This window comes from Ptychodera flava, chromosome 8, assembly GCF_041260155.1.
Source record: "Ptychodera flava strain L36383 chromosome 8, AS_Pfla_20210202, whole genome shotgun sequence".
Lineage (NCBI taxonomy): Eukaryota > Metazoa > Hemichordata > Enteropneusta > Ptychoderidae > Ptychodera > Ptychodera flava.
The window spans coordinates 3,015,904-3,300,502 of NC_091935.1; the positions used below are offsets into that span (position 1 = coordinate 3,015,904).

A 284,599-nucleotide genomic window follows, 5' to 3' on the forward strand; every position below is an offset into this window, starting at 1 on the left:
CTTTTTAACAAACTCTCCTAAAATATAATGGTTGATCAGTATCATATCTGCCGCAGTCACCGTTGCCATAACAGACGTACGGATATTGTTGTTGAGTTCAGGAGACAGATGTCAGGTCAGTAATTGACAGCTGTGTAGCATCTGCTTGTTTAGTTGTGTGTAAGCACTTAACTTTGCAAGAAAGTCACATGGCACGTAGGCAGTTAAAGCGATGAAAATGAGAACAGACAGACACGACGCTGAAGGTAGGCATGTGAACAAGAATGGCAAAGATGGAGTTGTCGAGTCTTAATTCCAACGAATAAAACAGTTAACAGAAAGTCCAAAACAACACGCAACTGTTTGATATCTTCTAAACTGTTGGCGATCGAGCCAGCCGGAATAGTCTTTAGCTGGCAGACGCCGAGTTCGCCAAACGTGTTTTTTTAAAATACGGATGTAATCCCGGGATGTAGCCAGATATGAACTGAAAATGCTCACGTGTTTCATTATATATTGTGGTTATGTGTAAATTTTAACCATGGCCACATATTTGCAACTTCATTGAAAGTATTATGATCAACGTAATGAACAATAATCACCACCGATTAATTCTAAAAGGTCATGAAGTATAAAAATATGTAATTAGCGGAAATAAAAATATTAAAGTTCTTTTACTGCTGTCATTGATCACCACTTTATATAGCAAGTGTAATTACCGTTGGCCAAGTCCTTCAAGCCATATATGCCGAGCTGTGAAAGCTCATTAGACATGCAAATTATAAATTAGCTGACATGAAAATGTGAAATGACTTTTGATATTGTTTTAACCTGGTGTAATCATCAATGTACATAGCATGTTTTGCCAACTTTGATCAAGTAAATCCCAGTATATATCCCTAATAAGCAAAGTTCATTAAATATGTAAATTAGGAATTGGCTTAAGTAAAAATGCTTAATGATTTTCAACAATGTTGTATCATGGTATCTGCAATATATGTACAAAATTTTGTCAACTTTGGTCAAGTTGATTCAGATATATATCTCTAATTAGGAAAGTTCATTTAATATGCAAATTAGGAATTGGCTGACGAGAAAATGCTTAATGAATTTCAATAATATTGTATTATAGTGTCTTTAATGTACATAGCAAGTTTCATCAATTTTGATCAGGTCAATTAAGATAAATATCCCTAATTATGAAAATTCATTTAATATGCAAATTAGGAATTGGCTGATGTAAAAATGTTTTTTGATTTTCAATAATATTTTATTACAGTATCTTTGATGTATATAGCAAGTTTCAACAACTACAATCAAGTTAATTCAGATATATATCCCTAATTTGGAAAGGTTATTAAATATGCAAATTGGGAATTGGCTGAAGTAAAAATGTTTAATGACTTTCAAAAAATGTTGTATCATAGTAGCTTCAATACATGTAGCAAGTTTCATCAACTTTGGTCCAGTCAATTTAAATATATATCTCTAGTTAGCAAAGTTCATTAAATATGTAAATTAGGAATTGGCTGCAGTTAAAACGCTTAATGACTTTCAATTATGTGTAATCATAGTATCTTTAATATACATACCAAGTTTCGTCGATTTTGATCTAGTCAAATCAGACATATATCCCTAATTAGGAAAGTTCATTAAATATGGAAATTAGCAACTCTCTTTCATGTCACCCCTTAATGGTTCTAATGATATGATATATCTTGGTGTGATCAACATTTGTAACAAATCTCATCAAATTGTGTATAGTCGTTTTTAATGAATATCCGTTTTTTCTAAAATCATTAATTATGCAAATGAGCAAAAAGTATGCAAGCCACACCCACCAAAAACTAATCAGTTCTTGCCATTTGCTAACTAAATCTATGTACCAGATTTGATTCTGATCTGATCAGCCGTTTTTGAGATATCGGACCAACAGACAGACAGACAGACAGACAGACAGACACACAGACGGACAGACAGACAGACATCGCTGCGACATATGCTCACGTGTGTAAACACGTGAGCAAAAAATGGCGGATTTATCATTTTTTCACAGGCTGGAGAGATTGAACTTTTCAACTCGAGTCGATAGCGCACTAACTAAACAGGGTTAAACTAAGCAACCTAATTTCGCTAGATTTTAACTGGAGATACGTTTAAGTTAAAATATTTTTACAAGATATGCAATGAATACGTATTATAAGTGAAAACATCTTGTAAGTGCCTTCCTTTATGACTCCAAAATCTTCACTTCCACTGGTATAGTGTGCCTTCGCTGGGGAAACTTAGCGCTTGCTCTCACTCTATCATTACAGAAGAGTTCTACTCGCATCTCCCAATACGTATTGTTTGATAATAGTTGAGCAAGTTGTTTTTCTACGAAGGTCTTTCATTACAACATTACCTAGCTCTCTATTTAGACTGTCACTGACCGGTGACTCTGGAGTGTCGGGTCAGCCATAAACGAACCCGGAAACGATATCGTGAGAAATTTGCACTCTATTGCTACTACCCAGAACGATAAGTACATATTTCTCGGTCGGTCTAATTTGAGTCAGTACAACTACAGACATTACACCTGTTCCAAGGTCGTCATGAAAAGATGCAGCGTTCTTTTTCTCGTTCTGTTTGCCTTGGATGTAATGGTTTTATCGACGGGTAAGTCTTGGAAACTTTAAACTGTTAAACTTGAAGTATGGCAAACGTTTATAGGCGATTTATTGTTCTTTCTAAAAGTAACTTACCTCTGAGTTCATAAGTGAGGTTTAAATCTGCTGAACAAATAGTGTAGGTTACCGGCCGCCTAATTCATCAGGGCAGCTAACAGAAACTGAGGAACAGTCTATTAACAACTGTTAAGAATGAGGTCGCCATGGCATTAACCTATTGCAGTAGTGGTACTTAAGCGGAAATAAATTGTGAAACAATTCCCAGGGAAAGGTAAAACTGTCGTTCCAGTTTTTATAGAGGCAATTGCACTTACCGTTTATATTTTTAATCGGCCTGACGAGAGTCTTAAGCACCTTTTTACGGATGCTTTATGCTCGTAAAAATTTATGGTGTTATGTTCTACTCACTTCATGCCCTCTTCCGTGTGATAAATTTGTCGGACTGTATATGTCTTTGTGTGTAAGAAACATGTATATGTTGGGGGGACCATGGGGAAAAACAGGAAATATGTGGGGCCATAGATTTTCTCCACAATTTAGTGGGAGGCCAAGGAAAAAATCCTCAGGAAAATAGAAAATCCTCCGGCCTAACCCTGGAAGTAAATTCTGCAGAGTCCCTATCTTCGATACTAGATGCTTTCAGTGTGTTTTGTGTATTTTAAAAGCGAACAATTAAGATATGAACAATGTGCGGTTGACGAGTTATTTTGACGCTTCCTTATTATGCCATCAGTAGTGTCTTGAACTGTTGTTTCACTTCCTTGATCTAACGGTTTGATCGGTACCTCGCCGTTTTCTGATAATGTTCTCAATGTATTCTATTCTGTATCAGGAAAGTATACAATAACATTACATTTGTCTTATTAAAGTTTATTATTTACTTAGGGCATTGATAAACAAATGATCACATGTACAAGTTCAAGTTTATCACATTTATGGTTGAGTTTTATTGCATTTATGGTTAATTTCTTTATGGTTCCGGGTTGTTACATTAATGGTACCTTAAGTTTGTGGTTGATTTAATACAATAGTGGTTAATATTACATTCATAGGGATTATTACATCTATGGAGGTTACGAATGACAGTCACTTGAAGATCATGTACTGAACAGGCGACGCGTAAGCTTATGTGTTCAGCAACAAAATTCTTGTATCATCACCAGCGTTGACAGTGTACAGTATTTGTGCATATGTGTTTGCGTACAAACTTGTGCGTCCTGAGTTGATATGTATCTTAAAATGAAATCAGCAAGAATTTTCAGAGCTGTCTAGATCTACACGCAATCCTTTATCAATGTCGTCTGTATGTCCTGTACTGCATGTCAATGTACTCGTGTAATCTCACAGATACCAGCGTATATGTGCGCATGTATGTATGTGTTGCGCTCGTAGTTAGGGGAATTACGAGTTGAGAGGTACCAGCCTGGATCGTAATGCTTTCAGTAACTGAAGCCGACACACCAAGATGTAGATTTAACACAACCTTGTACTTTATTGCAAGATGGCGACCGTGTCGTTCACTGTCAACGGTCTGATCTCAAGTCTCCGTCTAAGCTCTCTACGAAGTTAAATACATATTCAAACTTACATAATTACAAAAGTTATCACGTGGTAATTTTCCCGCCAGTCTTTGATTGTTTCTTAAGATTAAATAAGATCACACCATGGAATATCCCATTCTCGATTGTTCTCAATGAAATCTTAAGCAATAATTAATTAAACTATCACACTATCTCTTATCTGCTTCTCGTACGATCTGAGTCAATGACCTTCACACGTCTTGGCCACGTGAAGGACGCTTCGAGATAAAATCTCTACAGGGAGGGGCGTTACATATGTATGTATGTATGTATGTATGTATGTATGTATGTATGTATGTATGTATGTATGTATGTATGTATGTATGTATGTATGTATGTATGTATGTATGTATGTATGTATGTATGTATGTATGTATGTATGTATGTATGTATGTATGTATGTATGTATGTATGTATGTATGTATGTATGTATGTATGTATGTATGTATGTATGTATGTATGTATGTATGTATGTATGTATGTATGTATGTATGTATGTATGTATGTATGTATGTATGTATCTATGTATCTACGTATGTATCTATGTATGTATGTCTATTTGTGCATGTATGTATGTGTATATATGTATGTAATTTGAAATTATTTATTAGCTGACATGAAAATGCAAAGAATCTTTCACTTATACATCATAATTGTCTCATCAATATACATAGCAAATTTCATAAACTTTTTTAGGGTCCTTCCAGTTTTATATCCCTAATTGGGAAAGTTAGTTAAGTATGCAAATTGCAAATTTCGTCAACTTTTGTCATGTCAATCTATATATGTATCCCTCATAAGGAAAAATCGTGAAACACGATCAGTAATAATTTTATCTAAAACTGCTAAAACAACTTTCATGGTTGTTGTATCACTGTATCTCAAATATACATAGCAAGTTTCGTCAACTTTGATCATGCCGATCCAGATATATGTCCCTAATTTGGAAAGTTGGTTCAATATGCAAATTGGTGATCAGCTGAAGTGAAAATGCTTAATGACTTTCAATATCCTTTTAACCTAGTATCATCAATGTACATAGCATGTTTCGCCAACTTTGATCAAGTTAATCGAGGTGTATATCCCTAAATAGGAAAGTTCATAAAATGTACAAATTTGGAATTAGCTTCAGTAAAAATTGGTTAATGACTTTCAGTAATGTTGTATCATTATATGTCAATTAAGATATTATTGGCATGGATTGAGACACAGAGGGAGGGTCACTGTTTTCATGCATAAAAACTGGGAAAGGTCATGCTGGTTTTCTTGAAACACTTTTGCAGGGTCACTATTTTTCGCGCATCGTCATTTTGAAGAGCACCGCCCCCTGTAATTTCTGTCTAGTCCCTTATTACTTGGAAAACGGGAAAAAGGCAAAACCTTTCTTTCGTTTATTGGTTTGTCGGTTGGCCCTTTTAGCCAATCATTTTATCATCATCATCATCATCATCATCATCATCATCATCATCGTCAGTGACAATGAGAATATTTATATCTCCATGCATTTTTTACATCAACACACAAGATGGAGTTTGGACTCGTTGGTTTAATCTTCCAAAGGAATTTCAAGGTGACTATGAAACACTAGACAGAATACTCACCGCATTTCCTCGTCTGGTCTGTGATAACCCGTCTGGAATTGAGGTGCAAACATCAGAGGGTATGCCAGCAGCCGAGACAGGTGAAGTGTTCCACCAGTACGGTGACCATGGCTTCATTTGTTTGGATAACCAACAAGATGACGGCATTTGTAATGATTACAGAATAAGGTTTTGCTGTCCTGGTGAGTTAGAAAATGACTTTAAAAAATCTTAATTTAGCCTGACCTATGGGAGTATGCTTTTTGTCGGGGTGTCTGTGTTGGTTTTTGGTTGATGTTTGCAGTTACCCTTAGGCCTTCACAATTCTCATCTACCACCGGAGAATAATAAAGTTTTCGTTAAATTTTCCGAAATAGTCGAAAAGAGCGCTCGTTCTGTGTTGTCCTCTCGAAAGCTCTTCAGGGCGGTCTTTTTTGGCCGTTTGCAATGAAATCGTGGACTGTTACCAGGCTCTATATTCGTATGTGCAGTTGCACAGACGGTCAGAAGCGGGTCCTAGATCGCACTCCTGCACACTGATATTGGAACTAAGAAGAAAAATTGTAGTTCATCGCATGCAAATGGTCACTACTTGGCCATTTTTTACCCTTGTCACAAAATGTAAATTTTAAATATAAGGCTATTACGAAAACAAGGCAAAGTATGTACGATGACATTAGCGCTGCAAATGGCTTCCCTTTCCGATCGGCGGAAGGCAGCAATATGATTCTCGTGAATACTGTTCGGGATTTTCATATGATGTCATCATTTAAGCATCCTGCTAAATGTTGATTTACTTTCACATTTTTATTTTGTTACTTCTTCGCCCCTTCTTGCAAGAAAATGTTCACAGGTTTATTTGTACCAGAATATTGGCGACGAAAAAAAGCGATTCGATAGGTTCACTAAGAAGTGACCATAACAGTCTCATAATCTCGATATGCAGCTTCCTGGAATTCTAGTTTCCTGTTATAATATGATTACAAGTAACCAAACCTAGTATATTGGGTATTCCACTCGACGAGTTTAAACAGTTCATATATGCACTCGCGTCAAGTTTATGTCAACAAACAACAAGCTGCAATGATATGGTTTTACACGAATAATTTCACGTACATACACGAGCGTGAGAAATGTACATTAGTCTCAACCATTGCTGCTGAACGATTCCACTTTGCTGTGACAACTGACCGCGACAAGGGTCTCACAAAATACCAGGGGGATGTTGACTGAACTTTGCTTGCAAACAAATATACTACAACAACATTTGAAAAATTACTTGCCTTTTTGACCCGGTCGATATATCCGTCTGTGTGTCTGTCTGTCTGTCTGTTTGTTGTCATTTCTCTGTCATTCTCCCGTTGTCCTTCTCCTTTTCTGTAAGTCTCTATTGGTCTCTTCTGCACTGTATCTGTCTCTCTCTCCGTCTTCGCCTCCTCTCTCTGTCTCTCTCTGTCTCTCTCTCTCTGTCTCTCTTTCTCATGAAACTGCATGGCTATGCACTTTTGCAGGGAAGTTTGGAGCAGAGCAGTGTTTCCGCTAGCATTTTTTTCACTGCGTATTTGTGTACGCAAGCCTTGTTAAAATTGCGTACGTTGTCGCAAAATCTGCGTACATTGTTTTCAATGGTTTACAAACGCAATATTGTGTGAATAAAGTAATAAAATACTAATTGAGTGTTTTTTCAACAAAGAAGGTTAATTTTTACTGATCGTTTTATCTCAACACAAACTGCCGGCAAGGCAGGCTTAAAAAGTCACACAAGAGGACACAAAATGTGTCAATAAACCATGCAAATAAACGAATTTGTATATCTCCGCAAGTCAAAATGTTCATGGTGACACGTTCACTCGGGTGATGCAAAAGGTAGACTTCGCAATGTCATGAAAGTGTTTATTTCCGTCTTTGTTTCTGACGTCGAAATTCATCCATTGCGCGTGGAAAATCGAAATCGCCAGCAGCTGGCCCCTCGATGGTTATCATCATCAGATCGTCGATAACGTCTTCATCTAGCCGACTACGTTTTGACGTCTTGATTCGGTTTTGGCAGCTAAATCCGCGTTCGCACGGTACCGACGACACCGGAATGATTGCAGCTATGGCAGCAAGTTCAGATATTGCTGGAAATATTTCGCGATACTCGTTAAACAACATAATGCAGACATCGATGAATGGCATGTGTCGGAGCCCGTTTAGCATGAGTTTGAACTGCGGATATTCCGCACGCAGTTGCTGTTCCTGTATCACTGCGCCAGCGCGTTCACCACTGTCCACTTCTCTGACCTGTCCGTAGTGATCAATTATCACATCAAGTGATGCCTCGCCGAAGTCAGCAAGTTCATTTCCATCTCGCGGTAACTTATTTGGATTCAATACATTGTCTAATGCTCTCAAGATGCTGACTTCGTTTTCTGGGAAACGTTGCTGCAAATTCCGATCAGTGTCTGAATGAATTCACGTCTTGTGCGATTGTGTGCTTGGATGTTCACTTCCTCTGCATAACGCAAAGTTACCCCGTCGTATACTTTAGTTTCGCGATTATAGCTGGCAATAAACTCTCTTTCGAAGACGCCAGTAAACGGTCTTTCGCACATTTCTTGTAGCGTCGCGATGGTTGACATAACCATTGGTGAACAGCCGAAAGATCGACATTTTCGCGTTGAAAGAGAAGGTTTAGGCGATCCATGATTGCAAGGACATCTTTCAACATTTTGGTCGTTGCTACGAAACTGTATAATGATATAGATTTCAATATGCCTGAGGCAGTCGCATTGCCTCGTTCGGCCTCCTCACTCAATTCAAAATTCAGGATTGACCAGATATTGTTCACGGCAGTTACGGCTCTTGAGAGTGAAAGCCATCTTACTGAACAGGGTTCTTTCAGTGACCGAAAGTCGCTCGTATCCATTGCCTCGCTGAGTTGCCGAAGTCTATTGTAGCGAACAGCGGAATACTTATAGAAGTTATACAAATTGTTTATTGTGGTTCGATAATCACTGATTTTGTCAACACCTTTACCCCGTTTTGAGGCATCAGTTGCAGCCAAAGCAACTCGGTGAGCCGCACAATGCACAGACACGAGAAATGGGTTTTTACGTTTGAAGCGGGCGGCGACGCCATTGTGTTTTCCAGTCATCACGCTGGCGCCATCCGATCCCAGTCCCATAACTTTTCGTGGCGCGATATCGTTGGCTCTGAGAGTCTCCAAGATAGCATCCATCACTGTCTCAGCTGTGCCGTTATGCACGGTGACATTTCTCAAGAAGACAGTTTTCGGGCCTGCATGAGAAATTATGCGAATATAAACAATCAACTTTTTATGGACTGTTATATTGACGCTTTCATCGACAAGGATGCCTATGTAGGGACTGCGCCTGATCAGATTACCAAGTTCACCACGTACGGTATCGGCGATCGCTCTTTGCATGTCATGAATAGAGTCGGCATGGATGTATGGATCACATTTTTCGAAAGCCTCGCAACCATTGAGCTTTTGGAGCTCTATCATTTTCGTCAATTTCGAATCGGGGAGATCTTCCTTTGCCAGAAAGTAAACAGTACGCATAACACCGAGTTGCCCATCACTCTGCTGGTCCGAAAATTTTTCCACTGCCCTTGTCATGGTTGTCCGAAGTCCTCGCAAACCAATAGCATCACGATGAGATTGGCTATCTAAATGTCGCGTTAAGGCGGAGCGTTGGATGTCGCGGCTGCCTTTCGTGAATGAATTCACAGTTTTGGCTAGATCACAAATCTGACAGAACATTTTCCTTTTTTCCGAATCATATCGTACCCATGGAAATTCTTCAGTCCATTTTTTGTTAAACCTGTCATGGACACGTCTCAGTGGTTCCGTCGGAGGCAGGTTTCCAGTCACTGTCTGGTTTTGTATTGGTGTTTCACCACCTCGAACTTGGCTTGGATCGAAAGAGTCACCATCAGATCGCTGTTCTACAGTCGTAGTACCGTGACCGGCTGAACTTGAAGCCTCTCCGTTTGCTTCATTGTGTTTTTCAGACTCCAAATCATGATTATCACCACTGGCTGATGTGGTTGATTTCCACATAAAATCGAGTGTTTTTTGACGTTTGGCCATCTTACAGCACTGACGAAAATGTGGTTCTAGTACGGAACGAATCGGTACACTTGAGTGAGCGAGTCAAGAACATGTGCTCCAGACGACGCAATGAGAAATTGATTGACAGAAATGATCAAACTTTGTTGCAATTATTAGGTGCAAAGTATAGTGGAAACTTTTGTGTATCAATTGTTTCAATAGACAGCATGACACATGTGAAAGTGGAGCCGCCGTTCCGCAGTTCAGTTCAGTCAAAACAATCAGAAGGGGGGAGACACGTTAATCGACTGCGTACAGCATGTACGCAAGCACTTATTATTTTGCGTACGGTCGCCCAAGAAATGCGTAAAATACGCAGAATTCTACGCTAACGGAAACACTGGCAGAGACCTGTCATACGGAAAAAGAGATTGCTAACTACACCATGGCGAAGAATTCCAGTGTATCCATTCGAGAGGTATGGTAGAGATAAAAGTACATTTTAATATAACTGTAAATGGGGCTTTCTCAGCCTTAATGCACTTTGCGAATTGTACTGATGTACAGTATGCATGTATGTATGTATGTATGTATGTATGTATGTATGTATGTATGTATGTATGTATGTATGTATGTATGTATGTATGTATGTATGTATGTATCTATGTATCTATGTATCTATGTATCTATGTATCTATGTATGCATGCATGCATGTATGTATGTATGTATGTATGTATGTATGTATGTATGTATGTATGTATGTATGTATGTATGTATGTATGTATGTATGTATGTATGTATGTATGTATGTATGTATGTATGTATGTATGTATGTATGCATATGTATGTATGTATGTATCTATGTATCTATGTATCTATGTATCTATGTATCTCTATATGTATGTATGTATGTATGTATAATTTCATATACGTATCCTAAAATAGGTACTTTTATATATGATCTATTGCGGGATAAGTGATGGTATTTTTAAACGTCTGTACATCAATGTTTATGTTTGTTTATTGTTATTGCGAGTGCACACTACACAGTATCTTCCAGTACCTCAATTAATTTTTCAGAATACCGCTGTTGGCAGTCACGTTTTTAATGTTGAAGAGTGGAGGCTACCTTCACAGAATTACAGTTTACACATTGTCGACGGAAATACAGTAAGGGCGCTATGTTTATAAGGCGGAATATTCACTTACATTATATTATAAACTGTTTTTTAATTTACACGATGGAAAACTGTGGCAAGATTGTAATGGCGGTATATGACATATTGATAACTTTGTGTTCGTTAATATTACGTGTTAATTTGATCGCTATCATTAGAAGCTTCGTACAGCGTCGTATTTTGTGCTATATACTTGTGCAAAATTTTCAAGAGAATAGCTCAAGTCGGTTTTCGGTATTTCTCTCTCTGGATAGTGTTACCAATTAACGCTTCGACGTAGTTTGCAAACTGAAACAGCGATCCGTGCATTTATATCAAATAAAGCTATGATTGAAACTCATAGTATCCCTAAGGTATCGCTTGTTGTTCTGTTATGCCATTGAACCAAAGAAACAAATTAACACGCTGCCATTGTTTATACATTTAAGCTGCATCCAATTTTTTATATTAATGAAATCTCTTTACATCAGTTCAATAGGTTTGGTATCAGTGAAGATAATACTGCCATTGTTGTTGCAAACCCCCTCGAAGCATCAATAACTGAGGAGTTTGCTCTTGCAATCCACGTACATATGATGGTAAGACTATTAAGGAACATTTCCTTTATTTCAGCAATACACTGGTGTATTTGTGAACCCTGGGGCCCTGTGAAGAGTATTTAAGTGTGCGTGTGTTATCATCAGATTATGTATGAATGTTTATGCATAGGAAATTTTCGAGAAGAAGGACACACAGTATGCTACAAAGGACAGATGTTACAAAGTTTAATATACAGATTGATATTGTGGGCTGACATGTTTTACGGAGTCTTGAATTGGGAATTAGTACCATCTGAAAAAAAATCTTTATGGTGGTTATATGAAGCATGATACTTCGCATCGAAACTCAAAAAACGACTCCTTCATTGATGTTGATCCATAGCTATGAGTTTGCCGGGTGTTTATTCAAGAAATAAACCGACGGGTTGATACAATTGTAGCACTGCAGAAAGATACATATCAATATAGCCGTACATGAATGAAATAGCATTACAAGATGGTCTAGAAAAACCTGAACTAAAGATTTTCAATAAAGGGCTTTAGTTTTTTTATGCCCTTAATCTAAAGAGGTCACACATGTTCGTGCTATGTCACTAAAACAGGAGATTAATGACAGATTCATTCACCTATTTCAGCAGCGAGAAAACTTGGCTATAAAAACCACCAACCCTTTCACGTACAACACCAGTGTCTTTTTTACATTGAGGTGACACTGGTGCCGCTGAATAAGCTATTCGGTTTCCTCACACAGTACGTTGCCTATCACATGCAAGCTTATAAGGGGGCCGTATGTAGATAATTTAAACATGCGCACGGTAAACGCAACTAATTGTGTACGCCCTCACCCCTCCCCTCCAAACGAAAGTTTGAAAGTGCGAAAATCCAACCAAACCTCATTCTGTATCAGCATACCTACAATCGGTAATTATGTCGCTATGAAATCACGCACACGCTGCCCCCCCCCCGCATACCTCCTCTAAAATCAATCTTTGTTCAGCGCCAACTCAAAAATGACACAACAAATAGAATGAAATGACTTGAACCAGTGTATCCAAAATGATTGTTACATTATTTTAAATGTGCACCGAACCACATGTATGTCAAACTGAAAAAATGCTGGTGTAGTGCCGGCGCGGTGCCGCACTGGCCTGGTACACGCCAAACTATAAAGCGATATCTTGCGATACATAAAAACATATAGTAAGATTTTGCGATATAAAAACATGTAGTGCGATTTTTACACATGGTAATCGAAATACAGCCAACCCGCCCAAAACCACAGAAGTTGCGTTTACTGTGCGCGTGTTTAAATTATCCAGGGTCCCTAACGTGAACCGCGTTTATGTATTGAAAAGGTTACGGTTGGTAACCCTTGCCTGAACTTTCTGCCTTTCTTTATATTTACAGAGTGAGCACACTAGAACGTTCGGATTGACAGTTCACGTAACAGCTGTAAATGATTGGCCACCCTATTACAACAAATCATGTGAAACACCAATCAAAGACGAGGTTTGTAAACAAACGAATCATTTTGTCCAAAAGGACAAAAATGCTCGGGCAGACGTGCTTAAAATTTCAATTATTGCGAGTTCATGAGTAAAATTTTCACCGTCAATTTGTTTCTTTCATTATAAAGATGCTACAGGGACTTCATTTTTTAAAATTTGTTTATTTTAATACGTTGTTACGCTGTCTTGAATGTTTTTATACATATCTGAGATGCGAAATGGGGAAATGCATTTCTGTAAGTCAATACACATTGAGCAATTGTCAAATAAAAATGCAGTTCGTAACTAAAACCGTTTTTTTTTTCTCGTTGCACGTATCAGCGTTCATGGCCACATATCGCTGATATCTCACTGGATGGTAAGAAGGCCTCATATGATGATCCAAATGTCGATTTGTCCAAGCAGCTAAGATATGTTGCCAACAACTCCCACTGTAAGTCACGCATTCACAACGTAATCAATCGAAGAAAACTTATAAGTTTCTTCGATTCATTACGTTGTCTTGTCAACAAAATATCTGCACAAACTTGTATTGCCAGACAGCAAGTTCTTTAATGAAATGGCCAATCAGATTTGTACTGCAGAAGGTTAATGGTTACTTGTAAACTATCACCGGAAGTGAACGTTTTTATCCTAACTTTGGGAAATTTTGGGTGGTATGGAAAACATAATTTTATTTCTAATTAAATTATCTTTGTCATTTGTTATGAACTATAAGGTGCCCTAGATATATATTTCGGACTGATTGACACAAGCGCTCTCTTCCCAAGGCGAGGCACTTCGAACGATGAGATCAGCTGGTATGACACCGAAGTGAAAGTGACACTTTTGGATGAGTCATATGACGTAGAAATTGTCGAGTTAAACAGAGGAAACACAACACATTTTGGATTTGAAATCTTTGAGGTAAAAGAGTGTGTTTTCACATGTGCATTTTAAGAGAAGAACAAGAGTTTAGAGTCATAAATAATGTAAAATGAGGGTCTTTATGTTCCCAGAAACATTGATTCCACGCCGCACATCAAGAAATCGCAAACGCGCCATATCTTTCTTCATGAATCGACATTTCAATGATATGTTGTTTTATTGGTTTCAAAATGCTATGAGTATAGGAAGATTTCACAGTCACTAATATGTGAACTGTTCATCACATTAGTTATGGTTTTCGTTCACGGATAGATAAAACAAACTTGGACTTCTGAGATATGATGGAAAAGTCAGGTATTTCGATAAGAGTAATTATATCCTTCTTAAGGTAGAATGCGCTTCGGGGACAAATCGCCAACCTCTAAAATTTCTACAATTCTTTTCGGATCTACCACTTGTTGGGGTTCATTTCAAAGCGTTTGGAGAAAGAAAAACTTTCAGTGACATAGTTTTTCGAAAATCCAAAATTTAATTTTTCGCCAGAGAGTTAACACAGAAATGGCGGCAATTTTGAATTTCAAATAACGGTAAACTTCCGGTAATTTGTTTCTCTAGTACTAAAACTTGCACGGTGACCCCCGAATTTTATTTTTGAGTTTGAAAGAGCATGGTTCAAATATTCTTTGTGGAAAGTTTGAGCAAAAGTGTAAGTCTTTCACTTTGGAGGCGCATACTAGCTTAAGGTTATTGTAAGATAATTAAATCAGTGATAGTATGATATTATAACAATGACAAAAATTGAATGCATGTGCTGTTATAATAATAAATATGCGTGAATATTAATTAAGCACTCATCAAACTCCTGAAATAATAGCTATAGCCAATTATTTAGGTATGCAGCCAAAAGAAGGCATAAAATTCATGTGTTATGAGAGTGAAGAAGAAGTCACCAATATCCGAAATCCGGTTTTTAACCTCTAGAATGTGGAATATGATCATTCATTAGGCAAAAGAAGGGAAGCCGATCCAGAACCGTATGGTAAAAGAAGTAAGCGAGTATATGGGTCTAAAACAGGTTGGAAAAATTACTTTGAAAATGATTGATACACATGTTCGTCAGAGATTTGAGGTTGATGTACGCTTAGCAATAAAGGGGAGCATGAAGAGACCCTTTGGTTTTGGAGCTGTTGAATTGATTTATGTTGGTAGGTAGCTGTCGAGAAGAGAACATTTTGTTACAGCAAATGAATAACAAACATATTCATAGATTCACATGCCTATCAAGTTGAAAGTCAACGAACTATGCCAAAGGATAAATGAAATTTCATTTTTATCCTTATAATAGATAAATGACACATTAGGCTCGCCTATTGTATCGATAGAGTATGGCTAAACACATTTTAGAATCATATTTGTTGTACAAATCCAATTAAGGCTGCATTCACAAACACCTCTGGAGGGGTGATTCCAAAATAGTTCTCAGATTTTTTCAAATACCCCCTATCAAACTCACAATGTGTTCAAGTCCCCTCTTCTGACTTGCTATGATTTTGAAGTCAATCTCTAAGGAAGGCAAAATGTGGCCGATATAATACTTCGTCCAAATATATCAAATCATAATACACGGAAGTCTATTGGGCAAACTATTGACATTTTTTTCCATAAAAAAACACTATATTTCTACATTTATATGTGTATGATAATTCATGTAAATGTACTTTGCTTGAAGTGGCAGGCAAAAAGTGCATTTGTGTACAAAAATTTTTGATTTGTGGATTTTATCTTTAATGTTGATCGATACATACATGGAAGTCTATTAGAAAACTATGAACGTGTATTTTCCAATATAAAACTAGCAATATCTGTTCATCTACGGACGTTTAATAACTGATATAAATATAGTTGATTAGCTTGGGGTGTTTACTAGTGCACATGTGTACAAGAAATTAAATTTTGGAATTTCACCGAAAATGTTGATCCACTGCACATTGGGGTCTATGACAAACGTTTAAATAATTTTTTCCCAATATAAAATTTGCAATATTTGTGCATATTGACCCTGAATAATTGACATAATTGTACTCGGAAGAAGGTGGTTACACGTGCATATATGTACAAGAAATTTGATTTTGGAATTTTGTCGAAAATGTTGAGCCACCATACACTGTACTATATGAGGAAACTGTGAATATTTTTTTTTTCAAAATACAAACTTGCTAAATCTTTGTATTTATAGACTCTTGATTATGGATATGAATGTACTTGATTAGAAGCAGGTGGTTACAGGTGCATGTGTGTGCAAGAAATTTGACTTTTGAATTTCACCTACTGAAATTTTGATTCACTATATATATATGAGGAAACTATGAATAGTTTATTTTGTTTGCAATACAAAACTTGCTAAATCTGTGTATTTATAGACACTTGATTATTGATATTAATGTACTTGATTGGACTAGGATGGTTACAGGTGTATGTGTGTGCAAGAAATATAATTTTGGAATTTTACCGAAATGTTGATTCATAATATATTGAAGACTATGAGGAACTACGAATATCTCAGGAGTTATCATCTCCCAAATTGCTATTCAAAGGTTGTTTGACCTGAAGCTTCTAGCTGTCATCGATGATACTATGCACTATTCTAAGTAGTTTGTATTATATCAAAGACCTCAAAAAATGTACAAACAGCAACATGAACATTTGACACCGACCTAGACTCCATGTATTGTCAATGGGAAAATGTTATCAAATAAGTTATCTCCCAAATTGTTATTGAAAGGTTAAGTTGAAACTTTTAGTCATTATAGAGGACAGTTTTGCACAACAGAGGGGTTGGATAAGTAGAAATCATGACAACCTGAATCTCTCGTCCTTGGGTGGCTGCTTTGATCATCAATAAATTATTTAATATACCGTAAAACCTGCGCCCAAAGGGCAAGCCGAAAATGGAAATGGCAGGAAATGAAAGTGCAAGAAAGTATTCAGAAAGAAATTTTATATTCAATAAGTCCCCCAGCCCTTTGCAATGCCATTTTTTTCAGACCTTCCCCGGCATGTTGTAATTTTTTTCAAGTCCTCCCCCCTGAAATCTCCCTCTCCCCTCCAGAGGTGTTTGTAAATGCAGCCAAAGTAACTCAAACACTTATTATGATCACTTTTGTGTTTTAATAACCAATCATACATGCTAAGAAAATCGACATGAAAGTCATGAAAGTGAGCGAAGTACTCGGTCAATGTCACATTGCCAGTTTACTGGAAACTGTCAACAAAGGTTTTACATCGCTCCGACACCAGATATCGATACGTACAAGATCTTACAGTGGTTGACTTCTTTCAAGAAACAATCTCATTGAATATTGCACTTAATGCACAAGAAAAGTAATCTGCGTCATATTATGTAAATCTCCTACCTTTATTACGTCAACGCTGATAAAAGTACTTCTTCTTCAAAGGATGTCCGCTGAACAAATATGGTGGTTCCTGTGAGTATGACTGTATGTGTCAGAATGGAGCAACCTGCCATGCATGGAATGGTGCTTGCCAGTGTGCTGAAGGCTGGCATGGTTCAGTCTGTGATATACGTAGGTTGTTTGCCTTACATTCTTATATTTCCTGATGGATAGTTATTGCATAGTTTTAAAGGCTCTCTAAGTTCACATATCTGTAAAGAGGTCACTTACAAGTTGCTAAGACTGCGAAGTATAGATAAATAATCACCCGACAGTTACAAATTAACTACAAGTTCATTTGATGTACGACAAAGATCGTATCTTTTGAATGATATTCAGAACGACATCTTAAAATTATTGACTCATTTATTAGTTCGGAATGTGATTTTATTGGTCAACAATGATATTTTAATTGATAACATTCGTAAAAGACAATTTAAGTAAAATTTATCACTAAAACTATTTGTTAACCAGTGGTCACTTCTCGTGTTTTAGCAATGGATCCATCAGTAACATTGATGATTTCGAGTCAGGAAGTATTTTACTATTCGCCTGTGCGACTTATGTGTAATTTCATCAATGTTTCACCCGCGGAATTATTTTTTGAACTGAATGAAAGGATATTGACAGAAGAAGAAAAGGCGGTGGTGATTTCTAATTCCATACCAGGGTAAGTTACTATCAACGTATCAGGTTGCGTACTCGTCGCAAGTGACAACAAATCGGAGGGGGAGTGGGCATTGAACTTCATGAACAATTCATACAGTGTATTCGATTTAGTTTAAATTTTGCTAGGTAGAATTAAACTTGGTTGAAGTTGCACAAAACTAATAATAATGCCATTGAAGTCTCTAGAATAAATAGAATGATATAAGTATTATATTTAAAGATTGTATTAGGCCTTTCTTAGGCCAAAAATTGTTTCTGGTCCTTAAGATATAGCAAAAATGATGCGACGACGCAGTTTTCTTTTTTTTCCTTTTTCTTAATTTTTTTTTAATTCATAACGATGCTGGTTTGGCACTATTGATGCAACAGTTATTGTCTTTTATCACTGGCTGCATAATATTTCCGTTTTCTTTTTATAATTTTAGGACATGCAAACAGGGATATCAAGGATAACTGTACTGTTGATTATGTAACCGCCGCCCCCTCCCCCAAAAAGACATGACCCGCAGGTTAAGAAATGACGCGCGCGGTGACCAGAAACGATCTTTTTTATTTGGTCTTAGTAAATAAAGATTTGGACAATACCATTATATTACCTGCGCCTTCAGTAATCAACTGTCGAATATCGAACAGGTTCGAAAACGCTCAGCCCGAATCTGTTTTAATACTGCATTCAAATGATTGAAACGACATTAAAATTGCGAACCAATTTCTCATGGCGCCTTGTTCAAACGAGCGAAGTGAACTTTGATCCTGAACTACTCATTTAATAGATCGGAATTTATGTCTTTCCTAATATAGCCTAACTCAGCTCAAGATCAAGAACATGTCCAGCGAATTTGAGGGTTCTTACAGATGTAACGTTTCTTCCAAAGACCCAAGTATATATGCTATCTCTAATTCTTTGGAGGTGAACATTGAAGGTAAATATAAGGAACTTATGGACGAGTGACATTTGTTTATATTATGTTTACTGCTTTCCATCACTCCTTATTGTGAAAATCATGAAGTACTCTCTTGGAATTGACTGTGATGTTATCACCTCTAATACTCTGCCTGTGATTATTCAGGATGTCAAGTTGGTATGTGGGGAAACGTCTGTCAACACCGTTGTGACTGTGTCAATTATATCAACTGCAGCAGATACCACGGGTGTATGTGTGACACTGGATGGTCTGGAGAAAAATGTGATCGAGGTATACATTGGTTTATTACAGTCAATTTAAAATAGATATTAGAATAACTGCGTGTGCCCTGAAATATTTAGGCTTGCATATGTGCCATTGACTACAGGAGTGTGCAGAACAACCGAATCAGTCAGAAGAGCAGCAGGAATCATGTGTTACACATACCCATACACCTGACGATAGAGTTTTCCAAGCCCTGTACGTTTCCATAACTCAAGCGCTTAATGTGTTATATTGATTGACAGACACACAGGCTCCAATTATCCAGTGTCCCTTAAACATTACGAAGTTTGTGAGAGATCCCTCGACCAAAGTGAACATCAGTTGGCCGAATGTTAGAAGCACAGATAACGCAGGTCCGCCGGCGGTCAGCGCCAATTTTCGGTCCGGTGATCTATTCGAAATTGGGACGACAATTGTTATTTATAAAGCTGTAGACAATAGTAATAACTCTGCATCCTGCATATTTGCTGTTACGATAAATGGTAAGTTTTTTTCCTACAAACTACCGTCTTTATTACTCTTTTAAAATGTACATTGGACATTATTACCAAGGTGAAGACCAATGCAGAATTAAGTCGTGACTTTGAAAATGTCAAGAATGCACATGTTCACCAGCCTATCCACATTTATTCATACATGTAATATACTATTGCACATGTTACCAAGTACTTTTTAACAAAATACTCATAAAATAAGGTTAATAATTAATTTGAAGGAATATCCTTTTCACAGGAATACAATAACCTGCTTTAAATATTTTATAAAGGCATTTAAAACCTGTTGAATGACAGAACTCGAATGTAAAGTTCGCCTCAAAATTGTAAGGATATGCAATGAAATTAAATTGGCATGAATTGTGGGAAGGAACCGTAACCCACGTCATAACAGGAACGCCCTCATTAATTCAACTAATCCATTAGCTTAATTGAAAGAGTATCTAAAATGTATCCAGCGGATGTAGGTATGAGAGTATACGTCGATTTTCATTCATCGATTTCATTTTACAGCATGTATGTATTTCATGTTTACTGCATGTATGTATTTTATGTTTACAGCATGTATGTATGTATGTATGTATGTATGTATGTATGTATGTATGTATGTATGTATGTATGTATGTATGTATGTATGTATGTATGTATGTATGTATGTATGTATGTATGTATGTATGTGTAACCTGCGAAATACTAGTGCACACCATTTCAAATGCAATTAACATAGGAGTTTATAGCATAGCCCCTGCTACCAATATTCTTTTATTTTTCTACTCAGACTTAAAAAGGCATATTAATGAAGAGTTATAAATATCTGACGATACCTAGCAGTGTGCATGACAATTGATAAATTTAATATTCTGAATTATGTGTGAAATGTAGGCATTACGCCTTATTTATTTTTGTGTTGACATAATTATGCATATTTACCATCAATTTTTTTTTACTCAGGGAAGAATCTGCTACTACATGAGTGTAACCATCTTATCAAAGTGCAATGACAAATGTGACTGACAAAAATCTTGCCATTCTCCATACATATATTCTTGATTTGGCTTTAGGTCCAGCATATCTGAACGACAAAGTGACAATATCTTTGATTGGTTTGCTAACAATTATCGTTATTGCAATTGTCACATTGGTTCTTGTCATTTTATTCAAGAAGAGGAAGAGACATAACTACATGCCTTTGCGTGAACCGAGGCTGTCTCTCTGTATACCGGTAAGTCGTGTCTCAGTTTTGCAAAAGATTGGATATTGTTCCTGTTCTTTCTCTTTCTTTCTTTACCTACTCAAAAAAGTGTGTTTAAACACCTGCTACAGTTGATTGTACTTTATCTACAATTTAGCTGTTTTTACAATTTCTGTGAAAGCTAAAAAAGAAACTGTTGTTTTTATTTAGTTTCAGCTCGAGAAATCCTCTTCACTCTTCGACTCTCAGCTGAAATTGTAAAAACAGTTACATTGTATATCAAATGTAATCAACTGTTCATTTGTAAGTCCAGACAAAGCTGCTCCATGCTGGTTTACTGTAATTATTCAATCAGTTGCGGTTACTTTGAAATGTGTCGTGATACCCAAGCTGATGGTGTGTTTTGTACATTCCATGTATCCGTCTCATATATTGAGTTGTGGTACCGATGATTAAATGCACTGTACATTGTATTTAGCCTGCTAACACAGCCTCTTTACGCTTTACTCTTTATTTATTTAGTTTAAGAATATTCAAAACACGATAATTTCGAGAAAGTTCTAAGAATTCACAACAAAATTATCACGTCACTAAAATTTCATTTTTTTTATTCTATTTTATTTTATTTAGCTAGGTAGACCAACGGGCACAAGGCCCATTTACAGGTATCTTGGAAATATATTAAACTTAACATATAAAAAAGAAAACTATACGCAAAAAAACAATAAAATAAAAAGTGACATCACAATCATAACTAACAGGTAGTTAAAAACAACAATCAAGGAAACTAGTAAAAACATGCACCCTGCAGCGCATGCCGAAAGGTGAAAGTAGAACTAAATAAATCAATATTTGGATGATCTTTTAAAATTCAATTGATAGTATTTAAACATCTTAAAATTTAAGAATATTTCCGGAGATTAATTCTAGAAGCACTGATGCGGAAATTGTAGCTATTACGTAGCTGTCTGGACGGTACGTTAAAAGGTATTTTGTACGAAATGAACGAGCAATTATAGTGTGACTTGACCAGTTTGAACACAAAAGTGCCATCTAAACATTTACGTCACTTTACCAGTGGGGGAAGCTTAAATCTGGTACTGAGAGAATAATACTCTGCTGAAGTATATTGCAGATTTGATAAAAAGCATAAAAATTTGATAATCTTTTACTGCACTCGTTCGATTTTATCAATTTGTGTTACTTGCCACGGAGACCATATAACAATGCAGTATTCTAGGTGGCTTCTCACGTGGCTCACATACAAAGACCTCAGAGCAGAAATATTTGAAAAGTTAGCGCATGTACGCTCAATAAAACCCATCATTCTAAAAGCTTTTCTGACAATACTATCAACGTGAGTATTAAAACACATGTTCGAGGTAAGAAGAATACCAAGATCTTTAACACTATGAACGCGGGCTAGTGGTCCACCAGCAATACTGTAATTGTAGGTGATCCGTTTCTTTTTGTTTGTAAATGTAATGATGCTGCACTTCCCGACGTTATTGTATAGTGTATTGCACCATTTATAAACGTTATCAATATCTGCCTGAAGGGAAATACAATCATGTTGTGTGCTAATTGTGCGATAAATTTTAGCGTCGTCAGTATACATTGAGCACAGTGATGATCAATGGCAATGAACAATGTCTGGCAAGTCGTTGACATACAGAATGAACAAAAGTGGCCCAATTACTGAACCTTGGGGTACACCTGACGAGACATCACATGGTGATGACGTGTGACCATTGATAAATACACGTTGTGTTCTGTGTCGGAGGTACGATGTAAGCCAGGACAAAACACTGCCGGTGAAACCATATCTGCTCAGTTTATGTGACAATAAGGAATGTGATACAGTGTCGAACACCTTACTGAAATCAGTATAAATGCTGTCTACCTGTAATTTCTGATCGATAGCATACGGAAATATACGGAAACAGCTTGACTTGAGTACACAGTATAGATGTCATCCGTCCAGTATTACTTGACTTTTCTGTTTTATTTTCTTGCCTTTTGTGCTTTATTTTCCAGGATGAAGTGCCCGTTTTTGATAGGAAAGAAATCGTTGTTGGGAAAATCATTGGGCAAGGGGAATTTTCCATGGTACATTCTGGCACATTAACGGTTGGAAATGAAAAAAGGAGAGTTGCAGTGAAAATCCTAAAGGGTAAATTTATCCATGCTTCTTTATACGTATTTAACTTTTCTTGTCTGTGCATATTTTCATTTGCGTAATCACTGTATTATTGCACGATCATCGGACGTTCGGTTGCATTTCTTACAAGTAATGGTTACCTAAACTTGCGTAAAGAGTATTTAAACCGGGAGGAAAAGAATTTACAAAAGTGTAATGTCATGGTTCTTTTAGATAAGTTTTAATTTGCTTTGTATTTGATTGAAATGATCTTGTTTTCATTTGCACCAGATGACATTGAATATCAGACTGCCTATCAAAATGAAGTGACTACACTTGCCTTGTTAAGTCAAAGTCCACATATAATCCAATTGATTGGCGTTATTACCAATTGGAAAACAGGTAAGAAATGGAGATAGATTCGTGTGAAGTCGAATGTTTGACGCCTTTAATAATGGTGCCTTACTTCGGATCATATTGAAGCGAATGGATTCGAATTTTAAAATGGCGAATTTCGTCGTTACAAACATGCCAGGATGGAGAATTTCACAGTATTTGGAAATATTCTTAACACTTTGTGGCATCCTCAAAAGCTTAGCATACCTTGCTGGAATAAAGCATGTGTTGACCCAGTTTGAAACATATTAAAAGAAACTAACTTTTCATGATATTGGTTGTCAATATCGAAACGTTTATTTTGGCTCAAGTACTCTTGCTAATCTAATGCCATATCCATGTTTTCCGTCTGTATAGAAACATTTTTACTGGCTGATGTGTTTTCAAATTGGGAATTGCTAGAATAAGTTTGATTTTTGTGTCTTTAGATTGCATGATTGAAAATCTATGCGTCACTATTTTCAATAATGAAAGCCAGTGCTAACACCGTTGCTATGTGATCAATCGTAAATGAAGGTAAAAGTACATGTTATCAACATACCAGTTCTGCATTCTTTTCTAATTAAATCCGAAAGATGGCTTGCCATTTGCCAGCTTTACTACCCATGCTGACCACCTGAATTAATATTCCGCAAAGCCTGCACAAAGACAATATGATGTAGCAGGCACATGCAGCTCAATTCCCTTTGTGGTGAGATCCGATATGTTAAAGTTTTGTAATTATTTCAATTTTCAAAACATTCCGAAGGTATAGGGACATTTAGCTACAGCATATGCATGCATAATGATCTGTTGAGCAATGCTATATTAATTCAACACAACGATGGCGTATGCTTTGTTGTTTGATGTCCGTAGCTGTACGTATCACTCAAACAGCCTCAATCATTTTTTTAAAGTCCATACGTTTAGAATATGTAACATTGTATGCAATAGCACGGAAATTTTTTTATGAAATGTATTCCTACAAAGACTCAGTTTTGCAAAACTTGAACCTACCCAATATGTCTTCATACTTTTGTGATAAGAAAATAATGTCATGGGGTAGATGATAATTTTCTTCTCTAAGTACCAGGCCGTCGCCAGTTGACATCTTGACTTGCTCCCTGGATAATGACGTCAAATGCATTTGAATATTTCAATCATTGCTTTCACTGAACGATGCTTGTTTATCGTCGACTTGCAGTTCTGACATAATAGAGAAGGGCTTAGCGTCTTGAGCATAATTTGAGAAAAAATTTGAAGGAAAATAGTTTTCGAAGAGCAGAGCATACTACGTTAAGATAAATTCAAAGGTTCAAATTGCAAGCTGACTTTGATACACGTTTTTTCTACAGACAAGAAGGTGATTATAACAGAGCTTATGTGTACCGATATGCACTCAGAGCTCAAGAAATTACAGCAACAAAATGATTTCTCTTTGGAGTCAGGAAGACGTCTGATGAAGTTCTGTTGTCACGTTGCCCTGGCATTGCAGCACATGGAAAAAACGAAGGTGAATGACATATGTGTACAGTCTTTCAGCCTATGGCATTTGCGATATGACAGGTACAGTTGAGGGCGGCGTGCATGAGGTATCAAGAGACATGGCTCCGTTGGTCCTATAAAGATTATCGTATCTACTCCTGAGAAATTTTCAAAATTTTCTAACAGCAGTGAACTTATGTTAGAAACACGCTGAAGAACCAACCGTGAATGTGCATATTTGCATACGTATGGGACGATGCGCGCTATATAAATGAGGAAGGTTTTTGCCGATATTAAGGTTACGGCATAACTAATTATTATTTAATCATTAACTTGATGTTATCATATGCTTTGTGACGAATCTTACTTGTCAATCAGTGATGCAGTTTATCAACTTCAATCAGTCATCTAAACTAAATTGACGAATTTATAGTTCCCTCCACAGAATTATTATCAGATTTTGTATCGATGACTTTGTATGATATATGCAGTCCTCCATGTAGAATGATATCCTTTCCTAAGAACGAACACGGAGGAACGTAAAGAAAGACTGCGGCACAATAAATAATGTGAAACATGTTTGACATTCATCTCACTTCTATCAGGTAGTACATCGCGATATTGCAGCTCGCAATGTTTTGATTTCAAACACTAACATTGCCAAGATCGGGGACTTTGGACTTGCAAGAGACATTTACCAGACTGCAATATATCAAAGACCTCCCTCAAAGGTAAGTATGGTCATTTGTGTTTTGACGTATATTTAGACGGATAAATAGCTATCATAAATTATGCTTTCATTTATTGGTCTACCATGCATACGAAATGATATGTAAGCTTCTTTGAGGTAAAAACGTATATGGACTTTCATGCTTGTGAGATTCCTTGTCCTATGTTCGAATGATTGATGAACAGTACCATATGGACCCTAGTTTGATCTCGTCCTAAACATAAACTACGATAATGAGATTACATCAATTACCTATGGTACCTGTCGGAAAGATGGTACCTGTCGGAAAGATGGTACCTGTCGGAAAGATCTCCAATTTAAAATTTCCTCTGGTTTTGGTACAGAGAAATTGCAGGGTTCCAGTGCGTTGGATGGCTCCTGAATCATTAACAAACAGCGTGTACACATCGTCTAGTGACATGTAAGTTTTTTACTCCTATAATTACTGAGTGAAATATTCCAAAGACATTGGTGACAGGTAGAATCATAACTTTTGGTGCAAAGCCAAAAACGGTGTTTAAATGTTTTGAGATAGGGAATCATTGGACATGAGACATCATTGTATATGAGATATAAAATGTAAGCTTTGTTCAGAGGACTTTTCATATGGCACGAACTTATAACTGGCCTAGTTTATAATCGTAACATTTATTTTGTTACTATGTGATTTCTTCAAATTGTCACTTTGCTCCTGTTTCAGATGGGCGTTTGGAGTATTCTTGTGGGAGACAGCAACACTAGGTAAAATTGTTTTCCTCATTAACATCTCAACATTGAACTAGTAAAATATGCTTTCGTTGGTTTTTAGTATTCGCTTTGTTTTGTTTTTTAATTTTCAAACTACATCACTTAACCGTCAAATCGGAACGGAGAGACACGGAGTTTGTCTTGTGTTTTGGTACATATCATGAGAAACAGAAGGCGGAAATGTTCAAGTTGCTCATTAACGGTTATCAATGAACATGAGCTGTCCATGATTTCTCATACCTACACAGGAGGTATGCCATATGATAACATTGATATTGATGAGTTAGTGAGTCGACTGCAGAATGGTTACCGTCTTCGAAATCCACAACATTGTGATGAAGAATTCTACACTCTGATGAGACGATGTTGGAAATGGAATCCAAGGGATCGGATCACTGCAACTATGGCCGTTGAAGTTCTATTTAAATTATCAAAGCATGAAAAGGTGAGTTTGAAATTATTTACTAAAACATAATTTCACTTTGAACACTTTCCAATTAAGGCTTTGAAATTTTACGAATTCTGTTCTGATCTACCACTTATGGGGTTCATTTTAAAGCTCTTGATGAAAGAAAAGTTTTCACTGTATTGCTTTTTTAAAATAAAAAAAAAATACATTTTCACATGGAGTTAACAAAAGGATGGCGGCCATTTGAATTTCAAATATCGGTATATCTTAGGTAATTTGTCTCTCTAGTACTATACTTTGGACGGTGACCCCCGATTTGTATTCTTGATTTTGAGAGTGAATGGTTGAAAGATTACTGAGGAGGATTTGAGCAAAAGTTTAAGTCTTTTACTTTTGAGGCGCACACTATACCTTAAACGGAAATTGCGTTTGCTGACACTTTTATGTAGTGATAGGAAACCATAAACACTAGGTAATACATTCATGCGTACTCAAGATTTGACGGCACCCAGGTCGAAGATTGTGTAAACTACAGTAATTTCACTGAGTTTTACTGCATTAATGGTGTGTTTTATATTAAACGTTTTGACTGAGATTCCGCAATACTATCCAACGCCGTCTTTACGATTGTGGGAGGTCAACTCTCTGGGTAGTGGATTTGCGCATCGAAGCTCGCGATAACTCCACTGCATCACTAAATTGGTTACTTTTCACGGACTTGGACCATGTCTAGGGTTGAATCAATAAAGCGACATGGGCTCTCAATTGTTCTTCTGTGCTTGTATGTGTTGCCCCGTACACAACTTGCCGTTTATGAGGATGTCATTAAAATGTAATTGTTGACTGCAACTTGTTCTGCATTTATTCACAGGGTGTATTTCATACGGAGGAGGGACATGTGCATCAGAGTGTTTACCTTTAACGCGGGAATGAACTCTTGTTATGACAGTATTAGGAAATGGTATCCATGGCACCATTGTCAGTGAGGGCAGGACTTGTTCAGGAAATTATTACATTTTATGTACTATTATACACCTGCGTCTGTAACCTATAGAGTTTTGCCATATAGTAAGTTTCGGTATCAGAGGACGTGGAGTCCAATAACTTTGACGCCGAGTACTTAAGTGTTATTGGTCGCTATTTGACCTTTGACGTCAAAACCCCTTAACATCAACACGAGGAAAAAGAAGAGAACACTTTTACACTTTTACAAAAATATATATTTCTTAACATTCAGTAAGCTTACTCCACAAATAATGATCAGTCCAAAACCTGTGAATTTGAGTGAAATTATGCAGCTGACCTAGAATTTTGACAACGTGCACCGGGCAGCGGCGGGTTGAACGAGTTCCCAGTCTCCTCGCGATCGCTCAGTGCAGTGCGCGACGGGCATCCAAAACGCCTTAATTTCGACTTTTTGTTTGACTAAAAGGGTATTATAATAAGGTTATTCACAAAAGTCTAGGATTTATGTCCTCGTACATCCTACGAGGCAATGTCTGAAATGCCTAGCGTCGAGGACAATACCTCCGCTACACGATGTATTCGGACATAAATCCCGTATTTTGTGAATAACCTGACACTATTACATTCTATGTATCAAAATGATATAAGGAAAAGTCAGAACACGGTATGGTATTACACAAACATTCCCCGATGTCCGTGTTGAGTGCAAAATGGTTCAATAAGATGACATAAAACAGCATTTAGAACACTGTGAATATTACCACACTTCAAGAAGAACTTTCAGATTTACCATCAAATGATACTAGTGCCAGTTTCCTTGCGTCAAATTACGATACTCTCCTTAGATCTCATCAACAAACTTGCTCCCCAGGTTACTAAAATTCGCTATGATAAGCATCGAGCCCCATGGTATACAGTTCAACTAATGGAAGAAAGAAAACAACTTCGTCGATTGGAAAGACACTGGAAAACAACAGGACTTGATATACATTGGGAAATTTTCAAAGCGGCTCGTTGTGATTGTGTAAAGATGTTGAAAGAAGCGCACGCTGCATACCACCGTAATCGAATTGAGAGTGCTGATCAACGGTCCCTTTTTAATATCATTGACAGCATCATCGGGAGTAAGAACGCCACAACAGGAATTTTTCCGGACTCTGAACTTTCCAATTTACCAGATGCTTTTGCTAACTTTTTTCGTTCCAAAATTGAAAAACTACGTTCACATTTACCGGTTGTTACTTCATTTGATTGCCAAAGTGTAAATCATTCATTCTCACTTTTCTCTCCAGTTACAATCGAGTTGGTGTCAAAGCTCATTAACACCATGCCACCAAAGACTTCTATGATGGATCCAATTCCTGTCACATTCTTAAAGCAGTGTTGTGACCAGGTGGCACCAGCTGTTTGTCAAATTGTAAACAAGTCTTTACTCTCTGGTGAATTTCCAGGTTCCTGTAAAAATGCTATTGTTCGTCCATTACTCAACAAGGCAAATCTGGACCCAAATATTCTCAGTAATTATCGCCCTGTGTCAAATTTAACCTTTGTGTCAAAACTAATTGAGCGCGTAGTTTCCACTCAATTGAACGCATACCTACATAACAACAATTTGTTCGCTAAGTGTCAGTCTGCATATAGGGCGGGTTACAGCACAGAAACTGCCCTCATTAGAGTGCAGAATGACATACTACGCTCTTTAGATAAACGTAAAGATGTAATTTTGATTTTACTCGACCTTTCTTCTGCTTTCGATACGATTGACCATGCCATTCTGTTACACAGGCTGCGTCATCGGTTTGGCATCACAGGTGTTGTTTTTGACTGGTTCAATTCTTACATTACGGGGCGTACACAGTCTGTTTGCGTCAAGTCAATCCTGTCGGAAGAACAGTCGTTGTTTTGTGGTGTTCCTCAGGGTTCTGTCCTTGGACCAATTCTCTTTAGTCTCTATGTGGCACCCCTGGAGGACATTATTAACAAATATGATTTAGATTACATGATGTATGCTGACGACACCCAATCCCATATTACATGCGATGGTAACCAGGTTTCCATTGCCACGATCGAGTCGTGTTTAGACGAGATTCGGGGATGGATGACGGTCAATATGCTTGCACTCAATGACGTTAAGACAGAGGTTGTACATTTTTCCTCAAAATTTGGGATTGAGGGAACTGTCCCTCGTTGTAGTTTTCGGATTGGTGATGTCAGTGTATATCCATCTGAATCAGTTCGCAATCTAGGTGTTACAATGGACTCTGCCTGCACCATGTTAGAACATGTTACAAATATTTGTAGATCTGCATCATATGCGATTTGGAGGTTAGGAAAGATTCGTGATCTTCTTGACCAACGTACCACGGAGAAACTTGTTCATGCCTTCATTACATCACGTTTGGATTACTGCAACAGTCTTCTTTTTGGTCTTCCGAACTTTGAAATACGTAAACTCCTAGCTATTCAAAATTCAGCCGCTCGGCTTGTTAGCAGAAAGAAGAAAAGGGACCACATAACACCAGTACTACAAAATTTACATTGGCTTCCAGTCCAGAAACGAATTCATTTTTATAATTCTTTGTTTCACTTACAAAATTATTACAGGCCAAGCCCCCGACTATCTAGCCGAAATGCTTACAGTACGTCATACTGGTCGTACACTTAGATCCCAGTCTAGTGGTGAGATCATTTTGCATCAGCCTGTTTGCAACACGGCTTTTTATGGCAATAGAGCCTTTTCTGTATGTGCTCCCCATTTGTGGAATGCTTTACCATTTGTGATAAGGCTTGCTAATTCTTATGACAATTTTAGAAGTCAGTTAAAAACTTATCTTTTAGATCATTTTATTCCTAGACACTTTTTAAAATTTTATCTCTTTGCATTTTATTGGTGTTTTCTCGTAATTTTTATTTATAATTTACCGCTTTTTTGTGTTGTGTAAAGCGCATTGAGATTTTAAAAATGTAATGCGCTCTATAAGAAATAAATATTATTATTATTATTATTATTGTACTTGGGCCTCAGCCCAAGTACATTTGTTTTCATTCCGTGGGAAAAAACTCTGTAAGGTATAACCATTTCTGGCTGAGACCAGGGAGGGCAAAATGTCTTGGCTTCATCTTTCTTGGCATAATAAATGGCGTAATGATGTTAACTGAATGGAAGTGCTGCTCTCAGCCAGTCTTGAATAAGTGAGATGTGAATATTAATGCTTCTCTATCTGAGTTTTTGCCACAAAATCTTCTGAATATAATCAAAATGTGCATCGAAATGCAACAATTAATGCACCCTCCGTTTCCTAGGCGATGGCACGACCCTTGCTACACCCACTGGACGAGCCAAAGTGGGAGGGGTAATTTCAGTTTGGTCGAACAAGAGGGCTCGAGACCAGAATTTAACATTTAAACTTGAAACATGTTTAATCGCTGACAAGATGTGGACTAGTGTTAATCAAAGTATTAAGTGTGAAAAAGAAAGGTTTTATATCCCGGACACAATGAAAAACATTACGACTGGAAACTGTACCCCAGTTGAGAATAGTAATGCCCACAGCGATGGAGAACACTTATCCTTGAGCTGAGAAAACCACACCATCATTTCGAAATAGAGCTGCAGATTCGAGAAGCTCGTTCAAAATAGCTAGGTACACCCATAAAGGGGTGGTTTCGAGTTTTGAGGGCAAATTTCGCCTCCTTCATATAGAAATCGTACGTTTGTTTTTCCAGCAGAACACACCATTTGACACAAAATTTGCATGTAAAGGGGTCGCCAGTAAGCACGTGGTCAAATCTGGCATAAGAAACAACATGAAATGTTGGGTAAAGCCAGTCAATATAAACTGATTTGAACTTTTGTGTTTTGTAATTTATACCACTGCAGTAACATTACCTTTTTTTGACAACATCACACAATGTAATACGTTTTGAAACTGAATACTCCGACGTATTCTGTGTCTCCTTTGCTAAAAAATACGGTATGCCGATTACCATGTAAGGAGATGATGACGTCAAAACAGATTTGTAGTGCGTTTGGTCCTCGATGGTGCACGAAGTTTTGTCAAGGTAGCTTGTGTATTTATTTCCTGAATGGGAGAGATTAGGGTCGATCTAAACGAAGGCCGAAGAATGTCATGATACTCTAAGCGAGCTGAACTCTAACGCGAATGGTTGGATAATTTGGAGGATGTATAGAATGATCTCGTCTCATTAAGATTATTTGGCGGTCAGTATTGAATTTCAACTGCGTCACAAGTTTGTGAAATGAGTATTCCGTCGAAGAACGGTCAACGAACGATATTTTAGAAATCTGGAGACATGGCACATCGCATTTTTATTTTAGTATTTTATATTTTACAAAAGATTTAAGAAGCAATGATTTTGTCGAAAATTCTGAAAAAAATATAGGAAGATTTGATCGCGAACACATTTTCACTTGGGGTCAACTAGCCCTGCGTACGATGCTGTGTGTTCCGCTACAGCTAATCGCCCCGCTCACCACAGCCCTGCAAAGACCCGTACGTAGGTTCGGTGACTTCAAATCCATTTTGGGACTTGACGTAAAAAGCCAAATTACTGCCGAAATTCAGCGTTCTTGGGCCCAAGTCGCATCCCAGCCTACCTCAGCTACTTGATCGCTTCCAAAAATGACAGTCTTTTATTCACTTCTCGTAAATAACCGTCTATGTCGGCAACTCTCGCTACTTTTAGCCTAGCCCTGCGTACGATGCTGTGTGTTCCGCTACAGCTAATAGCCCCGCTCACCGGGGCTACTAGCTGTAGCGGAACACACAGCATCGTACGCAGGGCTACTTTTAGCCCTGCGTACGATGCTGTGTGTTAGCTGTAGCACATAGCATCGTACGCAGGGCTAGGGGTCAACTTGGGGTCGCAGCCATGTTGCCTCAAAACTTATTTCTGTCTGCACTCAAAACTCAAAAATGTCGGATATGAACCTGAAAAATCGATGCAATTTTGTCAAACTTCGGCGAAATTTCAGCCTATAGACAAAATTTCATCTAGGTAAGGTTTTCAAGCGACGGCGGCAGACCGTACGGGGCTCTGGATATGAACCTACCGCCGGTGTAGCTGTAATAACTGTTGCGTTGTTTTTAGTGCCCACGGACGAAGTCCTGGGGGAGTTATAGGTTTGGTCATGTCAGTCCGTCCGTTCACGCAGATATCTCAGACATGCCCTGGTCAATTTCTTTCAAACTTTGCACAAGAATAGTACCCAACCCCATACAGATGCACGTCGATTTGTTTCACAATGCGATCGAATTTGGCCATGTTAGAGGACTTTTTAGTTTACACCTCCATAGACTCCCATGTATAAGGCAGTTCTCCATAGACTCCCATGTATAAGGCCAAGAAAATAAAAATTTAGTTTCTCATCGTATTCATATTGCCTAAAGGATGCATTGACACAGTTTTTTGTCCCCACGGATAAAGTCCAGGGGGTTTATAGATTGGGTCATATCCGTCCGTGAGTCCATCAGTGAGTCCATCGGTTCACGCAGATATCTCAGACATTTTGACAAAATATCATGTGACCTTGGTGACCTTTGACCTCAAATATACATTATTGTCCATAACTCAGTAACCACAAGTGCTAAACCTTTCATATTTGGTATGATGGGACACCTTATGACGCCACATATTGTACCTCATTAATTATGCGCATATCTTATTTTGAGCGAGCCAATAGAGCTAGAGGTCTGATTTTTGGTATATAGGAATAACTTAGCAATACAATTATTATGCAAAATATCTTGTGACCTCAATGACCTTTGACCTCAAATATATATATTTGTCCACAACTCAGTAACCACAAGTGCTACATCCTTCATATTTGGTATGATAAGACACCTTATGACACCACATATTGTACCTAATTAATTATGCGCATATCTAATTTTGAGCGAGCCAATAGAGCTAGAGGTCTGATTTTTGGTAGGAATAACTTAGCAATACAATTATTTTGACAAAATGTCACATGACCTCAATGACCTTTGACCTCAAATATATATATTTGTCCACAACTCAGTAACTACAAGTGCTACACCCTTCATATTTGGTATGATGGGACACCTTATGACACCACATATTGTACCTCATTAATTATGCGCATATCTCATTCTGAGCAAGCCAATAGAGCTGGATGTCCGATTTTTGGTGTATATGGATAACTATAGGGTAGAAATCTAAATATGCCCATCTAAATATTAGACATCTACCATCGAGAACAAAAGAAATTTGCTGTAATTTGAATATTTAAGGAGTTTAAGCAATTTCCACTATAAATAAAGAACCCCTGCCTCAAACTCCACAAAAGTTGCTAGACATATTTTGCCGTTGTCATGCCATTGCTTCGTTTAATAACCAGTCAATCAAATGCCTAATTGACAGGAGGAAATTCAAGACCATATTTGAATAGTAGTATATATTGTCCTCAAAATTACTCTATCACGGCCCAAGTACTCATTGCCTTCAGCAATACTGCCTTGTTATTATTATTATTATTATTAAGATTTGTCGGAATTCATGTAGAATGTAAAGACTATTTTATCTATTTTTTGCCGACGATCTGATTCTTTTTAGTTACAATGCCATTGGTCTTCAAAGTCTCCTGAACGATTTGTCAATTCATGAGGCGAAATTAAAAATCAATATTGACAAAACCATAGTAATGGCGTTTAGAAAAGCGGCAGGTCTGAGGCGTTATAAAAATGGTATTATAATAGTAGAAGACTTTCAGTTGTATCAAATTTTAGTTATTTAGGCGTTAAGTTTTCAAGTTTTTGGCCAGTTGGACATTGCTTAAAAGTTAATAGCCGAACAAGCTTTTACATCTATTTTTTCTTTAAAAAGAGCTAAATATATTTCTATTTACGTTGTAATTTCTATGACAATTTTTACCTATACTTACTTACGGAAGTGAAATTTGGGGTTTTCACAAAGCAGGAAACGTGGAAAGACCACACCGTAAATTTTGCAGATATGTACTGGGTTTACAAACTCAGGCAATCTAACTATATAAGGTGAACTGGGAAGAATGCCTTTAATTTACTGAAGATATATATTCGTATTGTAAAATATCGCTTAAAGATTTTTAAAATGGATACAAATTATTTTGCTTAAAAATGTTTTATGTATGAACATGCACAAGCAGAACTGAGACGTAAGTGTTGGGAAGTTAAACAGCTGTTATTTTCTCATGGTTTTGGTTTTGTCTGGCTCAACCAAGGTGTCGAAGATGAATCAGTTTTTATAGATATTTTAAAACAAAGACTGTGCGATGCTTACATTCAGTTGTGGAGGTCAGACATGGTCAGTTATTGCAAACTAGACAAGTATTGTGAATTCAAGATTAATTTTGATTGTGAATCATATTTATCAATTTTAGAGGATAATAAGTTAAGAATTGCACTTTGTAGACTTAGAACTTCTTCACATCATTTGAGAATTGAGACTGATCATAAATATGGTGTTGCAAGAAATGAGCGATTATGTTTACATTGTAAATTAAATGCCATTGAAGACGAATATCACTTTTATTTAATCTGCCCTTTTTATAACGATCTGCGCCAGAAATACCTTCCTATTTATTTTTATACAAACCATACCTACCTACAACTTATGAAACTGGAAAATAGACCGGCTATTCATTTTGCAAAGTTTGTTTACTTCGCAAACAAACGAAAAGTAAGATTCATACTTAATGAGTAGATTAACAAGTGTTGTACTGTACGTGTATCAAGATTTCGTATAGTAGGTATAAGTTATCGCACGAGTAACGGTGCGTTTACGGTTGTTATCACAACACTTTTGGTCATCAGTTTGTAAAAGTCACGAGGCCGCAGGCCGAGTGACTTTTACAAATTGATGACCAAAAGTGTTGCGATAACAACCGTAAACCCACCGTTACGAGTTGTGATAACCGACTTATACCACGACAAACACGCAAATTTGGCCAGAATTGCGATGGTTGCCTTTGCCATCATTTCGAATGTCACTTGAATGACGACCGTTCATTTACATGTGAATTAGAACCAAGTACTAAAGAGAGCATCTGTGAGGAAGGAAACTGTTTTCTGATTGGCTCTTTTATACAGGCTCCCTTCTTTTTTTCTTATCCCCCCTTGCAAGCGCAGGTGGTGCTGAATGGGCTATTATTTTCTGATTGGCTTATTTTAGTTTCATACGCTTAGAGATTAATGTGATTGGCTGAAATCAATTAATTGTTCATGACGTTCTCACCACGTGCACTGCCCTCGCTAAAGTTCTCAGTTTCTGTTTGGCTCCTGGAGAGCAGACATGGACGCTGCTCAATATTCTGATATTTTCGACTATGACAGCGATATTGAACGTTTTGTGTCACAATATGATAAAGCAGATACCAACGAGGAAATAGCGGAGGAGGAAGCATTCACCCTGACCAAAACACAAGAGCAATTACGTTTTGCAGTTTTAGTCGGCGCAGAAAATGTTGCTAAAATTCAACGTTTGCGTGTGCCACAGAACACGAGTTTTGGGTGTTACTTACAGTCTGCGATACCTGCGGATGAGGAATGAACGTATCAGTAAATCGGGCTGTGGAAGTAGTGAAGTGTTTACATTTGTGCCTGCATTATCGTATAATATCGAAGCGAGGGAACTCAATTCTGGCTTTGTCGTTTCGTGGTTGAAGTTCGTCGGGCGGATGGGACAGAATATCCATCGCAAAGTTTGAGAGATTTGTGTCGTAGCATTCTGCGGTATTTGTAGAGTGTCGTCGGCGAGACCTGAATTTTATGAACACCAATACGCACATTTTTCAGGATTTCCACCATACAATTGACCTAATGCTGAAAAACATTGATAGACGTGGTATCGGGGTCAACAAAAACAAGCACTGCCTTACACATGAGATGGAGAATGTAAGTTGTGGGAGAAAGTTTTCTCAGTCAATTCTGCCAAGTTGCGCTGTGTATTTCTATGTGTTTAAAGGAATCTGCAGGTTGTATTCTGATTCGCATTGAACATGGTCCAAAAAAAAGATGAATATCCATTTTTAGACCGTGTATGTCAATTATATGCCTTTCAAAAATTATGTGGCTTTTTGTGTTCATTGCATATGCGTATGAATGGTTGGAATTCTGAATTTTCAGGTGGTTTCTACTTGTATGCAGATTTTGTTATCAGCCACCCTTTCTTTCATATGTTGATAAGTTATCACCACTCTTTTTTGATATGTTAATTGTGTCTATTCATAAAAGTGTGGTGATATCTTATCAACAAATGAAAAAGTGTGGCTGATAATATAATCTGCATAAATACAATAGAAAACGTGTGAGTTTATGAGAATAAATGCACTGCAAGAACAATCGGTCACATGACCTAGAGTGGTATAAACTTATTTATCCTCTGTGTTCTTGTGACGATGCATACGTATTCTTTATATATTAGCGTTACGTTGGCTGGAGGCCAAAGTACGAAATAAACATTATTATTAATATTACTTGTCAAAAAAAATTGGTAAACATTAGACTTTGATGAATAAAAATTGCCGTCCCTCTTCTCTACATACTCTGGTTGAATAGATCCATTTGTAGAATAGACAAATGATCGACTCTGGAAATTGAAGTGTAGTGTTCTAAGGAATGGGGTGGAGAAGAAATAATGAGGTCGTAAATAACACAAATTATTGCAGTGTATAATTGTACTCATCCTTATATATTTCTATCACACACGGCATGCCATCTTTCGAAATCCAGTTTTTTTTTATATGAGTCGAAAACAACTTTACGAGACATGTAACAGCGGGTTCAATCTAAAGAATTATAGATTTTAATAAACCTGTAAGGTCAGTGAGTATACATTTACAAGAAAACAGTATGACATGAGTTTTTACAGATACATGTTCAAAACTTACAGAAGTGCAAAAGGGTTATACCCAGCGAAACAATACATGGCAAGAACAAAATAGATCTTGTACTTCAGTACCTGCTTGGCATTGATTGTGTGAGTTTTCTTTTGCCTTGTACCCCAAAAATGCGGAGTTGTCTTGCAGAAAAAACACGGCACACAAAAGTTTGCAATTGAACCAGACTTTTGGAAAGGAGGACTGGTGTAGCTTTCCCAAAGCATCCATGAATGAAATCTATATAGCGGTCAATCAATCTGCTTTTCGTCAAGAATTAAAGTGTACGCAGACATCTCCTTTCTTACAGTTACAATGTTAGAAAGAGGCTTTATGAGTAGTTGATGGAAAGAAGTTGACAGGCCTAAAAGCGCCCGCACACGGCCGGGTCCTTGACAATACTCCCTGGGGAAAGGACTACATTTTCGGACACTCACTCGTCACCTCATTCTTTACTTCCTTGGGAAGTTGAAATTCAAAACTCTTTTACTTCGAACATTTCCCATCTTAATCTCAGGTAAACAAACAGGACTGCAGACCGGACAACTCAAACTCAGACACTACTTTCTTTACGAACTCTCTTCCTGGGTAACACAAGTACTCTTCATGACAGTGAACAAACTTCCAAAAGGGTTCCACAGACACCAGAAAAAGCTTAGGAAAGCAATAAGAAAAAAAGCTAAAAATGTTTTCTCCTCCTTTGATTCACATTGGGGTCAATCAGGTTCATCAACCTTACAATTTCACTCGTCGTCACATTCTACACTTCCATTGGAGCATAAATCTGTTTTCCCTCGACAATTAAACGAGAAGGGCTGCAGATCGGAAAACTATAACTCACGCATTACTTTCCTTACGGACTGTCTTCTTTGATGACACAAGAACTCTGCACGAAATTGAATAAACCCAAGAACGGTTCTTTATACATTGGGAAAAGTTTATAAAGGTAAAACCCAAACAAAAGAAATTAAAAAAAATTGTCTTCATTTTTTGTTGACATGAGTCAATCACGGCCCTTAACCTCACAAAATCACTGGAGTGGTACAGTTTCACGCATGCCACTGTTTGCTTTTTTGTCCCGATTAATTTAGAGAAAAATGTTGATCTGATGCAACTTTATTTCATTGCTAAAAGTCCACTTAAAAGTTACCACTGTTTGTTTTTTGATTAAGGTCTACCTACGTGTGCAGGTTTTTCATTCAATCATTGATCCGCTAGGTAGAGGTGGGTCAAAATAAAGTCAATAATTTGATTGAATATAGGGTAAGTCTGCAAAGTAAGTATATTTATTTGAATTTCAAGAGAAAAAGGGATAAGATACAGCCTATTCGGGAAATCCTTACGCTCCGGCGGCAGTTTTAATTATTGGGCCCAAAAGCGCCCACACGGCCGGGTCTATAAATTGACCAGTAAAAGTCATGAAATGCGACAAAATGCTTCTAGATTTTGATTAAGATAAACATTCGACCCATTGGATGTATGTCATGAAAACGCTATTCATTTTGCATCAAATTACCTACCAAACAATGAAATCTGAAAAATGTTTTTCAGGTCCTCCCGTATACATCAAGTCCTCCTTTACTACCCTAAAAATTTCCAAATCACCCGCAATTCCACCAGCCCCTCTCCAGTATTTGTGAATGAGGCCTAAATTTGGTAATTGAACCAGGCTTTCGGAATGAAGATGTAACCTTTCAAACGCATCCACGATTGCAATCTAGATGTAGCAGTCAGTCAATCTGCTTTTCGTCTAGCATAAATGTTCGTAGACGTCTCTGTTAGAAAGAGGCTGTGAGTAGTATTTGGACAAAATTGAAGACACGTGAAGTGAGTACACTGCTTGTACTTCAACAAAAACCCCGTGAACGTCATAATTGGACTCTCTTGTAGTCAAACACTGGTTCTTAAGACGAAACCAATAATAGGTTTCAGAAAACTGATAACCCTTATTCTCCAGAATTTAAAATCACATTGTCTATTTTTCTAAAATTGTCAGTAGATTTGATCGACTATTATATGCATGAACGTGGTAATAAAAGTATCAAAAGAAAGTGGAAATTTATGATATGTCACTAATATATCATATCATTCTTTTTATTGCATTTTTTAAATATTTGACTTACAAGTTCAGTATCACAAAAACTAAAATAGGAAAAAAAATATTGAACAAGAAAAATAGCTATATGCCAATCGAGTCTGGCCTTATGCTATCTTTGAAAAAAATAGTTTCTTGATCTAAAGCAATATTGATAATCAAGAATCAAGGATTTGGAATACACCGACTGTCTCAAAAAAGGCTTTTGGTAAAATTTCAAATATCAGCATTGATGTTTAATCGCAATTGCCACATTTTGACCGCTCGTTATTGACCTTTGTCGTGAAAAGGTCATCCTGTAAATTAATTCATTCACAATTTATTTAGGAACTTCTTATCTTAAAGTTAAGAGTAGAGGTATATGTTCTTTTTCCTCCCCATTATTGTCAATGTTGTGTCTTTCGTTTCTATTTCTATTCGGTCGTTTTCTAGGCATAGCATACTTCAAGTTGTTCCAGAATTTCTCCGTGATACCGCCCTCTCTCGACCAAGGGATGTAAGAGATCTCCCTGAGCAGACTTTTCAGATTGGCATCCATGTCTTCCACTGGTGAGATATCTTCAAACATGATGGGGATTATTCTAGTTTTCTTCTTCAACATTTCTTCCTGGGCTTTCAGGAATTCATAGCGACACCACTCACTCTCCACAAATCGAGGCGATAGAATGAGTATCGTACGACGGCTTGAATTGATAGCTTGCACGATATTCTCGTATATATCTGCGAGAAGAATGTGGAATGTAAAAATATCACTTTACATAAAAGGCAATTAATGGCAAGTATTGCCACAAAGGCGTTACGCGGATTATCGCTTACGCTAGCTGGTGCTACTATTTCAATTGCCATAAATTTGCAGGCGTTGGTGTTTACAAAGTGCTCGTCAGTACCCATGCGATTTATCGGAGATTTTCAGATGCCGCTTTTCTGGCAATTTTCATCAATACGGATAGACGCCTTTGTGACAAATACGAGGAACATCAAAAGGGCTTTCACAATGATGCATTCGAATTCGGCTAGTACGGACATGATTTTGATAAAAGTGTCAATTTTTCTCAGTTTTTATTTGAGTAATGAACGAAATACAATGTCTCTTCCGCGGAAGTGGGAACACGCTAAAATACCCGGCTTTTTCAACTTTAGGGGACCTACAAGCATTTTGCTTTGCGAGTCTTTAAAATCAATAAACGTCGCATAAGTTCATTACCTATGCCTGGGACGAAGTTTCTGTGATGTTCACAAAGGATATATTTTCCGTCTCTCTCCAACTCCGGTATGAGAACACGCCGTACAAATTTCTCGTCCTCCGATTCACCATCCAAACTTCCGCAATAAGATACAAAGGCATCAAATGTCTTCCCATCTTTCAAGAAAAGAGATGGTTTATGGTATTTCACACATATTCAAGTTGACACCGGCAATTCAAATAAGATACGTTAAGCCTTCAAAACTAAAGTGCAAATTTCATCATTTGCAGTAAATTAGTAACTGTATCAAATTTGGTGTCTTTTCGGACTAGTATCAGTGCCTGAAGTAATTGTCTAAATTGTCCCAGTTATGCGGACCTATAGCACTGATGTAACATAAACATAGTTACAAAGACTCAAGAAATACTGCCTCGTTTGACGTTACTACAGAATGTCTATATATAAATTTTGCTAAATGAATACAAATATGCAACAGTTTAAAGGCATATGAGATAGATATCATTAGTTATATTGCTTCTGTACTAATATTGCCACTTCAGGATGCGGATTTGAATATGATATTAGGATACTTGTGAACAGAGACATACTTGTATAAATTACACAAAATAACTTCATAACACACCATTTTCCTCATAGCCACCAAAATGCCATAGCAATCGACGTTGAATTCTGTATCGATGTCGATATGTCAGCACCGGTGCTACTGTCACCAGTATCAAACCAACGAATCCCACGAGAATTCCTGTCAACTGTGTCACCTTTTCGTCTAGAAAAAAATAGACAAAGAGGTTGACATTCGTGACCATTTTGATGCTCTGTTTTTGCTGAATCATATGAGTGAAGGCCGGCTAGACAGAAAGATCCGTCGCTCGAGGAGCTTTCTACACTCCTCCCGGGTTTACTGTGAAATTTACTACTGTAACATCTTCTATCTAAACAAGGGCATGAATTTGGAATTTCAGATTATACGAGCTTCAATGGGAAGAATTCTGCGCATGTCGATATCAAGGAATGAAAAATCAAGCCCTGTTTATTTGCTAATTTTGAATATCTCCATGTTTTTCCTTTTGGTATACACGCAGTTGTTTGTGTACTGTACATTGACAAAAATAAAAAGTCTATTAGGAGCGATTTTCGTAACACACTTTACATGTCTATCAGAGTATTAATCCATATGTATATTATCTGGGTGTAAATCTATGAATTTATCTCCGTAAAAGGAGATATGCATGTCCGTCTGTCGGTATGTACAGACTCAGGTAAGTATAGATGACTTAGTACGTAGATATACATCTGCATTGGTACATATTTATACGTCCAAGCTATTCATCGACCCGTCAACAAATTTTCTTCCTTCCCTCCCTTTCTCCCTCCATCTCAGTCCTCCCTCTCCCCTCCCTTAACCCTTCCTTCCTTCCATCCATCCACCCATCCATTATTGACGGACGGACGGAAGGACAGAAGAACGGATGGATGTTCCCCAATTCCTCCATCAATCCATCCATCCAGGAGAATTTCGTGTTATTTACACATACCTTTGTCAACCTTAACAGAGACGGCTCCATAACTACTACCAATGTCATTCGTTGCCCAACAGACAACGAGTATTGCCGAGTCTTGTCCTTTTACTCCATGGAGTTTTAACGAGGTGTCGTGCTGCCGTACTACAGGTACATGATCTACTTCCCAGCGATACGTTATGTTGTTCGGGTTTGCGTCGACGTTGCAGTAGAAGGTGACGTCATTGCCATCTTTCGGCGCCTTGGGAAGATATGTTACGTCAACGAGTGGCTTATCTGTAACAGTTTAGCAGTTTAAATCGTAATTACTCACCCTTGCAGAAACCCAGTTGAAATGTTGACCTCAAGCGAAAGCCGAAAACGTTTCTTCGTGCTTTGTTTAAGATTAAACGGTATGAAAATTCGTCGAAAATTTTTAGTTTTAATGATTGGTCCATTTCCGGTGCAAAGTTATATAAATTTGGAAGGCTAACTGCAGCTATTCTCAAGGTTAATCAAATATACACTTAAGAGAGAAACTTGTAAAGAGACATTATGACTCAATTATACAGTAAAAAATCCCATTTCGCGGTGGAGAGAGTTTTGCATAGAAAGAGTCACATTAATTGAAATACACTCATAAAGCGCCAGTAGTAATATTCCTAGCGCTACGCTAGGAAGGTAAAGAAATGTTAACTTTATACAAACTATAAAATGTTACGTGTGATCACTATACATAAATTAAATGTTGGCTTCTCTCTTATACTTTATAATTGATGAAAATAGCTGACTTGCGTGAATTTGGAGATTATTTTATCACTAATAAGCAAATTATCTTGAGAAATCTTGAAAAGCAGTCTTAAGTCTTCCTAGATATATGTTGAGTAAATCTCATACTTACATTTAATATCTTCAAGTACTACCGATGTTCGATCATGGTACCCTAGAACATCGTTCCATGACTCGCATGTTATGTTTTTACCAACGTCTTCTTTAGTCAAAAACACTGTTAAGACACTGACGGTATTCATGCGATTCATAGTACCAACTTCCAGCTCGGTTGAGACATTTCTAGTCACCAATTCGCCGTTCTTATACCAGCGAATGCTAGCCGGCGGCTTACCATCATTTGCCCGACATGTTACTCTTACCGACTCGGACGAGCGGACTAGAAAACTCAAGCTTCCAAATTCAAAGGTATCCTCTATGTATGGCATGACAGCTCTTTCTACAAGTCGAAAATAATTTTAGGTCAATTATAATCACTTTGGGTAGCTTTTGATAGTCAAGTTGGAGGGCATTGTCATCTTTCCACTAACAATTCTAATGTAACTGATTTCATTCTTTGCCTTTGAATTTCTCGGTGATGTGACGTACATCCCATATCAGCTTTGACGTCATCGGCAGATGTAAAGATTTGGGGATATATATATTTTGAATATATGAAATGAGCAAGCCATTAAACAACACTTTTCTCACCTATTACTGTCAGCTGTGCAAAGTTTGAAACAATGCCCTTCTGAATATATGCCGGCCCAACTTCACAATGATATTCACGATCATCTTCAGTATTGACGTTTCCGATGTTCAGATTGTAAGTTCCCTTCTCTGCAACGCTGTCTACACTAAAGTGTTCCTTCGCCCAATTTGCGACAATCTCATTTTCGACTGCCAAAAGAATATCTCTTTTTGCGAACCAACGACGTTGGCCGACTCTGTTAGCTACCGCACATTGCAACGTAACGTTGCCGCCTGCTGTAACAGTCACATCGGTAGGTTCCTCTATGAAATGCTGTTCACCTGGAAATTTACAAAAATATCAGTAAATGATTCATTTTACTAGTGCCCTAAGTATACGAACACCCTTGTTGGCATACTAAAAGTGTACTTAGTGACATTTTCGTCTGCAAGATTTGTAACACTCGGTAACAGGTTAAAGGGAGCCTGGTGTAGAAGATTACACAAACACGAAACACGTTGATATCACAGATCATTACTTTAAAAGCATAACAAGTTTAGTTATTTAGTTTATGAGCACTTTGTATTTGAGGCGGTTTTCGTAACACCTTTCATTCAGAGCACACTCAAATATTGAACGCTACAATTGACATACTTAAGCCAGGAAGTCTTCATATTTGGAAAGTGTTTTACAGTTCCTACATACAAATGAACACTTTCAGATTTTTGCTTTTTTCTCACTTGAAGAAATCCTAAACCCCAATAACGTATATTTTTTTCTGAAAGCACTCATATAGGGAAATCCGACCAAGCACAGTACACACATTATTTGCACAATGGTCACGTGATAAGCGTTTTGCTAAACCTTCCAAAAATCAATTTTTCCTCCCTATAGCAAACACGTTGCAAGCTTTAGATTTCCGTTTGAAATTTATGCATTGACAAGGCTTGGTAATATCCTTTAAATCTGTGTCTGTGATTTTTTTTCCGAGTCTCCATTCAAGTTATATGGCGCGACAATTTCCATTCCTTGATAGCACCTCAGTCTAACACCTTCAATAGTGCATAACAAATATTAAAGGCATATAAGGGAAATTACAGACACGGATTTGAAAGATTTTACCAAGACTAGTCAACGCATAAATTTCAACCGGAAATCTTTCACCATGTTCGCTAAAGGGAGGAAAAGTAGATTTTTGAAAGGTTCAGCAAAACGCTAGTCATGTGACTATTATGCGGATTCCTCTATATCAGGGCTTCCTGAACATGTACACTTTATTGGGGTTTAGGAGTTCTTCAATTGAGAAAAAAATAAATCTGAAAGTGTCTACTTTGTACGTAGAATCAATAAGGAGCAAAAGCAACATGTAAATGCAACATTTAACGTTTATATTGCAGCTACACGTTCTTGTTTTCCTCTTGGGTGGGGACTTTTTTCTCACCGATTGTCGTCAGGTTCAGTGTTGCTGTTAAATTTCTTCCATCAGGGTATACAGCATTGCACAAGTACAGACCTTCGTCATTGTGTTGGACTCTCACGATTTCTAGTATCAAAGCATCCCTAAAGTTGCAAATCAAAGGTAATCAATGAATTAATCAATCAATCAATCAATCAATCAATCAATCAATCAATCAATCAATCAATCAATCAATCAATCAATCAATCAACCAATTAGACGTCTACATTGTTTAGTATTGGCCTACGGACAAGTCATACACATTGACGAAATCATACACAATGGACACTCTACAATTGAACGTATGCAGTGAATTTCAACAGGAGGTGACGGTGATGTAAATGTCAAATATTAAGGTCTGCTGGAAGAGGTGGCTTTACTCTTGAACTATTATCAAAGGACAACAGTTTGATTCCGCAACAAAGCCAGCGATCTTGCACATAACAATAGGTTTCATACAAACAATTACTTAAGGAATCCAACATAAAAGACGAAAAGTTTAGTTACCCAGATCGCCCCAAAGTGTATCTTTCTCTTGACATGATGATTTCTCCATTTCTGATCAAGTTCATCATCTCCGTGTTCATTCCGTATGCTTTGCAGGTCAAAGTGACGTTTCCGGTGTAAACTACTTTCTCTGAGGATTGGGTGAGCTCTAACAAAGGGTCATCTGCAGGGTGGAGATCAGTGACACAGTTTTATCTCTTGATCGGCCACTGCCGACGATTTAGTTACTTTTGTCAGCTAGCTATTCTTAGTCAACAGAGAGCGTTATTTTAAAGTGGAAATGCGAGCATAAAGTAGAATTAAATATATGGGAAATAGTTTTATCTAACCGAACAATATGCTTGCGTGAGCAGGCTAGCAGTTCGTTTCTAACATTCACTAAATTTCACTGTAGTCCCGATCTCTGCAAAGTCAGACCGTATATTCAACTTCAGTCAATGCGTGGGCTTCTCAATAAATCCCATGTTTCTTAAAAGGCGGTCATTCAACATTAAACTTATAGTGTTGCAGGGGAAAAGAACTACTTGCAGTCCCTAAGTTGACCTCCGAACATGATAATTACTGCAGTAGGTAAGAGAATTTTCAGTTATTGTGGCCCGGTTGGGGCGGCTAAGTCATATTGCATTTCCGTAAAAATTGATGAACTCTCCACCAACGGAAATGTGTTACTCTCGAAGCAGAAAATGACAAAATTTCATGCCCAAAAATGTCATTGTCCACACATGTAGTAAGTATTGGTGATTTGTCGGAAATTGTATGCCTGTGCACTTTTCCATTCAGATGTTGCTTAGAGTGTTAGGGCACGCCATCATTTTTGTCCATTAAGTTTCTTAATTTCGGAGCCAGGGTCTATCTCTATGGGAAACAAAGCTTGGAGGCCTGAATTTACTGCGAATTCATCGCGACAGCCAGGAGAGGGCTTTCAGCCATGGCATCTAGAGCCTACCCACCTGAGGGGGCATTCTTTCTCACGATACAATGTGCGCACTTGGCCCTGCATGGTCAATCTATTCAGAAGCACATATCGAAGTTATGGTCATAATTTGCTCGCTATTAGTCGAGACGATGAGGGAACAGTGGTTAGTGCAATATAATACCATCTGGAATATACTTGACAAAATTCGTATATTCAATATTCATTGAACGTGTATTGCAATGAAAAACAATGTAATCATTTATTTCTAATTCATATAAAAGTAACACCAGCTGATAATGAAATGAGCCAACACACGGATCATCAATATTCCTTTGTGTTTAGTTAGTAAGATTGTTCATTTGTGTTTTGAACAAGGGTTGGACACCAACGACAATTAAGAAATTTATTCTCAATGACCAGAGTCTTTGGTGTTGTGGTATTTCTGCCAAAGTCTGCTATGTAGCGATCGTTTCCATTCAGTTGACAGTCTGCCTGCTGGACAAGCCTTCATCGACTTGCTAAGGCAAATTGTCAATAAAACAGATAATATTTGTATTCTATAGGCTTTAGTGAAATGACAACAGAATATGGAAACTGGGGACATCCCCTCTGTTCTGTTGAATGTTTTTATACACTGAGTAAAGTTTTTTTTTAAATGACGGTATATTTTCCATATCAAGAGCAATTCACTCTATGTTGTTTGAAAAAAAAGCCCCTGCTGCTCTCAGATTAGTATGACTCCTTGATTTTGCCTGGCCGTAATCACTCAACGCTGCCTTAGTATTTCGTTTAAAATGAACGCCAAACTAATGGGGGGCATGTTAGGAATTAGCCGGACTCATGGTAAAAAGAGATCGTGTAAAAGGGCCAATATCTCGCCGTCGCATCGGCTTTAAAGCTCAGCTATGTTATTTTACGAGAAAGAACAACAATTTTGACCTTGAAATAGGTTGCTGTAGTAACATATTGAACATTCACAAAATAGAGCTTGGCGAATATAAAATCAAAGTTAACCTTGATTATTTAAAAAAAGGTATTTTTTAATTGTTACTCACGTGTTCTACAATCACTCCCTGTCCAACCTTTCTGACAGTAGCAAGCTCCGTTGAAATCATGGCACAAACCACCATTTGCACAGTTGCAGTCGTGACTACATTGGCCGCCATATTTATTGTGCGGACATCCTTGTAACAGAAATAATTTGAAAGGAATGTGTACGTAGATTGATCGATACAAAATCCACCCTTAATATGGTAAGCGAACATTGCAGCATAATGTGAACTTTGAAGTATGAATCGGGACACTTGTGCTGGTATTCGATATTTTTAATCTTTCTTTTATGGACTTCTATATTACCAATTCTATTTATAGTACGTTTGTCACATTATCTGTTATTACAAATTGGCATTGAAATATATGTCACATTTCACGTCGTAAAAATATACAAAAGGAGATCTTTTACAGAGAAATTTTATCTTTGAACGGTTTTCTTGCGACATACATGTAACATCTTTTCACTTCCTCAAAATCATACCAAATTGTTTACTGTTAAAGCAAAACTGTTAACAAAGCTTCAAGTTTATTTAATCATTTTGTATTTTTAATATTTCTTCGAATAAATTCAACACTGAACTTACCGCTGCCTACTGAATGCCAATCATTTTACTGGAATTCAAAATCGGTAGTATAACTTTGAATACGTTTACGAGTTCATAATCGACACACCAATATTCTGATGGATACCCTAATAGCCATTTATATAGGTTCTAAGTGAAACATGAGTTCTTGTTCAGTCGCTGTGAGATAATATTTGAGACACTCTGATATTTCGGTGATTTCATTACTTTTTATTTTCCTGTGATCTTTTCAACTTGAACTTGATGAAAGGGAAAATCTGAAACAATGGCATTCGACTGTTAAGTCTCACCTTAAATGGTTACAACTAGATGTGTGCTGGTAACTATCAAGAATTACCTGAAAACCTTCCGCCTGTCCAAACACACGAAATAGTTCCCCTCCCTTAGTATGTAAATCCATATTATTTCTCTTCACATTTTGCTGCGTATTTCATTACTGTCATGCTAATTCAGAGTGTGTTTCCACGAACGACGGAAATTTGAACTCTTTTCAAGCAAAAGGTGAAGGAACTTTAACAAAATTAGTACTTTTCATCCAAAACTTACTCAAATGTACATTTCAATGAGGCTTACCTTTGAGATCCATGACAATTTTGAAGTCCGCTTTTTCTAATAAAATGTCAAAGTACTTGATATGGCAGCCATATATAAGGACATCGATGAAATTGAATGTCTCAAAGTGGACTTGGGCAAGAATGCCATTACTTAACCATTTGGTTGGAATAGGGTGATCTGCTGTAACTGCATTGCCAAAGGAAAAAAATCATACCAACAAACATAAAGACAATCTGGCACATAAACAAACAAACGTTATTAAGCAAGGCAAACAATGGAGCTTCAAGCCGTGTCCTTTTCTGTGTTCGTTATTTTCTTCTTTTCATCTTGCCGTCACCTTGTCGACAATTTCATCTCCATGTGTCTACATAGCTTTGCTGCCGTCCTGCATGAGGTAGGTAGGTAGATAGGTAGGTAGGTAGGTATATGCATGTATGTATGTATGTATGTATGTATGTATGTATGTATGTATGTATGTATGTATGTATGTATGTATGTATGTATGTATGTATGTATGTATGTATGTATGTATGTATGTATGTATGTGTGTGTGTGTGTGTGTGTGTGTGTGTGTATGTATGTGTGTATGTATGTATGTATGTATGTATGTATGTATGTATGTATGTATGTATGTATGTATGTATGTATGTATGTGCGCGGACGGTCGGACGGGTGCACGCATGTATGTAATTTTGTTCTTTTCTCTTTCCTGTTCAATAGATATCCACCATGATTGTCTCTCTTATATTCTCTTTGTCTGTTATGTCTACGCTTCGTAATCCTTTCTGTTTGCAATACTATCGTAAGGTCTGTTACAACCGATAACGTAGTAACTAACCGATAACGTAGCAAACCCGATAACGTAGTAAAAATTTACCGATAACGTAGTAAATCAACCGATAACGTAGTAACGAACCGATAACGTAGTAATTTTTCTAACCGATAACGTAGTAAAAATTTACCGATAACGTAGTAATTTTACCTAACCGATAACGTATCAACAAATTTACCGATAACGTATCAATGAACCAATATCGGATTAAATCAACTGATAACGTAGAAAAGTCAACCAATACCGCATCAAAACAACCAATAATATATCAATTAACTGATAATATCTGATTAAGCGATTCATTAGGAGCGATAGATCGATCGATTTATAGATAAATAAGTAATAGATAGATAGATAGATAGATAGATAGATAGATAGATAGATAGATAGATAGATAGATAGATAGACGATAGATAGATAGATAGATAGATAGATAGATAGATAGATAGATAGATAGATAGATAGATAGATAGAGGAATAGGTCGAGCAATATATCGAAAAATAAATCGATCACTCAATCGATAGATCGATGGATCTATCTATCGATGTTTGATAGATGGTCGATCAATCGATCAATCGATCGATAGATAAATTAATGGGCAGATCGATCGATAGAACAAAGGATTCATCAATTCGATAGCAAGATAGATGAATTAATCGAGAGATCGATCGATCGGTTCGATAAATTGGTCAATAGATAGATAGATCGATTTGTTATCACATTGTCTCGTACGAATTTTTTCTTTACTTCTATTTATTTTTTCCGTTTAGCATTAATTGTCACAAATTTCTGCAGCAAATTGTGTTTCGACTGTTTTCATGGTAGTACGGACGACTAAGTTGATCTAAATGTTGTTAAACTACTGGAATAGGTTGGGAAGTTTTTCTAGTCTTGCTATAGTAGCTTTACAGTTTAGTTCTAGTTGGGTAAAATTCAAAAAGATAGTATAAGTACCGCAATCACCGACAGCCAACATCGCAAATTTCGCACACATATTGTATACGTCATCGATACAAGTAACTGCATATTAGTGATTGACTAAAGAACATTAATGAGTCATTCGTACAATCGACGATTCTTCGTGTTATTGAAAAGCTCCATCGGGTGTATTTGAGAAAGGTAACCATATCAGTGATTAATATGCAGGAATCTGCAATATAAATGTATAAGTTAACTCTGGTAAGGCCAAGAAAAATAAAAAGCTCGTTTCTCATCATCTTACTCATATTGCAAAAATGATGCGGTGACGCGGGTTTCTTTTCTCCTCAATTTTTTTATTCTTCAACCAACAAGAACGCGCAAAAAACATGAAAACGACACAGGAATGCACGCAGAAATATATGCACAGCTGTGTTGCTTTAGTATTTTTGTATAGCAATAGTTCTGTTGACTTTAGTGCAGCAGTGCACAGTTTTGTCAATTTAATATAAAAGTGACGTATGCGTACAGTTCTGAATGGAATGTTATAGTGTCAGTTATTTTGTTTACAGATCTGTTTTATACAGCACTGTGTTATGCATCGCGTATTTTTGCGGGTTTTTAAAATCTTATTTTCTCATGAGCAGAAAAAAGGTTGACGTGTGGGTCTGAATTGACGCGCGCGAGGATGAGAAACAAACTTTTTATTTTAATTGGCCTATGCGTTTTTTCTATCAGCTCTATAATATAATACTCAATAATATTGCGATGTCCTCGTAATCCTAATTCAAATAAGATATGACTTGACGCGAATCACGACAGAAAGGATAAATAGGAATGAAAAAGCAATATGTTGTCTACAAAATATGTTGACTTGGCTTGCTTACATGAGTAACTTGCATGATTCTGAAGAATTCCATTGAACAATGAGTCAAGATTTACCTGTAATTCAGTCCCAGAATGAGAGTGACATTGTAAGCTTATTGTCATTTTGATATACTGACGTTGCAAATAATGAAATTTCATAATCGGTCACGTTGAAAACTTTTTTCCAAGTCCTACCACCTTAGAAAGTGTGTCGATAAAGACACTCACATGTGTGTTGTATCTTGAATTCATCCTGCAGGAATATTTATTAATTATTTCGCATTTCCCCAATTGATGAAATTCGATTCGTGATGTCTGAGAAATATAACGATTGTAACTCTGAAGAAGTAACTAATTGAGCTATATATAAAAACGAAAGATACAAACTCATTAATATTCAATTAATTTCCATTTATTAATACATTATCGTTCGATTGATAATTTATTTGTTGACTTTGTACATTTTCAGTTTATTGGAATCTTTACTCTTTGACTTGGCTAGGTTATTGGTTGGCTTGATACATAATCGGTTGATTTAATACGTCATCGGTTACTTTGATATGTTATTGTTCTCTTGGGCACATTATTGGTTGATTTGATACACTATCAATCGATCGATCTATCTATCCATCGATATATATATATATATATATATATATATATATATATATATATATATATACACACACACACACCAATCGTTCTATTAGTCAAGCAATCGATCAATTCATTCAATCATTCAGTCGATAGAAAGATCGATCGATTGATATATCAGTACATCGATAGATCAATCGGTCGATCTATCGATTGATCAATGGATTGATCGATCGATTTAGGATACATCTTTCCCTAAGAATATATTCCCATGATTCATTTGATCCAATACATTGTCAGTTGATTTGATACGTTATCGGTAAATTTGTTGATACGTTATCGGTTAGGAAAAATTACTACGTTATCGGTAAATTTTTACTACGTTATCGGTTAGAAAAAATTACTACGTTATCGGTTCGTTACTACGTTATCGGTTGATTTACTACGTTATCGGTAAATTTTTACTACGTTATCGGGTTTGCTACGTTATCGGTTAGTTACTACGTTATCGGTTGTAACAAGGTCTCCCTCTAGCATTCTATCGTTACCAAGCGATTGGAGGCACGAATGCCATTCATGATAAATACGAGCACATTTTGCATATGGTAAGAGGGCGCTTAGATTAAGAAAAATAAGCTATTTGCAACTTCCTTTCAATTTAGGCCTCTTTAAAGAGGAGAATGTAACAATGTTGAACACACACTCACCGATGGTCTTGTCATTTTGATCTCCGACTCGGAGAAGATCCACTCGTCCATTGTCAACTTGACATAGCAATTGTATTTTGTCATGATTGATAAAGCCTACAGATATGGCCCAACCAGCATGGACATAAACGTCAACGGCACCTATCGAATAATTATAATATGCAAATTATCATCCCCTGATTCACAACTTGCAATAAATTCAGAGGCAGCACTCTAACCTTCTTTCGAAAAACGAACAAAACTCAAAAGTTGAGGCTGGTATTTACACAATGATGATTCTACTTGTATAAACCACTGAAAGCCGATTCTAGATGATATGTTTTGTCTCTCTGTATATCATGAAGTAGACTTGGCTTTCGAACGTGCACCCTTCGCAATTCAACGTGTACACGAAGTAATGATGGCGCTGGAGAGGAGGTTTACACTGCTGCAGTAGGTGACTAAGCATGATGAAGGAACATAAATATTCATTTCCACCTCGTGTCACCATAGGATTCTTCGATATTTGAAAACCTTTTACAGCAATTTTATACTAAGTCATCATTATATATACCAGATCAAAAACACATTCCTAATTTGCATTCTCTCTCACATTTTCGTTTGTACTTTGCGCGTAGAAAGTAAGCTTATATGCTGTACTCTCAGTTATAACAAATAAGATTAAATGTTATCATGCAAGTTTAGATTGGATGTTTTTGATCAACTTAATGTAAATGATTGTAAAAATTAAAAAAATAAATAAATACAAACTATAGATAGTGCCAGAAGAACAAAGTCAGAACGATTGAATCACATGTGCCCAAGGAGCAAGAATGCACCAGCCTCACCTTTTACTATTAAAGTGAAATCAAAACTTTAGAAAGTAACTCAAAATATACTCACAATGGTTACCAGTGAAGACCATGCTTTCAAGATCGATGAAAATGCCGCTTTTCGGCAGCAGTGCTGGTTCGGTGACGTCCACGGATATGACATGTTCACCCTTAGAGAGAGAGAGAGAGAGAGAGAGAGAGAGAGAGAGAGAGAGAGAGAGAGAGAGAGAGAGAGAGAGATATGATTTCCATCTTGTCATAATCTCGCTTTTGTCTCAAGGTAGTTGTGATCAAATAGTGGTCCACGGTTCGCATGCTGTTTGAATTGCTGTTGACCTGAGAAAGTGCTTGTGGCTCAGAAATGAACGGCAGCATACATTAGTTTGAACCAACCAAAATTGATATCGTGAATATCCCTGTATATTGTATTAAGATGCAGCCTCGTCCAACGATGACATCGAAAGATCGAAACTTAATCAAATTCAGACATATTGTGTAATGGTGCGCCGTTTTGCAACGCTTGTGATATCTGAAATAAAACAGCGTGCACCAGTAGGCCTATGTTTGTTCTGTTTCGTACATCAGACCATGGTAGCACAGCAAAACATAAATTACGTCGGTGAATATACTCTGAAATGACTTGCAAATAACGCAAGGCTAGCATGATTGGCTGTGTTGAATGAGTTTAAGTCAGTTCATTCAAAGTATTCTGTCTGTTTACTGACCTTTGACCCGACGGAATCAAAACTCGCACGATCAGTTCTGTTTTTGTAACATGACCAATCGAACTCAGCTGGACAAGCATGCCCGATGAAAACACAACTCCAAATACTTATTGCTGTAAAGATGCGTACTGCTGCGTTGATGCTAAACATCGTCGGCGTCTTCCAACAAGGCGGTGCCTAAGCACTGATATCTACATCACAACAAAAAAACACTGTCCAATAAATCCGATCTCCAAGAACGATTATCAATAATCCCTAAGACTTTGAAAAAACTGTTTTTAACTCACAGCGTAAATTTGATTAGATATTTTGGGATTGAAATGTTGACAGACTTATAAGTTTTTTACATAGATGCATCAATCTTATCCTCATAGAAACTGACTTAAGCATTTTGCATATAAGATATTGTTGAACGCCATCGATTTTCGTGATACATTTGGCGTACATTTGAAAATAGACACCAGTAAAGTATGTTATTTTAGAGTGTATGGATAGACTTATAGGAGTCTTTCTTTAAGCTTTCTCGTAATCTCCATGGTAAACATTTTCAGACAATGATCTATCGTCTGGACTCTTTCTCGGTCGGATCGCAAAACTTGTCGCACCTGAAGTCTTTGCCGTGTATAGAACATACAGTCATGGGATCAAATATTTCAGCGATACGACATACCTACTGAATTTCGGGGCTGTTTACAGCTGTCTATAGATATCCTCTTTTTAGTAAAAAACTTGTTTTTTTTAAAATAATTGAAAGAGTGTCAATTTTTAAATATCTTACGGTAAAATTTCAAATTCGAAATGTTTTACAGACAACACTTTTCTAAAAAGCACTGCAGCGCTTATGTCAGTAAGATTATTTTGTCGCCATGGAAGTTTTGACTATGATGTAGATTAAGGCTTGATACTATTGTTCTGATTCATAATGGAAACATTGAATGATTATTTTTACTGTATCAGTGACTATCCAACTTCGTGGCCATGTACTATTTGTCCTTAATTTCTCTCAGTTCAAACGCTACAAATGTACATGTATAAACCACGCACTTTAATACTTTAACGCAATTCAATTAATCAATAACATGCAGAAATACTGTCAATGTCATTTGACGACAATAGCAAATCTAGAGCTCTGGCTTGTCAAATCTACCGAATCGGGCCGGATGGTACAGCAACCGTAAGGGTGCAGCCTCTACCACGAGTTGGCAGAGGTGAGTTTCAATGCCGTTACCTCAACTTCTGCCCTGGACGAGATATCCAGCGGGAAAAATTAGTAATATGTTCCGAGTGGCCTAGTTCACAAGTTATTTGGGAAGTTCGACCGTCTCTTGTGAGTCTGTCACCAAGACATACAACATTATCCTAAACCGTGACAAAAACGGTCGTCTGCCATCGTACTCTGACCTGTCTTCTTTGTAGTTTCGGTCAGTTTTCGACTAATGACGCCATTGGATAATATTTTGCACATAGAGAGCGAAAGGCCGTTCCATATCCGATCAGAGCTCGTGTAATTAATATATAAATTGCGTTAATGTACGCGCATTTATACACAGTGTGCGACGATTTCTGAGAGTGTTGGATTGATTTTTTTCCCAAAACGTCGAACCCCCCTTTCCACACACTCAGTGGCCAGGAATGTGAGAAAAATTCGACACAATAAGCCTTTCCTCCTTGACGTGGTTTTCAGACACGCGGAAATAGTGCCTCTTGGTCTGCAGGAAGGACTAAATCTTTAGACGATGGAATTGTCAAGAGGCTGAAGAGGCTCAAATAAGCCCAACCTACATCCTTGCGTATCGGCCCGGATTTTGCCTGGCTGTTTCTCTATGAATTATGCATTGCGCTGCGTTGTGTTGACCTTTTTTATAACCTATTTCTGGGTTTTTTTCCTTAGCCTAGTATCATAAGAGGGAGACAGTGGCAGGTCGAAGCGCTGTTTAAAAATTTCAACCAAATCTATTGATCCGATTGTGCAGGTTCTATATCATTTTCTTTTCCGTGTCTTATTACTTTCTCATATGACGTGGTTTATATATGGCATCGTACACAGTTATACATTTAATCTAGCGACATGAACGACCCTATTATGTGTTGACATTAAATTTTTAGCTGACCACTCATGTCTACGTGTCCGAACACGATCCCCAGTGATATAATAAGACATGTTTTATACAAAAATAAAAATTGATATTAAATTAACAAATCGTAATGTAAGTTTCTCGTTAGGTCAGTCATATTATTTTACAGCTTACCGCCAAATCTCTTAATGGACTACAATCTCCAGAAGCTATAATGTTTTCTTCAATTTCCATATCTTTACTGTGGGTTTGTGTATGGCACTGTTTACATATCAACATAGAAAAAATCTGCATCACTTTCAACTTCTTCATCCACAAAAGCGAGGACCCAATCGATATATGACCCTGTCATTGGCTGCCTATGGAAGTTTTATTTTCTAGCAATTCAAACCACTTACACCTGACTGCCTAAAACCGGTCCTTGCAGATATCTACTGTACTCATCTAGTACAGTATAGTGCGTAATAAACGCCATTCGGAACAGCAATTCCGTTTCCAGGCGTCCCCAATCAAACGTCCAGTGCATTCTTAGACTGCCCTGCTTTTCACTGAACGGTTTCAGCAATTGGACCATTGCCAGATTGTATTGCGCTATCTGTACGTGTTGTCGACCGTACACAGCAAGAAAACTAAAGGTAGATTTCAGTACTAGCCTGTAACAGGGGTCTGATCTGTACCTGCAACAGTCCCTCAAAAATGATCTCTGTTACAGGAGTTGTAAAATTGGTCAGATATCAGGGGCGAATGAACAGGTCTGTATCAGGCCTGGTATTAAGGAATGTACACAGTGATGTAATTTCTGAGTGTATCAAGTGCTATGACCACATGACTATACTGGTGTAGAAACAATGGTTTGTCAGTGTTGAATTTACAAAGCCTGTTAAAGGGTCTGAAAATCTGTCAGATTTCAGGGGTGTATATTTACAGAAAAATGGTGCAATTTTGATGACAGAAATGAATACAGGCATAATTGTGTGCTCATTAAAAAATTATTGACCCTGTTACAGGCGTGTGTTCACACTGCTTTGTGCAATCCTGTATAGCGATGCAACAGGCAGAAATTTCAGGCCTTGTCACATCACTGTGTCTACATCACTGTATATAGCCATATTATCACAGCATTGGCCACAGACCAGTACATCAGGACGTCTTTGCTGACACAGACCTACACCACAGGGTTGTGTTCAGGGTCTGTACAGGGCCTGTTACAGGGGCAAATGTTTTTTTGATGTGTAGTCCACAGACTATATCCAGAAGCGCGTCCAACATGACTTTCAATACTTGCGCTATAATCGGAAGAAAAATTCTTCACATTTCATGAATACAGTCAATACTCGGCCAATTTGACGCTGCTGTAACGAATTTAATATGTATAATTATAGGGGTATTCAGGAAATACCGCAAAGAAACGTACTCGATCATAGACGCCGCGCCGCTTCTTATAGGACGATTTGCTGAGCCAATGTCCCAGTGCATCCTTAGAGGTATTTTCGTAATAAGCTGATATGAGTAAGTGACATTTGTCTAGCGTCGATGGGGTATAAATTAACCAGGCAAGATATAAAGGAAGTATTCGTTTGTTAGCTAAGCAGTAAATAACAGCTCCACCTGGCGTGTTTATTACAACGAGATTGAAACGACACCATGATATGAAAATCATGATTTTTATATCAGACTGTATTCAGACCACCGTCAGATAAATTTAATTTCAATACATCATTCTTCCGGTTGTTGTTACTAGTTTTACTCGGTCAGTTTGGCAATTGTTTGCACTATAGCATAGGTATTACATTTATTAGAATCTGTAAATATAACGACACTTGTGGCTATATCTGTTCAGGGTAGAAGTATCGTGAATAATTCTCATTGTAGGAATCTAACCATCATGATAAGGTATCAATTACATTACATTACATTACATTACATTACATTACATTACATTACAATTGTATTAAATCTCATCACATTTGTATCAAATCTCATGAATGTATAGTTTAGTGACTTTAGAATGTGATTTTATGATCTTCTGGACTTGTTTAGTTTTGAAATAATACCTTTGCGTTTTAAAATAAAAATCGTTAGTATGGCTTTGAAACCGGATAGACTATTCTTTCCCACGATAATCGTGCGTGCATGAATGTATCTGTTGCTACAACCGCACGGCGTTGAATTGCGACAGAGTATTGAAGCTGAGAAGGGGAGGGGGGCGATCAGTCGTGAACATAACATATGTTGCTCAAAACAGTCACGAAGATGTAGATCATGCGCCGAATAGTAAGTGAGAAAAGCGTCATGGAGAGTAAATTACAGATTAATCATAACCATACCTTTAGGTAGAACGCGCCTCGGGGACAGATATTAGGAATTCTCTATATATTCTTTTGTCTACCATTCGTGGGTTGTAGCAAAAATTTTCACTGTCTTATATTTTTCGAAAATCGAAAAATTTAATTTTTCTTCAAAGAGGTAACACAGGGATGGCGGCAATTCTGAATTCAAATATCTGTAAATCTTGGGTAATTGGTTTCTCTAGTACGAAAATTTGCACGTTGACTTTTCATTCTCGATTATGAAAGAATATGGTTGAAACATTCCTTGAGGAAAGTTTGAGTAAAAGTTTAGGTCTTTCACTTTTGAGGCGCATACTGCCTTGAGGCAGCGGCAGTTGACTTCCACTTGGCCACTTGTAGAAATCTGCAGCAAACGCGTAGTTCATTATTAAGTGCTTGCTACGTTGCTTAAAACAGTCACCACGGAGCGACCGATGGATCATGAACCGAATATAAGTGAGAAAAGAACCATCGAGGGTAAATTACAGAGTATTCTATCACGTACCTTTAGTCAGCGGCAGTTGACTTCTACTCGGCCAGTTGAAGAAATCAACAGGAAACGAAATAAGGACGCGGATTGGGTGGAAACCTCGTCTAGATATTAATATTAGTAATGTGAGATGACCGTTGTACTTCCTCATACGGTTCCCCCCAAGTTGTGTCGGACTCTTGTGGTTGCGAACGAAGAGTACGGCAGGCACGTTCTGGAAGTTGGTCTTTATTTTACCCACCGGGTCGTTCTCAAGCTCCAATCACAGTACACAGATCGGTGAAAGATTGTATGACGCTGAAAGGTGAGTATTCTGTTAAACGTTAGTGAGATTTAATGTGTTAGCGAAGGCTTCGTGTGGTAAGAAGGCCGAAAAAATAATATCGTGTATTAGAAATCTTGGGAGAGAAAGGTAATGGCGAATAATAACGGCCTTTGAGATGACGCAATTGCAAACAATTATTGGAAAAAGTGCATCAAACTAACGCACTGTGCAGCTATACGAGTAAACTTATGATGAATAGCACTTTGGACCTCCTGCCAAATTTATTGAGCTGTTTTAGACCTGTGAGACAATCAATCCTTCACCCGTCCGTCCGTTGCCTGTCAACAAGTGGCTGCTTTTCAGAACATGACAGCTTTTCCCCAACACAGATCTAGACGTGGCCAGATTTGACTATCAAAACCGAGAGTCACAACTAGCCACGTCTAGACGGCACACAACCATGATTCAGGTGTAACATGACGTGGTCAACTTGTCTTTACCTCATTACGCGGGTACCACACGATTACAGGAGTGTTGCACAGAGCTGCATGCGTCATTGCATGCGGACACATCGGAATTTCTAATTTTTTATCTGTGTATCAACATCATTTTCTTATAGTTAAAATATTTTAAATCATAATCATTTTTAAATTATTTAAGCTAACACAGTCTAAGCTGAGTAGTAACAGCTGCATGTGAATGAACACCATCAATGAACCAATTTTTAAATGCAAATTCCAACACTAAAAGGCTCAGGCGCTGAGTGGTCACAGCTACATGTTAGACCATGAGACTTGCACTACCTACAGACGTATCAACTGAATCATAGTTTAGTCCTAAATGGCTGGCAGGCACAGACAGATTTCAAAAGTGCAATCAATACTTGGTCTGCACTTCCATGTTGCATTATCCATTTGGATTATCAAACATTCATGTTCTGAGACCAAAGATAAACTATTAATAACTAAGTAAATTACCTTCTTCTGTAAACCAGTTTTCGTAAACTCTGTTCGCGAATAGTTTTTTGGCATTCGGAGCCAGCAAACTGGAAACCCCCAAAAATCAGGAACAGCAAAGAGTGTTATTCGTAAAAGAAATCGAAAACGATTTCTTGACGGGTGGGATAGCACTGTTTCCGTATCAGCATGAGGGGAACGAGCGGGGGATTGATATTTCCACACTAGTTCAGAGGGCGTTTAATGTTCATTCTCTTGTATAGCAGGAAATTACAAAGTGGACCAATCGGCAGAAAGAAGGTATCACTCGATATCTTTCATGAATTTGCCGATTGGAGGTGAATAGGAAGGAAGCATGTACTGGGCCTAGAGACGATGATGCGGACTTTGTAATTAATACCGCAATGTGGGAAAGGGGAAAGATGATAATTCCTTGTAGGAAGAGGAGAGAACTGGTGAGAACCGTGAGGAGGAAAGTAATTTGGACCAAAACCGCAGCAGGAAGACAATTAAGAGACGGCATGATTTTCCCCTCAAATCTTTGATTTAAAATAATTTAGGATTGAATATTTAGAAATAATCAGCTCTGGTTACAATTTCTCAAAATTGGCTAATTTGTTGCAAGACAACAGAAATATATTTTGGGTAATAATTCTGCTACACTAAATCTTCAAAAGCATTGGTGAATATGTATAATTTTGAAATTACGAAGTACCAAAATAGTGGTAATAATTAATCCAACTATGGTAAATAAGGCTAATGAGTGCTTACTTCTACAGACGCACATCTAGTATAATCTTTAACATCTGTTTCACAAACCGATGGCGTGTTTATGTATTTGGTTCCTTCATAGCCAAGGTTAGAGGTTGGAGCCACGTGACACCCAAAAACACATATAAGAAGACCAAGACAAACAAGCCATCTCTTCCAAACCCAATTAGCCAGTCGCGTATACTGTAATGAGAAGACCATTAAATGGTGTGTAAATGTTAATGAAAACATAATGTATGTGATAGATTGTTTACTCACATGACTTCAATTAATATCAACATATAAGACCAGCCAGCCTTTCACTAACACTAGTCAATCTTCCTAATATTTTTTCACTCGAACACATTTAATTAATTTAGTTATATGGGTCAAACAAATAATAATTGTGAAAGTCAAGTCTTGTTCACCATCATCTAACCATTACATCCATTATCATCTTCTTTTCTTAGATAATATATAGTCAATTACAACTTTTTGTTATTAGTCTCCAATGAATTGAAATGTAACTCTATATAACACATGGTACAAATTTAAGTTTCATATGTATGTTTAGATAGTAATGATAAGACACCGATATGTTTAACTAAAGAGCCTCATATCCCTTTACCCTGTTGTGTACGTGTTATTGTTGCAGACAATAGCTTACTTCTGAATAAGCAACGATTTTAAACAAATTACCCCTATAATATTTGACATTGTTGTCTTATGAAGTATCGAGGGAAAACAAAAACAGTATCAAATTTCCAGGGTTCGGGCCAGTCTTAATTTGTAGTACGATCTATAGCTTGTCTGAGACTTGCAACTGTACCTACCGTGTCCGGGAAGCTGTCAAACATATGAGATAGGTTTCGATGTTTGTATGAACTTTTGTCCTCGACTTCATCTACGACCCAGGGCGACCTTCTGTAATGAAGCCCAACGGGTCCTGTAGCAAGACTGGTGTAAGGTTTTAAGTGTGTGCAATCTGAATGTAATATTATTCTTTATCTTGATTTTCTTCAGACAATGCGCAGACTTGGATTCAAGATTACTTCCTTAATTATGGTTGTGCAGCTTTTTCGAATGGCATCATCGACTTTCGATGCATCTTGTCACAAACAATACGATGGCGAAAACGAATCATTGACAGATGCCGAGGTAGGTAAGAATGACAAGAGCAGGGGAAATGGTTTTAGAAAGGTAGTTAGTATATAGCTTAGTTTCTATAAAGAATCCATACTGTAAATAAGAAGTTAGGGTGCGCAAGAGAAAAAGGCGTTCACTTATGCTGTCACTAACATAGATTATAGCCAGAACAAAGGATTATGATCCCCGGGGCAAGTATCCCACTGCCTCGAGGGCACATAGTCCCTTGTTTGGGTTATTTAATGTTTTTATTACATATTACAATAGTTTTCACACCCAAAGTTGGGCTTATTTCCAAATGACAATCATATGCTTTATTTCCATTGTCGACAAAAGTCTGTTGAAAAATAGAACATTTTCTTCTTTGATCGACGCGTTGATATGCGACTGAATTAAATCACTGTTATGCGATTTATCGATTTTTATGTATAGTTTTCACAATACATATTTTCTTTAAAAAATATGTAATTTGATGGTTTTTAAATCCCGAAGTTGTAAAGTTAAAATAATTCCGGGTCACATTCTGTTAAATAATGACTGTGCGGCCCTCAACGTCATGAATAAGTTATTATTGAATCTTGGACGCGCCACATCTGAGAAATGAGACATGTAAGAATATAGCCTAAGCATGGGACTATGTTCCCATGGTAGGTGATCATTTGCCAGATGTAAGGAGTGCAAAAGGTGTCCTGTTTCGAGGGTACATACTCCCTTATTATATGCCTCATACATCGAACATCGCGCGCTCGATAAGAATCAATGGTAACGTCTTAATGACGTCGCGGGCGACATAGTCATCACTTGACTGATAGTGAACCGGAACTATTTTCAACTTGATAACTTCGGTATTACAAAATATAGAACTGCACGTTTTACATAGGAAATACAATTTTGCAAAATAATGTGAAAAAAATTCAATAAACAGCATAAGAGTGATTAAAATTTGTCAATGTGCCGTTCTATGACTTTTTCAACAAATTTTCGACTGACATTGAAATAAGCATATGATTGTCGTTTGTACGTAAACCCAAAAATTGGAATGAAAATTATGTTAGAGAGGCATGCAATAACACATTATAACCCAAACAATGGACTGAGCACCCTCGAGGCAGGAGACCATTTGCCCTCCTTAAATCGGGTAAATGGTCACCTACTCTCGGGGACATAGTCCAATGTTTTGGTTATATATTTTTTAGACTACAATGATTTTATTACATGCCTCTCTTATATAGTTTTCACGCCAAATTTTTGGGTTTACATACAAAGAGATGACAATCATCTGCGTTATTTCCATGTTAGACGAAAATCTGTAGAAAAAATGAAACTATTTTTATCATCGAACAGTGCATTAATATATTTAAATCACTGTTGTGTGGTTTATCGAATTTTAAATGCACAATTTAGTGAAAAAAACAGTATTCTTAAGCAAAATATGTAAATCCTAAAGTTTTCAAAATGAAAATAATTCAGGTTCACTTTCAGTCAAATGATGACTATACTATCGACGGGTTAGTATTGAATCCTACGGAGCGCTTGACGTTCGATACTAAGAGGCTAAAAGGCTCTTAATATTCACAATATTCCAAGTACAACTGAGTTATTGTCTGTGATGCGTAGCGCCGAGGGCAATACCAAAGCGTTCTGTATGATGTACTTTAGGTAGTTTGTGATCATCCTTATTATTATACACCTTTTTTTACCTGAAAAGGAGAAAAATTGTGTGTTCAAAGTGTCCTGCACGCACTGTCGCGTGCAGACTAGTTGTGCGTCCAACGCGTCATCTCGGCGTACAGAACGAAAATTCAACTTCCGCAGTAAATGAATCTCAGTGCAGGATTTTTTCACATCAAATTTAAAAGGTTTTTGACTGGTCTTCTAACACTGTGTGTCTTGCGAACGAGAGATGTATACTTTTATGGATAAATATGAGATCATCTTACATTTACCAGTGTTTGTCATTAATTGGCTGGTGAAATAGCGTCCATTGACACCCAAAAAGTAAGTGTAAAGTAAGTGTTAAACTACAGTTTTCACCTTTAATATATGGGTGAAGTATTTTTTAACAAACAAGAATAGATTACTCTTACAAAAGTTCTGGTCCTGAAAACTAAAATGGAATATTGAATAATGTTATTGTTGTTGTTATTATTATTGTTGTTGTTGTTGTTGTTGTTGTTGTTGTTGTTGTGGATATACAAAAGACAGTAAAAATTGCGCTCTTTTCATTGAAATTTGCTGATGTTTTCATTCCATATACCACACAGAACATAAGCTTAAGCCTTATTGACGTAAGCACCGTTGTGAAGATCCCTGTAGAGCAACTGCAAAACCCTGAAACAAGCAACCTAACGGACTACGTACTCTTCCCCTTGAGTAACTGTAAGTACTCTTTATACGTTGTATTATCTAACAGGATTGGAACTAACTTGGGAGAATTGGATTTTTCAAATTTTAACAAAAGTGTTAGCTACCTATAGCTAAAGCAACATTACTTCTGTATCCGATTATAAATTAGTTCCGATCTTGTTAACTGTTAACGTGTTTGATGGATACACCTAGTTTGTGACGCGGCACAAATTACACTCAAATGCTGAAACGATACAGTCAATATAGGGTAATCACTAAATAATGCCCAGCATTTTACAAATTACTGGAAAGATCATGGTTTAACCTACTTGTACCAATGAGCTCCAAAATATCGAAATATTTATGTAAAAAAGGCTTCATTCATAAACTATACTACGTTTTGATTGACGAAACTCAAACGGCGACAATATTCCTCCATATCTCACTGAACACAATCGGAAAAGATAACAGACCCGACAAAAGTGGCATGGAAAGAACTAGCTAGGCTACATTTAAAAATACCTCGGGGTGGGGGCGGGCGGGAGAATTAAAAGAATATCCCTGAATTTTTCAAATGCGTTCCTCACAAACTCAAAACGCGTTCAAATGACCCCTTCTAACTTGTTATAATTTTGGAAACCCTCCATCAAGATAACCTGGCCTGATTTTGGAATGGACATGAGATTTCTTCGGGGTATGTGTGGTGTGTGTTTGTATGTGCGTTTGTTCCTCTTCCATAGAAGTAGGTTGCCGTTTTGACATATTTTCTCTCACAGGAAAACTTAATCTTGTAGAACAGAATAACAGCGATCACATAAAAACTGTTTGTAAACAGGATGCCTTCCCTCACCTGTCTGGAAAACTGAAAATAATGGAAATATTTGTACAAAAGGGACATGATTTGTACCTCTTAGCCAGTTTTTCAGTACGTTATGTTGTGTGTTTCTTGTTCTCCTCCCAACAGCGTGCCAGAAAAACCAAATAATCTGTCTAGCAAAATGTGTCAAGACCGTAATCATTGTTATTGATGACAAATGAATTCTGGTGGGCACTTGAATTAAATTTATTTTCTGACTGTATACGCACGGCTGTGTTGAGAAGCTAAAACTAGACTTTTCATCGCGCTTCGTGGAAGTAGAACAAGAAACTGCATTATATTACCATGTCCTGTCCGTCGCATTTTAATTGGTCGAGCTGAACCATGTGACCGACCACAAATACGCAATAATTGTTTGTTTACGTGCTTGTGATTATGAATAATATCGTAAACATCGTAATTTTTCAGCTAAAACACAAATTGTAATTTGTACAAAGATCATAATCAATCACAAAATAAAATGGAACACTTGTGGGCAAAGTTTAAACACTTTTATTGAAAAAATCTCCGGATTTGCAAAATTTTTTACAGCTCGCGCACTACTCACTAACAAGTTCTAGGGCCCGCTGTCGTTCGCGTTGGAAATTTTCGTAAAATTTGACGGATTTTAGGGTTCGTTGATAATATAATGGAAGTAACAGACTCTGCGCTGACAACTCTAGAGTAGGGGCATTCCAAAAAATTTCTCAGATTTTTTCAAATGCCCCCTAACAAACTCACAATGCAGTCAAATCCCCACTTCTGACTTGCTATAATTTGAAGGCCCCCTCAAAGGAAGGCACAATGTTGCCAATATAGTGCTGCGTCTAAAAATATCAAATCATAATACATAGGAGTCTATTAACATTAATCATATAAAAGGATATTTTTATACGCGTTTGACGATTCGTATAAATACACTTTGCTTGAAGTGGAAGGTAAAAAGCGCATGGAATGTGTGTAAAAATGATTTTAAGATTTCATAGATAATATTCACTATATATAGCAGCCAATGAGGACACTATGAACATTAGTTTTCAAATATAAAACTAGCAATATCGTGCATTTATATAAGTTTGATAATTAATATAAATATATTTGATTAGTATAGTGTGGTTACGAGTGCACATGTGTACAAGAAATTTTTGTTTTGGAATTTCACTGAAAATTTTAAGTCACTTTACAAGGTAGTCCATGACAAAACTGTGAATAACTTCCAATACAAATCTTACTATACTTTTGCATGTAATTGACGTAATTGTACTTGATTAGAATAGGGTGGTTACAAGTGCATACGAGTACATTAAATTTGATTTTGGAATTTCGCCGAAAAAGTTGATCCACTATATATGGGGGTCTATGACAAAACTGTGAATTATTTTTTCCAATATAAAACTTGCAATATTTGTGCATATATAGACGCTGGATAATTGATAATTGTACTGTATTAGAATAGGGTGGTTTCAAGTGCATATATATGCACAGGAAATTTTGCAATTTCACCAAAAATGTTGATTCACTGTAAATTGGAGTCTATGAGAAAACTAATATAAATAATTTTTTACACTAATAAATTAACAAAAGATGCTCTTTTATAAATGTTTCACAAATGTACTTGATTCAAATAGGGTGTTTGAAAGTTCAGATGCAGACAACAAATAATGGAATTTCACCCAAAATTACTATTTCACTTCTCATAGTATACACGGTAGTCTACATGTAAACGATTAAATATTTTCCCTGACAAAACTTGATATATCTTTAACATGTGTAAAGACTGTAATCATTGTTACTGATGACAAATAAATCCTTGTCCAGACTTAAATATTTTAAATAATATCAATGCTGACTGTACACATACGGCTGTGCTGGACTTTCATCAAGCTTCAGGGTGTAGAACAAGAAACTACAGCGATACAAAAACAATACCATCCAAAAACTAGCCAAACGTTAAAGCTTAAATTGACAACAACACATATTTCATATCAATCAGAAACAGTTTTGTTTCGAGTCCCCCTTTAAGTCCCCAAATTCTTTCAAGTGTCCCCAACATACCCTTGTTATTTTCAAGTCCCCGTCAATTATCCCGCCCCCTCCAGGGGTGTTTGTGAATGCAGCGTAAATGGCCTATTCTCACCCATAAATCAGAGTTGTTAGTGAAAGACCAGTCAATACTGTCCCATTTGTGTCCTTTTAAATGTGGCCCACTGTGACTTCCACTATTTAGTCCCAAAGTATGGAAAGGGGGTTTCACAAATTCCTTTAATAACGATTATCAACAGCTGCCATTTAGCCCTACAGCTTTACGCCCAAACGTTTGATTTCCAGTCTCTGCTATGTAGAGAATGCTGCAAAAGTTGTGGATGGGCTGAATCATAAATCCTACGTATTGTGCATTGGAACAGCGGCTCACAGTAATCTGCTCTATAAAAACAAAATTAATACTTCTGTTGGCACATAGAACAAAGAGGTTGGGGCAGTTCTAGGTGATCTGGGTTGATGCATATGAGTGTGAGGAAGTTTCTGTGTATTTTCGTATATTACATAATGTGTTTTTCCTACAGTTTATATTCGTGACTTTTTATTTAAGAGATGACCAACACATATTACTCATCAATCAGACCCAGTTTCGTTTCGAGTCCCGTCTTTAAGTCTCTAATTCCTTTCACATGCCCCCCAAATACCCTTGACATTTTAACCCAACCCCCCGTAAATTTTTTCGCCCCTCCAGAGTACTTGCAAATGCAGCCTTGTGATCCATTATAACACGCCACATGCTCATTCCGTGCTGCGATTCGCCAGAATGCGTCACGTGACGAAAATAGATACGTCTAGTCCCCGATGAACTGACAAAGTGACGTCAGAGGGTATTTTTGAAAGACTGCTTCCCCATGTTACGACAGAAAAGGGGATGAAGACAGCTATTTCTTTAAAATGTATTTATGAAAACTTATTAGTAAGTCCAGGGGTAAGTTAAAAAGGAGTACAACAATTATTGTATTTAGCTGGGATGGCACAAAAATCCTAACTAACAGTCTCCAGGGAGTTTAGTCCAGACAAACACTGATGAGTGAGAAGGTTTGTCCTTCTCCGGCTGCAGGCTTGATGTAGTCTGAACCACGCATAGTTCACAGAGTAAAATTCTCAGCGTGGAAGTCTTACAGTGAAAACTTACGTTCGAATCCCAAACAGTCGGATGAAAGTTTATACCGTCCATGTATTTATCCTGAACTGAAAAGTAGCTATCCAGGTAAGACCAGAAAATTATCGACTTTACATTGATATGCTAATTACAGTTCAAAAATATCTTCACTTGTAATAAACTTGATATTCAGAATGTACTAATTAAGCGCCGAGTAACGTGATCTTACGCGAAGTAGCTTCGAAAGAGTAGTAGGTGACTAGAACGTGTTAAGCGCCGAGTAGAGAAATCGCCAAGTAAACTTTTCACAAGGGAATGTTGCAGTGCATCATCTCAAAAGGAATTAAAAGTAATAACATAAAACAACAATTAGTGTGGGGAGTGTCGTAAAATACCTATAATCTGATCTTTATTCGGGCTATAGCGCCAGTCTTGCGCTACCAGAAACATATGGCTTAGCCCTTGGTTTACAGCCTCGGTTTGTGTTTCTGGTAACGCACGGTCCCTCGGGTTAATAAAAGGGCGTTATAGCCCTCATGACCGGGTAACAGGTGTTTAATAACAGCAGAATGTTGCTCGTACAAAAATATGAAAAGAACATCATTGGAACAACTATAGGATAACATTAAAATCTTCAACTAAATAATCTTTTATTTCGCTCTCTGAAACTACCTGGTTCCAAAAAACCCTTCTGAGATCATAAGATTTGCTCATTCCTATACGGTACTTTTAAATTTGGCAGTTCAACAGTTTTTCTGAATTGTTAATTGGTTAACTTTTTTGAAACTTTTTACTGGTATCTTTTTCTTTGCATGTTCAACGTCAAATGATCGTAAATTTATGAATCGCAACAGAAATTTACCAGGTGTGATACAAAACACGTTGTTATATTCCAAGGCCAAGGGAAGAGCCATGTATTTCTGGCAAAGCTCAGCTCCTCCATATAATATACGGTGGCTGGAGCCCCTATGAACAGGTAATAGGTAGTCATCACCGCATATTATGTCTGATACCTATTCTAATCGTTTTTAAAACTAAACGTGTTTGTGTGTGGGAAGCTTAACATTCATTTGTTATTGTCATCATTGCCAGGTAGTTTACACCTCTATGTTTGGGTGCACATCATCACTAATTTCTTCTTCGTGGGTTTAGAAGATCTGACAATGACGTGTGATATACAAACAGCCGATATCGACTTTGACGACGAATTGTCCTTCGAAACTTTTCTTCACGAAGGAGATGGAATGATAGTTAATGCCAACATAATTCGTCCCGGTACCGTGACGGAAGACTATCAAGGTACGTAGGCAGAAGTGTTGTGGATGACGACCAGTATGCACTAGTATGTACTTCATGGCTCAGTTACAGCACATATGCGATTCAATCCACGTAAAAAATTATTGCCTTCACCATCTTCTAAACAATGATTGCCTTTATCAAAGCTAGAGTATACACGGTCACAACATAGAAGTGCAGATACAAACTAAATTGAATTGCTTGTGTACTTTTACCAACTCTGCATTTAGGATGTCGACATAGTAGTCAAATTGAGGGTATTGATTTAAAGGTATAATGTCACCTGTTCCCATTTTGCCACAATTACCATGGAAAGAGAAAATCTAACCAATCACAGATTTTAAGCGGGTGGGCGCTTTAAAAACAGCGCCATCACATGTGCATTTTCAATACCAAGGAACGCCCCTTTGACCATATATGGGCATATTTAGATTACAGGTGACTGTATACCTTTAGGCATGCCATTGGTTACTTTTTTGCTGTTAACTGTGTTATCCACTTTACGTGTCGTTGGTATGCATTATATGTGTCTGAATTTGTGTCTGACTGTCTATTTTTACGTGGCCCTCTCTGTTTGTCTGTCTGTATTTGTATCTCTCTCAGTCGGTATATATACATATATGTTGGCGAATATGAAATTTGTACATATTGCGTGTATGTGCGCGTACTTACAATTAGTGTAATATATTATGTACATCTCTAAACATGTTTTGTATAATCATAATTTCATAAGAAATACAGAAAACAGGAGCACAAATACAAAGTTGTCAGCAGTGAACAGGGATTGCTGATAACTCAAGTCGTGCATGCATAAATATATAAGTATATAGGAAACATACATGAATGTTCTCTTCCTTCCGTGGTTGCAAAGTACAGCGGGCCGGGATTTTAAGCATTGTCCAAAGATATAACAGTGTGCCATTCTGACAGTTTTATTCTTTCACTATTAGGTTTTCAAGAAGTATCCAAAGCAACACATCCTTTGCCGAGTTCCTGGTACTCGATGGGCGGAGCAATTTACCACCTGTTTTTTCCCAATTTCAAGTCTGAATCTCAAGTTCAATTAAAATGTGCCATCTTCCGTGTCACAATTGGTCTAGACACCGACATGTACGCGCCAGTCATAACCATGTACCCGAAAGGTAATGTATGCAATGTGTTTTGCATACTCAAGAATATAAAAGTCTGTTATAATTATTCCTTTGCCTTGTTCAAAGTCAGATATATGTTTTATAACAACTGTTAATTTCTAACGCGTCTTCCTTAAGATAAAATGCGCCTCGTGTACACTGGGATATTTGGACCCTCAAACTTTATTCGATTCTGATCTACCACTTGTTGGGGTTCATTTTAAAGCTCGTGATATAAGAAAACTTTTTAACGTCTTACTTTTTCAAAAATTGAAAATTTTATTTTTCTACATATAGTTAACACTTGGATTGTGGCTATTTTGAATTTCAAATATCAGTAAATCTTGTGTAATTTCTTTTTCTAGTACCAAAATTTTCACGGTGAGCCTCCGATTTGTATTCTTTTCTTTGATAGAGACAGGTTAAAAGATTCCCTGCGGAGAATTTGTAACTGCCAAGATTGTTCTTGCTAATACTTACTTCTGTAGGTCAAGTGTTTTGATCGTGTGTAAGTAGTTACAACGGACGTCAAAGTACTCTTTATGTTCGTTCTTTGAGACATTTTGCATCTTAACGCCATCTGAACATTGCTTTAGCATCGTAGAGTTTTCTGAAATTCTGTGCAGTTGCGAAGGATGTAGTCTACGTGGCTAAATTCTCAGATATCTTGCCATCAAGGGAGGTTTTGCCGGGCGGAAAAGGTTAATAATTTAAAGTAATTACCAAATTTCGTGATTCTATAAGCAAACCGTATAAGTCAAATCTGGCTGATATTTATACTTTATTTTGAAAATATATTGTAGAGGGCGAACATTTAAGAACATGCCTTCTATGAGTTTGCCTGTCGTCTTCGAAAAGGAAATCGTAAAGCAAAAGATGTCCAATCCAATTACTAGTCAACGCAAATTTTATAATGTTCCTTGGAAAGCTTTACGTTGTTTCCCTTGAACAACAAATACAAGAGATTTAAAACGTCGACAAATATACACGTTCTTTTTCAAAACTGCTGAAAATGGGAAAAACAACGTCGCTTGCACTTCTTTGGCTGGTGAAGGTTGATCAGAAATTTCTCGTAAGATTATGAACCCACCAGAAAAAACTTTAAAAGGTGTAAAACTCGTAGACAGTCCATCTCTCTTCTTTCCGCTGCCTTCGGTGTATTTCTTAAATTGCTACATACCTTTCGTTTCTACATTTGATTCATGCAACAAAAAATTGTCGCGGTGTGTGGGTGATCTTATAATACCAATGTGTCTAACGATTTCACTTAATTTTTGGACGGATAGAAGTTTAGTTAACTTTTCTACAATTTGAAGTTCATGTTGTGACGTTCTGTTGTAGGCTGTCCCCCTGGTAAATTTGGCGGGAAATGTGAGCACGACTGCTACTGTCAAAACGGCGCCACGTGTCACAGTTTCAACGGGGATTGCCTTTGCGCAAAAGGTTGGAGTGGCGTTAACTGTACAGATGGTAAGTTTTCCGGTTGAATAATCATACCATACTGTGTATCACATTGTGTATCAAATAGCATTCACGTGTCTGACGTAGGCACAGTACCGTAGATTTCCCATTATGTTTGTATTAACGGAGATTCCTCAGTTAAGTCTACCATGTCTCCCACGTGTAGACAAATTCGTAGACTAGTTTTAAAAATTTTGAAAACGTACTTTTAAGCATGCAATTCTTCTTATTTCATTTTTAAACGATTTGAAAAATAATCTATGATTGAGAGAGGAGATAGCATTTTTCTAAACTTTTCCACTGATTGTGTCTTCAGCCATACAGTATGTGAAGGAAAGTAGGGCGACTAGTCGCACCTGTTTTATGACATAAGAGGATATTGATTTTTCAATGGAAATGACAAAGGAGAAATTTGCTTGTTAAGGTTTCTCAGAGAATAACCCCTTCAGTTTGACATAACTTGCTGTCTAAAAGTATGGCATTTGCAGTACCTAAAATGTTACTTTTAGGTTGTTTAATGGTTATTTGGAAACTTTCACTGACATATCTATACGTACTTTTATTAGATATTATTTAAACAATAATATTTGAAAATTAAAATGGCCGCCATCCCTATGTTAACTGTATGGGGAAAAAGAAAAATTTTGATTTTCGAAAAACTAAGACGGTAAAAACTTTAAAATAAAAGCTTTAAAATGAACCCCACAACTGGTAGATAAGAAGAGAATAGGTAAAATTTGAAATCCTGAATTTCTGTCCCCAAGGCGCGTTCTACCTTAAAGACCCACCAGCTGTACATTTTTGTCAATTTTTTTTTTTGAGATGGTCTGAAATCAAATGCAACGTATGCAAATATTCTTACTTAAGTGTGACCACAAACGGTTTTCTAACATTGACAACGAACGCACAGCATAGGTTTTAAAAGCTACAAAATTTTCGAATCGCAACTCACATATTTCCTCGGCGAATATACGCGTAAACGCCCGAATTTAATCAAATTCATTACCAAGGATTGAAATAGTGATATTTTAAAAGACGATATGGGTTTAGAGCGAAAATCCGAAACATCCATCTTAAGATATGATTGTATTTTTTAGTAAATAAAATGCAAAATGACACAGCTAACCGGGCTTTAATATCAATACCTTAAGTCACCTTGTTTGTGCCTGTTTATTATTTTATGACTTAACAGTAAATCCAACGATAGAAATCCAACAGCGTCCTGAAATCGTCTTTGTCAACGACACACTGAGTCTGACTTGTAACGTATACGGAGTCATCGCTGAGAGCATGTCGTGGTCTGTAGAGGGCGTTACTCTCGAACAAAAGACAAACAATCCACCAAGACGTCTTGAAAGGTAAGCAGGTTTAAGAAGTTTTTAGGCTGATAGGTATGTGAACAATTAATTAAACGTGCACCTTTACTGTGTTCGCAGAATATTGCTTAATTTCGTCAGCGATACGACGTCCAATTTAGCAACTAATAATGGCATGCATATGATGTTAAAATGGAACAATAGTCCTATAAGAAACTAGGTCCGTTTTAATGGGTGGCTTACAACAATTAAGAAGGATTGTCAATATCATGATGAAATACGTACACGTTTTCTGCAATTCTGTTGGAAAACATCTTCGGTAATCAGAGTCATAATTTTGGGACAACTACAGACACGCTATCAGTAGTTATCCTAACCCTGTTTACAATGATTGTAACAACGCACGCAGTTATCAACATAGTTACATGACTTCACGTCACTTTGTTTCTCAGGTCAACTTTGACATATGTCACACCAGGTATCTCTGATGACGGAGACCAGACCTACACGTGCGAAGTAGTTAACGATGGGGTTGACATTCTCTCGAGATCTATAACCGTTACTGCCATGGGTCAGTACTGTTTTAAGTAACCCAACACGAGTATCTCCATGACTCTATGACTGTGACGGGTAACATATTGGCTCCATTTACAGTTTTGGCTGATACTAATTTATTTATCAGGGTCCGCAGTGAGTCTAATGATGGGGCATAAAGATAAAAAATAAGAAATTTCGACCCTAGACGAAAGTCTCAGAAATGTTTCTCCCAACGTCATGACAGACCATATATTCAGAGCCTCAAAATACGGATCACACTGAATTGCACTTCCAATATTTTAATCACATGTTCAATGTCGTAACCGTATACTATATAATACCTAGGATATTATTTTACTGTGGCATGTTGACGTATACCTTCCCCGACAATGCATAAAAGGGGCCTGACAATACTTTCAAATTTACACCAAAATGCCTTCTTGTTATCGATGATAGATAAACAGCGAATCGACGTATCGCCAAAAAACAAAGTCGTCCCTTCTGGAAGTGACGTCTTGCTTCGCTGTTCTGTCTGTAATCGCGTCGGGAACTTGACCTGGTTCAAAGGAAATGACGTACTTATGGCAGTGAATGATAGCCCTCTCGAAACGCCCTATCACTTGGCAAACGGTCGCTACAGTCTCTGCGGTGACGTCAGTGACGGGGAATATGATTTATGTATATCAAAAGTCCAAATTGAAGATGAAGGGTTATATCACTGTGAGACTGGACCAACAGAATATCAGCACGGCGTAAGAAGTGGAACTGCACAGCTTATGATAATTGGTGAGAGGGTAGAATAATTTTCTCGCGTCAAGATGTTGATTATTGTTCAATAGTATCTCTCTCATATACCTTATTACTCAACCAAGATAATTGTAAAATGAGCACTGACATTATTAGTGTAGGATTTTAGTGACACCAATACCAATCATAATCACGTACCAATGACGGCATCCATCTGATAGGTATTATCTATGTACTTTGAGATGTATATTGGGGATGAGTTGGTCTCAAAATGCTGAAACGAAAAGAAATTTTACTTGTCATGTGATACGATTTTGTTGTTAATTCAAGTTTTAACCTGACCCCTAGAACAACCAAGTGACGTGCAGATCGTCTGGGCTCACACATTCCTCAACCGGTCCTTGACTGATGGCGAACCGGTCAGTTTGATGTGCATAGCACGCGACGCCAATCCACCAGTTCAGATTCTTTGGTACATGGATGACGAACTACTTCGAGAAAACGTGAGAACAGAGATCGAGTCGAGTTCCAGACGTGGATTATACAACACGAAGAGCCGAATTACAATCACACCTACATATAAAAATGTCGGGTCAATCTTGTCTTGTGAGGCTATGATTGACGCATTAGAATACAAGAACAAAAAAGTCATTCAGCTGAATAACATACAATGTAAGTGAGAAAAAAATGTTAAAGGTAAAGGTGCTCTTGCTATTTGTATAAGATGTGATATGTAAGAATTGTTTTTCAAATGCAATGAAAATCTGTTATCCGCGCTTTGCGTACATAAGGTTCAGTGACCAGGAGGGGTAATAATAATTCTAAAGCGCCTTGATCACATGTACTAGTGAAAATGTGCGCTATATAAGAACCCATTACTATTGTTATTATTATAAGGTCCCGCTGCTTAAACATTTTTGCAGAACGAGACCGCTCACCAAAAGAAAATCTAAAGGAAGCAAGTTTTATCAGACTGCATCAAGCATTTGAAGTTGCCCAAAACAATAAACCCTCGTATTTTGGAATTATTGTCTTACGTATGAAGGACTATCTCTCAGTATATTCCCGACAACATGAGGACATGCGCGGGATTCATTGTGGGAGAAGTGTCAGTAGATCACTTGGATGTATTGTGACAATTTAAGTTTTGAAGAATTGAAATGAATTGTTAACGGTCTGAATAGACGATGCTCTGTGTACATGGAGTTGATTAGTACCCTATCTTTGCTTTCAACGTGTTGCAGGAGCACTCCATGATATTCTGACGCCATGATACTCATAAATACTCGTGAATATAACTACTAGAAAATCCAGCAAGTTGTCAATTCTTAAAAATTATCGGGGCTTTTAAATTAATACTTTCTTCACTGAGATGTATACCGTTTAGAGAACTGATGTAAAAACCTATTTGAAATTGGAGCAGGATTTGGTAATTTGTTTTGTTTGTTTGTTTGTTTGTTTGTTTGTTTGTTCGGTTGCTTTTACCGTTGCAAGTACAGTATTTTATTTATCTCTTTTAGACAAGCCGGCGGTGAACATTGTGGTGAAACCTGAACACCCGCTGGAAGGGGATGATGTCAGTGTGACGTGTCATGTTGACGCAAATCCGAATTATACCGATGTGAACTTTGTCTGCAAAAAGGGCAAAGAAGTTCAGATAAAGGAGGACTGGCTGGAACTTCATTTTAAAGATATAGAACCTGAACCCAACGACATCGAATGTACTTGTACGGCATCTAATGAACGTGGATCGGGACAAATTTCCACCAACGTGCATGTCAGTCCTGGTAAGTAACAGTAAGTTAACTGATGTCTCGGTGAACATTTCTCAAACATGTGAGAAGTAAGAACAAATGGCTTGACTCTAAAGAGGCCGTCAATCATAAAAGCTTAAGCACTAGAAAAGTGATTTTTAAGGGGGTTAAGACTCCAATTTGTATTGCCATGCGTCCAGATAAAAATCAGGATCGGCTGTAGCAAGTATCTGAGCGGGAAACCTCTGTAATTATTTGCAGATTTTGCACGACGTGTGCGTTACAGACAAGTTGGTAAATATATAAATAATAAACACCAATTTCGCATTAAGGGGTTTCGTTTTGATGAGGAGGGATTGACACCAAAACTGAGGAATTATGTTTCCAGTGCTGTGCGTTAGTGATTTTCATCGATGACCCCTAAATATAAAAGAATAATCAGTAAATTTTGAAGATGACCCGCGGAGCAAAATATCTCACCTCACATACCTTGGCTATCGTGATATGCTACCATTTGTTTAGTCACATGCCATTAGGAAAGGAATCATAAAACATGGGTCATGAGATTTTACCCACTGGATATGGTAATACTGCCCGCTGGTGGCGTATTTTAGATCAGTATGTCTCTTTTTCTACGCCTAACAACATCGTGCGAAACGGCCGCATTAAGACGTCACTCAAGTACAATCGGACAACAAGAGGAGAAGATTAGATACGAATAATACGCTCTCTGTTTTTAGAACTTTTGAACAACAATTTAAGGTACTGTGATCGATAGATTCAGCCGTTCGTTCCAGCGACTTTCAACTCTACTGAGTTCTATCAAGTATATCTATGCAGGGGGTACGACCATGGAAACAAGTGTTCGTTCGGTTCTATACAATGCTCTCTGTGATATAAAGTGGCCCCAAGTCGCTTGGCTTTCCTTAGCATTAGTTACTTGGTGAACTAACTGTGGGATATCGCATTCAACCATCGCTCTACGCAACAGCCAACGACTTAACCGATAGTGTGCCTGAGTTTACTCCTTCAATTTACTCTGTTTTGAAATTTATATGCCCAAGGCCTAGAAGGCCTTATCCGTTATATGCAGTCTAAGAAAACCAGAGTAAACAGAGATAAACACAGACAGTCACACACGGACATGCACAAAACGGAAGACGTAATGTATACGATCAAAGAATTTGCGACATAAAATTATATATCCCTGTAGAGCTCATTTTCACTCACATTTTCTTTCTTGAGCCTTCCACAACCATGGTGTGGCCAAAACAAATTGTTATCACAATGGTGACTGCCTACTTGTTTATGGTAATTGGAGTCAACAGCAAAAAAAGGCATGGCTTTTTATAAAAATACCTTGCAGAAAAAGTTGCTTTTACAAGTCATGTTTGCCTTTTGCCATTAGGTGATCGTTTGCTTACACATCTCGTTTTCGTTTCAGATAACAAAAAAAGGTCTCTGAGGATCCTCTTCTATACGATTGTTCCTGTAGCAATCTTGCTGGTTATATTACCCTTAGTGACCTTCAAGTATAGACGAGAGATTCGAATATTGCAACACCGTCTTTGTTCTACATGGACCTCGATCGATGAAGGTGAGTTTGATGAAAAGATGTCGACTTATCGGATTTATAAAAGTATGGATGTTAAAGGAGAGTAACTCGTATTGATAGCTGAAATCGAGCTTCAGAACAAAAATGTATAAAATGGTCTATCAGTACAACCATTATCAAGACGTCTCACGATCATCTTGATCATAATTATAATTGTCATGGTCATCATGCTTTCAAACACAACGATTTTGCTCCATCATCACCAACACCACCTTCACAACCACAACCACCACCACCTCCTCCTCCGTCACCACCACAATCACCACTACCACCATCACCATCATCATTACATTATCGTCATCATCATCATCATCATCATCGTCATCATCATGAACACCACCACCACCACCACCACCACCATCATCATCATCATCATCATCACCGTCGTCGTCGTCGTCATCATCATCATCATCATCACCATCATCATCATCACCACCACCACCACAACCACCACCTCCTCCTCCGTCACCACCACAATCACCACTGCCACCATCACCATCATCATTACATTATCGTCATCATCATCATCATCATCATCATCATCATCATCATCATCATCACCACCACCATCATCACCATCATCATCATCACCACCACCACCACCACCACCACCATCATCATCATCATCACCGTCATCATCATCATCATCACCATCATCATCATCATCATCATCATCATCATCATCGTCATCATCACCACCACCACCACCACCACCACCACCACCACCACCATCACCACCGCCGTCATCATCATCATCATTATCATCATTACCATCATCTTAAGACCGTCATGTCCCTTGATAGTTGTCTTCTTCGTCTTTCTTCACAGAACACTGGAAATACGATGCCTTCGTCTGTTACAGAAGTGAGTCGGGCTGCTCGTCGCCAGAGGAATCGTTCGTGATCCGGGAGATGTTGCCAAGACTTGAGAACGATCACGGCTTCCGCTCTGCATTCACTGCAGGGACTTTCAACCGGGAGCAGGTATGTATCATTCCCCAGTACCATTGCAAGCCCAATGTGTTCTATATACGAGGAGATGCCCTGTAATTCTAGACTTCACAGACGCTGAGACTAGGCCATACTACACACAAACGCCTCCATTTCTATATTGAACTCTGAAGACGATCTGTCGGCGTAGCCATTCTTGGTCTTGTCCCACCTATGTGCGCATAGCGCGTACTTCCACATTATAACTGAAGTGAAAGACAAATAAGTCTTATCACTCACCCAGATATATAGGCTTGTATTGGCTTCTCTCTAAAATTGCGTACCACATGGATTATGGAAGGATTTTTGTCCAGTTGTGTTAGTTCGGGTTATACATATCACAGTCAAGTGTTGATGTAAATCATTGTGTCATTGTGCCAAGGTTTGGCCTTGTAAAATTACAGTTTCGTTGACAGAAACTCAGAACGCGATCGTTGTGAGTGTAATGTTACTCAGTATGTGATAAAGTATTCTCCTTACTTGGTAGTTTGTAGTTTCTAGCAATTTTGGACACTGATTTTGAAGAGGTTTAAAATATCACTGAAGCCAACCCTAGTCCACGGTCCATGAGCCAACTTATACTTTAACATGTCGTTTTAACATGTCGTTCACATGCTTATAAAGAGTTGGTCGCAGCATAAGACAGAGAGAATACCGTTCTGTAACAGGAATAAGTGTCTGCTTTTTGAAAGAGAGCATTCTAAATCCACCTTTTTTCGTCTCCAGCAATCATGGACAACATCTTGGATGCAATCCAGAACAGTAGCCGGACAATCCTTGTGCTGAGTCGATCGTTCGTGCAGAGTGAGTGGTGCCGCTTTGAGTACGAGAAGGCACAGTCAGAAATGCTAAGAATCGGTACAAAGATCATACCCATCATGTTCGAAGACATCACTCGACTGGACGGCATTGACGCATCGCTGAAGAGTCTGTTGAACGTGGTGACCTACCTTAAATGGCCCGGCGAAGCTTCAAGCCATAAAGAGAAGGAAACGTTTTGGGAGAGCTTGATCGAGGCTATGCCCAAGAACACCGGTCGACGAGACGCTGACGACGAGGCTGAACGGCTGTTAACAGACTAATCAGAATGAATTTTGCGTCGTACGCCTTTTTCATTGTGAGTTCAATATTGGCTATCTGTGACCCTTTAATTAGAGGATGTCGTTCATGAAGGGTTGAGACTCTAATCCTTTTTGTGTGCGCCAACATAGCAGTAACTTCTGGTAAAAACAAGAAATTTCGGAACTCAGTCTGTGAAACCATAAACAATACGAAATTTTAATTACAACACTGATATCGATACAAGTCATGACCCTGGGTAATGGCATATCCGTTTCAAAGTTATAAAACGAGTCTCTTATTTTTGACACTTTTTGATACATTTATGCCAGGGAAAATCTTGATCGACACTTTCCGAACTATCTTCAAGCGGTTCGCACCTGTTGTACCCTGCCATGAAAAAAGTCACGCCTATCGTGGGCAAATCACAATATTAGTACCAACATAGCTGTGTATGCGTTGAAGACTGGAATTATCCATCTATAATAGAAAACAGGATTTTCCGAAACCACTTCACATTCAGGAGTTTCTTTTTGAGGGGGAGGGGTTGACACAAAAACTAAGGAATTGGGTTTCTAGTGCGTCCGCTTTTATGATCGACGGCCCCTAAGTCTACGAAAAATCTCACACAGAATAACGTCAGGAATATTTTACCAGATGTTTTCAAAAGCGTTTTATTATCTGAGGGATTTTTATATTTCCTTTTGTGTGTTAACTAAAATACATTGTCTCCTTTAGTTATATCGTGTACTCTATATAATTTTAGTAGAGCAAAACATTATCCAGAATAAATTTCTTCAAGTAGCTGTCATTAGTTGAACCTATTTAAAGGGCATTTCTAAGTAAAGAACATATTTTGTAATTAAAGTCATGTTGACTCTCTTATCATCAGCGTGCCCTCTAAGGCAATATTGTAAGAGCAAAACATTTCCAAAAATACATTCCTTTAAGTAGCCTTAATTAATTTCATATTTTTATAAGTTGTACCACGTTATTGTAAATCATGTCTGATATGTGTCAGTGAATGATTGAAAGCGTATCTCTGAAAACAGATGAATCTAGGTAAATTGAAAATATGACGCTGCCACTTAATATTCCATTGTTATGATTTCTGATTATATATAGCCGACTGCGATGTCATGACTTATCATTCGCTCCCAGGTAACGTTACAGTTCAGATGTGGTGCAACTGATATCGATACATGACTCCGTAAACTCAGTCACAGATTGGAATAACCTCTTGACGAGCTGAAAAGTTGACATTGTGGAAATAATATGCAGATATCTCTTTACTTTGCCACTTTGCTTCACTTTGAATTTCAGATCAAGATAGTTTACCTTTTAGAATTTTTACTAAATAGTGATAATGGCACAGCTGAACCTATTTAAAGGGCATTTAAAGGGCATTTCTGAGTAGAAAATATCTTGGATCACGGTCACTCAGACCGTGCTTGTATACTGAAGCACTTTGACCCATTTGTTATAGTCTTGCCCTTGGGGACATTTTGTTGTATAATCTTTATGTGAAAATGTCGTGTAGTTACACTTTTCATCCCTGATTCCCTGTGAACAGGTCCAAATCGCTATTCAGAACAAGTTCTTTCTCCAAAAAAGCCGTGGTGGCGAAAGGGTTTATTAAATTGATACCACTCATTGTCATATGACACATTTTTTCTTACAGTAAGTTTATTATCGCAACACCGATTGTTCTTTTGCAAATAAGTAAACCGTTACGGTTCAGTCACATATGGAATTTGTAAACCGTACAGTTTAATAAATAGACTTCACTATCATATGAATAAAGCATAAGGTTTAATACTTTCCATATTAATTCATGCGTAATGGTTTTCTTACCTACATACGAACGAAAATTAGATTGCACACTTGGAAACTCTTAATGAAGTGGCGAAATTACATTTCAATGTCCATTAATCACTTTGTTGGTTTTGAACTGAAATACGGCCTGATGAACTTGCATGCGTGGTTGTTAAACTTGAAGTGGTATCTTACGAGCTGCACGGAGACTGGTACTCTTCCACTTTTACATCAACTTTTGTCACAGGTTATTGGGGCCGTCAAGCGTAAGAGACACGGTTCACTGCTTTAAATTTCTGATACGCTTGTAGGTGCGCCGGAATACTTCGCCAGGACGATGGCCAGTGCTTCTCTTTACTTATTTGTTCATTGAAGCCCTTATTAATACAAAGAAATTGCTGCAGCTGCAGAATTTTATGAAAATAATTATTGAAATATATTTCCGTCGAAAAGGAATGACATTTGAGTGGAAAGTAATGAAATCCCACATTTGAGAGTCCGTTCAAATGAAAACTATCAACGGGCGGGGCAGACTGACTGCATCGAATGTTTGTAAAAATTAGCTATGTCATATTGACCTTTCCAAAACACGATCGAAGAAACAATAACGATAACAGTTCCGCCGGGAAAATGTGAGAAAATAAATGAAACTAACGTTGTCAGGATGACCTGTATGATATCCCGATATTCCAGAAAGTTCACAAACGTGGTACGTACTCGAATACTTCGTTACTTTGAACTTCAGAAGTTTTAAGTTTCTCGCTTCGGGTACGTTCCCATGCATCCCGCACTTACACGCCTGACCTGGTAGACATGTATATATGTTGCAATACGCGAGATCCTTGTATTTCAGCCTCAATTGTGCACTGTTCACGGGAGCAGAAAATCATTCATGTTCCTGTTTTGTCATTACGTTAAAATATTCTCTGTCATCCAGCGGTTTTGGGTTATCAAACTGAGAGCAAAACCGTTCCACTTCGCTTGAATACTCCATGTGGGAGATATCTGAGTGTGCGTCCATACTTGTGGCGTGGCCGATACACAGTGACATGCACATGCATCATACCACCTGGCAAATCGATGTTCACCTGGATCAGTGCAGTCAGGTTGTCAGCCAATGAGAAAGCTGCATTATACCATGCTATTGTGTCTGAATTTCCATCCCGAATGACACCAGGTGTTTTAAGGTGCAATGTAAATTGATCATTCTGATAGCAACGCACAACAAGGCCACGATATTTTTCAAATTTTCTCTTTTTTCGTGGTGTAAGTAGGTAATTGTACAGGTTCTCTTCTTTAAAGTTCTAAACTTCATGGCTTTAGCTGGCATGTGCCATGTTGTAAAGCGCATTCGGCCTTCCGACTCGTGCGGTTTACAATCTGCCGGCGAAAGAAGTGAGCTTTTAAATTGTAAAGCCACTCGAACCCGTACAATTACCTATACTAATGGCATTTTGACATCTCTGTTTATTCTTCCCAGCAGGCATTTTCTTAGGGTCTATCGTGCCGCAATAACAACCTTACCAGACCTAGCTTGATATTTCAAATTTGATTGTATTTAATACATATTGATCCTACCTGTACGAGATTCGAGAACCATGGGGATTGTAATTATATGAATACCTTGGTAAAACCACGGTGGTACAACCTTTGGCAGTTTAGTCATAGATATTTTACAACTGACGTCTGATCACAAAAGTAATATAAACAGGAATGTTATAAACGGAACGATAGTTCTGACATTCAGAAAGATGACAATTATAATGTATTTTTCAGAACCGTACAGGTCGCACACGTGATCTTATAAAAACACTTAAAATCATGTGCAATGTGTAGCACAGTCATTCTGTATTCAATTTTCTTTAAGCTGACTTTCAATAAAGAGGTTTGTGTCATCTGTCTAGATCGACATGTACAATTTTCCTCTGTGCTGATTGCTGGCTTGGTTACTGTATTCATTTTTGACTCTATACTTTTATGCTTGTTGTCCACTTTTAAGTGGTTCTCATTTAAACTTTATAAACATTGGATTCGGAAAGTTTATACTTCTGATTACTTGCAGCGCCGCTAATGGAAGACTGAATTCAAATTCTTATAACTGTGCTGAGGACACTGCAACATCGGTGTAATGCCCTTCGATCTGCCATACATGTTGAAGCGATTTACTGATATCCCTATACCCCAATCGAAAATTCGCTGATAGTATTGAGGTAGCATATATGCTCAAAATGACGCTGATTGTACTATAAACAGTAGAAGAGTAAAGGAAAATTCAACAGTCTGTTATAATTCTACAGATGACTATGAAAGAAACAAAAATTAAAGCAACAGTAAAACACCGATAACTTAATATGTACGACTCCCAAAAATTACTCCGGAATGTACGCGAATTCGAGAACCTGCATTTGCGTTAAATATTCAGACCGAGACATTGAGTGATTCTCTGGTTTTATAACGAGGGGACAGTGTTTGGCTCTGATTTTCAACTTACTGTGCGCCCTCAGCAGTACACTCTTGACCGTTCGGAAAGTAACGTAAGTGTTACAACTTATGTCCAGTAATTCAAGATGACGGCAGTAGAACGGCAGCAATCTAATGCTGTCATCTGTAAGGTTATCACATACTGTCAATATTAAGCTTTTTAATTTCCCACACGATTTCTGGATGAGTTTAATTCCCCTATCCGAAACGTTAGGACAGTCAGTTAAATCAAGGTGGGTCAGACGAGGGCAGTTGGTGAGGTGAGATAAGCCCTGATCCGTTATCAGGTAATTTTCGCCGATGTCGAGGAAAATCAGTTTGCTCAGTCCTCGCCCAATGCTGTCCAGTGATTGGTTCGTTATGTAGCATCTTCTCAGATGGAGGTGTATCAACTCAGAACATCTTGCTGCTTGTGACATCGTGCCGGCGCTTATCACCAGGCAGTAAGAGATGTCCAGATACTTCAAAGGCGGGTTCTTTCGGAGGACTCGTTCGATTTCGCTGGACGTCCACGGATAAACTTCGCTCGGAGTTTTGTCCCCTCGCACGGAGAAGTGCTCGAGAACAGGCATATAATTTCCGATTAAGGCCAAGAGATGGCGCTCTTTTCGCATACCGTTACACTGTTGCATGACCAGTTTCTCCAGGAAATTTCCGTCCTTCCTCATAAAACTAAGCAATCCGTTGCCAGTTATCAGAGGGCATCTGCTGATATTGATTTCATAAACAGGGCCCGGAAGGTTAGCAATGGATCCAAGAGTTTTGTTACCAAGATTATAGCAACCGGCCATGTTAACCACATTCAAACTTTGGCTATTGATCAGAATGTGGCCCATGTATTCTTCATGGATTTGCGGATAACCCGATACATCAAGACAAGTCAAGGAGAACGACCATCTCTTGATCACCCATGCTGGTGCTTTTCTCAGTCCGGTCACAATTTTAAATGCCCGCAGTTGATACAACGAATCGTCTTGCATCAGGCGAGAGAGGTGTTTACACGTTATCATTGCGTTCAGAAATTCATGAGACAGAGGGTGTAAAAATCGGAGGATGCGCAGTAATACGTCATCTGGAAGGTTAGTTAGCCGACAGTCGTCTTCGATATCTGAAAAGAATACAAACACTGTATGCCCAATGTCTCTTTTTTTAAGTGCAATAGCAAGGCGAGTCCCCTAAGACTATTACATGATTGTCGTCGAGGCAACCATTTGTTTGATCGGTCCAAAAAAAAAAAAAACAACCGGCATTTTGATATAAAAACATCGCTCTATATTCCATGCTATCGGCACAAAAACATCCAAAAATATATCCGGCTGTAACATTCATGAGTGAACAAATGCTTGGCAAACGTGGATCGATGCTACGTACTCTGGAAGTCTTGACGTGTCTACAATTTTCTTGACGCCTTGCATCGTGGGAATGAGTGAATTGTTTGTCAATTGCTGGTCGGTGAAATCGGCTGCGTGAGCCGAAGTTTTGTTAACGACCGTTTTGGTATGCCTATGATTTCAAACGACAATGATTTCGTTTCGAAATGCTCAACTTTTTCCGTGTCTAAAAATTCTCAAAACCGGATTCAAATTTACTGATTTGTTATGTAAGTGATTGTAATGTCATCTAACCTTGATAAGCCATCGTTGAAGCTGCGAGTGCAGTAGATGCTGTAAATACCACCACGTTGTTACTGCTATAATAATTCCAAATCTTGTCAAGCACAGAATTTTGGTTTTCTTCCAAGAGTTGTGCCTACCCTAGCGTAGGGGCAGCAAGCTGTGGTTGGTTATTCCGGAATGGGCGTGCTGTGAATGTTCACTTCGAAGTTCTTTTGCGATCCGTGTTGCTGAGCAACGCTTGTATGTTACAATCGCGCAGTGAAACGCGTGATCGTGAGAACGCACGTGAGCTAACGTTCGATCCGATATGAAAGAATGTTCGACAAGCTATCTCAAGTTCTGAACTTTGAAAATTGAAGACAAAAATATGCTTGTGTTGATAAACTGTATCAACACAAGCTTCTCTTTTCCTAACTCTTCAAAAGGAAGGTTTCTGACGGTTCTCCATGAAGTGATTGTATAAGCATTACGTTTGTGACGTTGTGCCGTGACAACATCCGGGGTCTACTACTCTCAGTTACAAGAAGATTGAACATTTTAGCTGGGTACGTAACCATCTGATGAAAATCAATAGATTTACAAAATAATAATCTTAGAATAGGTCGAATTTTTTCATAGCGGATCAAATCTTCAACACAGTCGGAGTAGCTGGAACTTTTCATGTCATTGATGTTTTTGTACGGTCATTGTAAGGTTCTTGCTCTTCTCCAAGAAAACGCAAACATTTTAGCTTGTCAACACAGAGTCTATACGTAGAAAATTGATCGTCATTTTTCACATCCGAATTCTAGTTCAGACAGTTCACTTTTCAATACTACTAATAATAATACAGTCTATAAGTGCACCGGCTGAGTTGATGAGCCCAACACTGCGTGTCTTAACTTGCCGAGAGGGTAAAACAAGATGCTAAAGTTGGCATTGAAAACAAATATATCCGGAAAATCATTAAAGAGTAGCAACTACTGGCCTTCGAACAAAGCAAAAAACCTATCAAAATTTGAAAATAGTTTGTATTCATTCAATAAATCCCAGAGCTACAGTACAGGCCTTGTACACGGGATAGTTAGAAAATTTCACACAGGAAGCGCCATCATCGGCACAGATATATCAATGTCGAACCTCACGGGAATGATTCCAACATTTATTGCAACTGATTGTTGACAAATTTGCTTGGTAACAAATATACATATGAAATTGAAAAAAGAAAATAAGCAAAGTAGAAATTTAGAAATCCAATAATGTTGTTAAAAATATCCCTGGATACTGGACTTTTTTGCTATGTAAAATATAAAATGAGTGACATTGTTAGCCTGTTTGATTATCTCAATTGACCCCGTCCAGCAGAGTTAGCAAATATTAACTTATTTTACCTTTGATGAAATCGCCTTCTAGTACACGAGCAACGTTTAGCTTTCTTCATGATATGATGACAATTTTTTTATCCTGAAAAGTTAGTCCAGCGGAATTTCCAAACAAAAAGATTTCGAAGTACAGATTCAGTTTATTTGCGGTTGATCCATCTTGCAAATGCTCCTTTAGATCCCATGGCTACCTGGGTCCAGACTCTCAGTGCGATAAAAATGCACACTTCGTATATGCATGGTGGGATTTTCGTGGCGAGGCAGAAAAAATTACTAAGATTTTGACCGTGATAATATTTTCCTCAAGACAATAAAATAAATTCATCTTTAAAAATAAATTTCTGTAATTATATCTTCAATATACAATGCGTAGAAAGCTCATAACATATGTGTCTTCAATGATCTACAAGAGTGAGACTACAGTGAATATGTACTTTGACGAAAATTTTGAAATGTGTTACTGACGATTACGGCAATTAATGGATATTGCGTACATAGATGAGCAACAAAGAATAACAAGTGAATATAATGTTCAATGTGCGAAAAACTGCTTTAAAATTTCCGATGAATATCGGATATCTACGAAGCAAATATGTTGTCATTTGCTTTGACTATTGGTTCGCATTTGGTTCATAAAACGAAAAAATATACAGAAGCAATGACATTCTTCATTAACGAACAACGATCTCAACAAAACCTTTTTGACAAATTAGAAGCCTAGATCACAATTCTTCATGTGCTGGATTTATCCAGATTTAAAGGATAGGGTTACGATCATAAAGCCTTTGCATTTTATTTGATGTATCGTCTAGATATCTCGTGCGCTTCAATCTTCGAATTAGGGTAAACAGCAGAAACTTGCCGGGAGACGTGTACTGCCGTTACAAAATTATGAACTGTGATAACCCAGTTCTTTCACAAGATGTTTCGTTGTTTTGGAAAACTAATCCAATAGTTTTGTTAAGTTTTAAAGTCTTTAAAATGTCACATTGAAAAAAAATATGTACATTTAGGGTGATATTTTGTAAGTTGAATAAAACCCTCATATTCGCATGATTTCTGTATATATATTACATTCCATTCCCACTATAAAATGTCTCCGTCCGATGCCTCGACACTCCGGTATATACAGAATGCACACTTAACATATGATGTGCGTTATTCTAGTCTGACACGACCGTCTGTTCAAAGGCACCATAACAAGAATTTCCAATCGGTGGGGCTACAATAAGTATTTATGACTGTAATAGCATTCCATGATAATCTGGGTATTCCTAAAACCATCACATAGAGATATTTGAATAGATAAAAAGTAAGCCTAGGATATGTTGGAATGTACTCTTCTTTCGTCTCCCCTGAACTTTTCGTCCAAATGAAAGCGATATTGAAGCTGAACTTAAATTTGAGATGGCGTTTTCCTTGATATTCTGAGACGGAAGAAATCAACGAATAACTTACACTGGCCAGTCACCTTAAGATACACGCCTCGTTGTTGATGACTTAAAACTTTTACTCAAACTTACACAAGGAAACTTTCATCCATACTCCTGCCATATCAAAAATAAAATTCAGGGAGTCACTGTGCGAATGTAAGTATTCTGGAAAACAAATTACCAAACATTTACTGATATTTGTAATTCGATATGGTCGCTGTCCCTGTTTTGACTCTAGGGGGCGTTTGAGTTTTGATTTTCAACAAAGACGGTGAAAGCTTTACTTACTCCTAAGCTTCAAAATGAGCCCCCCCCCTAGCGGTAGACCGACAGAATAGTGTTACCGAAGTTCTGTGCCCAATGCTCATTCTACCTTTAAGCTTAAAGTTTGTAGCACTATATTTTGTTGTCCGACCAGTAATATCTTATTCACCGATCTGATCGACCACTGTTCTCACGTTTAATACATCTATTTTGTCCTTTGACGATGAAGTATAAAGTTTTAGGGTATCAAAGTTGGCAGTATTCTACCAACACTCATACGTGGGATATTTTCTGAGTCAATTCCTGTTGGAATGGATTCTTAGGCAAACTGCTAAGGCTCTGATATTGGACAGCCTGTGCACTGGTTGAGTCCTTGGACGCAGGTTCCTCCCTCGGGCTATGTTTATTGTTTTCTTCTTTGTTTGCCTGCTGCAGAGTTCGATCGGCGTATTCGACAGAGCTGGCGTTCGTTGATGGTTGTCCCTGTTTCTGTTTCGCGCGTTTCCACAGCCTCCACTGTTTTGCTATAGCCTGCTTTCTGGCTTTTGGCGTTTCTTCGTCTGGAACGCAATCATAAATCCGATCGTCGTCCTCTGGTGGAATACCCCAACCCGCTCTTTCAAGGGTTTGGCTAGTATTGTAGTGGTTCATATCGGCACTCAACTGTTGCTGTGCGACATTTTGCTTCCGACCCTTTCGTGGTTTGGAGTACATTGACCGAAGCCGTTCTTTCGAGTAACCCTTGTCGTTTGAAACTTCGGATGGTGATTGGTCCATTGGATTTACCGGTCCGTTAGAGTCGATGACAAGGTTACTGGAAATGTCACTGTATATAGGCGGTGCTACGAACTGTGGTAAGATTTTGCGGTCTCTACCATCTGACTGTATCATGGCTAACTGCCCAGTCGCAAATTCCTTTGCATCGTCGAGTTCAACAAGTTTCATTTTCCCAAGAAATTTGGGTTCAGCGTCGTCACTCTGGGCCATCATTCTGGTAGGGTGCTCACTTATGGCTAAGTCGCTTTTGTACGTGTCCCTTCCCTTCGCTGTTTGAGTGGTGGAGTATTGCTTATGTTGGTCTGCCGTCAATGACTGCGCCAGCGTTGCCAGAAATCTCTCTCTAGAGTCGGTGCCTTCATTGACAGTGTGTCGACCCGTCATAGCATAAGCCAAAGCTTTATTTCCGCCTTCTGGATGTGACGCTATGTTCTGCTCTGTCGGTTCAGGATCCTCAAAGTCATCAAACTCGTCATCGGAGAAATCATCTACATCGTCTGGAACGTCATCGTACACGGGTGCAGCAGACACGGTTACGGGTAGTGCTGTGTGTTGGCCGAGTGGCTCTGCAATTCGATCATTCCCGGGCTTCATCTTGGCTACCTGTCGCATCTCGTCGTTCAGCATTTTCATCTGACTGACAGCATCCAATTGAATGTTTTCTGTCCTCAATGGCGTCTGACCGAACTCTTGAGAATGCAGATCCAATTCAGCATAGCGATCTTGGGGAACAGCCATGTCACGTCGTAAGAAATTGACATCGAATCCAGGAATGATGCCATAGTCGTATGGTTCTGTTAAATCGTGTTGGTGACCTACAGGTAATCTTGAAGCTGACTTTGTGGAAACAGCGACGTCTTGATTATTCATTCTCTCAGTTTCAACATCACTGAAACTTTTGATGTCTTGGTATTTCGTTTGCCGCTTTGAAGATTTTATCGACTTATATGTCACATCTGATGGTATTCTATCTTGGCTTGTCTCTTTCATAGTGGTTGTTGGCTTGGACTGCACTTGATTATCCGGCGATGCCGAAACTTGCTGCTTCATGTTCTCAATCTCCTGTGGCGTCGGCGGCAAGGGCAAGTCCACTGCGCTCTGCCTTCTGCGAAGACGCCAATTTGCAGGATCTCTGGACGATCCAGTATCGTACGCGTCAACTGTGGAAGACGGCAGTTTCGATGCATAAGTCTCCTGTTGCGGTACCTGATTCCCGACATCCAAATTCCTCTGATAAAACTCAAGCCCATCATAGGTGGCAGATTGCGGTCTCACTTTTTTCAGGTGCTCCCGCTTTTTAATTCTTCTCATTACGACAGAGTCGTCAACCGACGTAGAACGAGATGGGCGCAAGTTCTGATATATCATTTCTGATGTATTCGACTTACTTTGGCGCTTGTCGTCACTTGTTTGTTGCCCGGGAACATCGAACATGACCCATTTGTTCCCACGCTGTAAGGAAGGGCTGTCGTTTTCTAAAGATTCCAGCACTTCCACGCTTTTACTCTTTTTCAGGGAACTTCGTTTGAGATTTGACTTTGACGCCATCGTGTGTCGGTCTGAATATTCATGTGTGCGGTCACGCCTTGCGATTTCTTGCATAATTTCCCTCTGGCCCAATCTCAACCGCTCGTCTATCCCGTTGGGAGTTGATGAGGGCGCTGTGTGATGACCGGGGAAACCACGTTGATTTTCGGCGCACATTTCGTATACGTCATCATCAAAGTTGAATTTAGTCGCAATTTGTCTAGTATTATTCCCTCTCGTTTGTGACTCCGTCTCATGGGATCGCAGTGGAATTGGAGGTGGCAGCAAGTCCAGTCGTTCAAACTCTGGTGGTAATGACTGTTGTACAGGCATAGACGGCGATGGCGACGGTAGTGGTTGCACTACTGGTTGAGGTGGTGGGGACGGCGGCGGGGGTGACATTGGCAATGGTGGTGGTGGTGGTGGGAGAAGGTCAAGTTCTTCAGCTCCACTCAAGATGGGTTGTGCAACTCCGTCCCTCGCCATTTCGTGCATGGTCCACCTTTTGGCCTCAGCGAGTGCAGTTGGACTGCTGACCGGCATGCCATCGTCATGGACATCGACGACACTTTTGACCGCTCGGCGTCGCCGGACAACAGAAGCCATTTCTGCCGCCACCGAGTCTTTGTAAACGTTTTTGAAATGTGTACTCGATGGCCTCTGTTTGTCCACTTTTGCCTTGATTTCCCCCTCTTGCGTGGATTTGTTTCTCAAGTGTGCTTTGCTAATGTTCAGCTCATCAAGAAAACGTGATTGTCGATGTTCGTTTTCCTGTGATGGTGGAGGAGTCCTTTGCTCTTGAATCATTGATGTCTGGTTGGAAAATGAATTGTCATTTCGCATTTGGTGGACTTGAGGTATTTCACTGGAGTACATATTATTGTTGAAAACACCCGCCAAACTTGCTGAGTCGTACCGACCATAGTCGAGTGGAGGAAACGTTTGATGAGGTAGAACCGCCTGCGTAGAAAAGTCCGTAGTGCCTGGCCCAGTGTTCGAGGCTATAATTGGTGGAGGGGGTAAAGGCCATATTTCTGACTGTGTTTCGTCGTCATCGTTGAAGATTTCAATATCATCTGTCACAGGTTCAAATGATACCACCGATAACGCGCGCCTCTCTGTTACCTTCGGTTCCATTGGTCTCTGCCCGTTATGCATTTCCCTGTCTCGGTTGTGCATTATTCCGTTTTCTGTCAGTGCACCGCAATTGTCTGCAAGGTTTTCGCCGTAGACATCATTAGGGTTGATGTCGTTGTCGAGTTGGTCCTTCAGCGTCCCCTTGTGGTAATACCGAAGGGATTCTCGCTCCTCGTGCTCCAGTTCTCGCTCAACTCCGACAAATGCCATGGATACACGCGGGTAACGAGATTTTTGGATCTGTGTCGTCTGCTGTCTTTGAAGTTGAAATAGTGGGTCTATTGATCTGTAAAGAAATAAATCTGCCTTCAGAAGAAATGCAAAATGTGCGGTTGAAGTAATTAAATGCCGGATGATAATAGTTCAAATAAAATATCTTGAGCAAAGGGAATGTATGCGCTCGGCCCACCAATGCTACTCGTTGAAAGTACACCACTTACAAACAACCACATCCAGCCTTGTCACAAGAGGGCGCATGTACCTGGCAAAGCCTTTGCGAACTTTATGCCCCGCACTTAAATCACCCACCTGTTGGTGAGACAGTAGAATATGGCGTCGAAAGTTGGTCTCCTCATCCTTTGTGGCAACCAACAACGTTTCATTATCTCATACAGCCAATCAGGGCAGCTCTTTGGTTGCAATGGGTGTCTCCTATGCAGAACTGCGCTTCGTATCTGAGATAAAATATAAAAACGAGCTTACAATATTAAAAAATGTAAAGAGGGAAACTGTGCGCGTTAAGTTCCCTAGCTATGCTCGTTAGCATTGCACATTTTTTGCCGGTCGTGATTGTTTTCAGCTAAAGCAAGAACATTTCACTTTGTATAAAGCCAGAAAATCTTACTGTGTATAGCGAACAATTCTTAGTTTGTATGAGGAAAAAAATTTGCAATATTTTTAACAGAAGATTCCAAAGTTTGTTTTCTATATTCAGCAAAAAAGTCACTTACCTTAGACTTGTCAAGATATGGATACGGTACAAGTTTGGATTCGGCTGATTTGGGGATCTCAATTTCGTCGTCTTCCACGTGGGGCATATCATGGGCGTTGTACAACTGCCAGATAACCTGGGCAAACATATATACATCTGAACCGGTTGAGTAGGTGCTCGTATCTATAACCTCCAATGGAGACCTGAAGGTAAAAGTACAGGCTATCAGATGATGGCGTAGCTAACGGTTCTTAAAATTGAAAACTTTAGTTTACATTGCCAGAATGAATACACAAAGGAGTACCTTCGTTTGTGTTGCTTTTTAACACCGCTACAGCAAGGCGTTGACTTGCTTTCGGCGGTTTACGGTGGTGCGTGTATAAATTCAATGAAAAGGTGTATTAGTCAGTAAAAATATGAATATAGCAAATTTCAAACCGATTTTAACATTGTTAAGAGTGAACCATGATTTAGCATGAGGTACCAAAACCGTTGGCAAAATGCATTGTCCACAGTCGTCTTCGTGTACGTTATACCCCTTTGGAAACCGCGATATCGAAGGAAATGCTTGTGCCCTCGGACGTTCGATACACAAACGTGCCTGATTCCAAGGTGCGGCGGACAGCAGTGATTATTTTTTAATGGTTAGATAATGCACATAAAGCAAGCAAGGACGTTAACAACTGTCGCCATCATTTAATTTTTGCAAAATTGGCCTGGATGCCCAACGACAAATCTGGAAAATTTTATGGATTTTCGGAGAGTTTGAAAAAGTCAATAACCTACCATCGAATTGCATCACCCGGCATTTCTTTGACGTAAGTACACTGGTGATAGTTTTCTTCGTAAGGGGATAGATGCAGGCATTGAGCGCGCCCCCAGCGCCCGATCTTGACCTGTAAAATGGCGAATCAGTGCTCTGTCAAGTTGTCACAAGTTAACCTTTCTAACTTTTATGTTGTATCATACACAGTAGAGTTTCTCTACTGCAGTGTCTAAATGACTCTTGCTGTCTATTAACTTTGCGATGCCATGCATAACTTTATTGTAAGCTATGAACAGACAATAAGCCTTTGTCTCAGTAAAAATCACATACTTTCATAGAGAACAGATGAGTTTCCAGAGGTCCTTAGTCTGGGTGTGTGTTTTAATTTGGATGTAGAATGACTTACCAGTATTTCTCTCTCCGATGCCATGAAGATAAAATTTGCACGTAAATCGCAGTTGATGATTCCGTTGGAGTGAGCGAAAGACATTCCGGTGGCGACTTGTTGCAATACCTTAGGTATGGCTTCAACCGCAATAACTTTGTCGAGACAAATTTCAAGGAGACTCCATTCCGATTCGAAATATTCAGACAACTGATAATAAAAAGTGATATTTGGTGATATATATATATATATATATATATATATATATATATATATATATATATATATATATATATATATATATATATAACAGTGCTCGATGCGAAAAGCAGAGCGTTAGAAATAATAACACAAATTACTTAAGTAATGTCTGTTACTTAAATTTCATGCATCCTGCAATCTTCTGTCTCAAGATTGCAAGATGCATGGAACATAAGTAAGCGATATTATTTATTACTTTGTACTTGAAGTAATTTGTTGTATTATATATATATATATATATATATATATATATATATATATATATATATATATATATATATATATATATATATATATATAAAGAAGAGACTATGAAGCTGGGAGACAATTTACCCTTCTGACGTCGGACAAATGGTGTCGTCTCCCGAGAGAACATAGGTCCATGTTGGGCTATAACACTTTTATGACATGCCTCTCCAATATAATTGTCATATCGATTTTTGATTACATATGCAAGAGCCAATAACATGCTTTAATTCTATGATAGACGAAAATCCATAAACAAAACTACTTTCGTCATTAAATGACGCATGAATATATTTAATAATAATTGCTATGCGGTTTACAATATTTCTGTGTCATTTTCAGTCAAGGATAGGTGGTATACGAGGCCAGGTACAACAACAACAAGTTGCCACGGGATCCTTTGTTCACGGGACGTTCGAGATAAAAGGCATGTAACAATCTAAATTTTTAGTATCTTGAAATATTTTGAATATGTTGAAGCTATGTATTTCATTCATCTGTGTCCGACATTGATAAAGGGGCTGATTGCCGTATAATTGACAACCCAATAAGAAGTATACTCCCGCTCCTTCGCTGTAGTTGGACTATTTCTATGAATGCTATACCCAATCAACTACAACAAGCGTCTGTCACATTGTTTTGCAAAAATATGAATCATAATAGCAGGACACAAACAGTGAGAAAGAGATCGAGAAATAACTACAAGAGATACGTAAAGATTAAGTACAATCACGCATAGTAGAGAGGAAGGACAGATTTTGAGCGGGTTAAGATAATATATGTACGTCTCCTACAATTCCTAAAGAATTCCCATCATCCTCTGTGGCTAATTCGAAGACTTAAACTACGCATTACGTCATACGTACCATGAAGATATGCTGATCAGTCCTGACAAACTCCATCAATTTTACGACATTTTCTTGTCGTAAATTCAACAAACTGTCTTCCTCTTCGGGTGTCTTTGGAACCAGAAGACATTCAGCAAATACCTTCTCCTAATGTGATAATAAGATCAACGTTATTTATTAATTTATCTCTCAATTTATCTATTATTTCCTCCGATTTTTTTTTGTCGTGAACGCTAATTCACTGGCTCAGTTATTTATATTTCCTACATGATTCGGGTACATTTAATTACCTGTATGTCCAACTTATCAAGTCGATTACACATAATTACTACGATACAATTGGTGGATTGCGTTATAGTCATTTCTCGATAAGGTCTAAAATAGGAAAGTTTGGTGGTTAAGCCATCATGAATTCTAAATTGCACTAAAGAAAGAAAAAAATCTGAAGAGAATAATCACTCTAGTTTTACTGCGACAATGCTTGCATTCCATCAAAGCTGAAAATATTACCTTTGAATCTGTTAGACGTCCTTCTCGTTTCCATTTCATTGGAAAATCAGGGCGACGAATCTCCTCGGGTTCGCACGGGTATTTGTTCTGGAAACAAACAAAAATATTAAAAGAGATTAATTGTCGTCGTGGTTGCCGCCACTCAAGGTTTTCGCTGTTACGCAGCTCGATATGTGTTCAAGGGTAAACACGCAAACACAAAGCGACGTGTAAATGCCTTGGCTTCAGCTCGACAAATCATTTTGATTTTGGAAGGGAAACACGATGAATACATGTACAGTCGCTGGCCGGACCACAGTCCTTCCAACCACTGTTATCAGACCATTTGCAAGGCGGCCATCAGTGTGAAGCGCTACCAGCGATGACAAGTCGGATAAAGTAGACAGTCATCAACAGGTGACTTTTACAAGGGGTTAAAATTAGTCACTGCAACTGTTTATACTCTTCTCTGATAATTAGAGGAAGTCGTTTACCTTGATTGTCCTGAAAGCCTTGTTTATGTCGTCATAATACGTCTTGGCCAATTCGTGTTGATCTAAAAGTTTTCTCGGAATTCCCTGCAAACAGACGAATGCGAAGTAACTGTAAAGCCATTCATGTAAAAGATGCAATAATATCAACGCCCGCAATAATACACATGATTGACACGCTGTGCACGAGTACTTGTTCTAATTTCTGCATTTAACGATGACTGCCGTCAACATTAAATTAACAATTAATTGCAGTAAATTTCGACTTATATCTGATGGTGAGAAAAAACGTTACCCCATCGCTAATGGGGTAAAATCGGGCTATGCACCTTTAATCCAAATTGAACTGAACTGTCTTCAACTATTGCTCATGAACAGCAGATCAAGTTCTTTCGTACAGAATAAGACAAATAAACTGCATTATGTGTATTTTGCGTTTGTCAGCCAAGTGCCATGGTTGTTATAAACCGTTACGCACACAGGCTGCTGTTACACAGAGAGCTACCCCGTGACGGAAGTTAAAGGTGCAAAATTATCGCATACGACCACACAGTTCGCACTTAGAAAGTCCAATCCTATATGTATCCATGAATTTTACCTGAGAGCGCGTTCGTACGATTATATTCTAACAAATTACTTATTATGAAAGTCATGCGCGGTCGTGATATCTGGTTCGGCTAGTACTCTGAATCTACCACTTTAAAGTAACAAACTTTTGGTGTTGAAGCTCTAAACATATTCTTCATGAACGCGTCATGCTGCCATGAGAGGATTGCACACGAGCTTGGAAATATGTGAGAGTTTACATGAATGCCAATTTTTCTTACTCTTTCAGGCGACGCTGGTTGTTTGGGATCTCGTTTCAACTGCCTCGAGGCAAGGTCATCCGAACCTGAGAAGGAGAAATAAATAGGTGTATAGAATTGGAATGGAGTATTAGAGTACAAGATGCATTAAATACAAACGTACACACCGTGTTACGGTGCAAGACAAGAGGGGGCAATACATAATCAGACCGACAGAACAGACAGGGCGCATAACAATTGATAATTTGGGACGAGTTGTTGATTATGTCAAGTCAGGTCAGGTCAGGTCGGGATATTAGAGGTCAGGTTAAGAGACGAAGTCAAAAGATTTGGAGAAAGTTTGAAGGGCATGAACAGAAACATTTCGATTATACATTTGAGTAAATAATTCATAAGGTTACGTCATTGCATTCAGAATGAATTCTATAATTTGAGTGCCACTTAAGGTAAAAGATTTATGATACGACCAGTCTTCATCGCACCATCCGTAGAGTGTTTAGGTCAATACATCTTAGTCCTGATTTACACCAGTCGTTAAATATCGATCACATCACTGGAATTTATACGGCCAAGATACGCTGTAAATTCCAGCTGGTGTAAACACAAGGTGTTATTTTATTGCACGGCTAGGTTTAAGATGTTTTCGATAGCTTTCTCGCAACGAAATCGTGTCACCCAAGAGGACATTAAGGTGCCTTTCTGTACTAAAACGACAAAACAATAAAAACCGCAGAGAAGTTTTTGCGAACAAAAACATTGCTCGAAATAAGTGATTGTATTGGGTGGGGTCCGTCACCTTTGTTACGACAGGGAAGATGAACACGACATCAATATCGGATATCGATGATTCTGCGTACATTGGAACACGGAGGCAAATAGGCTCGGTATTCCCTATAAATTTCCCATTCTTTTTTGCATGTAATGGGAAGTCCGATGAGTCGCTGAGATGAAAATCATTGATGGCTTCACAAGAGATCCTGGGCCAAGTAAAGAGAGATTTCTCACATAATTTATGACTGGCAGGTTAATATTACATCTCTGACTGCGTCGTTTCACCAAAGGCACTTCTGCTCATGACCGAAACTGATTTCATGACAGAATATCATCTGCATAACAGCAACGGCAGACATCACACCTGCCGACATCGTTGCAATGACAGTATAAAAATTGCTGAGTCAGAATAGTCAGTGAACCGGGGCACCTCTGCTGTTTGACTCCATCACTAAACAAACAGGAATATGGAACCATATTTCCAATCGGACCGACGGAAGAGACAGGGCGCATAAGTTTTGATAATTTGGGACTTGTGCCTAGGGCAGGTCGGGTCAAGTTAGGTCAGGTCAGGTCAGGATATTAGGGGTCTTGTTGAGAGACGAAGTCAGGAGATTCGGAGTACTTTCAGTACCGGCGAAAGTGTGAAGGGCATGAACAGAAACATTTCGATTATACATTTGTGTAAATCATTTATTACGTATACGTCACTGCATTCAGAATGGGCTTGAAGGAGATACTGTACTAGTCTTTCTTTTCATTATGCAATTCTAAAGTGAAAGATTGAAACCTTTGCTTCAATTTTCGTCAAGAGAATTTCAACAATTCTTATCTCAACGGTCACCGTGCAAATTTTGGCACCAGAACAGCAAATTACCTTAAATTTACAGATATTTAAAATTCAAAATGGCCGCCATCCCTAAGTTAAAGTCCGGGAAAATAAACAAACATTCCATCTGCGCAAAAGTAAAGAGTTGAAAATTTAATTTATTCATAAGCCATAAGATAAGCCCAAATAAGTGTTAGAGCAGAAAAGTATTGTAGAAATTTTGAGAGGCTGTTTGAGTATCTGTCTCGGGGCTCATTCTACTTTTTGTCGCACCCGTTTTCAAAGAAAATTTCAACCTTTCTGTTAGTCACGAATTTCAAGACGGAAAGAAAATTAGAAATATGACAGAACGACAACATAACCTGAACTTGAGAAGAGAGAGCTGCCTTTTCCATGACAGATTTTATTGCCAGTGCATTAGAAATATTTCAACAATTGCTCAATCAACCGGCATTCTATAATTTGAGTGCCATTTAAGGTAAAAGATCTCTGATACCACCAGTTTTCACCGTGCTATCCGTAGAGTGTTTCGGTCAATATGTCTCTGTCGTGAATTACATCAGTCGTTAAATGTCGATCACATCATCACCGGAATTTATACGGCCAAGATATGCGGTAAAGTCCAGCTGGTGTAAACACAAGGTGTTATTTTATTGCACGGCTAGGTTTAAGATGTTTTTGATAGCTTTCTTTGCAACAAAATCAGGTCACCCAAGTGGAGATTACGATGGCTTATATGTAATAAAATGACAAAAATAATAAAAAAGTGAAGAAGTGTTTTCGAAAAAAACAGTGGTCGAAATTGATTGTCTTGGGCGGGGTCCATCACCTTTGTTACGAAAAAAGCAAATTAGAAGGAATGGAGGGCAATGGGTCATAAATTGCACGATGAAAAACGATAGGGAAGGTGAACACGACATCAATATCGGATGATTCTGCGGACTTTGGAACACGGAGGCAAATAGGCTTGGTATTACCTATAAATTTTCCGATTTTGTTTGCATGGGAAGTCCGATGAGTCGCTGAGATGAAAACTTTCGATGGCTTCACAAGAAATCCTCGGCCCAGAAAGCAAAGATTTCTCACATAATTTATGACTGGCAGATTAATATTACATCTCTGACTGCGTCGTTTCACCAAAGGCACTTCTGCTCATGACCGAAACTGATTTCATGACAGAATATCATCTGCACAACAGCAACGCAGACACCACACCTGCCGACATCGTTGCAATGACAGTATAAAATCTGCTGGGTCAGAATAGTCAGTGAACCGGGGCAACTCTGCTGTTTGACTCCATCGCAAAACAATCAGGAATATGGAACCATTTTTCAAAAAGAAAATTGAATTAATAAAGTTAACCAGCTCTGAATTGGTATGCATAAATTATGTTTTCCACCTTTTAACGAGAACTAGATAGTTAATATCATAACTGCGATTGCATCAGAAAATTAACACTGTTGTAAACTGCCGTAACTTCAGAGAGGTAAGGTAAAATTTAATATTAGCTAGGTCAGTGACAGTGGGAACAGCCATCGACGACGGACTGTTTGATCTTTCGAAAAGAAGTCAAACATGTCAACATGCTCAACGATAGAAGTGTAACAAGGAATCGACTTTCCTGTGTTTGTTTGCCTGTCGGTCTATCTGTCTGTCTGTTTGTCTGTCTTTCTGTCGCCCTTCAATCGAGCGTATGCAAAGTAGCAAACAGGAACAAAAGGCTGGTTAACTGATGTAGATTTTTAGCTACAGTGATCGATAAGATTAAGCTTGCAATATCCCGGACTGACTTTGACTGAGAAATATTAAACATGCAGTACAAACATCTTGTACCCTGTCAAGGTGCGGATGCCTTCGATACAAAAAATGCCTCACCCATGGTACAGATGTAATATGGACAACAAGACGGACAACGTTCTGGCTTGAATCTGTCAAAACGACATTTTCAAAGTCCTGGTAACGCTCAATAATCTGTGGTACGAAATCTCGTCACTCTAGTAGGTATTGTTTTGGCTGATCTAAACAACAACAACAACAACAACAACAAAAACAACAACAACAACAACTACATCACCATCATCATCATTATCATCATCATCATCATCACCATCATTAACAACAACAACAACAACAACAACAACAACAACAACAACAACCACGATAGACCCTCAAGAAAAGTGTTTTTCTCGAGGGTCTATGCAACAACATCATAATGAACTGCAATACTTCTATTGTTGTCGAACAAAAGGATGTGTTTCAGAATTAACGCAATAGGGTTCACCTCGGTTACGGAACAAGGAAATTAAAAAGAGTGAGAGGTGGGAGAGACCGCTTGATGGGGTAGTAAACTGATGAGGAACTGTAGCAGGAAAGGTGAATCCTATTACAATAGTCAGCGATTCTCTATAACTTGGGAAAAACTGACTTCGAGGCAAGGGGGCTCGGTTTAACTTCAAAGGGCCCTATTATGTAATCACTGTTTCGGTATACCGAGGGGGATTCCGATGGGTTCGCCAACACGTTAGACAGGCTGAGAGGAAAGCTACCAATGGTTTATAACAAGTTTCACTTACTAAGATGATGTGGGAAATATATTTTCTCTTGGTTCTATAGTATAGAGGGAAACTGATGTGATACTTGGCATTGATAAATGGTGTGTCACACACGTCACAAGTGACGGCAAACACTACACCAAGCGACGTTACAACGGCATTTTAAAATTTGCTGAGTCAGAGTAATAATTAAACAGCAAACTCTACTGGCGGACTGGTCCAGAAATTGATAAAAAATGGAAAGTATTTTTACCCAAAAGAAAATCTAATATGAACCTAGTCTGAATTTCTTTTCGATGTTGCGTTGTTTCAAAACATTCACAAGAACCTTGTTTCAAGCCGGATTGAAATGATTGTATCACGTTCGACGAGATATTTAGTATAAGTACGATTATTGCAATGATACCGTTGACTATTGCGATCCCAACTTCAGAGCTATACGGACAATCTCTTCTAATTATGCATTATAATATATCTCTCTCCCTCTCCCTCCCTCCTCTCTCTCTCTCTCTCTCTCTCTCTCTCTCTTTCTCTCACTTCCGTGTTCCACTTCAGAAAGTGATCCCTGCCCCAAACAAACATAAATAGTGAAATACATTCGTCCCCACCCTAGTTATATTTCTATTTTCAAACTCTATTTCTCTTTTAAATGGACTTTATGAGGTAAATATCCGTTTCCATCTTACGACAGGGCGAGAGTTCAACAAGTACAGAACACTTGAAAGTCAAAATTCAAGTCATTGTCGTCATGGTGATTGAAACAACCAACTTTATAGGACAGTAAATATGCTTTCAGTCACCTAATATAAGCACAGAACCGGTGGTTTTAACCATGCTTTACCCGTTTCCATATGTCACTGTCTCGTACCCTGCCAAATAACTCGAAGTAGTGGATCAAAATGTAGCTATATCTAGTATCTCTACATCAGTAAGGGAGGGGTCTTCACAAGGAAAACATTAAATTTGTCTAGGGTAAGGTCAAATCCATAGTGTGCCAAGGGACTGTCAAGGAGTGACAACCGAGAAATTCTCATTTGTGAGATGAGGAGCATTTTGCAGGAGAGGTCAAATGTTCATGGCCGGTGACTCAGAAACAATTGAAGTACTTAGGTGCATGGGTTTGGAACTCAGCTCTCGTAAATTTCCACTACTTAATACAGCCGGGATACCAGGGCGCACTTTGACGGCATACCCGGGGCGAACTTTGACTTATCGACGATAGCAAAGGCCATGACAGCTTTGCAGAAGTTGTCGGCTAACACATTGAGATCCAATGTGAATATAACTTGGATGTTTGAATGGCAGAAATTCTTTGGGTCTCTTGGCGTTCACTTAATCATGATCCAAACTGTTTCGGTAGTACAGGTGTCTCAGTATGCAGCAAAGTTTTAAACTGCTGTTACCGCCGATATAAAATCTGTTGATGACAACGAAAACTATTTTGGGGGGGTTTCTATCAATGTTCTCTATCCCTAACGGTGTATTGACAGTACATTGGTGACTGAAAATTATTATGGAACACCGTCTGACTCGAAATCTTCGCTGTTGTGGAAAATTCTGGCATGAGCTATGTCAGGGATCTTTTGGAACACTCCTCTGCTACCTACTCTTTAATCCCTCCCTCTCTCGACCCCTCCCCTCCCCTCCCCTCTCTCTCTCTCTCTCTCTCTTCTCTCTCCCTCTCTCTCTCTCTCTCTCTCTCTCTCTCTCTCTCTCTCTCTCTCTCTCTCTCTCTCTCTCTCTCTCTCTCTCTCTCTCTCTCTCTCTCTCCAACTTGTAAAAACAGGCAAACAGGAACAAGGGGTCGATTAATTAGCGTAGGTTTTTAGCTGCACTAATAGATAAGATAAAGCTAACGATATCCTCGACTGATTTTGACGTAAAAATATTTAGGTTCCCTTGGGCAATCATCATGTGCGTGCTATGCCATGAATACAAGCCATTGTGTCACCTCATACAGACCTATTCAGATAGCAAGACGAACAAGGGTCCATGTTTGACCTGTAGCTGCTGATACCGACACTTTGAAGGTGTTTCGTAGAAATCATGAATAGAATATTTGAAATTCTCCTAGCTTTACCTTTTTGTGTATTTTCAGGTATCATTGTTCTGTTATTGACAAACAATTTTTGTACTGAAAAACTAATGCAGACCTGCCTGCTGACTATCCAACTTGTCAAGTTGAATACAGTATGTGGGCAATATCCAATGTTACTGTTAACAACTGAATAACTAGTCTTGAATAGTCAATGGGCCATCATGTAGAAGAGCCTTCCCTCTGGCTGTGATGGAGAAAACATTTTTTGAAATCCCAATGTATACAGAGTGAATCGCAGTTTGTTTACTATCTGGGCATTGGCGCACTGAAAATTTATGGGCTGATAAGATGAAGTGCATTCATCACATAAAAAAACAACATAGGTTCGTTTCCTTTGACGAATTAGGGTTTATCCATGGTTCATCCATGGTAGTTATGGTCTGGAGTCTATTGTGGCAAGGTTAAGGTAGAATGCGCCCCGGGGACAGATATTCGGACTCTCAAACTTATACAATATTCTTTTAGCCTACCACTAGTTTAAGCTCATTTTGAAGCTCGTAGAGTAAATAAAGTTTTCAGCGGCGTAGCTTTCTGGAAATCGGAAATTTCCTTTTCCCTCAATGCGAGAGCACAGGGATAGCGGCCATTTTGAATTCAAATGTCGGTAAATATTGAGTAATTTGTTTCTCTTGTACCAAAATTTGCATGGTGGCCCCGATATTTGTTCTTGACTTTGAAAATGAATGGTTAAAAGTTTGCTCGAGGAAAGTTTTAGCAAAAGTTTATGTCTTTCAATGTCAAGGCGCGTACTACCTGAAACATGCGTTAGGGAGAATAATTCGAAAAAGTATTGCTTCTATGGAACATAAATATTGATAATATATTCAAGGTCACAAAGGTCACCCACCACGTTCATCTCTGAAGTCTACGGTGTTATGTAGAAATTCCTCAAGCATCTCCTGTGCCTGGGCCACAGACTGACGCCTTTCAGGGTTCGACACTAGGCTGGCGATAATGATCTTGAACACGGGGTCTGGTATGCAGGCCGGTTGGATGATACGATGACCCCAGATGACCTGTGACGTATCAGAAACAAATGTAAACATGGCAAACACTCTTCGCAGTTCAGCGTTGACATCTACAAGGACCATGATTTATATCTGCTTAATGACGTGACCGTGCGCCCGACATAGCCTGACTATCTAAGAGACAACAACACGGAACAAACCCGGAGTTTTTATGAGAACACTCCCTGATTGATTGTTGTGGTGTTGTTGTTTGCACAATATCTCAAGTCTTACAAGTGAGAAAACTAATGCTCCTTAAAGGGCCAGTTGCTGTAACTAAGATGCATTGTTTCACTAAAGTTGTTTTCTGTGTCAACAGCAAGCTTAATAAGAGCATGTTGAAACACCGACTGCATGTAATGGGTTTGTCAATACAGCGTGTAAGCTAATACGTGTGAAGAGCACTGTTACTGTTGATATTTGAATTATGGTCTGGACTAGAATTCACCTTTCAACAATAACACTGCAGTCTGCACATTAGGTTGAGTTGACAAGCTGAATACTGAGTATCTCAACATACTTTCAGGGGTAGAACAAGATATTGTAGTTGTCACAGAAAACAAAATCAGTGATAAAATATCACCAAATTCAAAGCCTACGGGCCCTCTGCGCCTCGAACCGCTCGATAGTTTGTGGAATCTATAGTTACTGCTGCAGTTCAAAATCGAGCCTCAGCTGCCATATTTATAACACCTAGTCATATCACTTTTGGAGATCTTAGAGGGTAATCGGACCGAGGCAGAGGGGCGGTTGCATGCCCCCCCCCCCTCACCCAACCCAATTATGGTAGAGCTAGAGATACACAATATCCAAATGTCATATCTTTCACAGAATGAAGTACGGTGCGAATCTTTGAAACAGTTTGCAGTTGGCGATTTTTGAGAGAGTATTACATCCTCTTTATCCCGTTTCTATGGTAACATGTCTAAATGGGGAAGCGAAAATGTCAAGCAAGTCAATATACAACAAAATGACTTGTAAACACTGCATAAAAGTCACTTGAACTAAAATAACAAATTAGTGTTTCGAATCGTATTTATGACAGAACAAAATAGTAATGTAAATACTTTAGCAACCACACGAATGAAAAATTTGAATGTTTTTCTATCACGCACTTCGTCGTTCCATATGGCGAATGCTTACAAAAGAGAAAACTTGTATTTTATTCATCCATTTGAATTATAATGTAGAAAATTCAGATAATTCTCATTATGTATGTTTTTACCACCTATACCACCTATTTTTTTTTCATTTTCTGTCACGTTTCCTTCTCTGAAATTAGTTCAGGTGTGATTTGTCACCAATATCACGTACTTTACCTTACGTTCTGTCATATTTACAACACTTTAGATGATGGACTGATAAAAAATAAATAAATACATATTTGTGTAGCTGTGCTGAACATTTGGCAAGGTTTACCTTCCATAAGGATGAAATATCATAAATTAGGAAACATTCTATTTACAAAAATCAGTACATGAGACGTATACATACCTCTTGCATGACGTCATCCGATGGCATAGCATACAGTTCGGTGTATGGTTGACATCCATGAGTCAACACTTCGTAGATAATGCATGCAAGCATCCAGCTATCTGAGGCACGGCTGTAAACACTCTCCGTCAGCGATTCTGGTGCACTCCATCTCTTGGGTATCGTGTCAGTTGAACTACCTATAAACAGAATGAAAGGCGCCGAGAGTTAGTGACGTTCGCGCAAATGTGTCAGGTTTAGTCATGTTATGACTTTTCCAATTTCATTTAAAAAATCTACTCATTTTGAAGTAATGCTCAACAAATGTGTTTTCAAAATATTTTTGAGATCTTTGCACTCAAAGGTTTATGATTCAACTGGGTAAATTGTATTGAAATCTTCCGGTCAAAGGTTACTGTCTAACAGAACCCTTTGATTTGAGGACGTCTTTGCGATGCTCGCATCCCACGTCAGAACCAAATTTGAACTGAATATGTTACTTTGTGTCTCCCACAAAGTTGTATCTCCCTAAATGACAATAAAAATAATATAAAAAGTTACGGTAGTTAACGACTCGTAATTGTAAGACTTAAACTTTTGTTCATATTTACTTTAACCCTTTCGAAACCAAGAACAGAAACCATGGATCCTCGTACCTCAAAACTGCTACTAGAGAAACAAATAACCTAATATTAACTGACATTTTTGAATCCAAATTGATTGCCATTCCTGTATAAATCTATGGGTAAACTAATTATTTTTGTCCGAGTCACAAAAACAAGCTGGTCAACACTTTATTTATCCATGAGCTTCAAAATGAACCCCACAAGTGTTAGACCAAAAGAAGTATTGTAAAAAAAGTTTGAGAGTCCGAATATATGTCTCCGGGGCACATTCCACCTTAATGTGCAAGACATTGCCAGATATCTCTCCTATCAAGCATTTTATCAGCTTCAAATTAATATATTAATATTTTATAGCAAGATTCATCATCGATTTTGTCATAGTCGTTCTCGATTTACAGCAAAACTGAATTAAACACACCGACAATGCTAAATATCCGACGTACATTGTCACTATGATTAATATCTGTGAATCCTGATTCATCTTATCTTATGATCATGCAGCTGATGTCAGATTATCTAGTACTTCTGTATAATGAATCGTGCAAATTAGTATGAATTTGCAAGCCACACCTACAGAAAAAACAATTCTTGCCATTTCGAAACAATCTGTATACAATGATGTATTCGAACGTGACCATACAGCGGTTCATGAAATGGTGTGCCAACAGACAGCTATATGTATATGTACATACTCGATATACAGACACAAAATCTAAACATCACACGATCTACTTTTTATCCCGAGGAAGGCAAACTGTATACTGCCGAAACGTTGGCGTCAAATAAAGATAGTAGAAGATTAAAGAATCTTGTTCCATCATTTCATATCAATCGTGTCAAGATTCTTGTGTACTCCCGATCTTTCCGAATGGCTGAAAGGCTTGTATTTTGCCCGATTCTATTTCTTGCAACGTTTGTCATACAGATAGTTTCACACTAATTTGACATTATGTTAACACGTGAGCTAGCAATTTAATATTTATAATAATATGCATGAAGAAAAATTCGGTGCGCTAAATGATACACGAATTAGCAAAGACGTTTCCCAGGATCCTCTGTCTTTATAAAATTGCATTTTCAAATAAGTTGTAATACATAAGGCCTTTTTACCGATGTGGGAACTGAGGCTGCCATGTGTTTACAAACACGGCGGTACATAGTTTTAGCAAAGACATGAAACCAGCGGAGTACTTTATATAGCTGTATGGTAAATGTATAAACTAATGTTCGGTGCAATTATACCGCTTCTGCATCGATAAGGTTAAATGTCGTGAGACTAGAGTTGTCATATGTGTGATGCTCAGTGATTGCCGAACCACCCAGATATGTTACAACATTTGAAATGTTTAAATCTGTGATCAAACTGGCTTAGCGACAGTTTGGTGTGTTTGAATGTTACTGCTATTTGCCAAATTTGAGTTGTTTGTAATTGCACATTTCGTTTTTGGCCAACAAACAGATAATCTCACTGGACTTAAGTTTGTAAATCTGCCATCACTCAACACTGGCACTCTAGTCCTAGTCTCTCGTCTTATTGAACAGGTACGTTTGCAAAGTTATGAGGATAAATTACATGCATTTTATCGCAAATATGTATGATTACAAATATTACAAATATGTATTTTCAAATAAATTCTCAGTCCATTTGAATATAAAGATCAGCCTTGTGTCAAGTGAAGCCTTTTTTGACATATCAATAGAAGAATTTCACCTTTTTAAGTCTCTAAGTCTCAATTATACGCGCGGAACGGGAAGTGCTACTCTCTCTAGAGTGTTTTCGAGTGAGATAAGATAAGGTAAATCGAAAGAAAACATTTGATATGAAGGAAGGTTGACATATAGTTGCCGACTCTTGTCAGATTCGTGCAGAAACGTCAAGGCTTATCTGACCTGGCGGCAAAGTTGCCGGGCAACAAGTAGTCACTTTAAAGATGTAATAAGTGACGTCAGCATTTTATTGTACCTATACATGTTTAATAGACAGAAGAATTATTGAATATTTGTCAAATTGTACGGTAATAAATGCCGTTCTAAATATCGTTATTCGCCCCCGCGTATGTGCAAGTAATCAACGAAAATGGAATTGTATACGAGTGACAAGACCGGTAGATTGAAATTCGGGAATAAAGTCTTGCTGTAATTTTCCGACTTTTAAACTTCAAAAACACGGGTGTTAGCTTCATGGAAAACTCGCCAAACTGATTCTGGTCTTTGTGTGTACCGCAAAGTGACCTATTACTACAGTCGGGATTATGAAGTACCGGTATTTTGGAAGTGTTTGATTTTTTTATGGAATCTTTTATCACACCAGCTTGATGACTATCAATGCACAGAAAAATACGAAAAGAAACAACTTCCCTGGCGAAACAGAAAATAAAAAGGGTGACAATGCGTTCGGCTGATGAAAAGGTGCATTGTTTGTTTGTGTTTGAAAATGACAATATTGGGCAATATAACGGTCTTAACCACGCATGTGTACAACGTCCACCATCACAGAAAAAATAGAAAAAGGGACAACTCTCCTAACGAAACAGAAAATACAAGTGACAATGCCTTCCGCTGATGAAAAGGTGCATTGTTTGCTAGTGTTTGATTATACTGGGGACATGCACTGGTATTCTCCACGCACGTGCACAACGTCTACCATTGCATCATGGAATATTTTGCTTCGTTACACTACTTAAGGATTGCGTCACTTCTTTTAAATAGATGACGCAAGCCCTTATTTCATATATCTATTATCACCATGAATGCTTCTTTTAGCCCTCTATGTTTAAATCATCCCGTTTTTCTTTGACCAGGGGTCTGATGGAAAGCGTGTCTTATTGTACACTGGTTTCTTTGCAAAGTTCAGTCAGTAATAGTAACGGAAAGACGTGTAGTATTCGAAAGGGTTTACTCATACTGTCTAAATAATTCGATTTACAACAAAAAACATATTTCATAAACGAAAGTCATGTATTACGCAGCTTGTGTAGGTTGTTGGTGATATGAGTGAAGTTTGGATGAAGGTTGGAAGGCAGCCTGAGGTATGCTATCTCTAGATTTTTCCCTGGTATATGATACAGTGTCTCTTGGCATAATGTTCCACAAAGTACATTCGTTTGGTTTCGATGGCATTGTATTAAAATGGAAACCGAATTATTTCTTACATATAATACATAAAGAATCAAAGACTAGTGATTAAGGGAGAATACTCAGACTGGTTGCCGAGGGAATCCTCGGGGATCTATTTTGGGTTCGCTTTTATTTTTTGTTACGTCAACGACACGTCAGTCTTTGTTCTTTGGCAAACTACTTGAGCTGTCTCTGCTGATGATTCAAAGTGTTCCTGTAATCTTTAAATCTCAACAAGATTGTATCGCACTTCAAGATGACAAACATGATCTATACTATTGGGATGTCAAATGGGGCAAGTCTTTCAATACGACAAAATGCTGTCGGGTTCTCTAAAATAAGAAAACATTTGAATTTCGATTGTGTTTTGATTAATTCTTTACAATCGCTTGAGAAATATAGGTGGTTCAGGTGTTGATCTTACATCTGACCTAGACTGAAATATCTATATCGACTGCATTGCGTAAAGTTCAACAGGCTATATAGTATGGTTATAACGTACATGCGTTTACACGCTTGACACAGAAACCTTAACTTCAGATTGTTCTCTAATTCGTAGCCAACTTCAGTATTGGAGTGTTGTTTGGGCTGTCCATTAGGCACGGAATATTGTCAAATTAGAAACAATCCAGCGAGCAGCCACTTGTCTTGTTATATTTAAAGGAGCAGTTCTCGATCCCTGTTTCTCGAATTCGTTGCTGTTGGCATTAAGTATTCAAAAGGTGTGACCACATTATTTTCCCTTTAATTTTTATCACTTTGGACAATTTGCTTTTGGGGAAAGCTGATAAATGACCTGCCCCTTCAAGGCGTTGATAATGATCGGGCATTGGTCACTGCTAACCTTTAACCTTGTCATTACGCGGGAGGGGGGTGCTTGACCTGGTATTCTTGCATAGATGTATCTCTGGCCTACATCCCATGAATTTTAATAAGTTTTTTTTAAATTGTTAACAGCTATTATTCACATCCGTCTCAGTACTGACTTAAATACGCTGAGAATACACCAACTTAACACTATTACCACCACAATCTTTGTAATAAATATTGAGCCACCCAAGTCATGGAATAGTTTATCTATGGTATTACGGACCGCTTGCATTTATCAAGGCAATAAAATAGTACTGGGACAAATATTGTAACTCATTTAATCACATTCTGCTTTCACACGCTGGATAACCCGTAGCTTTTGCTGGGGTGCATGTATAAACTTGGGACATAGGCTTAGGTCTTACCTCTACAGCATTTTGCTGGCCCTCTTCCATCCGGATTTCTGATAATTCGACCTGGAAGTTCTTTGGCGAGATTGAAGTTAGAGTATTTCACTTGCAGTTGAGAGCCATTTTCTCCAACATGGACATTCCTGGCGTTTATATCCCGGAGTATGATATCCTTGTCGTGGCAATGGAGCACAGCCTGAACTACCGGGAATACGATAGATATGATGAGGTCACAAACCTTGATACTCTTTCCAGTTGTGTACTTCCGGGTCAAGTAATCCAGCAGGGTCTGATCAAACCTCTCCAAGATCAGGTAAGACGGTCGCGGAGTTCTCTGAAAGCCGTACATCAGGACGATGTTGTCATGGCTCTGAACCGAGCTGAGAATGTTAATCTCGCGAGAAAAGTCGGGAAAATGTTTGGATTTTTGATCCGGAGTGCAGGAGAAATCGTCCAGAGAGGCAACTTTCAAATACTTCAACCAACACTGGTGTTGACGAAAGGATCCTTTGATTTGGTTGAACTTCGTATTGTCGCTGTCTTCCTCGATCAGCACTTTGCCGCCACTTGTGTCACACTTTAGTTCAAATCTCCTGAAATTCACCTCGGCATCATGTACGACGGATTCCTGTACCTTCCGTTGGTCTAGGGTAGGTTTGTTGTTTATGCGCCCCATCACTAAGCTCACGGCGAGCTTGCGGCGGACAACTTCCGATTTGTGGTAAACGAGGGGTTTGAAACACTCATTTATGTAATGGCTTATCTCGCCAGTGTTTCTCTCAACGAAATGCATTGTGAATAAGTCGCCGAGTCCGACCAGGGTCTTCTTGGTTTGGTTTGGATGCTCAAGGATGGCCCGGCACAAGTCTAAAGTGTGCAAAGAAAAGTGATTATTTCATTATTGAAGTTTATCTTCGCTTTTCCATAGGGTGGTGTAAATTTCTGCTATTGAAACTCATCAAATCGCTTGATTACCTCGCATATCACCATATCACAGACGATAACAGACGATAACATCTACGACGAGCTAAATGTTTACGGAACATCCCAATAAAACAATTTGGTTCAGAATCCAGCTTGTCGTTTTCTGACCCTTGGCACGCCAAATTAAAACAACCGTTTCTTACCTCATTTACTTCATTTGAAACTTAGGCACACATGGTAAATTTATTGAAGGAGAAATCAAACCATTTAAGCCTCAACAATGAAGTACTAAAGCATATGCTCAAATTTTCCTCAGCAAACTTTCAACGATTATCTTTCAAAATCAAGGATAAAAATCGGGGGTCACGATCCAAAATTTAGTACTGTAACAATAGAAATTTTAATCAACATTTACCGTGTTTGAAATTCCAGATGGCTGCTACCCATATGTTATTTCTTTGGAAAAAATGAACTTCTCGATTTTCACAATTCTAAGCCGGTGAAAACTTTACCTACGATCCGTAAGCTTCAAAACGATCAACCACAAATTGTAAGCCGAAAGGATATTGTAAAGGTTTGAGAGTCTGGATGTCTGTTCCCGGGGCGCATTTACCTCAAACGCTCCAGTGGCACTTGACGTTGAAACTATTCAATGGTTGATTAGATTAATATCCTATCTCAAATGCACAATGAATACACCAAAGGATTTCTTGTGAGACATATGGCCCTCATGTGAAACTGTCGCATCACATTTAAGATTCTTCCGTATTGCAGACTTTATCAACTTATATTGACAACTATTAGCACATGTACGCAAACACGCAGTGCACTCTATTTATCATTTCTCAAGCTCAATCATGCGTTTGTGCTCCGGTTTTGTCTTATGTGTGACATTCCCTGGATAGTATCATAACTGTTCGTTGTTGAATCTTTTTGTTCATTCTACTTCTCGTTTCATGATCTCTCATATTATATCTGTAAAAGAGCCGACAAACGTTTCGTTGTGAGCGTAATTTTATATTAATACCTGTTGTCTGCGGTAACAACGCGTTTTTCCCCCTAAGACCGGCTGTCTTTGAAAGCTGTCTGTACAATTGTTACACTGAATATAAGATGCATTAGGAAGACTGGGTTAACAGTGACTGTTGGTGCCGCGTGTTCGGATACTGTAGCATTTGAGAAGATCAGCGATGACTTATTGAGGGTTATCGATAGTTTGACGCGATTACAGCCCTCCTATCAGTGCATGCTCGAGCTTTTGGTAACCAGACTGAATCTAAAGCTGAAATGCCTACCTTGGTCTACAACTTTTTCTAACAGAGTTAAATATGCGTTGGTTGTCAGAGCTGCAAATTTTATTGTAGCGCCGTTCTTTTTCTCGTACTTATGAAACAACCTCTGGAGAAACCACAGGGTATCCATGGTGATGGCGGATGCAGTTGTTGACTTAATGATCTGAAAAAAAATAATGCGGACACATAGATAGGTTAGGCAGCGAAATGGAAAAACTTTCTTTCATTTGTCCGACAAAGCTAGATGATTCAACGCCAATGGGGCAATGTAAATGTGGTAGGCGTCAAATAAACACCGACCAAACTATCCGTGGCATATTTATCGACATTGGTCAGATTTTGTAATGCTTTATACGATCATACCTACCCTGCAAACGAGGACCCTTACCACCACGTGTGTCTCCAGCCATCCCCTGTTGCAAATCTGGTCGATGCACTTTCTTATTCGTTCTTCCCTTTTGTGCCTCGCTTTCTCCGAGGATTCAACACCGTTATGGGGGTCGAACAGACCCTCAATGGCTGACAGGATGTCCCTCAATTCACGACTCTTCGAGCGGTTATGCCTTTCGTCGCTGATTCGATCCAGTGTATGCTGAATCACAGACATCGTGTACTTATACATGATAGATTTCTGCTGCGCAGAATGGTTGTCGCTATCCAGAACCCGCTTGACCTTGGACGAGTCCTTCGGCAGCTCATCCTTGGCGATACCGCCCTGGGCGTAGCAAAGATACAGAGACACCAGAATTTCGCGGTAGAGTTGTAAGCGTTGCAAAGTCCTCAAGATTGGCCTGCTGAGAATCTCGGCAACAGCTGATTGGAGATCCAGTAAAACTGACGCTTGTGAGCCGGCGGCAACATCGTAGCTGCTTGATTGGTCTAAGTCTTTCACGTTCTGACAAAGGAGGTCCAAAGCGCATTGTTGTATTACCACGTCTTTGCAGGCAGTCAGTTTCAGTATATCTCTGTACTGACCGGTGCATCTTGGGAGGAGTTTTTCGAGAATAAAGCGACGGTATACTGCAGCTCTTTGAGAACGCGGATTCTCTCGAAGTTCATCGTATTCGCTGAGTAATTCATCAAAGTTATCGTTCTTCAGAAGTCTATGAGTGAGTTTAAACTTATCATAGATTGAATCTAGAAAGCAAACAGTTAAAAGACGGTTTATTGTACGATCTACTTGACACAAATTCCATCCCACCAACCCACACGTGACTGAATCAAAATCGACATCGGTCAGACGTAAAATTTTTATTATCAACTTCAGTCAAGTTATAAATCTACGTACGCGCAAGCCAACTGACCGTCAAGTGTTACCTGCTCATACTCCCTCCATCTCGCTATAGTTAAGGTAGTATGCGCCTTGAAAGTGAAAGACTTAAAACTTATGCTCAAATTTTCCTCTGGGAATCTTTCGACAGTTTTTTTTACCAAAGCAAGAATAAAAATCGGTGGTCACCGCGCAAATTTTGGTACTAGATTAACCAATCACCTTAGATTTACCGATATTTAGAATTCAAAATGGCCGTCATCCCTATGTTAACTCTATTGAGAAAAATATAGTATTCGATTTTCAGAGAACTAAGATGGTGAATTTTTTTGTTATTCAAAGCCCCCACCCCCAAGTGGTAGATGAGAAAATAATTGGAAAAATTTGAGAGTCCAAATATATACCAGAGGCGCATTCTACCTTAACAGAAGTGATCTTACCTTGCTCTTTAATTAATTCTGTTTTGACCTTTGCACCGGGGTCATTGGCATCTCCGACAGACTCAATCCCGTTGTAGTCGACCGGTACGTATGATGGTAGGGTCACTGTCCGGTTCTGTAGTTCCGGCAAGTTCAGGCTGCGTACAGTCGATCTTCCAGGCATGCTGTTAATGTTGTTGTTGTCGTAGCCGTAGGTTCCTCTCTTCGATTCTGGCATCATTGTTGGCAAGGAAACGCCACTCTGCCTCCATTCAGACCTGGTGTTCTGGCGATAACCACTCGCCCTGACACCTCTTCTACGGATTAAGACCTCCGTGGGGCTAAGTTGGTCCCTGGTCCGAGAGGATGCCATAACCGACACGCTTTCAAGGTTATCGACATCATCGTCGGCAATGGGGCTGCTTACTTCGCAGTCATCTCCATTGTACATACCCCCGCCACCCCATGAGAAGTGGGAGGACGCCTGAGGGTAAGAAACGTCTTGATGACGGGGGCTTGGTGACCTCATGACAGATATCACGCTCTCAGGTCTTGACCTGCTAGGTTGACCTTGATCCATGAAAACTAAGGGTATAATGAGCACAACACAATTGTAAAAAAAATTAATTCTGCAAATCAGAATGAAATTTACATGTACACATACATACATACATACATACATACATACATACATACATACATACATACATACATACATACATACATACATACATACATACATACATACATACATACATACATACATACATACATACATACATACATACATACATACATACATACATACATACATACATACATACGAGTTTATGTTCTCATATGATGATACATTCATGCACAGAAAAATAACTGTAAATCGTCAGAGTATGTATAAGTTACGCGCATTGTACATCATAAGTTTCGCGCACGACCTCGTGATTGAGCAAATTTTAACGCATTTATTGTGCGCTCTACAATAGTCCATTATTCTAAATGACAATACTCGAACTTTTAAAGTCCAACAGCGCGGAAACGAACGGCGCCAGTGAGAATAAATGCCTTAAGAATCGTCAAAAGTTATGGTACTTATTTTTTTAACTTAGACTTACGTTGCAGACCCCCAACAGGGCGTTTACTTCTTCTGTTGTCGGTTGTTGAGTTGAACCTCTCAGCGAACGGGAATTCCGCCTGTAAATGGTTTTGCTGTTGGCCAGTGGGAGAAATGGCTGACTTTTGAGCGGCCTGGACGGCTCTCAGCAGTCTAGACTGGAAGTGTTTTCTCTGGGATTCGTTCGTGTAGTCCAAATGAGTCAGGCCGCGGAATTCGCCAGGCATTTCCAGATGCTCTTCAGTTTTTATGCAGATCAGCAGGTTGTCCCTCTTCCATTCGACGACCGATTTAAAGTAGGAACTGTGTTTCTGAATGAACGTCTGCGATAACGGCAGGATGGTGCACGGGTGGTACTCAATGGCGTCCCGGATGACATCGTCTGTGTTCGCACCCAGAGGGAAATCTCGTTCCTCGTGGAAACAGCCGATACCTTGGCTTTCCAGCATGTCAATCAGATGGGTTTGCGCCCATACCTTGTTTCTGCCGTCGGCGTACATGACGAAGACCGACGTATCTTCGAAGTGAAACTCCATGTTTGGATGCTTGCCCGCCGTTTTCCACTCAAAGTGTGAGGTTAACGTGTCTGGAACACTCTTCAATGTATATACTTATGGTCAAAATAGTATTAGGCAAGTTTTGCGCTAATCTCGCAAAGGAGAAACATTTTCTTCCTCACGATAAAAACAACAGGGCGTCGAGGCGGTCGCGTATGCAATACTCGCATATTACTTCAGCTGTTCCAAATAATTGACGATTTCTAGGAGAATCGAGACCCGATCACCATCGACACACACCAGCGACTGAAATGCGGAAGAGAAATACGGAAATACGATTTTACCGAGTATCTGGCGGAGTAAATGTCAGCTAAGACAAACACAGGGTCAAAGATGAATATCACTATTGTGACGTCTGTACGAAAACAGTGGGCGTCGAAATTGTTCGGTGACCCTTGGCACGAATTTTATGGCGCTCTGCGTACCATTTTACAAGTAAACGATTCATTGGCTTTTCCAACCTTTAAATAACAAATTGACAGGTGTATGGGTGACACAACGTTAGACTGTTTGCACTTTGTTGTTTTGCTTGAGGGTTTTTTAGAGCGAATGATGACTGCACGAAACATACAGCACCTTGAAATGTAAAATTATGCGCTGTAATAAGAGCCAACAGTTTAAATTACCGAAGTTTCGACCAAAGCCCATTGCCGAAATCGATCAATTAACCCTCAGACCACTTGGTTGTCTGAGATAAAACGTACATTTTAACTTCAGCAAACCTAATAGGGACTGGTTCAAGCTTAATTCGCAACTCTTGCCTGTCACCATGATCTCGTCGAAGCAAATCGACAGCTTCTTGTTGTAGATGCGAATTCTCTAATACATTGCTCTGCACCCTACACCCTTCCGTTTCCACCACACTCTTATCTCCCCTCAGCGACGTGACTTCCTAGTGACTCTTGCACACCGTACTGTAAATTTAGTACATCCGGAATACACATCAGTCGAAAAAGTAAAGAATTCTTAAGTTCAAACGACAACCTGACGTCGCTTGTTTGGCTATTAAATCTCCACCGTGGACGGAGAGGGTCTTCCAAAATTTCGTTTAAGATCGTAAAATTACTTTCCCTGCGATTGCGCCGACAGGTGTTCCCAAAATCATTTCCGCTGCCCAATATGAAAGCCGGTCTCTTCCCTCCGGCATATCAAAAATTCACATATGCCCGCCATTCCGAAACAATGCGCACTTAAAGACCGTTGTCGTCTGCTCCCGACAGTAAAACACTGCTGAAGGTTGAACCATGACTGTGAGTTATGTCACTGTACATGAATGGGGCACTCGTAAATCGAACGTCGTGGCCGCAGTAGTTGCATCAATAAATTAAATGTAGGCCAATTAAGGGTGGATCATTTCATATCATGTGGGGGCGTCTGGAAGATTCATGAGGTAGCAAATTTTTACATGACCCATTGTACATTTTCCAACTCTCCCTCCTTTTTTGTCAGCCTACTCTGGATGAATTTTTTCATTGACATTTTCTGGGAATTTTTTTTCAAAAATCTTCTAGACTCCCAGGATATCAAATGGTCCAACCTTTACAGTCGTTGGTGTCTCTGAATAACGGGCATAGCCTAAATCTGAGGTAGAGTGTGTCGCAGTTTTTGTATAATTAAAGCGAATGAATAACAATATTAATTAGAGATATGGAAGAACATAGAGGCATGAGGCCTAAAAACGATTAAAATGACTGCATCTGAAAAATTATGGAAAATCAAACCTTAAATATGGTGAACTAGCATTAATTGACCCGCCTAGAATTTAGAAAAGGTTTCATGGTCTTAAGGTATAAATAAATAAACAAGAAAATGATCGCTTTGTTCAGGCAGAGATAATTATCACATCTAGTCAAAGACAAAAACATCACTATGATGTAAGGTCTGTTTTGTCCATAGTTTGGTTAGTCAGTGTTCTGAAATTCAGAATGGCCGCGTCATCATTGTCATGGTGATCAGCTGAGTAGATTTTGATGAACTCGAAAAAGTCACGCTACAAAATATTTAACAAATACTGGATCATTGTGCTGTGAGTAACAAATGTAACTAGTCGCAATCTAACGTAAGATGATATCGATGCACGAAAGAGTAGATTTCCATTGGAAATAAGAGCCGCCTACCATGTGTATATAGTACACAATCCAAGGTACATGTTACACATTGACAGTTTATTCAATATTATGACATGAATACTGACACATTTACAATTTGCGTAGATGGATTTTGATCTGTCTTCTTCGCGTCGCGCAGTATATTTACCTGTGTGGTGTGACAGCAGTGCTGCCTAACACTTGTCACGTGACAAGTTAACTAGTTGTCTCAGCTATAACCCAGTAACATTTATGCAATGCAAAAATTTCAGCAATAGACCTCATGTGTAATGTAGTAGTACTGCGGTGTGCAAACTACACAGTATTAAGGTACGTAGAACGCGCCTCGGGGACAGATAATAGTAGTCTGACTCTCAAATTTCTGCAATTCTTTTTGGGGGCTCATTTTAAAGCTTTTTGAAAAAGAAAAACGAAAAAAACTTTCACCGGCTGGTTTTTCCGAAAATCGAAAATTTATTTTTTTCCCCATAGAGTTAACACAGCAATGGCGGCCATTTCGAATTTCAATTATCGCAAAATGTTTGGTAATTTGTTTCGGTAGTTCCAACTTTGCACGGTGACCACTGATTTTTATTGTTGATTTGGTAAAAATGTTGAAAGTTTGGTTGAGGAAAGTTTGAACAAAAGTTTAAGTCTTTCACTTGCGAGGCGCATACTACCTTACAGCTTAACGTGTTTCACGTAATATCTGTGACGCCGTTACGGTACAAGAAGCAAAGAAAGCAGAAAGATCTAGAGGACGGGAGTTGTTTGTTTCACAGTGGCAAAGGGCTTGTGGTTGTGCATGTGCCAGAGATAAAGGGCTTCGATTTATTTAAAGCTTTTTCCTTGTTAACGTAAAAACCCGAAGTGAGAGCGTCACGGTCTGTTGCGTGTGAGAAGGGAAATTATTGACTGCATTGAGTTGTTTGAAAGAAAACTGATGTGACGGTGTGGAAATTTACAAGGAAAGCGAAACTGAAGTTGTTTATCGTAAATGCCGACGGGATAACGAAACCTAGACCCTGGGGCCATATTTTTTCTCTTCGGTCACTCCTTTGCCGTCTTGGGCTTAACTTCCTGGGTCGATGCATGGGCTATGTCAAGCATAGGTGTGTTAGCATATCTTATATCCTAATTTTTTTTTGAACAAAATCAAAATTTGAAGGGCATCTGCTGTACCGTCATGAGTTGAAAAAGTTCCCCTTCTGGCCGGCGCTCACCGTTTTCCTGATCTTCCCTGGCCAACAGGAAACTAGTCTGCCCCTGTCTTCTCACTGATCACAACTTACCGGCCTCTTTGCCCAGCGAGTGTTCACATTTGCCTTAACAGTTTTTCGCTGATTTTACGGACGTGTACCTTTGCAGAACAATTTCTGCTTGTTGAAGCAATGACAGAGCCATCCATTTATTGTACACTTCGTAGACATACAGTATCTCTTGTATCCCGTTTTAACCAATTACACTTCAACGAGCACGATACTAGTAATCCATTTACACGCATCACTAACCATCTTAATCACGATTATATCTGCACAGGGATTTTTTAAAGCGGAACTGCTCCCAATAATTAAGTTGCAATCCTTCCATCTCAAGTAAACCACATATTTACTGTTGTAAATGAAGATATCATATCATTCGATGAGTTGCCAGCCAATTACCGTCGCCAAAAATAGCGAGTGTCTCCTAAATGTGCCACAAAGTTTGCTTACACCGTCGTATTGGCTTCCGGATATCCGTGTCTTAAAAATGGTTGATTATTCGACAAAGGTCTCAAATACTTTGAGTATTAAATTCGACCAAAGTCTCAAATACTTTAAGCTGTATTTTAACAACAATGAGTGAAAAACCACATGTCATTACGAAAACTGCCAGGAAGTTTCGATACGAATAAGGAAGGATTTAATGCCAAAGTTTCGGACGTAGCTGGACCTCAGGTGTTTGCCAGCTGGATTCTGTCTGAATAACCAGTTTCATGCAAACAATCGTATGGCCTAAATCTCATCCTCATGTACAGATTATTTGATCTCGGCCATGGTCATAGTGGCGACACGCAGATTTATCCAAAGTTTGATTTTTGTTTGCTTAATATTTGTTTGAAAATCGGCGAGGCTGATTATTTTTATGAATGTTGCCCTGTATCTTTTTAGTCATTTGACCCAATTCTCTAAAAATCGTAGGTAGACGCCATATAGCGATGTCGGACCATGACGATATCCGTCTCATAATATTATACGAATCCAAGACGGTTGATATTAATCTAATGTAATTAATTTTCTCTTCCAAGTTCGTCGATACTTTAGTTTCATAAACATCATTTTCTCCTACTATTAGTGTTTGAATTTTCTCTATTCATAAATCAGACTGCACACTACAACCACACTCGCTCATCATCGATCTAATTTACACTTGGTTTCGCTCTTTAGTTAGTTGTCCATATTTTGATTAATCATGAGACAAAAATTTAAAGTCAGTCTATCTGATCCACGTTAACAATATGCTAATCTGGCCTGGCATGATTAAGAAATGCATCGTTCGAATGATGATGTATTTAATGTGCATGTCATTCATACTTTTATCGTGTGCAGTTCTAACTCAGAGGAAACGAAGTGCTGTTTTTTTACAGCAAACTTGGTCGATTCTACCCAGCATGTGATAACAATTCTTTTGCCTGACGTGCCCTCAAAAACACTTTGTCACACCTGAATACTTGTCACAAAGCTTAGGCGTTGGATGCGCATATAAAGACTAGAAAACTGTCCAGCGGTAAAATCTATCACGTAAGTATTCTGACTGGTGTTTCTGAACAGAGTGGACATAGAGACAGGGTCTACACGCAGAAGTGGGATAGTACATTATGCATTGCTCTCTCTCTCTCTCTCTCTCTCTCTCTCTCTCTCTCTCTACTTTCTCTAAAACGTGCTGCGTTGACAGCGTTGACATACAGAAATTAAGCTATCTATCACCAGTACACTTGCATGGTACCAAAATTACGCACACAGAGAAAACCGGACTCCGCGCAATAATCGACGAATTAATAGCCCGGCAAGAGAGGCGGAAGTACTACGCGGTGGTGTTCCTCTAAAATGAAGCGAGAATGTTGTTATGAACAAGAAAGTTCCACACCTGCATATTTACAAAAAGGAAATCAATAACGCAAAACTGTCTCTGCAACCTACTTACCTTTTTTACGTTTAATGGACATCCGGGCTCTCGTAAGCCCCAAAGACCTGGAGAAATCATAGAAAACGTTGACCGATGCGAACGTGTTGCTTGCACAACTGAGCTGCGCTTATTCACTGCAGGAAGCAAGCTCCAAAGGAGCTTGACCTTTCAACCTAGCAACAAAGACATTGCAGCTGAGTTGCTACTCTCGTGGTCAGTATTGTAAGTCTAACCATAGACGGTTGATCTCGTTTCTATTGTAAATGCCCTGACTGAGGTGATCGTGGATGTGTAAACACGCGTCAGCCAAATACGCAGGTAGCTCAGCAACTGTCAAAATATGACTTGTGACACAACCACAGCTACTGTTAGACTTTGTCGCAGTTTGTGCGTTATTTAACGAACTAATGTCACAGGCTCATGAATCTGTTACACGTATCGTTGAAAAATTGAAATATTTCAGTTTGGTAAGCTCAATTTTCAATTTTCAATACGCCGGAGTGGGCTGCACAGAAGGCTAAACACAATGCCAGCTAGTTTCGCAGAACAATTTGAAAATTGCTGTTTTGAGTTCACCTCAACAACGCAGCTTTAATTCAAAACCGATTATAAGTCAGCGAGAAGGATCTATAATCGTATAGTAAGTTTATTAACTTGGAGTAAATTTCTGCGGTTGTGTCGTCTGCTATGTTAAGGCATCTGGACCTTGTTTTCCCGCTGTATTTGTCACTTCCTTTTCCTGTAGGAGGGAACCGTGAGGGAACCAGGTGGTACTGATTCACGGCTGGAGCCATCATTTCTGATTGGTCCCATTGACAAACCACAGCACAAAACTGACAGCCAACGCAGCTCTATCGATTCAATTGTATCCAGTGACAGACGTATCCAAAATAGAGTCAATGTCAAATAAAAGCTTCTGTCATCGCAGTGTCAATGAATCAAATGAGCGATTGATAGAAATCGTAGACCAAAGTCAGATGTCTACTCTCAACCGTAACCACACCGATGATCAAACAACGGCTGCTGTAAAACCCCACAGAGGGCAATTATGCGATTTTTGAGATTCTTACTTCCTCCTTCCCCCTTTGTCTGAAGGACATATTTATACAAGCGTCATCATGTGGACCAGGAGATGCGCAGTGTACCGAAATGCCTGGTGCGTGTTACACAATAACACCATATCTGTTATCTGGTTACAGTGTCTAATTTTTGTTGTCTACTTTTCAAAATTTAACCGCATTGTTCTAGGTGTGACACTATTGCAGATAAGCAATGGGACCAAACCTTGCCTAACAGTTACTAATTTTAGGACATAGGGTTGTTTGTAGACTTGGTTCAAGTCTGTGATTTGTGAATGTTTGAGTGGAGTGAACGCAATGATTTGTATTCTGCTTTCATGTGAGACGCGCGCGTGAGTGGACGCGATGAGTAGGGTGAACGCGATAAGTGGAGTGAACGCTGTGCAGCGGAGTTTCACACGGAATCCGGCAGAAACTAACTCACTACTGCGCAGACTCAAACTCGACGCATTCAATAGCTGGGAAAACCTGGCGTGAGCTGCCAAATTCCGGATAGGTTTGTACGAAATAGGAGAGACACAAGAGAAACTATTATAAATGATTTTATTTTGTTTTAATTCACCGACTTGAACCAAGTCTAGGTTGTTTGCAGACTGTCCACATACATGGTCAGTGGTTGTGTCCGTAGCAAACGTGTTAAAATTGTACAGTAACGATCATCTGATCATCAGCTGTAATTTATTCATACTAAATCTCCTTTTGCCATTCAGGATTATAGAAAAGAGGGGCAGGAGGGGGTGGAGGATGGTATGCCTTTTTTGTCTCGAGTTTATTTCCCTTAGACTGTATAATTGGCTATTATAACATAAGAAATCGATTATTTTGTGGTACCTCTTCAGACAACATTTCGACTTGTTTTTGTGAACAGACAAGGTGTTGCCTGGCTGACTTGATGGAAATTAAACTTCGCAAGTGATAATGTTAGAGTCAGTCTCCGCACAAAGATTGAAGAGCGGTGTGGCAGCAGTGCGGCATAGATAATTCTAACCAAGCTGAGTCGTTGACAGCGCGCTCTCACCAGGCAAATTAAATATTTCAAACTGGACTTCTTTCAGTCCTACGCGCGCCCAACTGGCTCAATAAACGTGGCGAAATAGGAGCTATCCAGCTAGAGATCGCACTTTCCGTACACTAGTAAAAATAATAAATAATCTGCTAAAACTTTGACAATCACGTCTGCAAAGCTGGCAGCCGTTGGAGCATACATTTTGAATCATGGATTCACATCCGTGTAACCTAGAGCAAGGTCTATATTTTGCAAGTGATCAGTAAATAGAGGATCGATATTGAAACTGGTGTATTTTTCATTTATCTAATTTTTTTGGTTCGAAGTATTATATATAAAAAAGACAGAAAATGTATATCATGGAAAACGCGTATTACCCAAAATGTTGGTGAAAACCGTCGCCTGTGGTAGAGATTAGTGTGGCTACCTGAGACTCCCTAGCTAGGTTATAATTATCCACGCCGAGCTATAATCTCTGTATGGCGATTGTGTTAGAGTATAATATTCATTTGTTTGCTTGTTAGAGTTTAAGAAATCGTGATCATGATATTTTAAAGGAGCCATTTGACTAGAGAAAAGCAGACTAACATATATTTTCTTGAGACTGCTAACATTTGGAAATGAAATTGACCACTCGACAATCGTGTGAAAAAAATTAATTTCCACCCCTGACTGTGATCGTCATGCACAAGGGTTGTTATTCCGATAATTATAGAGACATCATTTTTCCAAGGATTGATGCGAATATTAATATTAAAGACTTCAGAAGATCTAAGTATCCTGAAACGCGTTATATTAGTTAACCGATGATAACAAAAATGGGGAAAAATAATTATATTTAGGCATAAAGTCATAAGAAATGTGAAATCAGAAGAGAATCTATCTTTGACCTCTCACAAGACTGACCTTTTCAATTGGTGGCACAAAAGTATTTCTTCCGCGTCTCGGCTATTCATCACAGAGTTTTAAGCCATTTACGAGAAAATTAACAAAGGTCGCTCTTGGGACCCCTACGACCGATGTAAACACTGTAGCCAAGGTACGTTAGCGATTGGTGAAAGTTAAAACATGTTTGTCATAATGTACACTATAAAATTTAAATGTTGCAGCTATGTTGAAATGATGCATCTATATATAGTGCATGAAATACATTGCTTGTAAACAAGCGCAGTTCCGACGACCGCTTCCCTTTAGTAATTTTGCGACATCACTGGGAATCTAGCCAACAATTGTGCATTTTCAGGCAAACGTTAACTTGTATCATTGTAATTAAAACTTTACATCATAGGTCAGACATCTTATATCCCGGTTAACGCAAATTGAGCGGTGTACTCCTGCTATCGGGCATCGATATCATATTTGTTCTCTCGCAGTTCCTGAAATAGGAGATATCGTTCCTCCATACTCAAAATCATTAGTCGATTTGCGCCGGCCAAAGGTATCATTAAAAATTCATTAAAAGAAAATTCACTGTAACTTTTGTGATTCTATTTTCACTAACCATATGTTTCTACATGATTTGGGGAGTAAAACAAGAACTTGAAATTGACATAAAAACAAAAATAGTGAAAGAAATCATCAACAGGTACAGCTACTTGTCTTTATAAGTTCACAATATTTCATTCTGACAGTCCTTACACCGGCAGAAATAGACGCTCGTGTACCACAGCATAGTATGCTGTGAATTTCTCTTTTTAATGATGCTACTTCAGAGAGGGTTGCTACCGTTCGAATTCTGAAGCACTGCATAACAACTTCTTTACGGAAACAACATGTAGGTTATGTCTGTCCTTGGCATCTTTCGTCTACATGACGTGTTTGCCTTATGGCCTTGTTTTCGAGCAGTCAGCTCTTTTACTGTATTGATGTGACGTCATGGTTACTCATCACGGTGTTGCCGTGTGATTTATTGTCAAGTTTTGTACTATCCAGTGCCTGCGTTGCATTACATTGCATTGAAATCAATTGATTACATTCTTTGAATTGCGTTGCATTACATTTTTGCATTGCATTGCGTTCGTTGCTTTGCATATTGCATTGCTTTGCGGTGCATTGCATTCATTACGTTGCATTGCATTACATTGCATTGCATTACATTACATTGCATTGCATTGCATTACATTACATTACATTACATTACATTACATTACATTACATTACATTACATTACATTACATTACATTACATTACATTACATGGCATGACATGACATGACATGACATGACATGACATGACATGACATGACATGACATGACATGACATGACATGACATGACATGACATGACATGACATGACATGACATTACATTACATTACATTACAGTACATTACATTACATTACATTAAACGGCATGGCATTACATTACATTGCATTACAATCATACATTCATTGCATTACAATCATTGTAGTGTTCTACATTACATTCATTGCATCGCGTTCGTACAACACATCACATTGCATTGCATTACATTACATTACATTACATTACATTACATTACATTACATTACATTACATTACATTCATTGTATTGTGCTACATTACATTCATTGCATTGCGTTCGTTGCATTGTATAATTACATTTATTGCATTATGTTGCATTGCATTGTATTGAATTGCATTGCATTAAAGTGCAGTGAATCGTCTTGTTCTACTTCAATCAGACATTTTCTTTTGCGTTAGAACATTTATCTGTCCTGTATTCCCAAAATACCGCTGGGAAATCATGTTTCGTGACTGAATAAACAAATAGTTAACTAAATCAATCCAATCATTCATCACACAGAGTAAAAATCAACATCCCTGATCGAGTTCACTAACTTCGCAAAGCAATTACGGAACTTAAATATTGTTTGCCTTCTTTTCTCATAACTGTCATAAAAGTGCAAAAATAAGTTCGTTTTATATTATTGCATTAAACTTAATGCAATAATTTTTGCAATAATAACGAAGTACGCACGATGACAGATCACTCGATGTTATATGGTACCTATCATCTACTACATTCAACGACAGAAGTGGTAGGCAAACGTTAAACATAAACAGCCGTTTTGCTTCCCTTTTTCGTCCAAATCAAAATCGAAGCGTCACACTGGCTGTAATCTTGACGTTTTTTCCTGTATTTTGTCATGTGTTTAAATTTTGTGATTTCTCTTTCTACTTCTTATCATATCGAATTTTGTCAAAATAGAACCTGTTTTTAACGTTTAATGTCAAGTGATATTAATGAAAATGTGTCAAAGATACTGGACTGGTGAATAATAATAGACTAAGTACACATAAAGCATTGTGTCTGTTAAGCTAATGCTTCGCCTTCTTGACACGAATAGCAAATTGAACTACATGTAGATTAAAAACCATTAAAATATCATGATAGAAAATAACACCCCTCGTTGCGTTAATTTTTTAACTTGTTTCGTCCCAGCGTTTGCATGGCCTATATAGTGTTGTGTCCTTGTCAAGGCACTTTACTGTTTTTACTTGTGCCATCGCTGTCCCACTTTGGGTAACAGCATAGATGGTAGTTCTTAGTTGAGGTGGGAACAAGGATCCCTGTGATTACTAGTAAAAGTGGTTAGCAAGGAAAATATTTCGAGGAGCAGGTGCAACAGGAACTACTCCTACAATTCAATTTTCCTGCTTTCCGGAAAACTTTGGAGAGTTTCAGTCGTAAATTTTGATCGATTTTAATTTTGTTGTACCCAAATAGGATATGGTTACTTCTTCTTTTCCCGAACTTTGTTAAAATACAAACAATTACCGTAACGCTCATATGTCGACCTGTGAGAAATTATGTCTTGCTCGACTAAAAGTTGGCTGCCAACAATAATATATTCAACACATACGGGCCTTTTAAAATGACTTCGTATGATAGATCTATATTGTTCTAACAAAACAAGACAAAATCAGTAAAATAGATCGAAGTTACAGATAAGCTTATTACAGTTTTACTGGTACGGGGAAAAATTCGATAACATTCACGGTACTTCATAGTGAGAGGACAGCGGGCGGCACAGGTGAACGAGAACTGACCGGGCAAATGGTGTGACACGTTTAATCCTTTGCGGAAATTTGAGTACTATGGGTTTGTCATACTTTGGTGATCAGCTGTATTGACAGTTGTTTTCAAAGTGTGGTGTTATTAAATAGGGAGGTCGCTTCTGTGCGATTAAAAAAATGAATCATGAATATGCGATTTGGCGCGAACCGGAAAGGGAGGCCTCGTCAGCACCGAGTGTGGTAAACTGCCATGACCAATGTGGTATCATTTGAAGTGTAAAGTCTTCAATATATCCGTGGAATGGCAGGTACGAAAAATTCAAATGCTGCCATCTTAACTTCAAGTAAGTTCAAGAAACACACGTCGTGTATCTTTGTAGGAAATGGTTTCAATTAATCATGTCTTTTGTGGATGGTTTGTCGGTTGCGCCTGAAGGGTCTTTTTCGTCGGAACGTCAAGTATATAACTACAATGTATATCAAAAGTATATACTCACTTTCGCTCATTTCCCCTACAACGTTCATTCCAACAATAGTCACAATAGATCGAATGCACATTACACTGTTTCCCCATAAATATGAACTCTTTGCGTTATCTATGCAAATGTTGAAATCTCGTACTTATGCCACCAATTACTACATGCGGGCGCACTTTTAAGATGGACTAGAAGATAAGCTGACACACCAGTCAAGTGGTAAAACACATTTATTGGTTTAATTAGGCTAGAAAGTATCATCAATATTTTGAATTTGTGTCTCTACATTTCATAATGTTTTACAGGACGTGAATCCATATTCTCTGGCATGTAAGGCGGCGATCGTTGACACACAGGACGGATGCCCATCTATATGCGCGATACAATTATTATGAGGTTATTACGAAAATACCGCAAAGGATGCACGAGGGCATTGGCGCAGCGTATCGCCCAATGCGAAGCGGAGGGCGATGCGCGGCGCCAATGTCCGAGTGCATCCTTTGCGGTAGTTTCGTAATAACCTTATTATTATACATCTTACATTCCTGACTGGGGCATCAAATTGTCAGAGTAGTGACTGTTTTCGTGCAATGTCAACAATTTGTCTTCCGATTTTATTGCGCTCGTGGAGTGGGTCTCTTGAAACCGTTCTACAGTGAACGCGCAGATACAGCCGCAATGAATGGGGCGCCTTGAAACCGTATGTGTTACGGAACGGGCGCGCGTTCCGTACGGCTTTTTAAGCGAACGCAAAATTCTATTGTTCTCGATGGTAGATGTATAATAAAATATTTTATTTCTTTTATCAACTACAGTTTTGTGTAATGACCAAATATTCTTTGTTTAATAGACTATTAGGGTAATAAAGCTTTAATGTGCATGCATAGTCAGTATCCATTTTGTTTGCGTTTAGACTTTGGCTGGGCCATTGCAGGCTCTTTGAAGAAGTGGAATTTGTATAGTTGCAGTTGATACAAGCATGGATGTACAAAAATAGATACAAGGAACAATAATGCAAACTGTCATATTTCCTTTAAACTTAAGCATATAGCACGTTTTTGATGGATGTATGTCTTCAGGTAAAGTATTGACAACTTCGTGTGAAATTATTGAAAATAACGTTCTGAACTTTATTATAATTTAAATTTCCCTTCAGCTATCGGCTGTTCGATCTCATAACATTGTACATGTTTCTGTCCTTTTTTGACCTGTGAATTAAAATGTTAAGAATCTGTTTTCACTTTTAAAATGTGACATTTATGTAAATGCACATGTAGATTTGCAAATATGACCCTCCCCAGGACAGGTTTTTAGAATATGACCCTCCCCGTTCCTCAGACCCTGTCTGTCTGTCTGTCTATCTGTCTGTCTGTCTGTCTGTCTGTCTGTCTGTCTGTCTATCTCTCTCTGTCTCTCTCTCTGTCTCTCTCTCTCTCTCTCTCTCTCTCTCTCTCTCTCTCTCTCTCTCTCTCTCTCTCTCTCTCTCTCTCTCTCTCTCTCTCTCTCTCTCTCTCTCTCTCTCTCTCTCTCTCTCTCTCTCTCTCTCTCTCTCTCTCTCCAAAGTCCAATGATATCCTTATCGAGTCTGATGGATTTTCTATAGTAAACTATTACCATGTTATGCATTTGTCACATCTTACTCTATAGTCTCCGCCATGCCATATTTTTCTCTCTTGACAGGGAAGGACAGGAAACATTTGATGATGTAATCTAAACATGTTTTCTTCCCCTTTTAGAGATATTAAGAACATCTCACCTAGTACCAGATGAAAAAATAAGATAATGTTGTTATGTCTGACTCTACAGATAATTATGAGATAATCTTTCTGGAATGAGACCAGAGTTCACATAGTGTGCTTCTGTGAAAATGACATACTATATTTTAAATGCCCGATTTCCCATTGGATTAATAATAAACAGTCAAGGGTTAAAGTTTGAGTTAAAGAAACATAAGAAAAACTGTCGGTAGATTGTGTCAAGTAAAACGTTGGAGGTCAAATGGGTATTTGTTGACTGTTGTCTACAGATTTTCTAAGAGAGTAAGACTGTTTTATTTCAGAAGACCCAAAATGTTAACTGGTGTTAGTATATGTATTTCGACGCGAAAAGATAAGTTTATTGCGTTCTAAGGCCACCGGCCCATATGTAAGGGTCTTACAAAAGTTAGAAAATACAGAAAGATTGCTGAACCATGCGGAAATCTGTACATTTCCTAGAAAAAACAAATATAACTATACATCTAAGCAAGGCAAAAAGCGAGCTAAATGTTAAAGAAGAAATGGAAAGAAAACATTATGGGTTGATTCTGGAATTTCTTAATTAAATTGCTTTATAAATTAACTTACAAAGGTTTACTGTCACAGCTGAACCTGATGTATTCATTAATCTTTGAAATTCACACATAATTTGGTTCAATAAATGTATAACGCAGTAAATAGTTAGTCATGAGATTGTTGTAAATCGTACAAAATAAAAGGAAATGGTATTCATCTTCAACATCTCCAATATTACATAATTTACATAATCTTAGATTCGAAGCAATACCCTGATATCGTCCTTCCTGTATTGCAAGAGGAAGGGTGGAACATCGGAAACGTGCCAGCGCATAGACGAATTTGCTGTTGCAGTTAGGTTTAAACACCTCTCCCGTTCTAATAGACTTTTAAAAGTAGTGTAGAAACGTAATTTTGGTTTACTCCTTACATTCAATGACCATGTTTGCTTGCATGCATCTGTTACCATGGAGATAAATGATGACAAAAACATTCTCTTATCTCCTACTTCTTGTGATATCCAGACGTACCCGTACCCATATGAAAGTAAAATGTGTTTGATTGTTGTAGCCCAATTGTGTCTCGCTAAGTTGTCTAAGTGACATAACATGAGATAAGCACGACGAGGAAGTCAGTCAGTTGGCATCTGCCAGGAGTTTAAGCCAGTGAGTAATGCAACGTCGAAGTGTAGATACAAAAACAGGGAGACGACATTCTCCTACGGCTGCTACATTTCCAGCGTTACTGGACACTGCAAGCAGTTGACGACAACAGTTTTCTTTGTACTTTTTCAATGATGTCATAGTACTGAAAACCCCCTATCTCTGCACTGTAACATAAAATAGGCATGATCATGGAATCGAAGATTTTAAAATGGCGTATATATGAAATATTACCTACTCTTTTCCTTACACTCAATAAGACATTTGCAGCTTTGCTTGCTTGACCTGCTAGAGTTGAAACAGCTTTTGACAAACTATTCCGGCACGATACACTAATCCTAAGTATCTACAATAGGAAACTACTCCAATCTCAGAGTTACCATAGAACCATATTTCTTTGCGAGCTCGATAGGCGCCCTTTCGAAAAAATTACAATTTTTGTTTTCTGAAAATTAACCATCATTTGCCACTTTATACAAAACTGATAAAGAATGTTATAAGTTTCTGTAAGTTTCCTATTGAATCTGTGAAAATTGCAATATTATCTGCATACAAAAGTATCAAAAGGTCATACACGTCTTGTGTGAGCTGAATACCCATGTTGCTAGAGTTTGAAACCACTTCAGTTCTTCTAAGAACAGTTAAAAGTGTTAAGATACACCCTTGTCTAACATTAGTTGGACAGTTTAATATCTGGGGTGACATTTTCCACTTTGAGGTATGCCTTGACATTAGAATACATTGACTGAAGAATGCGGAACTTTTATTATCAACACCTAGTGATTAAAGCTTAAACAGAAGTAAAGTATGGTTAACTCTATCGAAGGCTTTAGAAATGTCGACAAATAAACAGTAGAATTTGTCGCTCCTGGTGCCGAGATATTTTTGAACCATGGCGTCAAGAACGAAAACATTGTCAATGCTACTATGGCCTTTGCAAAATTCGGCCTGGCACTCTGACATATCATTACATGCTTCATACCATTCTAAAGCCGACGGATGTAAAAGTGAAGTGGAAATTTGCCTAGTGAATTCAAGAGAGAAATACTTCTATAATTGTTGACATCGCTCATACAACCCTTTTTTAAAAGAGGTATAATGATAGCCTTAGACCATTGGAAAGGATAAATTCCAGAATCAAGGATGAAATTAAAACAATTCTAAAATGAAACAATTCTGCCAAGACTGATAGTATCACATCAGCCGAAAATTTATAAAATGCTTCTTTTCTCTAAATTTGTTAAAATACAAACAACTACCGTAAATTTGTAAAATTTCATCTTCTGTAATTCTAGAATTTAGCAGTGTGTTATCATCCGGCTCTGGATTGATACATAGACCCTCGAGAAATTGATAGGAGTGTCTATAATATTGCTAAGGTACTCATTTCCTCTTCCTCTGAATTTAAAAACTCATTCTCATTACTAACATTGTATGACTCATTGAGCAAGGTAAAAAAACTGATACCAGGTTTGAATGTCGATTTCGTTTGAAGTATTGCCAACATGCCTATAGACTATTTTTTCAAATTGCCCAAAATTCTTTACAACTGTTAGAGGATGCTTCATTCAGTTGATGTCTAATATTTGTACGGTATTCCTTCTTGCTGTATTTACAGCTTTGTTTAAACTTTATCTTTGTACTTAGGTAATCCCGTAACAAATCGTTTGGTCCTAATCTCCGAAAGAGCTTGAGTTACTCATACATGTATCGATGCCGCACATTCTTAGTTAGCAGTGGCTGAATGATACTTCTCTGACGGCAATTATGCATACTAGATACTACTGTGGCTGTTAGTTTACAGGTGAGAGGGAATTGATCTGATTCAGTTCTGGGTATAACATTGAAATAACTGACATACATGAACACTCCTGATGACATCAGTCTATAACGCTACACCCATTTGCTGTCATGACCTTCTTGTGTTCACCCAACCTGCCACTGACAATATGTACATCGAAGCATTTACATGTATGTAACAAAGCTTTTCCTGCTTCGTTCATCACTTCATCTTTGGAATTCGGACCATCTGAAAGTTATCCAGTTTATCAGTTGCTTCCATAGGAAGATAATCGATAGAATCATCCACAATAAAATCGTCATGTGTACCAGTTTTAGCATTGAAATCACCCCTAAGCATAAAGCAAGCATCGGGATAGAAATATCGATAACCAACACAAAAACTTTCAAGACGATCTAATATATTTAATTTTGTCATCCGGTTTAACATAGCAATAGACGAAAATGACGTCTTTGCGGAAGGGAAATAGGCTTTCATCGAAACGAAGGAAAATACTGTGATCTATGTTACAGGGCAGTTCCTGCACTTTGCTTGCACTGTTTTTGTGAATATAGACTGCTACTACTCCATTGGGACGACCTTTATGACTGCGTTTAAGAGCATGTGAACTGTACACTTTATGGATTTCAGGGAAGTCAATTGAATCGAGTTCTGCGCAAAATGTCTCGGTCAAACAATAACATCATAAGCATAACACAGCGACAAAAACTCTGAGATAGCAATCTTCATTTTAAGTATGTGAACACGTGAGCTAAAAATAAATACTTGTCCGCATTTTCCGCAAGGACGATGAAAAAACCTGCTAGTGTTACTTACAATGCATGCTAAAAGTCAAACTTCTTAATATGAATGTATGGATTAGACTGCAAACTGCAACAACGACCACGCATGCAACAACCAAATAGGCCTATATCCGAATTTCAAGCTGCGGCGATGTCGCGTGTGCAGCTATATTTAATAACAAACCTGGAATCGCGATCAGCGCTATTGAGACTAAAAAGGAGTTGATACACAGAATTCAGAATTCAGAATAAATAGTCAAAAGTTACAGCTAATGGAGCATTTAACTCAACAGGAACTGTGCTCAGGACTTGTCTTACTTGACACTTGGGACACTTAAAAAGGAGGATTTGCACTCAAGGCTGTTATGATTTGTTCAGCTACCCACTCTTCTTACTATAACACTCATTGTAATTGTATGAAAGAGATAGTAGTTTCAACTTTCACCAAGATGTTTAAAATTTGTTTCCGAGTGACAACTACATACTTTGTTATATTCAGTTACTTTTTTGCAGTTTACTATTTGAATTTTTCAGACTTTGAAAGAACACTTTTTGTTCCACCTCAACATTTTGAAATTCATAATGTATAGGTTGTCAAAACAACTTTTACTATTCGTTTGTTCTTGCATTGTTTATCTCGTTACCTCGTCTTGGCCTGCTTTTACTCGTGGGCTCGTCTTGGCTACTGAGAGGTACTGAGAATTTTCAAAGTATTGACTACATGGTATTTTCAGAGTTCGTTGGTACAACATAGACTATACTTCTCGGTAGACAAGCTTGACATGTGACATTGTTCAAGATACACTTCCCTCCTGCCTTGCCGATTGTATTTTTCTCTCTTGTCCTTTGTATTCCCTTTCTCGTATTATTTTAGAATGGGATTTTAAATGTTATATTTAAGGCTTAGCTTTTATAATACGGTAGATATGAATTGATGAAATAATACATCCAATCGTAAACATCAACAAATCTTGATCTTAAATTTACAATTAATAGTCAAATTCACTTTGACACGTTGCAAACCCATCACGGGAAATTCTCATGTTCCTTCATTAAGTGTTGACTACCTTCATCATTCTCAGTGTAATTCAAATATATTCTTGTTTTCGTCCAAACTTCGTAAACATCCTCGTAATACTTAATTAGCGTCTTTTTGCATTTGTCGCAAATATGCTTTGTATTCATAATTGAGATCTTGTTATTTTAATTAATAATTTTGCTGGTGCCTATGACCACCTAGTGCATAAACCTACGTCAGAGACAAACTATCTTCGTAACACAACCAGTTGATTACTGTCACGCTGTACATTTGGTATGATGTTTATTGCCATGGTTTATTATGGAATTTTTGTTCAGACTCACAGTTACCTAACTATAACGATATCTGTTGTAATTTAACAAGTACAACTTTTGTTTCCAAGCATTGCTTTCAACGTGCTTAATCATGAAGAGCACAAGAAACACTGCATTGTAAATGTAATAGTTGAGTTTTATACTTGTGAGCAATAAACCGATTGGAAAGTTAAAGTTTATGGGATTGATCTAGGTTGTATTTTTTCTGTGTGTGTTTTTTTTTTTTGCTGCTGACTGGTAGGTTTTTTAAAATCAAAGGACGGCAAACAAATAGCTTTCTTTAAATGACCTAGGGCTATAGGACATGCGTTGGTGACACATTTCCAAATGTCGAGTATGTCTATACACTCCACTTTCAGGTACATACTATTTTTGATCCTAAGGTATGAACGCAAAGTTCGAAAGCATGATGAGGGCGCACACCGGTGTCTGCAGAAACTGTATACGTGCTGTCAAAAGGATCAGGTTATCAACCCCAAAGCAATGAGGCAAAACCATAGGAAAATCACCCTTTTTCCATCAAACCTCCTAAAAAGTCCATATTTGATGGCCATATTTACTCTCCACTAGTCTTCATCGAACCGAAGAGGTCGTGTCCGGTCAGAGCTTGTCGGTATTTACAGAAAAGGACGTTGCCAGAGACATGTACAAATATGCGAGTTTTGTAGGTTGTGACCTGCACTTCCCCATATTCATGACATGTAATGAATAAGATGTGTTTACTCTGTTGTACTCCCTCAGGCGTTAAATATGTGCAACGTTCTGTAAATTATTACTCATTGATTATCTATCATCCTCAGGAATTCTTTCAACAAACGTTGCCATTGTTAGCATTCAACACAGCGGCCTTGCTGTTCCACGAAATGACGCAAGCAACTAATTGCAATATTTGCATGCTTGCATCACGTCTGACGACCTATTTCGACATCACACCGTCCGTTGAACTGGATTCTACCTGCAGCGCATGCACTTGTTGTCCATCTGGCGAGCACGTGAAGTTATCAAGTTTGAGTGGGAGAATTCATACCTACAACTCAGGAATTGATGGGACGGAATGGGTTGATTGCCACGTTTGTTTCATTCACATTATGCTTTCTGTTCTCCACCCCTCCAGATTTTCTTATTAATATTTTCTCATTTCTTATCTACGCTTCCTTGAATTTTATCCTTTGTCACTGTTTATCTCTGACATACGATATCGACAATTAAATGTAAAAAAATATAATGTAAGGGGAGGAATCTTCGATCTCTACGACTTCACTAAAACTGTAAGCTGTTGATGTTAATGCTACAGGAAAGTTCATTTTCATAGCGGTCACCGCCAGTGATGGTAATTAGGGACTGGTCAGTTTCTTCGGCTTGGGGAGGGGGCGTGGATTATTTTTGCCGTCGTCAAAGAGTGGCTGATCCCATTCCAACTTTCGAAAACAGGGTAACCCGCCCTATTCCAACTTTCGAAAACAAGGTGACCCTCCTGCGCGCGCGACAAAGTAAACAAAAGTAAAACAAAGGTGGTATATAAAATCAAGAATTCAGTATATATATGTATATATATATATATATATATATATATATATTATATATATATATATATATATATATATATATATATATATATATATATATATAATTTGGGGTATATTTTAAACATTCAGTCACACTGGGTTTTTTTGGTGTCATATCAGTTGTAAGATAAGAACTTAAAAGTGTCAATTCTAAAGTTTGAATACAGTATTTTGAATGAGCTGTGAATGTATTCCACACTTTTAATGCATAACCAGATGTCCAAAACTTATGAGAAAAATTTAATGTGAAATATTAATTAGTGCATGTTGCTTTCTACTACTGAATTCTCATAGAGAAAACAGAAAAGTATCAGCAACTTGTTAAAATATAAAACATCCAGATATCTCTGATATATATGTCTGATATATGAAAGTCATGCAGCTGAAGGGCAATGCTTAAAATATATAAATTTGATATTTTAAAGTAACGCGGCCGAAGGGCGCACCGAAAAAAATTTAAACATGCAGATATCTCTGATATTAGTTCGTGATCTATGCAAAAGCATACAAGTGACACCGTTGCCCAAGTTCAGTTTACGGCGATATATATATATATATGTACATTTTTTATGGCACTGTATATATCTTCGCATTGCTCGTGCAACACTTCTAATAGAAAATTTTCTTCCAAAAGTTGCCAGCCTGTACAACAGGATGTTGTCTCAAGGAGGACAACAACATAAAATCTTCAGACAGCTTCATAAAGCTATTTTCAGACATCCTAAACGTTTTGAAAAATTCAATGCAACACCGAAAGACATCATATATAACATCAGACTCAGAATAACTTAAGGTGTGGTGGTACCTGATCAGTACTGTTTGGGGAGCCAAGGCAGTTGACTGTATTGTTTTCAAATCCCCGAAACAGTCGCCTTGGTAAATAACTGATGAACACCTGGGAGATTTTGATGATGTTATTTCTTTGCTGTATATTAATTGTTATAAACTAATCCTGGTGATGTCATATCTTCATCATTCATTTGACACAATAATACAGAACCTATAATGATCTATTGCTTGCACTTGCATGACGTTACTTTACATCATTGCTGTATTTATTTCCATCTGAGTGAATTTAAACTGTTGAGCTACTTTGAATATATATATATATAATATATATATATATATATATATATATATATATATATATATTTTATATATATGTCTGACATATTAAAGTTACGCGCGCACCCAAAGGGCGCGCCGAAAAATGCAACTGGATGATGAAATTTGTGGTTGGTACGATGCATTTTATACAAGTTGAGCCCTTGTCGAAATTCGAAAACACACTAACCCATCCCCCCATTGGGCATTTCAAAAACATGGTGACCCCCCTCCAGATTACCAAACTCAAAAACAGGGTGACCCCCCATGAATCGACCCCCCCGGCCGAAGAAACTGACCAGTCCCTTAGCTGCCGGTGACACTATCTTCGTGTGCTGTATAGTATTTTTTAATTTCCTGTTGTGAAAGAGGTGACCTGGCATTGTGACATTGTGACTACTTTTCGATGAATTCACACATTAATCTGTCTTCTAAGAATAGCGCCAGGTCACGTACCCGCTACTAGTTGCACTTCCTTGAATGCCGGTATCCACAGCTTAATTCCTTCGCAATTTATACGTCATTCCTGCGAAACCTAAGTATGGTGCTGTAAAGCTTTGTTTTACATTAATTTTGTTTCCACAACAGGATTGGAACTAATTTGGGATAATTGGATAGAGTAGGAATGCTGGTTTAATCTGTAACTGTAATTGTAAGATCATCTGCTCATCTTCGTAACTTTCAGCTATAAGGCACCTTACACTTTTAATAATTTTGAACAAAAAAATATCCAATTCCTCCACATTAGTACCAATCGTGTTCCACATAAATTTTGATTTACGAGGGCAAGGTTCAAGTTGCTAGGTTGTACCGACCTCGAACACATGTTTGCGAACTAAGTGCTGCATAGAACATGCCCTAACTATTATTCCAAAGTGAACGGTCAGCTAAGTGAGCCAGATAACCATCTCTCCTCAAATCTTGCTGACATATACCTTTATCAGCGAAAGTATTGTATTAACATGCATGGCTACTGTAACAATGCATATACATACAGTATATGCATATACATGGCATGCCGCATCATCGGCGATAAGGATTCAGTGACTGCGACTTCATCGCCGAGCCGCGTCGTGCTTGCAAGTATGGCTTTCCATAATACCGTGTGTGTATGTTTGTGTGTGTGAATGTATGTGTTGGTGAGTGAGTATGAGTGTGTGTGTGTGTGCGTGTATTTATGTATATATATATATATATATATATATATATATATATATATATATATAATATATATATATATATATATATAAATATATATATATAATAACACAAATTACTTCAAGTAATTTCGCCATGGCTTATTTTAAAATTAACAACCTATTTGTTAATTTCCTGTGTCACACTAAATATATATATATATATATATATATATATATATATATATATATTATATATATATATATTTATATTTATATTTATATTTATATTTATAATCTCAGACCAAAGATTTTAAATTTAATAATAGGCCTAAAAGTTAATAATCAAGATGATAAAACCACTGAAAATTCAGATAAATTAGCTCCATTTCGATTTTCTTTTTTGAAGGTACAAATTGGTTTATTGGTTGGCCGAAATATGCCACGGATTCTGAAAGTTACCGATGGCGTCCACCTCACGCATGCACAGAATGAGGCATGCTTTCATACAAATTGGTAAAGACGGCGTACAATCGTATATCATGCGGACATTCAAGGTGCCGCTACCTGGTAAAATTCGTCAATCTTACAAAGCCATCACAAAACATGTTTCGAAGGCTGATAAACTGATTTTACTGTTTTTGACCTCGACCTTAAAATTTGGAGGGGAAAGTAGAGGTGTTCGTAACGGGCATATATGGAAATCACGCCCTCCCACTGAATTATGAGGCCCACTGACCTCCAGTGTCTATCTACCCTTTCGCGCTTCCCGCAACAGTTCAAGCTCCCCACTAGGCACCCTCTCCCCATAACTGAAATTGCCCATTGCCCACTAGATGCACGTACTAGTATCGCCCAACAATGTACATTACACTTACGCAGCTATTTATCTATCACCAAGACGTGCGTAAATAGCAACCAATAGATCAACAAAAGAGTGCAATCAAAAACTTATCATTACAACCATTGGACATTTCTTCCCTCGAAGTTAGGCGTTAGACCTTGAATTAAAGATTAGATGCACAAAGCACATAATTTTCGTAACATTCTATATGGCTAATTATAGCTGAATCTGGTCTCATCAGACCAGTTTTAACTTCCGGGTTCATCGTCCTTACAGTGGGAATGTATAGTTTTGTACATGAGTGTACAGTCGGGCGCTCGGAATGTTGAGTGCACGTATAATGGCAATTTATCACATTATACTCCGACACCTTGTGCAGGGGCATATCGTTGCGAGCTTTTGGGTTTAGAGACCTGAAGCAATGATCGCAGCAAAAGGTTTGGAAGAGGATAATGAATAAACTTATAAAGCCAAAGCTGCACAAGCGGCACTTATGAAATCATTATCATGTGACAGGATGAGGTGTGCCTTGAATGTGATAAGCTTAACTTACCATGGACTCAGCGAGGCTTTTTATAAATTCAACCTTTTTACAATCGAATAATCGACTCGAGCTCGCCCATGCAAAGTTCGGACAGTAGCACACTAGTATGTATAAACCTTGTTCTCACATTCGATGATAAGACCCGAGTAACGGACAACAGTAGCTATCGTAAGAGGTTGACCTCGAGACTCAAGCATTTAAAAAAACCACGGTAAATTAATGCTTTACTGTAGGTTTTGGGTTTTAAATCGTAGTATGGTTACCTAAAACAGTAATACATGGTTTAAAACGAGAACCATTCAACATTCTACGTACACTCAAGACTTTATTTGTAGCACACAGAAATAAATCCTTGCTCTCGTTTTATTGCATCTCGAAGCTGCCTCGCTCGTCCTCGTGTTGAGGGCGTGCAACAGAAAGACTGCGCGGTCTGCGTAACACTACTTTGAAACTTGTATAAGACTGTACCATACACAGAAGACAAGTACTGTTTATGGTCATACACCTCAACTCTTCCGATGTATGAAATAATGAACAAGTCACTTGTTGTATGCATCGATAACTTCAAGAACGGTTACCGACACGCCTATTGTTCAGTTAAATATAAAGTTGAAAATACTGAGAACACAAATTCTTTCTACCTACAAGCAGTGTGGGAAATTCCCGTCGTTCCACCGATCAAAGAATAGCTGTAGTTCATATACTGCGTTTGTTTGTTTGTGAACAATGCCAATGCATGCAGCTTGTCACGAGGGCGATTACTCTTGATTTACATTCCGGTGTGCTGTTCAAAAGGTAAAGTCAAACTTTTGGTTTCTGATGTCTCTTCTACTGTTCGGTTTATTAATTCATTTCTAAATCAGCTAACAGATACATAGTTAATTCAGAAGTAACGAGTTCTTAGTGTATGTGTGCTTCCAATTTAAATTTCACACCTACTTGAGGCACTGGTCCAAAGGTGCAACGACCATTGACTGCTCAGCAGTACAGAAGGTCTCTACACAATACAACTGTGAGCGCTAGTATCCTCGGCCTGGGTCGTTTCGTGTGCACCATAACGTTGGAGGTATTTATTTGATCGTAGAATCTAGATACTATTGATTTTCAGTTCTTAAAGGTACATTTGGGTTAAGTCTCTCCAACCACAGCGGTTGGAGGGGTTGTGCTTCGGGAAACCTGATTGTTGTACCAGTAGCCTGACTTCTTTGCCCACTCAACAGCCGGATTAGACTGACTGTCGCAACCCTTCTGAATGCGGATTCAAAAGTTTGTGACGTCACATGTCTACCGCGTACCGAAGACCCAAACAGCAAACAATGTCTGTAACCGCGATCCGTCACCTTGATATGCCCTGTTTTTCCTTTTGATATTGTAATTTTCCATGTTCGGACACTCAAACAGTCAATGTTTTCGGACCGTATGGGGAACCTTCATTAATTACAGGGAGGTAGGCCGGGGGAATTTCGTGCGCACCTGTACTGTAAAACGCGACCCTCCCCTATCCCCGTGTCTAAAATATGACCCTCCTCCTTGTCCGAAATTCTAAAACTTGAAGCCTCCCCAAATCACTGCTGTATTCTCCCCAGAATAATTGAAACAATATCAGCTAGTTTATATAACAATTGGTTTTAATGTAAGTTACGGACAGTAATTACAGGGGGGCTTGCGACGGTTTAGGAGGAAGGGTTGCAATTTATCACAAGCATTTTTCTAGGGTCACGGATTTGCGGGAGGGTCACCATATTTTGTGTAACTATAAGGCGGCAAGATGTGGCTGATGTAGTGCTTCACCCAAAAATATCAAATAATAATACATGGGAGTCCACTATCACGCATATTAATGACTATTCCCCCCAACAAGCTATATCTGTACATTTATATATGTTTGATAATATATGTAAATGACTTTGCTTGAAGTGGCAAGTAAAATATGCATGTGGGTAGCAGAAATTTGATTTTGGATTTCATTGAAAATATTGATTCACTATACACGGTAGTCTATGAGGAAACTATGAACAACGTTTTCCAATACAAAACTAGGTAAATCTGTGTATTTATGTACTCTTGATTATTGATATTAATGTACTTAATTAGACTAGGGTGTTTATTACAAGTTGATGTGTGTGCAAAAAAAATGATTTCGGAATTTCACCGAAATGTTGGTTCACTATAGATAGTAGTCTATGAGAGAACTATGATATTTTTTTTGCCAATATAAGACATAAAACTAACAATATCTGTGTATTTATAGACATTTGATAATTGACATACACTTTGCCACCTGTCCGATATGTATTTGTCTTTTGCCTTTCATCAGTTTTAACTGTTCAAGGTGTTTAATATAGAATACCACTGCATCTTCTTTGCTTGTCGATAATGTGTATGTAATTAAAAGAATCAATGTATTTCGTCGGTGATTTCCTATTCAGAAAATATCACATGGGAAATCAAAGGTTTGGCCGTTCAATCAGTTTCTGTTAAAATTGACAATCCCAACAAGATAGGTTTACAAAAAGTGACCATCCCACTCAATTCCCCGGGCCACCCCCTTTTTAGTGAAGGCTCCCTAACGGCGTTCGAACTCGAATGAAGTACAAGTACCTCACTGGACAGCGCGTTCAACGCGGAATTCGTGTTTCATTCATGTCATTGCTTTCAAGCACTGTCAGCTAAATTTACAGGTCTCAGATAGTGCCCGATTTCTTCCAGTTTTACATAGGCTTTTCGCATACAAAGACCAGGAACATTTCCATATTCTGAAGGTGAGGAAGAGCGCCGTTCTCAAGTCTATTCAGTGCGTCATTCCATCCATGCAGTGTGTCTATAGTCATGAATCTACCATTGGCAAATTCCGTCCATTATAACATTAGCTAGGGGCAGATCTACTAAAGGCCGATCAGACTTTAACAAATTCGACATTCCAGTTTTAAAGATCAACAATATTTAGGCCACTTAGAGGGACAACCTTTGTACAGCAATTTTTACATCATTGGTATATTAGCTGTACCAACACAAGAACATGAAGTGTTGTTTGCAGGAAAAGAGGACAAAGTGCATTACTGCGGAAGAGGCAATGTTATATTGTTATATTCAATCAACAGCAGGAAAAAAACAGATAATTTTAGTGGACAGAGTTAGGATCTCGAGGGGTACTCCTCTATGATTGCTATTTAGCAATTCCCAAGTCAAATCTATTCGAGAAATGAAACTCCATAGTAACAGCAGATGCGTTCATGAGCATAAAACAAAACAAGTATCCTATTTGTGGGACTAATACAAATGACCTCATGTGTTATAAATTTTTGATAACAGGAAGTATGTAACAAACGCCAGAGTTTACTGTAATGAAACTGTCAGAAAGAGTTCAGAGTGACTTGAAGCCGTTGCATTCAAATCTCAGGCTTGAAAACTCAGACTGAAAAAGAATCTGTCTTTCAAGCACATAAATAAATTACTATTCATTCCCCAATATTAACATATTAAATTGAAGCTATGTCTGCTATGTAAACACTTTCAATTGAAAAATTCTATTTGAAGGTTACTGAAATTGAAACTTTGCATAGGGCAATAAATGTGTTATCCTAAATAGATATTAATTTGATATAGATCCATCATTGAGTAAATATAAACTGTCAACTATCTTACATTTTATGTTACATTGCACAACATTCTTGATGACTTACTAGTGACAGATAATGATTAATACATGAGACGCTGTATAGTTATTCCTGGTAGTATTTATCACATTCTGACATCAACATGCCTGCTGTTACGGTGAGATCATTCGATGACCTGACATTTAGAATAACAATGCAGTCTAAACATGTACAGGCTGAGCCGACAAGCTGATTGCTGTATAACAGAATATTCTTTTTTGAACAGAAAATAATTGAAACCAGTTGACATGAATACAAAAGTGAAAAAGACCTTAAATAATGACCCTCAACAACAACAACAACAACAACAAATGACAATTATGAAAAGAAAGCTATTTGACAACGTCTTAATTCATTTATGCCAATGTAGTCAAAACATATGAGAGGGGACAATATATGGCTTTACCGTATGTGACAGCTGTAGCATGACAACAAAACATTGGTATTTACAACATGCCCCTGAAAAGGGTGATTAAATGCTTGCTGATAGAGAACTAACTGATGGAAATAGATCTCCTTATTTTTATGAGAAAATAGAATATTTGATCGCCGGAATAGTATCACCATTGCTTTGTTACAATGTCTGCTGTCATTCATGCGTTGTGACTTACTACAGAAGCGTATGTGGTTTTTTTTGCTCACACTGGTTGTAGCTGCTGATAAATGTGAATATTGGTCAAAGGTCATCCAAGGTAATATGCTCCCATTCCGGCCATGCTAAAGCCAAGGTCATCATATCATGTGTCAAACCAGCAATTAACCTCCTGGTTATGAATATAGTAAGGTTGAAAAATAGTGCTGTTCTCTTTGTTTGAAAGATAGTGCTCATCAGCATTCAGGTAATGGCTTAAAAAGCTAGATCAAAGTGTACGAAGGTGTTTGTTAGACTCCAATATGAGTTTCATTCAAAGGTCACATCAGTGTGGTAGAATGTGAAGTAATCGAGCTTTAATCCATTGATTTATAAGGCCCCTGAAGCCAATCAATGGGCCTTAAATTTTGCTAAGTCATTACATGGACTGCTATTGTTGTCTTTGCTCAACATTTATGTGGACTTGCCCGACCGTGTTAAGTTTGGTCAGCAAGAAAATAGCTTATTTTTATTGCTATGGGCTATGTCTCGGTACCGTTGCTAGGGTGAGCTTAATTTTTTTATTTAGTTATTCACATATACACACCGCCCACTGGTTAGTTTTGATACAATTAATATAGATTGCTGTTGCTAGGGGTAGGGTTCTTTTTGCTAGGAAATGATAATTCTGCTTTTGGATTAAATAGAGCTACCATAATATTCACTTTGTCGAAAAAGAATTTTTGAAGAGATCTTAAAGTTTAGGCTATTTTAAGCCTTATATTGCACCTTTGTTTGTATTGCCTTTGGCTTTAAGGGATCGATTTGAAACCAATTTCAAAAGCCAGCGTGTCTTGGGGGTATTTTCGTGTTAGTGAAAATATCCAAACTGCAAAAGCAGATAGTCTGTCAGCCATATATGATCAGTACAGATTTTGGTCCGAAGGTGAACTTTTTCCTGAATTGGTGTAACTTTTCAGATTTTCTGTAATTGAACTCTTCTCATAAGAAATCTTCTTATTAGTTTCCTATAGGAATCTAGTAACATCTTATATGCAAATTAGTAAGAGCAATTATCTTATAAGATTCTTATATGTATTTGTAGTGAAACCAATTTTGACCACTGAAATTATAAGAACCACAAGAAAATTGCTTACTCATTTTTCCTCTAATTTATTGTCTTTTCAAACGTGTGTAAGAAATTTAGTCTCTTATAGAATCTTAATAGATTTTTATAATATCTTTTACGAAGGAATCGTACGGGTCCTATTCCACATTGGGGAAAATGGCTGTCACATTATCACTTTCTATCTTCGCCCCATTGACCGATGACAGAACGACCAGCATGCATAATGTGATTCCTTAAGTTTCTCACATTATAATTATGATCACACATATGTATTTCAGAGCCATCGCAGTTGATAGAGCACAGCAGAGACATGCAATCATGAGCTGGAACGACACTCCAGAATATAGAAACAATCACTGGAATGACGGGGTAGGAAACAATGACTTCTTTATAGTCGAATATTTGAAATTAATGCATTCTATCTGTACTGTATGACTCTTTTAGGCAAATCTAATCCTGATTTTTTTTTTGGCTTTTGGCTTTAGCCATTTATTACCTGCTGTCTTTTATGCACATGTTTTTCTGCTCTTTTTATATTTTAATGAACATAATTATTGCATATTTGTGTCGCATCTGAACACTGTGTGAGAACAACTTTGGGCTCAAAAGTCTATCGAGATTAAATAGAGTGCAATAATAATAATAATAATAATAATAATAATAATAATAATAATAATTAATAATAATAATAACAACAACAATGATAATAACACTACTACTACTACTGCTTCTACTACTAGTGGACTATGACTGTACTGTGAAAAGAGTTTTTAAAATGGATGTTAACGTGTCTGATTTTTTCCTCACCGAAAAATACGTATTACAGAATTTCGTCGGCGACACGTTTTGTACCGAATCATCGACGTGTTACCCACCAAGCACCTATGACCAGGATACGGTTTACGATGACGTTGGCCTATCGTCGTCATCGCAGAATGGCACTGACGTCAGCCAAGCCTCTTCGACAGGTGGGTTCTGAGGTAACACCTACACATTTAGTGCAGGTGTTGCAAAGTGAAACTTCACATAAGTAGGCAACCAACTATTTGAACGGAAATTCCTAACTTATCAAGCGGAAGATAACAAGATTTTTTGTGCGGAGAGCTCTTTGTGCTTGAAAATATGCTATTATTTCATATTAGCGTGTCAAGTACGCCAATGCATCTTTCTCATTGGACAAGAGCTAATGCCGGCTGTCACAGCGATAAAATAGTCATATACCAATGTTAAAAACGGACCCCTTAACTAGCAAACGGGAACGATTACAAAGCGGGAAAAATTAATTATCAAATACAGTACATGGAGATGATTAACAGAGTTGTGTAAACGTTTCGAAAACTCCTTTAAGAACTTATCTAATTAGAGCATTTAGCTTGCGCTTTGCTACATCAGCGTTGTCACTTTTTGTTGTCCACGGTCACTTCCACTGCTTCAGTCGAGATAACCTTTAATGAACGATGCATGGTCCCGGGCACTGAATTTCCGTTCGCCGACAGTCGCTCAATCTTTGATTCTCCATTTTAGTGATAAAATTACGGAGAAAACTATTCAAAGCCCGAAACACAAATTTTAATATTATATAAAAGAGTAAACTCCTTTGTAGTTCGTCATACACTCCATTTGAGTAAATTTCGCTCCATGTAGCACTCGCCTGGTAATTCGCGATACATGTCGCACATTGTATTAACATTTCGGTTGTCACCAACCTACGGTGGAGCCCATTGCTTCACTCTAGATGTCTTTTGAATAATATTACAATTTTGAGGGAGAATAAAGGCTGCACGCAACTACACTCCCGTCATTGTTAAAAATTATCTTGCCGCCCAAGTGTATCCCCTCCACTACATCAGTAAATTTCCAATTTCACTTTGAAACAAAAAACCTCCTCGTTGCCCTATGTTATCCTCTCTCCGCCGACGGCTTAGTTTTTCTCAATTTTTTTCTTATTTTAGCAGAGTCCAACACGCTGCCAGTTCTCTGTGCAAGACAATACTAGTAAACATTTCTTTAACCACTGATAACAAATTCTCTCCCGCACCGACGAATTCAAAAAATGGCTTACGAATAAAATTTTGCACGAACAGCTTTGATTGCTGTCCTTAACTTTTTTAGCAGATAAAATAATAACTGTATTGGGATGCATTTTTGATGTACACACATACAATTTGGTTCACACTATTGGCTTCTAATTGAGTCCAGAAAAATATTGTTAAAATTTGAGTGTCAAAAGACTTGCCAGGTTCATACTGAGACCATTGTCTACCTCCCTGCTTGGTGCAAGATTTTGATGAGAAAAGAAAATTTTTATTCGTGTTCACACTGGAATTGAGTATCTGGTCTTTAAGTCTCTTATGACTTCACCCTAGGCCTACCGTCAGGGCGCCAACTAGGCCAAGGGCTACCTCTCTGACCTGACATAAAAAGTTCGCAAAGGCCTGACATAGCGGGCCACACCAGGGTCGCCATAGAGACGACCAGGTAAATTTTATAGTGTGATGGTAATGGTATAATCTTTCTATTCTTCTCTAAATCCAGTCGGCTCACTACATCCTGTACTCAGTCAAAGCTCTCTTTATCCTGACAGATTCATATGTGAAAAATCTAGAAGAAAAATTTGGTGCCAATATCATGTGCGCTGAAGCTGATGAAGACACCGTGGAGCATGATATTCTTCAACCCCTTGAAAACAACGGCATCCCCTGTTACTATCCACCACGTGACCGCCTACCGTCTGTGACAATCAAAGACAGTATTCGACGCGCCCTCAAACTACATCCTGTCACAATACTGCCTATTACCGTAGACTTCAACAGGGAGTGGTCGGATGAAAAGCTGTCCGATTTCATTCTCATTGGCCAAAAAGTTGACTTCAAGCGTTACATAGTAGTCAAAATGCATGACAAGGCTGAGATCCCGACCCTGTTTCGCAGCCTGGGTATCATACCCATCGACTTCACCAAGACGGGTAAAAGGCACTCCTGGGAATTGACCAAACTTCTCCGAGCGGCAAGCAAGAGAATTGAAAACTGCACAGGGGACAAACTTCAGACAGAAAATGCGAATAAGGCAGAAGGTGCTGTGTGTTACATATTGTGATTATGCAATGACCTATAAAATTTGACATTCTCTTTATAAACATTATATTATCACCTATAAATTTTAGACAAAGACAAAATTTTCCCAAATGCTGTATACATTTCAGATCAAGGTGTTCAATTACAAGATATTGTTTATTTCTAACGTCACATTCGATAAAGTGCTATTGGGGCAATACTGATATGTTTCGATGTCGTTCTTGATTTGGTAAGTCCAATGCTGTTGTCGATATAATTTATTTCATTTTTAACATTGTTTAACAACCTTGCCTTAAATATTCCTATACTAGGTCAGAATGAACGTCCAAATTATGTGAATAAAACGGAAAACCTGCAAGCAAAGGAGACTAATTCTCACGCGGACGAACCAACATTTACATCTGTTTTTGATGGAGATGGACACAACAGTTGCATGAGTGGTCCACAGATATGCAAGAAGTCTATGGAAGTTACAGGTACTATTTTCACATTGAAATTTTCATACTGTACTCCTCAACGAACCGGGAGAATTGAACTAACAAATGTGAGTGTTAGGGAAAATGTCACACATAAAATAACACAGACATATATAGTGAGGAATATTAAGATCTAGTTATGTTAAGTCTGTTGAAAGACTTCAAAAGCGGAACGGGTAAATGAGTGCATTTGAATGAATGGATAGACCGATAATAGTTATAGATAGATAAGAACTGTAATTAGAACTGAATAAATAGAATTGAAATAGGAACTGAATAACAATCTCTTCACATCTGCAGCCAGAAGTCACAAGGAACTCAACTTAAAGTGTTCTGTGCCTAATGGTATTAGTCATTTAAATGAAATATTCCAAGGACTACCAAAAGACAATCCAAGAAAAAGAACAACAGAACAATTCATCGTCGGAAAGATTATTCCAGAGTTGAGAGCAAAGAGGGATTATCGGACGTTGACTGACATGTTAGCGATGTTCAATATCAATGTCCAAACCCAAGTACTTGAAGCACTGTATAAATCCACAATCTTGCACATCCCAGATTTGGATGATCTATTGTCTATAGAGGATTTACTGTCAAAGTCACTCCAATCTCCAAGCAGCATCCCGAATTTAGCACATACAGCGAGAGTGTACACCAACGTCGTCTGTTCGATGCTGTTATTTCACGCTATGAACCAGCACTGTGGACACCAGCAGACAATAACATGCAACCTAAGCGGTCGAAGTATGCAGAAGTGGCAGACGCCAACACATCCCTCCAAACAAATAGTGATGAAATACTGTAGGGAAACGATCACAAAAGCTCGGGAAATGATTGAAAAAGTGAAACAAGGCAACGCAGGAAAATTGTTAGTATTCAAGAAACGTTCTAAGTTTGCCGAGGAAATAACTTCCTTACGAGAAATCATCGTGGATGAAGATGTTTCGGAGAAAGACGTCGAAGAGTGCATTCGTGTTATTGTGGCTGATTCGTGGTTTGATCAGTTTTTGAAGTCCACGTTCATTGCCCATATGGTATGTATATTTCTTACTTGTGAGTACTATTTTCTAATTTCAAGCCATCATTACAAAATCATATTGTGTCATCACAGTGTGTAATTGAACAAGATCTCTCTCTGTCTCTGTCTTTCTGTCTCTCTGTCTCTCTTTTTCTCTCTCTCTAGATCATTGCAAACGAAGAGGCACATGTTAAAGAAAGAGCACTGAAAATGATGCAGAGATTCGTCTACGAAAAGCGAAATGAAACAAGTACGAAGCTTCTCGTGCACATGTCAAAACTGTTGGTCTCCATACTCCAATTCAGCAGTGATGAAGGTGAAGCAACTTTCACAATGTCAACGCCTGACTCTTTTTTTCTTTGGAAATGTAGATCTCATCGTGATCATTTACTTGACACTTTGTCATTGGCACATAGGCAGAACCACAGTTGTGTTAAATAGTGGCGTTCCACGTACTGGGGAAATTGTATGGAGAGCAGGCACAATGTCTCCTTTAGTGTCTTGTCATTTTGCACAAGGTCAACTTTGTCATGATGGTAGTAGATTACAGATGTATTCGTAATATTACTTAAATAAATTCTATAATTTTCACAGAGTGAGCTAAGAATATATTCAATGAATCGTTTTCTGTTTGTAGATTTTTGCGCTGCTGTTGTAGACGGACTTGGTGATGAAATGCTTGGCCTCAGAGAAATGTGGAAATCTTTGAAAATTTTGAACGACAAAAGATCCAAAGACGTCGCTGTACAGTACATGGAGGAGGCCATTGGACCTTTGATACATCATCAATGCCGAGCGGTGAGAATGCATGTTACAAGAAGACTTCTTGTGAAGCAAGATAGCGATGGAGAATCATTAGTTCTTTCCCGTGCTCATGAAGTTTATCAACAGCACATTCTGAACACCTATCTTTGCCAGGGACTTGTCATCATCGGGGGCAAGTCCAAACCGAGCCAGTACAACCAGAATCCAAAATTTTGGTCTTGGATGGCAAATATGTTTGAGAAACCCGTGAAGGTCAATGTCCTTACTCCAGGGTCAGTTAAAAATTTCGTAGAGGGATTTTCTCGTAGCTCGACGTCTCTCAAATACTTCAGTCAGGAACTTGACAGTTTGTTAAAAGTTACACGGCATAGAAACATCGTCGACATTTTCGCCTTCCAAATCAGGCCAAGGCCGAACTTTATCATCACCGAAGCTTGGAGCGAAAACATCGCAGAATTCCTTATCAGGCGAGTCAAAGAAGATCGCCAGATGAGTGTTTATGACCTAATCAAACTTATACTGCGACCAATGTTGGCAGCCGTGATGTACTGTCACGAGAAAGGGATCATACTCCGTGACATAGTCTGCACAAATTTCTTCATTCAGAGAGATGACAAGGGGGAACTGCGAGTGAAATACCATAACTTTAGACTCGCCAAATCCCTGAAATGCGACACACAGTTGACAACTGAAGATGACAATATTTATGATGAAATTGATATTGAAGATATCAAAGGTTTGTAGAATCCCACATGACACTGTGTAACCATAAATTGTGTCCTTGAACTTCGAAATATATTCTTTGTGAAAGTTTGCAAGCCTGTCACACTTCACCAAGATTAATATATCGACATCTAATACTTGTGCTTTGGTCAATTTGCTTGTCAATATAAATATGGCACCCAAATCTAATTAAACTGACTAACTTGTAGGTCCTATGCACTGATAGAAACTTGTTTCTTACATTATCTATCGTTGAACAGGAAGCAAGTCTGACCCAGTACCAACACGGTACTCAGCCCCGGAATCACTCCTAACTTACTCGTACTCTGTGAAGTCTGACTCGTGGATGTGTTCCTGTGCAGCTTACGAGGTCCTAACCCATGGATGCCAACCATACACAGAACTCTATGGCATGAAAAGTGGCGATGTTGTGAAGAAGGTTTTGATGGGATACAGAATGAACCAACCTTCGTCGATTCCCGATGACCTCTACATGATGATTTTGGGGGCCATGATCATGAGACCAAACAGCCGTAGCAGTATTCGTGAATTCGATGAGCAGCTTGCAGACTTTCAGGAGAACTCGGGGTCTACAGGTATTTGACTTAACAGAAGTTCATTATAAGCTGAATTATACTGACAATGATATTCAATATATGTGGGAGTGGATATCTTTGCACTGTTATTTATCTCATTTATGACCGTTCATTTATTAAATATACACTCCGCATTTCAGCTGCAGCCGGTATGGCGTCATTAATGGCTTATCATCCACCAGAGAGAGACGCGAACCAACCCTTAGAACCTGACAGGGTGAGATAAACAATTCTTGTGTTCAGTATTTTTCACAGTAAAAAAAAGCATATTAAATAGACAAAGCATCAGTGAGTATCCGGGAGAAAGTGTCTTGCAGGACACAAAATAAAATCGATCGAATTGGTCAAATATAACAGGGTCACTAAAGACACTATACCTAAGGGCATTTTTAGTGTAGTATTCACTTTTGCCAACATTAGCAACGTTCTCTTCACCAGGGAATTCCAGAGGATCTACAAATGTACAACTCATCACCTATGTCGTTTCCGACTGGAAAGGTTATGGATTGTTATCCCTGCACTGCAAGTGAAGTTCGCGGAGCAGATGAACCAACTTTGACACAGGTACATAATTGTACACGTTCAAATAGTTTTGAATACTAGTATTGATATTTGCTAGACTATTTCGCCTTAATTGGTTTAACCCTTGTTAATCCTCTTTGTGTTCGAATTTTTGGGTCTATTTTCATGTTCGTACTTATGTAATCAGTGTTCAATGCAGAATTTGAATTTTGATCTTACTACCACCTACGATGGTATGATTTGAAATATTTTTTAAGTAATGTCATCTATAAATGTAGGACCGAAGGTCTTTCTTGGAGCGCATATGCAGTGACCGTTCTATTGAAGATAGCGAAAAACTGAAGAACTTGGCGAATGAACACATAGCACAGATAGTCAACATAGAACATCAAGAAGATTTCTTTCTGCAGGTTTGTAATGATCTGAAAAGCGATTTCGTAATACAGATTCACGTTTTCACTCATCAATATAATTATCGACGTTGTTGTACCAGTTCAATATTTATCACCGGCACGCCACATTGTGTTCGTTGTAGTAATTATCAAACTGATGGGGATTTCATGTTGTAGGGTGTTCTGTATTGTATGTATGTACGTTTGTTTTTATGTATGTATGTATGTATGTATGTATGTATGTATGTATGTATGTATGTATGTATGTATGTATGTATGTATGTATGTATGTATGTATGTATGTATGTATGATGTGTGTGTGTGTGTGTGTGTGTGTGTGTATGTATGTATGTATGTATGTATGTTTGTATGTATGTATGTATGTATGTATGTATGTATGTATGTATGTATGTATGTATGTATGTATGCATGTATGTATGTATGTATGTATGTATGTATGTATGTATGTATGTATGTATGTATGTATGTATGTATGTATGTATGTATGTATGTATGCATCTACGAACGTATGTATGTATATACGTACGTATGAATGTATGTATGCATTCATGCAGGCGTGCGAGCATGCATACATGTATGTATGTTTACTGCAAAACTCTCTCGACTCTTTTACTCAGATCTTTTCACAGAATTTTGAAAGGTATTAAGGGCTCAAAAACACAAGTTACATATTTTTTCTTAATTGTTTGCATTTAACAGAAGTGTCCATTTAAGAATAAAAAGCGAAACTTCTCTTTCACCTCCGCATAATTTACACTTCACATTACACAATTTGACATTCTTGATACCTGTGCTGGTGTTTAAGAATATTCAAAAAGTAAACAAAGATTTGGTGGCAGAAAAGCTATTCGCCACAGTCCTATTGAAACATTCTTTTAAAATCTGCTAAAAGCAGAAGGAAACTATCTCTTACAGTTTTTCCGTCTTGAAATGTTTTAGTGTTTTTGATATTCTTCGATACGTGATTTGTTGGTCAGAACTATCCGCCAATAGTTTACCTTTCATCTCAAAGTCGATATGCACATTAACTGCCATGCCCGGCACCTACGCTACGTTTTGGAAATTAATCAGAGTGAGACTTAAGGTGTTTGAAAGAGTGCATATCACACACGTAATAGCGGTAGCTGCCGAATCACAGACGCTGTTTTTCAATCTGCTGACAAAATCAACAATGTGATTTTTTTACCCACAGAAAACCAGATTTGACGGTGGCCTGCCCTTACTACAAGTATGCCAATTGAAGCTGTATGACGCCGATTCTGTTGTTGGGCTCCTTGAACAAGTAGCAGTTGGTTTGCAGTCAGCACACTCAAAGGGCTGGGCTCATTGCTGCTTGAAGGCGAAGTACATTTACGTAAATCAGGGAGTAGCTAAGATCTTTCGATGGGGTAGAGCAATTCGACCCGAGGTTCGTCTGTACGACAAGGGGCCATTTGAAGCTGTACATATTCAACAAATGCCAGAGGACATGAGAAGATGGTATGATTCATTCCCATTCGTCTTTGCTGTAACCACGTTTTTAAGTCATTAAAAACATATAGCATCGTGTTTTGTGAGATGCTGCCGGCAACGAAGTTGTCAATGGCTGTTGGCAATCGGTGAAAATGTATTTGTCTTTTCTTGATTAAAGGGCACCCCCGGAGACCGTGTCGTCGGGAATATTCAGCCAGCCTGGAGATGTTTTCATGTTTTCTCAGATTTGCTGGGAGGCTTTCAATGCTCTTACTGAAGACCAGACCGAGCCTGAGGAGCACCTTGTGCCATATCCACATCAACATTCACATGAGGTAATCATCAGATGCACCTATCGTTCATGCTAAAAGATGGTTTCATTTCGCATACTCGCATTGCTTTTCATATCAAGTGGTTACAGATATATCAGCAATGATGGAAAGTCAAGTCTTTGAAATTATGCTAACAGTGTATTCTTTATTCATCTAAGATTATGGACCACCTGTGTCGACAAGAGCGCCAGCTTCAGCCACCTGTCTGTCCTGAATGGCTCTATGGACTGATGAAGAAGATGTGGCTCTGTGAAAAGAGTAGGCGGCCACCGTTTTCTCTCATATTACAGTGCTTCAAGACAAAGTAAGTCGACCATTTTAGCTTGGTTATCCACTCTAATGTATCAATGTAGCTCTGTGTCTATCAATACAACTGCATTCACTTCGCTACTGTCTATATCATTATGCAGAAGTCATTGACACTGTCCATGTATCCGTAGATCCCTGGAACCATTGACGAAGAGTGAAAAGCTGCATTCAGGCGATCTTTCTTTGCCATTGAAACGATCAGTAAGAATCGCATTTATTCAACAACGACTATCACTTGATGACCAGCAGTCCAAGTACTACGAACGAGGCTCAAGGAACGAACGCAAGGTGAAAAACCAGGAGATCTCATCATATGTGAAGGAAAAGAAAGATGTAAAGTTTCGGACCCAAAATCACCTTTACGTGAACAATGGAGTTGCTGCAGTTGAGATTGGAGCGGCTACAAAATGCTTAACGCACCGTCCTGGAGAATCCATGAACACAACTGAAGTCAACATGCAACAAAACCGCCCTACTTTGCCCAAATGTTGATGCTACACACAAACGAACTGTTGTGTTTAGAGAACACCACTGTTGCCATTTACAGTCTTGCAAAATCTGTACCAACAAACAAGTAATTGATGGCATTTCTACCAAACGTAGCTACCATAATGAACAGAGGGGGAAAGAACCACAAGAAATGCAACAACCATCATTAGTCACTGATATGAAGGGTTTTGGTAGGCGCTCAACTTCATCATCGGCAGTCAAGCGTGTAGAACGTCCAAAAGTAAACATGACCAACAGCCATCATGGTTCAAATGTCCGTGCCCAAAATACCTACATTATGGACCTAAAAAAACCGCAGTCACCGTCGTTAAAATCGGTTGGTTTTGAATCCGTCCTTAATAAACCTGCCATGCTACCGGATATGGACAGTTCTGACGTTGATAGTATTCGATATGAAAATCCCGAGGAGACAACAGATGAAGAAGACCGTGGAGAGCATTTTGTTTAGACTATCAACGAAAATACCTAACGTAGAACGCATCTCGGGGACAGAAATTTAGGCTTACAAGGTTTATCCATTCCCTTCTGACTTACCGCTTGTGGGGGCTTATTTTAAAGCTCCTGAAAAAGAAAAGTTTTCAACGTCTTGGTTTTTCGAAAATCGAAAATTTTTTCCCATAGAATTTACACAGGGATGACTGCCATTTCGAATTTCAAATATCGGGAAATCTTAGGAAATTTGTCTCTCAAGTACCAAAGTTTGCACGATGACCCCTGATTTTTATTCTTGCTTTGTTAAAAGAATGGTATTTAGGAAAACTTTTGAGCAAAAATATGTCTTTTAATTTAGAGGCACATATCACCGTATAAGCTAAAATGACGTTAACCGAGACAAAGCTCATTTTTAATCATAAATATTCTATTTCCATCACGAAACAAAAATACATTTTGATTAAAGTGAGGGCAAGCCATTTTATTTAGCGGGAAAATATATCGATTAGTGGCCTTTTCTCGGCTTGATTACTTTGACTTGAAGAACACGTGGATTACGCTTGTAATCTAGTAGGAAAAGTTCTATGTCACGGTTTGAGTCAGTCTGTCATTCGGAGTTACATTGGGTGATTCGGGTAAATCTGACGGGTAAAATCATGGTCAGTCACCTTTTATTATTTTGTAATAAGTAATGATTTTCAGCTTAAAGGTAAAGCAATTAATAAATTAAGGAGAAGCAAGAAGTTGCATTAATATCAGTTAGTTCAGTGGTAGACAATATAATTGCAGACAGACTTTTTGTCAACGTGTCAAAAAGTCACGAACAAACTAACGATCTTTATGCAGTTTTGTATGCACATGAGGCACACTCACTGAATTCCCCATCCAGCAATGTTAGACATTCTCATTTCTTTATCACAAAGGTCATACAATGCTACACTTTCCTTCTGTATGAGATTTTGTTGAAAATGTAATACATAGCATCACTCTGTATCTGAATGAAAAAAACAAACAACAGGCAAAACAGATAATTTGGCTGTCTTGCTGGAAGTGAAACGATCAAGTTCATTGCAAGTTCAAGATGGCGCCGCTTTTTTACATCAGATTGTTACATCATTAAGAGTGAACGTAGATTCATACCGTGTCAAGTATTCTGCAGTCTGAGAGTTTTCTTAAAATTAAGGTGGACACATGATGATGTCATTTATAATAAAATATTTTCATTTGAAAACATGCTGGAATAAGATTAAACATTGCTATTTACTTTAATGTAGATTACCAGTCGTTTTGCTTGGCTTTGTAAATAACCGAAAAATTTTACCGGGTGTTTGTACAAATTTATTTCATTTCACCAGGGAAGGTTCGATCTAGATTATTTCCACCGACACTTTCCCGATGATGTATGGTTCAAACTACAAAATGTATTTAAAAACATAAAAGTTTGTACACTACAGAAGAAAGTTCTTCACGTCGGTCTTGGGACACCGAAGGATTCAGTATTTGAAGTTGCCAATGTTTATCTACAGGGCAGTGTATTATTTACTTTTCACGTTTAGTGCTTTACAGAATTACCTGTGCAAATAAAACACCAGAGAGTTTTACACAAATAGGTCACAAAATAAGCTTCACCTATACCATTTTGAATCCAAACCATGTAATTACGAAAGACTTTTAGTATGGAATGTAAACAAAAAACTCATCCGTGAAACAGCTATGGGCCAACCAGGATTAGTCACATGGTCAGACCAATAAACAGACAATATCGCCCAGAATTAGTCAGTATTGTCAGATGTACACTCAAAAACAAATCGTAGTAAACACTGTCGAATAATAGACTGCTGCATACCATTCCTGTATCTTGAAACCATTAACTTGATGCATCAAACCATCAAATTTACAATACGAAGAAACTAACCCGTTTCACTTTACACAAAACAAAGAAATAGGCGCCCTTATCTGAAGTCGAAGGTCAGCAGGACAGATAAAAGAACATCGGAAGTGATTAAGAAAATAGGGCGCTATACTATACAACTTTATTTAGAAATTTGGCCTCAACAAAGATGATTGTAATTTTGATTTGATGATGATGATTATGATGATGATGATGATTATGGTTGCCATTACCTGAAAGATAATGCGACAGTGAGCAGACAATAAATGATTTTTAATTTGAAAGTGCTCTCCATGATCATCATTTGAAATATCTCTTTCAATGATGACCTAGTGTCAGTTTTCGGCTCAACTGGTATCAAACAGTTTGTACACTGTAACGAACCCTCTCGGAAAGTGTCATTTGCAAGGTTTGCTGTTCGGGTATGCAATACATCGACGGTTTCTCTCAAGTTTCTCAGCGTGGCCAGAATGCCCGGGAGACCTTGATGTTCGAACTTTGACCTGTAAAAAGCTGTAACATTTGTAGTTCTGTGGCATCATAGTCCCTTCCACCCACATAGAGCTTGCGCTGACGCGATGTTTGTGGAAAACAGAGGCTTGGGGGAAAACCAAGACAATAAACGTATCTCGTGACAGACGTGACCGGCAGAACATTCTTTATGTAATGGGAGCGGCAGTTCCTTTTCATTCAACATGAATGAAACATTATTTACAAGACTAGGTGCCTGAAGTCAGTTCACACCATCTTTTTTACGTTAATGCATAGTTACACCATGGACCTTTTGTGGTCTGTTACACCACCAGTGACGAATATGTCAACCTTCCTAGCAACCATAGTATTTCTTCTGACCTGGAAATATATTATTTACTCAAACCTTTGCCATTTTTTCATGAATTACAATTGATTTGTAAAATGGTCAAGAAACAAGAAGTACAAAAACAATTTCAATGGCGTACAGCAAGGAAACAAATTCAACTCAACAGTAAATCGTCTTCATATAAGTAAGAGAGAAAATGAAACGTAAACTGTGTTTTGCTCGACGAAGGAAATCAGGTGACGCCTTGACCTTGAAATCTTACAAGATTTTTAAAATTCAGGTGCAAAATAGTCACCTATTGTGTTTTCATACTGAAGATAAAGTCCAACATGACGTTTTCGAACGAGCATAGAACTTATAAACTACATTTTATTGTGTATATCATAAAAGAGGACAGCAGTAGATACTTTTAGCAAAGCCGGGAAAACGATGCCTGTGCGCCCTCGCGCGGTGGTTTTATTATCCCTCCCGAGAGCCATGACCAGGTCTGGACCCGTCTTTGACAATAGTGTACCCTGATGTCCACTTGGGGTGTTTATATGGGTTACATTGTAACTCTTCCTCACTTAATAAGGTAGAACGCACCTCGGGGACAGATATTCGGGCCTTCAAATTTTATCAATTTTCTTCTGACCTATCACTTGTGGGGGCTCATTTTGAAGCTCTTGGCGAAAGAAAAGTTTTCACCGTCTTAGTTTTTCGAAAATCGAAAATTTTATTTTTTCCCATAGAGTTAACACAGGGATGGCGGCCATTTTGAATTTCAAATATCGAGAAATCGCAAGTTATTTGTCTCTCTAGTACCAAAGTTTGCACGGTGACCCCTGATTTTTATTCTTGCTTTGGTAAGAGAAAGGTTCAAAGTTTCACTGAGGAAAATATGAGCAAAAGTTTAAGTCTTTCACTTTCGAGGTGCATATACCTAAAGCGTCCTTAGAGCGTTAATTTAGGGCGATATATGTAGTCTCGCACTTCTGTAAAAGTTAAAGAATCCCACTCAACAAAAAACCACGACTCATGAGGAGATATACATAATTTTCGACAACTCATTGCTTGTATGAGTCAAATTTTAAGCCATTTTCGATACTATTTTTCTTTGTTTTTGTATAGTTATATTGAAATGATCAGTATATGGCTTGTTATCACAAATCACAGAAAGAGATTACACGGCTTCTTGCAAAGTGTGATTATGTTTTGTCGCTAGCGGTTATAAGATGCAAATATTACATTGTAAAAATAAATTTCAATCGTGGAACAACAATTCGTGTCCTTGACAGAGGTAGACCTCCTGGTGAATGACATCAACCTTCAAAAATATCGGTTACTGAAGTTTAAGGTACTGTATAGTTATTCTTTGCCCAGAAATTTGCACAGATTTATAACCACTCGGCTTCTTAATCACAACCACTGAACGTTTTAAGTTGCTCTGGGTCTAAAAAAGTGCCAATAATAGTTTTAAGTTTGTGGTCTCTTTAGACACGCATTACAATACTTTCACTGTTGATAACGGAATGCAAATTAACCTTATATGTCAGCTAAGTTTAGTTTTCTCTTAAATCGAAAAATTATCCCTATACAAGGGGGTGTAGCGGCCATTTTGAATGTCAAGTTTATCTGCATTCCGTATATTTACTCAGTGAACCCGGATTTATATTCCTGGCCACAAAATGGGATGTTTTGGAGTTTCTATCAGTATAATATGAGCAGCGGATGTGTGAAAATTTCTGTTACGAGCACATCTTAACTGAGCTGATAGGTCATTCTTACAGAACAGTTGGCCGATGACGATAGAGTACATTTCCCATATTATGTTTTGCAGTCGGCGATAAAGTGTGATATTTAATTACGCATACTTGCATCCTAGCGAGAAGTCACGTTGTCCTCAGTACTTGATTTCTAAAGCACGTTGTGCGATGCATTTCTGTACCACATGCGCTTGTGGAGTTGTCAATGCGCTATGCAGAAATAAGGCTGCGTTCACAAAAAACGGTTAGGGGGCTGGAGGAATTCAGGGGGGATTCGAAAATTTTGGGGGTAGTAGAGGGGGGACTTGAAAATTTTGCTCTACCTGTAGGGGGGGGACTTGAAAATTTTTGGTTCTCTTTTGTGTTTTACATTTTCCAATTCCAAGTTTTTGTAGGTAATTCAATGAAAAATGAATACCATTTTTATGTCATCAAAATGTTGTAATTTTAGTGGTAATTTAACAAAATCTAGAACCATTTTGTTACATTTCATGACTTTTATCTCGAAAAATCTAAACGTGTGATTTGTCGTAAAAAAACAAACTTGAGCCTAATAACTGGGCAGAAGCTGCAACTGTTAATGATTTCTGCAATATTTCTATGCAACTACGGTTTCTTGCTATCTCCCTTCAGCATGCTCAAACACACAATATTTAGTTTGTCGACAAAGCCTGTATATATAAATATAAATATGTATTTGGTGATAATTTAATTGAAGTCCAACTGACCACAACTGACAGTCAGTTGTCAGTGATACAAATGCATGGTACACATACATAGGCTGTGATAGCAAGCTGAATACTAATCAATTCAACGTGCTGTAGGGAGTAGAACAAGAACGCAGTTGTATAAGGTGAACAAATATATTGCCAAAATTATTAAAGTTAATACAGCTACTGCCTACGGGTAGTGTCACTATCATTAATGCTCTGCTACTGTAGTGTCACTGTTACTGCATACCTGAGCAGTGACAGAGATAGCTCTGACTCTGTTGTACATTGTAGTTGAAGAAGAGTTTGGGTCAAATGACGCTCATGACAGTGAAACATACTTGCATACACAAGATCAGGCCAGAGAGCAACACACGGAAGAACACATAGAAATTTTTGAATTCTGGCATATGAGAATAATCAAATATTAAAGAAAAAAGATGGGGTCACCATGCTTGCTTTTTTAAATTTTCAAATTCTTGTTATAAAATGATACAGAAGTAAAACTTTGAACAGTAAAGACTAAAAGAAAAAAATATGTGACCAAATGGAATTATTTTTTAACCAAATTTGCAATTATTACACCCAACATTTCAGAGATTAAAACATTTATTTGATGGAATATTTTAAACTTCCAGTATTGTTAATTTTGAGTAGCATCTAATCCATATATGCCTTGTAATTTTGAAACAGATTTTTTGTTGGTCACTGTGATCAGTTTTTTACAATATGGCAATTAGCCAGAATTCACAATTTGCCTACTCTCTCATGATTGTCATTTTGTGTGCTCTTCAGCAGGAGCAGTTGACCTGGCCAGAGTTGGATTAACTCGTTGGCTTTAAGACCAATAAATCTAAAAAATTCACTGATTCATTTAAAGAACTTGCCTTTGGAATATAACCATACAAAGTGCTAATACAGGTAATGTTGAACACCTGTGAGCAGAGTGGCGCAATACATGTTTATTTTTTCTGCGCTCACATCCTTTAAAAATATGCGGGCCTGTGATAGTTGGGGGGGGGACTTGAAAAATTTTGACCATATAGAGGGGGCATTTTAAATTTTTTTTAGGGTACTTAGAGGGGATCTGAAAAAAAAGATTTTAATCGAGATTCCTCCAGCCCCCCCCCCCCACAATCGTTATTTGTGAACGCAGCCTAACCGTGACGGCTCTGCACTTGACATTCCACTTTACATTGCCTGTGTTCTGTAAATCCGTAGACCAATTCGTTACATGTCAACAACAGGATGTTTCCAGCGAAATCTCCCAGAACGTCATCCAACAGTGTATCCGGCACAGAATTTGGGTGCCAAGACCATTTTTCTAATTGGCTGTTCACTTTTACCCTAGAGTTTACACCAGATAATTATCTGTAGAGGAGGTCATTCAACAATATCTAGGTTATCTGACCGAGTATAGCTTGACTTTCAATGGAAGGTGAATAATTTTTAACATGTGCATGGCGAACGAACTCATTACCTTGCACCTCGACCCCCTAACTAAATCCAAGAAAACGACAAGTTCGGTAGTCTCGGTGACCCAGACTCTCTGTTGGGGGCGCTGTCGCTTCCGCCCCGGGCAGGCGGCAGAAGTTGCAACTGAAAAATGACCTTAGGGCAGTTCAGAGCGGAGTAGACATGTGCACAACATCCAATGACGTCACTGAGGAACTGTATGTCTGCCCTGAGGGCAGCTCAGATATTGCTGCCCTCGGGGCAGATTGGCAGATAGGATAGGAAATGTATGTCTGCCCTAAGGGCAGCTCAAATAAATTGCTGCCCTCAGGGCAGATTGGTAGATATACATAATACTTTAAGGATAGGAAATGTATGTCTGCCCTAAGGGCAACTCTAATATATTGCTGCCCTCAGGGCAGATAGGTAGATATACACTAAGCAAAACTTATTGCTGCTCTAAGTCCAGATTGGTAGATTACACTATGCAATAGGATATATAAATATGTCTGCCCTGAGGGCAGCAATATGTGTGAGCTGCCCTCAGGGCAGACATACATTTCCTATCCTGAAATTATTGCATAGGGTATATCTACCAATCTGCCCTGAGGGCAGCAATATCTGAGCTGCCCTCAGGGCAGACATACATTTCTTATGCTCACACATCATTGCATAATTGCATATCTATCAATCTGCCCTGAGGGCAGACATATATTTCCTATACTATCTACCAATCTGCCCCGAGGGCAGCAATATATCTGAGCTGCCCTCAGGGCAGACACACATTTGCTATCCCATCTACCAATCTGCCCTGAGGGCATAATTGTATATCTATTAATCTGCCCTGATGGCAGCAATATATCAGAGCTGCCCTCAGGGCAGACATACATTTCCTATCCCATCTACCAATCTGCCCTGAGGGCAGCAACATATCTGAGCTGTCCTCAGGGCAGACATACGCTTCCTATCCTATCTGCCAATCTGCCCTGAGGGCAATAATCTATCTGAGCTGCCCTCAGGGCAGATATACAGTTCATCAGTGACGTCATTGAATGTTGTGTACATGTTTCCTCCACTCTGAGCTGCCCTTGGGGCAGCGCTGCCCTCAGGTCATTTTCCAGTTGCAACTTCTGCCGCCTGCTCCGCTCGGGCGGAAGCGACAGCGCCCCCAGCACAGAGTCTGGGTCACCGAGACTACAAGTTCGGTAGGTCGAAAACTTGGGGACAACATAGAATGGTCAAGTTTAAACTGCTTTACATTTAAGGTTTCAGAACAACAAACATTCTAAAAATACAATCGTATAGCGCTGACTGATCATCATTCAGATAGTATGGTTTCCATGGCACACCCTTGGCATGGTCGTCAATTCGATCAAAGGTACAAATTTGCACAAGATAGAACTAAATGTCCCCTTTAAGGCCGCGAAGATATACCTCAATTCGCTTTTCACGTGTTAACCTCCACGGTTTTGCTGAGAGTCTTGTTTGAACGGACGAATGTTGAACAGTCACCCGTGTTGGTGTAATTGGCGTAACATACCTTTTGATTACCATGCGTATTCAACGAACACTGAGTTTTTTTAGCACTCTAGGCCACTTTTCAGTACATCGAGACTTTCGACTTTAAGAGTGACTGTCCTTGATTGTAGCAACGGTCGGTAGTACACAAACAAAACTCGACGATTTGTCAGTGCTACTGGGTGGCGTTTGCTTTACCATGAACTCTCGGATTGCATTGACAGCGGCATCTAAGTTTCCCATTTCCTTTTTACTGAGAAAAACCAACACAAGCCCTGTGTGTGTTATTTTAGATGCCTTTACAAGGTCACTTACTTCTCTAGCGCATGCTTGGTAGTAAGGCCAAATGTGTATGTTTCTGGCGGGTAACCCGACCGATCCTGGAAAAAAACCGCCTACCCTGGACAAAGTTTCTTATTTACAAAAATAATCTATTAAATTCTCTAAATTTTACAATATTTTATGGTTATAAGCCACCAAAAAGAAAAAAATTAGCAACATTTCCTCCGGCCTACCTACCCTAATTGTTACTAGAAAATATTTTTATTTGGCCTAAATAAGAACAGCGTTAACTTCGTAGTTTTTCAACGTCTCCGCCGAAGATTTCTTACACCAATTTATCTAGTACCGTTCATTAGACCGTTACATCTCACTAACCAAATGTATACAGGATAAGCCCATTGACCAAAGACTGGGCAATCCCTCTTTCTTTTCTTCAAATAGTAGAACATTTCCAAAACTCGTATTGTACTTTTTTTCTTTTTAACTTTGCTATGTTGTATACATGTACCTTCATGTATCATTTATCGTTTATTTTAAGAAATTTATAATCTCCTCCAAAGCCGTTTAAATACAAAATATTAGCCCAGCTGCTAACTCAATACGTGATGTATGATGTGCAATATTATTTTGAAAAATTACAGTCTCAACTAAATGATCAAGTCCGGAATAAAATTCAATTGTTAACAACATAGAACACAGAACGCAAACCGTTTGCATTTCGACACTGGTATGATTTTGGCAGGTGTACAAAAGTATTGAATTTTGCAGACAGAACTTAAGTACTCTAAAATGCATCAACGTTACAGCTGATAATAGAGCGTTCCGACTGTACGCCCACACTTGTCTGAAAAGTATTATGTGAGATTCCGTCATCGTTGGTGGCGCGTTTTTATCTGTAAACTTGACAATCAAGGCAATCGTACTTGAGATCTGTGTTTTCATATGCTTACCTTGACGACAGATCGATTTACGGCAGCCTATGGCATCATCGAAAAACAACTCATGAAAACTAGTCAAATAGCGACTGCAACACAAGGTTGATCACGTGACTTGTGCTTCATCACGCAGGCAAACAGTAGAATGCGGTCTGTCACGCGCGCACTTCCGTATTCAACTTCGATTGATGCAATACGAAACTAAGGACTGGAATTCACTCATGGCAGTTTTGTTTATATACCTTCCAATTCATTGATGTGGTACATTTCCATCGATGAAAAAGTCGTGTTATTTTTGAAAATCACATTTACTTGGAATATTTCTAGGCCGGACTAATAATCGTCATTGGAGGTTACAAACACAGATTGAACACCAAGGCATTTCCACGTTACTGTATTTTTTACCATTTCCACTTGAGCTTTCTGAGCTGAACATCAAACTGAATGTCAAGGGCAGAACAAAATACACTGCAAAATTCAAAAAGACTCCGCTGTCTCTAAATAAGATGGCTAGGAGGCACTCTTAGTTGGGAATTGACAAAACTTCTCAAAGGCGTATCACGACTTTTAAGGACCAAATTTCATTTCGAAAGACTTTTAAGGACATTCCATGAGGCTCTAAAATTTAAGGACTTTCGAGGAGCGTGTCAAATAATGTTCCATTACTTCAGGTGTTTTAACACTGAGTTTGTAAATGTCGACTGTGCTCCACACCCAGAGGGGGTCAACTATATATTCGCACATTTATTTGCAAAAACCATTCGCCTTGTGATTATTTCGTGACCTGATTTTATTTCTGATTTGACACTAGAATAGGCTGACTTAATAAATTCATATCGTACAATAATGTGCTATTATCTATGTATCTATGTACCTACATACCTATGGATCTATGTATGTATACTGACCGACCAGCGGAAGATAAAACACTTGAAAAAATGCAGAGGATATAAACACGCGGATGTTTCGGGTTCAAAACTTCGTCAGCACTAAAATACGTTGGAATATGGTGGAAATACAAGACTGAAAAATAGGCAGATTTACACATAGATCGAATGCATTGAAGAGAACATTCATTCCAGCTGTTGTTAGAGTGCCAAGTATAAAAAATGCGGCGTGTTCGAGTTTGTCACGGGTAGAGTCGTTAGTGGCTACCATATCAGACCAGCTGCGGTGCGGTGGTGCACAGAAATATTTGGCCACAGGATATACAAGTTATTTAGCCGTCACAATGCGAAGATATTCGATAAATCTGTCGCTTAAACGACGTTTTGTTTCGCCAATATATAGAATGCTAGAGCTCATATCTCTGTACAATAAACGATATTAGCCGACGTGCATGTCAACACGTCAGAGCAGCTGAATTTAATAGATGTACAAAACTAAAATTATAAATATACAAATACATAAATGCAAATATACAAATATACAAATTTTACATATATAGCATATACCTTTGGAGTAGAGTTTGTCAATGTTATATTTGTAGTCATATATATGTATGTTATATGTATATATATATATATATATATATATATATATATATAATATTCAAAGATATCAATAGGTACGTGGGAAAATATCTGCATATATACTAAGAGTAAAGTTTATGTCTTTGCCATTTTTCTTCAAATGTTGTAGTCTTGACAATAACTAGTGTTTATCTCTACGAAATTTGAACGGAAACCATTTCCATTTTCCACGTTTATCCTTCACTTTCACATCCTGTTTACTGCTTACTGATTCATTGAGATCAAACGTAGAGGAGAAAAATCTACCTTTCCTCTTAAGTCCCCTGTTAGTGAGATCCGTCAGAGAGGAACACTTATTGGATAGGTGATTTAACCGTCTTTCAACGGGTACAGCTGTTCTATGAATATCTGTTTTTCGTTTTATAACAGTTTCATTAAAAGGAAGGAGAACTTCTTCAAGTCTATGACTACCACGAGGTAGGCTTGCTTCTTTAGGGTTGTCGTTCTGATTCCTCATGTCATTTAATCGGATAATTCCTGATGGTTTTCCTCTTTCTGTCTTTATGCTATCATCACATTTGTCAGATGCATGAGATGTAGAACTATTGTTGATCACATAACAATCCTGACTTTCTGATTCTGATATCTCCATGTAGCCATCAGCATTTGCTTCTGACTTTTCAACAACAGGTAATGGGTTGTGTGCAAGGTCTGACTTTGGATACAGTACCTTTAAGCTTTCATCACTTTCCCCTGGATTCTCGAAATCACTTTCGAAACAATCTGTGTCAGATTTGTTGGAGTTTGGCGTATTTACTTCATGGCATTGTATTGCAGGAGTAAGAGCTGACGTTATGGGCGTCATATAACCATCTTCATCACAATCTGTCAAACTCTGGTCATTATTGCAAAAGCTGTCGTCGCAAACATCAGACAGCGCTGACACTGACTCGGTATTTGAATGATCTTGGTTAGGGAAATCATGCTGTGATACAGTCGACACAACTGCGCTTTTTTGTTCACTCTTTTCAAGTGTACTGTAATCAGAAATGGACATCATCGCCTTGTCCAGTGTTTGGTAAGAATCAGAACAGTCAATTTTCAAGGATGAATTTTCTTGGCTGTCCCTTGGAAATGAGCATGACTCCGTAGCTTGAATTGGTGAATTGGATGGGTCAGTAATTAATCGTTGACCGTTTTCTTTCAGGTTCGGTTTTTGTAGCTCGGTCTTTGAAATGTCACTGTGTATACTGTATTTCTGACCGATAGTGTCTTTTCCTTTGGAGTTTTGTTCATCGATTTCTTCGTACATATTCTCGCAATATGTATCATCGTTATTCTGGGCATGTGCTTTTCCAGCAGTGTAAGATGTGTTGTCGGCTTTAACATTATCATGAAGACTATCAGGACACACGTCTTTCTTCATATTTTCACCACGAATGTGTTTCAACGTCTGGTCATCCGTCTTGGCATCGTCATGGTCAATAATATTGAGAGAGTTCATTCTCCTTGGATGCTCAGATCTAATTACTCTTGTTTGATTACTGTCTCTCGTGACTGACTGACTTCGGTTACTTGGCAGCTTCTCATTCTGTGATTCTCTTTCAGTGTGTAATCTTTTTACATGTTTCGGACTGGTAGCTTCAACGGGTTCATATTCCTCGTCCGTGTTAAGAGGTGGAATAGTGTCATAGACATTGTCATCACCCCAGTCACATGACTCTTCGTCGATTGGGTTTACTTTTCTTAAATTTATAGTTACTGTCCTGTTCGTGGCAAGGTGTTGGTGGTTTAAATGCGTAGACTCATTGATGGTCATATTGGAACACGGCAAATTCGGTAGCGACGTCTTGTCTGTAGATTTCCGCTTGGGTATTGCTCCTGGAGGACGCATATTCATCCTATTCGGAGTATTAGTTTTGCTATATCTTGACGTTGAATCATCACAACATTCATATGTTTCCTCTTCGGGGCGTTGTGGCCTTAGACTGTATTTATTGTCAATATTTTGCCCACTATCAGTCTTGTAATGGTTCGTTCTAGAGTCATGTGTATCTCTGAGCTCTTTGGTCTCGTTCCCTGACTTACTCAACCAGCTCCCTTGATCAGACTTATGGGAGACTTCTTCCATGTTTTCAATGCTGTCAGCGCTTTTGTACAAAACATTATGCTTGAAGAGAGAGATGCTGACATCACCTTTACGATCTGTGATTTCTTCTTGGATGTACGAGACTTCAGTTTTATATTTATCTTCAAATTTCCCACTCTTTCGACGCTGTGCCATCATTTCATGACCTTTATTGGCTTTCGCAAGTGTTGCCGAAGAGAAATAATCCCCAGAAGGAGAAGGACGTTGGGTTTCCTGATCTGATTTAACGACTTTTTTTATTGGCTTGAATAGCGATAAACTAAAAGTCCTTAGCTTTTTTATTCCTGGGTTTTCATACAAATCATCATCTATATGGTTCTTTCCAGCAGCCATTTCATTGCGTGGCCTATGATAACGCTTCCCGTGGTAAGCCGCATGAACAGTTTTTGACCTACCACGGAAATCATTATACATGTAGTTGTGATCTAATTGGTCTTTTATGGTACCCTTCTCATAGTAGTTCATCACTTTATCATCGCCCTCCAGATTTTCTTCTACATCAACCAAACTGAATGGCCTCCGTGAACCTTTGCACATAGACTTATGCCTCTCTCTTTTCAGCTGTATATTTTCTTCATATGGGCTCCTTGACCTGTCGGCAAACGAACGTAGGCATATATTAATTATGGAAGAGACATGAAAATTTAAGGGAACTTTTCATGTACACAAATTTCGTGAAAAACGCAGTCCCCTTGATATGAGAACGGCTGATTTATTCACCGAGATACGAATAAACAATGATTGTTGTCATGGTAACTATTCAGATATTCCATTAATAATAAATCTTTTCGAAATTCACTCTACCCATTCATTTAGTAGCGAAGTCAAAGTCCACGGACACGCATGTGCGTTATAACTGAACCTGTAATTGGGGCAATATGTTGGTTCATTAATGAATAAATAAATAAATAAATAAATAAATAAATAAATAAATAAAAACGTACAGAAAGAAAGAAATCAGTATGCACATTGTTCGGTTCGAAATGCTACTAAATTCGTACAACAAAGTTTAAATACTCATCCACATGCCATACAAATTGCGATTGATCTTGTTTTACACAAGGAAAAGGTAAATTCTGTTTCTGACGAAAGAAAGCGCTTACCTTTTCTTGATACACTCTGCAATAACATCGAATGAGGGTCTCATGCTTCTTTCACAGAGCCACATTTTCTTCATCAACCAGAACAGCCAATCCGGACAGTTGGGAGGTTGAATTTGATGTTCCCTCCTCTTTAGAGAATCCTCGATCTGCGTCAAGAAAGTCATATGCAAAGCAAGTTAAAAAATACCTAGAGCAAACTCACAGTAGATGGTACAGTGACAGTGACAGCATCTTTAAAGTTATGGTTCTATCATTCTGGTCACCATGGCGAATCAATCAACTTCATCCTTGTCACGTGTACAGTCATGCTGAGAATTTGTAAAGTCTAATTGACCTCCTATATATTGATGTGTAAGAGCTAATGTTACCATTAAAGTAATTATATTAGACTTTTAAAGAGATGTTGTAAGTATTTGCAATCAGGTGAATACTGCATCATTGTATTTTACTCTGGAATTTCTAATAATCTCATCCAAGCAGCAAGCTATCAAAGACGAAATGATGCCCTAACATGTATTGAGACGATTTTAAGTTTGCATCACTTTTGTGATCCACTGACTGCTTCATATAAGAATTGTCTCCAGGAATAAATTACTGGTTTAATTAAGATACAAACATACTTAAAGTAATGTAGTCATTGTTAATGTATTGACTCATTAAAGTATAACACATAGTAATCGTTATTGCGAAAACATTATTAACATACCTTTGATTTGTCCTTGTTAGGGTACGGGACAAATGCCCCCTCTGGCATACTAGGTTCCAGCAGTAAGGCATTGAAAGTCTCCCAGATGAGCTGTGCAAACATGAACACATCTCCCTTTTGACTGAAAATGGCAGGTTTGTTGATGACAACTTCCGGAGAGGCCCTGACGGCATATTTAATGAAATAAGGAAACACGATGTTAGAAGCACGTGCATACGACTGCCGGAGTGCCGGACTATTTCCAATCGCAGAAATCAAAAGTAATTAAATGAACAAAAAAATTAAAATTCTTACCATCGTAAAATGTCTTCCTGCATCTGTCCTTCGTGAACGTTTTGATGAGGAGCAAAGTACAAACGTTCTTCTGGTCTCACAGCTCTTCCCCATCGACCTACTTTAGCCCTTCCCTGGCGAATGAATATGAACACTGCTTTGAGGCAGTTATGAACCCATCCTTCCTGGTGTGCATAGTCCATAGCATCTGCAACATCACCAAGGTAATCGAGTAGATCTTCCTCTGAGCAATGGCCATCTTTGCACTGCTGCAATAGATTGCTGTCGATGTAACCTTCGCTTTTCTGAAAATGAACACACAAATGGCGCGATGTTTATATAAACAAGTAATTGGCGACACAGTATTCAAAAGGGAAACATTGAGCAGTTTGTCATGGGGTGTACACAGTCGTCACCTTCACAATTACACGCGCTCTATCCAATCCGTTTACCAACCAAGTTGATCCAATCTGAAGGAGATAGTATATAGATATACGTATCGTTAACTGAAGCTTTGTGATGGATATTGCTGATGAACCATAACTGTAGCACTAGTCAAATAATGCCTTAGAAGGGTACAGTTTTCATCTATGTGCATAACTACCTGGATTCGTTGTCCATTGATATGTTCAACTCTAATGACGTTAGTTATATTGCTGTGATCTAGCCTGGTAATTGCTTCATCATCGTCAGCATTCCGTTCGACTATTAAAAACTCCTCTAAAACACCATTGTTCTGTAAATTAATGCAGACACATTAAAAATGCAGTGATTATTTAGGGCTTATAAGACTTTCATAAACAGATAAATAATGAGTGTATAAGCTCAGCAGATCTTAATATACTGTTTTCCATTTGCAATTTCACGAAGACATTACATGTCCTTTCATGGAATATTGTAAACCTTACGCATTTAAAAGAATTTTGAGTATTGTCAGAAATATTGTGTTTGCTGAATTTATATATAACAATGCTTAATTCAGCTGCAGCAAACTTAATTTGTGAAACTACTGCAGTTCTTTTAGTCCAGTACTCGATAGTACGCTACGAACACAGATCAATAGTTTTCGAGTATCTTTTCATGAGTGAAAGAAATTGAGTCACATTTATCGGCCCTACCTCGATGGATTGAGTCGGATCATCTGGAGCCAGTACTTCACTCTCCATACAAGGGAAAATGTCGCACGCAGCCCCTTGAGGGTACAGCTTTGAGTCGTCATCGAGCAACTCTTCAAAATCTATAGGACGTTCCTTAAATACAATTGAATACACAGGTGAATTGACAAGATGATAGAATGCCAAATGGTAGAAGAAGCAATATTGAACATCACAGTAACTTCAGTAAAATAGACAGACAGTCCTAGCGAACCTGCTTACGTACATACGTACATACGCACAATACAACCCTCCCTTCCCCTCCCTCCCTCCCTCCCTCCCTCCCTCCATCCATCCATCTATCCATCCACCCATCCATCCATCCGTCCGTCCTTCCGTCCGTCCTTACGTACATACATACATACATGCATGCATGCATACACAAACAAACACACACACACACACACATACATCCATACATACATACATACATACATACACATACATACATACATACATACACACACATACATACATACATACATACATACATACATACATACATACATACATACATACATACATACATACATACATACATACATACATACATACATACATACATACATACATACATACATACATACATACATACATACATACATACATACATACATACATACATACATACATACATACATACATACATACATACATACATACATACATACATACATACATACCCTTTCGGGCAGTTTTGGTTGATTCTTATCACGTATTGGCGGGTTTTGTGGCAGCAGATCCAATTTTTGTTCACCTATAACGAACCAAAAAGTATACAATCGTTAGAGGATTGAACGCCAGGATATAATTAACGTTTAATTTTATTTCATCATGCAAAGTTTCATTTAGCATCAAGTTGTCCTTGTACTCATCACGTTTTTCACATGTTGCAACTGCTTTTTTTTTTCGTTTCCTTTGGATCCACTACCTTAAGCTCGAGATGACGCGTTTTGCATAGCTTTGTAATAACTAGTGGTGGTTGTGATAAGGGTCATGAAGTTTGATTAATGGACACAAGTCGACCTGTGTACAGCCAGAAGACATGAAGGGCTAACAAATCTGTAGACTTGGAAAGGCCTGGAGTGTAAAGGAAGAACGCATAACTAACCTTTGGAATTGTATTCCTCAAGCAAGTCCGCAAGGTATTGTTGGAAATCTGATACAGTCTGGCGACAGCTTGGCCTCTGAATAATTCCAGCAATCAGTATGGTGTAAAGATCATCAGGAATACAGGCCGGTTGTTGCAGACGATACCCTTTGATGACACGCTGGATAAGAAAATTTATTGGCATATTGTAGAGCTCTGTGTATGGCTGACAACCGTGTGTGAGGACGACGTATGCAAAACAGCTGGTCATCCAGGAATCTGACATAGTGGAGAATAAAGATGAAAGGAGAGACTCCGGAGCTGAATGTCTGAGAGGGATTGGGTCTTCCGGATGACCTGGAAAGACAAGGTGCATGAACAGATCACTTAATAAGAATGAGAGAAATCGGATGGTGCCGAACTAAACACGTAGCATTTCCATGCATTGGTATTCATTGCGTAAAAGTAGTAAAATCTTCACATTTCTAAAGGTGAAAAGGTCAAAGGAAAATAAGAATAATACCTTTTATTTCCTGTGTTCTTTCGTCTTGGATCCGTTTCGCCAGACGAAAATTGTAGTACTTAACAACAACCCCCTTCTCTGGAGATTCTGAAACAAAGAAGTTGCTTGGAACTATATCCCGCAGGATAATGTTTCTGCTGTGACAAAACTGAACGGCTTCAAGCATAGGCAGGATAAACAACTTCACCAAGTTGATCACAGTCAGTAAGTCATGCTCCTTTGCTCGCTTTATCAGGTGATCTGACAAGGTCTCTTTCCATCCCTCTGAAATGATGAACACTGGACTCGGTGAGATTTGGTAGGCAAGGACGTCTATGATATTCTTGTGATGTGTCACTTTCAGGGCGAGCTCGAGCTGTCTTTTGACGTTACGTGCCTCTCTTGACTCGCTCTCATGGTCACCGACGAACTCTTTAACATTTTCCTGTGACATTACGTACACTCTGACTGGCGTTTTGTCGAACTCCGCATCAAATGCGTGAAATTTAGGATTATGAATATACGTGTCTGGACCTTTGCCCTTCTTTTGTGCGCACATGCCTAGACCAAAGCGGCCAAACGCCCTCATAATAGAATGTTGATTAACCTTTTCCACTTCTTTGATGCTAATATCACTACTCTCCCCAGGCTTTGGATTCTTCGCCAGAAGCTTTTCTGTAAAAAACTTTCTGACATCTTTGGATGGATGAAAGAGAGTAGTCGACTGCTTGATGGCGCTTGTCATGTACTGTATTTCACTGTCTTTTCTCTTGCGAATTATGAATGACAACAATCCACCCAGTCCCATCAGTTTTTTAGGTTCTGAGCCCTCTAAAACTTCGGTCAAGAAATCTGAAATCATAAGAAGAGTAAAGAGAAGGGCTTTCAATCGTATTCGTATAAAATGCGTATATCCGAAAAATGCGTCACACACTTTCGAGAGTGTCATGGCCAAGGTGAAACAGGTGAGTTCAAGACCTGGGACGACCTGGGAAAGCTTGCCACTGGGGAAGGTTGGCTTTACTGCTCATTCATTCCCTTACCAGGAGAGTCAGTCAATGAAAAATGCAGTTCTCTTGGGTGATTGGACGAAAAAATAAGATAACTGAAATAAGAAGATCTAGATTTTGACGTTAAAGATGTGTATGTAAGAGGACAAACTCATCTGACAACTTAGGTAGATTTCTGTTGAAAGATTGTATCGATGATCCACACAACGCTATTATTAAATGTATTCACACGTTGCCATTTACTGATTACGTTAAAGAATATCTGAAGTATGTATGTCACACATGTTTAAACATCATCCTTCTTTCGCTCTCCGAACAGAGAACGAGTCTTTTGGATTTCTTTGAACGTCAGTGTTTTTCAAATGGGCATAGAATCGTTCTTTATCTGTATTACAGTATGTGGTAATTCTGTGCTGCCTCTGTGTGTAAGTGTGGGAAGTTTTTGCTGGTTTACTGTAACTATTCAATGAGTTGATGGCTTTGAACTGTGTGATGATACCAGAGCTAATCATTTACATTGTACATAAAGTGCCTATCTCACGCACACACTGAGTTGTTGCACCGAATTGAAACCCACTGTAAATTCAGGGGTTGACGTCTATATGCAGGATACGCCACTTACCGTCATCAGTAGAGTTCTCAGTCAATGCGACAAAGAGTTGCGTAACATGAACCAAAAACTTTCTGCTGTTCTCTCTTGACACTTGACAGACTATTCTTTCAAATATTCTCAGCAAGTTCAACTTTCCTTGGAATTCCTCCTGTGTGTTGACCTGCAAGAGACAAAGTCAAAATTGATATAGACGCAGTATATATATACTATCATATATATATATATATATATATATATATATATATATATATATATATATATATATATATATATATATACGATCATAACTATAAACCTGTATACAACAATTTGCTTCCCGATCGCGTTTTCTCGTTTTGACTACTTCAACGTAATCCTCTACTGTAACATTGTGTTCACCGTTTTCTTTACGAAATGACCACTTACTATTAAAATGGCGGGAGTTTGAAAAATGTTAGTTTTCCTTGCTTCATCGATCACAACTGAACATAGTCGTAATGCAGTCACGGTGAAATACTACGGTGCTTGATGGTTAGAATTTAACAGAATATCTGAGAAAATTGAAAGGTATCTTAGGGTTAAAAATTATAAAGCGTTGCATTGCATGGGCTTTAAAACTGTTTTACAACCATTTCAGTAATAGAGCGCGAAGCCACTGCGGTGAACTGCGATAAAACTGCTTACACTAATTAGTTTCAGCTGTAGCCGTGGCCACTTTGGTGTTGAACAAGGCTACTTGATAAAGACCAAAAAGTCTGCTTGTACAAATGCAAAACTAGCTCTGTCTGAGGCTCGAGTTGTAAATGAGAGTTTACGATTGGCATCCTGTGTTCAAGATTAATATACAATGTAACATTACCATGCACTGGTCCATGTACAAATCTTTTTTATTTCAACTTCCCAAGACAAGCTGTCTGCATGGGACATACAATAATGTCGACTTTGCCAGCTGGCTACAGCTGAAACTAATTAGTGTGAGCAGTTTTATTGCAGTTCACTGCAGTGGCTTCGCGCTCTATTACTGAAAATGGTTGTATATCTTACTTTGTGAGCAATGTAATCCAAAACGAGGAACTGCTCGAACCAGAAAAACTTCCTAATTCGACTTGCAATATCATCTACAAGGACATCGGTTGTCTCTTTCGTTACGTCATCGATGTCATGCATGACACTTGTAAAATTTTGCAAATCATTGGTGAATCGATGAGACGGCAGCTGTGATTGGCCATCACTCTTTGAACCTGTTATCGAGTCTTTAAGGGTTGGCAGTCTGTCTTTTGCTTTTTGGAGTATCTTCTTTGAGTAGTCAAGAATAAACTGATCCAGCGTCAAACTTGCACTTGACGGTAACTTCTTACTTGCAAAGTAAGAGGCTACCTTGACAATGCTTAAGGCAACGCTATCATCCGTCCTGTCCTCTGTGGCGCAGGCTATGAATAACTTCTGTAGAACCATGATGTACACACGCAGCCTTAAACATGACGTTTCACAAATCATAATTGAGCCCCCAAGCAAGTTTTCCACCTCTGTGAGGTCTTCGAAGGGTGGAATGTCGAGGATCATTGACCATTGGATTGCCTCCAGCGCAAACACTTGGACATCTCCGAGGACTCTGGTACAAGATGCGATAAATGCAAGCTGCGGGTAATCTCTATCTCGACGAAGGCGTGGAATAAGTATCTCCTTCAGATAGCGAGTAGCTAACTTGAACTTTGAAAGGTTGCATTTAATGTCCCTAAGATTGTCACATAGGTTTCGGGTGGGCATTTTGTCGAAAAATTCCCTCGAAAATTGTTGTTCTGAAACACAAGAGTACGAATATCCTTGAAAGGTGAGGCAAAAGTTATCACTTTGATTTTAACCACAAAAGTGCAAAAGCAGAGACTGAAAGAGAAAAGCCATGAAAATGTTCTTGAAGAGAAGTAGGTGGTATTGCAGATCAGAAACTAACCTGCTTCGGAATCGAACACACACAAAAACACACAGACACACCTACACACACAAACAGACACACACATACCGGTACATACATGCATAAATATACAATAAAACATGCACAAATAAATCAATACATACAAAATAGAAACACTACATACCTATTGCAAACAATAAATTTAATCTATAATTAGAAATTAAGAATGGGAATCAACTGACGGCCTCTCGCGCGACCTGTTCGAAGAACGAGAGCGATAACATCGGGAAAATGGACCTTGGTACTCTGTTCAATGTTCTTCCGGGAATTGTACCTCATACACTCGTTGGCTGCTGATTTTCAAAGAATATATCGCTAAATTAAAACACATCACTATACCACATTCCCTATATGACTGTCATATCGGTATGGCAATCTGTTTCAAAATTGAATATCCATTAGTTATTATCCATTAGTTATTATCTCCACACCTTTACCACTGTCCCCTGATAAGTGATGCATATCATTATGCGGAAAGGGTTGACGATAAAGTCGACATACCTGCGTCTTTTATGTACTTCAAAGAGATCTGTGGACCACATGGTGTATTTGTCATTCCATACTTTATGGATACAAATTGCATTTGCTCGTCGGCAGTTTGCGCTGGTAACAGTGGTCTTGGATCAATCGAGGGTGACGCTGTAATAGAGAAAATGGCGCAAATATTACTTACAAGCGCTTTACGAGATATCCCTCTTTTCAAAGAATGACTGTTTTAAAGATACATGAATTTATATCAACGACACTGTAGTTTAGAAAATAAATTTACTCAATTAATAAATGTATCAAAAATGTCACACCATAATTTCTTACGAATAAGATGATGCCAGTAGGTTTCATATGATAATCGATAATGCCCTTTGCAAGCAAATATCGGCAAAGGCCTGGGGTTTAAACAAAACAAGTGTTGGCTGATTTTAGATTGACTGATATTTTATCAGCGAGTATCGGTTGACGCTCAAGCACTTACTCAACTATTTTGGGTTTCGTGCATTTAGTTTTTCATTCACATTTAAAAGTCGATTAAAATACAGTCTCATGTACAATAACGCTGATCTGATATTTTGCTCGACTACCGACTCGAACCGACTCAGCAACTAATGCATTTCTTTTTCTGGCTGTGTATCCGTAGAGGTAGCCTTGTCTAAGATCTAGTTGGCCTGAAATGGATATATTAGTGATGTTGATGTTGATCGTTAAATACGACTGGAAATGGACAAATTTTAAAAAGAAATGCTTCGGTCTGTCACTTACACTCAATCACTGCGGGACTTTCTTTGAACTTGCTAATACGCTTTCTTTTCTCTATCCCTCGCTTCGCTTGCCTGATGAACGAATCGAGCTCATTTTTCAGAAGCTCGCCAGTACTTGTGAAATCCAAGCAGCCGAGGCTTTCAAACATACTCGGCATGGAGACCCCGTCCGACATTTTGATGCATATGATACAACAGTCTTTGGCATTTATGCCACCTTCCAGGAAGAGCTCATGGAAGAATTTGTCCGGGAAGTCAGTGTTGAAATCTCTCGTCAGCGGTAAAACTGTCACCGGGTGTTTCTTCATGGCCTTTGAGATGCACTTCTTCTGTGATATTGCCACAAATCTGTCTTTTTGGAGGAAGAAATATGGAAGACCCGCCTCGTCCAATGGAGAAGTTATTTTCTTTTTCATCTGTTTTAAATCTTCGTCACACTTGGCCACACCCATGACAAAAATTGAAAACTCGCCTGTATTAGTCTGGACGTAAGAATCTAGGGAATAAATGTCAATAAATAACTGTTCACATACAATAGACAGTTCAATATCTCCAATAAGCGGTCGTGTTAGTGCGTGTGTTAATGAATGCAAATGTGCTTCAGATTTGTTACGATTCACAAATGTTTGGATAATGAAGGTGTATCTACAATACCAAAATCAAACGCAGTATCATTTTACAAGCAGAGATTTAGTGACAGGAGAAGATATGCGATGTTTATGATATACTGAAGAGTGCTTTACGCAATGAAAAAATAGCAAATAGCGAGTTTCTTGAAAACCTCATATTGTGAAGAAAGATGACGACATGGAAACATTGTATAGAAAATTTTGACTTCAAGGGTTGTGATGTATTTTGTGTTTTATAGGTCGTGTTTCAGCTTACCTGTTGATGATGTAGACGACAATGAGTGACACTGTGAATATTCTGTGGAGGGATACCCTTCGCTGGAGTTGCAATAGTCTGAATCAACCACAGCAGAAGAACACAATTTCGCGTCCAGTCCGTATTTGGCGGAAGTCTCGGGACCTGACTCGGCAATCCCGGGACCAAGATTTTCAGGCTGCTGAAACGATAGATTAAGACGGGTTAATTAAACTATGTTGCGATTGAATAAACTATTTCCGCCTCCAGGTCAAAAAGAATGAACATGAAAGAGCTAGTAGTGCGACGGTGAGTCACATTTACTGAAATCTCCGACGCCGTTAATCTAAGGGTGGCTGGGTATCAATGCTCCTTCCAGAAATTTTGTAAGGTGACCCCTTTTCAAGGCTTATTAACAAAAGATACACCTCTTTTTGTAAAATATTCGAGTAAGTCAAACCGAAACACCTTTTTTACAAAAAGTGGGAGAGAGAGGTGAGATTAAATTACAGTACAGTTACAGCCATGTCAATGTAGAGCTAGAAGATTGTCTTCGACTTAAACACATCGATATAGTTTATTATTATTGTTGTTGTTGTTAAGAACTTTAATGCATTTCGAATCCCGGCTTTGAAAAGCATTAAAGCTCCTAGGATTTGAACCATTTCTTGAATTTCACATTTGGGTCTGTTAGCTATTCTAATATGTTAGCTATTCTAATCCTTTTCAGAACCATTTTTTGGAAAAATACCCCTTCCCTGCTTTCACGGAGCCCGATGATGAATAAAAGTGCCCCTTGCCACTTGGTAAATAAACCTTCTCGATTGCGATGAAGAAGGTGGACTCGATGCAAACTAAATACAAAATGCTTTTCTGGTACTATTTCGAGTCTCAATGATAAAATTAGTTCTAGTCAGTCATTTGACAGAATTTTCCCCTTCCTGCGTGTTACAGCTTGCACAACAACATAAGGATGCACTCGCTTCAATCAATCAACCAATCAATTCATTTTGCCGCGTACACGGCACATCTTTCTATGACATTGCAGAGACCATTATTTCGCATGGTATCTGCACATCAATAGATTGTTTACAACCACAATAACTGCTGAACTAGGTCACCTTCTGAAGTGTGGTCAGAGTTCACGGTACAGGAACTTTTATCAGACAATTTAGACCCAAATCCTGTAATCTCAATTCATCTAAACATGCTTTTGTAAGTGGCGTCTGTTCAAACTGTATACACCTAGTTTTGACGAGTGGTTAATACAATACCAGTTTACGTGTGATTTGAAGTCATATAACTGTAAGAGATTAAATAACATTTCTATGAATAATTCATCTGCAACATTTGTCGGCTGGGGGCGTATACCTGAGGTAGATTTTCCGTGAACCTCACCGTCCTGTCAGATACACGGTCCTGTACTCTTCCTTCATTGACACCATGGCTACCAGAACGAGGTCCTGGATTCAGTTCTACATCTCCGGCTAGGTTCACTAGCAGCTGTTTCACATAGAGGAAAACTAGGACGGCAGCAGCGTATCCAAAGAAAGAGCATGTCCTTTCTAATGTCCAGATTTTGTAGCTTTGTCGACGTTGTTGTCTTCCGAACCTAAATTTCCAACCCTGAAACACAGAAATAAATTCATGAAAAAGACATTCGCTATCACTTTTCATGATATTTGCAGTGTGTTTTTTTTTCTGTGTACAACTACCTTTTCTCAATTTGCCTACTCCCTAATGCCTAATATACAATTCAACATGTAGTATACGAGTGTGAAGACAGCTATTTCATCGTTCATGAGTGAATTTTAGTCCGGATTAAAATTCAATTTGCAACAATAACGATGCACTTTACACATGTACAAGTTGTGTTGACAGGCTGAATAATGGCTTGTTCATGGAGTAGATCAAGAAACCGCCATTGCTACATACAACAAAAATACTGGAAACCCATCAAAAGTTACAGCTGTCCCTGTAAGAATTTGGAAAAAGTTTCTTTGACATTGGCTTTTTTTGTCAAGGCCTATAGTGTTACGATAATTTTGGTCTGCACTTGAACTTGAAGACCAGATGAAAAATCAAACCATCCGATTTTGGATGAGAGATCAAAGTTCACATATATACTTGATGGCAAAACTCCTGACTGACGGTACATTGAATATAGGATTAAGAATCAGTCAAATACGATGAGAATCAGTCTGCAATTTCTCTGATGAAACTTTATTGATGAGAAGAACGTTTTGCTCTTTCTAAGATTACATTACTTCAGTTTGAGGAAATGTGACATGTTATTTTCTCGGTAGGGGTCTCACTTCAGAATTGCTCTCCTGTTCAACCTCATATGAATGATTTTTGCAACATGAGAGATATTAGCGGCATGTTTCGTCTGATTGGTGCTGGAGGTAAAATTATAACACACCACATGCTCATTCCGTGTCGCGATTCGCTAGAATACGTCTCACGTGACGAGAAAATAGATACGTCGTCTAGTCCCTGAATCAACAAAAGTGACGTCAGAGGTTATTTTTTGAAAAGCGACCTCGGGGTAATAAACGGGCGCTATAGCCCTCATGACCAGTAGGTGTTTAAGGATGTACGAGCGGTACGCGCGCGTGGAATTTGTCACTTCCCATAGGATTACATTGAAATTTGCTGGAAAATCAATTTCTACTAATGTCATTTTCATGAAAATTTGCACAAAGCTCAGTCTAGAGAAATAAATAATACTGATCAAATAAAATTATATGGTCACCGCGCTAAATTTTGAGATAAACAGCATTGAATTATTTCGTCCATAGAAAATGCATTGGTGAAAAAATGCTGACTCAGCACTTTTTCTCACAAATGGCAAAATTCATGGTCATTTATCTCACAAACGAGCGCGGTGACCCCTATATTTTATCACACATTTTGATAATACTTACAAAGGAGAATCCAAAAATTGACAATTTAGAGAAATGACATTACTTTTCATTTTACCGATCGTACATCCTTAATATAACATCACGATGCCATTTTGGTGTGTAGAGATTTCCTAGGGGAAAGACAGCTGGTAGGAGGAGACCCATTATGTGAAATACTGATTAATTGAATACTTATGAACAGTTCACACACATCTTGTGTATCGGACCGAACGAATACACCGGCTCTGAATGGCATACAACGCTGTGATGTAACATATTATTTACAATTTTTGCTCAGCAGATTCGATCAAGTTTAACCAGCTCTTGCTTCCGAAATTTTTCAGTCCATCTTCAAGAGAGAAGATGCGAGTTTGTCCTCCATTATGCATGCAATCTGTCCTTTGTAGAAAATAACTTTCACAGTTAAAACCTCACTTAAACTATTTTAATTCTGTAGTCATGGATTCCGCTTGTCTTGGTAGGTTTTACATTGATATCATCACTCACCTTTCTCTGTGTCCCACATTCATTATAATGGTAAGATAAGTAAATGAATGCGGCCTTTGAGCACTGGTGTCCATTTTTTTCTGAGCTTAAGTTAAGACTTTGCTGACAAGCTGTTGCCCGATACCGTTTTGCGGCATTGCACTCTTCGGCCATCATCTGAAAACCTAGGTTCTTCTGAGAGTTTTCGGGTACAGTAATACTACAAAAACGATGTAAACTCCAATGTTCTGTTACAATGTGACAATGGTAATGGGTTTTGCATTCCGTCAACATTCGATGGACTGGTGGGTAGTACTCATTTTTCTCCCTGTTAACTTTCAGCAAGGTAGATCGCAAAACAAAGACTTGGTGATTATAAATGAACACCATTCTGTCTTTTCCGTCCATAACCTAGGAAAGACATGTGCATTTATGAAGTAAAAATATTACACGCCCAAACAAGGTGTCAACGTACTGCCACAATGACAAATATAATAAATTATTTCTTTCGTACCCTTAACTGTAATGTGCCTCGTTTTTGATTTCGCTTTCCTACACAGCATGCACTGAACTACACTACGCCATATCAAGCTACACTAAAATACGCTACACTAACCTACACTACGCTACACTAAACTACACCGAACTACACTTACATTCACTACACTGCGCTGCTTTACATTGCTTTCGGCGTGACCTAAATACTAACAAATGGTAACCCCCTATCTTACTGTACTTTTTGCACTGGGACATGTTTTAGGTCAGAGACGTGTAGTACCTTAAACTCAACTTCATCATTTTTTTCTCTTTGAAAGAACTTTCTAGGTGTTTCAATGTGTCACTTTCTGGTTGTTATTATACCGGTATCACATCCTGGAATGTGGACTACCTTAGGACTTCTCTTATTCTACCTATGAACTAAATAATATTCAATAAATACGAATATTAAAAAGTCTCCTGAATAATTAATTGGCTCTCTCAACTTCTCTTAAAGAGTCATTAATGTGTTTTGTTGAAGATTTTGTTTCAACTTTCAATTGCTTGTCCAGAGTATCACAACTCCATTAATGAAACCGTCATGCCAAGCAGTAACTGTTGTACATTTATTCTCATTGTATAAGGATAAATCGACGGAAAGTACATGTACACTGATGGTAGAATTTGACCGGTCGATGCTTGAGGTAACATCAATTAGCATATCAATGCCAGGTATATGCTGTGTGGGGATTATCTGAGGAGGCAAGACAGCTGACTGGAGAAGACATAAGTCAAGGTCTTGTTGAAGCACGTTGCCAACACAGTTTTTCAAAGGAATACTTCTCATCTAAGATGACAAGGAAACCCCCTAATAAAAACATGATTAGCAAAATTAAAATGCCTCTTGTTCAAAATGCAAGAATGTTATTGCCAAACAAAATAGTCGTTTAGTTATATAGCATTCAAAGAACATAATGTGAAAATTTCAGAAAATTTAACCTAGCCAGAGTGGAGTTAAGAAATCTTGAAATTGGGAGAAAAGAGAAGCCAGGAAATCAGATAATTTGCATACATTTACATAAATTCACACATTCTACGACTGCCTGACAAGCTAAAAGTTGAACCCAACCAATATTTTAATCTTGAGTTGACAAATTAATATAAATTTAATGAATGTTTTCAAAAAAGGTAATTTTGAACAAAATGCGCTGTGTTGGGTGCAGCGCCCCTTAATAGATCTGCATAATGACGCAATGCTAATTGGGGTAGGGTACCATGATTTCATGGTATCAGATCGGTCAGCCCCTACAGCCCACTCCTGGCATGACTTGCGATATACTACCGGGTTCTTACAAACATCATTGTACTGAATTACACCCGTGGCCACTTTAGTGTTGATTAAGCCTGTCTGGTGCAAGCAGAAATTCTGTTTGTATAAACGAAACAAAGTGGTGATCGGTGTAATAAATGTAAGGTTCACTATCGGCACCCCACTGTTAGGATTGAGATAACGTTCTACTAAAATGTCTCGCCTGCCCAATTCAAATCGATCACAACACTGCACTGTAGACACGCTGTAAGTCTGCACTCCGACAATGAACATCAATAACAACGGTCGCGAATATCATAGGGGCAAATCCTTCAGGGATGACGTAGCAAGCTTGATTGTTCAAAATATAAGAGATTGTAGTGGCAATCCGGCACCTAGCGAGGTATCACGAGGAGCTTACAAAGAAACAAGCAAGCGTTTTAAGATAAGCGTGGAGGGAGCCAGAAAAGTTTGGAAGAGATGCACATGTATCAGGACAAGTTCCCTTCAACCGGGATGAGAAAAGTGTCGTTCATATGGTTACACACATGTGAATACATGTACATGTAAAATGCTACCCCGACTGTACTTTACTCTTACCTTTTCTCTCGTACCAAGTGAAATTGGAGTACGTTTATTCACAGTTTGTAGGAAAGAAACATGGCTTAGTGCAAGTGAATGTTTATTTCGAAAGTTTTGCAGTCAAGACGGGCGATGTCTGTAATTTAATCGCTAACACTTTCAAATTGACATTTTCTCAATTCCCGCGTCTGAACAGAGTCTGAACACGACACTTGCGATACACGCTGTAGTATCGTTGGTATTCATTCACTGCAATATTGAAATCGGCGCAAAATGTGTGATGTTTTCTAACACTGACTGCATTTGAAACACATGAATTTTAGCAGATACTGAGTACTGATAGGGCAAATGCTGTGGTCAACGTCATTTGTATACAGTGTATTTTATAATCACTCCGTAATTTCAGGCTAATCGGCGTGTCCACGGGGTACCGATAGTAGGATCATTATCACCACTGATACAGGGTAAAGTAACCGTTTTATCACCCTTCTGCAGACAGAATTTCTGCTTGTACCAGACAGGCTTGATCAACACTAAAGTGTAAAAAAAAACATTTAAAGGAAAACATTGAAAACAGGATTTGGATAATGTTTGATGTTTCCAGGTTACCTTGCGAGACGGACAGGAAGTCAGAGCGAATTCAATAACCTGATTTATTATGTAAATGTCTCTGTGTGACCTAAATACAAACAAATTGTAATTGTTTTCTTGTCAGTTTTCTTTTGTTAGACCTGGAGGCGATCAGAGAATGGGGGCTGTAAAAGGAACAGCACTCCACACAGAAATGAACGTCACGGTGCGTCACCTTCGACCTGTGGATGTTTACATTATGCAGCCTATCTACTGTGTTTAGTTATTTTTAGAAACAAACATCAATCCATAAAAATGTCTCATGACAGACACTACACGAGGGAGTGACATGAAACTACACTGTGCAAAATCTTTGAAATCTTCTTCACTTAGCACTCTTTACACATTTTATATATCTTCCAAAAATTATATATCTTCCAACAAATTTAATTACTTTGCGATTATTTTGGTTTATCATAAATTGAGACAGAGTATTTCTGTGATAACGACAACTTTAAGTCCGACTCATCACACTTAACGATAATTTACGCGCTTTGTGTTAGTAGACTGACAATTTTTTACAAGCACGATATAATTTTTTATCGCAAGGATAATTGAACTTTCTTCTCGTCTTTCCGTCTGCCGTTTGTCTAATTTGCCTATACACTGTATGTGTGATTGGTGGCATATTGTTCGTTGCCTATTAAAATGTCAACGTGTGACAAAGTTCACATCAATCAATTTATGTAATGATTATTTACTTCTGGGGAACCACTATGCGTTCTGACATGTTCTCTCCTTTGACTGTTGAAATGTAATCAGTATTCAAGGGTTCGGCGAAACAAACAAAAAACCGGGAAAAACCAAGACAGAAAAAACACACTACTTAACAACACGGAACTAACTGTACTCCGGTCATTTCTATTTTCGATAATAGCCGGAAGTGTGGGTGGCATGATCTTGTAGTGTCTACCGTTTAGCCTTTATCTTTGAGATGCAGTAAATCTTTTAAAGAAAACTCGTTACTGGGATGTACAGCGTGGACTCTCAAATACCAGTACATGTTGAATTCTTCGAGTCTTGTGTAAACCTAATCTTCAAATATGATATCAGTCGGCGTAGTAGTGTCTGAAAAGCCCGTAATTTTTAAACGTTTACAATCATGCCACTTTAAAACAAACGTTTTAAAGTTCAGTTGTTGAAATTCACACTTTTAATTATAGTACCGGTAGAAATTTGAAGTCAATCGTCAATGTTTTGTAGGGAAAAAGCTTTACAACTTCGCTACCACAAGCAAAACGGTTTTTTTTTTCTGAAAATCTGCCCCAAATAATGTTGTACAAATTTTTGATTAACGGTGTTCGGAACTAGATTTGTGAATTCGAAAGCTGCACTCTCATCCCTTTGACGAATATGGCTCCACGTGATAATTACCATAATTGCCAATTAATTACCGAATCACGGTCCCTCAACTTTGGACCGAATCAATGGATTAAAACACCATACATTCTAAATAATGAGAATTAACCAGTTCCCGCCTGTATATAAGAATTCTTTCGCAACGTTTGTTTGAATTACCCTGTTCTACACGAGTACACAAGGGGGGCACGTTCATACATTAAAATTCATTTAAAATTCAAAGATTTTTAAGGACCTTCGCCAATTTTCTAGGACTTTTTGAGGTCCAAAACACATACTCCAGGTATCACTTTACAGATTTTAAATATCATCTAACAAACATTTTCATAATGTCATGGCCAGGTATTTTGTGATTATCGAAAATTGTAATGAAAACTTTTTACACATTCCTCCTCGTGATCGTTCATTATCACGAGCATGCGTATTGACATCAAGGGCGTCCATGCATAAAACACAACAAAAACGATTTATTATTTCAAAGAAGAGAGAGAAATAATTGCCAGCCACTGTATGTCTGCTGTAGATGGTGCGAGCAGTGACCATGTCGGTTGTTAGAGAAGCAAACAATGCCTTTGGGAAGAACCATTCGATATCCGAGAGGGGGCTGGAGGATTTCGGAAAAAAATTACTGCAAGCCAATGATGAGAAAAAATGCCCCAACAATAGAAAGAAAAATGCTACGAGGGAGGCTTCCGAGAGCTTTGCTGTGATGCAATGAAATCAACTATGATAGGAAAAGTGTGACTGCAGACAATGGTCCCTTGAGCTGCCGTCTACAGCTAAATATGTGGTCAAATATATTGAATCTTTAGAGGCCCAGCTTTCGCTGTACTCCTTAATACGTCGATGTAAATGTAGTTAGGCTGAGTTACACATGCAATACGGCAAGTGTTCAAAATGTCGAAATGTTTCATTTGCAAACCTATGAAAATGGATAAAGTGACTGATACACGTCAATTATTGAGTAACAACAAAAGATTTTAATATTATCATAGTCTTAGATGTTATCAATTACTGATTTCTATGAACTGGTTACAGTTCCAAACACGGCGACAAATGGACGTTTGTAGCTGCTTCATAGTAAACCTTGCTCACAAACACAGCCTCGCGGAAGTCTGCAGTGTAACAACGTCAACCATTAATCAAAAATACAGTGTGACATAGTATGGCGAGTAATCAAGGCCAATATTCGAACTCCCAATTCTCAACTATACAACTCAACGTTCAACATTCACACTCCAGGCCAATTTTCAACTATACAATCAAGATTCAACATTCAAACTCTTAATTTTCAACTATACAACTCAACATTCAACATTCAAACTCCCAATTTTCAACTATACAACTCAACATTCAACTATACGACTCCACATTTTCAACTTTCGAACTCCCAATTTTCAACTATACAACTCTACATTTTAAACTTTCGAACTCCCAATTTTCAACTTTCGAACTCCACACATTCAACTTTCGAACTCACATTTTCAACTATGGAACTCAACATTTTAGATTCGTATTCCCCATTTTCAACTATCGAAGTCATAGGTCCCCCTAGACCACTAGCCAGCGAACACAAGCCAAAATGAGCATACGGAAAAAAATCGTCGGTGTCATTTTACATGAAACTACTTATCACTTTGTTAGGGAGCCCCAAACATATTATGACCTCGCAGTTAACTTTGGACGACTCCGAGTTCGTTCGTGACCACGTCAGTGGTAGTTTGTTTAGGCTGCTACTTGACCGTGACCCGCCTGACAGACGGGGAGATGTGTCACGTAGGTGTGAGAGTCTTGTTAGACTTTTGTCACAGTTAAGTGGCATTGGAATGTGTAGTGAGCGTATTGTCCAGCTAGTGCAAGCCGCTCAACGTGAAATACATGATGTTGAACATAGTGGTCACGGTGTAATAAGGGGAAGTGGCTTCACACATCAGCCATCTCGTCTTGTATGTGCTTTGGTGTGTTTAGTGTCTGATTGTGTTTTGGCTGTAATAGTGTGGAAATTAACAAGCGAGTTGTTAATTTTAAAATAAGCCATGGCGAGCCACGCACGCATGCTCTTGTCATTAGACGACATGATAGCGACCGAATTAGGCCTAAGTGATGGCGGAGGTCGGCGGTAAATCTTGAAGTTATAGCACCACAAGTGTTTCCGGTTCATATTTTTGGACCCTCTAGAACATCACATAGGAATAACTCTAAAACTCCGAAACGTCATGTGACGTATCTATGACGTGTTCTGACGTAGTATAGCCCAGAAGGAAAAACGTGGGTAACTACAATGAAGCAAGTTAGGGATGCCTAGGGAGAATACGAATCCCAAATGTTGAGTTCGAAAGTTGAAAATGTGGAGTTCGAAAGTTGAAAATGGGGAATAGGAATCCCAAATGTTGAGTTGAATGTTGAGTTGTATAGTTGAAAATTGGGAGTTTGAATGTTGAATGTTGAGTTGTATAGTTGAAAAATGGGAGTTCGAATATTGGCCTTGATTACGCGCCATAGACATAGTAGTGCCGAACACTGTATATAGAGATCACTGTATGATAATGTCAGACATATTTGAGGGAGTGGATTACATGATGCTAAATGTTGTCAAGTATAATGGTATAGTGCAGTTTTCAAGTGACCAAGGAGGAGATCCTTGAGTGTTGGGTAGGTCAGTGGACTGGTAGCAAGTTCAAATTTTATATTTAGTGGTTTGTTAGTGATACGTGTAGCACTGATCCACAGATCCTCGAGGGGCTATAATCATCGATCACACTCTACCTGCGTAATTTTATTAAGCCATACCTGGATCCTTCATAACTGTGGATTGCAATGATATCCAGACCAATTTTTGCAAGTCATGTGCTTTACCATCAAACAGTAAAATTAACTAGTGCTGGTATTTCAGAATCAATGACTTATATTTGTGTTACTGTTGCGTATATTCATGCCTTGTGCACATATAAAGGGATTTATAAAACAAATACATAGTCGTCATATGATCCCTTGAATGTTTGGATATCATATCAATATATCTTCATAGCCTTGTTTAAATCTTCTGTGGGCGAAAGGTAAAATGTGAACGACCTTTTTATATGTTACATAACAATGATACGTTTCACACATTGGCCACTTCCCCAGAGAAAACTTCTGTAACAACGATATATATGAAAATACATCACGAAGCATACAAACCGATTTTGATATCATAGTCCTTGACATATTCCTAGCGAAAACAACATCAATCAAAATCGGTTTTTTGCTTCAGTTAAAGGCACTTCATAAATTGAATAATACTCGAAATACTAAGAAGGATTTACACAAGTTTTCTACGATATACCAAAGTCTCTGGGCGCCCCTAGGCGTATCAACGAAATTTCACGTGGCGTACAGAGAGGTCAATATTCTATGCGGAAGTATATGTATGAAGTATGTATGAAGTGTAGACACCAGTAAAGTTGAAAGTAAAGAGAGATTGGATGGTCGCTGAGATTTACTTGACCATAGTTTTAGATGAAAACTGTCATGTCATGCGTTCATACAACGAAACTTTACGTCACAGGGATCTTTAGAGGGTAAGCACTTTCACTTTCAAAGAGTTTCGACTCATCGAGTGAAACAGTTATACTTGAACCTGCATGGGAGGTATTCACTGCATTGATTCCGGCAATGTAAAAATGGTTCGAGTGAGAAGCGGCAAAACTTGACTTGAGGACTTTCTCACAACAAACGTCGCTTAGGGAAATATGGATTGCCCCACTGTTTTGACGAATCTGTAAAGGTAGAGTTGACTTTTCAGATCCTCAGATTCAAATCCTCAGATCCTCAGATTCAGATCCTCAGATCTCAGACCTCAGATCCTATAACTTCAGATGCAGATTCGAATTTACAAGCCTTTTACAATGCCTGTATTAACAGTATGATTGCAATATTTGAAATAATAATTTGAATATGACATGTGCAAGGCAGTTATGAAAACAAAAAAGTCTACATAAACGTTTTCGCTCAACAAGTTTCAACGAACACGGGTCTACAATTACAGATTAGCTAACTTGCTTCTTCCGACCCCTGAATTCTGATTTAGCTCGGGGTCACTGGCGTCCAACATGGATTAGTTATATTCCCTTGCCATTAATATTACGAACGATGGTAAATACGGACTGTCGATAGCCAGCATTTACATGATCGTCGCGGTCTTGATCGTTCGATCGCGGGTGTGTTTATCTCTATGAGGGAACGCTCACGTGATGACATAACAAGTGGAATTATTGCGAACCCTGTCTTCGACTGATGACGTTCTGATTCTGAGATCGAAGTTTTTAAGTTCAAGATTCCAGATAGAAATAAAATAATTTCTAAAGCCTTTTTAAATCAAAATTATATTTTATATTACATCAAACTTTGAAAATTGTGAAATTTTAATTCCGAATCTGCGTCTGAAGGAATAGGATCTCAGGTCTGAGATCTGATCAATCTGAGGATCTGAATCTGAGAATCAGAAAAGTCAACTCTACCAATCTGTGAACAGTTTTCGTTACATGTGTTCTCTAAGTGGCGCACCGTAAATCGGATAATTTCTATATCAATTCCGGGAAATAAAACGAAGAAAATTGCCACACCTTGTCAGATACTTCCTTTCTCGCTGCTTGAAATGCACACACATGAACCGACGCCGAATACAAGCAGAGGGCATAGACCACTTTCAGAATATTCTAAATGGAGGAATATCTACAACTTCATTAAAGCTACACTCCTTACGAAGTTCACGTACTAGAAAGGCTTGAACGTGCTATGAAAATGAAATGCATATTTCTGTGATGGCAACATTTTAGAAACCCTACAATTACAACAGTTGCGAGAGTAAACTTGAACATTAATATCACGGTGCACAAATGCAGAAATTAATACAACTTCCATTTCCGGGTTGCTTTCCTTGCGAGATAACATGTAATTGTACAACATTAGGGCGGAACATTGCCATCGAAAAATATAAAACTAACATATATCAATGCCTGACGACCATGGACATAACATATTTTGAACTCTTGAAACTCGAGAAACTTTTATCCTGACAGTCGTAGATCGATTGGAAAATGACGAAGTAATTTTAAATCCCAAATGCATTGAAAGATCATAGGAATAGACTATTTTGTTTCGGGGTGATATCAGGGATGTAGAATGACTTAGGCGTACGACCGATGGCCTTTATCACAATCCCTCTACACATAATACATGCACATAAGTCAACACGAATGTTGATATTGTACGTGCCTCTTGTTGTTATGTAGAAATGTTCACTATTTACCTGTACATAGCCAAGATTCCGTCAACAAACTGTATGCCAGCTACTCTTGAATGCAGGAAAAACAAACTCATATATCCGAACCAGTCGACACCTCAGATGACACTGTTGTTCGACAGTCAGTATTAGCTTAAACATCGGCTAAGTTTAGTGCGTTGGTACTATGAAGGGGTTTCCCCAACTACGTCATGTCAATAGATAGCCAAAGGCTGGTAGTCTACAGAGCACTAAAGAAGAGTTATTTATGCCCATTAAATGTCATTGTTCAGATTGTTGCTGACGCAGTCGGGCCTCGACACCCATATACAATGGTTTTTGACAATGGAAGTGCTCTCCAACGGTAAGCTTAGAGCTATACTCGCGTGTGACTTCTTAGGTCTGTGTTATGTCCATGTCCATGGTCGCGATGTATTTTCATTGTGCATACTTACAAAAATGATCGACAGGGGACCAACAGGGGTTGATGTATGTTAATTTTATCTTTCATTCATTTGAATATTTTTCAGCGAAAATTTATAGAAAGTCGGCATTTTTCAAAACAATGTCAAAGCAGCATGCGAATTTCGCCTTCGCATGGCAGCGGCATAAAACGTATGCCGCTAATCAGTGACTGTATCGGCTTTTCCGGTGTCATATGTACAAAACCGGAAGATTCATAGACAACTGGTGCAACAAAACATGGGTACAGTTGGTGCGGACAATGAAAAACAGCGCGTTATGAAACATTTTGTAATTAGGCTAAGGTCAAATTGGCCTACTTGTTGGGTCAGGTAGGTCTGGTTTCCGACAAGTTTGTTATAGATCGAGTTGACCTGACACTGTTCCAAAGAGTTGAGTAAATCATTCGATTTACAAAGCTAATAACCAATGATTTCCGTTATCCTAAAACACTGAACACCTAAAGCAACTAAGCTATTCCTTGTTTTAGTCTACTATTTTGCAAAGCGATACAATGCTCGACCAGGCTCATGGAGTGATCACTTAAATTCGTCCACAAATTGCAGTGGCGCAGTCAGGTTTTCTCAGATTATCTTTGTTCTCATCCTCTGAAGGGACTTCTGAACTGATGACGGTCAAGGTTGACGTAATGTGAAGTGAGTACAGCATAGTATCAGCTTATAATTTATTATTTTATGATGTATATTTTGTGTCTTTTGTTATTTTATTTAATCCTCATCCAACAGGCATTGCCCAATTACAGGATGAGGAACCATTACCCACTCTAAATAGAGCAATGTGGAATAAAGGAAGAGCACCGTGCTGGAGTCTCGAACTCACCATCCTCCAACAATGAGTCCGTCACTCTGGACTTACCGGGCCATCCCCTTATAGTGAGACCGATACCCTAACCTGCTTTCTGTTGTGTAAATTACATGAATAACGTATTTCAAAATATGTATTTTCTAGGGGGAGTTAAATATTTGCTTTTCTGGCTTGCCTTAACCGTGGACAAGCGACTGGGCTTCTGTTTTGTCACCATTAAAATTCGGAAAGAAAATTGTAAAATTAAAAGACCATATGTTGTAAAATGAAAAGACCATTTGAAACAATAAATGAGACTGCACAAAATACTTCGTTCATTTGTAAAGTGGGAACTGTTTTTCGTTATTGTGCTTGAAAACTAAAGCTTGATAATCTTGGGAAAATACATATCATTATATTCTGTTTGATTGAAACTTGATTGAACATAATGGTTCACCTAATGATCACGTGTACAAATTGAGAAAAGACACACCTCATGTTCGGTTTAATTTCAGTTGCGGTGTTAGATTAGAATGGGTGTGTGATGGTATTTTCGAATGCAATTTAATTATCAGGGTAGATAAAACTATAATCAGGAAAAATAACAGGTATACGAGTGGTCTGCCATGACGCATTGTCAACCAACAGTGCCCGGTCAGCAGACGACAAGTCTTATATATCGCAGCTGGAATGTTTTGGGCTGTAATACCAACATATTTACAATTTATTAGTTTATTATTGGCAAAACCGTGCCAAAAATTTAATTAATTGGCCAAAAAATTAAGACAGACAACATTTATGACGACTACTTGACATTCCAGAGATGCACCATTTTAGTTGAATCGGTAGCTGTGTTCAAACTTCAATTTCCAGTACTACGTTGTAATTAGTTTTAATTACTATTGCAAATAAGTAATAGTATACTTCAGTCTTCCCTTTCCAAACCGAAATATTTCATTAAGGAAAATCGCAAAGTATTATAATTACTTGCAGACGTAACCAACAGCGCTAAATTATGCAAAGCAGTATGTTTACGTACCTTTGATCTTTAGTGAAAATTAGAGTCCGTTAGAATTTAACAGTAACATGATCTTCAGCTTTATGGTACACTGTCAGATGCAAGCCCAAGGTGGCTTTGAGAAACCCCTGTTCAAAAGCTGCAGAATATTTTACTACATGTATATTCGTAGCTCACCACTCTGAATGGTTTTAAAGATGTTTCATATAAATAGTATCGTTATTTGTGTGTTTATTTTTGCAACGTCACGGTGACTTCTCTCGTTATTTGTAGTCAACGAGTTGACTTTTTATGATTATTTTAGGAGTCAGTCTTTGGAGTTTAATATTTCTCAGTATTCATTCCGTCACTCATGGAGTGTCAACACTCAGGCTTCAAAATGAAATACATGTCCTAGAAACAGTAACATTGGGAAGTCTCATTACAAACCTGTAACACTCGTACAACGAAAGCATATTAAAGCCCCAATAGCTGTGAATGTTCAATAAACCGATCTCAAAATATCCTCAGTTTTCCGAGAATTTTTTTGCAATAAGACCCATTAGAGACTGAAAAGTGTATAACGCTGTTGTGAGTGTCAAAAGTGGCATGTAAATTCAAAGGTTTTGACGTCATTTTAGATTTCCCGCCATTTTCAAAAACTAATCATATGACAGGGAAAATAAAGATTATAACAACAAAATGTTGGCCATTGTGTATTGTGCATTCAAGTCAATACATCATGCTTGTTTCTGGTGTGATCACGATGTGCATGTACAGGAAATACTGTTTTTTGTATTTTCCCGTGGGGGCGCCATTTTATGGGTGCGGCACCAATTTATTATTAAGCCTGTTAAAATGTGTAGGCATGGTCCAAATCAGCGAGCAGTGATACTTCAATACACGTCCTTTAGTTATCACATTTACACGAACCAACTTAGGTTTGAAAATGAAATCACGAAAATAATGCGTAAAATTCGCAGCTATTGGGGCTTTAAAATAGCCAAAGGTAATCGACACTAAAATAAAATATGAAGTAAGGGTTATTGAAATTCGGGCAAAGGTCATGAACTTTTTCAGGTCTGCTTAAAGACTACGTATCGTCAAAAATAATAGGGAAATAACAGTGCAAAATTCATACTCAAACCGGAACCCAGTGGCGTATTATTGTCCCACGTCGCATGACAGACGTAAACACAAACAAATGCGCTGATGTATTCATGGTTTTGAAACTATTTGCAAATTTAAACCCGCAAACCATGGCTGATGTCGCTTCGAGTGACATCAGATGAGTTGATACTTGACCTCTTATCACTATGACTAATGCTACAGAAAATTGATTGCTACTGGAATGACGCAAATCGCCGTTTAAAGGGCCAGCAGCTATTACTGTGGAATGGTTTCGTCACAATTATTGTTTTACATGTCTATCGCAGCTTATGGTTCTAGTCCCAACTCATGTTAAATTACATGTTATTTAGCTGCCAACACAGCGTCTGTTGAATTCATTTGTCAACAATATCACATGTACAGGCTGAAATGACAAGCTGAGATTTGTGCATCTCAATATGCTTTAGGGATAGAAGAAGAGACTGAAGTTGAAGTTACAAAACAAAAAAGTGAAGAAAAAAAATCAAAAGTTACAGCTACTGTCACATTAAAGCCCCATCAGCGGTATCTTTTTGCATTATTTCAATACTTCTTCTTTAAGGTAGTATGCACCTCGAAAGTGAAAGACTTAAACTTTTGCTCTAACTTTCCTGAAGGAATCTTTCAATCATTCTCTTTCAAAATCAAGAATAAAAATAGGGGGTCACCGTGCAAATTTTGGTACTAGAGAAACAAATTACCCAAGATTAGAAATTCAAAATGGCCGCCATCCCTGTGTTAACTCTATGGAGAAAAATAAAAATTTTCGAATTTCGAAAAACTAAGCCGGTGAAAAGTTTTCTTTCACCAAGAGCTTTAAAATGAACCCCCACATGTGGTATATTAGAAGAGAATTGTAAAAGTTTGAGAGTCCGAATGTCTGTCCCCGAGGTGCGTTCTACCTTAAGAAGATTTGAAATCAAATGCAACTGATGTAGAAATGCACACTGAAGTGTGATCACAGAACATCTTTCACACATTAGCGACGAACTTACAACTTTTTATCAATTAAATAAATTTTGACTCGCAAGTCACGTTCACATATGACTGTCGCGAAAGAGTACACAAACATTGTTAAAAATCGACCGAATATGTAACCAAGGATTGAAGTGGTGACATTTTAAAAGACAACATGGCTTAAGGCCATCGTCTGGGCTAATGTCGGTCAAAATGCTCAAAAAATCAAATTTTATTTTTTTCCTTCATTGTCACCCTCGACATGTATACTTTCAAATAAGCTATATCATTCTTCAAAAAATATTAACTAAAATCGAGAAAAATCGCGTTTTTTTCCCACTGACCCCTGGTCAAATTTTATTTAGTCTAATTATATATTCAAAACAGGTAAATCGCTATTTTTGGTTGCCTAAAAACTTTGTTGAGTTATGGCATCATGTATGAAGTAGTGACCATTTGCTTGCTTATTGAAGCAGCTTTTTCAGAGGTAAAAATATGGCGTTGTGGAAATTGTGAGTTTGAGACTAATTGCAGTCTAAAAAAGCCAGATCAATGAGTAATCGGGAAGAAATTATATTTTGTGTGGATATTACTGTAAGGCATATGAAGCTTTTCATTCAGGTATAGCAATTAAACCAGAAAACAAACCATATTAGACGTTATGGTGTCCATATACATAACAAGTAAAGAATCTCACATGAATTTCATTATCATGCTGATTATAAAATCAATGTTTTTTTGATAATTAACAGTTCATTTTTCACTTAGAAAGCAATTACAACCAGGCTTTTGTAAATAGAATTCTAACTGACAATTTAAACTTGTCGAATACCCTATTTTGAGGTCGTAAACTTTGCATGAAGTATGAGTATCACCTTTATGTTGTAAACATTTCAATCCAATACTCCTAACAATTGTGTTTTGTACTGCATTCGTTTCTTGTGGCAGTAATAACTCTTGAAAGAATGGTTGGAATGCAATGAAAATCAGCCAACATATGTGAAATTAAATACTTTACAAAATAAACCTCAAAAAACAAGGTCATCCAATCATGTCATAGTAGAAACTTGACGGAAAGTTGTGAAATTTATTAATTTTTCAATCTTACCGAGATGACTATGATTTAATTTATATTGACATCTTATACAGTCATAGATTTAGGTTCATATTGTAATACATATACATCTGAATGCTACAGAAAAAATTCGGTTGTTGTATGACTTTTCGTTCAATAGATATCTTTGCCACAAATTTCCTCATATTTTTAACCCTGAAATTGTCGCCATGCCAACCGAATATCCGGTTTTCCCCCTGCACTGCATTTTACCATCTACTGCAACAAAAAGATGACAAAATCTGAAAACAAGGTACTACACGGTTAGTGTTTTAAAATAGCCCAGACAATAGCCTTAATGACTTGAAACAAAAACTTCTCTCAGAAGATGGGTAATATTTTTGTAAGCAAAATGCAAAAAGTACAGTTAAGGGATTTTCAGAATTTACTTCCAGGGGAGGTTGCAGATTTTCGGGGTTAGGGATTCGATTTACAATAGAATAAGTTACTGCGGGCCTTCACATAAAACAACAACACAGTCTTTCAAAGGGAGTATAAACAAATCATTTGAAACCAAATGGAGGCACGCGCAAGCTCCTTTTTAAGTCACTTCTATCAACTTTGCCCATACCATTTCGAACCAAAACAACCTCGTAACCTAAAAAAACAACCCCACTTCGCCCAAACTCTGTCGCAAACTCATGAAGATTTCATCTGACTCACGGTCAGTACACATAACAAAACATACAGAGAAACGCAATCCCTTCCACACTAAATGAGAAATAGCAATGGGTCTTCAACCGTGATGTTTACTGTTGTGTCCATTTTGATTATGACAAATGTACTCTGTATCATTTTTTTCTGTATGCTATTGTCGGCTCTTGTGGAAACTTGAAGAGAAGAACTGTGTTATTCTCGAAAAGAACCAAGTGTATAAATGTCAGTATATTTTCTTAATATCTGTCATGTTACTGGATGGGTGGTATCCAACTAAATACTTTTTATTTTTTAGTGTTATTGTTATGAAAAGAAGTTTATTCATCGGCGTGTTCAATGTCTCTGCCAAGTATCATTATAGCTGAATGTTCTTAGCCCCAATCTCTTGGCTATTGTGTAAAAAACAGCACTTTAGTTGTGAAATTTCGACTGTTCTGACATGTGCACGTATATCTGAGGAAAATGTACCTATGTCTGTCTGTATGGGGGAATGCAATAAAACAAGAATTTTAAGGCAGGGACATAACTTCTTGCATTCACAAAGAGAGTGAAATTTCCAAATTCACCAGGAAAGTGTAAAATCCTCTCTGTTCCCGTAAGTACAATATAGACATTCACTAACGGGGCTTTATTGACATGATATTATTGCCTATGTATCACTCAGCCGATAATGCATGCATGAAAGCCGCAGTAGTCCTGTTTCATAAGTCAGGTCCATGACATATGTACCAACATCAGTGATTGGTTCATCTGGTAATTTAAGGTCCATTTGCGTTACGCTGATTGGTGGGACCTCATGCGTTAGGTCTCATTAGTCCTGTTTCATAAGTCAGGTCCATGACATATGTACCAACATCAGTGATTGGTTCATCTGAAATTTAAGGTCCATTTGCGTTACGCTGATTGGTGGGATCTCATGCGTTAGGTCTCATTACTATTTATTATTCACTTTACAGCTCCCTGATTGGTTAATGTGTAGGTCCGGTCCTCCAGTGTCCACTGCCTCATTGTGCAATGTCCCACGTGCTTCCTGGCTACCGCTGAATTAATACGTCATTCGTGATGTTCACGGATCGGCCGAAAGTTACAACGAAAAATGCCCGACAAACCTTCATGCGTTAAATTTCCATGTTTTTACTTATCCCTGTCCCTTTATGCATTACAGGCATGTTGGCTCGTTGTTTTCCAATCGTTGGTTACGTACAAAGTTCACGCTTTCATTTTCATTTTGATAAATTGACGGGGGCATTGGCCGCATCGACAACGGTGAGGCCTGTGAATGACAAGAGGAAACAATAGAGCTTCAAGGGAAACACATGGGGTTCATTACATAATTCAGTAAGCCGTTTACCATGTTCCAAAGATCGAAAATTGTGACCGTGTGAGAACAGTTGTTCGCAGTCAACTGACTGCAGCTGGTGCCAGCCGTCATAGATTCTTGTGGGTCAGTCGTACCGGTCGTAACCTACATATACCGATCTTTGGACAGACATGTATCAATATCTCTTGGAGAAATGCAAAATTGACTTGATCAAGAAATTTATCAGAGCCATTTGGCTAACCTGCAAGAATCCACAAACACTCTCTACAGATTATTCAACCTGGTATTAGATTATATGTCCGTTTAAACTGTAGTGTATTCACTGATTTGCATGGTCCTAAAATTACTAATTTTCAAGACCTGAGTGCCGATGCCAATTTCGTTCAAAATTACTCAATATATTATATATATATATATATATATATATATATATATATATATATATATATATATATATATATATATTATATATATATATTATTGGTGATAACCGGGAGGGCACATTGTATACATTTTGTGTATTTCGCTCACTGCTCTGAGATTGTTTGGCAGCCTCTTGTGTAATATAAGGGGCGTTCACTGTTGGCACTATGCTTCGCTCATGGTACGTATTGCCGTTAGAGCACTCTGGTGAGTCCATATTTTCAATCCTCAACAATGTGTAACCGTACTCTCTGTTCCCAAGTTCAGAGGTTGCCATAAAGCCATTATGGTGATAACCGGGAGGGCACATTGTATACATTTTGTATATATATATATATATATAAATTTCTACCTCGTATGGTACTATACATCTAATTTCGTGGTTGGAAACAGTTTACATTATACACATATTGACTGGCCATGAGGGCAACAGCATACGTCTGTACCCCGAGGAACTGTGAGTCAAACACGGCCTCGGGAAACAGTCTGTTTTTTGGGGTGACTCACAGGGCCGAGGGGTTAAAGACGTATGCTGTCGCCCGCATGGCCAGTCAATATGTGTTTTATAACACACCTCATCCGTAGCCATGCATAAGAACGTACTATGCACAAAACTTGTCGCATGAATGAAGTAATATGTTGAAGTGGTTAGGCAAAAAAAAAAAAATTTCCCGACAGGGTCGCAATACTTCTGCAAAATATTCAATGCATTATCGTTTTCGTTCGTTTCGAGTCCTTGTTGGAAACCTTAGCATTCAGTTCTTTTTCAGAAAGTAAGATAAATAGAGAAATTTCTCGACTATCGTTTTACTCGGTAGCAGACGACATCTTTGTTTATATTCCAGTTGGCACATACGCAAGTGTCGTTTGAAGTCAGCAAACATCATTTTTCAGAGCTGGCGCCTGGCAGGCATAGTTGCGACAAATGATGCCTGATGATTTCGTTTACGTGGATCATCACAAAAAGAACACATCCCACGTGACTATCAATTGGCGAATTAGAACACAGACTACGGATGAGGTGTGTTATAATGCATAATGAGGCAGTGAACACTGGAGGACCGGACCTACACATTAACCAATCAGGAAGCTGTAAATTGAATAATACATAGTGATGAGACCCAACACATGAGGTCCCTCCAATGACTGCTCCGAAAGTGGACCTTAAAGAAGCGGATTAACCAATCAGAGCATGCAGTACATGTGTGTAGGACGTGTAATGTAGGTCATTGTGAAACAGGTCTAATAAGACACAATCCTTCAGAGTGAGACCGACTTTTACCGTACACTCGCACTGAAAGATCTGATTTAGGGCACTAGATCAAGCATATGTAACGAAATTGATATACAGTTACTATGTATCAGATATGAACTGTAAGGCGACGATCAGGTTTATCGTCACGGTCACGAAATGTCTTTCAAAGCGCTCCACTAGCATTACAAATAATAATCCTCGTTTGAGTGTTCGCACAGAAGATGCTGTCCCATTCTTCAATGGAAAATCAATAGTTCTCCTCGTACATTACGGACAGTGTAAAGCCAGAGACCCCCGAGTCGAGGGTCTATGGTAAAGGCATCCATGCCCGAACCACTATTTGGCGCGGCTCGGCTTCAACACAGCCTGGATAACACTGCAGTTTTATTTTAACATGTGGCTAGATACCATCGCTACGAAAATCACGTACAGCCGACTATTAAAGGCAGGCCATGGAGGTACTAACCTCCATGGTCAGACTAATTCCAGTGACTTCTTTGTGATGAAGTAAAAAACTGAACATCTTTACTCAATCAATCAATCAAACAGTGTACATAAATTAAGTTTTTGCAGCATTATGGTCAATAGCATTATTTTTTCATTGTTTTTCTTTTGAATACACTATGAGGACATTTGTCAATCTACAGTACATTGTGATTTTTTTAACACTGTATCTGTTTACATTTTATTTAGATCATTTTTTGTTGCCTAACTGTTTAAGGTAATATGCACCTCGAAAGTGAAAGACTTCAACTTTTGCTCTAACTTTCCTCAAGGAATCTTTCAATCATTCTCTTTCAAAATCAAGAATAAAAATAGGGGGTCACTATGCAAATTTTGGTACTAGAGAAACAAATAACCCAAGATTTACCGATATTTGAAATTCAAAATGGCCGCCATCCCTGTGTTAACTCTATGGAGAAAAATAAAAATTTTCGAATTTCAAAAAACTGAGCTGGTGAAAAGTTTTCTTTCACCAAGAGCTTTAAAATGAACCCCCACATGTGGTATATCAGAAGAGAACTGTAAAAGTTTGAGAGTCTGAATGTCTGTCCCCGAGGTGCGTTCTACCTTAATTACTTTTGCCTGTTAAACATTTATACATATTTTGTTTTTTACTGTATATTTTTTGTATGAAGTGTGTCTGAAATGTGTCTTAGACCATTTTAGCTCGTAAATATGTCCCCTGCCAAACATCTTAATAACAAGTCAAGCCAAATGCATTTATACATTTACTGGTTACGAAATAATAAATTATCTGAACTGTCCATAAAGGCCACTTTAACAAAGTCCCTTGACTGGCCACTATAGACAGGTTTGACTGTACTTCAACGGTTGGTCACATAAAAAGTGTACATGGAATTTCATGTCAAAGATGATTGTTATTTTGAGATGATGATGATGATGATAATGATGATGATGATAATGATGATGATTATGGTTGCCATTACCTGAAAGATAATGCGACAGTGACCCGACAATACATGATTGTCATTTGAAGGCGCTCTCTATGATCACTATTGAAATATCTCTTTCAATTATGCCCTAGTGTCAGTGTTCGACTCAATTGGCGTTTAAACAGTTTGTACACTGTGACAGTAACGAACCCTCTGTCTCGGAACGTGTCACGTAGGTTTAATTTGCCGTTCGGGTATGCAATACATGAACGGTTTCTCTCAAGTTTCTCAGCGAGGCCCAAATGCCTTGGAGACCTAACTGTTCTCGTTCGTTTGACTGCGAGGCCAAAGGAGATCTTTATGAAAACTCTGACTCTGCGACAATATGTTGTAACTATCTATGACGACTTCCTTTTTTGCGTCACATTGAACTTTGAAAGGGCTGCAATAAGTTGTTGTAGCATTTGTGGTTCTGTGGCGTCACAGCTCCTTCACCCACACAGTGTGTGCGCTGACGCGATGTTTGTGGAGAACGAATGGCTTGGGGAAAACCAAAACAAAAATTGTATCTCGTGACAGACGCGACAGGCAGAACAGAACATTTTTTCTATAATGGAGCGGCAGTTCCTTTGTATTCAACACGAATGAAACATTATTTACAAGACTGTAGTGAGTTACGGCATCTGCCTATGGTTACACCGCAGACCTGTGGTCTATGGTTACATATAACGACGCCCACCAATGACGCATATGTCAACCTTCCTAGCAACCATTGTATTTGCTCTGACCTGGACCAACTACTAGCTGATTGTAAACATGATGAATGTATTCGAGGTTAACACTGTTGATTGTGTATGCTAAGAGGGTGTATCGACGATAGTCGCTTGGAGTTGTCAAGGTGGTTACATGCAGAATGAGAGCTGCGTGAAGAGTTCAGTGTAGGGTAACGTAACATTCTCTTTGCCCACCACATAGGCAACTCCAAGCTTTTACGTGCCACTCTACACGCCTGTGATACGACCCGTCCTAGCAATTGTAACGTGATACCCCCTGAGCTAAAGTGGTCACATGTTATATTTGTTCAACTTTTGAAAACGCCGTCTGAACTCAACGCTGTTTATTCATACTTTCAGCGAGTCCTTTCAATTTATGCAACATCATCTTTTGTAGAACAAGTTTCCTCATGTCACCAATAGGAGAGCGGGTAATTCATCAGAAACTGGTATCTTTGGAGAGAGAGAGAGAGAGAGAGAGAGAGAGAGAGAGAGAGAGAGAGAGAGAGAGAGAGAGAGATGGGAGAGAGGGAGGGAGAATGGGGGGAGGGGGAGTGCTTTCATTACTTGGAGTCCCTTGAAACTTCGACGCGAAAGAGCGAGCAAACAGGTAAGGAAATGTATTTTGTCTCGATTAAACCATGGATGTAAAAAATAGACTATTTTTTATCCATGATTAAACTCACATTCTGTGTAGGGGAAAGATGTATTTACCATGAATCAAGTTACAAAGACAAACAGAGCTAGATATATGTTATGTATTTTGAAATGTCTCGTGCGTTTCTTAATTGAATAAGCTGAAGGAATATATTGAGGTGAAATACATGTAATTATCCTAAGAGGAAGAGCTTGTACATGTTTCGTTTACTGTCAAACATTACGATAATTGGTTCTCACTTCAGAAGTGCACTCCGGGTATATGCATGGTTCTAGAGCTATTTACCGTGACGAAGCGACCTCTTATCTGTAGATTACATCTTATCAGAGCAATTTGGATGCGGTTTGTCAAGTCTCTACGCTGTACATTCCGGCTGAACCTCTCACCTTGCTTTGAAGTTGAGGGCGCTTCACCACTCGGGAAAAGATCGAGAGTCGGTGCTGTACAAAAATAATGTTAGAGTTCCTCTTTTTTCACAGTGTTTATTATGTGTTTCTATTGTCAATTACTATTTTCTGATGCTACTCCCAAAAGCATGTTGAGAGAGATGCACTCTATTCAGCTTGTGGACTCGAACAGTCAGACTGTAAATGAGTAGACTGCATTGTAATAGTTGACAAGTGAAAGTAAACATTTAGAGTACATTTCACATAGACGATACGTTTGCACAAAAATCTTCAATTGGAATTGGACTTGGAAATCATCAAAAGTTACAGCTACTGGGACCTTAATCATCTCAGTTTCATAGAGTCAGGGGTAAGATTTGTTTTAATACAGCGAATTTCAAAAGTGAGTCGGGAACACGTAAGTTTTTCATCACATTTTTGTGTAGTTGCCGACTGAAGTATGCAATGACAAAGAAAGTAAAATATTCTCCGAGCTTAATCTCTATAAAGTACCACAGTTAGGTGTGGTTCGATACATAGCGGCCGCCGCGTGGTATGCACCTATTTTTCTATACATACCACGCGGCGACCGCTATGTATCGAACCACACCTAACCGTGCTCAGTACGAATCATGAAGCTAAACTGAGCACTTGCCACACGGAACCAAACCAACCTTAAATTGTCTTGGAGTCAGTGGGGTCTTGAAGGGTGATGACGTCACGTGGGTAGCGCATTGCAATCTGGTACTGAATAACTTTGTCCAGTCACAATTTCACTTCCTCGTGAGAGTTTAAAGGGTAGATTCGTGGACAAATCCTATACCTGGCACGTACTTAATAATATCAGCACCATCTGGACCAAACAACTGAGAGAGCACAAACGTGAAAAGTTTTGAATTTTGTGCATATACCTTGGAGTTGAAGGACAAATTGAACAACCTTCAGGAGAAAATGGCGGGCAAGGAGGCTGGTAGGTATTTCCGTGTACTAGTTGGCAACGATGTGAATGTAATCATTGTCATTATTATACAGAAGCCAAAATGTAGCTACAGAAAGTCAGTTCCATGCTCAAATCTGGCAGTCTTCTTCAAAAAGTGAATTTTTCATCGATATGACATTCTGTGACTCAAAATGAGATACCTGTTCGGGTACGACTCCAATACAAATTTCTTTATAGGTGTGTTTTAAACTGCGTCACAGCGTTCATGCGTCGTAGTACAAGTTGTTAAGGTGCTCAAAGGTCATTAAATTTAAGGGACGTTTAGATTTGCTGCCATATTTCAAAATTTTCAAAATTTAATGAGTCAATTATTAACAGCTAAGGGGAGGTTGTTGCAATCTGTCGGCATTGAACTGACCATAACGTCTTGTTTAACTGTCAACAAAAACCAACTAAGGTGTAACTGGAGCCGCTGTCTTCTTAGTACACATGTCACGTACTAGTATTTGTACCGCGATAAGGTGGTCGAACAATGATTGAAAGGCATTAGGTTCGTGACATGTCATATTATCAGTATGTATGGGTGTCCTAAAATATTCCACGAGTGAACCAGGTGGGTCTCATGGTAATCAGCTCGACTGTAGTGTTGCATGGCAAACATGCATCGATGGACAGGGCAAATACTGTCGTGAGATGCAAGCATTTGTTCCTGAAACTGGGCTATTCGGTGGCAGAGAAATGTAATTAGCACGTCCTGTTTTGTTTCGCTTACTATTAACAACAAAAAGGGAAAAAGGCACATGAAACTTGTGTAGCTAAATCGTGTCACACGATGATAACAAAGTGTGTTTAAAACGTTAAATATCTCTTCCCTTGACATTTGATATAATTTACGATTTAGCAGCAGTGCATAGTTTTTCGAGTTCCTAATTCAGAAACAGACCGAGAGTCAGTAAAATAGAGTGTTCATGTTGATAAAATATTGCTCCAGGATTTACAGCGAATGCGAAAGTTTGATAATCAAAAAGGGCATAATAAAGGATTCACACAATCGATGATTTATGAAGTAAAGGGAATAATCATATTTTATATTAAGGCAGAACGCGCCTCGGGGACAGATATTCGGCCTCTCAAACTTTTACAATTTTTTTCCGATATACCACTTGTGGTATACCATTTTAAAGCTCATGGTATAAGAAAACTTTTCACCGGCTTTTACTTAGTTTTTCGAAATTCGGAAATTTTATTTTTCTCCATAGAGTTAACACTGGGATGGCGGCCATTTTGAATTTGAAATATCAGTAAATCTTGGGTTATTTGTTTCTCTGGTACCAAAATTTGCATGGTGACCCCCCGGTTTTTATTCTTGATTTTGAAAGAGAATGGTTGAAAGATTCCTTGAGGAAAGTTTGAGCAAAGGTTTAAGTCTTCCATTTTCGAAGCGCGTACTCACCTTAATCAGCAATTGTTCTGTTCGTCACTTTCAGCCTTGTTAAATGTTTGTCACGTATTATTTATATTCATCGATGCATAATCAACTCAAGCTTGCGTTTTCAAAATGCGTCAGATTTGACCAGTTTCTTTTTTTTTTTGCGATACAGTTTTCGCCAATGTTTCAGTTTTTTTGTACTTTTAACTATTATATCTCCAGACCGATAAAATTTTAGTCTCGTTACTTGTTTACATACAAGACAGAACGTCATTCATACTTTGGCGAGAGTTATTTTATTACTGCCATTAATGATCGATAATAGAACTTATTGGAGTGTTACTTTCCAACAAACAAACATGCTTAAAAGTGGCGACAAATTGTCTGATAATATCCTTTTACTTTAAGTCTTCCTTTCGACGTCAAACAGAGACTTTTTAAAGCTTTCTATCTATATGTTCCAAAAAAGCTTGAAATTTTACAAAAACGTTCTTTTCCGAGCCTTTCGATTGTTAGCTAAATTTCAAAGGATTGTCTTTGATGAAACCACGGGCATTGCAAATGTAACAGAGGAAACTACCGCGCCACAATTATTGGTCATTAAAGGGACATAAGCTTTAACTTGTGGCAAGTTTTTCAGTATTCTGCTTCTGTATATCAACTACCGTGTCTGACCCTAATCCGTTTGTCATGCTGAAATTTCGAGTATTCTTTTTGTCAACACAGCTTGTATGTGTGTAGTGATCATTGTTTATTGTTTACAAATGAATTCTAGTCTGGACTTAAATACAATTTTCAACAATAACAATGGAGATTATACTTATATAGGTTGTGCTGATATGCTAAATACTCGGCATTAAATTAGTTTAGGGATTCAATGCAGAAAGTGTATAGGGAAACCACAAAACACAAGTTCTGAAAAAGCTAAGAGATACAGCTTATGGAGCTTTAATAGCAAACCACTCAAAATATACATGTTAATATTTAACCCGTCGTATTTATCACCTCTAAGGGCAACAAACGTGTACAACAAAGCTGGTAGAAACGGTCTTTCCTAAAACAAGGTTTCCTTTCTATTATCTCACTTTATGGCCTTGATTTAGTCATTTTATTCTCCTTTACTCATCCATAAAAATACGACTTTCAATTCGTCATGCAACGGCATATGATAACGATGCGTCCGAGGATTAGTACAAGGCACTGCACATAACCGGGTATGAAAAGTTCCGACGTGTCATGGCCTTCTTAAGCTACTAGTACCATATAATTCATTCTTTGTATACTTCTGCCTACAGAAGCAGTTGCAATGGGTCCAACCGACCAACCACCACCGTACCCATCTCAACCAACTCAACCCTACCCACAGCAAGGAATGCAACCCTACCCACAGCAAGGGATGCAACCATACCCACAGTATGGGGCGCCAGCACCTCATGGTGCTTACCCGCCATCCCAACCAGCGTACTATCCACCTTCGTCATCTCAGATGCAATCTTCAACCAATGTGGTGGTAAGTTTCTCTGAAATGGATTGCGGAATATATGAACATAGTGATAAAACTATCAGTAATTTCCAGAGAGAGAGAGAGAGAGAGAGAGAGAGAGAGAGAGAGAGAGAGAGAGAGAGAGAGAGAGAGAGAGAGAGAGAGAGAGAGAGAGAGAGAGAGAGAGACAGACAGACAGACAGACAGACAGACAGACAGACAGATGTGGAATGGGGTTAAATTTATCAAATTAACAGTACTTAGTCTAGTCTTAGACTTCGTGATCTGGCTTAGACTCTCTCACAGTCTTCCGATGGTAACACAGTGTGGACTGAGTATGGCCCTTTTGTGCATCATCAGAGCTAAATGTGCCATCATGGAAAAATATTTTGATCAGTAGAACGCTTCTTCTGATCTCGCTTTCCAGGTGCTATGATCTAAATACACTCAGACTTTATCGATTATGAGTATGAAACCACAGCGTTTATCGTCTGAACTTTGATGACATGTTTCACAGGTGGCCGCTCCTTCAGCCCCGCAGCAGACTGTCATTATCCGGGAGTCTGCCCCAACATCACCTACTTCCATGGACGTTACTGGACTGATACTTGGCATCTGCAGTTTGCTGTGCTGTGTCTGGCCTATCGGTCTCATAAGTGTCATCCTGTCTGGAATTGTAAGTAGTATTGTCAGTTTCGCAAATTCTCACTGTGCAATTGAAATAGTTAACAGAGACATGCAATGTATTAAGTAGAACGCGCGTCGGGGAACTCTCAAACCTTTTACGATACTCATCTGGAAAGCCTTCACGTGAACTTTTCACAGCCTTGCAAAAATTGTAAAATTCATTTACTTTCATTCCTCATCGCACACGTTAGCACAGTTAATGTAATCTGTAGGTCTAATCCCAAACTTTGCACGGTGACCATTGTTTTGTTATTCTTCATTATGAAAGAGAATGGTTTACAGTTTTTTCATAGCAAATTTTTCGCAAAATTTGAAAACTTTCAATTTCGAGACGTGACTTGCCTTAAAGCCACATCAGTTGTACCTTTTTACAGTATTGCTTACCAAATCATATTATCCAATCTTGGAATTCCCTTCACTAAGCCATATTTTCCTCGAAAATGTCAAAATTTCAATCCTCGGTGATGGATTTGGTCTATCGAATTCAAGAGCCGTATTGAGATACAACTCGGAATTATTTAGTTGTTAAAAATCTTATTCGTTTATCGCCAATGTTTGAAAATGTTCTGCGGTACACTTCTGTAAGCATTTCTGCATAAGTGATTTTGATTTCAAACATCTGCCACATCGAAAAAAAGCAAAAAGGTACAACTAATGAGCCTTTAGTTAACGCAACATGCACTGTCCTGTATTACTGATCGTGGGAATTTGTGTTGTTCGGGAACATGCTAAAACTGAAGACGTTTATTGACGTTTACCGTAAATATCAGTCCAACGTCATCAGGAGGAAGCGATATGGGCATGGGTATGGGTATTTGATAAAGAGAAAAATAGTATTCTTGTATCTGATCCTTGACTTATCTATTAGCAAATCTGATGATGCTATTTGTCTTTTTTCTTTGTTTCTTTTCCTAACCACTGCTGTATGAATCTAAAGCAGCGTTTATTCTATATTGACTTTGTCTTCCTCTTTAGGAATTTATGACTTCACTGAAATGGCAGCTGCACACATGTGCTCACTTTAGTCTATTCTAAGTATGGTTTGTGTTTGTTAGGAGAAAAATTAATAAGATTTTTTACCTCATGAAAAAAGAAGAAAAAGACATGATACGCAGGTTATGAAGTTATACTCGTGATGACTCGCATCAAATATTATTTTTATTAACAGAATCTTTTCTCTACTTCATTGCAGGCTATGTGTTCTCGAAGTGACGGGAAACAGCAAACCGCGGACACTCTCACCAAGGTCTCTCTTGGGCTGTCAATCGCCAGTGCAGTCCTCGGTGTTATCATCATCATAGTGTTGTACGTTTACGTCTGGTCTTAATTACATGTAATAGCCAAAGGGGGTTCGCAGCAAATATGGCTACAAATGCGGTAACTCCCTGAGTTTTATCACAAGTTCCTATAACAGTATCCTCCGTTGAATAGGTTACTGGTCATGGTAAGCTTTCAGAGACGGTTAGTTAGAAGGACACAATGTAAATTTCATATTTTTCAAAATTTTAAATATCAATTTTTTTAATCAGGCGGATCTTGTATACTTCCTCTAAGAATAAGAATACCGATAGCTTGTTTAAGTTCCAAAGTGATGTGAATTTTTTTCTATTAAAATTGAAGCAAGGCTGAAACATTTTTTACGAATTTTGACCAACAAATTTTGCCTCCACATTAGAAAACCTTCTCAAGATATAATAGTCCGTCTCAGAGGCTCTTCTGCCTTATCCAATTCCTATGGTCTTATTCAGAAACAAGCGTATACAGTGCCATTCTGAATTTTGCCATCCGTTAACACAAGCAACTTTATGGTTTTCACTTTCATATTTCCTTTCGTTTTATGTGTGTCGTTTTAAAACCAAATTTAACCAAGAGATCTTCTAATGTTTTATCTAATCACTCATCTACTTTACGTACTCTATTTTCAAGTAAGCAATAATCAGTTGAAGGCAGGTTATATATTGCCTGCAGGCGGTATCAATTCTAAAACAAAAATAGCAAATGTTCAACGAAAGTCCAAAATAATATTGTGTGCCTATAAAAACCTACACAGTGGCGACACTAAAATTTACATTTTGGCAATTTTGAAAGTAACGGGGAGATACAAGGTAGACTCAATACGTTGGACTTAGTTATTTAAAGCGTGTATTAACACAAAGTATACAGACTTAATCAGTGTATAGATGAGAAGTTGAATTGTCTTGTAATGAAATCTACGCTTACATTACAATGCAATATTTGGTAATCATTGTATTCAGAATCTTCAATTTTGTCAAATTACTTTGGAAGGGTCTAAAACATAAACCCAAAGACCTGACAAGCATGACTTGTCTCTTGGAAAACACCAAAAGAATATCACGTTATTTACATAACAGTAAAACGAATACTCACCTTTACACAATATTTGTGCTGTGTCAATTAAATTGGTCACATCTGTCGTTGTATGGAATTCGTCCATACTGCAGAAGTTATCGCAGCTTGTCGTTGAGACGGCCGGGATGTTTACTTGAACATTCGATAAATGTGTATTAGAAATATTGAAAATTTCGGTGACTTAGAAAGCTTTGCCGAGACTTACACCAAGCATGAAAACACCCTTCGAAGGAGAGCTCACATACACCGTGTATCAATTGTTATGTGCGCTCTCGAGTTTGATATACAGCATGTGTATGGACTTTTTTAAGGACGTTTGTGACGGTTGTCGCAAACTTGAGATCACTGATAGTTGTTGTAATGTCAAGTAAGTGAACTTTCAGCAATGACACCTAAAGTGAAAACGCCAAAGTTGTCTAAAAGGCAAGCTGCGATAATTCCTGCGGTATCTATCATTTGGTATTTCATATTATAATAGTCTGAAGTGTTTTTTGTTCTGTTGCTTTAACATGCCATACTTGTACTAATAAACTTACAATTTCATTAACATTAGTCATGATCATGTGGTTTTTGTAATCATTTATTCATCGTGCAAATAAGAAACGTGCAGGTACGCACGGTAATGTCTAATAGATGCGTTAAAGTATACTCGGCAGTGAAAAGGTTCAAAATTGATTGTGCGAATTCAAAAATGTTATACAGTCAAGCATATGCTGTTTTTCATAAATCACAAGTTATAAATTAGAAACAAATACAGAAACATTTTGAATGGCGTTACTTACAGCAAGGGAAAAGCTTCAACTCAACAGTAAATCGTTTTTATAAAAGTGAGGGAGAAAAATAAAACAAAACTGTGTTTTGCTTGACGAATGAAAATGTGAAACCTTGACCTTGAAATCTTACAAAACTTTATAATAGTCAACTATTGCTTATCCTACTGAAGATAAAGTCCAACAGGACATTTTCGAATAAGATTAAACTTAAAAAGTACTTTTATTGTGAACACACTTGAAACTGATTTGGGATAATTGAAGTAATAATGTCGATTTAATCTACAAATGTTATCTCATCCGCTCTGCTTTTCTGTGTAAGTTATACACTCGTTTTTATAAGTAATTCTTAATATTGCAACATTCAGCTATACGGCTCCTAACGCTTTTGAGAAATTCGAAAAATATGAAAATCCAATTATCCTAAATTCGTTCCGATCCTGTTTGAGTGTATCATTTAAAGAAAGAGCAGTAGTAGTTTTAGCTTTTATCTATGGCGGTATAAGTAGTCTTGTACTTCTATCAAGATTAGTGAATGTCATCCGATATAACATGACTGCTCATGATATACAAAGTTTTCGACAACTCATGTTCACACACACACACACACATATATATATTTATATATATTTAAAAACTATCTACTGTTGATTGACCAATCAGAGTGCTCAATTCAGGGTGTTTTATCTATTCATAAAGCCCTGGTCACCAAATTCCAGAAACGAATGACAGCGCCGTAGTAAAGTACTGTCCAATCAAAAGTGGACATGTCATACTCTGTAGACATCTGGTACATTTAATATTCAAATTTGGTAACACAGTGGAAACCAGCTGCAACACAAAATCTGCTGTGCCCTAGGGCATTTATATAATGTGCCCTAGGGCATTTATAGGATGTTCCATTACATCGGAAGGCTATTTCACAAATAAAAGTTTTAATTCATATCCTAAACATTTTACATTGACAAAGGGGACGGTTGACGTAAACACATTGAAAACGAAAATATATCAGTTAGGGGCGATAGTTTTTAAGTCGGATAAAACCCTCGTCCTCGGGCTCTTCTGGTATATAAAGTCCAACCCTACAATAAAATGTCTCGGCCTGCGGCCTCGACATTTTATCGTTGGGTTGGACTTTATATACCAGAAGAGCCCTCGTACTCGGGCTTTATCCTATACTTATATATGTTTATATATACATATATATATATATATATATATATATATATATATATATATATATATATATATATATATGTATAATGTGTGTTAGTGTTGTCGAGAATTTTGTATATATATTGTGTGTATGTGTGACACTGTTTGTGCCAGTGTAGATCGTTAGATGAGGGAGGAAGGGAGAAGGGAGGGGAAGGGGAGGAAGGAAGGGAGGGATTTAGGAAGAGATGGATGGAGGGGGAAATAGAGGGAGGGAGGCGGACAGGCCGGCAGGGATAGATTGAAAAATTTAATTTCCTACGATAACCATAGCCTAAACAGACGTACAGACGTATACACTTTGTGTTGACAATGACATGAATACTGGAGAGAAAGGGTTTCAGAAGACCCGACTCGTCTTTCTGCATTAAAAACTTTCCTACAAATGAATTGTTTGCAAACAACAGAGCTCCTATACATTCTGGTCCTCCGTATTAGCAAATTTGTATTTCAGTTTGTACACATTAAGCAATGTTTGCTTTGGTATCATAACAGTCGGTTTGCATAACCTTTCAAAGTTTTGTTTTTACTTCACCAAACCAAACGCTGCAGTATTATAAAATCTGTATGAAAACCATTTTCAATTTTGTAAAGAGTATCACCTATTTCTAAGCGTTTTTTTTATGTTAGAGCGATCACGTGACTTGCTTGCAGATAATGATATCTATTCGTGCCACCCACACCACTGAAAATTAAGTGGGCGTATGAAGAATTAAATTAAAACTTTACTACAGAAAACAGAAGAAACCACGAAGTGGTATATTAAAATAATCCAGCGTGACCCTACCATAAACTTTGTAAATTATACACAAACTGGCTTCGTTCCGTAACGGCGCGTATATCCATTTCAAAAAGATACGAAGCGCATGTTGGTCTTTGCCCAGAAAAAAATATTTCACCCGAATTAGATTCTTGTTATTGTATCTAGCTTTTATGATGTACCTTTTGGAGACGCAAGTTGTCCAGGTTTTTACAATAATTTCAGGATTCGCTCTGCACGAAGTTTACTTCATATTAAACACAACTCAACCAAGAGTGCGAAATTGCACTGGAGAAAAGACAAGTTAGAGACACATTCTTGTAAACGGCTTAAAATACTACCAATGACAAATAATAATGAAGAACTGATCAGTTAAACCTGTCTGACAAGCACTGCAACCATTCATTATTTTTAACTACAAAACATCCTCAAATAAGCTTTTAAGTGACTGACATGCAGCAACATCATCAGACATTGTCTTTGTATGAATGAACAGCCTGGCAGACATGGTCGATGCAACTTCTGGACTGTAAGTTATTGAGACTTTATACTCCTATCGGACATTCACTGTTGCTCACGACGGATCGAATCACCTGTGCGTGTAACTTTAACATTCACCGTCCTGTTTCAAATGACGGTGATTCATTGCTTTTAAGTTATACCATCTTGCTTAAAAACTTAACAGAGTACTATCAACGATTTGTAGCAATTCTCACCAACTATTTTGTGATATTTTGTGGAACATGGGGAATATTGTCTTCATGTAAACTTTCGTGATTGTAACTTATTAACTTATTATTGTAACTTATTAACTCGGTATTGCATTTCTGTTTATTATATTGTCCATGTTACGGTCTATAGATTATAATTATGTCATTTAAACGGTCGATTGCTTATTAGAATACCTTTTTTTTCTCACGTTTGGATTCCACAATACTGTCACAGTGCCCAAGTCAAGATTCAAGCTTCAATAACTGATAAGTGCGGATCTATGGCGGCGATACGGATTCCTAAAAAGTAACATTAGGCCTAGCCTATACCAGAACCGCTGAACTTGATCGCCCTTGTTAGTTGTACCTAATAGATATCACGAAAATTGATATCACTTGTGATTCCTAGGGAATTTTAGAGACAGCCTAATTATTGTTTTAAATTAAACGTATGTTTTTTCGGTCTTCTTTCGGCCTGTGACCATGGCAACCGCGGCAGGAGTACATTGACCGTTAGCCCTGACCCAGTAACATGAGTAACTGCAGAACAAGCGACGTCATGTCGATTTTGGAACGGCGCATTTCACTATCAAAATGTAGAGACATATAAGTATGATAATGCTTTCACTTCGGTTCAAAGAAAACGTTTTACTGCATATTTTTGCGGTTTTTTAAAAACAATGCTTAAACGATCGTAAAAGAAAGCAGATTGCATACACAGTCTTATGACAACAGTCATATTATATCAATCAAACCCTGGAAAAGACCTACTTGCCATATTCACACTATCTAACAACTCTTGATCCAGAACTCGAACAAAGAAAATTTCATGTGAAATTTGCAGTACAGGCGCCCGCGCCAATTTAAATCACGTGACTCTATGTAGCGAATAGTGTCACATGACATCACGTGCTTACCGATTGCAAGAGGAAACGTCCCCTTTAATTGCCGTCAATATCACGTAGCCAGAGGGAGACTAGTGCCCAAGGTCCAAGAGTCAAGTGGCCACAAGGCCCCACAGACAGTAAAACTGACGTCATCACTGACCAAGGTAAAAAGAGTCAAGTATTTTGTTTGCGCCCAAGCGTAGACCACGACGATGGCGGGACCGTGTGTGACTTATATGAATGCCACTCGTTCTTTGTCGGTGCCATCGTCGTACACCACGCCCTCTTCGGCGAGTCTTATCACCCAACGCGTTTTGCGAAGGTCAGCGGAGCGGAAATTATTGCTCTGGCCTGCGAGAATGTGTCGGTGCACAACTAAGCTTAGTTGTTAGTATTGTGCATGGGCGCCATGATAGAATATAAATGCACCACGGGCACACCTTTCAGGATAGCCAGATTTCTTCAACCCGTTCCTGGTCTACTGCTTCTTTAATGCGACTCATTTTGCCCATATCACAAATGCTGAAGTTTTCTCTCCTTTTCTGAAAAATCGAAAAATTCTTCCTAGAGCGGCCATATTGAATTTCAAATATCGGTATATTTAAATTAAGGGTTATCTTTAACGCCCGGCTCTTACCCAAACATTTGCTTTGTGAGCCCTGATTTTATTCCTGGTCACAAAATGGGATGTTTTAAAAATTCCTCAGTATTCCCTGGTATAGTATTGGTAATAAAGTGTGAAAATTTCTCTTTTGCGGCGAATATTTAGGCCTAACTTTGAGCTGATAGGTCATTCTCACATAATAGTTGTCCGATAGAGTACGTTCCTCACAATGTCACTTTGTAGTCAACAATGAAGAGTGATATTTTCCGTTTCTATGTCTAACATGCACACTTTATGTGCACAGAACGCACGGTGTTTTAATCTTACACAAACAACAGGGTTTCTTAAAAGTGATTGCCGTGTGAAATTTGTTAAAAGTTTAATTTCTTCAAATTTATCTACTTTTGTACTTAACGTATTTCTCATTCAGTGTTATGTCACTAAAAATAGATAACTGTTTTGTGTACTGGTGGTCACTTGTGTTTTAATTTATCCCTTGTTACATGTGATGTCCATGATGTGATGTCCATGCCAGCTGTAATCTGAAGTATATGGGCCTTACGCTGGCATCTCTTTTTGAAATACGGAACCCATTATTTTTTGTATAGATAAAAACACCATGCGTTCTGTTTGTGCATACCAGACATCGAAACGGGAAAGTAAGGAGCAACGGGTTGTAATCCCGTATACGTGCGTTGTAGCGAGGGGCCACAGTGTCCTATTTGAGTTCTTGGGTAGTTGTGCGATGCAATTCTGTATTACCGTCCCATTGACAAATCCGTTACATGCATACGTCAACTTAACAACAAGTTGGAATCTCCCAAAACGTTATCCGAGTATCCGGCACAGATGCGAAGATCATTTTATAGTCGGCTGTTCATACTCTTGAGTCTGTACTAGAGAATTATTTGTTGGGGCATCCATGAGGAAGGTCATTCCACAATATGCAGGTTATGTAACCAATTAATAGCTAGACTTTCAATGGAACGTGAATAATTTTAACAAGTGCATGGCGAACGAAACTCACTGCGTTTTACCACGAATCGTCTTCCCAAAATCCTCCAGAAAACCATTAGTTTCGAACCCAGTTCAGAATTGCAAACGTCGGGAACAAGAAAAAATGGTCAAGTTTAAACTGTTTGAAGATTTCAGATCAGAAAACATTCTAAAATAAACCGGAGCGCAGGCTGATCATTCAGATACACGGTTTCCATGGTACAACCTTGTTAATTATTGTCATCAATTCAATGGTTCAAATTTGCACAGTGACCAAATGTCCCTTCGAACCGAAATTGTCATGTGAAAGTTAAAATTACACCACACGCGTCCCAGACGTATTGAGTTTTTCTCAGTTTTCTCTATCAGAACCTATCCTTTTAAAATAAATAATTCTTCAACCTACCTTCATACCTAGCTACAGACTCTTAACTCTTTATTTATTTTACACCCAATTACAAGGACGTTTATCTCTCGTATACACATATTTTAATTAATTAGTCAAGACAACTAATTATGCTCACTCGTGGACTTATCAGGGATTTTATGGGTTGGTTAACATTGCTGGAGATGTAAATGAAAAAGGAACTTTTCCTGATAGAGAAAACTGCGAGAAAAAACTCAATACGTCTGGGCCGCCTGTGATTACACAGGCCCTAACGTACAGTCGGAAGGGGTGAAGGTATGTAGCACGAGCAACTGGCCTCTACCATTTACATTACAATGCAGCGCCCGGGATCAGCTGCGTATTGAGAGTGAATGACGTCACGACAAACGTCCAGTTACAGGAGGTCGTATAATCTTACACTCTCATAGGGACCTCATATTAGGCGTTTTACCAGGTGGTGGACAAAATCTACAGTGTGTACAGATTCGCAACTTTACTATCAAGACACGAAAAAGTGCCCGTTCGGGAAGATAAAGACGCAAGTTGACGCAAGTTTCGGCAGAGACCGTGGAACTGTGCCCTCAAGTTGATTAACTCCGGAAACAAAATGGCTACTAAGGAGGCTGGTAGGTATTTCATCATCGGTAGCGATTTCTGTGTAATCATCATCGTGTCTAGGGAAGTTTAAACATGTTTATAGGCTTATGGCAGTTCTGATTAAAAATAACCCAGTAGGTAAAATCACCTTGACTTGCATGAGGGCATCGAAACGGCCACAAAGCCATTTTGTCTTCGGGTGGGTTGACCCGCACTTTTCTATGGTCACCGAGAAGCACTTAGAATTAGACCTATAAATCACAGTCTTTGCATGTCTTCAGAGACGGTAAAAGTTATGAGCAACTTGTGATTGTTCCCCATAATTACGGTGTGAAGATCCACGCAACCTGTCACTTATAATGTACTTAGGTCATGCGTAATTTCCGAACAAAAGGCTGAGAAGATAAGCTTGTATCCTCCATTCGCTTTTTAGTTCGCACGAATGTCACGTTCGTTCTGCTGAGTCTTGTTTGAACGGACGAATGTTGAGAAGTCGCCTGCGTTAGTGTAACATCATACATTTCTATTACCATGTACAGATGATATAGTTCAACGAACGATTTGAACACTCAAGGCTAGCTTTCAGTACATGGAGCGAGATTTTCGGCTTTAATGACTATCAAACTGATTGTCGCAAACTCAGCGGTTTGTCATTGCTATTGGGTGGGGTTTGGTATACCGTGAACTCTCTGGTTGCATTGGCAGCGTTCTGCCTTCCTCAATTTCGTTTTCCGTAAGAAAACCAACACAGACTTGCGTAAGTCATGTGTAGATGCGTTTACAAGGTCACGTACTTCTCTTACGCATGTTCTCTAGTAAGGCCGAATAAAAAAATTATTTCTGGCCGGTTACCCAACTGACCCTAGAAAAAACACTGCTATGCTAACCCGAGACATTTTTTTGCCGAAAACACATTGTTTTCATTTGGCCTAAATGAAAATGTAGTTTTGAACGTTTTCGGCGACGAATTCCTGAACCATTTTACCCGGTAGCGTTCAATAGACCGCGAAATCTCACTGACCTCCTGTGTGCAAGACGAGCGATCGACCACAGACTGGGTAATCCCCCTTTCCTTTCTTCAAATTGTAAAACATTTCCAAAATTCGTTGTATTCAGTATCTTTGCTCTGTTGTGTACTTTCATATATATCATTTATAAGTTATCTTCAGAAGTTCCTTAACCTCCTCCAAAGCTCTTAAAATATAGATTACCAGGCGCAAACACAGCGATCTAATAGACGATGTTCCGCTGATTGCGAGATCTCGCGAGACTTAAATACATGCCCGTAGAAACAGGATTCCAGCTTAGTAATACAAGTCAAACTTTGTATGGAAGTAGAAAAAGTGCAGAACTGAGCAAAGATTGCAACTTCATATATTTTATGCAGTGTTTAACGTAATTAGCGACTTGTCCTGTTTTACGCAGTTTGTCCTGTGTTGCGAGAACACGTCCACTGCGAACCACATATTCTCGCGATATCTCGGAATGTCTCGCGCGGTTCGGAACATGGTCTGTGGGTCGAGACGTGAAAAGAGCCGTGGCAAGAGCAAAAATCCTCTTTTGACGTTCCACACAAGAATTTCAGTATACTGTTGTGATATAATAGTATTAAATCACACCCAGCGGCGGTATACCACTCAGTTTTGACCAGTTTCATGGTTTATCCTAGTACCTAATAAGGAAACAATTTTAGGGTGAGGGACCTAGCCCCGCGGCCAACTCAGTCAATGCATGACGTATTACGTTCAGTATATTATTGAAAAATTATAGTCTATGTCACTCTAGTCCGGAAAAATATGCAATTGTTGACAACACAGACACAGATCACAGAACGCAAACGTTTCGACATTATTATTTGGAAGTTGATAAAAATACTGGATTTTATTGACGGAACTGCTGTTACGACCCAGAACTTGCACAAGTAAACCAAACTTTGTGGACGGGATGTCAGTCAAACAAAGATTACCCCAAACACTAAATGTTATATTAAACCTGCATTTAATGAAAAAATGACTAACGAGTTAAAGAAAATGCAATATATCACAGTTACTTGAAACTAACCGTGACCAGAACAAAAATGAGATAATTATTTGTTCGATAAAAATACTTCACAGACCCGTCAGAGGTGTTTGGTCTTGAACCACATTTAATACGAAAACAGTCCGCAGTCCGGCCACAAGTCGAACAGACTGGACACAGTTACATACATTCTTGTGCGACACTTGACGAAGAACTTCGACGTAACAGCGGAAATAAATTTCCTGGGTCGACCGACCAAATAGACTACGTAGATATAAACAGCATGCAACTCATACCACTAGGACGTTTCCTGAGTCCCTGACACACACTTAAACCAGAACTTGAGCAATTTCGGAGAAGAACTACAGTCCGGCCAGTAGACATCTTGGCATTATTTCTTCGTCGCCGAACAATCCAAATTTTACTGGCTAAGATAGCAACTAGGAAGCAAACGAACCATGGACTTCTGCCGATCACACTGCTTACAGAAGACAGGCGACGTTGCGACGCATGTGCTGTATAGAACTGACCACAAAATAAATGATTCATGAACACACCTGGTCACGCATAATTTGTACAAAGCTATGTTCACCTGGTCAAGCAAAAGTAAATAGCAGATTCCGCTTCGTCAGCTTACAAACTATCGCAACAAAGCAAATAAACAGAGCGTTACAAACTGTACATGCACACTTGTGCAATTGTTTGAAACGTGTTGTGTGAGATTCCGTCAGCGTTGGTGGCGCGCTTTTATCTGTGAAACATGACAGTGATGGCAATCGAGACAAAAGACCGATTTAAAGCAGTCTAGAGCATCGACAAAAACAACCCATGAAAGCTAGTGAAAGCACGACTATGGTTGATCATGTGACTTGTACGTCATCACGTAGGCAAACAGTAGAATGCGCTTTGTCTCAAGCGCACGTCCAAATTCGACTTAGATTGATCCGTCTCTATAGCTACATGCATGGATTGATTGATGTAAAAGCAAATGATTGATATTCACTCATGGCAATTCTGAATGTTTACACGGATCAACGTTGAAGGATATGTCACTTCATAGATAGGTTAGCTCCCTTTCATTAATATAAATTTCCATCGCTGACAAAGACGTGTTATTTTTGTTTGAATATCAGAGTTACTTGGCACATTTCTAGGCCGGACCAATGGTCGTCAACAATAATATTGGAGGTTAGAAACACAGATTAACATCAAGGCACTTCCGCATTAGCTTTCTGAGCTGAATATCAAACTGAATGTAAGGGCATAACTAAAATGCTACAAAATACTAACAATTACTGATAATGTTGTTGTAATTGATGACGGAGTCCTTTACATGGTTTTACCGTTCATGAAATATTGATGATAACGTGTTCCATACCTTATGATCGGTTCGCCATTCCATGTAGCACACACTTGATTACAGACATTGTGCATCACTCTTCCCAATATGGTGTCAGGATGATTCCAGCTATGCCATGTTATTGTAAGTAGGATGAGACCAACGGTCTGACTATGTCTAAAAGTTAAACAACCGTCAAAAAGTCATGTATCTTTCCAGGCTGTAATGAGGCGTAAAAGACAGAAAGGGCAACAAGTTTTTGGTTGATATGCCACAAATTTTCGAACCATACAAACCTCACGACGTTAGAAAGAATATCACTTGAAGTGGTTGTCCTTTTGAATTCCCGTCTTGTCTTGCTTATGCCAACAGAAGCGCTTGGAATTGGAGCGGTGGATAATGCTCCCCCGCCGTACCCTACTCAGTCAGCCCCACAATATCCACAGCAAGGGGCGCCACCATACCCACAGACAGGGGCACCACCATACCCACAGACAGGGGCACCACCATACCCACAGACAGGGGCGCCACCACCGCATGGTGCTTACCCGCCATCCCAACCAGTTGCGTATTATCCACCTTCGTCAACTCAGATGCACTCAACCAATGTTGTGGTAAGTTTATTAAGTTTTGACAATCACGTACCACGAATTGAGCGCTTTGTGCCTGTCGGGATGTTAGCCAGAGCGTTTAAATTATAACTTTAATTATATGCTTTACAGGTGGCCTCTCCATCAGCACCACAGCAGACTGTCATTGTTCGGGAGTCAGCACCAAGATCTCCGACTGCTCTAGACATTGTTGGATTGTGTCTCGCCATCGCAAACATGTTATGTTGCATTTTCCCGCTTGGTCTTGTCGGTGTCATCCTATCTGGAGTTGTAAGTATTAGAGCAGGTTCTCAAAGGGATTAACCGTGATCAGTAGATCTGTGAACAGGTTATTATAATTTGACAATGTGTGTGTTTTCTCAAGTTGCAAGACTGAATATATTTTTCCTTAGGTTATCAGAGCATTGCAAGGCCCCATCCCCTGAATTTCGTTGTGTTTTAGTTTCCAAACATATACATATTGCTTTTATTCTGTTTACAGATGCACAATCAGCATTGTTGCAAATCAACTTTCACAAATGTTCTTCTGCCTCCTAACGTTTGATTGTCGATTCCTCATTCCGAGTACTCGAGGGGGTTATAGACGTACATTACTTTAATACTTTAAGCGTGTACAAATAGCAGGGGTAATTCTATACAATGCTGGTCGTAACTGGATATATTGAAAGGTCAAAACTCGGGGTTAAACATTCAATACATATTGAAAGGTCAAAACTCGGGGTTGAATATTGATTTGCTGCAAATCTGTGGAGACATCAAAACGGAATAAAATGAAAAAGTAAACTTCAGCAGACTTGCGTTAGTGGTAAGCTGTCGCGTAGATCGTGGGTCAGCCAGTGACTGCTGCCAAGAAAAGCCAAGCGATTTGTGACCAGTCTAGGTTAAACAATACCACAATCGCAAAACATAAAGGAACAGACATTGAAAAAGCAAAACGCCACCAGCGATAGGTACATCATAGGCTCAGTTGCATGGAGATACAGAGTTGGTTTTCATTCGCTAGCACTACAAAGCCCAAAACATCATGTACCATCATGCTCGTACATGTAAAAGTTGAACAAATCAGCAATGAGAATTTGCTGAGAAAGAATTTCCTCTTTGATGCAAAGGTTATAAATATAAGATCGCAAGCATTCGGTTATCGATCAGTGAAAGATTTGAATCGATTGATTAAATGTAGAATACAGGGCATCTTGATTGGCCGTTTTTCAATATTCAATCTTCGTTTGATTTGCTTGTTGACAGTCATGGCGTCGCCTTGAATCAAAACTGCAACCTTGAGGCAAGACGTGGTGTTTGAAGGTTGCCTGCCTGATACTAAATCTGTCTCACTCCTGAGTCGATGTTTTATGTCTAACGATTCCGCACGGGCTGAACGTCACGTCTTCTCCGTTTCAGGCCTTCTGTTCCCGGAGCGACGGGAATCAACGAACCGCTGACATCCTCACCAAGGTATCTCTAGCGTTGTCCATCATTGGTGCCATCTGCGGAGTCATCATCATCATAGTGGTTATCGTTTTGGTTACCAAGACTACCAATGATGTCTACGACAATTACGGCTACAAATAGAGTCGTCTGTCCGAGCGGAGGATGTGAATATACAGGGACCCATGTCCTCCATCTTGTACAGTGTGAAATTTACTCTAATTTGACCGCAACTCTTGGGTCACTCTGTAAACGGTGACGGTTACAGCGAATATTATCTATTTTATTCCTCATTTGTTATGCAGTAAGACGAAAGTGTGTACATGCCTTCCGCCAAAACTTTCTTTTGTTCTGATCGTTGTATTTTATTACTTCTTGTTGCCACTGTGAGCCTTGATATCTTCAAGGCTGGGGTATCATCAAAGGCCGTAGGGTAGACTCGCGGACTGGTCTCGGGGCTTCATCCATGGACTGTAAATTCATCTAAGATGAATACAAATGGCAGTATGATTGAAACCAAAATAGATAACACAATCCTCTAAAGTGGAACTTTCTCACTAAACACTTTTCATTAAACCATGCCACAATTCGTGAACTTAGCAATCTGGTTCAAAGAAATAGTTCGCCTGTACAGAGCCAAGCCAGCTGTGTATTGCCTTCGTTCTACACACCTCAGCATCTCATGCTACTTTGCTGGGTCAGTGTGCAGAGGCTCAGGAGGTTATGGCTGATTGATAGATTCTTAATTATTCACAACTATGCAAGGAATCTGAAACTAATACAATAGCTTGTAGCTGATTCGCTGTCTTGACATTCGGCTAACCAATAAGCAACTGTCAAGCTTTTGAGACTCTACGCCTCGACAGACTTTGCTATCTAGTAATTCCCAAACTTGTTCCAAACGCAGTTCTTGAAAAAATAGAGGATATAAAGTTTTTTCAACTTATTTAAGTATGATATTTACATCGTTATATACTAAAATATCATGGAAAAATGCACGGCTTGCCTTCCTGATAATGTATTTACGAGGATTTTCATTCAATTTTCCATAGATTTTCATACGTAATATATATTTATAGAACAAAATAACAGATCTTATATGATAGCACTTAGCCTGAGTTCATTACTTAAACTTTCATAATGGTTTTTAGGGAGAAAATCTACTAAATAGCTGATATCCATTCCATCAGAAGGGTTCCATTTTGACTGTTTTTTAATGTATTCTTCCAAATAAGTTTGATATCAGAAAACACATCTGGAGCACTCTCCTCTTCAATAAAGTGCCACTGTTACAAAGAATGATATTAGCCATGGCCATTTATCGTTGGTTGAAGAAAATAAATATGTACTTTCATTCGATATCGGCGTCTATGATGAACGTGAGTTTACATAGTGGGATTTTCTCATGGTGTACAAGTGCTAAAGTACAGTACGTGTAGTTGAAGACAGGACTAATGTGCCCCTGAACTTGGTCTTCGAATTGTGTAAACGGACATTCGCCGTGACATTTGATGATTTCTCTACTGTCTTTTTCGGTATTTTCAGGCTTCAGTTCCTCGGTCTATAGGCAATGAAAATATCTGAAAAATATAAATTTTAGCTAGCCAGCAGATGCTATGTAAGTGAGGTGAATTTTCAGTAATGATGCTGATCGAATTTATCCCGGACGAGCACTCATGTATCGTGTCGAGATGAATAATCATATGCTTCCTTTCACGTTGGGAATACAAGCTGTGTTCATGAAATGCACCGAATATAGTAATTGCCGGTACGTCACAAAACATTTCAGGTACTTGAACTCCGTGCGCAGTCACGAGATTTAATCGTCTATGCTAGTTTTGTGTGGGGGAGATCCTAATGACCTGAGCAGTTCTCGTCAGCGGAGATTCTGACACTGGGGGCGCTTTGCACTGATGTTGTCACTCGTAGGCAATACACGACGTCGCGATAACCACTTTCTGTGCAGCTTTCTAGAAATGCAAATATTTTTGATAATGTTGTCGACAATCCGTTCCGTTCCGGAAGCTAGGGGAAACAGCGAGGTGTCTGAACGCTCGCAAGTGTCTCCGTTTTGGCTGTTTATTCTTGGACTGGTCCCTCGGTTTCCTAGAAGGGGCGGAGTAGAAAGTCAGCTATACTCACCGTCAAATTGTTATGATATATGCGTACTATTGATACTACTCTAAAATTCTCTGCCATAGTTTACAGTATTTAAGCCGTTAGAGTAAAGTAAAGAAATCCGATATACCACATTATCGGATTCTCCCCAAACTTCGTATAAAGTTTTTCTGTTTCAGGATTGATGTCAAACTTGGTAATACATAATTTGGTGGCCCTTTAGGCCTTATGGTTCTTCTCCGGAATAAAAAGGACGCGCAGTGTTTCAGAGACTCAGCACACCAAAGAAATCATGTGATAGCGGTAGAAATAAACCCAAAACGCGAACGGGAAATAAACGTAGGTCTATGCACGTTTGTGCAAATATTGGGTTGGTTTGTACCGTGTTCCATTAAAATTTCCGGGTTTGACTCAATGCAATGGAATCATAGGGAACCCAGAAATCTGGTTGTTGTTGTTTTTATTGTTGTTCATGTTTATCAGTTGTGTTGTTGTTGTTGTTGTTGTTGTTGTTGACCAATGAAATTCAACGAACATAACTGTGTTTTGTTGTTGTTTCAAACGCAATGTAGATGTCATGAGATACTTTTGAAAACATATGAAGAGAGTGTACATTGGCAGAGAGTTGTATCAGGTCAAATAATGATAGTGTCCTTGTTGCGTTTTTCATGACATCTACATTACTTTTGAAACAACAAGAACAACAACAACAACAGAACAGTTATGTTCGTTGAATTTTATTGGTCAACAACAACAACGACACGAGTAGTAAACAGAAACTACAATACAAACAACAACAACCAGATTTCTGGGTTCCCTATGATGGAATTAGTTTCAATATCTTGAATGAACTTTATCTGATCGGTATATTTAGTCTGGTCCCCTGATCCATTTCTACCACTGGCTGCGCTGCAAACGAAAATAGTGTCAGGTAATGGTCTCATATTTGGGCTACGACTGGACGCCATTTTAGTCAGAATTTCATGTCATGAAATTGTTTGATTGAGAAACAAGCTACACTCATGCATCTGTTCATCTTTTAAAAGCATTTTTAGTATGAAATTTCTGTGCAACCTAAAACTTTACTTTGACTTGTGTAATCCTGTGTGCTTTACCGGTAGAAATTCCGCCATATTTAAAATATGGTCAACCGCCCGAGACGTTTGTGACTCACCTGGGTGGCAAAATCGTACTTGGAGGTCTTATGAGGAGTAAATGTAAAATTGCTGAAAAGGTGATTTTCACTCGTTAAATAATGCATGGGAAGGCACAAGCAAAATACTTACAACAGAAAAATTGTTTAAGTGTGTATTTATTGAAAAAAGTGCATTTTCCGTTGTATATATTAGTCACATTTTCCGGCGAAAAAATCGAACCCGGATGTGTGACGTCAGGTGGATATCAGCCTATCTGTGCTTGCCTGGAACACAATGGCGCCTTCTGTCGAGTACCACAACCAGAAAAGTGTTTATCCGTCCTCTGAACAAATGCTTTAGCACATAAAGAAGAAGTACAAGAAGTCACGTACGTCGGTCCGTACATGTCCCGTGCATGTATGAACCAGATGCCGTCGAAAGTCCCCAACACATTGCACCACAACGACCCGATCTACTATGACGGCTTGACCAAACAAGACTACCAGAATGTAGCTGCAATAATTGTAGCCCACGGGCTGTGCGCTGGCTTTTTTTTTGACGTGTTGGCTGTGTAGCAGCGCCGGCCCGTAGACACGCGTTTCTGCAGTTCCTTTGCCAAAGCTTGGCCAATGTTAAATGAAGCTTCGAGTCAAAGATTCGCACAAGGGTTTGCATGCCAACCTTTACCGAAGATATTGACACCAAAGCTTTGCTGTACCTTTGGCGTACTGACCTTTGTGAAAGCTTATGTTTCAAAGCTTAATTCTGAAATGGTTATTAAGGCTAACAAGCTTCGATGACTACCATTTTGTCACAGAATTGGTTAGCGATCTTGGACCAAGCTATACCCAAGCTTTGTGTTTCCATGGAGATTCAGGTCGCCGTCGTTGACCAGCACTTCGAGTCATTGCTATTTTTACTCAGTTTACATATAATTGAGTCAATTTTGCTTCTGAGTCATGATAAGTTAATGGTTCGAAAGTTATCATCATATGCTAATAATAAAGTAATATAATATATACCAGTAATCAAGCTTAATAAAGCAAACGAATGCATTGAACATATGTATTCATAATACGGCCGACATCGTGACACCTTTCGCCGTTCATGGTCAAGTACGGTATTTTCATATCGCTGCTAAAGAGTATGGTTCCGGTCGGCTGTATCACACTATACGACAAGTTTCTTTTTTTACGACGTTTAATATCGATGTAGTGAAATATATCGAGTATAGCCATAAATGAACCACAAAAATCTGACTAAACCACATCGAAGTGAAAATACACGAGGGCCTTTATTCGGAACTGGGAGTGCAGTTTTGAAAAATTCCAATGCAAAATATTTCAGTCTTCCTCTTCACAAGACCTTTAAAGTATCGAGAATTGATGTGGATAATTACAACTTTCCGAAGATAATCTTTGTATCGTGAAAATTTTCGACGAGGCTTAAATTTTTTTATTATTCGTGAAGGTAGTTTAAGATTAATAATAAATATTTGATCCCTGAATTACAGCAGTCTACTTTCAAGTCCGGCAAGCACAGGTATTTATTACAATCACGAAAAATATATGGCTTATTATGTCAAAGGAGCAAAAAGAAACTTCAATAAAGGTCATGCATGTAATAGTGGGTCATATTATACCGTCGTCGTGAACACCGGCCTCTTTACGGCTACAGCTGGGTGCGTTACATCAATAATGGTTTTATAAATTCTTGCGTTGCGTCCTGTAACGGCAATAAAGCTCAAGATGCTGTTTACCGGCTTCTGTGATCCTTTTCCGACCTGAATTTTCTTCATCCACAATATTATACGAACTACATCGTACGATACGTGCTTTAGTTGCGTCGACTTTGATCGACTTTCTGGTATGTTTTCTGTGATGAAATTGAAAAATATCAAAAAATTCAGATGACGCAAGATGTAATGTTTATCTGGATATCTTCATCATTTTGATTATGAAATATGAAAAGAAACCTTAGACAACTTTTTTTACCACAGCTCAACAGTTGACAAGGATTAAGAGATCGGAGAATGCATACTTTTGTCAGTACATCGCATGACAATGCATAGCAAAAAACTTTACTTTCTCACTGATCAATCACTCAACGCACATAAACAGTCAAGTGTTTAAATATCGCTAGATCTTTGCTTGACTCCTATGGCATGCACGGTGTAAAAATCCTCCCACGTCTCTTTTCTTGTCATAAATTACAAGAAACTTTATCACTTTCTTTTAAACCATGTGTGACGTCACGTTAACCTTCCTTGACTGGTACCAGATCGCCACGTTTTTTTTATTACCGTCAACACCTTACATTTTTAACAAGAAACGAGTTTGACGGAGGGGGGGTCTAGAGAAAGATTTGGCACGGCAACCCGGTCGAGTACGAGAAACAGCAATTCAGTTTTTTGACGCAATGGAATCCGGGAAAAATGGTAAGTATACTGCGTTAGCTCAGAGATTTAAGTTTTTCGTCGGACCGAAAGTCGACATTAACGGTTTAGACGATGAGTCAATCCGCTATAGCGGCTGGCGTAGATGTCAGCCAATTGAGCAAATCCTGCGATCTATCAGTCACTCGCTCACATGCAGCGGCTTAATCCATGAAGCCAATCAAAAGGAAGAAAAATCAGTTCTTATCAATTATTAAGACATACATCCAATGACTACTAATTTAACCTTGTCTATATTTCCTTGTCATGTAACATGTATAGCAACCCCGTAAATGATCAACTAAATTTCCTGTCGGAGGAAAATGTTGCCACTTTTTGTGAAACTCAAAAACTTTTCAACGGTCTTTTAATAATCAAAAATTAGTGTTTTCTCTAAAATATTTCAATGGCTATTAGTTTTGATTGTCAACACTTCATGCATGTGTATAACCAACATACATATTGACATCGGCACTGCACACGCAGACTGAAGAGTCAGCACTGATATAAGTATTAAACTGACAGTCTGTGACGAGATTGACATCTCACTAATGAACCAAGAAATGATACTACAAACATGCTTCAACAAATTCCGTTTCTGCTCAACTTCGCTCTAGATGGCGATGGTCAGTTGTTAGTCCCTACCGCGGACGAAATCCGGCGGAGACATAGATTAGGTCATGTCCGTCCGTCCGTGCATCCGTCACCAGCCTTTTCTCAGACACCTGCGAAGTATTTTTTTAAAACTTGGCATAAGTGTAGTATCCTACAGTATCTTGATACAAGCCACTTGCTCTCACAAAACAATCAAATTTGGCTCCAAGGATTCACTGTTTTTGGATATTCGGAGCTACATCCTCTGAACCTGAATTTAAAATTGCCCTTGGTTTCTGGTATTCAAACTTGTGTCTGAATCTGAATCCGAAATTGCCTTTGTATATTCCCAATGTGCATGTGTAAAGACACTCAAATCATTCTTGATATTTCAAGAATACATTGATTCGAATCTGATAGAACTTAGTACATATGTTGATATGCCAGATATGCTGTAATAGTGTGCGCAAAGATATTTGGAGGTGTAATGTCAACTTTCCTAATTAGTGTACAATGTCCAGAAATACTGCACCAAATTTATTGCCAACGTGGTACAGATTCTTGATTTCACAGTGTTGTAATAGCATGTAAGACATTTAGCAGTACCAGGTCAATTGAAGCTGATTTACATATTTACATTATGTCCAGAAATACTGCATTAAATTTGATGAAACTTGGTGCAGATGTGAACTCTCAGTGCCGTAATAGCGTGCAAGAACATTTAGCAGTATGCCAGTTACTTGCTAAATATTGCACATTTAGTAAGCTTTCGTAATTAGAGTGATATATCCAGAAACACTTCAGCAAAGTTGATGAAACTTGATAAATATGTTGATCTCACATTGTTTTAATTGAATGCAATGACATTTAGCAACATCCTGTCTTAATTAAGACGATACCGAAGAATTCAAAGCGCGCGTTGGTTGCTATCGCTGGCAACGTTCCAAACGCGCACTTTTGCGCTTGAAAAATCTTACCGTTCCGTTGTTTTCTATGGATTTTCGACTCCTGATATTTTGAAAGTGCTCAAAATATTTCAACTATCTCAATTGTAAACCAATTTAGCTGATTTTTGTAGGATCATTGAAGTCATAGATGAGAATATAGATAAGCATGCGTTTCTAAAAATTCCGGGCAGTTTATGAGATATCGCCGTAAAACCCTTCAAAATTTCACAAAATGACACAGTAGATATTTTCCTGTTCAAAAAACGTTTGTACCTGAAAAGATAACCCAATCCACGCTAGGGGCTCCAAACAAGTATCTGCTGAGACACCTACAGCATATATCATCAAGATGCCATACAACTAAGAAAAGTGTCCCGATTTAGATTCTGAACAGATTTGGATCAAATTTTCATATAACGAGAGATTTGCCCTGAGGCAGATATCTCAGGCTATCCATTCGTCTGTTGCCTACTCATGGACTTGTCCAATGCTATGCGGCCGGGAACATTGTGTCATCTACATATGACTTGGATTTTCTAGATTATCTTTATTAGTAGCATCATAAAAATTTTGATGGAGGGACGCTGAATGGATTACTGTGTCCATGCATGATGTGTGCACACAGCAATTTGGTACCCATCGGCAGGCTGGTGAAGTGAAATTCGAATATTTTATGTTCATTTGTTTGTTTGTTACTTTTGAAGTGTTAATTTTCTTGAATAGAGGCCTTTGGTCAACCGTATGGAGTTCCGCTACAGCAAACATATCCACTACCCCAGTATGCACCACAACATCCTATAGTGTATCCTTCCCAAGGATCATTGATGTCATCAGATGTGATGGTAAGTTCGCTTCATTCTCGATCAGGGCTGATTATCATGATATTCATTACACTGAGAGAAACGGGGCAACCATAATTGTCCATGGTCCTGATGTGGCTTCTTAAGGTAGCGTTACACTTGACAAATACATTCTTTTTCAAAGGAATTTTTCTCATCAAAGATGACAACGAAACCCCCCTCGTACTATGTCTTTAAAAAAGCAGAGAATCTAACGTTTACGAGTGCTATCCTAAAAGCTTCATATGTCCTAATGGTTTTTGCGTGTCACTTTATGTAATCCTGGAATATGGTGTCCAAACAGGCTCTAATGATACAATCATGATGACCCCCCCCCCCCATGCTAGGCAGTTTTTTATCTCTCAATTTTGCACATACAAAATATGTTATACAATAGTATGAGTATTTTGAATTCCAGCCTGTGATGGCAGCGCTTCTCAAAACTAAAATATAATTCAACAATGTCTCGCTGTGCTGATCTGACATTTTTTGATTTATGGTGTAAAAGCATGTTCGATACAGAGGATACGTCACACAAATGTGAAGAGGCTGTCACTTCATAGCCCACTGAACGTTCAAAATGTTAGGGATTAGACAGCACTTCTAATCTTGCTGAAAACGTTTTCATAATAGCAGACGTCATCAAACCTCTCTTTCTTTTCACATAGATAGTTGTCCCGCTTCAACAACTACTGGTAGATCCCGACGCGAGACCAAAATCCCTAACTTACTTGGATGTGGGAGCCATGACATTTGCCATATTAAACGCATCATGCTGTTTCATTCCCCTTGGCATCGCCGCTGTTATCGTATCCATATTTGTAAGTAAATCACAAAGAGTCACTTAAAAGAGTGTTGTGTTATTCTCCTGTGGAGAAGGGCTTGAGGATTCATTATGTGGCACGGTTATAGAAATACCCTAAACATTCGGTAGCCGTAAACTTTTGTAATTCTGTTAGTTCTTTTTCTATATGTCAAATGCAGTTTTGTACCGTCATACATTCTGAAAATGCACTATTTTGACGATTTGATTCGTTACCGTGACCTGCAAATTTATCATTACTATTGACAGAGTAACTTAAAATTCAAGTGCGGACAACTACTTACTTCAAATCAATATCAATGTTCATACCAAATATGATATTCTGTGTAACATCTCCATGAAACTGATTACGTGTAACTGTGAACGAAATTTCTGTGCTGTGGGTGTTTTCAGAGTGATCAGAATATAGCAATTGTTCCAATCGTCCACGAATACGTCACGCACGACCCCAACCACAGTGAGCATCTTATCGCTGTTTCAAACAACAAATAAGGGATAAATCTTGTAAGGCTTATAGCCATGTGCAATATTTATATCCAGTACCTATGCCCAAAGATACTGCTCCTCTTGCCGGGTTTGCTGGAAAAAATCATTTTCGTGTCGCATCGGTAAGGACCTGATACAGCATCAAAAATGTATAAACAAGGAAAGGGTCAGATGAAGGCAGAGAGAAAAATATCATGATCATGACTTACTGTGATTGACTCAAATTATTTTTGGATCATTAATTGAAAGAAAAAAACTTATAGCGAAAGAGCTTGATTAATATTTTGATAAATTAAAGCTGTCAAAGCAAAGCCATACTTGAACAGAGAAAAGTTTCAATTGCCAGTATCCAAACTGTTCTACAGTTTTCACCCGGAAAATGAATGCCCCGGGGTATCGCTATGGCAACTATCGTATTATTGGTGTTACAACCTGTAAAATCAGTGAAGCTGAACTATTTCTACGAGAAGTCAGAGTGACAATGACATTATAATGACATTACGGAGATTAAACTCCATGGTCAAGTGCTCATTTTGCCAAGTGGCGGGATTGCTAGACTTTTTAACAATCGACTGTGAAAGCACATTTCATAGTATTATTTTGTTTCCCTTGTATAAGGTGCAAAGGAATATTTTATCAACAGAGATCATGCCAATCAACATTTCTAGTGTACACACAACAAGACAGTACCTTGCAAATATGAACAATATAATCCTGTTTGGATTTTAATCAGTGTGTTTAAAATTCATGCTCCCCTAAATGCCTCCAACCTCCCGCGAAGTGAAAAACATGCGTCCTCTAGTAGGGGCGAAGAATGTTCACATGAGCTGATAAATTTTACAAAAAAATAATTTAGTCGTTGCTTATTTCCTCGTATTATAAAAGATATCTCTCTCTCTCTCTCTCTCTCTCTCTCTCTCTCTCTCTCTCTCTCTCTCTCTCTCTCTCTCTCTCTCTCTGCAAGGCTTTCAAAAGACGAGACGAGGAAGAACATGACATTGCAGATAAGCTTAGCAAGATCTCCCTCTTGCTGTCCGTTTGCAGTGCGTTTATTGTTATAACTACGATTGTTGTGATTACTGTTATCACGCTCGATGATCCGGACAAACATTATTCCGGCTTCGAATAGATGGCTATGTAACAGTCTCCTTAATGTAACGTTCTGCATGGTTTAATCTCTCTAATGAATTGTAACAGAATAAAGTGATAAAACAATAAAACAAGACTTAAATTCCATTCAAACAGGCTACCAGGTGTACTTTACAATGATTACAAGAATTATCGTCAGATTTTCAAGGTACAGTTATGACGTACGATTGAGAGCGCATCCAGTGTTATATTTCCTTTTGACAGACCTCTATCATTGATTATCCACTTTGAGAGTTAGACAAGATTTTGCAATCGACATACACAATGACAATAATGAAAATAAATCGCCCAAAGATTTCGATACAGCCCCTTTGATGTTGCTTCTTAGGAGTGTTTTGTTTCATATTTGAATGTATTTTCCTTTGCTTCGCCAGCTCCTATTTTACTGAAAATAATACTGACGGTCAAGCCTATCTATAGTTTCCATGTAGTTTGAAAAGTGATTTGCATGTAAAATTAGTGAAGAGGAACATACTATTAGCTTTCTGAAGATGATCTCTGACCAATCTGATTAAAATCCGATTTAGAGATGGGTCGGTCTTTTACGTTATCGTTTACGGTCTTTTTTGTGCGGTCCCCTCACTACCACCGCACAAAAAAGACTGTAATACCATAACGTGAAAGACCGACCCATCTCTAAATTGGATTTTAATCAGGTTGATCTTTGACCTGTCGCGAGACATCTCGAAGTGCGTACCTAAACATTTTACATTACGGGGCGGTAGGGGTAATGGATTCAGAGATTGTAAGGTCTTTCCTGACGAGTTTTGATCTATTCACTGTGGTTATTTTTCAAGTAAATAGGCTAAGATGTCATCGTCAATATTTCATCAGTGAGTTGGAGGCATGTACTTCTCGAAACCACCGTGACCATGTAAACTCTATTTACAACTATTTTTCACAACCAATATAAATAAGATTTCGTATTGTCATTGATTGGATCATTGGAGGAACTTCAATAAAAGACATGAATAAATCAGAAGTCATATTGTACCATCGCTATAAACACAAGCCTCAGCCGTAAGAAGCGCCAATGTAATTCTTGTTTGCGGTGTGTCGAAAACGCAGAATCAAGGCTTGAGATAATCTATCTGCGAAAGGCTGAATGGTAACTGGCTTCCGTAACCATTTCGACTTGAATCTTCTCCATGCACACTATTTACTGAACAAATTTTGGACGGGTACCCCAGTGTCTTCAACCGTACTCCGATATGTCTTTAGGTTTGCAATCAAATTGACATATATCGTTTAAATTTTGGTACTAGAGAAATAAATTACTCAAAATTCACCGATATTTGAAATTCAAAATGCCAGCCGTCTCTGTGTTAACTCTACGGAGAAAAATATAATTTTGTATTTTTTCTAAAACTAAGAGTGACTTTGAAAAGTTTTCTTACAGCATGAGCTTTAAAATAAACCCCACAAGTGGTAGAACAGAAAAGAATTGTAAAAAATAGTCGAAATATCTGTCCCCGAGGCGCATTCTACCTTAAGAGTTTATTTAGTATATTTACCGAATTTCGAATATCAAATATTTGTATATTTATTTAATTTCTTTCGCTTATTCAAAAATTTACACTGTGACCTCCTGATTGCTTTTTATTCCGGACTATATGACACATTGCTGTACAGATTCCCCGAGGGAAATTCGAGCGAGAATCTAAAACTTTCTGTCCTGAAGCATTATTACCTGGAAGCGACGTTTTTCCGTCACAACTTTATCCGAGATCATAACATGCCGCAGTCGACAAGCACAAGGGGATTGGAGTGGGTATATGATGACAATTCGTCAATAAAAAAAAGTTCATTAATACAGCAATGAACGGTAAAGGCTGGAAAGTCATGGATATTATTCTGTCGAATGTACTCCGTCTATCTTAACCATTTTACCCTGTTCTTATCGCTTTCACTTTTGATGTACTTTTACACCCATCGGTTGGGATGTCTGAAAATAGTTTTATCCGTTAATATTATTATCTTATACCTTGAAGAAGACTTCAGTATAATTCAGCAGGTTCAATAAGGTATTTTTTGTCGTCGATAGATTAATAAGGGCTTTGAACTCTTTTGCCACTTCAATTCGACTTGCTCCTTGTTCACGAAAGAATTTCCACAGAGGTCGTGACTACCGGATTCGGTGAGTACTTGCTATCGTTGAATTTGTGATCGCTTGCAAATTGGTTGAAGTTGTTGGATAGCACGGAAGAATCCTACATCTATTATTGATCGGTGTCATCCTACGCGTGCTGATATCACGTGAGCTCATAACTTATTTCGCGAATGCCTCAAAAATAACATTGCACATTTAAGCATACTTTCCTTTTTCAATGTTCGTTAATCTATAATGATTGACTTTAATTCTTTTTCCCTTCTGAATTAGAAAACATTTTTCAATGTATGATACAGATACAAGAAACAACGTTTTTGACGATGAAGGAAGATATTACCACAATGTACACAATCCTTCAACTTTCATGTGAAAAGTTTGCCATTATTAAAATCTTAATCTTAATCTTAATCTTTATTTCTTATATAGCGCATTACATTAAAAATAATCTCAATGCGCTTTACACTTAAAATCAACAAAGAGAAGGATGAAACATAAAATTGTTTTAAACTGACAGTAAAAAAGCAAAGTTAAAATTAGCAACATGTTATAAAATTCATCATAAAAACTACAAAAATTATGAATAAAAAGACGTAAAAAGGTGAGTTTTCAATTTACTTTTAAAAACATCGAATGACTGAACCGCTCGAATATGTAATGGCAGAGAATTCCATAAGCGAGGTGCACAAATTGAGAAAGCCCTATCACCGTAATACACTGTGTTTCCTATTGGCTGATATAAATTTACAACACTAGAGTGAGAGCGAAGTGTGCGCTGAGTGTCACGGACTGTAAGCAATTCACCTAAATACTTTGGAGCATGACCATTGAGTATCTTATAAGTGATGCTAAGAATTTTGAATTCTATCCTTTGCTTAACTGGAAGCCAATGTAATCTGTAAAGGTGTGATGTGATCTGTTTTTCTTGTTCTAGCAATTAAACGAGCTGCAGAGTTCTGAATCGTTTGCAGCTTTTGAATTTCATAAACTGGCAGGCCAAAAAGCAAACTGTTACAATAATCTAAGCGAGACGTGATGAAAGCGTGAACCCTCTTTAAAAGGTACATATAATCAATTTCACTAATTAGAGATACACTGTTACTTACCTTACAGTGCTTTTCTCGAAAATAAAGAAATCCCTGACGTACCTGAATAAATTAGTTTCAAATCCATGTCATTCCGCGTACCCGTAACTCCATTTCTTTAACATCTTAGGAACTCCCCGTCTTCATTTAATATAAAAAAAGATTAGAGAAACGTGCAAGCTTCCATAGGGCGGTTTAGGTGAACCTTTGAATGGGATTATAACCATCCAGAATTCCCATGATATGATACATATTTGAATTTCCTTACCTATCTTCATCATTAGAAGATCTTTAATTTACTCATACATATTTTTACAATGAATTAGTTTGCTGCCTCCTATTTCTCTAAAATTAAATGTCAATAGTTTATTTTTTTTTTGACATTACCAATAGCGCTTTCTGAAGATGACTTTTGACCTATATTGTAAATTATTTAAACAAGCGAACTCAGACAACTCAATTGTACTTTGGAAAATATCTTTAAACAAGTGTGATTTTACTTGCTGGTTTATGACCCTACCCTCTAACTATTTGCAGAGGTAGGGCTGAAATGAATTGTTAATGTTTAATCAAAGCATTACAAATTTATACCTCCCAAGACCGATGAACACCGGTATTTACAACCAGGAAATGACTTCTTATACCACCGGGTCAAGAAACAACCCAATAAAAGTCAGGTCACTGGCATTTTTATGGTAAGATCGACAGAGAAAGCTTCATAAACTAAAGACATGGGCCTGTTTTGGCAGAACACGTTGGCAAACATCCGGCATACTTTGCGCTAATGTTGACGTTCTAATTCACACAGCCTACCGGGAAAACGAGAAGTAAAATTCAGATCTTATCAATTGTGACATAAATCTCTTTTTTTTCCTCACGTTTCCTGGCCGTATATTCATCTCCTAACAAGTATGTAATCAAAATTTCGATTCCATTTCAGAATAAATTGCAAATTTTAGGTAAAATTCGACTTAAGTTTCTTATCTGCTAGTGTAAATATTCGATGATAACCAACTGAATTCTAACTAGAAAAAGGCGAAATTTCAAACGGTGTTTTTCGTACCGCAAAGATACTTGCAAAGACTTAACACTTGGACATTTAAAAACACATGAAAACAAATATTGCAAACTTCCAGGCACCCTTTGTTTTACAAAACATAGACAGTACTGTCTGTATAGGAAGGGGACTACTTTCAATGGCAAAGAAATGGCCAAACCATCTCTGATACATGTCGTGACTGTGGAGAAAAACATTTTACTGTCTCGTCGATCAGATATTTCACCCGCGTGTGCAATCAAACGTATCAAAATTACCATTTTTGTCCGACTCCTACGACGTAAATATAAATTTCTACATATTACCCAATGTCATAAATAACATGAGGTAAAATCATAAATCTCTCCAGCCATGTGACTTCAAGGTGATTTGACGCGACGCCGGCTAGAAGCTCGCTGCATCCGTGCTGCCTTCCTTACACTGTTGAGCAACGGTTTGGGCGGAAGCGCTCGAGGGAAAGCTGTGGTGGACCAGTTCAGTAGATCTCAGAACAATAACCAGCGACACGACGAGGTGACACAATGGAGCCTGTAAAATCTGGTAAGTATACAGCATTTGTATAAGAGTTACACAGGAAAAAGTAGTTATACAGTACAGAACGATTATGTCCTCTAGAAATAGACAAGGGTCTGAGAGAGAGTTGGCCGCTGACACGGCAACTGCCAAAGGATCTGGTATCGATCGACTACACCAGCGGTAACATCGCAAACGACAGAACCTGCCATAAGGAAGTAAAATTCACCTCTTATCAAGTATTGCGACATAATACTATAGGCTACATTTACTTGATCACGTTTCCTGTTGATCACGTTTCCTGTTGCTATAGCCTGGTAAATTATTAACAAATGTTGCAATATTCATGAAAACTGACCTATACAGCAATATTGTGTATTTCCTCCAGAATCCGACATGGGCATTTTGAAAAACGTTTTAGATTAAGGGATAAATGCTTTAAAATTTTCCAATACCTTTAAGTTATATTTTGTATCTCTACCAGTGGATCAATATCAATAAACGGGCTTGGCTTATTTTTATGTTTAAATAGCGTGCGATAACTACAACTTGAAAATCTGTGATAATGAATTTTTTGAACTTTTCCCGGCTTCCCAAGTGGAAAGATAAGACATATAACAATTCCGTGGTATTCTGATAAAATCCGTATCCTTTCGGAAGGTACAAATATGTTTAATCTGTAAAACGTCGAAAACTGAGAATTTCCTCATTCCAGCACCCCCTGTAAAACTAATGGTTCATCCGGATCCTGATGCGTGCTAACAGTGCAGTCGCCCAGTGTTTTAAACGAATGATGTCATCGGAACACTGGCCCTAGATGTGGTGACACAACTTCGCACAAAAATGGCATATACTTCTCTATTGGCGTTCAGCAACGCTTCCATTGGTTCATACTTGTTTGAATATTTCTTCTGTGCAATAATTATTCAAAACCTCGAGACCGTTTGGAACAACAAGTCGCCTTCAGACGAAACACCTTGGTTTCACCTGCTATGATATCGACACCAAACCTATATCAGGGGATAACAGTGTCTAGTAAGATTTATTCATTTTTGTCAGACGCAGTAAGAGACCCCTCCCCTCAAAAATGAGAGAACAACATGATAAGAACAGAAACTACATGTACTTGAATCAGAGCCGTGAAAGATTACAATCCGTTCATCTAGAGAATTATATCTTTAAGACGAGTGTCAAATTATTTTATCTTAATCTCTGATGAAAAATATTGGCGACAGAACAAAACACACTTCATGATAAGTTGAAAATTTGCAACGATCGAAGATTTCTTTGAAGTATAGTCGTGACATCCTGTAGGTCGCTACGACTGTTGTAAATACTATTGTTGTCATGGACCGCACATCAAGTGATGTGAAGCCATTTTCTTCCGTTGCACACAAGAATTCTCTTTCCTTGAGGTGAAATTTCAGGCGCAAGAGCCGTAATTTGAAAAGTTCTCAAGCTTACTAATAGATAAAAAGACAGGATAGAAAATTCTGAGGTGAAAAATCCAAGCACCGTTTCTGAATTATTCAGTTAACCCATACTGACAAAGTTAGTCGCAAAGGAACTGAACGCAGCGATTCACTCATTTTCTCAAATTCTTTGGACTAAGAGATGGTAAAGTAAACGTATTTGGGGTCAAATCATTTTTCATGCATTACCATACAAGTAATCATTCAGTTTGTTGCCGTGCGGGATAATTTCTTTCATTTTAACGATTACGCGATTCAACAAGAAAAAGTGAAGGGTAATGTGTCAAGAAAACTACGGCGACATATGGCGCACTTTTGTTGTGGTAAGCACCTCGAAGACTTAAACGTTTCCCAAACTTCCATAGAAAACGTCGGACCATTCTCTTTCAAGACTTAAGAATAAAAGTTAAGGTGTCATATACTAGAGAAACGAATTGCCAAATATTTACAAAAAGGCCCTCATCCCTGTGCTAGCTCTATGGGGAAAATAAAATTTTAGATCAAAAACTATGACGATGAAAGTTTCCTTACTCCAAGAGCTTTCATTCAAAATGACTCCAAAAGTGGTAGACCAAAACGTGTTGTAAGTTTGAGAGTGTCTGTTCGCGTGGCCCAGTGTACCTTGAAGCGAAGTTTTTTCCATTGACCCAACTTTTTCAGAGATTGCAACATAGCCACTGGCCGTGTACCAGAGCCTGGGAACACGTATTTTATGGATGGTAACTTTGAGGTTACGGGTCACGCGTAGGTGCAATCCAGCGGCGGTGCGGAAATCAGTTTCTTTTCAAATAAGCGCACTGAATTCAAAGTACAGAGGTCTTTTCACGGATGACCTTAATGATCACCTCCCAAAACCATATTTTGTAATTATCAGGATCCTTCTTTTCTGATTTGTTACTGTTTTGACATTGTTATATTATTTTCCATCTTTTCTAGCACTCTTGATGTTCTATTGTTACTTCCTTTTTTAACTAAAATTGATATTTCTAATATTTTTCTATACTGTTACATCTGTAGGGGATAAATAAATTTAGCTTATCTTGTGTGTCTTGTAAAATCTAGTAAATCATGCAAAGAGTTAAATCGTCGGTAACTTTATAGTATTAAACGTAATTTATTTAGGATGACATTTTTTCACACTGAATAATCGTATCACTGTGTTTTTGACTTTTGACCTCAGTAATCATTACTACAGTCAGTCTTCCTAACCTTCAGCTGCTGCTAATCAACACACTTTACTCTTTCTGCTTTGTATCTGTCATTGTCGTCACATAGACATAGTATATTTTTCATCGTGAATTGAGTATTTAGGGCAAAAGTTTATACAGTGTTTTTTTTTGCGGAACGAACATTTTTGAACTTAATCTTTCATATAGAGCCAGTTTTCTCGTCGACAATTTCCGTTTTGCTCTGATGATCGCGAAATTTTGCAATGGAAGGTCCCTTCAGTTCTTACTGAGTTTATTAATTACTGAGGGGGTGGGGGTAGTTTGACACCTTCTCATGAAAACTTGACTATCCAGAAAATCTAAGTAGGAATCGTGCCAAAGCTGACTTAGCACAACAAAGGCGCTAGAATGTTAGCAGTAAATTCAGCAATTAAAGGTCACGTCAGGTCAGTTTATGGAATCAACTTTAAATCAAGCTATGGCATTTCGTCTGCTTTTTACAAGATTTGGATTTCAAATTGTTAGTCTGGTGATTGGTGTACATGACATTCTACAACTGTGATAGAATCTGAACAGAGTCAGACAAACTTTTAATTTTGACAGCGAAATACTAGTATACCTCGCACTGCATCACAAAAACAGAGTAAAAGGTTATTATAAATCGAAAAAAAATGTGGTTAATTTTTTTTCGAATCCGCCACCATGTTCCACTGTTTTTTTTTCAAATCGGGATGAACTCTTGCCGATTGACCGGGAACGCTTCCTTTGCGTTATTTGACCATGGAGATTTCTACAGCGTCACATTGCAATGCAATTACACTGTTCCTCGTCAAAATTGGAATCATTTATGACGTGCGAAATGGATAGGTATCATTGTTGCTTGGGTGTTTGAAAGCGCTGCGTAAGTAACGTTTACCAAGTGTCACACGGATGAAGTGGAATGCCAACTTTTGTTTTTCCTATGTGTGTTCATCACCGTCGATATTTTGGCTTTCGACAACAGAATCCTATGGTCAAGAGTATGGAGGTTCCATACAACAAAACTATCCACCACCGTCATATGCACAACTGCCATCCATGCGACCGTCTGAAAATTCTTCAATGCCATCTGATTTAACGGTAGGTTTACTCGACACAATATTAATACTTGTGAATATATTAATCAATGGGGAACACGAGAGACCAAAACTTCATCCCCTGCGTGCCGTTCCTTAGTAGCGCAAAAAGCGTTACCGACAAGAAAGGTTGGTTTCTGATGACTCCACTCACCAATCGACAGACAAAATTATCGATTGTATTTTTCAAAATCTTACCCTAGTTATCAAAGTCGCAGCTAGCAAGAAAATCAAAACATTACAAGATAGAGTTTCTGACCTACCTACTGTATTTGTTGGGGGGAGTATTACTGTAGACAAGAAGGTATTTTTCATATCCTCGTGCAAATAAAACCACGATGACCACAATGCAGTCATTTTCGTTTGTTTTTAAAGTCAAGATTCTGTGACGGCAACTTATTTATTATTTATTATCGTATTCTGATGCAGATGTCTTATATTTTCCGTGACATATTTATATATATACACTTGTCCATTTGCTTGCTACTAATCATAGTTAGACACAATCAATGTCACATGAAGTTTTTGTATAATCAAAGCTGCTGTTCATACAACCCTGGGACAATTTTCCCCAGTATCGAAATCGAAAATGAGTTTTTCAAATCATCAGTTTGGTTTGTGACAACAACAATGGAATCTCATTGTGGAGAATACAAAAACAGATCACGGATTATTTAAACGAAAAGTTGATTATGATAAACAGCGTCCCCTCACTCTATGATGAGAATTCCATCGAAGTATATTGTGCAAAGACTGTGCCTTGCCCGATGCAGATCATTCATACACAGTTTCACAGATAGGGAAGGGCGTCCTGAACTCACCATCAAAAATTTCAAAAATACAGTAATAGTCGTCTTTAAACTGACAAACGTTAACGATTTTTTCTCTTACGCAGGTAAGTGTCCCACCACAGGAGCCTCTGTTCGCTTACGACGCCAGTTCGACTTCACCGACTGCCCTGGACACCGGGGCGATAATATTTGCCCTGGCCACGCTTTGTCTTTGTCTTCCTATCGGCATCGCTGCTATCGTCGCATCCGGATACGTAAGTACACCACAGCAGATATGCACAGCACCCTGTTCCTTCTCATTTGCTGCTTATCCGTCGGGGATTTCTCTTCTTTTTAACATTTAGGTATATTTTGTGCATTTGGATAGATAACTCCAAGACTGACTGACTGACTGACTGACTGACTCTCTCTCTCTCTCTCTCTCTCTCTCTCTCTCTCTCTCTCTCTCTCTCTCTCTCTCTCTCTCAGGCTTACGAAAAACGGTCCGGAGGAAAACACGACACCGCCAACAAGCTGAGCAAGATGTCTATCATCTTGTCCATTTATGGTCCGCTCAGTGGCATCATTCTCATCGTTGTACTGGTTGTTGTGTTCAAAATCACAAAGCAGTAGAAGAAGACTGAACGCTGGCCATTGTTGTTTATCTATCGCCGAGTAGAAAAACTCCGCAGAACAGATTTTGAACATTGCACATTTTCACATTAATTTTCAGATGAATTTGAATAAATAAAGAAAGGAATAAGATAGAAAAAGGAGGAAGAAGGAAGGCCACACGAGCAGCTTTTACTTCAAATTGGCCAGTAGTGACGGTGCTTTCGGAGAGTTCAATAACAAACGATTTTCATATGACTTTTGACAGAGTATTTCCAGTTACTCATTACTGTTTGCCCTTACAGTGCCGTGACTTCTTTGCTTTAGGTCACCGGGCATCACATAGAAAAAAATGTTACAATAGATATACTAAGATCTGTGTTTTATACGGCAGTCTTGATGTCCTACTGTTTGTTCCCTTTCAATGCCTTGACCTCTTTGCGGGTATCATGTAAAAAAAATGTATAACATATATGCCAACATCTGTGTTTCTTATGGCAGTCTTGTGCGAGCTTGCACCTTTTTACCTGTATAATGAAATTAACACTGTACAATGTACACCTATCGACATACCTTTATTTAACATTTCTGGAATTTTCTGAAACTTTTAGTTTTGTTCTGTTTGCCTAAAGAAAAACATAATTATTTCTGGTCCTTAACCGTTTATAAAAGTGATGTAATAAGGCGATTTCTGTTTCTTTTTCAGTTTAGTTTCTTTTCCCCGGTCACTTCCGCGCCGGGTTTACCACACCATATAATTTTTCAATCTGACTGTAATAAACTTGATTCTCCTTGGCAGAATTTTATACGAAGGCAGATTCATACATGCAAGATTCTAATAATTTTACTTATTTGACGTTGAGAATGATTTATGATTTGTGTTAGTCGTTTGTTTGGTATATGACGCGCTAGTCTAAACATAGCGCGAGCGATGACCAGAAAAATATAATTTATTTTATTTTGGGATAGCGTAGAAACTGTTGTTCAAGAGTCTGAGGGTCAATATTTTCGATTATCGTCACAGAATATATATTACAATTTCTATCGTCCTTACACTTTCGTCTCATAGTTTGCCTCAATTAAATCGTGTGAATGTATTCAGAGAAAACAATAAATTACTTAAATATATGTGCATTTACGGAAAGACGGTTTTAACTGCATGACATGCGCTGCGACCGAATTAGAGTAAAATCCCAAAATGAAAGAATTTGCAAAGCGATTTACGACAGAATATGTTTTTGGTGTTTCGAAAAAGACCTACCGAAGTGGGCAGGGATCTTGAAGATTCACACTTTAAAATTGTGAATGTCATAATCCCATGATATCGGGATGGTACATGCTATTCATACTCAAAATTGTTTACCATTGTGATACTGTCCATTTACTTCAGATATTGTTATGATTTGCAGATTAAAATGGAACAAATTTATGCAGATTGCTTTAATGATTGGGTCCTTTAATTACTTACCAATAATAATATCAACTTACCTCCTATGTCTGGTGTTGATCGTTAGTGCCTGAAATGGAAATTTAAATATCAGAGCACTTGAAAACAAGAAGCAAGGAAAATGTTGCCATTTAAGAAAGAAAACGACGTTATGATTCATTCGTGAGAACGTCTACATCTTTCTACAGAAGTGTCAACCCATCTTCAGAAACAATTATAACTATACCACCGTGTATTTCTTGAAGATTCCGACTCAGTGTTACGGAATATTTTCCTGATCTCTATACTCTACCATCGCATGAACAAATGTATTGCATTAACTTAAAGATGTTCTCTAAGGGTTCACTAACGGCTAAGCGTTCGTGAAGATCTTTATTCCTCGTTACAGTCTCAATAATATTAATCATGTGAATTACCAGAAGTTGCGCACACTGATACTTTGTCGTCTGCAGGAACACCTGTATAAGTAACATATAATTCTTGAAAGTATTTAAATAAATGTATCAAACTTTGATTTATTATGGGAGCGGCAACTTAAATTAAAAACGGGGAGAACCCCGAAATCTTTCCCCGGAGCCTAAAAGTATGACTTCATTAGCATCTGACTTTCAAGCCGCACTCGTTTTCCGTGCAAAGTTGGTAGATCCTGGTATTTACAACCACAAAGTATTTGACCACTTACACCCCGAGCGTGGGTCAGAGAACTGCACTTATAATTGTCTTACATGTAGTTTATCAGCAAAAGAATATATTACGTTGACGGTACGTGGCTTAACTGACCCCAAGCATTGTTAGTTCACCAGTGCACCTATACCAATGTACATCTACAATAAGAAGCGGGTATCTGTGGGTACTGGTAACTTTACCATGCGGATTTTAACTGCGATTGTTATTGCAGTCCAAGTCTGAATGTACACGGTCAAATTATTAGTGATGTAGTAATCCATATTCCTACCAAACTTCGCGTAATTACCCTTTTATTATACATCATACTATTATCTGACTGCTAACGTGAGACGTTCCGAAATTAGCGGCGAAATCGGTAGTCGACCTCGTTTACTTATACTTTTGGTTGCACTGCAAAATGGTCACCGTGTCACTTGTTGATATTATTCCGTACAGGGGTATATCATTTTACTATAGCGGTTATGTTAAACTTTCAATAGTTACCAATCAATCGAGTTTTTTTACATTTTGGAAGACGTTTCTGATTTTTTCAACGGGCAATGATCATGATGTTTAGCACAATATACAATTTCCGATACATCGGAACCATCCATGGAATACATCCATGGATAAGTCGGTTTAAAATTTTCGCCAAGTCTTTATACCAAATGTACTATATAATACTAGAAAGAGGCGTGAATAGTTAATAAAGCCCCAGTGCTGCTAACTTACGATGGTTTTTTCATCATTTTTATTTTATAAATCAATTGCAACTTCTTATTCTACTCCCCAAAGAATGTTGAAACGCCCACTATTTAGCTTGTCAACTTGGCGTCTATATGATTGTGTAAAATGCATGAATATTATTTACTTTTGAATTTTAGTCCGGACCTGAAGTCAGTTTTCAGCAATAACAATGCACTTTACAACCATAGGGGCTGGATCGACAAGCTGGATACCGTGTATATCAACAGTCTTTGGGGAGAAGAACAAGGAATTATGGTTCACATTCAAAATAAAAATGGTGAAATTATCATCAAAAGTTAGCAGCACTGGGGCTTAAGTAGTGTGAAAATCGTCCTTGAATTTGGTATTTATTGATGATGTACATTTTCTGTATCAAAAATAAAACATTTCTAAATGTGCTTACACAGTCTGTATATGTCTTCTTTCGTTGCTGGCCTGCCTAACGATGGATAGACTTTGTTTAAAAAACTTAATAAATAAAATTTGACTTCCCATGACGTCTCAATATGGTGTATTCTGTAAGGGAACACCGAAACCTCCTAGAATACTATATACTAAACGATCCGTCGCACACGGGAACTCTCTACGACCCTCCCCCCCCCCCCCGCCTAGGGAGCGTAGAGAGTGTCTTTCAGTCTAAGAACACTATAGCCTACTCAGCATCACTGTACGAATCTAGAACGTGTAAGTAGATTCTCTATGGTATTTTAGGTTATATTAGGTTTCAGAATTTTGCCGTCGATTGATGGTTTAAGATGCTAAACGTAATTGCAATGTCCAGATCGTAAAACTCGAATATCTGGACATTCTGTTGACCATAGTGCTGCCTTGGTGCACAGTTCACTCTACAAGCAGGCGACATGCAAAATATGCATTCTATCACGGTCGTGATAGACGTCAGTCGTTATGCTCGCAAATTATCAATGGTATATGTTTGAGTAAAACCTTACTAGTGCTTTGGCAAAAAGACTGAAAATAAACAGCAACTGCGTTATGACTATAACTATACGTTTTTTGGAGATTTGCTTGATTCGTATTCATGTGAACACCTTTACGCTGTGTTGTAAGTATTTCTAGTTACAGTGAAAATATGATATTTTTACCAGTTTAAATAAGCGTTAATATCAGTACTCTCTAACAATAAGAGAATGGCAATACAAGCACGCCGTGAATGAAAATTAGGGTTGTATTCCGTGGTGAATCAAGGAAAAGAAAAGAAACACTCGAAGCTAGTCTTTGTCCCAAGAAAATCAGGTCTGACATTTTCGGATTAGACAGCAGCGAACAGAAAAGTCGAAATGTTTACGTTTTTATTCGCGCCTTGAGCATGTGTACAGCGCTTTTTGAATCTGTGAAGGAAAACAGGAAAATTCACTTAAGAAATGTAATATTTGTAAATGTAAATGTATAAGTTTATACTTCAAAATTGTGTCGGTCCAGTGGTCAGCCACTATACGAACGCGCATGAGCACTACCGAATAACTATGCTCGTCCAATTTCTGAACGTTATTGATCTACATGCCAGTAGATGTAATAAATCATTGAGCAAATTCATCATATCTCTAGTTTATAATTCCCGTCGCAGACGGAGGAGGTTCCGGGAGTACCGCAGATTTATAATTCACTCATTCAGTTCACACTCCAGAACAAGTTTCAGCGACATAGTAATACCACAAAATGGACTCCAAAATTCCTGGTAAGTATTCAAGATTGGTTTAGCCATTTAAGTTTGAAAATCAAAGCGCCATATGCAGCTACAGCGTTTTTGAGTAACTTCCAAAAAGGTCAACGAGACTGGCAGACTCTTAACACTGCAACACACGTCAAACGACAACCGACCATACTGTGTGCGTCAGCCATCTAAGTAAATCATTAACTATATGCGGAGAGATGGCCATTTTTACAGTGGCTTCGGGTAGAGTAACCATGCCGTATCAAAATCAGATAGTTCCTCTCTTTTATTGTAAAACTTCGATGGGGATGTTCTGAATGTCTTCTTTTGATTTTTGATATGGTGGCACAGCTCCGCATAAAAATGTTTTATACTTCTCTAAAAGCGTCGGGCAACGCTTCGAGTGGTTGATACTTGTTTAACTATTTCTTCTGTTCAAAAATTATTCAAAACCTCGAGACCCATTTGGAACAACAAGTCGCCTCCAGGCGAAACACTTTGGTTCCATTTGCTACGATATCGACACCAAGCCTATATCAGGGGATAATAGTGTCTAGTAATTCATTTTTGTCAGACGCAGTAACAGACACTTCCTTCAAATGACAGAAAAGCACGATAAGAGTAGAAACTAAGGTTACAGAGCCGTGAAGGGATTTATAATCTATTCTTCAAGAGCATTCTATCTTTTAGTCGAGTGCCAAATTATTTTATTTCAATCTCCGATGAAAAATATGGCGACAGAAAAAAGCTTGCAACCATCGAAGATTCCTTTGTATTAGTCGGACATCCAGCAGGTCGCTACGACTGTTGTAAATACTATTGTTGTAGTGGACCGAACATCAAGTGATGTGAAGCTATTATTTTTCTATTGCACATAAGAGTTGTAATTTGAAAAATTCTCAAGCTTACTACTAGAGAAAGAGACATGATAGAGAAAATTCTGAGGTGAAAAATCCAAGCACGTTTTCTTGATTGTTAACCCATTACGGATAAGGTTAATCGCAAAGAAACTTAAAGCAGCCTTTGACTCATTTTTTAAAACAATTCCTTGGACTAGGAGATGACACAGTGTACGTTATTTGGGTCGAATCATGTTTTTGTGCATCACCATACAAGTAATCATGCAGTTTGGTCCTGTGTAGAATGACCTCTTGCATTTTAACGATACCGCGATTCAACAAGAAAAAGTGAAGGATAATGTGTCAAGAAATCTACGACGACATATGGTGCACTTTTGTTGTGGTAAGCACCTCGCAGACTTAAACTTGTGCCTTAACTTTCTATAGAGAATGTTGGACCGTTCTCTGTCAAGACTTAAGCATCAGTCGTCACCGCCTACAAGAGAAACGAATTACCAAATATTTACAAAAACGACCCTCATCCCTGTGCTAGCTCTATGGGGAAAATAACATTTTTAGATATTTCAGATTATCTCGTAAGTCTTGTAAATCTGGTAAATTATGCAAAAGTTAAATCGTCGGTAACTCTATGGTAATGTGTAAATGAAACACCTTTTGCTCATATTTATTCAAGAAGACATTTGTTCACACTTAATAATCGTACCACTGCGTTATTGACTTTTGACCAAAGTAAACATTACTAAAGTCGGTCTTCCTAACCTTCAGTTGCTGCAACTCAACATACACTTTTAATCTTTCTGCTGCCATTGCCGTCACACAGAAATAGTTTATTTTCCATCGTTAACTTGAGTGTTTTGGGCAAAAGTTTTATACAGTGTCTTTTGAGGTACGGACATCGGTGAACTTCGTAACCTCACATCTAGAGCCAATTTTTCTCGTCGACAAATTTCCGTGGAGCTCTAAATAGTCGCGAAATTTTGCAACGGAAGATCCCTTCAGTTCTGACTGAGTTTATCATTTGCTGGGGGTATTTTGACACCTTCATGAAAACTTGACAATCCAGAAAATCTAAGCCGTAGCGATGCTCTAAGGAAATCGTGCCAAAGCTGACTTAGCACAACAAAGGTGGTAGAATGTTAGCAGTAAATTCAGCAATTAAAGGTCACGTCAGGTCAGTTTATGCTATCAACTTTAAATCAAGCTATGGCCCTTCGTCCGCATTTTATAACATTTGGATTTCAAATTTGTTATTTTGTAACATAAGTCTGGAAATGGGAGTACATGACATTCTAAAATGTAATAGAATCTGAACAGAGTAAGACAAACTTTTAATTTTGACAGAGAAATACTAGATATACCTCGCACTGCATCACAAAAACAGAGTAAAAGATTATTATAAATCGAAAAAATGTAAGTCATTTTTTCCACATCCGACGCCATCATTGTTACACTGTTTTCCACACCTAGATGTACTCTTAGCGATTAACCGGGAAGGCTACTTTTCAGTTGTTTGACCACGGAGATTTCCACAACGTAACGTCGCATTGCAATTTCACTGTTCCTTGTCAAATTCAGAATCATTCATGACTTGTGAAATCGATAGGATACCGTTGTTGTTTGGTTTTTATAAATGAAATGAAGGGCACTTCACACATTGGATCTACCGTTGTTAATGGTATGATATGGAGAATGATAGCACCACTGCAGTTATATTGTGTACAATACATGGCGAGACACCGGTGAATCTATAGTGCTTTGACCCTGGTCATGTGATCTGGGTCCCCGGTAAACCGGTTTTATGATTGGGTGTTTGAATGTGTCTAGTAATTAATGTATACCAAGTATCACATGGGTGAAGTAAAATGCCAACTTTTGTATTTCGTATGTGTGTGTTCATCACCGTCGATATTTTTGCTTCCTTTCACAGAATCTTTTGGTCAAGCTTATTTAGGTTCCATACAACAAAACTATCCACCACCGTCTTATGCACAACTGCCATCCATGCGACCGTCTGAAAATTTTTCAATGCCATCTGATTTAACGGTAGGTTTACTCGACACAATATTAATACTTGTGAATATAGTAATCAATGGGGAAACGACAGACCAAAACTTCATCCCCCGCATGCCGTTCCTTAGTAGTGCAAAAAGCGCTACCGACTGATAACTCGACCGACCAAATTATTTATCGTGTTTTTCAAAATCTTTCCCTGGTTATCAAAGTTGCAGCTAGCACGCAGATCAAAACATTACAAGACGGTGTTTCTGACCTACCTACTCTATTTGTTTGGGGCACATTACTGTAGACAAAAAGGTCATTTTATATTCTCGTGCAAATAGAACCACAATGACCACCATATAGTCATTTTCGTTTTTAAAAGTCAAAATCGTTTGACGGTAACTTATCTTTACTCGCGTAATTGATTATTGTATCTGGTGTAGATGTCTAATATTCCCCCGACATATTTATATACATGCACTCCCTTTTGCTACTTATCATAGTTAGACACAATCAATGTCCGATGAATTTTTTGTATATCCAGTGCTGTTGTTTATACATCCCTGGGACAATTTCCTATGTACAGTATCGAAATCGAAAATGAGTTTTCCGAATCATCAGCTTGGTTTGTGACAACAGCAATGAAATCTCATTGTGAAGAATGCAAAAACGGATCACGGATTATTTAAACGAAAAGTTGATTATGATAAATAGCGTCCCTTCACTCTATATGATGGGATGTCCCTTGAAGTATATTGTGCACAGTCAGTGTCTTGCCTGATACAGATCATTCACACAGTTTCACAAACAGTGAAGAGTTCCCTGAAAATTTCAACATAGAGTGCAATCAATGCGTCTTTAAACTAACAAACGATTTTTAATACTTTTTACTTAGTTAAGAGCCCCGCCACAGGAGCCTCTGATTATCAACAGCGCCAATTCGACTTCTCCATCTTCTCTGGACACAGGGGCGATAATACTTGCTGTTTTGACTACCCTTTGCTGTTTCCTTCCTATCGGCATTGCTGCTATCGTCGTATCTGGATTCGTAAGTACAACACAAGCAGTTATGCACAGCGGCCCGGCCCTTCTGTTTTGCAGCTCATCTAAGCTGGACTTCTTTATACATTACTGCGTTTTTCATGCACCGGGATAGATCACTCTGATACCATTAATGTCTGTTTGCCTGTCTGTCTGTCTGTCTGTCTATCTGTCTCCCTTTCTCTCTCTCTGCCTGTCTGTCTGTTCTGTCTGTCTCCTCTCCCACTCTCTGTCTGTCTGTCTGTCTGCCTCTCTCTCTCTCTCTCTCTCTCTCTCTCTCTCTCTCTCTCTCTCTCTCTCTCTCTCTCTCTCTCTCTCTCTCTCTCTCTCTCTCTCTCTCTCTCTCTCAGGCTTACCAAAAACGTGGTGAGGCAAATCACGACATGGCCAACAAGCTTAGCAAGATCTCTATCTTGTTGTCCATTTGCGGTGCGGTCTTCGGCATCATTCTCATCGTCGTACTGGTTGAGGTTGTCTTCAAAAACGCAAACGACAATTACAACGGCTACGAGTAGAAGGTCACTGAACGCTGGCCATTGTTGTTTACCTATCGCCGAGAAGTAAACCCCGCTAAATACATTTTAACATCATATATTCTCACATTTATTTGACAGATGAATCTTAATAAGATAAAAAGGAAGGACACATGAACAGCCTTTACTTCAAATTGGTCAGTAGTTACGGTGATTTTGGAGAGTTAAATACTAAGAGATGGTCATATCTGTTCAAATTTTAGCTACGATTCTCGATATTTTCATTGATGTTCTACTTTTTGTTCCCTTTCAATGACTTGGACCTCTTCGCGTTACGGGATATCACGTAAAAAAATAATGTATAACATATATGCCAAAGTCTCTGCTTTCTTATGGCAGTCTTGTGCGAGCTTGCACCTTTATATCTTTATAATGAAATTAACAATGCACATTGTACACCTATGGACATACCCATATTTAAAATTTCTGGCTTTTTTCTGAAACTTTAAGTTCTGTTCTGTTTGTCTTTATACAAAGAAAAACGTAATTATTTCTTCTTTAATGTTAATAAAAGTGATGCGATTGGGCGATTTCTGTTTGTTATTGTGTTTAGTTTCTTTTCCCCAGTCACTTCCGCACCGGGATTACCACATAATGTAATTTTTCAATCTGACTGTAATAAACTTTGGAAAAATGCAAAGGGGCAGGTGCACAAGTACTTATTTGATGGGTGTGAAGTCGAAGCAGGTCCATATAAACAAATTTCTAATAATTTTACTCATTGACGTTCATTTGTGTTAGTCATTTTTTGGGGATATTACGCGCTAGTCTAAACAAAGTGCGAGCGATGACCTGAAAAAATTATTATTTTTTACTTCAGGATAGCGTAGAAACTGTTGTTCAATGGTCTTAGCCAATGTTTTCGATTATCATCGGAGAATATATTACAATTTTTATCATCCTGAAACTTTCGTATAATAGTTCACCTCAATTAAAATAAGTCAATGCATTCAGAGAAAACAGTAAATTACTTACTTGATTTAGCATTTGCGGAAGACGGTTTTAACTGCATGAAATCAAATGCGCTGCGACCTAATTAGAGTAAAATCCCAAAATGAAGGAATTTGCAAAGCCATTTACGACAGAATATGTTTTTTGATGTTTCAAAAATCATACCGAAATGGACAGGGGATGTTGGAAGATTGCACCTTCAAATTGTGAACGTCATGATCCCATGATGTCAGGATTACTTGATATTCATTTACAAAATCGATTACCTGTGTGTCCACTTACTTTAAAATATCGTAATGATTTGCATATTAACATGAAATAATTTATGTTGATTACTTTAGTAATTGAGTTCATTAATTACTTATCAATAATAATATCCACTTACCTCCTATGTCTGATGTTGATCGCTAGTGCCTGAAATGGACATTTAAATATCAGACCTCTTGAAAACAAGAAGCACGGAAAATGTTGTCATTTCAGAAAGAAAACGACGTTATGATTCATGCGTGAGAACGTCTTCATTGTTCTACAGAAGTGTCAACTTCTGGAGAGATAATCCGATCTTTATCATAGAAAACATTTTGTCAAAAACATATCTGTAACACTAAAACGCTATAACTGTATCAGTAACACTATATTTCTTTCAATTGTGATCCAACGTGATGGAATATTTTCATTTTCTCTACCACTTCATTAGCAAATGTAAGTGTTAATTTTGGGATAGATACCGCCCTCCAAAGCGGTCAAGGAATCGTAATGCGTTTTGTGACAATTGTCACTTTACCACATTGCGTTTGTGAAGATCTCTATCCCTCTTTTTTTATTCTTAATGATAATAATTATGTCAATTATCTGAAGCTGCATACACTAATTCTTTATCGTCATCAAGGTACATATGCATAAGTAACATATAATTCTTGGGTTTTAGGACTTGAAAAGTTGAAAATATGGTTTATTATGGGAGCGGCAACTTGGAAATATGGGGACTTACCCGAATCTTTCCCGATAGCCTAAAATAGCTTTGTTAATATTTGATTTGCCAGCCGCACTCGTTGGCTGTGAAAAGTTGGTAGATAAAGGTATTTACAGCCACAAAATATATGACCAGTTCAACCCCGAGCCTGGGTCAGAGAACACATTTGCAGTTAATGTTTATCAGCGAAAGAATACATTATGTTGATGGTACGTAGAACCATTGACCCTAGAGCATGAGGTCATCAGTGTACCTAGACCGATTTTCTTCCACCAAAGGAAGCGGGTATCTGTGGGTGCTGATAATGGTACCGTGCGGATTTTAACCGCGATTATGAGTGATGTGTTTGCAATTCGACGAAACTTTGTGTAATTACCCCTTTCTTTACATGCATACGTGACTGCTATCTTGGAACATTTCGAAATCGACAGAAGTCGACCTTGCTTACACTGTTAGTTGCAAAAGGGTCACTTGTTGATATTATGGACCGGATGGGCTATTGAGCGGTGGTTGTTGAGCAGTCAACCGCGGTATTTACAATTAGAAGGATGTTTCTAATATTGTTTAGTCGTCCTGTTTCATAAGTAAGGTCCGAGACATATGTACCGGCCACTGTGATTGGTGTTTGCGGTCCTATAAGGTCCGCTTACAGCTCGCTGATTGACTGGACCCTTTTCCTTTGGTAGCGTTGAGTTATTACGGCCGGTTGTGGGCCGGCAAAATTCAGGGAGGGTCACCTTAAATTTGAAACCTGCAAAGGGGGGTTCATGTATTTTTTAAACACCTCAGAGGTGGTCACTTAATTTTCATAAGTATCCGTCCCGTCAAAAAGCAGTTTTAGTGTTCAGAAATATTCTGAAAGATAAAAATGATTCGCTTCATGATTTCATTGTCTGAAGTCATTTAATTGTACATCTGAACAAAGGTATAATTATCTGTCACATGAACATCTTGCCTTAGCAACTCTGAAGCTTGTCTTATTGTAAATCGAGGGCAATGAACAATTCCTATCACTTACATATTAGAGATGTAGCAAGTTTTGTCGGGGAAAATATTTAACAGTTACCTGTAGACTACTAGTATCATGAAATGTGAAATTATACTTTTAGGTGAAATTCCAATATCATAATTGTTGTCCACATCTGAACTTTCGAATACCCTATTTGAATCAAGTACATTTGCATAAATTATCAAACACCTATAAAAGCACATATTAAGTTAGTTTAGCGTTGTAAAAAAATATTCATAGTTTTCTCATAGACTTCCATGTATAGTGAATCAACATTTCGGTGAAATTCCAAAATCCAATTTCTTGCGCACTTATCAACTTTCAACCATCCTATTCTCACTCAGTACTTTAAAATGAATTATCAAATGTCTATAAATACAGAGATTTAGCCAGTTTTGCACTGGAACAAAACTATTCATAGTTTCCTCGTAGACTACTATGTACAGTGAATCAACATTTCGGTGAAATTTTCAAATCCAATTTCTTGTACACATATCCATTTGTAACCACCGTAGTCTAATCAAGTACATTAATATTAATAATCAAGAGTATATAAATACACAGGTTTACCTATTTTTTGTAAGAATGTTGATTTTTTATTGGAAAAAATTATTCATAGTTTCCTTATAGACTACCATGTATAGTAGATGAACATTTTCAGTGACATTCCAAAATCAAATTTCTTGTACACGTAATAAGCACTTTAACCATCATATTCTAATCCAACGTCTGTATATGCACAAGTATAGCAAGTTTTCATCGGAAAAAAATTATTCACAATTTAATCATAGACTCCCATTTATAGCGGATGAACATTTTTGGTGAAATTCTAAAATCAAATGTTTTGTACACATACAAGTTGTAACAACCCTATTCAAATTAAGTACATTAATTTCAATTATCAAATGTATATAAATGCATAGATATTGCATAGATATTTGAACATTAACACCTTGTGAGTTTGTAAGGGGGGTCATTTGAAAAAATCTGAGAATCTTTTTTCGGATTCTATTGTCCAACCCCCCCCCCCCCTCCATAGGTGTTTGTGCGTGCAGCTTTACTCAAGCAATGTGGGGCGCCTTAATATTTTTGTCATCTTAAAAGGGGGGTCATCAATTTCTTAATGCACTGGGTAGGGGGGGTTCACTTATTTTGACGGATGCCAGGAAGAATTTGCCGGCCCGACCCCGGCCATAATAACTGAACGCTCCCTTAGGTTTCATTATCATGTAGTGATCACCTTACGGAATTATGATTGGTTGCCTTGTCCATGTCTAAGCCTCGTTCTGTAGTGTCCGCTGCCTCGTAATGGTGTTCTGTGTACTTCCTGGAAACAGCTTTAGTAACTAGTCATTGCTGATGTGAGCACTGGTTCGACCACGACGCAAAGACAAAGACAAGGGCCCAAATCCACTAAAAGACATGAAGCCGGAATTGGTAGTATAATTTTACACTGCACGTTTGATGCCCAGCGATTCCACTTTTTAATTGTAATATTTTGATGTGATCGGCAGCACACATCTTACCGTATGCATTTCTTTGAGTAAATTTGGAAACGTTGGGCCCGGTTATGGCATCTTGTACAATGTGGAAACAAGTTCTGGTGCGAACCAATTGCATAACATAGATAATACTTACAGTGTACAGGCACCTGAATCATAATTCTAACGATCATCACTGCCCGTATAACAAAGACACTTGCGAAATTTTGAATATCGTCACCTCCATGACGACTGATGTCATCGTTAAGCCATCAAGAAAATTGGGACGTTCAAGAGTGATGATGTAAATATCAATATTTTGGAATAGAAATGTTGATGTGGTTAATTTACTGATATTCAGATTTAATTTTGAGAAATATCACTAACATTTAAAACAAGGGAATGGGTGAATCGAACAGGCATACTATTTTGAGTCAGGAGGCAATGATGACATAGAAACAATTACACAACGATTTCACAAAAAATGGATGGAAATACTTCAATACTTCAATATGACTTATTACATCTTGAGTACTCTCTGCTAATAATTGACATTAACTGTCGCTCTCCTAACCAAAACGAACGAATGTTAAAAGGTAATGGATCTAAGGCCAGCTAGCAGCAAACCAAATGTGATGTACGAACCATTGTATATCACGAATAATAGAGCAGGTCTTTTCGCATCTGGACCAATCAGAGCGCTTGATTTGCACGCGCAAGCCGGTATAGTATAATTCAGTGTATGCTATACGTGGTCGGAAATCGAAAATGGTTCCTCGTATTGCATAAGTGTTGCATGGTTCGGAACAACACGCGAAGATTGTTTGTCCTTTAATTTGTTATTTATTGATGATGTACATTTTCTGTATTAAAAATAAAATATTTCAAAAGGTATTTACACAGTCTGTATGTATCTTTTTTCGTTGCTGGCCTGCCCAATGACGATAGACATTGTTTAAAAATCTTAAAAAATAAAATTTGACTTAATATGACGTCTGAATATGGCGTATTCTGTAAGGGAACACCGAAACCTTCAAGAACACTATAGACTGAAAGATCCGTCACTCGAGGGCGCTCTCTACGCTCAACTCTCTTCTGAGAGGATAGAAAGCGGCTACCCACTAGCTCTGTACGAATCTAAAACGTGTTAGTAGATTCTCCATGGCATTTTCGGTTATGTTACGTTTCAGAATGTTTTGTGCTCGACTGATTGTTGTGCTAAACGTGATTGCAATTTCCACATCGTAAAACTCGAATATCTGGAAATTCTGTTGACATAGTGCTGCCGTAGTGCACAGTTCACTCTACAAGCAGACGACATGCAAAATATGCATTCTATCACGGTCGTGACAGGTGTCAGTCGTAATGCTCGCAAATTATCAATGGTATATGTTTGAGTAAAAACTTTACGAGTGCTTTGGCAAAAAGACTGAAAATAAACAGCAAGTACGTTATGACTATAACTACACGTTTTAGGGAGATTTACTTGATTCGTATTCATATGGACATCGACGCTGTGTTGTAAGTATTTCTGGTTACCGTTTACCAGTTTAAAGAAATAAGCATTAATATCAGAACTTTCTAAATAATGAAAGAATGGCAATACAGGTACATCATGAATGATAATTTCTAATGTTATCCGCGGTGATTCAAAGAAAAGAAAATTAACTCTCGAAGCTAGTCTTTGTCCCAAGGAAATCAGATCTGACATTTAAGGATTAGATAGCAGCGAACAGAAAAGTCGAAATGTTAACGTTTTCATTCGTGCCTTGAGCATGTGTACAGAGCTTTGTGAATCTGGGAAAGAAACAGGAAAATTCACTTAAGAAATGTAATATTTGTCTTCCGCCCAGTTTTAGCGATGTATTCATTGCTTCGCTTCGATAAAGTTTGTGTGCGATGTATGATAGTGTGTATACTAGCGTGAGTGCTTCACGAACTCTATGCGGCGTGTGGAGAGGGCGCAGTCAGAATTGTAACATCGTAACTCGGTTATTGAACCAATCTTTTTGAGATTGGGGATTTGGCCGAGCGGTTTTGTCTGTGGCTTCTCAGCTAGGTGATTGGGTACCGTTCGTTTTGAGTTCGAACCCGATTGAAACCTTCGTAATGTAAATGTAAATGTAAAAGATTACACATCAAAATTACGTCGGTCCAGTGGTCAGCTACTACGAACGCGCATGAGCATTACAAAATGAACTTCTGAACGTTATTGCTCTACATGCCACAAGATGTAATAAATCATTAGGCAAATTCATTATAATCGGTAGTCTATAACTCTTGTAGCAAAATACACTTGTACAAAACTGGTCAGACGGAGGAGGTTCCGGGAGTACCGCAGATATACAATTCACTCGTCCAGTTCACAGAACAAGTTACAGCGACACAGTAATACCACAAAATGGACTCAAAACGCCTGGTAAGTATTCAAGATTGGTTTAGCCATTTAAGTTTGAAAATCAAAGCGCCATATGATATGCAGCTACAGCGGTTTTGAGTAACTACGAAAACGTCAACGAGACTGGCAGATCTTTTGACGTCGGCCTTTCTTCGAATATTAGACAGGAACAAAACACATTATCTCCAGGACAAAACGAAAATGTGGAAGCTTTTAACGTAGGACTCTTAAAATGTACTTCAACATACGTCAAACGGCAACCGGCCACAAAGGGGGCGTCAACCATATATTAAGTAAATCATTTATTCGGAGAGATGGCCATATCTACGGTGGCTCGTCGGGTAGAGTAATCGTGCCCTATCAAAATCAGATAGTTCCTCTATTTCACTGTAAAACTTCGATGGGGACGTTCTGAATGTCTTCTTTTCATTTTCCATATGATGACACAGCTCCGCATAAAAATGTCATATACTTCTCTATTATCGTTGGACAACGCTTCGAGTGGGTGATACTTGTTTAACTATTTCTTCTGTGCAAACATTATTCAAAACCTCGAGACTGTTTGGAAAAACAAGTCGCCTTCAGACGAAACACCTTCAAACCTATATCAGGAGATAACAGTGTCTAGTAAGATTTATTCATTTTTTGTCAGACGCAGTGACAGACTCTCCCCACAATGAGAGAAAAGCAGGATAAGTGTAGAAACTAAGGTTACGGAGTCGTGAAGGGACTTATAATCCGTTCTTCAACAGCATTCTATCTTTAAGTCGAGTGTCAAATTATTTTATTTCAATCTCCGATGAAAAATATGGCGACAGAAAAAACACACTTCATGATAAGTTGAAAGTTTGCAACCAGCGAAGATTCCTTTGTATTAGTCAGACATCCTGTAGGTAGCTACGACTGTTGTAAATACTATTATTGTAGTGGACTTCACATCAAGTGATGTGAAGCTATTATTCTTCTGTTGCACATAGGAATTCCCTTGCCTTTAGGTGACATCTCGGGTACAAAAGCTGTAATTGGAACATTTCTCTCGCCTACTACTAAAGAAAGAGACACGATGGAAAATTATGATGTGAAAAACCCAAGCACTTTTTCTTGATTGTTAACCCAAAACGGATAAATTTAATCGCAAAGAAACTGAACGCAGTCTTTGGTTCATTTTTTTAAAACAATTCCTTGGACTAAGAGATGGCACAGAGTGCATTATTTGGGTTCAACCATGTTTTAGTGGATTACCATACAAGCAATCATGCAGTTTGTTGCTAAGTGGAAATTATCTCTTGCATTTTAACGATACCGTGATTCAACAAGAAAAAAGCGAAGGATAATGTGTCAAGAAAACTACAGCGAGATATGATGATTCTCTAGCAGGACTTAAGAATGAAAAATCCTCCTACGAGGAAAACGAATTGCTAAATGTTGACGAAGCGGCCCTTCCTCCTATGGGGAAAATACAATTTTCGCTTTTCAAAAAACTAAGACAATGAAAATTTTCTTACTCCAAGAGCTCTAAAATGGTCCCAAAAGTGGTAGACCAAAAACGTGTTGTAAGTTTGAGAGTCCGAATATCTGTCCCCGAGGCGCAGTCTACCTTAAAGCGAAGTTTTTCCGTTGATCCATTTTTTGTCGGAGATTGCAACACCGTAACTGGCCGTGTACCAGAAGGTAGGGACACTTATTTCATGGGTGGTAACTTTGAGATTACGGACCACACGTACAGGTGTAATCCGGCGTTGGTGCGGAAATCCGTTTCTGTTCAAAAAGCGAACTAAATTCAAAATAATAAATAATAAATAATAATCAACTTTAAATCAAGCTATGGCATTTCATCTGCTTTTTACAAGATTTGGATTTCAACTTTGTTATTTCGTAACATAAGTCTGCAGATTGGTGTACATGACATTCTTAAATGTAATAGAATCTGAAGAGAGTCAGACAAACTTTTAATTTTGAAAGAGAAGTATTAGGTATACCTCGCACTGCATCACAAAAACAGAGTAAAAAGGTTATTATAAATCGAAACAAATATGTCATTTGTTTCCTAATCAGCCGCCATGTTCCACTACTTTCCACATCTGGATGTACCCTTAGTGATTAATCGGGTAGGGTACTTTGGTGTCGTTTGACCCTGGAGATTTCCACATCGCATTGGAATTCCACTGTTCCTCGTCAAATTTGTACTCATTCAGGACGTATGAAATGAAGGGATAACATTGTTGTTTAGGTGTTTGAATGTGTCTTGTAATTAACGTATACAAGTGTCACATCTTTGAAGTGGAATGCCAACTTTGTGTTATGTGTGAGTTCATCACCGTCGATATTTTCGCTTTCGACAACAGAAGCCTATGGTCAACAGTACGGAGGTTCCATACAACAAAACTATCCACCACCGTCGTATGCACAACTGCCATCCATGCGACCCTCTGAAAATTCTTCAATGCCATCTGATTTAACGGTAGGTTTACTCGACACAATATTAATACTTGTGAATATAGTAATCAATGGGGAAAACGAGAGACCAAAACTTCATCCCCCGCATGCCGTTCCTTAGTAGTGCAAAAAGCGCTACCGACTGAAAAAGTTGGTTTCTGATAACTCCACTTACCAATAAAACGACCCAAATTGTTTATCGTGTTTTTCAAATTCTTACCCTGGTTATTAAAGTTGCAGCTAGCACGCAGATCAAAACATTACAAGTCTTTTTCATATTCTCGTGCAAATAAAACCACAATGACCACCATGCAGTCATTTTCGTTTGTTTTTACAAGTCAAGATCCTGTGAGAGCAACTTAATTTTAAGCGCAATTGGTTATTGTATTATTGTATCTGGTGCAGATGTCTGATTTTTCCCAACATATTTATATACATACTGTTACGCCTCTCCCTTTGTTTGCTACTAATCATAGTTAGACACAGATGAACTTTTTGTATATTCAAAGCTGCTGTTCATACAACCCTGGGACAATTTCCCTCAGTATCGACATCGAAAATGAGTTTTCCAAATCATCAGTTGGTTTGTGACAACAGCAATGAAATCTCATTGTGAAGAATACAAAAACGGATCACGGATTGTTTAAACGAAAAGTTGATTAATCGTCTAAAAACTGACAAACGATTTTTAATTCTTTTTAAGCAGTTAAGTGTCCCGCCACAGGATCCCTTAATTATCGACTACGCCAATTCGACTTCTCCGACTGCCCTGGACACAGGAGCGATAATACTTGCTGTTTTGACTACCCTTTGCTGTTTCCTTCCTATCGGCATTGCTGCTATCTTCGTATCTGGATACGTAAGTACATCACAAACAATTATGCACAGCGCCCCGGCCCTTCTGTTTTTCAGCTCATCTAAACTGGACTTCGCTTATGTATACATTACAACGTTTTTCATGCACTGGGATAGATCACTCTGATACCATTAATGTCTGTCTGTCCGTCTGTCTGTCTCTGTGTGTCTCTGTATGTCTGTCTCTGTCTCTCTGTCTCTCTGTCTCTGTCTCTCTTTTTCTGTCTGTCTGTCTGTCTGTCTGTCTGTCTCTCTCTCTCTCTCTCTCTCTCTCTCTCTCTCTCTCTCTCTCTCTCTCTCTCTCTCTCTCTCTCTCTCTCTCTCTCTCTCTCTCTCTCTCTCTCCCCCCCCTCAGGCTTACCAAAAACGTGGCGAGGCAAATCACGACATGGCCAACAAGCTTAGCAAGATCTCTATCTTGTTGTCCATTTGCGGTGCGGTCTTCGGCATCATTCTCATCGTTGTACTGGTTGAGGTTGTCTTCAAAAACACCAACGAAAACGACTATTACACCGGCCACGAGTAGAAGGTCACTGAACGCTGGCCATTGTTGTTTATCTATCGCCGAGAAGTAAACCCCGCTAAATACATTTTTAACATCACATATTGTCACATTTATTTGACAGATGAATCTTAATAAATAAGGAAAGGAATAGGATAGGAAGGAAGGAAGGACACATGAACATCCTTTACATCAAATTGGCCAGTAGTAACGTTGCTTTCGGAGAGTTAAATAATAAGAGATGATCATATCTGCTCAAATTTTAGCTACGATTCGTGATTCTTTTCATTGATGTCCCACTTTTTTTTACCTTTCAATGCCATGACCTCTTTTGGCCGTCACGTGGAAAAACGCAAATGCATATGATATATATGCCAAAATCTGTGCTTTTTATGGCTGTCTCATGCGAGCTTGCTCCTTTATACTTGCATAATGAAATTAACAATGTACATTGTACAACTATTGACATACCTATACTTAAAATTTGTGGCATTTTCTGAAACTAAAAATTCTCTTTTGTTTGTCTTTACACGAAGAAAAATGTAATTATTTCTGGTCCTTAACGTTTATAAAAGTGATGCGATTATAGACGATTTATGTTTGTTTCTGTGTTTAGTTTCTTTTTCCCGGTCACTTCCGCACAGGGTTTACCACATAATGTAATTTTTCAATCTGACTATAATAAACTTTGGAAAAATGCAATATGGCCGCCAGGTCATATGACCGATGAAAAATTTCAAGGGTCAGATGCACAAGTACTCATTTGATGGGTGTGAAGTCGAGGCAGGTCCATACATACAATATTCTAATAATTTAACTTATTTGTCGTTGTGAATGATTTATGATTTGTGTTTAGTGGTTGTTTTGGATATGACGCGCTAGTCTAAACATAGTGCGAGCGATGACCTGAAAAAATAATTCATTTTACTTTGGAATGGCGTAGAAACTGTTGTTCAATGGTCTGGACCAATATTTTCGATTATCATCGGAGAATATATTACATTATCGTCCTTAAACTTTCGTCTCATTGTTAACCTCAATTAAAACAAGTGAATGTGTTCAGAGAAAACAGTAAAGTACTTAATACATTGTGCATTTACGGAAAGAGGGTTTTAACTGCATGAAATGCGCTGCGATTGATATTAGAGTAGAATCCCAAAATGAAAGAATTTGCAAAGCCATTTATGACAGAATATGTTTTTTGATGTTTCAAATACGACCTCCTACAGAAGTGGGCAGGGGATCTTGAAGATTACGCTTTCAAATTGTGAATGTCATAACCCCATGATATCGGGACGATTATGACTTGCTATTCATAGGCAAAATTGTTTACCAGTGTGACACTGTCCATTTCCTTCAGATATTGTTATGATTTGCAGATTAAAATGGAACAAATTTATGTAGATTTCTTTAGTGATTGGGTCCATTAATTACGTATCGATAATAATATCAACTTGCGTCCTATGTTTGGTGTTGACTGCTAGTGCCTGAAGTGGGCATTTAATATCAGAGCTCTTGAAAACAAGAAGCCCGGAAAATGTTGTCATCTTAGGGACTGGACACAAATTACAGGGGGGGGGGGGGTGGGCCGGTGTTTTTTGGGGGTGGGTCGCCATTTTTCGCGCAAGCATTTTTGAAGGGTCATAAAATTTTGTGCAAGCCTATGGGGGAGGGTCACCTTTTTTCATGCATCAAAGCTGAAATTGCATGTGCACGTTATGGAATACTGAAAAAAGAAAAAATACCTCCTGGCACTTTCATTTTCTGCCATTACCATTTTCGGCGCGCCCTTCGGGCGCAAATTTCAGGTATAATAAACAATGTATTGATGATCCAAGCAGCCACATTGATTTAAGTTGTCATGATTTCTACTTATTCAACACTATTGTGCATAACTGTCCCCTATAATGACTCTTTAAATAACAATTTGGGAGATTACTTATTTGACATCATTCTCCCATTGACAATACATTGGGTATAGGTCGGTGTCAAACGTTCATGTCGCTGTATGTACATTTTTTAATTTTTGAGGACATTGACAGAATACAAACTGTTCAGAATAGTGCATAGTGTCATCAATAACAACTGGAAGCTTCAGGTCGAACAACTTTGCATAGCAATTTAGGATCAGATAACCTATGAGTTATTTGTAGTTTCCTCATAGCCTACAATGTATAGTGAATCAACATGTTGGTGAAATTCCAAAATCAAATTTCTTGCACAACCATTGACTTGAAACCACTCTAGTCTAATCATGAATATTAATACTAATAATTAGGTGTACATAAATGCACAGGTTTACCAAGTTTTGTATTGGAAAAAAATTATTCATAGTTTCATCATAGACTGCCATGTATAGTGAATGGACATTTCAGTGAAATTCCAAAATCAAATTTCTTGCACACCCATTGACTTGAAACTACTCTAGTCTAATCATGAACATTAATACCAATAATCAAGTGTACATAAATGCACAGATTTTCCTATTTTTGTATTAGAAAAAAATTATTCATAGTTTCATCATAGACTGCCATGTATAGTAAATCGACATTTAAGTGATATGCCAAAATCAAATTTCTTGCACAACCATTGACTTGAAACCACTCTAGTCTAATCATGAACATTAGTACCAATAATTGAGTGTACATAGATGCACAGATTTACCTATTTTTGTATTGGAAAACAATTATTCATAGGGTTTCACCATAGACTGCCATGTATAGTGAATCAACATTTCGGTGAAATTCCAAAATCAAATTTCTTGCACACACATGGACTTGTAACATCACCATAAATATCAATAATCAAACATACATAAATACACAGATTTGCCAAGTTTTGTATTTAAAAAAAAATATTCATAGTTTCTTCATAGACTACAATGTATAATGGATCCACATTTCACTGAGCGAAATTTCAAAAACAAGTTATTGTACACAGATGCATGTGTTACCACCCTCTTCTAATCAAGCAAATTATGTCAATTATTCAGGGTCATATATACACAAATAGTGCATATTTTTAATTCTGAAATTTTTTTTTACAGTTTTGTCATAGACTCCATGTATAGTGGATCAACATTTTATGCGAAATTCCAAAAACAAAGTTATTGTACACAGATGCACATTTTACCACCCTCTTCTAATCAAGCACAATTATGTCAATTATTCAGGGTCCATATATGCACAAATAGTGCAAATTTTTAATTCTGAAAATCTTTTGACAGTTTTGTCATAGACTCCCATGAATAGTTTTGTCATAGACTCCCATGTATAGTGGAATCAACATTTTGACAGAAATTCCAAAATCAAATATCTTGTTCACATGTGCACTTGTAAACAACCCATGCTAATCAAGTATATCTATATCAGTTATTAAACATCTGTATATGAACAGATATAGCTAGTTTTATACTGGAAAATACACGTTCGTAGTTTTCTTATAGTCGACTACATGTATAGTGAATCAACATTATCGATAAAATCTAAAATTATATTTTTTGTACAGGCATGCACTTTTTACCTGCCACTTCAAGCAAAGTACATTTACATGAATCACATATGATTTGATATTTTTTGGACAACGCGTTATATCGGCCACATTTTGCCTTCCTTTCGGGAGGGCGACTTAAAAAGTATAGCAAGTCAGAAGGGGTCTTTACACATTGCGGGTTTTTTTGGGGGGTATTGAGTAACAGGGGAGGGTCACTTATTTTCATGCACGGATAAGGGGGAGGGTCACTAATTTTTGTGCATGAACTTTTGAAGGGTCACTATTTTTTACGTAGCGGTTTTTCGAAAAACACCGGCCCACCCCCCCCCTTGTAATTTATGTCCAGTCCCTTAAAGAGATAAAAAACGCTGTAGTTCATGCGTGAGAACGTCTGAGTGTATTGTTCCACAGAAGTGTCAGCTTCTGGAGCGGTAATCCTAAAATAACTCTGTTAATATTTGACTTGCCAGCCCCACTCGTTGGCTGTGAAAAGTTGGTAGATACTGGTATTTACAGCCACAAAATATATGACCAGTTCAACCCTGAGCCTGGGTCGGAGAACACATTTGCAGTCATAGTTTATCAGCAAAAGAATACATTACGTTGATGGTACGTAGAACCATTGACCCTAGAGCATTATGAGGTCATCAATGCACGTATATACCGATTTTCTTCCACCAAAGGGAGCGGGTATCTGTGGGTGCTGATTATGTTACCCAGCGGATTTTAACCGCTATTATGAGTGATGTGTCCGTATTTCGACAAAACTTTGTGTAATTACTCCTTTATATATGCATACGTGACTGCTATCTTGGAACATTTCGAAATTGACAGAAGTCGACCTTGCTTACACTGTTAGTTGCAAAAGGGTCACTTGTTGATATTATTGACCGGATGGGCTATTGAGGTCAATATAGCAGGTCAGGTTGATCTGTTGTGAAAATACTGAAATTTTCTAGCTCGTTTACTGGGTATCCAACAAATATACACTAGCGGGTTTACTTGGTATCCAACACTCCTCCCTCCTTAAATAAATGTCATCCCAGATATTTGCCAAAAAGAAGCAAAATGTAAGATACTTTTCAATTTTTTTGTAAATTTTCTGAGCAGTTTTCGAAAATAAGAGTTCATTGCTCATCGTTTGCATGGCAGTGTTCAATTTCACGGCAGTCTTTGCATCACAGTGTTCATCTCATTTGTAAACAATAGTATGAGAAGTCTGTTCAGAGAGTTCCATAGTACACAATTGCAATTCCTTCAAATGTTTTGGAAATTCTTTGCAAGTAATTTCATGATGTTCTTTTGTAAATCTCAACTGTTAGTGAATTTGGTATTTCGGCAGTGCATAGCTAGAAACAATTAAACAGTGTCTGTATAATTGCATGAGTTCAAGTCATATAGTAATTGAACTATGAGTTCAAGTGGGTCAATCAAGGTTATCAATTGTTTGTAAACAGTTCAGGTCATCACAGTTCATTTCAGGTCAGGTTCAGTCTAATGCAATGTAATACACTCAAAAATATTGTAAAATATCGTCGAAAGCCAGTGAAAACTATTTAACAAATAATGAATTTCAGGGTTCGAAATAACCGGTGGTCATGCGTCAAACGACCACCAATTATCTCATTTAGACCACCAGATTCTATTTGGGGTGGTCCATCTTGACCACCAAGTTTTCGGCGGTTACACTAGTACACTGCAGAGTTGTAAATCGTACCACTCACATGGTATATTGCTATGAGTATCCAGATACACAATAGATTGTCCTCAGAGATGGATACTTTGACAGTTTTGTACACGTCTTGTCTGTTCATTCACAGTCCCTCCACTGTGGTTCAATGGCTGTCCTTCAACCCCGCTCCACTCTACTAAACGGAGTGTTCCTTTGGATACACAATGCCCCTCTTTGTTTACTGTTTACTGCTATGATTATCATGATTAATGTCTGCAAACGTTGCACAACATCTCTTGCAAATTCCATCTAGTCACTACGACACAGAGGTCGAGGTAAATTCTCTTACACAATTTCATGACAGTGCGTTATCAGCAGTAATTGTCATTTCTTACACCCAGTTTGTAATTCTGTCAAAACTTAAAATATGTTACTCAAGTCCTTTGCATACAACAAGTCAGTCCATCAGTCAGTCCTGCAGAGGTCAATAACAGGTCAAGGTGACCTGTTGTGAAAATACTGAATTTTTTCCACCAACTTAAAATGTGTAGCAGCATAGTGGAATGGTTCCAGAACAAGATTTCATCCCACAGTCCACCCCTATGGACTTGACCTCCACAAGAATCACACTCTGATATGAATAATTGTTTTTGAACCACAAACATTTTGCAATTTACCGCCAAAATTTGGATCTGTTGATAAAACTTGACCACCAAACAAATAGATAACTTTCAAACCCTGAATTTATGCATGAAGGTGTATAGATGCACATTTCATAAAAATACACTTAGACTTGGGAAGGCAACAAATTGTTACTTTTTGCTGAAGATGTTATTGACTGTCAAAAGGCATCTGAGTAATTAGCAGGTGATATGTGAGTTTATGTTCTCCTAGTCTCACTGAAGGGTTTAATAGGTTGTAGTATGCCGAATTATGGCGTTCCTTTGATCTCCACATCCTATTTCCACATGCTTAGATTTGTAAGAATAACTCTTTTTCCTGTATTTTTGTGAACAGGCTGATGGCGATGTCAAAAGAGATCGTTTTGATACTGATATGGGTGGTTCCAGTAATGTGAAAACACTCTTCGCAATAAGTCAATGATAAGTCCACATCATACAACAGATTCAATAGCTCTACAGTGTGCAGTACTGAATACCACACTAGCAGTTACAAAAGGCAATAACAACCCATGCTCTAACGCATTTCATGGCAGAACTACTGCTCATAGTTACAACAGTGCAAACAGTTACAATAGTGTAAGTAGCAATAATGCGACAATGCTTACCAGTACAACCTACCATACCATTACTTATACAAATTATATGAATTATAATTACAATTAATTACCAGTGCAACAAGGCATCTACACCATGAAATGACTGTGGAAACACAGATTTCAGCTCTTACAATCAGAATATAATTCACACACTCACAGACATCCGAGGACATGTACAGGTAGTTTAGATAACAGTATTGAGAATCAGTATATGTATATAACTAACAACAGTCAGACTTTAAAATGGGAAAGACACAGAATAAATAGTGATGTACAAGGTAGCATCCACCAAGGCAGTAACATCACATGAATTACAATAAGAATATAATTCACACACTCACAGACATCAGATGACAGGTAGTTGAGATCACAGTATTGATAATCAGTATACGTATGTCACTAACAACAGTCAGACTTTAAAATGGGAAAGACAAAGAATAAATAGTGTTGTGCAAGGTAGCATCAACCAAGGCAGTAACATCTTTAGCATAGAATCACATGGTAGACAATGCAAATGTAATGCCCTTGCTTACTTGCTTTTTGAAAGAAAAAAGCCCTTGCTTTCTATGTATCAAAATAGAGATATGTATCAAAATAGAGATATCACATTGACATCTGAATACTTAGATTGTATTTAGCTTATATGGTAGGTCGGCAGCATCTATATGTCTGTATGACTGTATGTATGTTAGTATGTGCGGATGTATGTCCGTCCACAACAAAAACTCCAAAACCGCAGCACCTACCATTTGAGTATTTGGTGTACAGGTGCACCAATTCGGTAGAGATATGAATTTGTACAAATGAACATGTCAATGTCAAAAATATTTAAATGAAGTAAAAAAGGGAAAATCCAGCAAATTGCTGAAAGTCTGTGATCACTAGCCAGACATGGTTGAAACTTCGTATGCAGGTTGTTCATGGTGACCTTAGTTTGATGGTTAAAATTGTGGTAAAATTTTGATAGTTGTATTTTTGGGGCAATGTTCCCCATTTTTGGTCAAAATATTTTCTTCTCTGAAAGCTCTCGTCCAATTACCCTGAAGCTTGGTGTGCATGATCCAGTCAACGAAATAGGATTAGCTTCCATCACCTTTGTTCAAAATTGTGGTGAAATTTTCATATTTGTCTTTTTGGGGCAATTTTGCGCATTTTTGGTCAAAGTAATTTTCTCTTGATAAACTATTCTGATTGCTTTGAAAATTGGTATCCATGTACCTAGAGGCAACCTTAGTTGAGTTCTTCAAATTGTGGTGAAATTTTAGAACTTGTATTTTTGGAGCAAATTTTCCCATTTTTGGTCAAAATTGATTTTTCCCTGTAATCGCTCGTCTAATTGCTCTGATACTTGGTATCCATGTTCACAGGGGTAAACTTTGTTAAGTATACTCACTCTGGCCTTCCACATCGAAACAAATGTGAGCAAAGTGTCATTGACGCTATGTTAGCCAATTACACATCATGGACAATGCAATTATTAACACTTGACATGGATCCTTTCACCTTTCACAGTCCCTGGAGCATTATCATTCTCCTCTATGTCATCAGCTTAACCAATATTTCTTCCTGCGTATTGTACAGAGTGTGTCCTGAACAAGTTGAGTTAGAGACTGAAAGATTCGGTTGTGGATCATTGTCTCTGCCAACCCGAACCCTAACCAGTTTGAGTTGGCAGAGACCAAGAGATGTACATGATTGAATGTTTCTGTAAATTGTAACTTGCTCTTTACTGTATATGTCTAGCTTTTAATGACCAGCACATGAAATTTTACTGAGTCTATGGCATTGCAGAAGGTAAAACATTGAAAATCTTGACACATGAACATTCTTATCTCTCTTCATGTTTGTTCTTTGTCATTATGGTTTATTGCAATGATATACTTGACAGGCTTATATTGAAATGTTTATTCACATGTCTACGTGCCTGCTTGCCAGTAGTAGTCTTGGTTCATGTGGCAAAATGGTCAATGTAAAAGTACCAGAAAGGTAGAATTTATAAAAGGAAACGGGAAATCATATCCACATTCCTATACAATTAGTCTTCAAGTACAGTACAATATTTCCAATATTGGAACCTTCTTTGTAGCATACAGCACACATGCCAGTAGTTTGGTAATATCACAGTAAATTGTGGAGTAAATATTGCAGTCTGAAAGTTTGTCTCTTTATTTCAGCCATTGTTTTTGTATTTTTCTCATTAAGCAGTGCAATATTACAATAACAATCAGCTAGACGCTCTTTACAGGTACACCAGTAGATTCCCTTACATTCTGGACGAGAGACAGAACTTATGCCTGAGTCAGTGTTTCAGGTAGGGAACTAGGACAAATACAGGTGAAACACTTTGTGGTGCTACCTGCCAATCAACCAGATAACAAAACAAATGGTTATGTCAGGAGAATGTAATTTCTGGGACATGATATTGATTTACTGCAAATTTATGGTCTTTATGAAAATTCCAACCCACGCACATGGTGCCCTTGTCAAATATTTTTGCCAGTAAACTGACAGTGTAAGGACATATACAAGCACAACAAATATACAGGCCAGAGGACAGAGGTTTACCATTTGAAAAAAAGCTAACCTTTACAAGTGTCATGCAATGTATAACATACATGTTGTAATTAAGATTTTTTCTTTTTCATATAGAGTAAAACTTATTTAAGAGAGAAAAGTTGTTGAGGTCTGCTGTTTTATTTTCACCTTTAGATATTTTGAACAAGTAGTTCTCTGAGAAAATATGCAATATAATTTCAGTCAACTGCAGCACAATTTGCCCAATAATGGTAAGGTAGAATACGCCTTGGGGACAGATATTTAGGCTATTAATTTTTTAAAAAACTGATTTGGTCTATCACTTGCTTGGGCTCATTTTAAAGCTCCAGGTGCAAGGAAATTTTTCGCGATTCGAGTTTTTCGAATATCGTTAATTACATTTTCCCCATAAACTTAATACAAGGATGGCGGCTTTTCTGAATTATAGATATCAGTAAATACCAGTATTTAGAAAATTGTTTCTCTGGTACCTAACTTTGCTCTGTGGTCCCTGATTTTTAGTGTAGATTTGGTAAGAGAATGGTTGAAAGTTTCATGTAGGAAGTTTGAGCCAAATTTTATAATAAGTCTTTCACTTTTGAGTAACACAGCAATAATGTATACTCTTTGCCAGGAATGGTCTCAACATTGAATGAATCTGTTGGAAATGTAAGAAGGGTGTCGAAAGAAAGTGATCATAAAACAACACTGTCATCATTTTCTCTTTTGACTATGCGGGGTCCATCTGAAAAGTGTGAGTCTTCCAATACCCCTTGAGACATGTGCAAAGAATGCCCTCTGAGAGGTGTGTGTAAGGGGAGATGCGTTTGTACACAGTAACTTCCTTGAAAAACCGAAGCGACTTTGTTCTGGAATGATGCATATCACCGATTGACTGCCAACATTATATCACATAGCAGGAGGTAATGTATCTGACTTGCATAATCTGGATGGATTCAACATGTGGGACACAATATAAAGATGATTAATCGATTGTTTAGAACGAGGCCTTCTATTGGCTAATTGTTTGTCAGTGATGGTGTCATGTGATACCATAACATAGTATGATTTGATTGTTCTAGGATGGTTACTCCCTAGACTTGGTTCAAGTCGGTGAATTTCTAAAAATAAAATCATTTGCAGTAGTTTCTCATGTGTCTCTTCTGTTTTATACAAACCTGTTTGGAATTTGGCAGCCCAGGCCAGGTTCCCTAGCGATTGAACGAGTTACCTTTGAGTCTGCGCAGCCGTGAGTTAGTTTCCGCCGGATTCACCGACTTGGACTTTTTGCACTGTACGGCGGCGAGACGGACTGTGTACACAGTGACGTAAAGCAAGTACAAAATGATTGACAGCCCTCCCCTAGCTATTCTGGCCGATAAGGAGAACGCATACACTTCGACATCAAAGGACGTTACACGCTTAGCAAATATTGAATAAAGTTCGCACATCGACCGCGTTTTAAAACTTATCGGTTGAGATCATGTGAGATTACAAGATAAAAATTGTCGAAAATTCTATTCAGGTAAAAAATGTGTTTCCATTTGGCAGGAGTTAAATCACTGACGTTCGAAGTCGCCCACATTGTTCTGATTCCATCGCTTCGGACACGTATTGCTCTAATGAAGGAGTAAGCCTATATAAGTTGACCGAAAGAGGACTGAACAGACTGAAGGCTGTGTTCATGTACGACAAGAACTTTTGATATGACCTGCGTAGCGGAAGGCTGGTTCAATAACGTTTTCGGTAATGAAAAGAGGTCGTGCTGACTTTAGTGAATCAACAACGCCATGTGAGTGTTTTTATGCACATATCTTGGGAGATCGAAAGGTAACTCCTCCCAACATGCAACATCCAACATGCAAAATACGACGATGTAATCTCATGAATAGTAGATCAGTAAATACAAACGTCGTCTCAAATAATTTATAGTAAAGCAGATCGTGCAAAAAGGCGACGTCTGTGATTCCTGGAGAATCTCCCCTGTATAGCGTTTACCCCTTCATCGCGTTCACCCCACTCACGCGTTTCACATTAAAACAGAACACAAAACATCGCATTAATCCACTCAAACATTCACAAATCACAGACTTCAACCAAGTCTACTCCCATTCCTACATAATCTCCCTTTCCTCACCCCTATTCCTAAAAGTTACGTTGAGCCTGTGAAATATGTTGTTTTATTCATCAAAAAGTTCCATTTATACCTCAAATGAGACGACTATGATTAAATACGGGTGTTCAGTTTCAAAATGCTACAGTAAAGCCATGAAGTTTTTCGGTGTTCTCACAGTCATATGTGACACAAATATCAGAATCCGCAACATGGGTAAGAGTCCGTGCAGGGTTGTGGACCGACAGTGGCATTTGATAATTTTGTATAGTAATTGGTTGTTGTAAAAAGAGTTTAGGGCATTGATGGGCAACATAAAGAAGGGACAGCGGTTTTTGTTCAATTTGTCCACTGCACTGGGTGTTGTCAGACGGATGACTTGTACTCAAATCGAGACCAATATTCCTTGCTAAACGAATGTATTGTTCTATCGTGTTAACAGGGCACAGAAAAATGTCTGCACAGCGCTTTTCGGCGAATATGTTTGATGAGGCCCCTCTGAGCATCTTGCCTTGAACGTGTTATTAAATGATAATCTTGAATCGTCTGGAAAACCGCAAATCTCTTGCGTGTTAACATTCCCCAAATCCCCGGCTCTATAACACTTTGAAAAAAGCTAGATCCCTGGCCAAAATATATAACTGGACCGGATACTGAGTGTGCTGCATCTTATTAAGAATGTGGTGAAACAATGACTGTAACTTCTGTAAGAAAAGTGGCGGTGCTTGTTTAGGCGTCACGTGAGCTTTAGCCTGTTCCTCTGACATTTTCATGATATACCTATCCACCACAAATGCGTCGGCAGGATTCTGACGTTTCATCGAATATTCATACGAAGTCGTAATAGGTTTTCAATTTAGAAGTCATACTTTTTAGTGTAGTGGCTCTCAATATTTTGGGCATTGACAGAAAGTTATGCCAGGACGTACAAAATATGAGCATGTATCGACATGTACTTGCGTTTTGACATTTTTATCCTTGTGTATTAAAAAATGAACGACATCTTCGGGGCTTGCCATTAACACTTGTTCCTGGAGGCGCTATATAGGCCTTTTCTTTATTATCCCATAATGTCGTCTAAGATGTCTAAGTTAGAGAGTTTCAGGAGCATGGGGCCAGAGTGATCTAACATGGATAATGTTATTCGATAAAACAGTGTTTTGGGTATCCGCCACGTGCACTTCCCAGCCCTTCTAATATTAGACTCTAACTTAGATGTTAGACGATATTATCGATTTATCCGATATTATCCGATAAAACACAACAACAACGATACACGATATTGTGTTGGCAAAATTTCCGCTCAATGTGTTTCCATGCCTGACGTGACAATGATGCGTTTGTATGACTCAAATCTCGAGAGAGGGCATCGGCAAGATTTTTAGCAGATACAACATGGTACAATGTCAACTTGGTGTTAGTTTTCATACAGGATGTTTTTGATCATTTCGTTCAACTCCGTGGACTTCTAGCAAATTGCCTTAGAATTCTAGGCTTGGACCACTGGTAAACAATCAACCATGGCGTCTACTCGTGCTATTTATTTTGATCCCGAAAGCGACAAGGGCGAGGTAGAGAGCTTCAGCTTCTTTGAGTACTATGTGTACCTGCTGCCACTTGCTTCTCATATATCACCTACATTCTGATCTACGCCATGACTATCTACAGTAATCAAAGTTGTCCCCAACCCTAATGTGCTAGAATCCATTTAAATGCTCAACGTCGCATGATATTCTGGTAGCCAATGAAGGTGCCTGCTAATTCAATAATTTCCCGCCATTCACACAACTCCGTTTTTAACATACCACGTATTTGAGTTACGGAGGTTGCCTTGAAATTCGACATTGCAAGTGATTTTGCCATATGTCGAATGTATATTCCAGCAGAAGGAAAAGCTAACGTAAAACTTTACGTTTCATACATTTCCAGGAGAGTTTTTGAATAGTGGCCACTGAAACTATACACTATACGACATGAAAGAACATGATTCAGAAGTTCCAAAAATTTTCCTGTCTTCTCATGAGGGATGGAAAAGGCACTGATCGCAGTATAAACGAGGGATTTTACCTGTATATGAATACTCTTGTTCAGGACTGTAAAATATCCTGCATCAATACACAACTTCGATAAAATAAATGCAGCAGATTCAGCTAATCTGACCAATGAAAACAAGCATATTCTTGGAGTTTTTTGTATGCTATAGGCGTCCTCCATGTCTGTCGTCAATATATTGAATACATGGAACGCCAAGGGATCTAGCATAATGTGTAATGTAGTAACCAATAGTATGGTAAACAGATGCCGAAAGTTTCCGTCCAAATGGAAATATGTTACAAACATACCATACTCCAGCCATGAAACCACACAAACGTGAGGTCATTGTGAGACATTTTGACGTGGTCGTAACCACTTATCCTCGCATTTGTACATATAGGTCACCTTCTCTGAGATATCTAGTAACTTTAATGAGAGGATCCGATTGAAATGGCACTGCCAGAGTCCACATATTTAAATATTGCATATCACTGTACATGAGCGTGCTTTCTTTGGTTCAATGACAATTGGCATGATAAGGGTGTGAGGGGTATCTACACCAGCTTTTCCTCAAATTGAAACTTCGCCAGATTCTAATCTCTGCTCCAAGGTTGTGGATATCAATTCCCCAAAATGTGCACACCTTTGATTGTTCTGAAAAGTTCTCGGTTGTGGGATTTCGTGGTCATAACTCAACGCTTTAAATTGGCCTTTGGAGTTGGTAAATACTGTGAGACGCTTACACCGTTCGTTAGCCAGTACATGATCATATGTCCATTGTCAAGGAAGAAAGTCATATTTCTTCAGCTCTAAAATTGTTCTGGGTTCCTGAAGCAAAGGTGCCTAGAAGATCCTGTTAAGTTTCCACTAGACACTTCATGGACATCTGGGGCTTTTGCAGGTCCAGGTCTTGGGCGCCCTCTAACGCAACCTATGTGAAAGTGTGTCGGGGCCTTTATTCTGTATTTACAACATAGTTCATCTTCCACACTGGAGTATGAAACTGAAAACAAGCAAAACAATATGTGTGCATCAGAGGGCACCCAAGACAGAATCTGCGAACGGCAGGCAGCCATAAGGCAAAGGGCTTTGATAATCGCCCTCCACGTCTAGAGGTACTCTAGTTGTGACCATATTGTCAAAACATACAAGGAAAAGACTTTTTTGCTACCATACTGCTTTATTCTCCATTTATGTAAAGACTCTGCTTTCACAAAATAAAGTGCAATACACAAATCACTTTTTCTTATGGCAGTCTTTGCAAAGTGCCCGGGTTGTCCACAGACAAAACATTTCATATCTGCCATATTACTGTTGCGTCACGGACGATAAGGAAAATAGCGGTTTGAGGTGGAAGTACGGTCGATGAATTAGTAACTTTAGAAGCTACTTCTTCTTTCTTATTTCCCAATAATAGCACAATCAGATGACAAGCTCTCGCTCCGAAATCATTTGTTTCAAACTGGGCTAAGACTGCTCTAAACCGGGGAAGTTTTGGGTGATCTGCCTTCGTCGTTCTGTCGGCCAAAATTCTGAGAGCGGATAGCAACTGTGTTCTGGATGCCAAGGATGGCGTGCTGGCTAGCTCCATCACTTTTTGCTGTGCTTCCTCAACTGAAGCAACTTCTGCAGATTTTTTCAAGTCATCAAACTTCTTCTGTAAAGCTGCCAACTGTTTTTGTACCTGTAATACACAAATGCACAACATATGTAACATGTGTGATTGACTCTGGTATCCCAAAACGTCTACCTTGATTTGTTAATGTCACCACACGAAAATACATCTTGACTCGCGTTATTGCTGCACCACCATGCTCCATGGACAGAAGAGGAAACTCTAACTCGCATTCTTTCCACATAACGTCTTTCACGGACGACAAAGAAGACCTTAACGGTGATCGAGCCACTAATTTTTTACCAACAATTTTCGTCATTTTCTCTAACAGAAAGACTTATATGTGAGGATGAGATTACGACAAAAAATCAATATGTCACCAGATTAATTTGGCAGCTAGAATGATTTGATATACACCAACTTTATCCAATCCGAATGACAGAAATTATGATTATCCCGTAAGCGTTGCCCAACCTGATATATTTACTTTCAGTTCCTTTCTTGAAATGCTGCACTTGTTTTATTTACATGTGAACCACATTGAATAATAAATGAAAGTTTTAGCTATTTTTCCGCTGAAAATGCGCATAAGGGTTTAAAATTATCACTTCTCAGACCCTACAAAAACAACAGTTAAAACTGTTGCAAACTTAAAAGTAATGACCACGCCTTATCCATACTTTACAGAATTATTTAGATTTCCAATCAAATATTTTTGTTTATTTTCACATAAATTATTGTTAAGATATTGTACATTATATGCATAAAATAAAAATATGGGGTCACCAGCGTATTTACAATGCCATATCGCTTACTATCACCCCCTCCCCATATGTGAAATGGGAAAAATCACAATTTGATGAGAAATATACCCTTTTCAAATTATTTTGTCGGGATTTATAAATACTTTCTAAATATATCAAAATTCAAACATTTAAAACTTACAACTCGAAGATAACATAATGATCATTCAATCATCACTAACAACGTCCACTATCAAACTAAAAGTTATGACAATAAGTTGTTTGAAAATAGGTTTCCATAAAAACCACGGTGTAATTTTTACTGTGAGCACGGTCCCGTACAGTGGACGCGCGCGTCATAGAGTGCGCGTTCTATTGTTTGCAGCTATGATGGATGACGTAGTTGAAGTGACTCGATCACCACAACTCACGTTCCTTTCAAACTCCTTCCTCAATGAACAGCAAAAGAAACGCCTTCACTCGCATTCTTTCCGCATAACGTTCTCCATGGACGACAAAGAAACGCCTTGACTCGCGTTATTTGTGCACACCGTCTTCCATGGACGACAAGAGAATCACCTTGACTCTTTTTTGTTTTGTTTCAGTTCGTTATTTTCCTTTTCTTTTCTTTTCTTTATACCCACTGTCTTCCATAGACTGTAAAATATCACGTGGCAAGAGAAAACCTTTGGACTCTCGTTAACTTGACAAGTTGGACACACACGTTTATCAACTTTGGGAATACCAAATGTAATAAAAACTTTCAGGGGTCCGCTCAACTCTATCAAAACCAAACTTAGCTATGCTAAGCAAATTAGTTTGACTCATGTTAGCTCATTACATATGCATTTTGTAGGCTGACTAACACAGAAATACTAAGACTTCTTTCAAGTGTCTTTATGAATGTACATGGGTCAAATCTGTAGAGGGTGTCCAAAATTGACATTTTCTAAATAAACTAATATTGAATGTTTTTCATTCTCCTCTTGAATGTGGTATAGTTTACAAAAAAAATATAATGTGAAAGTCATTGCATTGCAATTGCATTCACCATCTGTAGCCCATGCACATTTGTGGCTAACTGTTATATGCAAATAATCTGAAATGTTATATGCAAATATTTCACCTCCAGCCATGACTTTCCCCATATTCCTAATCCGGTAACTTCAACCTTAAAAAAATAGGCGTCTTCCAACTGGTGTGTGGAGAGACTGTGGATGGACCAACCATTAAAATTGTACATCGGAGTGCTGAATTTGCTCGCGCAAGCTGGTATAGTATAATTCAGTGTATGATGTGCGTGGTCGGAAACCGAAAACGGTTCCTCGTATTGCATAAGCGTTACATGGTTCACAAACCCTTTTGGTGAACTGTCGATATTTCTATATTGTTCATAATTTTTATGTTCAGAACAAATTTACTGTAGAAGTGACTTCAGTGCACAACAGCGACCGTCAAAATATCATCGTGAAACTTAATAGTTACTAGTTGGTGTTCCAAGCCTAATCAGACACAAATTGTTTAAAGTAGTAAACAGATTGTTTCTCGGCGAACCCGGCCTTCTGTCTTTGTCTTTTTAGTTTTGATCGAACGACGTGCCAGGTGCAAAACTTTAAATGACTGATTACCACAATGGTATCCAGGAAGTACACAGGGCACTACATTACGAGGGAGTGAACATTTCAGAACGAGGCCGTAAGGCGATCACTACATGATAATGAGACCCAAGAGAAATAAAAGGATCCAGCCACTCAGTGGGCTGTAAGCGGACCTTGGGCTATAGGACAGCACACCAATCACTGTGGCCGGTACATGTGTCTAGGACATAAATCGTAGGTCATTTTGAAACAGGACTCTTGGGACAATAAAAGCAAAACAAGGGCCGAGAGAAAATAATGAGGGATTTCCTTTCGATGATAGTTAGCAGTGTACGTAAGGAACATCGCGTTAAACTCGACTATTTTCCCGCTTGACAGGTGTTTGTCAGTGGGACAATGGTCGTGATGTCTCGCACATACACAATTTTCAGAACGTCAGAATTCATGCATGAATGCACTCTGGATATAGCGGTCAGCCAGTCTGTTTAAAATTTTCGCCACGAGTGTTCATAGACTTAACCAATGTCAAATTACTATACGATACTATGATATACCCATGACCGTATCGTGTCTCCTCTGACGCGTCGTGACGTGGAACGTAAAATATCAGTCTGATACGGCACGTTATACGTCATCAATTGTTGTTTATTTCCGATTTTGATGTTACGATGTCATCTTGCATTTAACGATCAAATCCATCTTTTTCACTTCCATCAAAATTTACCGATATAAAACGAAACATATTACTAGTACATATGAATTTAACGTTCCTTATTTCAGCTCTAAAGAGAGTTACAGGACAGGTTGTTGTAGAAAATTAAAAGTTGATGTTTACAATCTTTCGCGCTACTTCGTCGTTCCTGTTCACGTCAGCCATGTTTCAGCAAGAGTTATTAAAGTGAATTCAAACTTACAACATTGTCCGTGTAATAATTATCCACCAGAACACCGGGACGGTGACCAGAATAAGTAAATTGGCTCCATTCCTTTTCTGAACTGCGGTAAATTGCGCTGAAATAATCCTGTTTAGACTGTATACACTCGACACGATGCGATCGACGACTTGATCAGCTGTTGTAAACAAACATGTATCAATGCGCTCAGACCAGCGGCAGAATATAAAAACATAGCCCCTTCGAAAGCCTGACAAAAACTAATAAAATTTCTTTATTTTTAATTACCTTTTACATAAATATACGGTCATGGGCATATGATAAATCGGTTATCCAACGATATCAGCGCTTGGGACGTATTGCCACGAGTGAGGGTGCGCGCCGCATCACACTCGTCTTCGACTCGTGTGATGCGGCTCGCACCCTCACTCGTGGCAATACGTCCCAACCAAGCGCTGATATCGTGAGATAACCTCATATTATTAGTAATAGAATGGTGAGCAACTAAGTGACGATGTTGACTACACGTGAAGTTTGTTTGTCCTTTAATTTGCTATTTATTGATGATGTACATTTTCTGTATTGAAAATAAAACATTTAAAAAAATTACAGTCTGTATATATCTATTTTTCGTTGTTGGCCTGGCCAATGATGATTGACTTTGTGTAAAAATTTTTAAAAACTAAAATTTGACTTTCTGAAAGGTCCGAATACAGTGTATTCTGTAAGGTAAAGCCGAGACTTCCAAGAACACTATAGCCCACTCAGAATCATACGAATCTGGAACGTGTAAGTAGACTCTCTTTGATATTTTCTATTATGTAGTTTTCAGAAACTGTGGTTGATCGGTGGATCGGATCGGATCGGATCAGCATTATTTTTGTGATTTTACTTCCAAACTAAAACAAATTCGTGGGAATGTATTCATTGAGGGGTGTTTAAGTATAAGAGAAAAAAAATGCAAATGAGGCAGAGTACAATGAGCACACGTATTTCTGAGCTCTGTAAAATTTCAAAATATCTCAAGAAGACGTCGTTTA

General features: G+C 38.3%; 11 protein-coding genes and 3 long non-coding RNA genes across 24 annotated transcripts; 9 read left to right on the forward strand and 5 right to left on the reverse strand.

The window, feature by feature from the left end:
* The first annotated feature begins 2,491 nt into the window (after positions 1–2,491).
* Positions 2,492–8,230, forward strand: LOC139138200 (uncharacterized). Its single transcript, XR_011553553.1, has 3 exons — positions 2,492–2,637; positions 5,754–6,011; positions 7,320–8,230. It is a non-coding gene; the product is annotated as an uncharacterized lncRNA (long non-coding RNA).
* An 87-nt stretch (positions 8,231–8,317) lies between these two features.
* On the reverse strand, positions 8,318–9,904 carry LOC139139467 (uncharacterized protein C17orf113-like). The gene has a single exon (XM_070708381.1). The coding sequence runs from the start codon at positions 9,902–9,904 to the stop codon at positions 8,318–8,320; it is 1,587 nt and encodes a 528-aa protein (XP_070564482.1).
* Positions 9,905–10,023: 119 nt separating this feature from the next.
* On the forward strand, positions 10,024–30,784 carry LOC139138201 (uncharacterized). The gene is made up of 21 exons (XM_070706475.1): positions 10,024–10,343; positions 10,947–11,036; positions 11,515–11,622; positions 12,991–13,092; positions 13,413–13,524; positions 13,810–13,997; positions 14,965–15,163; positions 17,414–17,542; positions 17,906–18,080; positions 18,881–19,002; positions 19,150–19,275; positions 19,512–19,751; positions 20,825–20,985; positions 22,993–23,128; positions 23,387–23,497; positions 24,826–24,983; positions 25,561–25,686; positions 26,030–26,106; positions 26,386–26,426; positions 26,681–26,877; positions 27,713–30,784. The coding sequence occupies exons 1-21, from the start codon at positions 10,311–10,313 to the stop codon at positions 27,761–27,763; spliced, it is 2,682 nt and encodes an 893-aa protein (XP_070562576.1). The 5' UTR covers positions 10,024–10,310; the 3' UTR covers positions 27,764–30,784.
* Positions 30,785–39,786: 9,002 nt separating this feature from the next.
* Positions 39,787–59,637, reverse strand: LOC139138203 (interleukin-18 receptor accessory protein-like). 2 transcript variants are annotated; one of them, XM_070706478.1, is made up of 14 exons: positions 59,401–59,586; positions 54,491–54,681; positions 53,836–53,935; positions 52,954–53,094; positions 49,053–49,220; positions 47,898–48,026; positions 45,927–46,089; positions 45,405–45,523; positions 43,984–44,304; positions 43,406–43,732; positions 42,541–42,801; positions 41,628–41,771; positions 41,005–41,160; positions 39,787–40,520 (listed from the first exon to the last, which is right to left on the reverse strand). In XM_070706478.1, the coding sequence occupies exons 2-14, from the start codon at positions 54,638–54,640 to the stop codon at positions 40,135–40,137; spliced, it is 2,565 nt and encodes an 854-aa protein (XP_070562579.1). In that variant the 5' UTR covers positions 54,641–54,681; positions 59,401–59,586; the 3' UTR covers positions 39,787–40,134. The 2 variants fall into 2 exon arrangements, with proteins under 2 accessions (XP_070562579.1, XP_070562580.1); XM_070706479.1 differs by lacking the exon at positions 52,954–53,094 and having other exon boundaries at positions 40,031–40,520; positions 49,053–49,214; positions 53,808–53,935; positions 59,401–59,637.
* Positions 59,525–82,574, forward strand: LOC139138202 (uncharacterized). 2 transcript variants are annotated; one of them, XM_070706477.1, is made up of 15 exons: positions 59,527–59,689; positions 61,460–61,584; positions 62,380–62,514; positions 64,767–64,881; positions 69,939–70,145; positions 71,093–71,284; positions 72,614–72,742; positions 73,926–74,091; positions 74,502–74,620; positions 75,043–75,372; positions 75,682–76,005; positions 76,854–77,120; positions 78,532–78,684; positions 79,531–79,685; positions 80,418–82,574. In XM_070706477.1, exons 2-15 carry the CDS (start codon positions 61,582–61,584, stop codon positions 80,475–80,477), a joined length of 2,355 nt encoding a protein of 784 aa, XP_070562578.1. In that variant the 5' UTR covers positions 59,527–59,689; positions 61,460–61,581; the 3' UTR covers positions 80,478–82,574. The 2 variants fall into 2 exon arrangements, with proteins under 2 accessions (XP_070562577.1, XP_070562578.1); XM_070706476.1 differs by lacking the exon at positions 61,460–61,584 and having other exon boundaries at positions 59,525–59,689; positions 80,418–81,614.
* Positions 82,575–84,934: 2,360 nt separating this feature from the next.
* Positions 84,935–86,056, reverse strand: LOC139139468 (F-box/LRR-repeat protein 20-like). The gene has a single exon (XM_070708382.1). The coding sequence runs from the start codon at positions 86,054–86,056 to the stop codon at positions 84,935–84,937; it is 1,122 nt and encodes a 373-aa protein (XP_070564483.1).
* A 1,606-nt stretch (positions 86,057–87,662) lies between these two features.
* On the reverse strand, positions 87,663–129,554 carry LOC139138204 (uncharacterized). Of its 2 annotated transcripts, none has more exons than XM_070706482.1 (17): positions 129,479–129,554; positions 117,092–117,893; positions 116,004–116,567; positions 114,661–115,430; positions 114,297–114,456; positions 112,093–112,944; positions 107,136–107,314; positions 105,482–105,650; positions 98,406–98,470; positions 97,582–97,665; positions 97,109–97,195; positions 96,617–96,745; positions 95,265–95,453; positions 94,879–94,988; positions 94,112–94,295; positions 93,690–93,835; positions 87,663–93,447 (listed from the first exon to the last, which is right to left on the reverse strand). In XM_070706482.1, the coding sequence occupies exons 2-17, from the start codon at positions 117,624–117,626 to the stop codon at positions 89,994–89,996; spliced, it is 7,677 nt and encodes a 2,558-aa protein (XP_070562583.1). In that variant the 5' UTR covers positions 117,627–117,893; positions 129,479–129,554; the 3' UTR covers positions 87,663–89,993. The 2 variants fall into 2 exon arrangements, with proteins under 2 accessions (XP_070562583.1, XP_070562581.1); XM_070706480.1 differs by lacking the exon at positions 129,479–129,554 and adding an exon at positions 122,918–123,034.
* A 12,654-nt stretch (positions 129,555–142,208) lies between these two features.
* LOC139138205 (uncharacterized) lies at positions 142,209–159,671 on the forward strand. Its single transcript, XM_070706483.1, has 16 exons — positions 142,209–142,316; positions 147,156–147,246; positions 147,704–147,845; positions 149,462–149,950; positions 150,263–150,427; positions 150,728–151,461; positions 151,611–151,761; positions 152,083–152,946; positions 153,194–153,529; positions 153,670–153,746; positions 153,968–154,093; positions 154,330–154,461; positions 155,657–155,943; positions 156,095–156,251; positions 156,407–156,552; positions 156,689–159,671. Exons 1-16 carry the CDS (start codon positions 142,258–142,260, stop codon positions 157,047–157,049), a joined length of 4,317 nt encoding a protein of 1,438 aa, XP_070562584.1. The 5' UTR covers positions 142,209–142,257; the 3' UTR covers positions 157,050–159,671.
* Positions 159,672–168,418: 8,747 nt separating this feature from the next.
* On the reverse strand, positions 168,419–194,168 carry LOC139138206 (uncharacterized). 3 transcript variants are annotated; one of them, XM_070706486.1, is made up of 17 exons: positions 194,035–194,168; positions 184,409–184,798; positions 182,394–182,621; positions 181,017–181,194; positions 180,133–180,627; positions 179,380–179,517; positions 177,951–178,705; positions 176,937–177,087; positions 175,326–176,156; positions 174,824–175,159; positions 174,396–174,469; positions 173,677–173,808; positions 173,163–173,294; positions 172,580–172,863; positions 172,286–172,448; positions 171,580–171,725; positions 168,419–171,068 (listed from the first exon to the last, which is right to left on the reverse strand). In XM_070706486.1, the coding sequence occupies exons 2-17, from the start codon at positions 184,793–184,795 to the stop codon at positions 168,509–168,511; spliced, it is 6,990 nt and encodes a 2,329-aa protein (XP_070562587.1). In that variant the 5' UTR covers positions 184,796–184,798; positions 194,035–194,168; the 3' UTR covers positions 168,419–168,508. The 3 variants fall into 3 exon arrangements, with proteins under 3 accessions (XP_070562587.1, XP_070562586.1, XP_070562585.1); XM_070706485.1 differs by having other exon boundaries at positions 182,367–182,621; XM_070706484.1 differs by having other exon boundaries at positions 181,017–181,197; positions 182,367–182,621.
* Positions 194,169–207,044: 12,876 nt separating this feature from the next.
* On the forward strand, positions 207,045–213,813 carry LOC139138207 (cysteine-rich and transmembrane domain-containing protein 1-like). 2 transcript variants are annotated; one of them, XM_070706487.1, is made up of 4 exons: positions 207,045–207,330; positions 210,025–210,239; positions 210,730–210,888; positions 212,092–213,813. In XM_070706487.1, exons 1-4 carry the CDS (start codon positions 207,312–207,314, stop codon positions 212,224–212,226), a joined length of 528 nt encoding a protein of 175 aa, XP_070562588.1. In that variant the 5' UTR covers positions 207,045–207,311; the 3' UTR covers positions 212,227–213,813. The 2 variants fall into 2 exon arrangements, with proteins under 2 accessions (XP_070562588.1, XP_070562589.1); XM_070706488.1 differs by having other exon boundaries at positions 207,093–207,330; positions 210,028–210,239.
* Positions 213,814–217,650: 3,837 nt separating this feature from the next.
* LOC139138208 (uncharacterized) lies at positions 217,651–226,949 on the forward strand. 2 transcript variants are annotated; one of them, XM_070706490.1, is made up of 5 exons: positions 217,651–217,775; positions 220,028–220,225; positions 223,927–224,168; positions 224,277–224,435; positions 225,564–226,949. In XM_070706490.1, the coding sequence occupies exons 2-5, from the start codon at positions 220,207–220,209 to the stop codon at positions 225,732–225,734; spliced, it is 591 nt and encodes a 196-aa protein (XP_070562591.1). In that variant the 5' UTR covers positions 217,651–217,775; positions 220,028–220,206; the 3' UTR covers positions 225,735–226,949. The 2 variants fall into 2 exon arrangements, with proteins under 2 accessions (XP_070562591.1, XP_070562590.1); XM_070706489.1 differs by having other exon boundaries at positions 217,669–217,775; positions 219,941–220,225.
* A 6,592-nt stretch (positions 226,950–233,541) lies between these two features.
* On the forward strand, positions 233,542–236,396 carry LOC139137870 (uncharacterized). The gene is made up of 3 exons (XR_011553467.1): positions 233,542–233,661; positions 234,327–234,479; positions 235,932–236,396. It is a non-coding gene; the product is annotated as an uncharacterized lncRNA (long non-coding RNA).
* A 4,349-nt stretch (positions 236,397–240,745) lies between these two features.
* LOC139138210 (uncharacterized) lies at positions 240,746–255,510 on the forward strand. Of its 4 annotated transcripts, none has more exons than XR_011553556.1 (4): positions 240,746–240,905; positions 244,523–244,638; positions 254,302–254,454; positions 254,798–255,510. XR_011553556.1 is itself a non-coding variant. In XM_070706491.1 (4 exons), the coding sequence occupies exons 1-4, from the start codon at positions 240,887–240,889 to the stop codon at positions 246,035–246,037; spliced, it is 429 nt and encodes a 142-aa protein (XP_070562592.1). In that variant the 5' UTR covers positions 240,746–240,886; the 3' UTR covers positions 246,038–247,451. The 4 variants fall into 4 exon arrangements, 1 of the variants encoding a protein (XP_070562592.1); XR_011553557.1 differs by lacking the exon at positions 244,523–244,638 and adding an exon at positions 253,336–253,451; XM_070706491.1 differs by lacking the exons at positions 254,302–254,454; positions 254,798–255,510 and adding exons at positions 245,530–245,679; positions 245,894–247,451.
* An 8,627-nt stretch (positions 255,511–264,137) lies between these two features.
* LOC139138211 (uncharacterized) lies at positions 264,138–266,325 on the forward strand. The gene is made up of 3 exons (XR_011553558.1): positions 264,138–264,253; positions 264,935–265,087; positions 265,439–266,325. It is a non-coding gene; the product is annotated as an uncharacterized lncRNA (long non-coding RNA).
* The last annotated feature ends 18,274 nt before the right edge of the window (positions 266,326–284,599 follow it).

What these genes read in the sequence shown, in the direction of transcription:
- LOC139139467 (XM_070708381.1), bottom strand. Translation starts at nt 9,904, where the DNA reads ATGGCCAAACGTCAAAAAACACTCGATTTTATGTGGAAATCAACCACA.
- LOC139138202 (XM_070706477.1), top strand. An exon ending in CATAACCATGTACCCGAAAG is followed by an intron (nt 71,285 to 72,613) that starts GTAATGTATGCA and finishes GTTCTGTTGTAG; the next exon opens with GCTGTCCCCCTGGTAAATTT. An exon ending in GGACTTTCAACCGGGAGCAG is followed by an intron (nt 79,686 to 80,417) that starts GTATGTATCATT and finishes TTTCGTCTCCAG; the next exon opens with CAATCATGGACAACATCTTG.
- LOC139138208 (XM_070706490.1), top strand. An exon ending in TGCACTCAACCAATGTTGTG is followed by an intron (nt 224,169 to 224,276) that starts GTAAGTTTATTA and finishes TATGCTTTACAG; the next exon opens with GTGGCCTCTCCATCAGCACC. An exon ending in GTGTCATCCTATCTGGAGTT is followed by an intron (nt 224,436 to 225,563) that starts GTAAGTATTAGA and finishes TCTCCGTTTCAG; the next exon opens with GCCTTCTGTTCCCGGAGCGA.
- LOC139138204 (XM_070706482.1), bottom strand. Translation starts at nt 117,626, where the DNA reads ATGGAGTTTCACTTCGAAGATACGTCGGTCTTCGTCATGTACGCCGAC. An exon ending in AGAAAAAGTTGTAGACCAAG is followed by an intron (nt 112,945 to 114,296) that starts GTAGGCATTTCA and finishes TGCACACTTTAG; the next exon opens with ACTTGTGCCGGGCCATCCTT. An exon ending in CCGGGTGATGCAATTCGATG is followed by an intron (nt 94,296 to 94,878) that starts GTAGGTTATTGA and finishes TTTTACCTTCAG; the next exon opens with GTCTCCATTGGAGGTTATAG.
- LOC139138205 (XM_070706483.1), top strand. Translation starts at nt 142,258, where the DNA reads ATGCAGCTTGTCACGAGGGCGATTACTCTTGATTTACATTCCGGTGTG. An exon ending in TCCGGTGTGCTGTTCAAAAG is followed by an intron (nt 142,317 to 147,155) that starts GTAAAGTCAAAC and finishes TATGTATTTCAG; the next exon opens with AGCCATCGCAGTTGATAGAG. An exon ending in GAAGTCTATGGAAGTTACAG is followed by an intron (nt 150,428 to 150,727) that starts GTACTATTTTCA and finishes TCACATCTGCAG; the next exon opens with CCAGAAGTCACAAGGAACTC.
- LOC139138210 (XM_070706491.1), top strand. An exon ending in CAATGCCATCTGATTTAACG is followed by an intron (nt 244,639 to 245,529) that starts GTAGGTTTACTC and finishes TCTCTTACGCAG; the next exon opens with GTAAGTGTCCCACCACAGGA. An exon ending in CTATCGTCGCATCCGGATAC is followed by an intron (nt 245,680 to 245,893) that starts GTAAGTACACCA and finishes TCTCTCTCTCAG; the next exon opens with GCTTACGAAAAACGGTCCGG.
- LOC139138201 (XM_070706475.1), top strand. Translation starts at nt 10,311, where the DNA reads ATGGCGAAGAATTCCAGTGTATCCATTCGAGAG. An exon ending in TGTTGAATTGATTTATGTTG is followed by an intron (nt 15,164 to 17,413) that starts GTAGGTAGCTGT and finishes TCTTCTTCAAAG; the next exon opens with GATGTCCGCTGAACAAATAT. An exon ending in TACACATCGTCTAGTGACAT is followed by an intron (nt 26,107 to 26,385) that starts GTAAGTTTTTTA and finishes CTCCTGTTTCAG; the next exon opens with ATGGGCGTTTGGAGTATTCT.
- LOC139138206 (XM_070706484.1), bottom strand. Translation starts at nt 184,795, where the DNA reads ATGGACGGAAAAGACAGAATGGTGTTCATTTATAATCACCAAGTCTTT. An exon ending in TCACGGAAAATCTACCTCAG is followed by an intron (nt 181,198 to 182,366) that starts GTATACGCCCCC and finishes CTATCGTTTCAG; the next exon opens with CAGCCTGAAAATCTTGGTCC. An exon ending in CTAACAAGGACAAATCAAAG is followed by an intron (nt 171,726 to 172,285) that starts GTATGTTAATAA and finishes TTCTTGACGCAG; the next exon opens with ATCGAGGATTCTCTAAAGAG.
- LOC139138203 (XM_070706478.1), bottom strand. Translation starts at nt 54,640, where the DNA reads ATGTTTAGCATCAACGCAGCAGTACGCATCTTTACAGCAATAAGTATT. An exon ending in AGGGAGTGATTGTAGAACAC is followed by an intron (nt 46,090 to 47,897) that starts GTGAGTAACAAT and finishes TCCACCCTGCAG; the next exon opens with ATGACCCTTTGTTAGAGCTC. An exon ending in CTCTGTTAAGGTTGACAAAG is followed by an intron (nt 41,772 to 42,540) that starts GTATGTGTAAAT and finishes ATTTTTTTCTAG; the next exon opens with ACGAAAAGGTGACACAGTTG.
- LOC139138207 (XM_070706487.1), top strand. An exon ending in AATCTTCAACCAATGTGGTG is followed by an intron (nt 210,240 to 210,729) that starts GTAAGTTTCTCT and finishes CATGTTTCACAG; the next exon opens with GTGGCCGCTCCTTCAGCCCC. An exon ending in GTGTCATCCTGTCTGGAATT is followed by an intron (nt 210,889 to 212,091) that starts GTAAGTAGTATT and finishes ACTTCATTGCAG; the next exon opens with GCTATGTGTTCTCGAAGTGA.
- LOC139139468 (XM_070708382.1), bottom strand. Translation starts at nt 86,056, where the DNA reads ATGATAACGTGTAAACACCTCTCTCGCCTGATGCAAGACGATTCGTTG.